Source organism: Bombyx mori, chromosome 1, assembly GCF_030269925.1.
Source record: "Bombyx mori chromosome 1, ASM3026992v2".
NCBI classification, from domain to species: Eukaryota; Metazoa; Arthropoda; class Insecta; order Lepidoptera; family Bombycidae; genus Bombyx; species Bombyx mori.
Genome location: NC_085107.1, coordinates 14,791,379 through 15,055,510, shown reverse-complemented (window position 1 = coordinate 15,055,510; position 264,132 = coordinate 14,791,379). Strand labels below are relative to the sequence as shown.

The following is a 264,132-nucleotide window of genomic DNA, read 5'->3' as shown; positions in this document are numbered from 1 at the left end:
TTACCAAAATAAATAAATAAATAAATACATCGATAAAGTTAAATAGAAGGCGTTCGTTCATATTTTATTAAAGTCATGATGGTTCTTAGAATTTTTTTTTTATCATTATCTTTTTCAATAGGATCTTGTTAGTCTTAAAATCTTGAAATGTAATAAATGGAACATATCGTTGTAAACGTTCAAAGCGTCAAGCGGTGTTCCGACCCGGCAGGCTGGTTCTGGTCCAGCGAGGTATCCCGGAACACCAGCGGCATCGCCCGGGCGGCCTGGTAGGGCCGCCGTACCGCGGAGACCGACGTCGTTGATCGTCGACTATCGCCTCGATGACCCGTCGGTCGGGTGTCCTCGGGGTGGCGCCGCGTGTCTGGTTGTAGTGTTGACCACGGGATCTCCCCTACTCTGATCGGGTTCTGACCCCGGACGGAGATCGGACGTCGGGTGTAAGAGTGTAGGGGAGTCGTTTAGTGGGTGGGCCCTAAAATTTCTTGGGCCCGCGGCTTGCTCTCAACACCTGATCGTTGAGTCCCACATACCCCGCGCGCCCCTAATAAAATAGGCGCGGGCACCCCTTAGGGGGTTCGGCCCCAGGACCGGAAAAAAAAGGACCTTTTGTTAGTCCGCACGGGTACGTACCATCACCCTGCCTATTTCAGCCGTGAAGCACTAATGCGTTTCAGTTTGAAGGGTGGGGCAGCCGTTGTAGCTATACTGAGATCATAGAACTCTTATCTCATGGTGGGTGGCAGCATTTACGTTGTAGATGTGTATGGGCTCCGATAGCCACTTAACACCAGGTGGGCCGTGAGACAGTCCACCCGTCTAAGCAATAAAAAACAAGTTTTCGATAGCCGCTTGACATCGAATTTTTGCGTTCGCCTACCGGTCTATACCGAAAAATGAGGTAAGTCATATCGTCTACGTTGAAAATCCATAATTACAAACTAAACAAAATTAGTTCTTATTAATTCATGGTTATTATCAGACAAACTCGACGCCCACGGCCAAGGGTGTCTAGGACGCTTGTATCAGGTGAAATCAACCGCTAAAATGCGTAGGTGATTTCGCCCTCTACGTTCCCCGAATTCTAATGGAATCTCGTCAACTTGAAAATTGTTTACTTCATATTAAATAACACGATTGATTGAACTAGACTAACAAGGCTTAATTCGTTATCGGAAAAATGGAACTGTAGTACAAAATACATTTTTTTTTTTGTTGTAAATTGAAGACCTTTGCTCTTGCCGTGTCAGATATGACAGGTCACCATTCTCACCATGCAACTTAATCCACAGACACAAACCCATTGAGTTTCTTGTCGGATCAGTGGTTACGATTCCTATAAAGTGGTAGATTCGGCGAAGCACTGCTTTTGATAGCTAGGGCAGCTGTTAGCAGTCTCTCAAGCTGCGCCCCGAGAGCTCGCCTGTGAGTTTGGTGATGCCGAAATATCTAAAAGCACCGAGAGTCGATCTGGAGTATCCAACATCATATTATGTTTAAGGCGACAGCGACTGTGCTTTACCCCGTCGTCTAGATCGAGTATTTAATTCGAGACGGTCTCGGTAAGAGGGTTAATGCGATTCAAAAGACGCCTTATCATCCAAGAATCGTATTGCTCTAGCCTTCTTATTCTTTTGTCAGAGTGCTATCGTACCAGATCGAAATACAAAATTAACACAGAAACTAAACAAATATCAAAGATTTTTTGTTGAGAAATGAATATGTGGAGTGATTAAGAGATAGATAGAGAAATAGAGTATTGATATCAAAATCTCGGAGGCGGATCTCGCCCAAGCCCTCTAAGAGTTTCGGGTCCCCCTCACATGTCGGTCTAGGGACCGGCAAAGGGGGCCTAGGAAGACGACGTTCAAGCTGCTCTGCACACGTTTTACACAAGAGCGTCCGGGTGATGGAAGGCCAGCTATTCTCGACCCAAGCTGGTTCTGACCCAGCAGAGTATTCCGTAGGATAACTCACTCTAACCAGCGCCATCTAAGCGGGCTCTGGATAGGTTGCCGACCAAGAAGGCTGGTGGTCGTAGCACCGACGACCGCCGGAATGCGTCCCGAGGGGGAGGGTCTCTCTCCCCCTTTGCCGTTTCATGAGATCTGTCTCATGCGAGGTTCGGACATGGGTTGAGCGACAAGAGGTTTTAGTCGGTTCGATTCCGACATACCCCGCCCGCCATCCCCAGTGGAGGGTTGGAGTCCGGCGATTTCCTCCTGACCAAAAAAAAGGTCTTCTAGCGCGCGATCGGAACTAAATCTTTTTGGGCCCAGCGGCTATCTGTCCTGAAAGCAATACGTTCTGTCCATATCGTATCGTATCTATAACAAGATATTGTATTATTTTGGAAAACATGTGTCCATTCGTATTTTCTAAATCAATACAATACGTGAAAATTCTTTTCTATGAGACACTACTTTTGTCCTCTATACGTTCAAAGAATTTCCGGAAGAATTTCCTTTACACGTCATTGAACACACGGGCATGATATTTTTGTTCGATCGTGGACATTCTTACAGCAATATTTTTACGTTTTCAGCAGAATCTCAAAATTTTCACTTGTTAAGTGGTATATTTGTAGGGCAGGATTAGTTTGTAAAGTTTGATTTATGTACTATTAGTTCACAAAAAACATTGAACCCAGTATCTACGATTATAAATTTACTATGATAAAACTTTATTGAGTGATACAAAACTGTCGCCTGTGCATCTTCATACCGATAATTAATCTCGTTCGTTGCTTGTCTGAGTTGAGTGAGTCGAGCAAAATTTAAATTTACTTAAAATCTCATCTCGTCTTAATGTTGTATCAATTTCTTACTGACGAGTAAAGATGGTTTCGAAGAAAGTTATCGTGAACAAAAACTTTGCTGCGTAAATTTTTTCAGGTCTGCAATGCCAGGGATCAATACTGAAGAAAATTATACGGTTTCCACGGTGATAATGCTTCACTGAATTGAACGCATATACCGTCGTCACTTGGAAATTCGATTTTTTTCTAAATCTTTTTAAGTGCAGTTGTTTTTGTACTAGGTATCTGTGAACTGAAAATGAAAAGAATTACTATCGATTATTGGTTTTATTTGAATATAAAAGCAATAAGCAGTTAGTGGGCATCATGAAATCTTTACCAAAAATAAGAATAAAATTTACGCGATATCGTCGATCAAGAAATATATAGTTAAATACATAGTATAAAGTTATCATGGTATTAACAACACATTAAATAGATAATGAAACTAAATTACTACCCTCAGAATGAAGACTTTAGATATCCCCTCGATGACGGTTACACAAAGTAATTACCAACCTTATAATTAAACATGAACGAAGCGACGTGATAAATTAACAGGAAAGAATAAATGCGTTTGTTTTAGCTCCTGTCGTTAGCTTTGAACGTGTTTATTTTATTATACATATTAATAAGATGTTTGAGGTAACAAACGTGATGTGCTAACGATATGTTGTAATATTAATAATAAATAACTAAAACCTATATTTAGGGAGAAGGTAGGAAAGTGGGAAAAAGTAGATCACGTTTGAGTAGCTTAAAAAATTTGTGACTATAAAACTCCCGAGATTTTTGTCGTACCTTCGTACCAACTTTTACTAGACCATACCAACCATACTCCATATGGCAGGTTCAAGATATAGGGCCTTATGAAACTACAAGTTTGCTTTGCTTGACAACTAGTTATTGTTTTATTGCCTATTTGACTTCAAAATTAGTTACATTAAGCTTTGTGCCTATGAGCTTATGTCATATGAGCTCTCAAAAACAATAAAACAAAACTACTCGATCGATAGATGAGCTTTTTATTTAAGACAAATATCGGCTTTCCTAGAAACTGATGATGTTATTAATGTATAGAAAAATATTGGCAGCTTTTAGTTATCAAACTTAAACAATAATTTTCTAACTTCAAATCATTGATAAATCTTTTAAAACACATTTGGTTGAGCTGCTAAAGGAATTAAGTACGTCGAAAACGAAAGGAATGAAGTATGTCGAGGTGAATTTTCTTTGATTACTTTTTATTATTGTTAAAGAATAAAACAGAAGCTATTTTACGAAGCCCCGAAGAGTGCCATGCGTAATTGACAAAGAAATTCGCTTTCCGACCTGAATATTGTATTACCTCGTTCGCCGTAATATTGTGTAATGGAACCAATACGACGCTAAAAAGAATTTAGAAACATCTATTACAAACGTGCATTTAAAATATTGGTGAGATAAAACGTGAATTCTGTTCAAAGCTTCCGTAATTATCATTTTAAGAGATCGAATGGGATCTGTTCGGTAATAATAAACGTTCAAATAAACAGTGGTTTTGTTAAACGCTACTGAACATAAACACTGAATGATTGTGATGACCTGCCTACCGGTATACCGTGCCGAGTTGGTACTACCGTGCAGCCTGTTTATGCCACAACCATAGATAGCACACGTTTTTTGAAGTGGAACTTCTTTAGAATCGTTGTGATTTCAAACTCGATGAAACGAAATGAAACGAAACGAAAAAATAAGTCCATAGAGACACAAACACATAAATGTATGGGAGTCAGCCGGCGAGAGAATGAGATAGAACAAATTATACGTCAAGTTAAAATATCAATTCACAGAGGGCGCTACCTCATACTATAAAAGATGATTTACAATTATTTCTATTTAGTTTGTTATCAAAAGATGGCGCTGCACGTAAATTCAACAATTCCGTATAACGAGATGTTACACAGTTGATAGAGGTTCTAGTATTTTTCTTGCTAAATCATACTTACCTGGCGTAGGGATACCGTGATCATGCAGGCGGTTCCCCCAGGGTGAGGCTGCTCCATTGTACTGCGGAGTAGTTGACTCTTGCGATTATTTTTATTTATAAGTTTCAATTCTACCGTGTGTGAATTGCACACACACACACACACACTTTTTTTCTCCTACCTATTCGCTGGTAGCCTAGGAGGCTATTCCAGCTAAGCTCAGACGAGTAGATGAGCTCACTAGCTATAACGCACAAGTGCTATTCCTTTTTTATTACCGTATAGGCAGACGAGCTTACGACCCACCTGATGGTGAGTGGTTACCGTCGCTCATGGACGTCAGCAACGCCAGGGGCACAGCCAAGCCGCTGCCTACCGGTTAATACTCTCTACAAGCCTCGTTGGAAGAAGGACTTGTTTTTTTATTTATTGCTTAGATGGGTGGACGAGCTCACAGCCCACCTGGTGTTAAATGATTACTGGAGCCCATAGACATCTACAACGTAAATGCGCCACCCACCTTGAGATATAAGTTCTAAGGTCTCAAGTATAATTGCAACGGCAGAAATAGGCAGGGTGATGTTACCTACCTGTACGGCCTCACCAGAGGTCCTACCACCAGTAAAAGCCATAGCGCTGGGGAAACACCGTGGAGTGGAGCTCATTGCAAAGCCGGATGATACGTGGCCAAAAGATCTCTGGAAATGCACTGTGAATGAACGCAGTGGCTCCAGGTAGTATGGATGAACTCTATCTACTCCGGTGGCGGGCGGTGCGATGGTAAAAACGAGACGATGGTATCATCTCGAACAATTCCTTAGAGCACTCCAGTTGAAACCTTCAGGTATTACCCTAAGATAGCTCGCCGAACTTGACTGGCACTTTTATTTCATAGTTTCGTAAGACACTATGTAGATGTAGATGTAGTAACTAGGATTTAATAATGAATTAGACATAACCATATACTGGGATTTTTTTCAATGAATGCATCGAAAACCTGTTCAAAATGACGTAGCAATTAACATTTTCAAGAGCGTTTTGATAACAACTTCTAATAAAAGTGTTAACGCGTGGTGGAAGCCTCTTGCCAGTAGTTTCGAAGAACTAACTATTCTGACTTTGCTAACATCAGGCCTTGCAAGAGCAGTGCTTCGCTGAATCTACCGGCCAGAAAGTCTGTTGGTTTATCCCTGTCTTGCTCTTATACTGTTTTGCGGAGATGACGTCATAATCGTGTATCTTTTTTTGTTATTAAACTAATACCCCCATGATTTCAAAGGCTATGAATTACAATTATATAAATAAATCATTATTACTACATAGATTAATTTACTCATTTTAATTTCCATTCTGGCATATCTGCCGCCGGCAGCAGAAATAATACAGTATGTACATGTTTGTTTTGGAGAAAAGTAATTAATTGAATAAACAACGCTTTGAAGATGTTAATATACATACATTGCTGCATTAAATAAGAAATTCTACTCATAGCTAACACACTTTTTGTCACTCATATTTATACACAAGTGACCTAATTCCGAGCTTGTCGAGGGAGGGACGTACATTGGCGCGTTACGAAGCGATCCCTCTGTGCTATCGGTATTATAATACGCTAAAACTGATGCAGAAATAATAGAGGTGTATACACACGTGCTAGTTTAAAATTACACGCATTGCAAGTAAAAGGAAGTGCAAGAAGAAAATTAGTCAAGATCAAGTAAAAAAAGTCGACAGAAAAAAAATTGTAATCAGTCTTCCCATAGCTTCAATAGTTTTCACTTCATGATGAACACAAGTCTGCGGTAATCTCAACAGAAAAGTACTTCATTTTTGTTTCCTATTTACCGTTAAAGTGTAAGCCACCGTGATACTTCTTTGTCCGATCATGCATTTTCATATTAACGAATTCATTCATTTCTTTAAATAAAGTTAGTAAACACTAGTGAGCCATTCGGGACGCTCATAATGATATTATACCTGTGTGCTTATCTTTCTGTCTGTCTGTCTGTATATTTTCTGTCAAATGAATTATGTCTGTCTGTATGTACGTCCTAGACATTTTACTTATATGAATAATAGATTTATGACGTCAGATAAATGAAATCCGAATAGAATATCTTCAGTATGATCTCTATATGAGTTATATTGAGTATATATATATATATGAAATGATGAAAAAACTTTTACCACTGCACATGGCCAGTTTTTATAAATACATAATAAACATCGAATAAATAAACGGAAAGCAGTATTCCTAAGCCATCCTAAGCTTTGTTTTCAGTTACGTAAAGCATAGTTTAGCGAGACCACGAGTTAACGTGACAGCAATCTTATCACTGGCGGGCGCCTGTCTTCATTTCTGGAAATATTACGCCCCTTAGAGCAGCTCCGTACATTTTTCATTTATATGTGGAGTTGAACACAACGGAATTATCACGAAAGTAGGTCGAGCAGAGAAATTGTAGGTATACACATGCAAAATGAAACGGCACGACCTCGGTCTGCGGGAGGGCGGCGAAAAACGAATCAATACGAATTCGGAGGCCAAATTTCACAGAAAATGAAGTAAACGCTTCAAGTTGTATTAGTAAGTAAATAGTTGATGTTCTGAAATACTTATTTTAACAGATCAGAAGCTCTTTTCATCTTATTCTGATCGTCAAAGAATATTTGATCACTGCAGTGATTATCACTTCATCAGCTTGTACTTTTTTAATGATACGTGATAAAATGATTCCATAAAGCTGGTTTTTTTTCTAAATGAAAAGTAAAAGCATCTAATAGTATGTCATTCTGGAAATCTAACCGAAAACCTTTTGAAGTCGTCGTAGCCTAAAGGATATGACGTCCGGTGCATTCGTATCTAGCATTCCAATCCCGCCGGCGGGTACCAATTTTTCGACTGAAATACGTACTTATAGTCGGATTTTTAATTAGACGAAGCCAGCTGACAGTAGCTAATGTCACTTTGTGAAATAATGTTGCTATATTTAAAGTAATAGTGATGTGTTCAGTTCTCGTTCAATCACATGAATGAACAAAGAGTGTGAAGAGTTAATCATTAATTTCAAACTATAAAAGAATATTATTTATATTTTACAATAAAATTGTATTAAAGTGCTCCAATATATGTTACTAGTAGTATGTAACTACAATCAGTTTTTTTTTATTTTCATTACCTACCTATAATTGTTATATTTTATACATCTATAATTTCAACTATATGATGTATTGGAAATAGGACAATCAAACAAGTTTCCTCGCAATATTTTTCTTAATGTTTAAAACACTCGGTATTCAGTGCAGGTAGATACTTTAGGAACATAATATTTCGTCGAAAACTCGTTGGTATGTACAAAGCACGCCTAAAATTCGAACCCCGTACCCGATATCGGCAATTCGGCACACCAACTATTCACTAGACAATCGAGGCAATTTCATTAATTCAGGAGTTTTTTCAATCGTTCACTTTGTCACAACACTATCTTTATTTCATCAAAAACTGACAACACAGTAAACGTCATTTGACTTCGTCTAATAAAAAATCCGACTATAACAATTGTTCTCGATTGACTTCCACGGTGAAGGAATAACATCGTGTAATAAAAATCGAACCCGCAAAATTATAATTTGTGTAATTACTGGTGGTAGGACCTCTTGTGAGTTCGCACGGGTAGGTACCACCACCCTGCCTATTTGTGCCGTGAAGCAGCAATGTGTTTCGGTTTGAAGGTTGGGGTAGCCGTTGTAACTATACTGAGACCTTAGAACTTATATCTCAAGGTGGGTGGCGCATTTACGTTGTAGATGTCTATGGGCTCCAGTGAGCACTTAACACCAGGTGGGCTGTGAGCACGTCCACCCATCTAAGCAATAAAAATAAAATAAAATATAAACTACTGCTGCTTAATTGCTAGTTTATGAGTACCAGCAGACTAACGTAATTAGTAAATTTCATATTCACAAGACTTTAAAAACGTAATTTCCCGTTTCATTTAATAACGGTTCCGGTAAACATACACTAAACTGAACCGTCGTAGCGTACTCGGTATGCTCGTGAGTGTTTATTTAATGGTACGAATAATAGATATACAGTCGTAAATATGGAATCATGTTAAGCTGCCTTTTATGTTGCATTCGAGTATTCCTATTTATGAAGAAAAATAACTACAAAGCAATCGATTTATGCTCCAAAAACTCTAAGATTTTCTCATAATCTCTATATCTAATTAAAATAACGTGACATAACCTTTAAAAGAAAATCATCGCTAAATAAAATAATAATCCGAAAAACTAGGTTTGTTAATGTATGTCAGTGTGTCAAATACATGGTAGTGTGTGTAATGTTTTTTTATTGATTTAATGTATTATTAACGTAAAATTAAAAAAAATTATTAACATTCTGCACTCCTCTATATTCTCTGTAAGTGTGGAAAATTTCATTTTCCCCCGTCCGCGCAATTTTCGTAAAAAGGGGTATAAAGTTTTTGCTTCACGTACCTATTAATATAGAGATTTAAGCCGATTAACGTATGAATTTATCGTGTTAACTCGGCTTAATCTAACGAGTAATTTTTTTCGATTCCCCATTATAAATTTCAACCCTTTTTCGTTTACAGTTGGCTGAGCAGTACCGCGGGAGAATAGCCTACTTACTTTCCGTAATTAAACGAGCGTTCTGCTGCCCTATTTTAGATATAAATTTCCCTATCTCACAAAAACGTTTCCTTATTTAATATAATAATGACGTCGCTTATGCGGTGTCTTTGGATATTTAATGACAATGTAGCAATGGGGAAACTGATCATATTATATTCTAACAGCTATCTAATTTATTTTTAAATATTAATTTTTAATATCACCCTTATCGTACCATTTAATTGGAAATTCAATTTTTTAGTTCATTCTTAAATGTCATTTATTTCTCTATAATGATTCTTTACAAACAAGTCATACGAGATTGTATTTGTTAATAAAACTATCGAATAGAATTGTTAATTAATAAAAATTTACAGATGAGCACATTATTTATTTGGGACAATAAAAACTTTTACTGATTCAGTAGCGCAAATCTTTCTCTTATTTTATCCTGGTAACCTATTTTCGAGGATCATTGTGTTTGTGTGATAAATAGTGCATTTGTATGCGGGCCTCAGAGTAATTACACTGCAGGGGCTGAATTCGGAACGAGAAGGTCGTTGTGTAACTACAGCTGTTATGAACAAGCCCCTCTTAAATGGATTGGGTCGGGTGTTCTCGACGATGACCCAGTTACTTTGAGTGACTGCTTCACTGTACTTCCTCAGTTACTTTTGCAAAATTCAACATATAATGCTGGCTCTTTTGTTTTGTTTCAATTTATTGATCACTTTGCAGTGGATTTACTTACTCTATTGGTAATGCATTCAAAAAAATTTAATTGAATGATGTCAAACCAATAAGTCTCAAAATCAATCACTATAAAATCACTAGATAGAAAAGAGGATTTTGCGAAACAAATTGGCGATGTCAGTTTAAAGAATTCTTAGTTTAAATAAAGGTAAAAGGCGTTCTCCACGTTGTTAGTTTTGAAGAAACATTTCTACATGACATCACACCTATACGAGGAGACCTAACTTCTTAGGAGGCTACATCTAAGATACTACAGGGAAACACTGGGTTAGCTGCACCTTGGCTCGGTAACGGAACAAGCCTCTATACCAGATTCCACCCATATGCCCACAAGAAAAGTAGACATTGTGATTTACACTACTTTGGTAGGTGTCGTGAAAAATATCAACAATAAATGTTTCAACGTTGTCTTATATCCTATATAGACCAGCTGAATTATGCAAAGTACAACAGTTTCAATTAGTACATATCAAATTTAAGGCATTGATCCTAATGTACAAGGCTCTTAATTCACGAAGTCACGAATGCCTTCTGCGGGCACAACGGGGTGTGACTCTAGGGGGTGTAGCGATCCGTTTCCACTGCCTTAGGGTTGTCGAGAGTAATATTTCATTGTCGGTTTTTAGCATATAAGATCTAGTTCCTCCTACGTAAAAGAGCGATATATGATTATACGAAAATAATTCAAAGATAGCTGTGAACTAGGGGATTTTGAGAATGACTGAAGTAGGTACTTTAGCAAGTTTTATTTTTGCTCATTAATTTTTTGGTCTTACACCCCTACACAGTCTGACCCAATTGGATAGACTCGTATGCTTCGAATTACTGACCCGAAAACGACCAAATGCTCTGAGCTCCTTTTCGGTGGCGTCAGAAAATATTAGGAAATATTCATTGATACGTTATAACTAAATATTTTCTGAAAAGAACCATAATATTATCTTAAATTTTTTTATTCATTTTAATATAAATAATGTACGGAGTTTCGTCCTATGCCACACAAAAGAAATAATTTAGTTTTGAGAGAAGGTCCTCCGCGTTTATTCCTTGTAATTGGTAATTTTTTCATGTTTGGAATATAGCTTTTATCTTAATCTCGCGTTGGTAGTTTTACAAACTTAAAAACGTATGCAGGAAAATTACATTATATTTTGAAATCTGATGATTATTGTTCAGATTAGATCAGCCTTAACTACGACTTGGCACAGCAAGCTGGTTTTTATAACACAAACAGAGGAAGGAAGAAACAGAGGAACAGAGAAAAACAATATAACAAAGTTACATAAATGATATAGGTAAATATCATTTCAAGCTTTCGATGTAGGATTCAACAAGCGTACGTTTCTCAGATAGATTGTAGATAAGCGGCCTAATGGATGACGCCCGGTGTATTTGTATCGATCGATTCAACTACGCCGCACAGTGGGTCGATACTATGATTTTAGTGACTTAGGCACCAACTTTGTTTTTTTACGTTCACGTTCACCTGATTCTTCAGACTGTTGCATCTGGAGAGCGCGTGGACCTTTCCAATTTTTCCGAATTTTGTAGATATACTGCAAAATTGTATGTTAATTTATATCCCTGGTATTATATGCCTTCCAGTATCCATAAATTGTTGGCTCATGGCGGTGATATACAATAATGAAGAACGTTGGTGCCATTCGAATAGGTAAGCTCTCGGAAGAGGCAGCGGAAGCTCTCAATAAAAATTTTCGGAAATATACAGAGAGTTGTTATTTTAGAAAAATAAGTAGAACATCGACTAATGAGGATATTTTACACAATCTTCTTTTGTCTTCTGGCCCAAAGATCGAATGGTGAAACAAAATATATAAAACTTAAAGAGATTGCTTAATTAGAGACCTACTAAATGTATTGTTGTTAGGTATTATGTAATTCTGGGTATCATTACGTGCTTTTACTTACTAATCCATATCAAATTTAACTTAAAAGCACTCACGAAAAAAAATATAAAGGTTTTTATTCTATGTATTTATTAATTTTTTTCAATCCATTTATTTGGCAGAGTTGCAACTTTATGCACATGTTCATAGCATCAAATGATAGTAGACTAGACAAGGTGTAAGGAAAATAAAGTTTCAAAGCGGGACCTCGCGGTACTTAGCAGGAATTTAATTTAATGTGACCCGCTCCATACAAAAAAATCACAAAACATATTTTTCTGACCAAACTATAAAGTTTTTGTAATTTTTGCCTAAAACAATTATTATTTAGATTAACGAGCTCTATCTATGTACATAAAGAAAAATGTAAAAAAACAAAGTTGGTGCCTAAGTCTACTACTAAAATCATAGTATCGACCCACTGTGCGCCGGGTCGAAATTTCCCGTGCAGATACCATTTTTTCTAAAAAAATTCATAGAACCTAACATCTTGAAAAGATTTACGATGAAGAAATAGATTTGTGTAGTAAAAGCCATAAGATTCTATTACTATTAATGTTAGGATGTATTTTGAGCTATGTATGTACCATTATTCTGCCTACTTACATATGTGGCGGCTGGTGTGGTAACTGTTGTATGATTGTTTAATAAAGATCTCGATAACATTCCTCAACGTGAATGGTGTAGGTGGCCCTAAGCTGGTCTGCTCAAATACATCGATAATATCTATGTCTCATATCAATATGAATAAGGTCTTTGTTTTCCAGGAAATTATTATACGCTTGAATTAAATTTATTTCCTTCTTCAAAGCGTCGTGACTTATTTGAAGCGACAGCCAGGCGCCGTGCCGCATAAATCAAAGGGAGGAGGGATATGGAAGGGAATTAGTTGACTATGAAAGGAATTTTCAGAAATCTAGATGAATAATTGGATAGACTTTAAATTAACTGTTTTACTGTTAAAGTCGTTTTCCTTAATCTAGTTGTTCATCCTCTTCACAAGGTGTGGATTATTGGAGAGTTTATAGTGTAATATTGAAATTAAATTCGGATGATTTATTTGAGTACTCCACGTATTGAAACGACTAAGCTGGATAGCAGTTTGGCAAACATTTCAACTTATAATCGAATATTTGACAACTTCCAAACTAACTCCTGCGTTTCATTGCTACTGAAATTCCTTTAAAAATCAAATTTCCATCAAAATTATCATTGTAACTTCTTCAACAATTTTTCGCTATCAGCATTCCTAAAACCAAACCTGACCTAAATTAAAATAAAACGCACAATAATACACACAACACACACGAAAGGTCTACTTTATTTCACGTTTACAAAGCACTAGTACGGCCGAAGCCTTAACAATATCTCCGCAGGCTTTTAGCAGCTCCGTGCTACATTCCTCCAGGGAAACAGCCTCGCCGACAGATATCTTGACGCGCATCACTTTGATGGCTTGGTGAACGTTCCAATCACTCAGCTCTAAAGCGGCTAAGCATTCTTCAGGTGTCACCTATTAGAAACGGGGTTATGGCATTAGACTGACCGACGATAGAGTCAAGTTTAGGGGGCCACATCGCGATAAGCATTCACAAGAGTCCAATTTGTAAACATCGAAATCCATCTTAAGAGAAATGCTCTGGTTCGTTGACAGTTTTTTATTGCAATGTGGACTTACCATATAATTGAGGCCGTCAGCGCAAAAGTGGCCTAACCCACAATTTTTCATAATCAAGCAAAATCGACCTATCTATAGTTTCACCCATAGATAGAGATCACCCAGAGATAGACAGATGGCTTTGTAAACATAATTTTTGCGCGTATTATTTTTTTGCCTACTCAAATTCAAAATCATGAAAACTTAAACCTTATTGCTCCATAATAACTATGGTAAGCTTAGGCCAGTTTTGCGCTGACCGCCTCAATTGTAATGTTAATTGTTTTAAGTGAGACTTCATTTTGGGAAACATTCGAAACTATAATACCATTGACCATACACATTTTTACAGTATCTGCAATATATTTGGGAGATGTCATCTAATTTATTTATTTATTTATTTATTAGGCACACAATCACATTACAAGCTAGAAATATACATAATAAATAACAACAAGTAAGAACTTGAAGGCTTATAACATAATGTATATGGCCTTAGAATTAGACCGCTTTGGTTGTGAATATAATTACGACGCGCATTGTACGACATAGCTGCTATTAGTTCGTAATTAATGCACTTTATGTAATCATATAAAGTATCCAATTACAACAAACTTAATAATCAACATCGTGACATTGGTAGCTCACTTTTGATATGTGATAACTGAGAGGTTTATTTCAAATCATCAAATTTTAATAAAAAGCCGCTTAAATTATACTAATTATACTAGTCTTTAATATAATTTCAGAATGGGCTAAGCTAACGGAATATTACAATTTCAATACAGGATAATACAATTCGATCAATAGTGGTGGAAACAAAAAATATTGAAGTTGAAGATCTAGTTGATAATTCATCATTAAAAAAAACCAACCGTTATAATATGCTTCAAATTTAATATCAATAAATGAGATATTATTGTTGTGATATTATTTTAATGGGCTTTAAGAGTTTCGCTCATACTTTTTCCACTGGTGGTAGGACCACTCGCGAGTTCGCGCGGGTAGGCACCACCACCCTGCCTATTTCTGCCGTGAAGCAGTAATGCGTTTCGGTTTGAAGGGTGGGGTAGCCGTTGTAACTATATTTGAGACCTTAGTACTTATATCTCAAGGTGGGTGGCGCATTTACGTTGTAGATGTCTATGGGCTCCAGTAACCCAGTAACACCAGGTCGGCTGGGAGCTCGTCCACCCATCTAATAAAAAAAAAGTCTTCTTACTTTCTGATTAAGTACTTTTCTCATGATCCTGACTTCATCGGATTCGACGCCACGTTGTCTGCCGCAGGGCTTCTGGTCGGCGAACTCGAGCAGATCCTCGACCGACACGTGGTCAGAACATTCTGGAAACACTACACTATGTTTTAAATTTGATTGCGAATCTTTATGCACGATGTATCAGATCGAGGAGATGTATGAAAATGGTAGTGCAAGGTAGAGGGGGAAGAGGTCGACCGAAGAAGACATGGATGAAGTGTGTAAATGACGATATGAGAGAGAGAGAGGAGTGAATGTTGAGATGACGGCTGATAGAAGAGAATGGAAGAGAAAAATTAGCTGCGCCGACCCCACCTAGTGGGATAAGGTGGAGAAAAAGAAGAGTATCATATGGGCCAATAATAGACCAGCTTGATTTTTAATTACCTTAGAGGTAAGCCGCGGAGTTCCGTAGGCATCAAGTTAACCGCAACTAGTCCCGAGACACGAGATCAAAGTCCCTGATCCCAAATTATATTTCGTGCTTTTCTCTTCATTACACTGTATTATTATTATTTTTCTCGATTGTAGTCGTTCGTGAACGTACACTAGGATTTTAGCCCCAAAATATTTAAACTACTCGATTGAACTACTTTGAAAATATTGTGTAATCTATATATCAATACGTGAAGCAAAAACTTTGTACTCCTTTTAACACAAATTCCGCGGAGGAGTATCAAATTTACCACAATTATAGAGAATATAGAGGAGTGCAGAATGTTTATATTTCTTTTTTAAAATTATGGATAAAAAATACAATAAATCAATAAAAGAAACATTACACACACTACCATATATTTGACACAACTCAAATATATACGAGTATACTATTTGTTTATTGTCAAAATACTCTTATTGCTTATAATCTGTGGTCAAATTGAGATTAGATTAATATTGTTTGTCTTTAATATTATTTCTCTATGGTGTAGTTTTGGCGAAATCGGTGATTCTAGAAGTATAATAATGTTCAAACTTATAATTTCAATTAATTATAGTTGAATTTTGGCTACTGGGGGACTACTAGTTTTCATAAATCCATCAGAGCTGGATGTAACGTAAGCATTTTTACCACAATTCCGCCTATTCAAGACGCGAATCACTCATACTTTCTCAAGAGACGATAACTATTCTGTTAATAAATCTACACAATAGAAGTCAGATAATATCCATGATTCGATATACTTCTGGTGTTAATATCTATAATCTACTGATACCATACATTGCTAGCACTGCATTGCGTGGTCGTGTGGACTAGACTTAGAACAACACTGACCCATCTCTTCTCGAGAGTGTCATATAAAATAAACAAAGGATTCCTTAGAGAATCATTAACAGCGTTGTCGGAGTATTATATGAACGCACTATGATCACTACTATTCATTTAACGGTAATACGATCTATTGAATATACCGCACGGCCAAGTACCACTGACCCACCCATTTATGCCGCAAACGAGTCAAGCTCTGAACAGAGCACGTTCAACAATCAGAGCCATTAAAAAAACATTCGCACACACAAACAACAAACAAACAAAAAACACTCGTGAATGCAAAGAACCATTTAAGAATTTCAAATACATTTTTTATTGCTTGTATGGATAGAAGTGCTTACCCGGTGTTAAGTGGTTACCGGAGCCCACGGACATCTACAACGTATATGCCGTCACCCACCTTGAGATATGAGTTCTAACGTCTCAACGGCTTCCCCACCCTTCAAACCTAAGCTGCTTCACAGCAGAAATAGGCAGGTTGGTGATACCTACCCGTGCGGACTCACAAGACGTTCTACCACAAGTAAAAACTTCATACATCAATGATCTTAGTGCGTATTTTTTAACTTGTCGATCGCGCAAAAGTTAACTACATGTCTATAGCCGATACTGGACCAAGCTTGACTATTGTTACCTTTAACAAGAGCTCCTTCGGCGATGTCATGTTCGTCGTCTTCGTCTTCACTAACGTCGTACCGGACAACGTCGAGATGCAGATCGATGCCGTCGTCGTTCGTTTCGATACAATTATCGAAGGGATTAACCGAACTAGGTCCGGAACGAGAGAACGGATTCGTTCCTTTAGCTGGACCGTCAATTACGTCGACGCCGTTACTCTTGCGATCGTTGTCGTGTTGCAAGCGACAGTTAACCGGAGTGAAAGCGTTTTGGTATATTATCTGCTTGCTTGGACCGGGCTCGGGGAGAACCATGTCCGATGGCAGCTTGAGGGGATACTTTCGGATGTGACGTCGTTTGTCGACCAGTTTTGGTTTGGTAGCTCTCGGTGGTAGCGGTAATGGATTTGTGATCTGAAAGTTAAGATTTCGTATAACGTACAAACTCAATTAGCCTTAGCTCGCTGGAAAGACGATTATTTTGATATTTTTTTTTTTATAAAAACATTGCTAACGTTAATTTGAATTTACTATTTAAAAAAAAACTAATAATTATACAGAATTTACTAAAATCGCATTCAATCTTAAATACATAATTGAAATTATTACTACTTACTTCTTTTTCAATTGTTTCGACTTCAGGACACGGCCTGCAAATAGAATTTATTAAGAAACAACAATATAAATATATTTGCATTTACTATTATAAATTTACATAAAGTAATACGCCAAAGAATTTATAAAAAACAAACACCCTATAATTAAAAAAAAAAAAAAAAAGAGTCTGTCATGCACACTAGCGCCATCTACACTAGATAAGTCTAGTAATTTTGTAAATGTAATTTAATCATAAAATTAATAAATTGAATTAAAAACCCAATACATTTTTTTTAATTTGATATAGTTTTAAAAGAAAAACAAGTATATTCTCTATTTTGAAAAGTATGTTATGGGTTGTATGTAATCAAAATAAGATATTCGTTGTTTGTATTTATTACCTAGGTTTGCATGGTGGTGCGATCTGCAGTGAATGGAATCTAGGACGCGGTTCGCTTCTCGGTGCTGGTTTGGGCATTGTTGCCGGCTGGTGATGACCCTTCGCTTTCGTTTCTTTGGCGATTTGAGTCAACAATGATCCAGAGGGCGTCGGCTCCTCGATTAAATGGGTGTATGCAGCTTTGCTCTCTTTCGTTATTGTCGACTGAAAACATAGCTAATTATTATAAGATATTATTGCATATTTATACATACAATAACAACAGAAATCGTTGTATCTTCTATTAAATCTCCTAGTCATAGTAAATCCAGATCTTCGTTAACTTTATATTTATCAAAGGTTCCCATGAAATAATTCACAGCAGTTCTCAAAGCTAATATACTATTAAACGGAAAGTATTGTTTAAGTTATCGATATACACAATGAAATGCGGTAACAAAACTAATAATCCAAAGCCTACCTACCTGTATGTCGGGTACGCTTTTAGCTTCCTCGCTGAAGTTGCGACGTTCTTGTTTAGCTGCAATATATCGAAGACAAATTATTTAAATGTAAACATATTATCCAATAAAATTTACAAGAGACCAAATCGGATGAAAAAATAAAAATAAAAGCCTAATCAAAATTATACTGTTTGAGTGTACCTTTAAAAAATAATACTTTAAAAATAAACAATACAAGAAAAAAAAATCGAATTTCAAATAGTACGGGATAGAACCCTATAAACAGTAGTTGTAACCGAACAATAAAACACTAACGATCGATCAATCTCTCATATCGAAGTTTCCTGTAAAACGTAAACTTCCTGAAGACCGAACCACACAGCTTATTCAAAAACTTATGCATTCTGTTCGAGTTGTTGACTTGAACGCGTCTTCGAAACGAATGATTCTCTTCGACTGGTAATCAGTTTTCGATACCAGTCTAAGTAGATGGAAAACATGTGCTGGGCAAACAAAAATGTAGTACAAAGTTGGAATTTTTTAACATAAAAACTAGAGTGGAAACCGAACAGTTTTCCTTTCTTTTCTAATGAATTTTATTCAATATAAGTAGAAATAATTGAAAATATTTTTTTTAAATACTTATCGAATCATTTTTCATCAATCTAAATATTTTTAGAAACAATTTTTTTTTTTTCATTACGCGTCTGAAATTTAGTCTTGTTGTATCCATGGTTATATTTATCAGTAATCCCAGTTATAACTCAGAAAGTATATGGGGCTGTTGAGACCCGCGTATTTTTATTTATTTTCTTAATACGAATTAGCCTTTAAAACAACTTATCGCTCGAATCACGAATTCACAAAGGTCCACCATCACAAACACTGAAAGTAGTGAGGTAGGCATGTGACTTGTATACAAACTATGACGTTTCATAGAGAGGCACATTACTAGAGACAGGAGCAAACCGAATTATTATCTTTAACAATGAAAGTCGTGCAGTTGATAATGCGGCAATCATATAGTAACAACTTTTAAGTTCAGAATTATAAATGAAAATTTTAATAGACAAAAACATTTTTTTTCCTTGTATATCCACATACATACCCAAAGCATCTTTGTCAATCACTTCATTAGGTTTCTCGTGATGTATAGACAGCTGCGGGAATTTGAAGTGAAACTTGGATTTATCGTTTGGCGATGTTGGCAACTTGTTGTCACCGCCCAGATCGGTCATTGACCTGTTAACGTAAAACATGATATTATTTCAGTTCAGCAGTGTTGAAGTTTTAACTGATATTTTATTATTAACGTCGCTTATTTCATAAGTCAGATTTTATTTCATTATATTTAGTCCTACAGAAGTATTTTAACGATTTCACTGCCAAAAAGATTCGCATTGGATACAGTAACACAGAGTTGAGTTAATAAATCGTGTTTATTCTAAACTTTTAGTCCTGAATGGTCATCCCTAGTTTCCTTGGCTTATTTAAATCGGACTTTGTATGAAATTACGGATGCTCCTTGAGACATCATGTACCTACGTGTATAAATCTATCTAGGTCTGAAAGTTCCAACTTACAAATTTTACAGGAGAGTGTTTTAAAGGTTTAACATGTAATATTTTTGAAATTAATTATCTTTGCCACATTTATTTTTTATTTTTTACCAGTTACATTATCTGTCTTTTAAAGTATGATAAAGTTATGTATTAATTTTGTTAATAGTCAAAACATAAGTAAACTAAAAAATAAACTAAAACTAAACTACGCTCTTTTGACAGTATTTATAAGAAAAATACTGGTGATACCAAATGATTCCGCATATTAACTCAATTACGAATATTTTTGGAAGTTCTACACTTTTAATGCGAAAAGACGATACGTATTAGTAATTCTCAAGATTAGATATTGTATGTCTTTTAGTTGAACTATATCAATTTGTACTTGATTCTGTAGCATGTGACCAATTTATGTGAAATTTCCGTAAATATTATTGCACGGCCTATATACCTAGTCAGGTCATAAATTCTGTCACATGTTTAATGTAAAATAATTGAAACAAGTTTATTCATTATGTAACCATTCATATACCAAAATGAACTTAACAAAACATAGATTCTTATGACACTAAAGTTTATTCAAAATGACCTCCGTGATTTTGAATACAGGCCTTCAATCTGCGCGGCCAGTCGTCTATCGCAGCACGAACGAGGTCCATGTCAATATCGGCGGCTGCCTTAATCAAGGATGTCTTGAGTGACTCCAAATTGGGATGAGGCTTTGAGCACGCCTTTTCCTCCAAGTGTTGCCATATCTCGTAATCTAACGGATTCAAATCTGGACTGGAGGAGGGCCAGTCTTCGTGCCGGATGAAGTCGATTTCACGCGCCGCCAGCCAGTCTTGTGTGCTCTTCGCTCTATGAGCTGGCGCCGAATCTTGTTGGAATACCCAGTGCCTGTTATTGAACATGGTATGAGAAACAGGTTCCACAAGGTTCGTCAGGACTGTATTTTGATACACAACTGCATTTGTTTTTACACCTTTCTCACAAAAATGTACCTCTGTTAAGCCCAAATAAGAAACTTCCAACCATACCATGAGCGAGGATGGAAAATGACCTCGTTGGACACGCGGAATACGGTTGCTCGCTTCTTCACTACTGTGTGCGTACACCTTATCATTTTGTTTGTTGTAGCTCTCTTCTACGGTAAAAATTTTTTCATCCGAAAAAAGAATTTCCCGATATTTTTTTCCCGCGTGCCACTTCAACAAAGCGCGGCATCTCTTCAGTCTCAGGTCCATTAGACGAGCATTCAAACGATGTCCTGTTTTTCTTCGATATGCCCGAAGCCCTAAGTCTTCATTTAACACCCTTTTCACCGTGGTTCTGCTTAACCCCATCTGAAGGGCCAACAGTTTCTGCTTACGTTTGGGATTTCTTTGAATTCGCGCCTTCACAGCTTTTATCACTGCTGGAGTCCTAACAGACCGAGGGCGACCACTTCTTGACCTGTCATCTACATTAGAGTCTTCATTGTATCGTTTGATAGTACGATAAACGAATCTTTTGGTTATATTCAAATTTTTCAGTATGTTAAAAATTTGAATTGGCGCGTAACCGCAACGATGCAACGCAATAACTGCAACACGGTCTTCTTTAAGCGTCCACTCCATATTTAAAAATGAGTAAAATTCTAAAAGTATACATTTTTATTTTCATGAACAATTCGAAATTCGAATTCAATAAACTTTTTTGTGGCCAGCATTCTAAAAGAAAAGTTTTTACTGTGTGACAATACTTATGACCTGACTAGTTATACAGGGTGGCCCATAAGTCCTTTGATATGAAAAAAAATTTATTAAAATAAAACTAATTACATTATGAATTAAATTTTTATTTACATAAAAAGCTTAAAAAACGGGAATTATTTTTTGAAAATAACATCTCCTAAATGTAATCCGTTGCGATCACGGCACTCTTGCAAACGACGTCTAAAATTGTCGATGACTGCGCGGCACGTCACTGCTGAAATGCTTGTCATTTCTCTGCGGATGTTTTCTTTTAGGGCCTCAATTGACCGCGGGTTTGTGTCGTATACTTTAGCCTTAAGGTAGCCCCACAAAAAAAAATCCATCGGGGTCAGATCTGGACTACGTGGAGGCCAGGAAATGTCTCCTCTCTTAGAGATAACTTTGCCAGGAAAAAGTTGACGGATAACGGGCATAGCAGTGTTAGAGGTGTGAGAAGTGGCCCCATCCTGTTGAAACCACGTCCTGGCATTAAAGCCTGAAAAGTTTTGCAATTCTGGTATGAAAAACTCTTCGATCATAGCCACATATCGCTCCGACGTAACAGTAACTGCGCGCCCTCTGCCATCCTCAAAGAAGTAAGGCCCTAGGATACCATGGGCTGACATAGCGGCCCAAACAGTCACTTTCGGACTATGTAAGGGCTTCTGATGCTTAAGTTTTGGATTGATGGGGCTCCAATAGCGGCAATTTTGTTTACTAACATGCCCGTTAAGATGGAAATGAGCCTCGTCAGAGAACATTATGTTATTGAAGGAAGTAAACCGATTCAACATTTCATTCGCATAATTTTGTCTTTGAATACCGTCAGTTTCCTTTAATTCTTGAACCAACTGAATTTTGTAAGGGTGCATATGTAAATCTTTCTTCAAAATCCGTTGTAACGATGTCCTGGATACGTTTAATGCTCTGGCGCGCTTACGAGTTGACTGTGTCGGATTTTCGCGAATAGACTGTGTCACTGTGTCTATGTTTTGTTCCGTACATGACGTCCTTGGGCGACCCAACCGCGGTTTATCTAACGTCGAACCGGTCTCCTCGAACTTAGCAACCCAGTTCTTAATCGTTTGAAGAGTTGGAGTGTCGTCAAAGTTGTGTAAACCTTTGTGTTCTCGAAATTTACGCCGCGCAACGGTTGCCGAATTGTCGTTTTTATAAAACTCGCGCACACAAAACGCACGGTCCGCTCCGGTAAAACGCTCCATCGCGACTAAATTCCCAGAAACCGAAGTTACTCCCCCCGCTTCCCCTGCACCGCTCACGCGCGCCCTGTTCGTTTTATTCAAATTTTACTTTTCAAAGGACTTATGGGCCACCCTGTATATAGTCCTACATATAGGCCTATATAGTCTAGACGACGAGACAGATAAATACAATAAATTACAGAGGTATTTTAAAAAGTATAGCTAACCTTAATTCGGAGTCCACCGCCATTCTAGAATACGCTTTTCATGTGACATACGAATTTATAAATACTAGTGGTCCCCTAGTAGTCGAAATTCGACTATAAGTATTTGAAATTACTAGAGGTCCCGCAGTAGTCGAAATTCGACTATAATTAATTGGAATTGTAAGTTTGTACACTATTATGATTGTATTTTATACTTCTATAATCACAAATTTCGCCAAGACTACACTATAAAAAATATGAACAAAGACAAACAATATTTAATCTATTCTTAATTTGACAACAGACGTCAAGAACAAAAGTTTGACAATAAATAGTATGCATGCGTGTGTGCGTCAAATACATGGTATGTAGTGTGTGTAATGTTTTCTTTATTGATTTAATGTATCTTTTATGCATTATTTTAAAAAAATATTAGCATTGTGCACTTCTTCTCTATATTTTCTATAAGTGTGCAAAATTTCATACTCCTCCGACAGCGCAATTTTCGCAAAAAGGGATACAAAGTTTTTGCTTCACGTATGAATATATAGATAAGTTTGAACATTATTATTTGTTCTATCGTCAAAGACTATTATTATAATTTTATTCTTTAATCACATATTTCGCCAAGGCTACACTATAGACAAATAATATTAAAGACAAACAATATTAATCTATTCTTAATTTGACAACAGACTTTAACGATAAACAAAAGAGTATAATACCTAGTCAGGTCATAAGTATTGTCACACAGTAAAAACTTTTCTTTTAGAATGCTGGCCACAAAAAAGTTTATTGAATTCGAATTTCGAATTGTTCATGAAAATAAAAATGTATACTTTTAGAATTTTACTCATTTTTAAATATGGAGTGGACGCTTAAAGAAGACCGTGTTGCAGTTCTTGCGTTGCATCGTTGCGGTTACGTGCCAATTCAAATTTTTAACATACTGAAAAATTTGAATATAACCAAAAGATTCGTTTATCGTACCATCAAACGATACAATGAAGACTCTAGTGTAGATGACAGGTCAAGAAGTGGTCGCCCTCGGTCTGTTAGGACTCCAGCAGTGATAAAAGCTGTGAAGGCGCGAATTCAAAGAAATCGCAAACGTAAGCAGAAACTGTTGGCCCTTCAGATGGGGTTAAGCAGAACCACGGTGAAAAGGGTGTTAAATGAAGACTTAGGGCTTCAGGCATATCGAAGAAAAACAGGACATCGTTTGAATGCTCGTCTAATGGACCTGAGACTGAAGAGATGCCGCGCTTTGTTGAAGCGGTACGCGGGAAAAAAATATCGGGAAATTCTTTTTTCGGATGAAAAATTTTTTACCGTAGAAGAGAGCTACAACAAACAAAATGATAAGGTGTACGCACACAGTAGTGAAGAAGCGAGCAACCGTATTCCGCGTGTCCAACGAGGTCATTTTCCATCCTCGCTCATGGTATGGTTGGGAGTTTCTTATTGGGGCTTAACAGAGGTACATTTTTGTGAGAAAGGTGTAAAAACAAATGCAGTTGTGTATCAAAATACAGTCCTGACGAACCTTGTGGAACCTGTTTCTCATACCATGTTCAATAACAGGCACTGGGTATTCCAACAAGATTCGGCGCCAGCTCATAGAGCGAAGAGCACACAAGACTGGCTGGCGGCGCGTGAAATCGACTTCATCCGGCACGAAGACTGGCCCTCCTCCAGTCCAGATTTGAATCCGTTAGATTACGAGATATGGCAACACTTGGAGGAAAAGGCGTGCTCAAAGCCTCATCCCAATTTGGAGTCACTCAAGACATCCTTGATTAAGGCAGCCGCCGATATTGACATGGACCTCGTTCGTGCTGCGATAGACGACTGGCCGCGCAGATTGAAGGCCTGCATTCAAAATCACGGAGGTCATTTTGAATAAACTTTAGTGTCATAAGAATCTATGTTTTGTTAAGTTCATTTTGGTATATGAATGGTTACATAATGAATAAACTTGTTTCAATTATTTTACATTAAACATGTGACAGAATTTATGACCTGACTAGGTATATACGTGTGTGTGTCAAATACATGGTAATGTGTGTAATGTTTTTTTTAGTGATTAATGAATTTTAAATGGATAATTAAAAAAAAAATTCGTATTCTGCACTCCTTTTCTATACTCTGTATAAATGTGGCAAATTTAATTTTTTTATTTTTTATTTCTTAGATGGGTGGACGAGCTCACAGCCCACTTGGTGCTAAGTGGTTACTGGAGCCCATATACCTCTACCACGTAAATGCGCCACCCACCTTGAGATATAAGTTCTAAAGTTAGATAGTTACAACGGCTGCCCCACCCTTCAAACCGAAACGCATTACTGCTTCACGATAGAAATAGGCAGGGTGGTGGTACCTACCCGTGCGGACTGACAAGAGGTCCTACCACCAGTTCATGATTTTAAAACCACATATGTTAGTAATTCCTGTACAGCTTGCATATTGAATTATTAAAATAAAATTTACTCAGCAAAATCGATTCGATGACGCGAGGTCATTAAACGCCTCTGCCGAATACGCATTCTTTATGCATACACATTTACGAGGGGAAACGTTTCAAAATATGAAAAATATTGTTTTTGTCAAACGTATGCATTTATAACACGGCAGTTCGAGCGAAATAAGGTATCATAAAATTGTACCTACATAGCAATATCACAATTTAATATAATATGCTATCTAACTTTCCAAGAGATCTGAATAAAAGGCTATATTATTATTATTATCTAACTTTCCGTATTCAAGCCATTATATAAAAAATTATAAACAATATAATTATACATATAGGGTGGGTTATTGTTGGTGATGAACATTTTATAACTATCTACATTTCACAACTTTCATCTGAAATTAACGAAATACACGCATTTTTTGAAACAACTTCCGGCTTTATCGCTCGACAATTCAATCCTTTGGTTTTTTTTTTTTGTTAAAACAAAGTTGATCGTCAATAGTATTATGCTACATATAATAAAAACAGCAGCTTTCCATCAACTACCAACAAGAAAAACAAAATGATAAAATACTGACGACCGCGTCAACATTACAATTTCATTTATTCCAAATCTCTATACAGTCACAGAAGACTCAGTGCTAAAACTTCAACAATAACGGAGATTGAAAAATGAAATAAAATAATCACAAACACTTGATGGATGCTGTTCGTATAATGGAAATTCAAATGTAACCTAGGTTCAAGGAATGCATTAACATTTAAAGGTGAAACGGGAATCGTTCTTATTGTGTGCTTAAATGCGACATATTATGCGTCACGCACACGGTGAGAATAAATTGAAATCGCGTATACTACGGTAGTTTTCCAATTACAGCACAAGAGCGCATTATGCGGCATAATGCTCAACGTTGAATGTTTCAACTACAGCAACGCTTCGCACAATCGAGCACTCTCAAAAGTACTGCTCTCGCGTGATACTCGCAATCGATACCGACTCAGTGACAGAAAATTGACAAGTGTTTTTTCTTTAAGTTGGCATTGATCGAAATTTTGTTTACATTATCGTTAGTGATATTATTTAATGTTGAAAAAAATTGTAAGGGTTTCGTTTCGTCGTAGTTTCTTAGAAATAATCAATGTTAATTAAAACTGTGCTAACTTAGCGCACTCTGCTGATGCATTTGAAAACTAATTCACGTTCCAATTAAGCTTCAGCATAATTCGACATTGTGCGTCACTGAGTCGCATTATGCTCTGTAATGCTCTGTAATTGGAAAACTACCGTAGTTACGAAGTTCGGATCGGATAATCCGTGTGTTTTAGACATGAAAAACCAAACGGACGCGTTGATTTACACGCAAAGTCAAATCGATAACACTATCTAAATAACGTAGTGCATTCTCTTACAAATCGATTTTATAGCTAACGTCTGACGTTAACATAAAATGTCAGAGAGAACGTCAATCGTTTTTGTTACTATAAGACAGAGACATTTAAAATACTAGGTGATCTCGAGTTACTCACATAAACCATGATAAGGTACTACTAAAAATACTAGATAACATAGATAACTAGAATATTCTTAAGACGCCTTTACAATAAACAGGTCACGTGTTAGCAACAGTCTAGATCGTGTTTATCTAAAATGAACTTACACATAGCGTATTGGACAAATGATATTAATCAATTATTTTAAAAATGTCGTGGCGTGCAACTTCTTTTACAGGACCTACGACTTACAATACTAGACAGACTATTACAGAGACCTGACAGGTATGATTTAGAAAGACTTGAAACAACAGTGGAAGGAAGACGACCATTCACTGGCAGGGGTTATTTTTCAATGCCCTTCTTAAAACACCTGTAACTGTACTGAGACCTTAGAACTTACATATCAAGGTGGGTGGCGCTTTTACGTTGTAAATGTCTATGGGGTCCAGTGACCACTTAACACCAAGTGGGCTGTGAGCTCGTCAATCTATCTAAGTAATAGAATATAGACAACAAAGAAAGAACAGACTGTTCAAAAAAAAAATCGTCTCGTATGTCATCTTCATTGATCTATGAGAAATGCTAACCTGTGCGACGGCTACAAAAACTAATATAAGGCTTTATGCATTCGATATCATGTCTCAGGATGGGATTGATGCTGGAGTTTCTGTGGGCTTCTCTGGATAAACAAAACAAGTACAATAAAAAAGAATTCACACTGGCAAACTAGTTTTATTTTAAAAGAAGAAAATATAAATGACAAATATAAAATTGACTTAACGATGTTACGAACAGTATTTTTTTGAAAAAATAAAAGTTTTATTGTTAAACTACATATCCACTAGATTTCGCCATACCATCCATATATCTATATATTAATACGTGAAGCAAAAACTTTGTATCCCTTTTTACGAAAATTGCGCGGACGGAGGAGTATGAAATTTTCCACACTTATAGAGAATATATAGAAGAAGTGCACAATGCTAATATTTTTTTAAAATAATGCATAAAAGATACATTAAATCAATAAAGAAAACATTACACACACTACCATGTATTTGACACAACACATATATATATAAATATACCATTTGTTTATTGTCAATTGTCAAACTTTAAAGTCTGTGGTCAAATTGAGAATAGATGAATATTGTTTGTCTTTATTATTATTTATTTATAGTGTAGTTTTGGCGAAATTTGTGATTATATTATATAAGTATAATAGTATTTGACAATAGAACCATAATAATGCTTAAACATAAAATTTCAATTGATTAAAGTCGAATTTCGACTACTGCGGGACCACTAGTATACATATATTAATCACGGGTCGGTACGGAACTCTTTATTGCCTTTGTAGGCAGACGAGCATATGGCCCACCTGATGGTGAGTGGTTACCATCGCCCATGGACTTCAGCAATGCCAGAGGCAGAGCCAAACCGCTGCCTACCGCTTAAAACTCTTTCGTCAAACTCAAGAACAACAAGCAAACACTCACTTTGTGGTCAGTTCATTGGCCATGGACATCGCCGTTTCCAGTGTCTTCTCATCGTGGGCCGACATTGGTTTCATTGTGCCGGTGTTGAAGTTCTTCTTCTTATCAAACTTCGACAATGTATGAGATCTGTAAACGAAAATATTTATTCACGTTCCATTTTCATACCGAAACCATCGAACGTCTGATAATCTTGACGTTATTTTTAGCATGAATAACAAATTGTTATACTGTGTTTATCTTAAAAAAATATTGAATACATGCATTATTGTTATTTGGATATATAAAATATACACTTTAGGTATAATGTTTGAGTATTATTACATACATGCATTATAATGTTTTTAGCAAAATTCAATCACCTCAATGCATCGATGTCGAAATGCTTACTCGATGTGCCCTGGAAATCAAATAAATCGTTTACGTACGTATTATTTTTTAAACATTTTTTCCGTGTTACATCATCATCGTCACCTTTTACTATGAATTATATCATTATACAGAGATATATGAGAACATTAAGCTTTCTTAATTAAACTTATAACAATATTTTTCATAACTGAGCTACGTTATGGGCTTACTTTATAATATGTTATATGCAACTATATACTTTAGTGATTATATGAATTCATTTAACGAAATGAGAACACTATATTATTATGTATACTACACTACACTAATCCGATTGTCTGAAAAAACTTATTTTAAATGTTTACTTCTTTTAAATACTGACTTTAGATGTATGGAAATGTTTTCGAAATCGAAGGCAACTCGTACAAAAACGCTGACATCACAAGAATCGATTTCGAATTGTTTATTTTATCGGCATACAAGCGGCGCTGGCGGCTTCGACCGCAAAAAAAAGCAATTTTATATTAAACATAAAAATCATCAGACGATAAACAAAGCTAACAAAGTAAAATAAATTTAGATGAATATAGATACACACATGGATTCACTTTTATATATAGGTATATAGAAAGATATGTTTAATTTAATAAATAATGTAATATTTTCGGTGTGTTAGACTTACATTTCGACACAGGTATTTTAAATATACGAATTGTAATTTTGTATAACGTATTAAATATATATTTTTTTATAATTTATTTTATATTTTTAATTTAATTTTTTTATTGATTTTGTTTATATTACTTTATAACGGGTTCGTCAATCCCCCAATGCCGGGGTTCGTGATTCATATGATGTTGAAAAACACTAAACAATCTACAAACGAAATCGTATCTGTACAAAAAATGAAACCAGTTTTATATATTTATATATTCTGATATTGACTTAAATTACAGCTGCCATTACAGTTCCGAGAACGAACCCATTACACCTTGTTCGAAGTATTATAAGTTGGAAGTACTTACATGTGCATTAAGTCAATGAATGACATGTTATTGCGAAATTGTAACTTAAACTACTACTACAGATTGTGATCGGACTGACAATTGAACTTTGAAGTTAAATTTACGATTAAAAAGATTTTTTTTTATGTCCTAGTAATGAAAAATTGTCATAAAAACTAATTCATTGCAAACATTCAATGCTAAATATATAGGTATATTTTTTTAAATCGCTATTTCAACGTTATATCGACTGTTTATTGATTCAGTGATGTGTCGAAATAGCCGACAATTATTATATTGTTTATACTATAAAACTTATCAGACTAGTTAAAGATAAGAAGCGGACAAAAGTGCATTATGAGATAGATTAATTAATTCCGTATAATTGGCGGTATAATGCGATTGAGTGAACCTAGGGCCACACGGTCAGCCACTATAGATATTCCCAATCAATGAAACCATTTATAGCACTTGTTATTAATAATCATCAATGACTGAGCATTTCGATCGTTTGCGGGCGATTCATAGTTTCTGCTACTCTGTTTTAAAATTCGCATCGTTATTGTGTATTATTTTGAAGTGATAACTTCTTATGGGAGAGTAAACCGCTTCGTTACGTAACACGTTACGGCGCTAGTCTGTCTGTCTGTCTTCCCTTTCTCTCTCACGCATACGGCAGCGGTACTGAGAAAGTATGTAACTCCTAACTATTTATATATATTTTTCAAAGTATGTTCGAATTGAAGACATGAGTAGATGAAGGGATTAAGTAGCAATTTTAATATTTTTGGGTTTTTAAAATGAATGAAGATGTTATGTGCCTATAAACCATATTAGACCTTAAAACTCCGTGTTTAAAGGCTATTTTTACAAATTGCACGTGATGAACGAGTTAAGTACGAAGAAAAAGTACAAACAAAAGTTTGTTGCCCGTTTTATCAAGATTAAAAAATTGTATCATATGCCCTTCATCCACTCATGTCTTCAATTATCCTTACATTATCATACATAAAATTTTAGTAATAACCTAAGCTTTTCTCAAGTTGAACAATTTCTTAGATTAGTTTAAGTTATCGCTTCTGTCAAGCGTCCCGAGACGGATTTGTTTTTCTTTAGACATAAAATTTTGCGAAATAAAATTACCTTACGTAACATTGTAACAACGTCAGGTTGAAATTATTATGAACGAAAATCGTTTTAATTCGGTACACACACGTAAGACTTTATTTATTTTTCAAAGTTATAAGCGTAATTTTAATGGTTTTCAATATGATATTTCAAGAAAAACTTTTGAAATTCATTCCCTTCCCTTACTGCAATTAGGGTTTTCTATTGTTATTAGTCGTCTTAGTCGTCCGGTCGTCTTATGTACACTATGTTTCTATATTATGAAATGCAAGTTTCCAAAAAATTACTGCGACACAAAAAATTTAACATTCTAAGGTCAAAGCGGCGTTTAATCATGAGACTATATAATATGACTTCTACAATGGACACGAGCGATAATGAACATGTCTTATTGTTAAATGATCATTCGGATGCTTCTCTAGATATGATATTTCGAATGTACAAGTCTATCTACTGTATATACCCTTACCGAGACATCCGCGGTATGTATTCAACCTGAATAAATTAAAAAATATATATTTAAAAATTTGCTATCGCAATTAAATAATTCGATATTCGCTTTGAATTGTTTCGTAAAACTACACACAAACACATACAAACCCACACACACGCAAACACACGGACACACACACGCACACGCACGCAATCACGCAAACACACACAATAGAATCACGAGTGTGCACACGCATTAATTCACACAAATTTTTAACTACAACAAAGAGCGATATGATGCGATATGCTTTTAATATCAGAAGCCATTTTGATGAATGAATATACCCTGCGTGTAGTTATAGAATTTGTTTAAATACCACAAACAAACGAACTGTATATAAATATATTTAAATAGTATATTACAAAAACTACATTTAAGGTCTAATCTCGCGTTTACTACATTGTCCTTACAGTAAAACTGACGCTTCGACGTGGTGTCATCACGGAAACTATAACCTATTCAAAACTTCGGAAATGATATAATAAAAAAAAACGAAAAATCGAAAAAAACACGAAACTAAACTGTAAAAGTAGTTAGGACGACTCCACGACTCTTGAAACCCGAAAAAAGAACAACAACACAAAATCAACATATAAAAAAGTTAATTAAACCTCATTATAACCAAATGTTAACTTACAGTTAATTGAATCAAAAATTTTCATTTTTTATAATTCAACTTGTCAACTTGTTTTTCGTAAAAAGTGGTTTCAATCGATTTAAAAAAAATCAAACGAGGACCGCGCAATAAAACTAAGTATTATATTTTATCATTTCTCATCATACGTATAACAAAAAAATAAAGGTGTAAAAGTCAAGAAGGAACAAGCAATTCTAACACCAGTTGACCTCTGACGAACTCCGGATCCTTTAAGAAATAGGAGTTAATGGCACTAAAAGTGGCGATTATCGTCTAGCAAATTTTGTAAGATTGTTTTTTATAGATGATTTTTATACTACGAAATTTTAACAAAAACGAAAATCGATTTCGATAAAATAAAATCAGAATATCAACAATGACTCGAAGTCAATTAAATATGAACTATGAAGAAAAAATTAAGCCACTGGTCAGATATTGACTAAATTGAAATGAACGAAACTTACACAAATTCCCCGACTTTCAAAAAAAAAACCCTTCAAAAACAGATCAACTAGAAGCAAGTTTTGAAGTAACATACAATAAAAAAAATATAGTCGAATTGACAACCTACTCCTTTTTGTGATCGGCTAAAATGTACTTAAACTATAACAATGAAATCTTCGAGATTGGGTTGATAGGATATTATTTAAGGGATCTTAAAGTAAATATTATCTCGTAATACTGACCGGCTCGTCACGTCTCTTAGCGTCCAGATTTCGGAACATAGTTTCCATCTCATCGATGAGGCTCTGACTGAAGTCTGTATAGCCTTTCTGTAATAAAAACGTGATTATGTTAATTAATTATTTGTTTCTTTTTTTTATTGACCATCGTAAGCACCCCGTCGCTTATGACATTGATGATGCCATGGTCAGAAGTCAGAACCAAACCGCTAACTACGATGCTCAATACAAAGATTTTACAAATTTAATTAGATAATAACGAAAAAAGTTCTTACATAGATACTTAAAAATAAGAAAGAAAAAACAAAACAATTAGGCATAATACTAAAAAAAAACTTAATTAAATCAAACTTACAATAATCCCTGGACTTTCGGGTGATCCAAGATGTTCATTCCTCGCACTCGCAGGATGTGGACATTCCTTATTTTATCAAACATATTAAAAACAAATTGAATAACGAAATAATTTATTTCAAAAATAAAAAATAAAATAAAAAGTTAGAGCAGCTACTCGATACAAATGAAGAACGTTTTGTTCAGGCAACAAACAGTGTGCTTAGTGCGAGTTTTTTAACGTTCTCGATAGCGTAAAAGTTAACTCATATTTCTATGTAGTTGGAACAGCACCTCTAGTGGCAAACGTGTAGGCAAGCGATCCCATTCCAGGGCAGGACACAGAAGTATTGTGCTATTAATATATTATTATACAAATTCGGAGGCCTATTGTTAATATTACTAAGGAAGATTACGTAATTTAGATAATGAAAAAGGAAAATGTATTCTATTATATTTTGTTCTCTAAATTCTCATTAAATTCTTGATTATTATTTTAGTCACTACACATTCTTTTTTTCTACCTAATCGTTGGTAGCTCAATGGGTTACTCTAGCTACCCGAGGTTCGGTAGGTGATCTTACCTTAACCTGTGAGGATTGGCTAACACTACACTAACATTAGCTCTGGCAAGAGTAGTTTTTGGCAGGAACGCGAGAAGTGAATTTATGTGATTTGTTTTATTTTGTCTATTTAGTGTTTCTTCAGGTTTAAATGTGTAATAATGGTGGTTTATTAACTGTTTAATATCTGTGACAGTACACAAATGTGGGAAAATGATAGAAAGCCGCTGGATATAACTTCTCGGGATCCTCCAAAAACTCCACTGAAAAAATCTCAGTAAATTACCACCATTTTACTAAGATTATATTTCATCCCATATCATCTCATCTCATTTCATTTAATTTCATTCCAGTTGATTAATGTCTCAAATTAATTATCTTCATTTCATTTCATTTCATTTCACTCCATATTATCATTTTTCATAAAAATAAGAATATAAATTAAAATAAGACATGACCTAAAGGTCTAAGTTACCAGGTCATAAAACCCCTTAAAAAAAGTAGTGCTTCGCTGAATCAGCACATTCATCTCCGTAAAATGATTGATGTAAAACGGATTTAACGAGAATTTCAAGAATGCTTGGAATGTTCATTTCATAATCATTTGACAACGGAAATATTGGTAGAATGTATCCGTTATTTATAAAATTGATTCCAATTGATTTATTCATAATCGAAGTGCAGAGCGTATTGCGAGCACAGTTATGTACCATTATCCGGCCTGTTTATGCCGCGAAGCCATTATACGGTTGAGATTTCGACCTCATGTCTCAAAATGGATAGCACCATTCACGTTGGGATGTTCTCGGACCCAATAACTTAGCTGTTAGGGGTCGTAACCCAGTTCACAGATGAAAACCCCACCTGTCCTAGTGAAACTGGCCTCCGGGCTACCAGTAATCTTTAAATCTAAAAAAATATGAAAACAAAATCCTTACCATATCAGTGTCGGATATTTCATGGTATTCGTGAACCTCGTCCGTTTTATTGTTTGCGTCCACTGTTTTATTTGAACGACGAATAGTCGCGCTTTTCACCTGTAATTTAATAAAACAATTTATTATAGTTATCATGAATATCAGCAATATCATAGACACAACTATATACAACTATTAACATATATAATATTATTATTATAGGAGTTTTCTCTCGAGTTCTTGACTCGGTTTAGTTCCTAGCTCCCGCCCTGAGACCTTCAGGGAAGAGGAGGTTCGGACTCCCTTGAATTTATGAAAACTGTATTACCCAAAACTTTACTTATTATTGTGCATGTGTGTATGGCTGCTTGTTTTTGTATTATGTGTATGTTTATATTTGCTTCCAGTTTGTTTATGTATCTATGTATACTTTTTGCCACTACGCCTGTTGCGCCTATTACTATGGGGATGGTTTCTGTGTGTGTATTCCAGAGTCGTGTTAGTTCTACTTTTAAGGGGTGATATTTACTAAGTTTTTCCAGTTCTTTTGGTCCTATATTGTAGTCAGATGGTATAGTTACATCTATTAAGTAGGTTTTATTTTCTGTCTTGTCTATGTATATTATGTCTGGTCTATTGTGCTTTATTGTAACGTCCGTCTGCACTGGTATCTCCCACATTAGCTTCGCGGAGCTGTTTTCTTTTATCTGAGGTTGAGTCAAATTCACCTTCCACCATAGCGAGTCTAATTCAAAATTGTGTTTTCTTCCTATTGCCCACCAAATATACTTTACTATGTTGTTATGTCTGTTCACATAGTAAGTGCCGGCCAGTTTTTCACATCCCGAGATTATATGCTCTATGGACTCGTCTTTTGCTAGGCATAGGCGACACTTACCATCGACAGATTTCTTTAGAATATCTCTTTCTATTTGTCTCGTAATTACTGCCTGATCTTGTATAGCGAATACCAAAGATTCTAACGTGGGGGACACGATTTGTTTCTTAAGCCAGCGGAACGAATACTCTCGATCTATATTACCCTTCTCTATAACGGACCTACGGAATTGTCCATGTAGCGGTTTCTCTCTCCATTTACTAATGCCAGTCTTTATTACTGCTTTCTTAATTTCAGTATCGGTGTAGTTTCTGTTTTCTGTTAATTCTATTCTTACTGCATTATTTTTACCATCTTTGTGTATTGAATGTTTATCTCTATGTTTATCGTGTTTAACTATTGCTTTTATGATTTGGTCCTGTTCATTGTTTAAATATTGCCTAAATTTAATAATCTGAGTTTTGTGTAACATTTCTATATTTATAAGTCCTCTGCCTCCTTCTTCTATGGGTAAATAGAGTCTTTCGATATCCGCTTTTTGTTGTTGGGCTTTATTCAAAGCGAGTATCTTCCTTGTCTTTATATCTATTTTGTTTAAGTCACTATTTTTGTAGTTTATTATTCCAAACGTGTATAAAAGAACTGGTGTGGCATAAGTGTTGATGGCCGTTATGAGGTTTCTCGCGCTAAGTTGTGTGTTAGTGATGCATTTTACTCTTTTGAAGTACTCTCTTTTCACCTGATCCTGAATTCTTTTATGATCTATTTTGCCTGCTTCATCTATACCTAAGTATTTATAATTTTCGTCTTCCTTCAAATGTTCGAAGTTTAAGCCACTCAACAGTATGTGACCTTCGCTCTGGTGCTCAGCTCTCTTTCCAGATGTTAAATGAAGCACATTGCATTTATTTAAGCCAAATTCCATTCCTATGTCTCTAGTAAAAATCTCTGTGCTATCAAGTAAAACTTTGAGGCTGTTCTTATTGTTGGCATATAACTTTAAATCATCCATGTATAATAAATGGTTAATAGCTGTATTGTTTTTAAGTTTGTACTCTTTTTGTATGTATTTATTCAGAAGGAATGATAAGGGATTTATACCTAAGCAAAACAGTAGTGGTGACAGCGAATCGCCTTGGAAGATACCACGGCGGACAGCTATTAGGTCTGTTGTCACAGAGGCATTCACGCCACGGGCCGCCATGATCACCTTCCATGAGGGCATAACCTTTTTTAGAAAGTCAATGATAGTAGGTGAGCATTTATACAATTCAAGAACTTTAAGTAGCCAGTCATGGGAAATACTATCAAAGGCCTTTCGATAATCAACCCAGCCCATACTAAGATTTTTCTGACACTGATGGGCGTCTTCCAGGATTGCTTTATTAATCATGAGATGATCCTTACAGCCCCGAGCGCGACGCCTACATCCTCTTTGTTCTGGAGCTAATATATCATTAGTTTCGCAGTGTTCGTATAGTTCGTTTGCAATTATAGAGGTGAGGAGTTTATACATGGTTGGCAGGCAGGCTATTGGTCTCCAGTTCTGTGGATTTTGTGTGTTATCATTCTTTGGAATTAAAATAACTTGTCCAGTGGTGAACCATTCTTCCAGTGTCTCTCTTCCATCTAATAGTTTGTTGTATAAGTGAGTAACGTGTGGGTGTATGTTAGTGAGGTATTTTAAGTAATAGTTCTGTATTTTATCGAGTCCAGGCGATTTCCAATTATGTGTTTTTCTTATTGCGGTTTTTTCTCTTTCTACAGTTATCTCTTGAAAGTTATGCTTATATATATCATCTGTTTCATTCTGTATGTCTGCTATCCATTCTGCCTGTTTATTGTATGGTATAGGTTGTGACAAGATGGAACTCCAAAATTCTTGTATGTTTTCTTTTGTTGGAATTTCTGTCGGACTTTTTTTATTTGCACTAAGTGATCTGTAAAATGCATGTTGGTTTTCGCGAAATTGTTTGTTTTGTTCCTTTCTCTTATTAATATCTTCATACCTCTTTATCCTACCTGCCAACGCTTTGACTCTCTGGCTTAAAACTTCAACTGTCTTGTCATGGTCCATATCACTGAATATCTTGTGCTTTTCATAAAGTTTATCTTTAATTTTTATCAGTCTTCTGCTCTTGACTCCCTTCTTAATTTCCACCAATCTACCTAGTTCCTTTCTAATGTCCTCAAGTTTATTCTTTATTCTTCTTTTCCAAGGGGGATCACTTCTGGGTTTTATTGTAGTGCGAGGTGTGAATGGCTTTTGCCCATTGGCAATAATGAGTGTCTTTGCCGTTGCATAAATTATGTTATTTAGTTCTCGTAAGGTGTTATGTGTATCTAATAAATTAGGAATGTATGTGTTAATTTTACCTAAATTGGCGATGAAAGTTTTATTAAATTATGGTTTTGGTAGACAAGGTCGGTCTGTTATACATGTCTCCTTTGTTTCTGATAGTACTTGTAAAAACTGTAAAATAATTGCCTCGGGCTCATCTAAGCTTTGTGTTTGCTGTGTATGCATATCTATATTAAAAGTCCCTATTTTATCTAAAGTGTACTGATCTGTACGTAGATCTGTAATCTCATCGTCTAGTAGTTGGTTAGCCTGTGTGTAAGGTGAAACATTGACGTTGTCTGTGGGTGTATGTTCCAGTACAGTCGTCAGTGTAGGTTGTGTATTGTTATATAATATATTGTTGTATAATAATAATATTATATAATAATAATATTATATAATATTATTATTATATAATATTAACATATATTAATATAATATAGTAGGTATATATGTTATAGAATAAAGATAGGGGTTATATAAATTCACTTAAATACCTTATTCAATATATTTTTACAGGCGGTGGTTTCCGAATTCTTGTGATTGTTTTTCTTCTGAGCTTTACTTCGACTTTCGCCATCTGTCAGCGTAAAATAATATGTTATTTTAATATCGTTTACGGAAAATAATACGTTCTGATAACAAAGAAAAAATGCGTGTTTCGAAAAGAAATTCTAAGCAGTGCAGTTCAAAGCCAAGAGATGGCGCTAAAATATTGAAATATGTCTATCCAAATCCATTTATTTTTTAACTTTTACCTGTTAAAGACACTAAAAAACTGTTAACTTATAGTTTTTTTTCTTTATTTATTAACATTAGATGCTGTGAGGACAACGGAAACGCTGCGACGCTCGACACAATTTCAATTAATACAACGTGTATCGTAAACGTCTATGTTGCCCATAAGAAACCCTTAGGTAGTTATTGGAGTCCGAATTATGATATTAACTATTAATACCATTTTTTTTATTGCCCTTGTAGGCAGACGAGCACACGGCCCACCTGACGGTGAGTGGTTACTGTCGCCCATGGACTTCAGCAATGCCAGGGGCAGAACCAAGGCCGCTGCCTGCCTACTGATGCCTATCAAATTTATACTCTTTGTTTATTGTCAAACTTTTGTTATTGCTTGAAGTCTGTGGTCTAATTGAGGATATGTTAATATTATCTTTAATATTATTTGTCTATCTATAGCGTAGCCTTGGCGAAGTCTGTGGTTATAGAAGTAAGAATAGTCTTTGACAATAGAACTGTAGGGACCGCAAAGATCCCCATAGCAACTAATAATTATAAGTATGTGTTAGTGGTAATTATAATGCAATGATGCTAGGTCAGTCTCGGGATTGTCGATAGCACGTTAGTTTGTAATCCCAATATACGTTAGTCACTTAACTGAACACGTGCCTTATTAATCCTTGCCAGATATAGAGACTCAACAGAACCATAATTATGTTTAAACTTATAATTTCAATTGAATATGAAATTTCGAAAAGGGCACATCTCTGAAAATGTAAAATGTTCAGGAAATGAAAAAAAATGATAATTTTCTAAAGCAGTGTTTAAATTTAAAATATTAACTTTTGAAATATATTTTCGTGTTAATTAGCAATTGAAAATTACTGGTATTATTATAAAATGGGTATAGGTAAGCCTCAAAACTACATGTATATGAAAAAACGTATTTGACAAAATATGCGACATGTGCCTTTTTCGTAATTGCATATTCAATTAATTATAGTCGAATTTCGACTACTGCGTGACAACTAGTAAACATAAATCGTCAATGTGATCTATATATTAATACGTGAAGCAAAAACTTTGTATCCTTTTTTACGAAAAGTGCGCGGACGGAGGAGTATGAAATTTTCCATACCTATAAAGAATATAGAGAAGAAGTGCACAATGCTAATATTTTTTTAAAATAATCCATAAAAGATATATTAAATCAATAAAGAAAATATTACACACACTACATACCATGTATTTGACGCACACACGCATGCATACTATTTATTGTCAAACTTTTGTTCTTGACATCTGTGGTCAAATTGAGAATAGAATAAATATAGATTGTCTGTATTAATATTTTTTTATAGTGTAGCCTTGGCGAAATTTGTGATTATAGAAGTATAAAATACAATCATAATAGTGTAAAAACTTACAATTCCAATTAATTATAGTCGAATTTCGACTACTGCGGGACCTCTAGTTTAAATTTGATTGACAGAAAATGGTTTGTAATTTTTGTTCTTTACTTACAAGCCAGGTCGACTTCATCGCAATCGTTCCTGTGATCCGGACGTGACGACAGCAACGGATACGGAGGCGCACTCGAGGCTCCCCCGGTCAGGTGTGAAGGGGAGTTCGGGTTGATCAGGGGAACCTGCTCCAAGTCCTCCGAGGGCTTGTACGGAGTCACCACTTGTCTGGGCGGCTGCAAGCATACGTTCCTATTTATTCAAACAGCAAACAACGAAATGCATTTTTTTCTGTCGCGCAGTATACATTGTAATTTTGCACAAATAATTTGCATAACTAGTATTCTCTGGACGTTTTTGCTGGCACTGTTGACAGTTTTAGACGAGAAATCTACAACCTTGCTCAATGAGTTTTTTTCAATTAAGTAATAGCGTATTTGGTAGTAAATGTGTAATAATGTAAGTCTTCATGTAATGTTATATATAGTTTTTTTTTTATATAATGAACCGCTTTTTTTTCAATGCATGCAGTCGGTACCTGTAATTGTGTTAGCATTTAGTGTGAAATCAATGTATATGATACCTGTAATGTTCTGTGCTGATGTATAACATGTTGGTACTCAATAAATAAAATACAATAAATAAAATAAAGTATCTTTCATCAAATCTTTATGTGAACTAGTTGAAGTTGAATATTGCATTTTAATAGCTATTTTTGAAATATTTCGAATTTTTTTACATAATTTACATACATACTGTTTTACATAATTTTGCCGAGAAGAGATCTCTTTTAGGTATGTATGCCATACGATATTAATCGAAGTTAGTTTTTTTTTTTTTTTTAACGCCATATTGTAATACTCAACAAGGCTTACTTCCACTCTGTGACAAATTTACACTTTGCCTATTCTTGAGATGGGGGTCAGCATCCTCCTCATTGCTATTACAGAACATTAATTCTGATATAATAAGTTAATTAATTATTCATTGTAGTAATGCCGATAAAAGCTTAATCTCTAGTCTCCATGGCTGCGATATGAATATCGTGCTGTTCCGGTAACAGATTAAAGAGCCAACGTATATTTCAAAATAATTCTAAACAAATTTCTTGGTAATAAAATTTTATTTAGCTAGACATCTATACTAATATTATAAAGAGGAAAGATTTGTTTGTTTGTTTGTTTCGAATAGGCTCCGAAACTACTGGACCGATTTGAAAAATTATTTTTCCATTAGAAGCCGACATTGTCCCTGATGAACATAGGCTACTTTTTTTAATTTTTTTTTAATTATTTTTTTTTGTTTCATATGTGTTTTAATGTTTCCGAAGCGAAGCGAGGGCGGGTCGCTAGTAAACTATATTTAGACAATATTTACTAATATTGAAGATTGTAGACCTGCCAGGCACGTTTAGAATGATTACGAATTGAAAATTGATCGAAAACAATGTTAGTAACCCTCCACCCATCAACAAAGGCGATTAATTGTAATGGAATATCGAATGATGATAAGCTGCATTTTTGAACTCGGATTCATATATGTAGTTATTATTTTTTATTTTAATATGTTTTAGTATGTTATAAGGCGTAAAATTTAAGTAAGCCCGTACAAAATCTAACAATATACAATTATAAACCGTAGACATGAAATGTAAAGTAACTAAATATTATTGCGAAGGACGTTGGGCTGTAAAAACGCTTAAGCAATATTATAAAAAAAAAAAATCTTTAAACAACGCCATCTGTCGGCTATCACTTTAAATGAAATATATATACTGTAAATTGTAAGTAGTTAAAATAAAAATTGTATCGTAATTGTGTATTCATATATTTAAATCAAAAATACATTTTGTGGTTGTAGATAGGCAGAACATAGGCAGGACGCAATTACCTAAATACAATATCACTATATAGGGTCGAGCAAATCATATCAGATGTAAAAACAGTTTTAAGCCTGGTTATAACATAATCAACGTTTACTAAGCAACATATTTTATAATCGTTTCACAACCAATACCTCCAAAGTAAGATTACTCCTGTTTTGTGGTACACACACACATTTACAAGACAATTATACCAAAAAATCAAATATGTGCTAATCAAATATGTTTAATTAACAAAGTTACTGGTTCAGAGCGAGAATCGAACGCGTAACTATTACTTTTTTTTATTGCTTAGTTAGGTGGACGAGCTCACAGCCCACCTGGTATTAAGTGGTTACTGGAGCCCATATACATCTACAACGTAAATGCGCCATCCACCTTGAGATATAAGTTCTAAGGTCTCAGTATAGTTACAACGGCTGCCCGCTTCAAACCGAAACGCATTACTGCTTCACGGCAGAAATAGGCAGGGTGGTGGTACCTACCCGCGCGGACTCACAAGAGACCTACCACCAGTAAATGTTTTGTACCGAACAAGAGTCAGGGTCACCGGTTCTATAACGACATGAATGATTCTATTTAGTGACTTCATGATATGTAATGGGTAATGTAACGCAAAGGCGGCTAGTATCTCTTCCCCAGATCCCATAAATCAGATGTTTTCTATTTTTCCCGTGTAGTGCATAAATGGCTATCGTAATAAAACAACTATTTGATCAGCGATTTCATAAAAAAAAAGGGTTTAGTGTTTCGAATTATCACGATCTGCTTTAATTTTCGAAAAGAATTCCAACACACCCTTTATTATCGATTTTGTAGTATTCATTGATGCTTTCACGTAATTTAGGTCGTTTTAATTAAAATTACAATTTACGTGACCGTTTTTAAGGTCGATATTATCGATATTAGTGTTGCTTGTGGTATGGCTGTATTTATTGGTTTAGATATCTTTATTAGTCCTTAAGTGACAAACTACAGATATATAAATATACATATGATATATCGATGTGTCGCCCTTGGCGGCTGGAATTGAAAAGAGAAAATTGTCATAGCGAACGTCGCTCGTTGCCGCTTTTGACGTTCCGAATTCAAACAATTAGTGTATGAAATTTTAAAGGTTATCGATGTTTTCGATCGTTTCGTATACAAATCCAAGTTATCGATTTATACTCACGCAACCGGCCGGGTCCAAGAACGATATGTCTCCGAAATATGCGCCGTCGAGTCCTACGTGTCCCGTGTGTTTGACGTCGCCTTGCGGACTAGATATCATGTTGCGTTGTATCGTCCGTTTCCCGGTGTACGTGTGTCGCTTCGCGTCCGAGCGCAGTAGGGAGGGACGTAACGAACGTGACGAATGACGATTCGGATTCGGCGATAGCGAGCCCAGCGATAATGGCTTCTATGAAAAACGTGACGATGGGTGGCGGTAGCTTCATGTTGCTTTTTTTTTCTCGAATGTTCTATTTAATATTTCAAATGCTTTGTTGAATTTATATTCGAAGCATTGTCTTCGTTTTTAAGTTTCGAAATTTGTAGAAAGAGTTTGAACTAATATAAATAGATTTAAACTACGTAATCTGATTTTGCCGTAAAATACAAAATCAAAATATTACGAGAATTAAATTTTTTTCAGTGTTAACTTTGTAGACGGTTTTTGGTATTGAATTATAAAAAAAAGCAACATTCCACTATCAGCAATGACAGCATCCAATATGAATGAACAACATAGAAATGAACACCTTCGCCTGTGAAACACACAAAAGCAGTTTGAGACTCATTCGTATGCGATGAGACAAGAGCGAAACGAAACGCCAGAACACAAAGCATGACATGAACTGATGACTTTTGTTTTCATTGAAATTACTGCGTATTGATGTCGATTCAATAAGAAACCTAGTCCCTATGAGAACTGAACGATTTTAAAGTATCTCATTGGAATCAAAAGCAAAAGTATATTGTAGTATAAAACAAATACTGTATAAGAGCCTCTAAATAAAAAATTAATAATTTTCACACTTTCCACGTTAAATATTATCGAATCTATTATTGAAGACCAGATTTCTGATGTGTATATGACTCGTGAAATTTTGAACTGAATGAACATACATTTAACTATGCAAAACAATTCCATTGAGAAACTTCATTTTTCTGATCCAATGCTTAAAGGATATCGTTCACATTCTTATATGTATCTAAAAACGAATATTATGATTTGTTTCGTTACCGTTACGTGTGTTTTAAGTGCTATATAAACTGATATAAATCAACATTATAATATAAAAAGAAGAAGAAATTTTTATAACGCAATTAGCACAGCACAAGCCACACAGTCATAAGATAAGTCATCAATGTAACCCCTACCTCTGGTTTCGAATATGGTTTGGTCTGGTTAGGATCGAACACACCGCAGGCACCGCCGGGGAGAACTCCGTACCACAAGGAGCTCTTAGTCATGCCTCTGAAAAACAAAACGATTTATAAAAATTTTCAATTTTCAATTTCTCCATATTGGCACAAGAGCAATCAATGTTCCTTCTTTTTTTTTAGTTTGACGGTACTTTAGAAAAAGCGAAGTTTTATGAAAACCGCCTCATCGTGGCTATTGCTGATCAGTCACTCACTGTCGACGCTCTAGGCACGTCCTAACATATCCGGAACCAAACTATTAAACGCCTACAGTTTTAGCATTAGAATCGGGCTTAAGACCCGGACCCTTCCTCCTCCTTGCGTCGATAATCCTCAATCTTGAGGGTCGTGGCCTCATGAGGCTTTCTTGGGAAAATACACATGGTGGGTTCCCGCGTAAGGACGCGTGTAGAACGGAATTAGAAAGTAGGCGTGGAAGGCCACGCCAGTGCTTTTGGAAGAGATTTAGTTCTTCGAGGCCGCTGAAGCCTTATTTGGGTCCGGCTAATTAACCGCCGCCTGATATTCGGCGTTGACTATTTTACGATGGAAAGGTCGAACTCCAACTCAACCCTCTTCTTTTCTCATCCGGGCTTGGGACCGGCATTGGCAGAGTTAACGAACCTATTTAATAGGTCGCGATTCCGACTGATACTTTCGCGAAGCAGCTGTCCTTGAGTTAGGTCTCCTTTGGAGGCGCTCGGGCAGCTGTTAGCAAACCCCACCTCTCCTGTCTGACCCTATGCTTGCCTATCTGACTTGGCGAAGCTGGAAAGCCCTTCAGACTACCAGTAATAGTTCACGCATTAAAAAAAAAAACGATTTTTCGAAACTCGAATTTATAACAATCTTCGATAATTATATAAATACATACTCTATACGAATAATTGAGACTTCTATCACATGTTGTCTCAAGACAAATGGCGGCACGTTGAGTTCAACTCGAATACTATCAAGACATACGGAATTTGATATTCCGTATCTAATTGCTACACCATTGAGACCCGTCCCGAGTCGACTCATGCCATTTATAGCGATTTCCGATTGCAGTCGCTCTCGATTCCAACGATTTCCTGTGACAATTATAATAACATTGGCTTCGTTCAAGCTTATATCTACACGCTTCGGTTTATTTCCGTGTATTTTAAATTTGCGATTAATTGATTTTCATTTTGTAATCATAATGCTTCAATAGGTATAATAAATTTCATTATTACTGTTTCTTTTTATTTATCGTAATTGGGCGAGCTATTTGTTTATAAAGTGGCGACCATCGAATTTTTATTTACATACTAACATTACTTTGTAACATAAGGTATGGTATAATTTTTAGTAACTTTTTTTTTCTCAAAAAATCGCTATTGCGAATGCTTTTGTAATTTGTCTTTCTAAATCATGATTGATCTATTAAAACACATCTTTGAATACACGACGATCTTTGGATAGATCAATTATATGTATTTATAAAGAATCTTTACCTAAAAATATTCACTTAGTTATCTATACACTAAAATAAGTTACGAAATCAAATATTCAATGGGAAGAGTTGAATATTTGACCCCTCTTCCATTGAAGTCAAGGATCTTCCTACAATAACATAGTGTTCAAAGATAAACAACACTGATAAGTAGACACAGGAATTTAAATAAACACATAAAGCTGATGATAGAGTTTATGGAGAGCTCTCATGGGCTTGAGAGCTATGAGAGCTTAAACACTCATAGCTCTCATAGCTCATTGAGTGTTTAAGGATTACACGACTAAAGTTTGCACTAGTCGCATAACACTCTGCCGTAAATGTCGTCCGAAGCCCACAATGGTGTCTTGTGCAAAAAAACCGCCAAGGGGCAGCAACACCAAAATGGTTCCATTAAAGTAGGGGAACAGGGTTGTAAACATAAAAGAACTAACTACTCGTATGAGATTAGTAAAACTTAACAATTTATAATTTTTGGATAATGTCAAAAACGACCGGTGACAAGCCAAGTAATCCGATTTTTTTTTAATTGCTTATTTAGGTGGATGAGCTCACGGCCCACCTATTGTAAAGTGATTACCGTAGCCCATAGATATCCACAATGTAAATGCCGCCACCCACCTTGACACATGAGTTCCAAGGTCTCAATATAGTTACAACGGCTGCCCCACCCTTCAAACCAAAACGCATTCCTACTTCACGGCAGAAATAGGCAGGGTAGTGGTTCCTACCCGTGCAAACTCACAAGACGTTCTACCACTGGTAAAATTGGCACTGTTCACGCCAAGCGAATTTTTTTTTACGAGAGGTGCGAATGGCAAACTTTTAAAATCAGACGACTTGTGAGCTCATTTAACATTATATGCAGTAAAAAACTCAAGCTACACAAACAAATTAAAACGAAAACACTCACTCTTTTCCTAAAACGGTAATGATCTGTCCAACTTTATAATCTAAATAATTAGTGCGTCTTCCGTCGTCTGTTCTCACGAAGTTCGATGTTGCTTGAACCTAAAAAAATTGTTAAAAAATCCCTCAAACAGAGTAGTAACAATTGTATTTGATTTTTTTTTTATTGCCGTATAGGCAGACGAGCATACGGCCCACCTGATGGTGAGTGGTTACCGTCGCTCATGGACGTCAGCAATGCCAGGGGCACAGCTAAGCCGCTGCCTATCGCTTAATATTTTTTTTTTTTAGCCTTTGTAGGCAGACGAGCATACGGCCCACCTGATGGTAAGTGGTCACCGTCGCTCATGGACGTCAGCAATGCCAGGGGCAGAGCCAAGCCGCTGCCTACCATAAAGAACTCTCCGCAAGCCTCGTTTGAAGAAGGACATGTCATAGCGCTCGGAAAACACCGTGGAGGGGAGTTCATTCCAAAGCCGGATGGTACGTGGCAAAAAAGATCTCTGGAAACGCACTGTGGATGAACGTAGTGGCTCCAGGTAGTATGGATGAAATTGATTTACATAGGCGGCACTGAAAATTTCGGGAATTAACGAAGTGACACAACATTACTATTTAAAAATGTATTTATTGCTTTTCGAAGTATTCTCCGCGAAATTTGACACATTTTTCCATACGATGGAACCAATCATTGAAGCAAACATTCCATTCGGAAGTTGGGGTCTCCAAAATGGCCGTTTTGTAGGCGTCCACAGCTTCTTCAGGTGATGAAAATCTCTGTCCGCGCAATTTATTCTTTATTTTAGGGAAAGTATAGAAATCATTAGGGCTTAGGTCGGGGCTGTACGGCGGATGGTCTAATAATTCTATGTTTTCTTGCTCTAAAAACTTTTGTTCTGTGCGCGGTGTGAGAACTCGTATTGTCGTGATGGAGGATGATGCGGCGGTTGCAGTTCTCTTTAAGGAGTTCAGAAACGACCTGTGGCAAACAAATGCTAGCATACCATTCTGCATTAACCGTTCTTCGTCCCTCAAGAGGAATAGTCGTAACATGTCCGGTTTTGGAGACAAACGTGGCCACCATTTTTTTTGCAACACTCCGTGAACGAACAATTTTTGTTGGCTTTAACTCATTTTCGAACACCCAAACTCGTGACTGGTTTTTCGTTTCGGGTTAGTACGCGTATATCCAGGATTCGTCACCTGATACAATGTTGTATACAGCATTTGAGGATCCTGCGTGGAATCTTTCGAGAGTTCTGACGCACCAAGTAACGCGAGCCGCTTTTTGCTCTTCACAGAGCGAATGCGGTATCCATCGGGAAAAACAACTTTTTTACACCTAATTGTTCATGCAAGATTATTTGTATTTGACTCATGCCAATGTCTAAAGTTGCCTGAATTTCGCGGTATATCACATGTCGATCTTCCTCAATCAGCTTACGCACAGCATCATCGTTTTCTTGGGTGACTGCAGTTTTTGGACGACCTTGACGGGGATCATCACTGAGCTTGACACGTCCACGTTGAAACTCAGCAAACCAGCGATAAATTGTGGTTTTGGATGGGGCTTCATCACCAAATGCAGAAATCATCCGGTCAACACACTGTTTTTGTGTTAAACCACTTCGAAAGTCATAATAAATCATCGCTCTTGAATTTTCTCGAGTCAATTCCATTTTCTCAACGACTAAACAAGTTTGACAAAACCTCGTGACAAGACCGAGAATCTTTTTTTGAATAAATAAATGGTATTCGATTTTGCAAACCAAGGAGTTTTCATTTAAAAAGATTTTAATATGACAGGAACAGTGGAAATATTCCATTCCCGATACTTTTAGTGCAGCCCTCGTATCAATGATCTATCTATTTATCGATTGATCTATCTATCTAGAATTAATCTATCACCGACACATTGCCAGAAAAGACGTAGATGATTTTGAAAAAGTGATGGTTACTGGCAAAGCATATGGAAAGGATCATGGGGACGCGGCCGATGCGTTGCTCCGACCTGATCCACGCCACTCTTGATTCCATCCTTTACTACGTTCTGAATAGCTAAATACAATATCAGATGGCACAACATCGTAAAAGCATCTCGAGACAAGTAGTCACACTTTGTTTTTAAGTTTTTAATTTGTAGGTGTATGGCTCTAATAAAGAAAAAAAAAAATCTTAAGCCTTTGGATGCTCACAATATTTTTATTTATTGCTTCGTTGGGCGGATGTGCTCACAGACCACCCGGTGTTAAGTAGTTACCGGAGCCCATAGACATCTACAACGTAAATGCCACCACCTACCTTGAGATATGAGTTCTAAGGTCTCAGTTTTTCTGAATTGGTGATCACTTTGTTGGTATAGCTAATTAAATAAATAAATAAATGATATGATGTTTTTGATTAAATTGTATTCTATGCATGCTGTGTTCGTAAAAAGTAAGATGCACAGAAATGTCTTTTAATTTATTTTTATGTTTACAGTATATTTACTGGTGATAGGACCTCTTGTGAGTCCGCACGGGTAGGTGCCACCGCGCTGCCTATTTCTGCCGTGAAGCAGTAATTAGTTTCAGTTTGAAGGGTGGGGCAGTCGTTGTAACTATCTGTACTTGAGACCTTAGAACTCATATCTCAAGGTGGGTGGCGCATTTACGTTGTAGATGTCTATGGGCTCCAGTAACCACTTAACACTGGGTAGGCTGTGAGCTCATCCACCAATCTAATCAATAAAAAATAAATAAATAAAGGTTTATATCACTGACCCCAAATAATGAAATATCGTTTTCATCGGATAACTTACCATTTCAGGTCGTATACCGAGTAACTTTGGTCCCAGGTCCTTGAATTTCGGCCGATCGTTTGGCTCGTGCGACCAGCACTCCAGCATCGTCGAATAATACGCTTCGGGACAGCACTCCGGTCTTTCCAATCTCTATAAAAGCATCGGATTATCTATATATTTAATACGTGAAGGAAAAACTTTGTATCCCTTTTTACGAAAATTGCGCGGACGGAGCTGGAGCATGAAATTTCCCACACTTATAGAGAATATAGAGAAGGAGTGCAGAATGCTAATATTTTGTTAAATTATGCCTCAAAAATACATTAAATCAATAAAATAAACATTACACACACTACCATGTATTTGACGCAATACGCATGCATACTATTTATTTATTGTCAAACTTTTGTTCTTGATGTCTGTGGTCAAATTGAGAATAGATTAAATATTGTTTGTCTTTATTAATATGTTTCTGTAGTGTAGTCTTGGCGAAATTTGTGATTATAGAAGTATAATAGTCTTTGAAAATAGAATCATAATAGTGTACGAACTTATAAATTCAATTAATTATAGTCGAATTTCGACTACCGAACGACCACTAGCACAATATAAAATCTGTACATTTATTCACGTTTAACTATTATGATTGTTAATACTCAATTTATATATCAACATTAACTTGAGCTAGCGATAAGATCGCAGGCATGGAATTGTTAAATCGCTTTTATTAACTTGGTATGCATGTATGTTTGTTTGTATACAACAGAATCATTGAAAGTCATTTTAGAGATACCGATTAATTTGAAAATTGTCACACGCATCAAAGACCGATGACAATACACTAATTTTATAACTTCGCTTTAATAATTTGACAAGGATATCAATAGGCTAAAAAAACTGAAATTAATTGATAGTTTGGTTTGCTATTTATTTAAAATGATTAAAAAATATGATGAATTTCATTATAAAAATGAAAATATGTTAATAATTATCGGTTTGAAACATTTCTCGAACAGTCTAGAAAATTCTATACAGAGAAGCTCGCATTAGAATGAGAAAAATACCTTTTTTTCATTTTATTTCATTTCAAGTCAATATCGTAAACATTATCTTTTTACTTTTTTCTTTTACTGGCTTTTAGTCTCATATGAAACGTTTTGGCAAAACACGGGACTTTGTAGGAACGTATCTATCATGTTATAGGAGGGTTAGGTACCCATACTTATAACAACTCTTTACAATACGTTTCAATTTTCGAAATAACGGCTCAGATCAATATAAATATTAATGCGTTAGAGATGTCGCTCCTTTCCCGATATCGATACTAATCATAAACATTCATACCTGAAAATTAGGCGTATCAATAGCTTCTAATATCTGCTGTCCGGAGAAAGCCGCCCACGGTTGGAAGCCATATGTGAACATCTCCCAAAGACAAACACCGAACGCCCAGACGTCGCTCGATGACGTAAAACGTAAGTACAATATACATTCTGGCGCGCACCTTTAAAAATTATCAACGATTCAAATATTAAAACAAAAAAAAGACAACTTTTTTATTTATTAATTAGATGGATGAACGAGCTCACAGCCCAACTGGTGTTAAGTGGTTACTGGAGCCCATAGACATCTTGAGATATAAGTTCTAAGGTCTCAAGTGTAGTTACAACGGCTGCCCCACCCTTCAAACCGAAACGCATTACTGCTTCATGACAGAAATAGGCAGGGTGGTGGTACCTACCCGTGCGGACTCACACGAGATCCTACCCTTTGATTATATACAGTCCTACCACCAGTAATTACGCAAATTATAATTTTGCAGGTTTCATTTTATTACACAATGTTATTCCTTCACCGTGGAGTTGAGTACGCATTTCATTAGAAAAATTGGCACCCACCCGAGATTCGAACACCGGTGCATCGCTCAACACGTATACACTGGACGTCTTATCTATTAGGCCACGACGACTCCAAAATTCGTAACAATTTCAATTTGTTTCCCCCTACCTATGCTGATAGCCTTGACAGGCTATTTCAGCTTCTCCTTGACGTGTAGGTGAGCTCGCGGGGCTCAAACCGGGAGTGTTGCTAACTAGTGTTAGCAGTGCTAGTGCCCTAGCAAGAGCAGTGCTTCGTAAAATCTACCACCGGATCGGAAACGCGACACACTGAGAAGATCCCACGAGAAACTCAGTGGGCTAATTTCTAGAATTTCCAGCGTTTAAATTGATTTGAGGTCAAAATGTTTAGTTTTATTAAGAAGCTACTTCAATTTAAATCAAATCATTCGTCAAAAAACTTATGTCTACCTGCTATAAATGGTAACAGGAAACATGACCTCACAGTAATATCGGTATGAAATAGATACATAAATATTCCGTTCTCCAACAATAGACGTCATTAAGGTATTCATGAGAAAAACTAAGAAACTATTCTGTAACAGGAATAAAAAATATTCTAATACATATTTCATATTCTAATACATATTTCATTATTAGAAATTTTTAAAGAACTTATATTACGAGTATATAGTTCTTCATATACTTTCCTCAGTTAAAAATGAAAACAATAAGGCAGTGCAAATGTGTGCAACAGTGCAAGTGCCAATACATAATTACGAACATACATAATGAAACGACAATTTTAAAGCTTCAAATTCGCATATATTCTTTATTATTATTATTATTTGTTTATAATAATTTCGATTTCGTGGTCAGTATAATTAGCCATCAACGCCAAAGAAACATCAACCGTATTGTATAAAAATCAGGAAAAACTTCACCAAACATTAGTGCGCTTTGTTCCGTTAATATTTATTTTTTGAACAGTGTTGCATAAGGAGGCCCCTAAAAGGAGATGCGGACAGACGCTGGCCGAACATAGTGGGCCCGCTGAGATTTCATTTATCACGTTAGGTTAACATTAACGAACAACAATTGATTCCCCGCAAACATTAAAAAACGCTGCGATATGTCATCGCTAAAGATCAATCGATTTGTTTTCATAAACAATCCAACACGCCTACACATACTTCAACTGGTCGTCCTTTACACGTTGACAACAACAAACAAGACAAGGCGAGATTGATTTGAACGATACGTTTATCGCAAACGTGTTTTATGGGTCAATCTAAACGTGCTTACTTGAAGAAATAATGATCACACGTTCGCTTGTTGTCTGACACTGAGCTTATATCTTTGCTAACACGACTCTTTAATCTCTAGCACAATTCACAATCGCACAGTTGTAGTCCGCATTGAGTTCATGTATTTCTTATTTAACACTAATAATACCAACACTTACTGGTACATATTTCTACCATAGCGGGTAGACAACGGTATACGACAAGTATGACTCAAAGTAAACAAAACAAAACAAAAAAATAATAGTATAATAACTGTACATTATTTGGTAAGAAAGTCATGAAGTCAAATGTGCTAAAGCAACAAGATGGTACGTGAATTTTTAATGCAAAAGTTCTAATTGGATCATTTGACCCGTTAAGGTATGTTTAGTGTTAAATACAATTCATTACTATTATTTTAGTCAGATCGGTAATGTACAGATGGTATAGGGAATTTCCCGGAACCGAATCGGCATTAAACTAGATTTAACGTAAACAGAAAACTATATAAATCTACTACAATAATCATTGATTATTGTCGTTATGTCATGTCAATATTTCGTGAACCGGCAATGTAATACGCAAGTCAGCTGCAACCCTTGAAGCTTTAAAACCACGGTTAATGCGAGAAACGTCTTACATTGCGCGCCATTTAAAAAAAACTGAATTCAATGTTAGGAATCACCTACACTTGCTTTCGTGTTTGAGAACTATTCGAATAGAGGGTCTATCTATAGAACACACGGTGTATTGATATTGTATGATCATTCACTTTACTGACTTCCTTATGGACTTCCAATAAATTATTTGTCGTTGCATCCAAAAAATCGTTGCGAATTACTGTTAATATATACATGCGTCGGAGCTGGTGGTAGGACATCTTGTGAGTCCGCATGGGTAGTTACCACCACCCTGTCTATTTCTGCCGTGAAACAGTAAAGCGTTCCGGTTTGAAGGGCGGGGCAGCTGTTGTAACTATACTGAGACCTTAGAACTTATATCTCAAAGTTGGTGGCGCATTTACGTCGTAGATGTCTATGAGCTCCAGTAACCACTTAACACCAGGTGGGCTGTGAGTTGGTCCACCCATCTAAGCAATAAAAGTTAAAAAAAGCTCCGCTGAAATTACCTATAATCTATTATAAATTCCAATGGAGGTATAATTTTTAAAATAATTACGTAACCAAATATAGCTTAGGTGTATGTTGTATGGAGTACAAGTGATGTTGATAAATAAGTAGTATAGGTAAAAAAATGTCTGTACTCACCAAGCCACCGGCAATTTAAGATTGACATTATAATTCGTCTGATAGTAATCCTTGCCGACACCAAGTGCGCGCGACAGACCAAAGTCTGAAATCTTTACTCTATCTTTGTTGAATACTAAAATATTTCTTGCTGCTAAATCCCTGAAAACATTTCATTTCACAATAATTTATTTTCAAATCATTGAAAAGGATATATGTGTGTATTAACAAGTGTAAAACCAAGCACCAAAATAATTAAAATCTTAAGGACATCGTTAAATATTGACAATTTCAAGCGTCCCTCGCCAAATAGTTTAGACGTCCTGTGTACAGTATACTACTCTGTATACGATTACACACTGAATATAATTCAAACTTCAACGTCCAGGTGTTATGTTGTGAAATTCACATTGTGATATTTGAGTTCTGGAGTAACCACTTAAAACTAGGTGGAGCCATAAGATCGTCAAAACATCTACAGTAAAAAAAGAGCTTCTGATTGAAAAAAAAGTACAACTACAATATTCAATTTCCGTCTTCCGCAAGGATACCCCGTTATAACTGTATTTCTAAACTAGTTTACTAATAACGGAAATTAAATAATCATTTCTCGTGAGAGATTCTCGATCTCATTCGTTTAGGTGCTAATTCGACTTGAATATAAATGATTCACCTCACCCACGTAAAAAAACCAAGTTATTTACATATGTTAAAGCAATGAATGATAAGTATGATAACCGGTTGACCAAATGATGTCACCGCGACGGAGACCCCATAGACGACACATTGTATTCACATCGTAAGCATGCAATAAAGATTTTAATTAATTTGTTTTCGGATAAAGAAACGTTGTTATCTCGTAAACGAATGAATGTTATGATGAGGACGTTAACAATGTTTCTTTTTTGTTACCTATGAATCAGTCTTTTGTTTTCTAAATAAGTCATGCCATCACAGATCTGTTCGGCGAACTCGCAGAGAGTAGGAACGGGGAAATTGGGCCGGAGTGACACTTCACGGAGGCACTCCAGCAGTGAACGGAGAGGAGCCAGCTCTGTTACCTATTTCAAATATAAAAATATAGTTTTGTTCAAAAAAACAATAGTTCAATTTACCTCAAAACATAAAACGGTGGAGAATTGACTTTTAGGTTGTGGATAAAATCCGTCGTTCACCCAATTTATTTTAATTTTGACGTTATACTTACTACAGTTAAAATATCATAATTACTACATAGCATAAATACAAAAGTGTGTTTGTCGATTTGTTTTCCTTTCGCATATATATAAAGCGATCGATGAGGTTTTTTGCAAAATAATATCGTCACTGTCAAACCAAAATCTGCTATGTGCACTTTTTGTGATTTTTACTAATTGACCTTTTCGTATAGTTCAGTCCTATCTACTAAAAAAAACTGTTATGTGTCTATTATAGCTTTAATATTTATGAATAGCTTTCATTTGGAATAGTTCTTAAAAATTCACCTTCATATAAAATTTTATACGAAAATGTTTTTACTCGTTAATTCAAAATAGAATTTTTGCACATAGCAGATTTTGATTTGACAGCGACGATAGGTAGTTTATTTTTATGAGAGTAACATACATTTTCAGAAGAAAATGCCCTTTCATTATTTTAGAATTACAAGATGAATAAAAAATTTTTTCCCTATTTTCGAAATATAAAATATATCTATGATCGAAACGTGCTAAGCCCGGTGAATAAGGTACTCTATAGGCAAATTTAATGTTTCATACACCATTAGCGCGCAGGCGAGAGAATACTGAAATACTCCCGTTTAACACACGCGCATCTTTAACTTATTTGTCCATAACAACCACTTAATTTTAACTAATATCGATACTGTTTTCCCAAAAAAAAGGTTGACAATTAAACTTAACACAAAACAATTCGTTAAAAGTCATGTGTATTACCAAATTTCTTTTATTTAAAAGGACCAGTACTTATTGATTCATTAACCTTAACTATATTTTTGGGCGTTATAAAAAAACAAAAATTTAACAGGAATTGCATAGAGATCAATTTTTCAAAGTTTTTTGCATCGGAAATCCATCCTGCACCCGCGACCAAAGACTACTGATTGGCTGCTTATCAAAATTATAATTAAATTATGGAAGCGTTATTTTTATTTGCAGTTATCACATGGACATGACCAACTGTGTCTTTGTATTGCACCACTGGATCCGACACGGAATCAATGCGGACGTTTATTTAATACGGTCAACGGTAATAGCTCAAAAATTCTAATGCATTATTAAACATATTTCTCATTCATGAAGATGGCCGCATTCATGAAGTTTTATTAATTGGCTCCGATGTCTATTTAATATCAGATGAGCCTTGAGTTCCTTTACGCTTATAAGCGTACGAATAAATAATAAGTCAAGAAGTCTAACTCGGAACAAATTTCACAAAAAAAGCGGCACCACTTGAAACCGAAACGACGTATGAATAAAAAACCAATCACAAACGAGGTTAGAAATAGACATTATTTGTGATTGGTTTGAATTCAAAACGAAAGCAGGGATTGGTTCATGCGCTTGCTGAAATGTCTGCTATGGCAGCAGTCATAGCAGCGTAGACGATGTTATGTAATAAGTGGCCGAAAAACGTTAATATTAAAACAATATAATTGTATAATTATTATATATTTGTTTTTTTTGTAATAAACTCTACGCCCCTCGAAATATAATTAATTTATTAAGTTTTTGCCTAGAAGACATTAAAAAAGAATCTTTTTTCGCAATGTAGGGAAGACGGATTCTGCGAAATTCAACCATTACACATTTTATAAAAAAAAGGTCATTATTTGTCTGGTGGCTGTTTTTTTAGTAAGCGCAGAATATCTTCATTGTCAATTATTTTAGAAAAACACTGTGTATATATTACCGACAGATTTTCCGTTATCATGTATTTTTATTATACGTCTTATTAGTGTTTCTGTGCGTGTGCATATTTTATACAACAGCACAGATGGGTACGAGAATCCACCGAAATCTTTCAAATTAATCAGATTGTGAAAATACAAATTTTCATTAGCAGGTCGCAATGATAAGCATTCTGGACAGTTGATTTTTGCTTGCAGTTTTCGGCTTACAACGCCGGCTATATAGCCTACAATTTGCTCCACTGTTTCTGGCAATTGAAGGTTAGCAGCATCCAGCAAGTTTCATAGCATGAATAGAGCATACTCTGCTGGTTTTCACAGGCATCCAATCATATTCTTGTCTTTCCAACTTAACTGCAGCTATCCTTTTTGCCAAATTGCATCGGCAGGAAAACTAAAAGAAAACAAATTATGCAAAATCCATTATCGTTATAAAATTATCAATATAAATATACCTATTTTATAATAAAAAATGTTTTATCGATGTACTTTTCAATATTTCACCAAGAAGAAAAAAATACAATCAAAAATTTACTGACTTCATGTTGCATAGTGTTAACCATCTCGGTTTGATAACATATTTGCAATTCATTAACTATAATTATAATTTTGTTACTACTTACTAGTGAAAAGTGACCCCTGGAATTTTAGCCTTGTATGGCTCCTGCACCTCTTCACAACACACGCTGGCATGATTATTGACAACACAATAATAAATCGAAATAAGAAGTGTGCTCGCTTGCAAGAACAATATCCGACTAATGTCACGGTGGACACGACTTTTGTTGGGTCATTTTTAGAGCGCAGTTACATTTCCTGACTTATTATTTATTCGTAGGCATAAGCAATAAAAAAAACTAAAAATCATCATTCTATTGTCAAAACAACTCATACCCTCATTAATCGAAATGGAACAAAAAAAATCAGACTTTATTATAATGAAGAGAGGGGGACAAACATTGACTAGGCATATAGAACTTGGTAAATTGAAAGGACATTCCCAAAATACGTTTTAATTCCACATGGATAATGAAAATTACATATTTATAAATTGACAGTAATGACATATAAGGTAAAAGCTACAATTAGAATATGTGTGAGTGAGAACTGTATCATATCACAAATCGTTATCAAAGCGGATTCCCGTTTATTATTTGTAAAGCATAATACACATTATCATGTTTTTTTTTTATTGCTTAGAAGTTCTAAGGTCTCAATATAGTTACAAGGGCTGCCCACTCTTCAAACCTAAACACATTATTGCTTCACCGTGTTTGATTTTTATTACACGATATTATTCCTTCACCGTGGAAGTCAATCGTGAACATTTGTCAAGTACGTATTTCATTAGAAAAATTGGTAACCGCCTATAGGATTCGAACACCGTTGCATCGCTCAACACGTATGCACTGGACGTCTTATCTTTTAGGGCACGACGGCTACAAGCTGTACGTACGTAAAAAACTTAGTACATAACGTACGTATAATCTATATATTAATACGTGAAGCAAAAACTTTGTATCCCTTTTTACGAAAATTGCGCGGACGAAGGAGTATGAAATTTTGCACACTTATAGAGAATATAGAGAAGAAGTGCATGACGCAAATATTTTTTTAAAATAATGCATAAAAAATACATTAAATCAATAAAGAAAACATTACGCACACTACATACCATGAATTTGACGCACACACGCATGCATATGCTATTTATTGATTATGATTGTATTATAGAAACGAAATCGATGTTTTTCTTGTTACAATATTTATGCAAAGAATAAGTTAAAGTTATTTTTATTATATTTTATAAATCATGGTCAATCCGACGTTAGCGATCAACAGAGTCTAGAATGAGGCACAACATTGAAGTGTATTGCATAGCCTTTCCTTTAAAGGTAAAAAATAATTTTTCTAGTGTCCCTTGCTATTTAAGCCGTTTTAAAAATTTAAATAGTTGCAGTTCTACTGTATTGAATAGTTAAACTTGTGGTACAGTTTGTAGCCGTCGTGGCCTAAAGATTTTTTTTTAAATGCGCATAATAAAATAGAAAACGCAAATAGGAGTTCTTCGGAATCTCTGCTTCACTATAGTGATAGCCTTTTGAATATGATTACGATAAAATATTTTTCTGTATCACACAGGCGACTGATCGTATCTAACAACAGTTAGATAGGTTGATACAGAAAATATTCAACTATTATGAATTAGTTAAGCGGAGCAAATGATTCAAGAAATGCATTTTATTACATAGGTAAAACTATTTACTTTATGTAACTATAATATATAATATGTATGTATGTATGTACTACGTTTTAATTTCACGAGATTTTTTAACAAACATTGACGTGTAAATGAGAAAATGCAATGAATTTTAACATTGGTATATCGGTTCCTCATTCACACGTAATATTACTGTTTTTTTTTTTGTTATTATAACAGTATTTATAATAGGGGAGTCCACGATGCTAAATGGGGATTTACTCGAGCGTCATAGAGACCTATTAGGCTGCAAAGCTTAGATGATAATAAGAAAGAAATATCATATAATGTATACGTTTTCATCGGTGGGGGAAGCGGCTATAATTTTTTCAGATTTGTAAAGTAAAACTGTTGCAAGGACATACTCGAGCGCGTCAGATATTAATTGATACCATAAATGTCCTACGTTTTTTTAATAATGTATGTATGTTAATCTGATCGTTTGCATGATGGGGGTGGTCGTAGGTAAGGATTGAAAATAAGAAAAAATTTAATCGATCGCGTCAGATTTTCTTAGGAGGTCTTAGTGAACCTTAAATAAAGCTCTCATGCAATAATATTATATTTTTTTCTCTTATCTATGCTGATAGCCTTGAGAGGCTTATTCAGCTTCACCCTAACGTGTGTAGGTGAGCTCACGGGGCTCAAACCGAAGTGTTGCTAACGCTGACCCTAGCAAGAACAGTGCTTCGCAGAATCTACCACCGGATCGGAAACGCGACCGACTGAGAAGATCCGGCGAGAAACTCAGTGGGCTGTGTCTATGGGCTAACTCGCTCGTCGAGCCCTTCATCGCAAGCGACGGGTTCGACGAGGACTGTGCAATAATCTGACGATTTCGATGTTACGCAAACTCGCGGCCATTATTATAATATGAAGAAAAAAAAATCGCCATTTTAAAATACTCCAGCGCGTCAAATTAAGATATATATGATTCATCTTTACGTCCTAGACGTGCTGTGTCATAATCTGACGATTATATAGGGGGATTCGCCTGACAAAAAAAAATCATTGAACTTTAATTGAAAAGCTCAGGAAATAGCATGCAAATATAAAAGTCTATGTTTTTTAAGTAAAATCTTTGTATTTGCAAGAATGTAAATTTAAAAAAACATGCTCAAAAAAACGCGGCGAGGGGAATATAGGCATTACGCAGCTGCACGCATTCAACTTTATCGACGAATTTTTGTTATTTCGGCGACATTGTGGAAATCGTCAGATTACATATTTTTCGTTAACCTGGAATTATTTCCTTCAAAACAAAAAAAAATTGAGCCACGCTTGAGAATGTCCAGATAACATTTTTTTACAACTTTGTAGCCCTCCCCTTTCTCTACGTCACTCTCAAATTGTCAGATTAGTGGAATATTCATGTCTACACTTTTTCGCATTTAATTAACTCACCCTACCTTAATCTGACGCGTTCGAGAATTTCTGACAATCAATTTTGTACATTACTAATCTGATCCTTTATCCTGGACGCAAGTCCTTATTTATGAGGTTCATATTTGGTACTTAGCCAGGTACAAGGTGTCCCCCTGTATATTAATCTGCCGCGCTTTAGTAAATTCCGAAATCCCCGCTTGGGCTCCCCTACTATTGACCGTACTGTATTTTTTATTCTCGCTTTTAAATATTTTGAATCCAAATAAGCCGTAACTTAATTATTTTTATAAATGTAGATATAAAGTTTTATATTGCCTTTGTAGGCAGACGAACATACGGCCCACCTGATGGTAAGTGGTTGCCTTCGCCCATGGACTTCAGCAATGCCAGAGGCAGAGTCAAGCCGCTGCCTACTGTAACTACCGTAGTATTGATAGTATAATGTAAGCATGAAGCAGGTGTATTCAGTGTTTACTTTTTCAAGGTTTCAGATAAGTTATGTCCCGATTTGAAATTCAGAAATGACATTCGTGTGCGGAACGAGTTAAAAGCGTTCAATACGTTAGGAAAATTCACAAAGACCCTGATTAGGATTTAAAAATAAATATGACGACAAGAAACAGCCGTAATTTCAATTTTAAATATTGATCGTGCCGTTTCACAACTTATTGTGGATTATTAAAACTCTCAAAATAGTTTTTTTTTTGTTTCTTCGTATTAAATTTTTAACGATATCTCTTTCAAATCTTTAAAAATCAACGACCGTCGGCTAATTGATTTGTTTATATAGGGTGTTCGTTTTTATTATAAAAGATAGTAATATCACAAAACTTGTTTTGAACCTATTAGAACAAAATTGAATAAATGTACTTATCATACCTTTTCGTTTTTTTTAAATTGTAAATTTGATGTTTTTATAGAAGTTCAGGATAAAAATAAATTAAGATTGACGGTAGATCTGATTTTAAATCAGTATATCGTGATAAGATGATCCAAACAGTTTATGCATGGACAGTGTACGGCTTCGTGCATACACGTAGACAAATGCTGAATGATGCCTTGAAGGTACAGAGGGTAGAGGTAAAGGTCACAGGGTGGCGCCTAGCAAGATATGTAATTTCATAGATAGCAGCAAAAATTATAAAATTAAAATTTTCAACCTAGCACATTTCAGTTCGTTTATAGCTGCTGCATTCATATCAAACCATAACTACGCTAGCGCTATTTCGAATCATAATTTGTAGCTGGTCAATTTTCCAACTTATGCCTTAATAAACACAGTTGTATTTATCTCTACTCTCCATACTTGAAAGGTTGATTTGAAACAAAAACAAATTTCGAGAATTTCTTTAAGAGCAAAGCTTCTAATTTCGAACTAGCCACATTAAATGACAATCGATGCACATACAATTATAAATGTTAAGGTTAGAATGTAAGTATAAAAACAGCATACTCACCAACATCAAGGAATCTAAATGCAGAACGACGCCAAACAATCGCACTATATTTGGATGCTCTATGCTGTGCATCACGGCTGCCTCCTTTAGGAACTCAGTTGAATTTGATGTCATACGTTCGTTTCCCAAACATTTTATTGCAACTTGCAGCTGAAATACATAGCTTTTGTAAAAAAATTGTTTTCAACATTTATATTTAATGAATAAAAAAAACTATTACTATACTCTCACTACTATCACACAAATTATATACAATCACTATACCTAACTGTTAAATCATTAAAAGTTTTTTACTAAACATAGTTATATCTTTCTTAAAATAAATAAACGGCGATTAATGTTGTTTGGAAACAGTAGACTGAAGATTGATATATGATATAGAAATTATCACGAAGGTAAAGATAGAAAACAAGTTAAGGGGTCTACTAGTAGGGAAAGATGATGAAGTAGCAGTTATCTGGGTTCAGATAAAATACAGAAAAAAAAAATTCAAAGGAAACCAAATCTATGCACAACAATGACATGAAATATTTCAAAACGAAAAATAATTGTATATTGTAATTAACGAACTGTTTTCAAAAAATCATTATACAATTCCAAAAGATGAGTTACGAGTGGTATGGGCATGTGATGTGTAGAGAGAGGCATGTGACTAGGAGATGTAGCTAAATGGTAGTGCAAGGTAGAGGGGGAAGAGATAGACCGAAGAAGACATGGATGAGTGTGTGAATGATGATATGAGAGAGAGAGAGAGGAGTGAGTGTTGAGATGACGGCTGATAGAAGAGAATGGAAGAGAAAAAATATTTGGGCCAACCCCACCTAGTGGGATAAGGGGGAGCCAACGAAGAAGATTACACAATTCCAAAAGAAATCTAATTTTCGGCAATAATACTAACTCTTTGATTCCCTGTAGTCCATGTGCCTTGTTGCACAACACCAAACTGGCCCATGCCAAGCTCTTTATTAATAGTTATATCTTCTATTGATATTATATGTTTTGTGGGAATTTTAACGGTGCTGTCTGAAAACGGTTGCAAATCGACAGGTATCGTCGATTGTCCATGTGAAAACTGCAAAGAAAAATCGTGCATTCATAAATATATATAACCATTGATTTTAAATTCATTTGTATTTGAATGCAGAGATACAAACTCAAATATGGTCTTAAAACTGATGTCAATAATGTTTCAGTTCGTACAGGATTGAGACTTTAATTAATAAGATGATATGTTAAATGCACACTTTTGTGCAAGAATATTCTATTTTATAAACAACCAGGATTATTTGGGCTCTATATTTGCAGTGTAAAATCAGTGCAGTAATCATGTGATTGGTATAAATTTTCAAATCATTATTTGAAAAGATCCGCCCTATAAATGATGAATTCAATACAATTAGACAAACTTATTAGTACTGAAACACAAACAAACACAATAGCTTTACAATATATTTATAAAACCTATCACTAACCGGATCATTCTTTTTACTAGAGCTAAGCAGTCTCTTTATTTTGGTGATGTATGGATTTGGAAAATATTTGGAATATATTTTTTTATATCGTCTTTGTTCTGGTTTCGAGAAGCCAATTTGTACCAAGTCCTCTGTCACGACGAATTTTAATTGCGATAGTTTTGTCACTTTCAAGACATCTCTGAAAAGGAATAGTAATTAAGAATGCACAACATAACAGAAATTTTCACAAACATGCATTGTTTGCTATACTAGGTTACTGTGGAAAATGCCCCGTAGAAGCCATTATTAAGTTCAATCATCCTCCTTCTTAAGTTATATTGTAAACAGCCTTAAAGTATACCTAGATAGAGTGATTAACTGATTTTACCGCAGAAAAAAATACTTTTCAAACTATTTTGGATGATGGAAAAAGACATGCATTGGGGTTTGAAAACTAAAATATCAGTCCCTAATCTCAAGGTTTTTATATTCACTTTATCATATTTAATATAGTATATTACAATAACATTATTTATTATTTAAAATTACATATATTGTAGAAGTAAGTTTCAGTAACAAAACTGCTCATATTGAATTTAATAAACAATTCAACAAAACATTGTTTTTTACCTAGTGTCATTCAAAGTGTTTTAAGCTATTGAGCTATGACTGTATTAGTTTTAAACAGAGAAATTGGTAAAGTATAATGTTTAAAGTATAATTTAAATAATTGATAGCACTAATCTAAATAAATCATACGCATTAAATAACGAAAGGAAGCCAATGCAAAACAAAACAAAAATTTCGCTTCAGCTAAAAAATGACACAAATTAACGAACGCAACATCTAAAAGCTCCAAGTTTCTAATTTGTACATGGACGCCAAAGCACAGCAGGACGAGTTTAAAACAGCATAAAATAACTAATCTATGATTTAATTTTACCTAAAGAGCTCATGGTATTGTTGAAGTTCAGCTTCTTCAAGAAAATCCTTTAAGTTCTCTCGATCGTCGCTTATACTTTCTGGAAAAAACAAATAATTTAAAAATACTCTCCTAAGTTTAATCAAACTTAATGTAGATGGACAACGCAAAGAGAATTGAATAAGATAACAATTTAAACTTACCCATCGTATTCGCGAGGTCACTTACACATCCAGAAATAATAATTATTTTATTTAATTTTTTTGATAAAAATCTATGCACCGCGGGAGATAAGTTTTGTTTTCGTATACCGTACGAGCATTGGGCACGAAAATAGTTTGTGTTGTTCTTGTATCGTTTCGTTTGTGAATGTGAATGTATAGGTATTAGAATCGAATGAATTCATTTCTTCGCAGCTGTCACGTTCTTAGGCGATTTAGTCAGCTTAAATGATAGTCCTCTATTCGACTAACTGAAATCCTATTACTGAAGAGAAAGTTACTGTGGGAGTTTGTACATTGTTTTAAAGTTCTACAGAAAATCTAAAACTCAGTCATGATTTGTCACAACAATCCAATCCAGTTACAAAAATCTAGTTTAAAATATGGGCACTACCTTAAAGTTACAAGGTGGTACGGAATTGGGACGAAGCCTTAGTTTTTTCTCTTCAAAAGAGAATATGACTGTTTCCTCTATTCTATCCTCTATCCTCTCTAACGCTGCTTTCACATTTTTTTTTTATTTAACAGCTATTACAATGTTTCTGTCTGTAGGATCGAAAAGCAGGAAAGTCCCCCTTTTAAAGTGAAACTTTTATTACCTCGTCTCAAGCTTTTTCGTCTGTGTGTTGCATGTCGCGTGACGGTCGGCCACGGAGTAGGGATAAAGTGAAAGACGCTCATCAGAGCAGCCAAGGCCAATATGGCGGCGCCTATAGTTCACGTAGACCGTGTAGTGTATAGACTATTACTCATTTGTGCCAGTGCTCCACGCTATTTTGTTTGTATTTGTTAGTGCTTAATGTAAATGTTGTTTGTCAGAGTTAAATGTCTTTAAGTGAAAAAAAGTTTCATTTTATCGTGGTTTCATAAAACCACACAATCCTTTTTTTTCAATGCAGTGTTGCTGGGTAATATTTACAGCAAAGTTATCGGATGTGATTGTTTGATGTTATCCCAGATAAACTCAACATAGGTTCCTCGTTGCCAAATGGGAACATCAGCCAGAGTGACCGAGACAAAAGCTGAAGGTCAAATGCCCGCCTGAAATATAAAACTTGTGCATTTGGCATCACTTTATTTTTATACAGTTTTTTCCCTACCCTGAGAGCCTTGAGAGGCTATTTCAGCGTAATCTTAACTAGTAGGTGAGCTCACGGGGCTCAAACCTGATGACGTTGCTAACACGAACCCTAGCAAAAGAGCAACTCAGTGGGCTGTGTCTGAGGGTTAATTTACTCGTCGAACGATGACCAGTGCTTGAGGTACCTAAAAGCACTGTCAATGGATCGGGAGGATCCAAAATGATGTGTTTTGGGCGACGTCGATTGCTTTCCATTCTGTCCGCAGGATCAGGAATGTTTATACAGTGTTAAAGCGTCGTTGTTTACCATATTGTCTTTCTCCACTTATTTTGTGATGTTAGAGGGTTGGGTACCTTACAGCGATATCAGTGAATCACTTTAACCTATTTTAACAAATCAAAATTTTATCAGAAGAACTTTAGGATTCCGAGGTGCACTCAGAAAAGTTTGCCTACTTTAAACAATGTGTACAGCTATGATTCACATTTATAAAGAATATTAAGCAATGCAAAAAGCAACCTGCAATAAATACGACAAACAGTGAACAGCATAATTAGCGCGTAGCAGCTACTAGTAAAATTTTGAGTATGAAAACTCTTAATATAAGTCTTTTTTTTTTAAAACTTAAAAAAATTAAATACTTGATTTATAAAACCCTAGATCAAAATTACACTATTGGATTATAGTTTCCATTGAATTAACTTTTCTTGTTAGTCGATTTTGTTTGCCCTAGTTACTTTACTCAACTCTCATTCTTTGAAGAACCAATGCATTGTCGGCAAATTTCCCAATTATTGAGAAGTAAGTTTTAATCGGGGTATGTTTTTGGAGGCGACAAATATATTTTTACTATTAATGTTTTCATTTCTGAAGGTCTTTTACTTAAATGTATGTATTTGTGTAAATAATACTGTTTTTTTCGGTGAAGTGTTTTTATTACAAAAAAAAAATCATATAGCTGCGAGGAAAATTAAAATAGCTTTGGCAATACCGAAACCTACTTCGCAAACATGGCGTAAGCCAGACCAGAATGCAGTGGGAGCTAAATTGTTATACCTGTCAATTCACGATTTGATAAAAGACATGCTCGTAGACTAAGATTTTTTGAATCCAATATAGTGTGATAGAAGATTATTAGAAGTGAAATGTGAATTTTTCGCAATGTATGTTAACACAAATAAAATATTTTTAAATTTGAAAATAAGTTAAAGATATCACGTCTTATCGCTTAGCAATTTATTCGTTTGTTTTAGTAAAACGATCTTTTGTTTACGTATTGGCGTTCACCTTTTGTTTTGTAATAGGTAGGTGGTTGTTTCACGAATTCCTATATAGTTTTGTCAAGAATGATATTTATTATTAGACCTGCAACTATTTTTATAGGTGAAATATTTCTTTAAAAGTTGTTAGCGCTATGTTATAATTTTCATAAATATATTTAGTATCTGGATTTATATTATTGGCGAGAACGTTGTTATAAAAAGTAGGAAAAATAAAATATTATTAAATTTTATCGTTTTAAGTTTTATTGGACTTTAAGTTATGACAAAGTTTTCATGAAGATTCAAGAACTAAATGCCGTTTCTTCGAAATTCATCGAGATGGTGAGTAATCTTAAAAACTTCCTAAAAAAAAACTTTTATTATTTTTATAATTTCCCCAAAATAAGTCTAGGTCCTAATTAGTTTATTTGCTATATGAGTTTTCTTTTTTTCCACTACCACTATAGACCAAAGTTGTACTTTTTGGTTTCACATAGGTGTATATCAATTTTCTGATATTATTTGTTTAGACATTAATATGCTCTGATCAAAATAGAAAATTAAATATTAGAGCTAAGGTTAACTATGCCAAAAATTTAATACTATGTTCAATATGACAGTAAAATGCACCGATATAAATAATATTGTGACCGTACCAACTACTCTGATGATTAACTATATATGTGTGTATAATTTATTAAAAATAATAATCAGCAATGCTAGTAAAAATCATTAATTTGTTTTTCTTATTTTTATTATCATATACAAAACCACTTAGCGACACTATATTTTCTACTTCACTATATTTTCAAAAAATATCCTATTTTGTGGTATTATGCCAATGAATTCATCATAAGTTTAATACAAATTTAAGAATAAAGAGAAATGTCTAAATGTTTTTTAAGTCATAGTTTTATAGTTTCTTAGGTAAAATCTAGTAATTACAATACATTACCAACAGGCAGCTAGTCTGGATAAAGTCTTGTAAAAATCAATTGTACAAATATCACTATAATTCATATATTTTCTTAAATAAAATTTTTTATAATAAAAATAATAATAACCACTACAAACATGAACTCCTAATTTAAAAAGTTCCTAAAAAAAAGTGCTTGTAGAATGTGCGTGCATAACATCATGTTTTCTGTGTGTAGATAATATGAAGTCGTGTTTCTACGTGTCCATTGTTGAATGCGACGAAGAGTTCGAGGTGCAACCTAGCCCTTAGATTGAATTTCTCGCTCGATTTTTTCAAAGGGTCGCGTTTTCGATCCGCTGGTAGATTCATCGAAGCGCTGCTCTTGCTAGGGCTAGAGTTATTAAATCCTCCCAAGCTAAGCCCCGTGAGTTCACCTACCAATCCGCGCGTAGTTGGAATAGCCCTTTAGGCTATCGACGATTATGGGGGGGAGGAAAGTCAAAAGCGTTCTAGCGTCTAAAGCGTGCCTCCCTCCGATAGATTAAAAAAAAAACATCTCAAACAAAAATTAATAAGTTACATATTGATATTAAACGGTAATCTAAAGAACTGAACGGGTAGACGTCGTTTCATTTCCGCCAGAAGCCGTCGAGTAACTTAACTCCAAGTTGTAAACACAAATATTTGCTTCAAATTGAATACAAGCGTGTGAGCAATGGGCCTAACTTACTAGCTTTACTCGAAGTGCATTGAGATACAATTAACTTGTGAAGCCTAAGTATCTTCGAGCCACCATTACCGAGGTCCTTGCTTATGAGCCGTACGCCTAGGCGTATATAATTTATTATTTGTTACTACCAAATGAATAAATCCTTCATTATGGCCATGTGATTTTCATTAATTTTTTTCTGTTACTTGAGAAGTTGCTTGACGCTAGCGCATTAGCTGAAAATAAAAAAAAAATCGTAAATTTCATTATTTAGCTAGGTAAAAATAGATAAAAACAATACAACAACAGCTTAATATCAAATACGGCTTTCCAATACGCGGTTTCGTCTTAGATTCATTTATATATTTTTTTTCATTTATTCATATTTTTTTTCATTATTATTAATAGTATTGTTAAATCTCTATTGATATATTAATGTATTGCATGCTGTGATTGCCTCTAATTAGAGTTGCAGTTATCAATTGCTCTATACATGTCAATGTTATTTTATGTCTTACTGTAAACCCTGTCGGTAATTCTTAAATAAATAAATAAATAAATAAATAAAATGACTTAATTGACATATGTACATACCGTTTCGTTGTGAAGCGAATTAAATATATAAATTTTAAGAAAATGTAATTTATACTTCGAGACGGTGAATAAAGCCATTAAGTTTCAAATGTATTTTACGAATCATTCGTGCCATTTAAATGCAAACATTTGCTTTCCGTTAGTCGTCTACTTAGTTGAGCAAACAGCTCACCGTACTACACGCCGCATCGAGAACCGCACTCGAAACCAAAGCTTCCCTATATTGGCAAGCGAGTAAAACCCGATAGAAATCTCAACGAGCGTTTCAGTCTAGCTACACAATGTCCGAGGAAACGGGCTCAAAAATATACATACCTACATAGTATATGTTTTAAATATTTTAAGCTCCATTTATCTGTTTATTGATTTCAATTGACATGACAATACTGCTATATACAACACATGACAATACTGACAATAGTAAATTCAACGTATAGGCCAATCATGATGGGCCATGAATGACTAGTTCTATTAAAAATCTAAAAGTACTCAACTAGGAACACAGCTTCGTTTACTGATGGTAAGACCTTTTGTGAGTCCGCGTGGGTAGGTACCACCACCCTGCCTATTTCTGCCGTGAAGCAGTAGTGCGTGTCGGTTTGAAGGGTGAGATAGCCGCTGTAACTATATTCGAGACCTCAGAACTTATATCTTAAGGTGGGTGGCGCATTTACGTCGTAGATGTCTATGGGCTCCAGTGACGACTTAACACTAGGTGGGATGTGAGCTCGTCCACCCATATATGCAATAAAATAATAATAATAGGATGTCTTTGGTAATAATTGCATACGTTTAGTTCGTCTTCGTCCGTTAACAAACAAAAGCCTTAATTACGAGTCATCTTGCTGACTTACCGTATATTCTCAGTTTAGCGTAACAGATATTATGCTAATTTTCGCCGGTTAACTAAGTACAATATTAATAGTTAATAGTACACACATAACATATATACAGTCGTGGTCAACTAATTAGGGACATTCAAGATAGTGAAGGGCTATAACCGGTTATGTACATTTAAATATAAAACCCTATTGATTTCTCAGCACCTATCATTTGCATAATGTGGTCCGATTATTATGCTATAAATCGCTGTAAATAAAAGAATTAATAAATAGAAAAAGTATTTAATATCAAAGATTAAACATGTATTAAATATTAAGGTACAATTTTGTAGTGGACATTTAATTAAGGACAGTAAAGTATAATGAAAAATACACTTACACAAAATTTATAATCTTCAGTGTTATAATGTCTTCAACAGCTCCATTTTATTACGTGTAAAATCAGTACCCAGTAGCAAAACCTTAGTTAGTAATTACCGCTTGACACCGATGTGGCATAGACATTATCAGTTTCTGACATGTTTCGACAGGAATGTTTGCCCATGCCTCACAAAAAGCTTCATGAAGTTCATCCAAATTTGTATTACGATAAGTGGCAACTTTTTTCTTGATTTCGTGCCAAAGGTGCTCAATTGGGTTGAGGTCCGGGCTATTTGCTGGCCAATCTACCACCGATACAAACTGACTGGTAAGAAACGACTTGACTGAATGGGCGGTATGTTTCGGGTCGTTATCCTGCTGAAACATCCATATAATAGGGAGATGCTCCTCAGCATAGGGAAGCATAGTTTCTTCCTTGCCTTGTATTGATGTTGGTCTAAGTTACCCTGAACTTTCCTCACAGGTCCCACTCCACGTCCAGAAAATGAACCCCATATTTTAATGTTTCCACCGCCATGTTTCACCTGTTTTTTTGTGAATCTTGGATTCATTTCCGCTTTTACAGGACGCCGTACATATTGCCTTCCATCTGAAGAAATCAAATTAACCTTGGTCTCGTCAGAGAAAAGTACATGTTGCCATTGGGCGTAGGTCCAATGTCCATATTTACGTGCAAATGCCAATCGAGCATTTCTACGTTCTTTCTTCAACAACGGTACTTTGCGAGCCACTCTTCCGAACAACCCTGCTTCTACCAAACGTCGACGAACGGTCCTCGCAGATACACCGGCTCTTTCGTTTGCCCCAAACACTTCGTGTTTAATTAAAATAGAGCCTAGAAACGGATCTTTCTTAGCTAACCTGGTTATCATTCTATCTTCTTACGGAGTCGTTTTTCTCGATCTTTTTGTTCTGACACATTTAAAGCTGTGTTATAGCGCTTGAAATGTTGCACTGCATTGCATACCATAGTTTTTGAACAATTTAAATGTTGTGCTATCCTTCGGTATGACCAACCACGCTCGACAAACTTCATGATAATTTTTCGTAGTGTTGGATCGCAACTTTTATTTTTGCCCATTTTTCTTCAAAATAATTCTCAAAACTTAAAATAAAAAATCTGGATTGCCGCCAAAACAACCACTAAACAATAAGAAAAGAAACAAAAAAGTATTAAAATTCCAATTTTGGAATTAGAACGCAATACCTCAGTGTCCCTAATTAAATGGCCAGCCAGCATTCTTTGAACCAATAGCACTATGATATTGTATCAGCTATACTGTAAAGGGGTTTAATGTTTAAGAAGTTGTTATTGTTTGTATAATCGCGCACATAAATGACTAATTACACTTACATGTAAAAGATAGGGAATATTGCTAAGACTCGTTGGAAAATAAAAAAAATATTCACAATTGGGCTTAACTAGAGATTGTCCCTAATTAGTTGACCACGACTGTATATATATATATATATATATATATATATATATATATATATATATATATATATATATATATATATATATATATATATATATATATATACTCGTATAGTTTCAGACAATCACTGTACTATGAACTAATTTGATGAACGTGTATTGCTTATCGTAAAAGTTTAAATAGAATTTACGTCATTAAATAAACTAGTCAGCAAAGATAAAATATAGTTCAATGATTATTAGCGGCTTAGCAATATCAATCAGCAGGTGAGCGATGGCACTTACGCCCTGGTCACTTTGTTAGTCATTTTTTCTTGTAGTAACTACTAAAAATGGAAGCCACTAAAAATCGCTCATAGTATTCCACGTTAAAAGTCTGTAACAATGCTCAAAACGAACAATTCGAATAGTTGAGAGAATCCATAGTCATTGTTACGAGCCGTCCTTTTGTATTTGACCAGCTGAGTAACGGTTATTGCTATGATTGATCGAGTGGCACTCAACGGTTGGCTCTAAGTCACGTGACAATAATTTTATCTTCATTGAGATCAATTAAAATGCATCTTAATTGGAACTTAAATGCGTCAAGCTATAGTCTGAGTAATGGCCCCGCTGTTGACTTAAAGATGGCACTTACCTGCTTTTATCTGCTATCGACAACACAAATTCATGTGCAATATCATAGTGACCATACTGAGATTCTTCATGTCTCGAAGTATTTAGTAAAGTTCACTTTATGACTACTATGGGTCTTGATAACCAGTTCAAATTAACTGTATTAATATTTATTCATGAAAAGAAAAAGCCATACGACTTTGCTTAAAAATGATAATGCCACTCTTACATAAAATGTTCTGGTTAAAATTAAAAATAAGCGCCTTTTATGTAAGCTTGTAAAGATCATTGGGCGTTTTTTACCCGCTTTTTTTAAAGTCGCGAACATAAACCAAAACACTTTTAAATCATAGTGCTTCCAATCATATTTAATATTATGTGGTTATTTTAATTCATAACAATGGGAAAATGGAAATAAAAGTAAAATGAAATTCATATTTTAAGTTGATAATATTATTATTTTAAGTTTTAATACGAGGCAGAATACAGTCTCGTCACATAAGAGCAAAACGCTATTATACATATATACTAATAAATCCGGCATTGCAAGGAAGACAAAGCCTCGAAGGGTATTACTGTTCCTGTATACACGGCCGCCGCACTGTAGGGAGTTGCGCGCACATCGCCAGTGTGGTATACTTTTTATCTTGGGCTATATATCAAGAGGAATTTCACGCACCTGCGGCGTTTTTAGACGAAACTCTTGTAGATTTGGATGCGGCAGAATAAAAGTAAAGAGAAAAACATGTTTTTTTTATTCCTTTTTTCCTCTTGAATTATTGCACAAAAAAGTAAAAAAAAATATATTTTTTTAATGTCCAGTTTCTCCTTATTCCCACGGCTCACAGATATGGGACCTATACCATTGTAAACTAGATTCAATTGCCTATCCACCAGACCTAATTTCATTTTTGTTCGCTGTAGGTAAGTGTCCCATACAAAGGTGTCCGATGTCTTTTATCAAAATCAGACGTTTAAAACCCGTCCGACAATAATATTCCGCACGTGTATTATTCGTAACAAAACTGAAATTGGTTAGCAATGAAACAATAATCCGAGAGATAGGTATTTGTTCGTAGAAACCAGAACTAGCGAATAACAAACGTTTACGAAGGATCCTTGCAATACTGCGTTCACTCATTTGTGAATTTTCATTATTCTGTGTAACCGCTACGTAGAGAACATTCGTTGCTCTTGCGGCAATAATACTGCAATTTGACTGCAACAGCGACTTAGTTGTCGTTCTAATACTAGTGCTATGAATGAGATAGGATTACTAGTTCACCACTTATTAAGTGGAAGTTTGAATTGTTGTAATGTTTTTTATAAATTATATATTTACAAAAAACATTACAACAATTCAAACTACTGCTAACCCAACAAAAACTGATACAATATCAATCGATTTTTAATGACCAACAGAAAATAACAGGAACAGAGAAATAGTGTGTTATTAGGTAGAATTCAAAATGAATAATTCAGGAACATTTAGTTTGAATTTCAGTGAAAAGTGTTCATTTAGTCATGATTTCCCTATACCCTGTCGAATAGGAGAGCATCAAAGTAAACTATTACCACATTGTACATGCAATCGATGTTCGCCGTGTTAATTTGTACGTCGATCGTTCGGGTCGCTAACAGCGCGCCGAACTGTTAACTTAATTTGTTGAGTACAGATTTGCTCTGGTTACGACATCACGTTAAACTTAATTCTGAAAAGTGCTAATTGTATACTAGTCAAAACAAAATAAGGGCCACTAGTTTATCTTGACGTCGGTGGTGATAATTGATTTTTTTATGCATTCTCAAGTAGCTGATGGTTTATTGTGGTATTACCTAAAGTGTTTACAAACTCTTTTTGAGTATTCCATCGGCAAATATTTTTTTGATTTGATTTTCATAAAAACAAATCAATTTATTTTCCCCGGTAAGCAACAAATTAAGGAGCGGACGGTTAGCTTGGTATGGACATGTGATGCGTAGAGAGAAGATGCATGTGACTAGGAGATGTATGGAAATGGTAGTGCAAGGTAGACGGGGAAGAGGTCGACCGAAGAAGACATGGATGGAGTGTATGAATGACGATATGAGAGAGAGAGAGGAGTGAGTGTTGAGATGACGGCTGATAGAAGAGAATGGAAGAGAAAAATTAGCTGTGCCGACCCCACCTAGTGGGATAAGGTGGAGAAAAAGAAGAAGATAGATTTTCATAATTGATTGTAACCACTTGTTAAGACCGATTTTAAACTCATTCAAAGTGAAGATTCTGTCAAGCACCGTTGTTTTAAACTAGTGGATGAATTAATATTTTGAGAACGTTATTCCAAGAATTCGACGACATTTGGACTTACCAACCATAACCAGGGCCGTAATATTACTTCAAGAAAGCCATTCGCAACGTTCTGTGGCGTTGTAGTTGGATTTTCCCGGCGAGCGATTCGAAATCCTTAAAATCGATTTCGAGAGACTTAGAGCCTAAACAGAAGGTGGCGATCTAGCAGAGTTTGAACAACCATCGCACAGAAGGACCGCTACGTGCGCTTAACTGCCCTTTGAGAACGCTCCATCGCAGCCCACTCCTTACAAAACCGTTTGCAGCAGGCGTGGGGTACACGTATTAGTGATCAAACCATTAGGAATCGGTTACATGAGGACCAGCAGTTCTCCAAAAGACGCTTAGTAGGGATTCCATAGACAAGTACTCATCGTGCAAACCGATTGTTGTTCACAAGGCAGAATCTGGCTTGGGATATTAATGATCAGAGCACAGTATTGTTCACAGATGAGTGCAAAGTCAAATTTTTTGCTTTGCTGGTTGGCGATTTTCAGATGCATGCATCTATGAAAGTGACAGATTTAGGGGCCTTAATGTTGTGGTGTGGAGAGGAATTTTTATGTCAGGTAGAACCGAACTGGTAATTCTCAATGAAGGTACAATTATAGCTCAATGTTACATCGAGGAGTTCATATGACCTCATGCGGTTCCGTATGCACCGAGAATCGGTGCAAGATTCTTATGCTCGATTATGCTCGCGCTCATACAGCTAAGACAACCAGAGAAGCCTTAGAGGGGGCTGATATAAAGTTGTTGCTCTGGTCTGCAAACAGTCCGAATCTAATCCCATCGAACACATGTGGGATTTACTGACACGCAGTATTCAACGCAGTAATCAACGTGCTGTAATCAAGCTGGGAACAAAATCCTCAAAAAACAGTGGTACGCCTGTGGAGAATGTACCTTCTGGGCTTCCACAGTGCATTAAAAAACGAGGAGGGCACACCAGATATTGAAGACAGTGTAAAATCAAGCAACATCTTTTGTTTTTTTTTAAAATGCGTTAGTAGTAGCGTAAATAGTGTTAATTTTTAAGAAAAACTGTGTAATAAGAATTTTGCTGTTTTTATTAATTATTATATGCTGTTTTAATTTAAAATTAATAAATTTATCTAAACGTAATCATTAGTCAACCCTTCAATTGCACAAATTCATGAGGACACTGAAAAAACACGTTAGCCCTTTTTTGTTTTGACTAGTAAATTTTATTATTTACGTAAATATACAATATCTACAAAATATTGTATTAAAATCCAATCCATAAGTACCTATGTACATTATTTACCACGAGTATGTTAATGCGCCTGTAATTACTTTTTAAATAATTCGAACTGATACGAACTTCATTCCAAATTTTCAAGGAATATTCAGTTACGTAATAATAGTTATACCTAAACGAACAAGCTGTACTTGTAGTGTACGTAACATGAGGTACTTGGAACAAAGGATAATTATTGATTTCATTACGCTGTTAATCTGAGAATGGTAATTAATAATATCAAGGATAAGTTTCCACCTTGTATCATGAACTCCGAAGGCTACAAATTAATTAAATAGTAATGAAGTAACAGCATGTAATACTTAACTTAAATACGAATAGCTAATATGCTGGTTAGGTTTAAAATGGTCGATTCATGTACAGAATATTGTATGTATTTTTGTTTACAAAACATTTAAACATTAATATTTACTCTAAAGTATATCTTCGTTGGTAATCGTTCAGACTTTGTTATAGCTTTCTGATCTCGACAAAAATTTTTAAATAAAGAATTTAAACAAATCTTATAAAATTATCCACAATTCACTAGAATTACAGAATTTATTCTAACATTTTAATGTTCAATCGAAAAAGTTGAAATAAAGGGATATCCGACTTCACGACGTGCCCCTAATATCGAAAATGTAACATTGAAAGATGAAAATTATTGTTTCTTTCTACAACTTGCGTGCTCTGTGAGTTTGATTTTTTAAGGAGGGAGAGAGAAAAAACTCGAAGTATTTTTTATATGAAGCATTTTTGACTAAGTACTCTGTTATTTTAAGTATAAAACAGTTAGTTTTAATAACAGGGATTTTTTTAACATTTTGTTTTTATAAAATATGTACCAATAATTTTCTGAATCCATTAAATTACTAAATTTAGAAGGCTTTTGAATCTGTTGTTGGGGTGGATTCACAGATAACAAAAAAGCATGCGCATAGCGGTTCTTGCCGTCACTGTCCTTCAGAGACAACGGGGTGTCCCTATTACACACCCCCTTTTACCCCAGAATGTTTAATACTCTTATTGCTACGTCAATTTATCGTTCATTACAATGCTATTTATAAAATAACTACTGGCAGTATCGTTTAAAATAATATAGATACAATTATTTAAAAGCCGTATGACGTATTTAGTACCATCATAAACAAAACTTCTGTTTTTAAATGTTTGTGCATATGCCATAAATGTGAAATTAATATGTTCATCATGCCATGCGTGTGTCGTTTGCGGCCAGCAATGTGTTAGTAAATGTGTAGGTACACCGTGATATGTCAAAATCAAGCGACGATGCAGAAACGGCGGCGCGGTTTCGGCCAATTTACACAATTACACGGTGCGGCGGTGACGCGGTCTACACAAGCACAGTGACGAAGGACCCGTACAATTTTCCAGTGCGCTCTAGATAATCGAAAATGACGCAACTCAGTCCCGGGAGATTCTGTTTTGTAAATAAATAAAACAAAGACGCGCGGATGGCCAGTGTTGTTGGTCCATAATATTTATTGTTTAGTCACTCATTCATTTATTCGTCAACCTAATGCTGAATGATGAAGCTCATGATTTATTTCTAATTGTTTCGGTTCGTTTTTTTTTATTGTTCTTTTGATCCACGATGGTAAACAAAATTAATTATTTATTACCGTAGATTGGCCAATAATTCGTTATTTAGCCACTTTGAGACATGAGGTCCAAATCTCAATTGTATAAATGTCCTACTCTAACCCGGAGCGCACGGAACCTACCTACGAAGTCGATCGCTCGTATTACAAAAAATAGCAGTTGCTACAGAACTTGAACACTAAAATTATCATCATCATTATTAACCAGCCCATAATCGTCCACTGCTAGACATATCGTCTTCTTGCATTAAAACTGTATAATATCAAAACTAACTAATTTTACAGGAGATTGTTTTAAAGGTTTAAAATGTGATATTTTTAATATTAATCATTTTTGCAACATTTTTTTTTACCAGTTACATTATCTGTCTTTTAAAGTAAAATAAAATGATTTATTAATTTTGTTAATAGTAGTAAAAAATAGGTAAACTAAAAAAAAAACTAAACTACGCTCTTTTGACAGTATTTATGAGAAAAATACTGGTGAAACCAAGTGATTCCGCATATTAACTCAATTTTGAATATTTTTGGAAATTGTACACTTTTAATGCGAAAAGACGATTTATAGTTTTCTTCCAACTAACACCGGTCTTCGAATCACCCTTTGGAAGTCATCGGACTACCTAATCGGAGGTGTTCCACTTTAATTTTGCCGGTTCGCGGTCTCCACACATGAACCCGTCTGCTCTAACAATCGTTAGTTCTACGGCATATACATATGTCCAGCCCAATGAAGTTCAGCTGAAATGAGCCTGCCGACTCTCAGAGTTATGTCGAATACCTTAGTTCCCTGTCAAATAACCACCATACCATAAATGGTAGGACGTACTTGTTGAAAACTTTGGTTTTTTTATGGTTCACGCAATCTGAGTACACTTAATAATAATAGATATCTTCTTCATTCCTACAAATGACCTTTCCAGAATCCCAGTATGACTAGATTTAAGTCTTTTGTTTCATATATTGTCTTCTCCGTTGTTCAACGTATTTAGCTCACCCCATCTTTTACAATTAACTTGTCCTGGCGATAAACGTAAATTGATTTAGAATCCGATGATTCAATTTTAACTTTGTTTTAGTATTTTTGACTAAAAAACCATATAGGTATCCACTTATCTTAATTGTCTTTATAAACATTTTTTAAATAACAAGAATGATGTCGCACAGATTATTCTTCTAGTTCGTTCATTACACATAAAAGTAAAGTCATACTTTAAAAATTAAGTAATTCCTAAATCGATCATGCGGCAAGTATTATGACATCAAGTATTTAGAACGTATTGATTTCCGGTACAATATTATTTCTCTCTTTTTCGAGATTGAACGAACAAAATTCTAGATTTTTTCCCTCGATAAAATATAATATAAAACTTTTAGATACGGCTTTTTATTGCACACATCAAAGGGAATTGTTGACAAAAAATTGCGCACCGGAACGTTGAAAAATAGTAATGCTCTTTCAAAATCTATTTAATGACTTTGTATTTCGTGCAGAGTGCACACGGCGTCCAGTATCTTGAGTGGCTTGATCACTAATAATATTTTTTTACATTGAATTTTAAAACCCAACTCTTATTAACTACGGGAGCAGTTAGGTTAGCAGTAAACAAAGTGACCTTTCTCTTTTATTGTATTTAAAATTTCGAAGGAATTACGCGGTATATTGCAATATGTACGCCACCCTGCCTAAAACAGCAACCAAAAAGCGCTCTGTGAATCAGGGATTGTTATAGTTCAAGTATTTAATAAGCAAGTATTCGTTACGATATACTTAGTAGCAAAAATTTTTATAATAACTAGTGTGTAGATATTTTCAAATTGGTGTAGAACTATTAAATTTCACAATTTCGTTATCAGATAACACGTAAACTCATTGTGAACCGTTCCGCGGCGATGTTCTCTTCTTATAACTTTACCAAGACCTTTTTATCTAACTTCAGGCTATGTAGGTTCATTATATTCTACGCCAACGTTTATAACTACTCATTTTCTGTACGAAAAACCTTTTTCCTTTACAAAAAGATTTCGCTAGATAAAAAGTCTTTGAAGTTTTCTTGATTCTCAAATAAAAAACCTTAATAAGGGCCCTATTCTTAATTTTTAATACAAACATTTTAAATTAATCCCTTTGGCTTATTTTTAAGGTATAATTAATACAAAGTAAAGATGGAAAGCAAAACTTTGAAAAAAAATGTAACAGAACATTGGAATAATAGTGTATTATATATATATATATATATATATATATATATCTAATAGTAATACTAAGAAATGGGTATACGCATACAATACAGTGTCGTGTAGAAATTTAGATATAATGCAAAAATTAATTAATTTCCAAAATGTTCTATATATAATTAAATTGCGTTCTTACCACAAATATGAATATGTAAATAACAATAATTTCATTTGATTTTATTTCGAACTTTATTCAACATTTCTTTCAATGATCAATAGCTTCTACATGGGACTAGAAGGATCATGAATCCCGAGTTAATTTTGCTCGAAATCACGAAAATTTGTATAACGAAGCTCAAGTTACATTCACAGATGAGTCTAGATTTTACCCGAAGCAAGATGATAGAAGGTCTAAAGTTTGGAGACGCCCGGAAAGCGATGCGCTCAGTGAAAAATTATTGGACAAAAAAGTAAATCGTCTACACGCAGTTATGGTATGAACGCAGATATTTGCGCTCTGTGGCATTTATGTCAAAAAATAATAAAGTGCTAAGGACAAAACATTTCTTTTTTCTTTCTTTCTTTTTTATTTGGGCAATATTGTAATTCAAACTTAGTTTTTTTAATGTTATCAAATGCAAAGTTAACGAATAATATGCAAACTTTTAACACTAACAATAAACTTAATTGATGCAAATATCCAAAATATTTTGTTTTGTACACACATTCCTCGCATTCCTGTCCTTGAGTTTATTTTGACTATGTTTGAGACTTTGTTTTTGTCTTTTTCAAACATCATGTGAGATGATATTGATGTTGTAATCAATGAGAGACACTTTTAACTCAATAGGATATATTTCCAATAACTGATTACTACAATTAGGTTTCTTAGATGTTACTATTTATTGAAAATAGATAAATATAAATCTTTGCGAGTGTTGAATGCAAAGCTTGTTACCTCTTTCCCTTCGCTCTATGTACATGTGTGTATAGAACGCAGTTAGTAAATGTTTCTGGTTAGGCGGGATATAACATACCACTATCTATAGTCGTAATACCCCGATAAGCTTACTCGTAGTGGTCAAACTGGATTGTCTGTGGCTTCACACATCTCTGTGTGCGAATTTCTGACCTACACTAGTTATAGATAGATGACTATTTGTATGAGGATAATGGGTACCAGCACGAAGTCAATATTACAGTATATTCAGTGGACGTAAGTTTGTATACATTCTTGGGAACAAGAAATGTAAATGTTCATACAAACTAATTTCACGTAGTATAAGCCTGGCGCAGTGTTTTAGTCCTCCGGGACTCGCAGTCATGCTAAGAGTGAATGCTGAGAGTTCTATATAAAGTTTGCAGTCCTATGAATAATTTGCCTTGTTACATACTTTGTAATTAAATTTGTTCGAGTTTTATTTATCTGTTCGTTTGTTGTTGGTGTTTTTACATTCCTCCGTCAGCGGTTACACATGTGCACGCGGTTTCGTTTAGAAAATGTGAAATCTAATTCCATCGTTTGTCACTGATCGTGTTTGCGTCCCAATTTACACATTCGGCACATAGTAAATGTGGTGTAATTTAAGAATTTAACGCGTTTTTTTTTTGTAATATCTCTGTGAATGTACTATATGTAAGTACGTACATTCTGTATGTGCTTTGGGAAGTTTGTAAATATTGTGTTTGAACGTCAATTTAATCGCACATGTGCAGAGTCGTTCTAATTGGCCATATGTTGCACTAATGTCCTGTGCTCTTCGCAAATAACGTTGACTCTACATCGCTACACAAAATACAAAAAAAGCAAAATAGCAACTTATTGTCAGTTAGGGCATACAGTTTTTATGTTTATTAAATTTGGTCAAGAAAACGTAACTGAACTTTTAACCTTTGATATTTGCTGAATTACACTCAGTTGTCTATGTAAATATTTTGACCTTTATCATACATTACTGATTCAACAAAATTACTTGGTAGACATTTAGAAAGTAAACTGACTTGCTCCACAAACTAAAACACATGGAAGGAATGAAATTAATAGTTTTTAATTCAAAAGAAGCGTTAAACTGCCTAGAAGGCAGGCTAAATTATTCCTTCACAATGTATACCTAACGTCACTACAATATTTGAAATGAAATAAGCGACACCTTTGTAACGTAATAACGAATATTAGAGAGATCTGTCAATCCGAATTGTTTGGAAAGGTACGATTTCGAATTGATTTCCGCCGCTATATTCCGTGAGTGTAAATAGCTAGCCGGTACACGCAAATTCGACATCAATTTTTGTCTACGCATTTTATAAGTGTATATATTATACAGTACATACAGTATACATTATAGCGCCCACAGGAGCTTTTACAGTAATATTTTTACTTGTTTTCATCTTATATCCTTTGTGCCCACATTATAGGTGTTTATTTTTGACATTAAAGTCAATATTGATATTCAAATCCAGAAGAAAATTTTACTAATTAAAACGTACCTACTTTATACGTACACGACATATGTTTTAATTAAAGGAATAACATCGGATAATAAAAATAGAGCCTGCTAAATTACAATTTGCATAATTATTGATGGATTGAGCCTGCGCGGGTAGGCCTAATTCTGACTAATTTTGTGTACTAATGTGCCTCACGGGTCGACATTAGCCTTCCTAGTGATAAAGCCGTTATATAAAATTGAGACGTAAACCTCATGTCTCAAAGTGGCAGGCAGCACTAACGTTGTGATATCTATGGATTTTAGTAGCACTTAACATCACGATGGTTACGAGCTCGTTGACACATCTTGAAATTTAAAAAATAAATCCAATCTCGAACCGGTAATCTCGCACAATAGACAAGTGAGGCCACTATGTATGAACGCATTATTAGACCTAAATCATTCGTTGCGGGACCTTTGAAAATAATAGATTTGCTCTGTAATGCTTTCGAAAAGAGGCGTCCGTGTGACCTAGTGGAAATGTTGTTACCATAATGTCCATGGACAACCGCAATGCTGGTGGCATTGGCAGTGGCAATTGGCAATTGTGAAGTGCTATCTTTGAGGGACATGACATGGCCTCTAGGGAACGTCACGGGATGAGTTTATTTCAGGGTTTGATAGCTCGGGGATGAAATCATCCTAGCAAACTACACTGCTCGTTTCAATTATTGTGTCTTATAAGTAACTGAAACCAGCTACTTATTTATAGTATGGATTCTTACTATAAAGGAAATTAACGTCTTAGTTAATGGTTTTCCGAAAATGTACAATATATTATTGTTATCATTATCTAACGCATTTGCGCATAACGCGCTTATATTACAAAATACGTCATAATCTCTGTATTAGCAACACGTTCCAGTTTATCAGTTTGAGCTCCGTAACAAAGGGCAACGTATATACATGCAGTAGGTATCTGTAGGTACAAGTCACAAGTGAAACTTTCTGAAAATACCGAACAAGGATTACTCCGCTAAACAACATGTCTTAGCATCGATATTACTAATACGTTCATCCCATTCAATGAATATCGAATGAACAAAAATATGTGATTGTAAATGAAAGCTTGTAGCTCTTATTTAAACTAAGGGGAAGTACATTTTCAAGTTTGCATGTAAGCAGATGTATGAATTCGCTCCTCACTTGCGTCGGTCAAAGCGGGTGGAGATAACCCACTTGTACTGTAGGCAGTGCTTAATGGCCACAGAGATGACGTCGATATCGTTTGGAAAATAAACGTTAAATAAATACTGCTTCTATTCATCTTTCATTAATAAATGGACACAATCCTGATTGCAAATTGAATGTTTTATTTTAATTTTAATTGATGAACCAAAAGTCTGATTATAAATTTCAGACGGATTGTTGTTAATTTGATTTCTGAATTTGTATTAAGTAATCTATTTGGGCCGGAGAAGTCTATATGGGCTCACTGTAAATTCAAGTTATGCTTCTAATTATAGGACCTCTGTAATTCTAGGATCTCTTCTAATTCTAATTCTTCAGAAACAATCTAATAACTAACATTATTGCTCATGGTTATGCATTATGCATTATGTTCCATACTTTTCATTGTTTCAAAATTAAATTCATATGGCTATGCGGGTTAGTTGAAACGATACATACACGACTCTCACAAATTACGTAAATATCGTTTCAGACAATTACAATTATATTGGTTTCCACTAGTTTTATCACCAAATTTTACATCTATTTAATGAGAGAATAATAATGAATTCACAGCGCGCGTGCATCGTTATGCGGCACCTTCTATTTTTATTGCCGTCCTCGCGGATGCGGTATTTATTGTATGCATACGAGCAAGGGAATAAAATGACGTACCTACTCGTACAATTCGTTTCGTTGGTTTAGTGCTCAGTAAAACTGTTGACATACATACATAAGGAATTGGTGGATGTATCCGAAAATAAGGACGTTCACCCAAACTGCGGTAACTCGGCGCGATTTGGTCGACTCTACGTATACAAAATGTATCTGCTACACGAACAGCAAGTAACCGCAGTTATGTTTACCACTTGGAGTCGTTTAAAAACTGGCAAACATATATTTTGCTTAGTCTAAATTTTCATGAAATATCTAAAGACAGTACTTAACTTTATCTATACTAATATATAAATCTACAGTGGTTTTAACGGATGTTCCGTTATAACTACTGAACCATGCATCCGATTGACTTTAAACTTTGTATCCGTGTAGAAAATACATGTACTTAATGGATAGGCTAATATTTATATGAGTGTTGGACTCCCTACACCAGTTGCGGGGGCGTTAATGATGAGAATGTTTGTGGGGGTGAGAAATAATAATGTTAATTTTAAATGCCCAGCGAAACGGACGGGTACAGCTAGTAAATAATAAAACTGTTTGTTACTTAGAAACTGCGATTTATGAATTCTTTCGCATTGAACTTGAAAATCGAATTATTTGTAACTGAACAAAAACATCGACTGGTAACAACTATGCGAGCTTTTTCAATAAACTAGTGTTCTCCCAGTAGTCATTGTAGGTTTCTTTCTGCCCATAACCACTAACACCCCGAGATTTAGGTTCATTTATGATATTTTTTTAGTGTTGGGAAAGACTTGTGTTGATAACACTGAAATTCATTAATTGGTAGCTACAAAATAAAAAATGAAAATTGTGTGTTATTAATTTTAATAGATGAAAACAAACAAAAAAACATTATAGAAAAACGATTATTAACCTTTGCCAAAATGAAGCGTGCCGATCATGATGATCAGTGCCGAATGATCAGTGGCGAGCCGTATTGCGAAATTAGATATTTGATTGCATAGGTTTCGCAATTTGTTTTCTGTTATTGTTTTATTCATTTCAAAGTTTTGTAGGCTAGTAAAAATGAACTATTTTTAGTTCATTTCACACACATTCACCAAAAAAGTTCTCGATTCATGTGTTTTCCATTATGCGTAATGAACGATATAACCTTACAAACTATTTCACTTTTGTCTCGGGAAGTATTAATGTGTTGTATTGATTTCCTTCAGCTTTGATACGTGACCTTACAAGTTAAACTTCGTTTTGAAGTTACAACGATTAAAGTTCAATGGCGTAGGTGTCGGCGCCCTGCTCATACTATTTCTGTAGCGGCAGGTGCTAGCGCCGCGAAAAGTTCAGAAAATATTTTCCAAGTTTATTCATTGCTACAGTGAGAGTAATTGGTCGTGTAAAACAATATGTAAATCGATCAATAATTGCAAGAGACATATTATACAAAGTAGGGGGTAAACGTAAATGTATTGATATACTTAGTCTGGCCATAAATACTGTTACAAAGGAAAACAAAAAAAATTCTATGGCAAATAACATTTATTACTTTTACAGTGTGTTAGTTTAATACATAAATATAAAGCAATTTAAAGTATAAAAAGCTTATTCGAAGTGGTCTCCATTGGCTGTAATACAGTCCTTTAAACGCTGAGGCCAGTTATCAATAGAAGCACGCACTCTTTCCATGGGAAAAATTTTCACTGCCAATCGTACGGATTGTTTTAGGGACCCCAAATTATCATGGCGTTTAGGGCAAGCCGTACTCTCTAAAACTGACCATAAATCATAATCCAGCGGATTAAGATCTGGACTAGACGACGGCCAGTCTTCAGCTCTGATGAAGTCCGAAACGTTCGTTTCCAACCAAAACTGCGTAGACTGAGCTTTACGACCTGGCGCTGAGTCTTGCTGGAAGGACCATTCTTGATTATTGAACATGGTGTTGTTAAGGGGCTTCACTACCTTCTCAAGAATGGTATCTTGATACACTTATGCCGATGTTTTGATACCTTTTTCACAAAAGTATGGCTCAGTCACTCCTTTATAGCTAATACCCCACCAAATCATCACTGAAGTTGGATAGTGCCCACGTTGCACTTTGTCGACTAATTGGGAAGCTTCCTTAGAGCTTTGAGCATAAATACGGTCATTTTGTTTGTTAAAAAGTTGTTCAATTGTAAAAATTTTCTCATCCGTAAACAAATTTTTGTATGACTCCCTTTGCGTACTGCTTCAGTAGTTGTTTCGATTTTACCACCCTATTCTCTTTTAAATTATCAGTTAAGAAATGACCAGTACGTCTCTTACAGGTTGTAAGTCCTAAGTCATCTTTTCAAATACGCGACATGCTTCTAGGTGCTATCTTCATCTCCCGAGGTAAAATCTTTTGCTTCCGGACAGGATTTCTTCGAATACTTTCCCTTACTGCTTTGACCACCTTTTTCGTACGAACACTACGTGGACGGCCAGATCTTTTTCTGTCACAAACAGAGGAGGTCTCATTGCACCTATTAATAGCCCGGTACACACACATTTTACTAATACCAAGCGTATGGAGAGTTTTAAAAATTGCATTTGGCTCCATACCTACTTTGTGCAATGCAATCACAGCGATTCGGTTCTCTTTATCACCCCGCTCCATTTTAATATCGCAAAATATTGTACAATGTATTGGCGCCAAAATGAGAAAACTCAATAAGTAATCATATAAAAATGACAGATTCCACATTCAAATGTAATATTTTGTTTATTTTTAATTGTAACAGTATTTATGGCCAGACTAAGTATAGTGATATAAGTAAATTTACACTAATTACTTTTTAAACAAATACTGCCATAAAAATAACTGTGACCTAGGTAGTATATGTTTTTCAGATGTTATAATGACGAAGATGAAACAAAAAAATACTTTGTTTACATAACTGTAACGAAAATATAATATGAACTACATTTAAAAAGCTCGGCATAAATTAATTCAAGCGAGCAATTTAATAGATATCAGACGATCCAAATTACAGGTGGTTTAACTCAATCTGACTAAGCCTAGATAGTCATCGATCGACAACGTCCGGAGACTGATTTCGCGTGTTCGATAGCACGGAAATGCGGAAGGTAGAATAACGCAAACGCCCATAGCTATTAGTAATTCCATTCAGCTTAGCACTATTCGGGTATATTTAGTAATTAAACGTTGGAAATCCGTTTCTAATCTCGTATTCCGTGATAGTTTTGCAACGTAGCGTTAATGACCATCGCCTTTGAACTATAATTTAAGAAATTGCGGATAAAAAATGTAAAATAAATAAAATTTTAAGAGGCAATATATTGACAGAATAAAAAAATCGAAATTAGTTGATGTACATAATTTTCGAGCTATAATTTTGGGAGAGCCGGTGTCCTACCCTCGGGTCTGTTTCTCTTCATCCTGCTAATGTTATGAAAGTTAATGAGAATGGATCGATGTTTGCAAATCTTTCACGCAAAAAATACTGGACGTATTTTGACAGAAAGTTCGCAATGTAATGACTTATACATCAGAATAACACATACATAATATACTCGTAGTACGATCAAGGTTTGACAGGTTTCTTGATATTTTTGTCAAATGAGAACTTATAAGAAACACGGACAGTTGATATCTAATGTGAAATACCGGCAATGCCAAATAAATATATCGAAATGGGCAAGACATGACTTTATTGCCTGTTTTCCTTAATGGTGGAACTGGATTCCGAATCAATGGTAAAGCAATGAATGACTATTTGAAGATTAGAACTGGAATAAGCAATGTGAAAAGCACTTGACTACACGGGAATAGCAGGAGAGTTCTTAAATAAATTACATTTTTTTTCCGATGACAAATTATTTTTCTTTGAAGCCGTGGGCTCATACTCCTACGGGATGCCGCCGAAGAGGCGAGCAGGATATGTGAAACTGTCGAAACTACTCACTAAACAAATTATTTGCGCTCTTGCTCGAATGTCTGAGCGCTGTTTAGGAGTGGGACTAGGGGCGATCGCGATCACCGCTGCAATTAGATATGCGGTCTCTCAATGGACACCGGAAAGGGAGGTGGTGTTCCGGGATACCCTGCCGGACCAGAGTCAGCCTGATTGGTAGAAACGCAATGACGCCACCTCTTACAGGATCTAGAACTGGGCGCCAGTTCGATGGATGCGGAGATAAAACCTTTCTCTCACGCTCCGCGCCTATACTAGGTGTTGGGGTATTGACAGAAATCGACCATCGCCTTCCAGAGGTCGTAGCGATAGGCCCAGTCTTATTTAGGCGACAAGAACACGTCGCTGCTCCCAAGCGAAGCAGACAGCGAGTGTGTGCTGTATCCTCATTGCAGCCACAATAGTGGCACCTCATTGTTGGTTCCCATTCTTGACGCGGTGCGGCTGACAGCTGACGCACTCGTGACTTGTCGACATCCGCATCATTAAGTTGAGACGTCCTAATGTATCGATGGGTAGCTACCTTATCGAAAGCTTAAAATCGAATATGATATTTGATAGCGCCCCTGATGCGATCTGGATTTTAAGCGATTTTATTGAATTAAAGTAATTTAGTCATGTAGATTTCAGCAATCAAAATGCTACGTTTCGTTAATTTTGTGATTAGCACAGCTTCTGAACAAAGTATGATTCGTTTTTCTACTGTTCGTCGTCTTATTTTTTACCTCGGTGCCAACTTCTCAATGTTTTGCTGAGATCGAATAACTAAGTAAATTAGATTTCACGGCGGCACGGTGCAAAAATACTCGTAAAGTGAGTCAGGAGGCGACAAGGAACCGATTCAATTTGTTTAAATAAATGATGTTTTGAAAGGTCTATTTATTTCTGTACTCGGGAACAGAAGCTTCTTTTTGGTAAATTATATATGAGGCTTGGTATATTCAAATTCTCTAATAAAATGTTATTTTCTATATATTACAAATGTTCCTAACCCGTCTATTTTATTATTTTTGATTTGATAATACATAGACATCCCAATGTCATTTTAGATGTTTGAGGTCTATCTCTTTTTTTATCATACGATGTTATTCCTTCAACGTGGATGTTGTGACATGATCACTTATTCTTGTATGTATAAGGTATCAATACATGATTCATAATGTTTTTTTTGTATCAAGTTTAACTAAATGCTTTAAATTTTTCGTATTGTGAAAATTATTGAATCAAATTGTTAACATGTGTCATGTAGTCCAAGTTTACATTTGCTGCTGCTTATAATCTTACATTTATTTTATTGGGGACACGACTACGCGGTTTCAGCGAAATAAAAAAAAATCGGCTGTACGCCCACTACTTCATCCGTGGTTCAAACAACTGACCGATCAGTCAGTCTGCGGACCGTCAAGGAGATTCGTTTGGTCCTTGCAGAATTGTGTGAATGGTGAATCTTAACGTTTACGTTAACGCTGGTACTTGCTGAACGAACGGTTGTTGGATCTGCTGTGCTCGTTTCGGGAAGTTTGAGCCTGGCTCATGGCGACGGTGCTCTCCTTAAGGCTGCCATTCTATTGTCGATGTGCCGAACAAGGTGGCGTGATTCATGGCACTACAAAAAATTAGAAGCTGGCCGGGTACGAATTACTCAGTAAATATGTACGTGTAACGTGACTTGTGTGACGATGTGTCATGACTGTGGCTGCAACGTGGATAAGGCAGTGAAAACTTGTTCTTTGCTCGGTATGGATGAGATATAGTGCCCTGATCTCATCACAAGCTTAATCCGTCTTATCGCTGTCCACCGTTTTTCTAGAACTCTTAATAGAGCGGATCGTTAGTGATAATCTGTGGTCAATTTCTGATAGTTCTTTTCTTTTGAAATGAGTCGGATGAGGGATTTCGCTAGCCTACTGATTCGACAATATAATTTCCAGGCCTCGGTACGAACAAACCAGTAAAACATTTTGAGACAGACCATATAGAACTCGATCTGGGAATAAGATCGTGCAATCTAATCATTACAAAAATATATTGTTATTATGATTCGGGTAGACTTTTGTCTACTTTAATTTTAATAGCAATTACTTAAAGAAAAATATTGTAATACTACTCGAATATTTATCATACTACTTAACATATTTTATATTAGAATGTTCAAATATTAAACAAGAGGGCGTGCGAATTTGATTGGCCTGTACTGTCGCAACTGGTGGTTTTACGAGTTTTATTAATTATGGAGTTCACTGAGGAGCTTTATCGTTAAGGCACTGTATCTTTTAATTGAATGAATACATATCATTTGATAATACATTGCTTTTTTGTTTGTTTTTCTTTGGTTATAAAAATTAGGAAATCTCCCTATTTAAAACCTAGCTCCTTCTCAAAATTGTTCAAAACTAATCGAATGACAATTAGCGTTTACTGCGATTCTTACTTTACTTATTCTGTGCCAATAAGTTTCACATAAACTGACCACGGACTGTGGTGATTATCCATGGCGCGAAATCCGTGTTTTGACTCTTAAAAACGCCTTTTGGCAATCCCGGAAAGACTTATTAGTTAAGTTTCTGTTCAGGCTTTTATGATATATGAACAAACACAACATATTGTAACAACGAAGAAAAACCTGTACTATGATTGATAGAATACAATGCATAGTGACTTAGGGATCCTACTTATTTCGAAACTTTCTGGTAGATTTTTTCAAATAAACATTACCCTACTACCAGTAAATTCCAGTTGGCGATCGTAGTACGTTGGTATGACACTTAGAGAAAGTTGCTACTCATTCTCCGGTGAATCCATTAGTCGCCTTTTACGACACCCACGGGAAGAGATGCGGTGATGCTATTCTAGGGCAACATCACACAACCCTTTAGTATAAAGAAATCGTGTCATTTAAAGTAAAAGTGTATTTGTTGGGACGACTTTATATTTTATTTATTATATTTACGAATAATATGATTATGTCAAAGTTATCCGCAAAAAGTGTGTTCATTGATATTGAACAATAATACGAAGGATATTTTTTTTCCATAAAGAATGCCAATAGCTTAATACTTGTCAACCCACTTCCCAGATACTTGTTTGTTGAGCTTCTCACAAACTTGGACAGTAATGATTTACAAAATAAAATTATAAAACGGAATCATTTGGTAACTACAAAAAAATTGGGCATTGTGAACGTAGGGTTCGCAGAAATCGAAAATGCAAAACATCCAGAAATCAACCTGATCAACCATTTTCTTTCATAACAAATAAAGCATGATATTCTAAGAAAGCCAGGTGTTAAATAAGAACCATCTTCGTATCGATCGTTATTTCGTGAAAAATAGTAGTTCGTAATAGAGGTATTTCTTTCATTTTTAATGGGACTAGGTGTTTTATAGTACCTCGATGGTTTTTAAATAACACGTTCCCTCAAACACGACATAGTTGTAGGTGTAGGAACTATGTAATTATGTTGATAATGACCTATGGACACTGACGTACATATTACGATAACTTGCGATGTTTACACACTGTTTGTATGATGTGTCCTCGGATATTTGTCGTATAAAAGAAGATTGATTGATATTAAATTTATGGATTTGGAAAAAGAGTTATATGCCGTTAATAACAAACAAAATAAATGCTTCATTTATATTAATTGATATTAAGAAGTACTAGGCAATGATAAGTGACCGTGTGGTGACGGAGTAAGAATACAATGTGTCACCACCCCTATACAATCCCAGGGAGTCGTAAGAACCGACTAAGGGAATATGCACAAGACATCAGTGTAAGAGAAGGAAAACTCGAAATTAAACCCTGTACCAACCCGTTTAGCCAGCGTGGTACAGTAGGCTAAATACCTCCATGGAAAGTAACAGAGAGACCAGGCCCCTAGTCCCCGGCGGCCCCGCTATTCCTGGCTACGGTAGCGGTCACGGTAACGGTGGGGCAGGGGGTGCTGAGAATGATAAATAATAATTTTATTTCATTGTGGAAATTTCATGAATTCAATCCCATACACTTGTGGATTTAGATTAATTCATGAATTCGATTGCAGCAGACGCAACAGACGCGTGTTGTATGCGATTAAGAAAACGTTAATATTTACGTGACGTTTGGTCCGTCTGGACTTTTATAAATTTTTTTCTTCGTAGTTTCATACATCGACAGACATTGCTGTTATAACAAAAATTGAGGACTGGGCTGTCCTTGATAAGTACTGAAGGGAGGACACATCGCAAAAGAGTACTGAGTAATTTAATTTAAAAAAAAATATGTTTTTTGGTTTTATTATCAACGTAATTGACAGCACAGTATGTAATTGTGAGATTTTGTTCTTCATAATCGTGTACCTGCGAAATATTTGAAAAATATAAATTAATTAATATAACATAAGATAATAATGGAATAATAGCTTTTATTTGTTTAGTATTTACTAAATACAATTCATAAATATTAACATACCTTATCCGGATTGAATCATCCGAAAAATTGCTTTGATTAAAAAAGCTTTTTGTTCGCTTTGAAGAAGTAACGAAACTGATTGAAGCACTTCATCCCAAAAAAAATATTTACTGTGTTTACAATTCTGAGAATGGAAAACGAGTAAGGACGCAACGATTAACACTAGAAATGGTTGGACGAAAAATGTGACCTATAGTTTTTACTTCTGGAATGACTCGGTCAGAAATCGATGTTTTGTTTGTGAAGAAAATCCTTGAAATGTATATACCCCGTATATATATACTGTTTTCAACTAAAATTGACCTTTAACTTTTCAAATCAGTTTTCCGCTCACTGACGGGGAGACACGCTTAAGTTATGTTTAGCCAGGACAGAGCAGTGACCACGGCAAAGGCAAAGTTATCTTCAATCTGCAAACTTTGATATTCGCTTCGAATTAGATTCGAACTAAACCTCTGTTTAGTATGAGGTTTGCGTAGCTTTAATTTCGATACCTTTAGCATTGATCCGAAGGTCAGACGTAATCACAAAGAATCATTGCAAGAATATTTTTATAGTGGAACTCGATACTTTTTTAGTATTAATTATTTTCTCGGGCAGGTGGCGGTTGCGTGTCTGTAGCGCATTTAACCTTCGGTGTAATTTCCGCGATAAACGTCTAACCCCATTCGGATTGTAAGGAATGGGCTTGTGCATTTATAACTAAGTTTCGTTATGTAATAGGGGATCTGTTTCGCGGTGATATCGAAGGCAGATATGTAAATATTAGCTACAGTAGCGAATTGCATACTTTTAAAAATAGAATGCAATCGAAAACAACAGTGTGTGATGAGTGACACCAAAAAATAAATAAAGAGTGTTAACGTGTGCAATAGGGTGAACAGCGTTCCGAGATGTGACGACTCAGTATAATTATTTTAAGGCTCAAGCAACTAAAAATATCGGCAGTGTGATGTCATGAAGTAGAGTGTTACGTACAGAATTGACACGCATCCGAGTATGACATCAGTTTAGTTCGCCACGATCATCTGTTCAGCCGTTGAATTATTATCCGTTCTGTTCCCACGACGCTGATTCACCGGATAAATAATTCTATTAGATTTAAAAACAATGTCCTCAACAGATAGTTAAAATTATTTTAATGGTCGGTAGTATTACTATTTTTTTATCGATTGTTAACTTTGATGTTTATCATAGTGGTGTTTAACCTCAAATTTATTACGTCTAACTTTGTCAAGTTTAATTGTAAATACAATCACCCAAGTTCGGTTCATTAACAATGCAACGATTTTAATTTTAATGGTTTCGTTAGGTTCTTCGTGTACGCACGTGTAAACCTTCATACGCTTGAAACGGCTGCTTTATGTTCCGACTTAAAATAGGTCTCGGTTATTGTATTTTTAATTCGTCTATTTTTGTACAAGGTTTGTTATAGAAATGCAATCTATTAAACAGCTGTTGCAAGCACGCGGCACAGCCATAACACTGGCGGCATATTATTTATTATGGCTTTGTTTTCGTTCGATCAGAGTTACGTAGTTATTACGTCACTGGCGGACCTCCGTACTCGTTTGTTATTGTGCAACTAATTTAACAACGACAGATTATGCCCCGCTCTCTAATAATTATACCGATAATATTCAACGTGTAACGTTCAATGGTTCGTAAATTGTAGTCGGTCCATTAAACTATGAAGCATGTAGGGTTGTATCAAAGAGGACAACCATGTTCAGAGGACGATAATGGTGTGTATCGAGGCTGGAGCCGAGCCAGCCCGGTCAGACGCCGCGAACCACTGTGACTCGCTCATGACGCCGCATATTTTTAACGTAACAGCGCAGACACAATCTTTAGTGCCAAATGTAAAGTTCACTAACATAGATTTGGCAAGAGCACCTATTTACGCGTTGTGTATGCTCCGAACGAATAATCAAGGAACACATATTTATTTTGAAGCATGTAAATGCGTGGGTCGTGTGATCGAATCAAAAATTTAACAAATGCTACTCTAATACTACTCTTACTCAAATAGTTTGTGATTATTACAACAATAGCCGCATAGTTCAAGCATGCAGTATTTAGCTTCCGACTAGGTAATAACTGCGTGATTATGGCCTCTCTAGTCAAGCACTTGAACTTTTCTATTTTTAAATACATTCCGTTGTTATTTCGAATAAGTACGATTTTACAACACGATGCGTCCAGTGACCCAGGTTGAATCGTCTAATGTAATCGTTTTAAATACTCGGTTTCTATAATTGTGTTGCGGTTGTATTGTATATTCCATGTATTTTTGCTCTTTAACTAATTAATAAACTACGATACTATAGAATAACTAGTAGTAATACGGGCGCGTGGTCCTCGTTTCTATCATCCCGTATTTTGTAATGCATACTAATGAAGTTTTTATTTTATTTTGTGCCTGAGCGAGTTTTTCTATTGGTAATTTCGTAGTGTTTGGATATTTTTTTGTTTTAAAAGATTACCATATTCACTCTTAAATATAAATGTAAGAGTAAATTATATATATAATCATACATTTTTATATTTTGTTTTAACAATTTTTAAAAAGAAACATCGTTTTTAGCGAAAAAAAATATTCGCTAGACCCCTAATCATTGTATTTTGTCCTTGAATGAATAAATCATAATTACAGAATATTTTATGAAAGATAAAGAAAATGACATTAATGAAATGGATTTTATTCAAATACATAATTTTTTCAGAAATATCTTTCGCTGAATCGTTAACGTAATGCTATGATCTAATTCATTTGAATAACTAAATTCCAATTGTGAGAGCACATTTAGTATTCGCTTCACAAATCTACTTTATAAACATGATACGATATAAATATTATACTTTATTATACGAGACCTTCATAGAAACAAAAAAAAGTCCAATCTAACTAAAACCCTTGTTTTTAACCGTGCATTTCAACCCGCTTAAATGCACGCGCCTTAATTACAAAGGAGTTTTAATTTTTTGTGTACACAAGACCGACATGTTATAAAAAGTTAATTACTTTCCCACAAAGAGGATTTATCAGGAAATAAAGAATTTAAAGGGAAACAAAAATTACGTCATATTATAATCTATATATTAATACGCGAAGGAAAAACTTTGTATCCCTTTTTACGAAAATTGCGCGGACGGAGGAGTATGAAATTTCCCACACTTATAGAGAATATAGAGGAGTGCAGAATGCATTTTTTTTTTAAATTATGCCTAAAAGTACATTAAATCAATAAAAAAAACATTACACACACTATAATGTATTTGACGCACACACGCATGCATACTATTTATTTATTGTCAAACTTTTGTTATTGACGTCTGTTGTCAAATTGAGAATAGATTAAATATTGTTTGTTTTTTTTTATATTTTTCTATAGTGTGGTCTTGGCGAAATTTGCGATTATAGAAGTATAATATTCTTTGAAAATAGAATCTCAATAGTGTAAAAACTTATAATTTCAATTAATTACAGTCGAATTTCGACTACTGCGGGGTCACTAGTAATTATAATAAGGCCGTCATCATCGAGAATCTTTCAGAGATTTATCCGTCCTTATAGAGAATATAAATTCTCTAAGTAAGCGACCGCGCTCACAGCCTATCTGTTCAACTGATACACGTGAATACGTCCACGCAGCTTGAGACATGAGATTAAATTCTCAATTGCCTTGTTTATACAAGACAATCCGGTCATTCAAAATTGACTTATTTGTGTCAGGGTGCAGGAAGTGTGCGAACTGACTATATGGCTTAACTCTTTATTTGTGTAAATCTTAATGTGAATAAATACCAATATTTTGGAGCGGATAAAACCGTAACAATATCTATTACTATAATATTAATTATTGACAAGATTTATCTTCTCTCTCCTTCAGCCCATGTCCACTCAATGCTGAGTGTAGGTTTCTTCATATGCACTCCATTCTTTTTGGTTTCTTGCCTGTCGCATCCAAGATATTGACAAGATTTATAAGTATATAACTCAGCTTCGGTATTTGCAAATTATCTAATTCCAACTGGTCACTCTGGAAATCCAAAGGGAAATTATGTCCAGCAGCATACCCCTCGATCGATTGAATGATATGACGAGACTTAAATATTTCTCTAACGATTCGCTCTTAATTTTACTTTTCAACTAATATTTTTGTATTTGAGCATAGTATGCATTATCAAATTCAGGAGGAATATATTCTTTCGAGCCTAAAATGTAACCACGGACAATCGTTTTATTCCACACTTTCACACAATTGATCATTACGTTGGTTTGTAATGGTATTTTTGTGCCCTTCTAAAACCTAACTAATTTATGTGTATTATTTATGCTAAAATCTTCCGTAATTTAAGTGATTATAGTACCATATTGTTAAGTGATAATTACTTACACTTACTACGTAGCTACGTAAATATTATTAACATTAGAAATTAAGATTGAAAAAAAACTTAACATTAAACTTTCAACGCTCAGAATTGGTCTGAACAAGTAACGTGTAATTTTTGTTGACCATTGACTAATGACTACCGTTATTAAAATATATTAAAAATAAATTTGTAAAATATTACTAAATCAATTTAAGTAAATTATGTACGGGTTTTATATTGTGGTTTGTTTTTAGAAATATGCTTTACCACATAATACCTTATTAACTTCACATCTCACCACTTACGATCGTACTGTTCATTCTTAATTATAAAATAAGCGTTGATATAAATAATCGTATTAGCGTAATTATGATTTTACGTGGATGTTGTGATTAATCCGTTCTCTCAAATGACGTAGATTACAACAACGGATAGGTCGTGGAAATTAAATGTGCAAGCTATACAGAAACGAAACATCTTAAAATTACTTATACTAAAACTCAACAATGCTGAGTTCATTTAAATATACACAATATTCCTTTATTTACATAATGGTATCGTAGTATTATGTTACATCGGATACATGCGGATTATCAATCCGTGCGTGGTACAACACGGACTAAAGGGTTCCCTGCAATGCAAGTAAATGCAAAACAATTAACTTTGGGGGATTATTAAAGTATTTTAAAATTATATCTTTAGTTTTTACTATTTTTAAACTTAACTGTAAACTGACTCTACAGTATGCAAAACGAATCTATAATCTTCTGCAAAGTTTCCACTTCAATTTCATCCTGAAACTAATAATATAGTTTCAAATTAATTTGAATTATAGAAATATTAACATAAATCCTATCAATTTCCATCAATCAGATTTCTAAATGTTTATTTCGGAAGACTATTTTACACTAACGTTTTAAATGTGTCATCTAACGGTTTTCCAAAAATAAACCTACTTTATTATTATTCAATATTCTATAATAGAAAGCATCCAATCGCCGAAATTCCTTATTCATCAATACAATATGTCCATATATATATATATCATCCCGCCTAGAAATGGGCAAATCGGAATATCTATCTACCCTATTCGAATATATATCATAGATGGATTTAGGTCTGTTTTTATTACCACTGCGCGCTATTTGTGTACATCCTTTGTTCTGTTATTATCGTTTTAAAATGCTCGTCTTCGTTTGCTGTTGTGAATACCCTGATTTTTAACGCCATCTGCTACTTAAATGTAGGACAAATAGCTTCTGACAAATTTTAAAAATAGACTACTTACACTAAGCGGCACGTCATCATAATCACCAAAAATTATTGTCAATTGTAAACGCATAACCGCTGCTTACAAATTAAGTGAGCCCGGACATTGCGATAATCGAAATATATTTCTTTTCTTTCAATAACGTGGAAGATATTCAATTTATCACGAAATGCCCAAGATAATTTATTGTGTCAAACAACTGTCAAAATTGTTAAAGAATTATTTTGTGAAAACATAAATATAATTGTAGCTTTGTCGATAATTTTTTTTTATTGTGACAATGAATACTTATTATTGATATTGTGATCGAATCGAAGTTGGTCTTTTTTAAGATCTAGCCTTACTTTCCTGAAAGGAATATATGTACTAATCATTTTTTCACACATTTCAACTACAAAACCAATGTACGTATGCAGTCAATTATAATTTTCCCTAAGACATTTTATTCCTAATTTAAACGACTAGTAAGTACACTTTAATCTCACTTTTATGAGTCCTTATTTGTGGTATTCTCCATGGTTATCGTCATTATCACGAATGAGTAAAGCGTTATTCGTCGACATTTACAAGGTTTCTTTACAAACGGAAAGAACTATCAGTTCCTTGAGGTCTGGCAGTTTGTTTGACTTATGTTTTCACTATAAGATGATACTGTAAGAGTACTTATAATTACATACACGATTTGCGATAACCATAGAAAATATTATATTTATTTATGTTAAAACGTATGTTGCGACAGTTTCGGTATTTTTGTTGTTGGTGACCATAAATACTAAAACCACAGGATCCCCAGTCCCGATTCCCAGTCGGAGATTGATATTTGTTATTTATTACGTATTCGCAGTATTTTTTTAATGAAATTATCGTTGAATTATGGTTATTGTACAGTTTTCACAAATTACTAATCGAATTCGTATCGAATCGGTTGAATCTAATTACCCGTTTTCCTTATATTAGAAAATGATACAATAACAATCTGTGAATGTATCAATCATAGCACATATATTTAGTTGACTGAGATTGAAATATGCACTTACGCTGCATACTGTAAAGGAATCCAACAGTGTGGCCAATTTGGCATAGCCAAATAAATTCTAAAGAAAACATCGCACAAAAACACAAATCCAACTATTCTGATGCTCTCGGCCTTTGGCAGGAAGCTCCTTCCAATTGTAGCGCCACGATAAATGGATTTCCTCAGGCGAAGAGCGCGCAAATTAGTGTCTTTCCGAGGTTTAAGTCGATCAAAGTTTAATCGATGACTCACGCCGGATATATTCTGGCAGCGATATTCTCAGGGATATACTTTTTTTATGATTGCGAAAATTTACCTGTGTTTGGAAAGAGCGATGTCATATATCGGTACTTAATTATTATTAATGTATCGATCAATATGATGTTACTTCGCGTATCATACCGTAAATTTTTAATATAAAACAATGAGTTGCAACACGATGGTGTAATTTGGCTCGGAATAAAACAATACATATTAATTACATCTTTTTCTACAGTTATTAGGAAAATGTAGAGATGTAGAGAATGTTATCTACATTTTCCTAATAACTGGAAAATGTAGAGATGTAGAGAATGTTATCTACATTTTCCTAATAACTACTTTATCCACTTTCCTTTAAAATTTGTATGTATAAATAACTATAGAACTATTGCCTTATATAAATTTTTCTTAATATAATCAATGCTGAAAAAATACACAATTCATTGTTTCACGTAGAATTCTGCGATACCAAATTATTTTCTCTGAAAACGGTTTCGGTGAAATCGAGATCCAAATTCATCAGATTGTTCAGTTCTCTATAGCTGGAATTTTAAAAGTAATGAGTATCCATCGAATCTTTGAATTTTGTCATCGAAATTTTGACAGCTATCGGGAAACAGCTATTCGTTGCACATCAAAGAATTACAAGCTGACAGGTGTTCTCTGTTTCACGTTTATTCACCTGAGCCGGTACAATAACAGATACTTGTTTACAGAATACATTAAAGTAAAATGTAAACATTGTCCCTCTATCTTTCGCATTGATGTTTCGGATCAAAAGAATTCCTTTTCCTATTAAATACAAGAGAAACCAACAAATCGTATGGAAGTCGCAAGCTCGATACAGTATTTGAAATATGCGAACGCAACCACCTTGCTAGGGAATTTACTTTATTTTATAATATACCAACGTCGATGAACGTAAATATTTCTATCGAAATATGAGTTTTTCGCGACGTAGTGTAGAGTAAGAAAATAATTTTAATGTTAGGATGTCGGAAACGTTAGTAAGTTAAACTGTCCGAGTGTGTGCTCGTTGTACACATGAACGTTTAAATGTACTTTCGATAATTAAATATCACTTATTTATTTCCTTGTGTGTTCGTTTTAACAGAAACTAAGTCACCTCAACGAGATTGGTGAAAAATACTTCAATTTTGGTCATGACTACAGTAATAGCGCTGACGACTTCTTTCAAGTTTCGATTTGTCCTTGAAAACCTCACTTACTGTCCCATCAATTTATTGTATAGCACCAATATTATTAAAGCCATTTCATAAAGGCCCACAGTATATTTCACGAAACGAAACACGTGGCAAACACAATTTATTCATTTAATATTCTAGACATAAATATCATAACTAAAGAACACAGAATATATGTGTAAAATGATAAGCAATTTATAAAATCTCTTTTATCTTTTCCCTGCCGTCGTGAGTGAAGGTAACATCTGTGAAATTCCAAGACATTATGGTTTTCAATGAAAAAGCTTAGTTACATAGAAAAATAACCTCTTTAGACGTTAATAATTTACTAGCTTTTCGGAACAAAAGAGGACTTACACGTCGGAGAAGAATGAAGGTTTCCTTTCAACTCGGCCGCTTTTGTTGGACTTTTTTTATTTTAAGTACTCTCACTAGTACACTTCTTTTTAATTAAAATTTACCTATTAACCTAACTGTAACAAGAGGGGAAATATTAAGTACTTATCGAAAACATATTATGTATGTTTGTATGTACGGACAAAAGCTTACATAGCATTTATAATTTCAGAAGAATAATTTACCTGATATTTAATAGCTAGTAAATAATAGTGATAGCATTTAGCTATCACGCAACACACTTTGTATGGATACTGGATCGTTAGGTTGAAGGAGTTCGAATCGTGTGTCACACATACATTATAATATGATCTTGTGAACTTTAATAAACTTGTTTCGATTATGACTTTTGTCACCATTTTTAAACTAAGTTGATAATAATTACAACACAACTGTCTTCTCAAATTCACCTATTAATAAACCTATATACATATTATGTTTCAAACATACTAACATAAATATCTCATAAGTTTTCTTTTAAAATATTATTGTCATAAATATTGTTCCTAGGAAAACTATAAAATATATTTTTTCTACAATGTACATATTATAACATTTAATATCGTAGTGTGCGTTAGTTTATACCTTCTATTTATCGATTGAAACTCCCACTTTCGTTCATATGACAATTCGCCGTTGCATACGTGTTGGACTGTTTTGAGGACTTCAAATTGGCATGACATAATGCTAACATCCAAAAGATACCTACCCTAATTCGTAATCAAGCGGATTAAGATCGGATCGGATTGTCTTCAGTTGTGATTAAATCAGAAAAGTTAATTTCTTGTCCCGCTAGTGTGGATCGAGCTTTCTCATTCGGTATTGACTTTTTCTGAACCATTCTTGATATATAGAAAACATGGTTTTGTTAACCGCATTCTTAAATATCGTATCTGAATACTTTTTGGTTTGTGTATTGATTTTCACTAAAATATATCTCAAGAACTACTTATAAAGCTAATCATCAATCCACAAAACCATCACTGAAGCCGAATAATGTCCACGTTGTACCCTACTGATTGAGAAGCTTGTGTACAGCTCTGAGCAGAAACTCCTTGATTCTGTGGACTGTTCTCCGTGACTCCGTGATTCTGCTTATGGAACTGTTGCTCAATAGTAAACTATTTCTGTCTTCAAATGTAAAATTCTGTGACGTGTCTCTGTGTAACGATATTTACTTCAGCTAATGCTATCACAGCAATTCCGTTCTCTTTATCACCCCACTACATTTTAACACCACAAGAACGTTTAATAAAAAATTACGCGAAAATGAGAAACCACTGAATTTTCATATACTTATAAGAGTCACATAATTGAAATTGGAAATTGGAAAGAGGACAGTTAGCGTGGTGTGGACATGTGATGCGTACAGAGAAGATGCATGTGACTAGGAGATGTATGGAAATGGTAGTAGTGCCAGGTAGAGGAGGAAGAGGTCGACCGAAGAAGACATGGATAGAATGTGTGAATGAAGATATGAGAGAGACAGAGAGGAGTGAGCGTTGAAATGACGGCGGATAGAAGAGAATGGAAGAGAAAAAATTAGCTGTGCCGACCCCACCTAGTGGGATAAAGTGGCAGAAAAAGAAGAAGAATTGAAATTGGATTCAAATTATTATTTTTATTGTTACTTTATTTTGTAATGTGCAACTTTAGAAGCAATCGTATTCAAATATAAAGTAATATGTACATATGAAAAATAATAAACGTATAACTAAAGTGGTGGTGTGTTACTCACTCATGCGAGCTTACCATATGCTAGTTAATGAATATTATATATCTTTAAGGCTACAAGAGCTTTAACAGTGTTTATTTGCCCTTTTATAAGCCATACTGTTCTTATTATTGACGAGTTCTTATTTTACGAAAAAAAGACATGAAAATAACTGCAACGTGAATGCTATATTCCACCTTGAGATATGAGGTTGACCTCTGAGTTGTAATAGAGTATCGCACATAATCAAAATCGTAGCGCACGACTGCTTCGGACAGTAAGTAATAAGCGGAACGGCTATACTCAACTAAGCTAAGCTCAGCTAAGCGGTAAAACTCATTAAGTTCGTTTCTGAATAGTTGCTCAAAAGTAATTCTTTTACGAGGAATGTAAAACCGACCGCGCCAGATATTTATTCTTAATTAGTTCTTTATGACATTATAGGGCGGTTCATTTTGTACAAACGAATGAAATATTTCTTATTTATTTATTTATTTACTGAAAATGACGCGTCTTTTTTTTACCGTTACTGAATATTAAGTCTGTGGTTTTTCCTATTCACAATGCTACAGTCCAAGTAAAGTGTTTCTTGCTGCGACTGTTCTACTGCAATCCATAGTAAAAACAGAGATATAATATTATATACTTAGTCTGGCCATAAATACTGTTACAATTAAAAATAAACGAAATATTACATTTGAATTTGGAATCTGTCATTTTATATGATTGCTCATTGCGGTTTCCCATTTTGGCGCCAATACATTGTACAATATTTTGCGATATTAAAATGGAGTGGGGTGATAAAGAGAACCGAATCGCTGTGATTGCATTAGACAAAGTAGGTATGGAGCCAAATGCAATTTTTAAAACTCTCCATACGCTTGGTATTAGTAAAATGTTTGTGTACCGGGTTACTAATAGGTGCAATGAGACCTCCTCTGTTTGTGACAGAAAAAGATCTGGCCGTCCACGTAGTGTTCGTACGAAAAAGGTGGTCAAAGCAGTAAGGGAAAGAATTCGAAGAAATCCTGTCCGAAAGCAAAAGATTTTATCTCGGGAGATGAAGATAGCACCTAGAACCATGTCGCGTATTTTAAAAGATGACTTAGGACTTGTAGCCTATAAGAGACGTACTGGTCATTTCTTAACTGATAATTTAGAAGAGAATAGGGTGGTAAAATCGAAACAACTACTGAAGCGGTACGCAAAGGGAGGTCATAGAAAAACTTTGTTTACGGATGAGAATTTTTTTACAATTGAGCAACATTTTAACAAACAAAATGACCGTATTTATGCTCAAAGCTCAGTGATGGTTTGGTGGTGTATTAGCTATGAAGGAGTGACTGAGCCATACTTTTGTGAAAAATGTATCAAAACATCGGCACAAGTGTATCAAGATACCATTCTTGAGAAGGTAGTGAAGCCCCTTAACAACACCATGTTCAATAATCAAGAATGGTCCTTACAGCAAGACTCGGCGGCAGGTCATAATGCTCGGTCTACGCAGTCTTGGGTGGAAACGAACGTTTCGGACTTCATCAAAGCTGAATACTGGCCGTCGTCTAGTCCCGATCTTAATCAGCTGGATTATGATTTATGGTCAGTTTTAGAGAGTACGGCTTGCTCTAAACGCCATGATAATTTGGAGTCCCTAAAACAATCAGTACGACTGGCAGTGAAAAATTTTCCCATGGAAAGAGTGCGTGCTTCTATTGATAACTGGCCTCAGCGTTTAAAGGACTGTATTGCAGCCAATGGAGAATACTTCGAATAAGCTTCGAATTTTAAAGTAACACTCGAGAGCACTTCGAATATTAAACTAGCAAGCACACTGTAAAAGTAATAAATGTTATTTGCAATAGTTTTTTTTTTTCCTTCGTCTTAGTATTTATGGCAAGACTATGTAGTTATCATAAATCGATAGCCTATAACACATAATGGACAAATTAAGAACTAAAAAAAAACATCAATCGGAAATATGAATATTCGTGACAATTAAGTTTATTTATTTAGTAGATTTCGCTTATGATTATACCTAGGGTTGTCCATCTAGCTATACAAACTGCAAGTTATTTCCTTTTTATAGTTTCCTTGGCATATCCATAATCAAGTTATGAATAATATATTGAGGGATTGTATTCTATTCTTCTATAGTATTGTGTTTTAAGATATATCAAATTAGCGAGGGCTGCATTTCTATTCTGTGAAACTTTCTATTACATTTTTTGGGAGTTTTACTAATAATTGTGACAACTCCCCAGGGTAGTTACAACAGGATAGATTAAACATTAAATTTATCCATGTTTACAGCAACAGCGCTACTTTTATGTTTAATAATATCATCTAAATATTAAAGAAGTTCTTTTTCTGCCGGTTGCTGTAGAAAACGCACGCGGGGTTCACTTTAAAGTCTACTCAACGGAATACTATGTTCGTCTATTAAACAAGCCTAGAGTAAGCTATTAGTATTGTTATAATATTCCTACCCATCAACCGTTCAAACTAGCGAAAACTATTTATTATCTTTTCCTAGGTACCTACATTATGTTATTACTGTGCTGCGCTTGAATTAAAATATCGACCTTAATGGCTCAAGGCTTGCGGTGACGTTGACGTTTGATGGTCAGTGTATAGTCTCCAGTAATTGCTTGATACCAGACGGTGAGTTCGACAGTCCCATATGGAGTGGAAAATAAAAATGCGTATGTAAAATGCTCGGTTTTGAAATCGTCAACTAACAAAAATGTTTCGATAATGAAATTACCATTTATTTGTACTGGTGTTTTTATTTATTTATTGCGTAGGTGGGCGGACGAGCTCACGGCCCACCTTATGTTTAGTGATTACCGGAGCCCATAGACATCGACAACGTAAATGTCGTCACCTACGTTGAGATATGAGTTCAAGGGTCTCAGTTTGTACAGTACAACGGCTACCCCACCCTTCAAACCGAAACGCATTACAGCATCACGGCAGAAAAAGGCGGGGTGGTGTAATAATCGCTGTCTATCAAAATAAAGAATTTGTATTGCAAAACTATTTTTATGCTCCTACTATATGGGATTTTCTTCGAATTGTCGATCCAAATTCGAATCGTAATGGTCAAGTAACTAAGATAAGATTAAACAAAAGGAAAGAACCCCGCCCTGTCCAAGAGAGCTTCAAAGCAAGTTATTACTTTTAGTTTTAAATGTTAGAAGGTTGTTAGTCTACCTCAATTATGATCTCATGTGTCAAATTGGACGGTATCAGTCATATCGTGATGTTTAAGGCTATTAGATAACTACGAGATTAACTAATTAGACTTTAAAACATTACTCGAATCGTGTTTTCATATTTTTACTGGTGCCAGAGAAAAGTCTTAAAATATATTTAGCATTAATACTATGTAATATGATTCGATAAACGTAAAACCTGCAATTTAAACTTGAAATATTAACAAGTATTTATAAAAATATTCCCATTACATTCCGTCTTTTGTTTAAAGAAACACACATCACTTTTTTATGGCACATCTAAACAGCGACAGGTGGCAGTGATAATACATTTTAATATTTCTTTGGCAGCTGACTTTGAATTTGATTCCCTTTCATTATGTCTCATGATAATGTTGAATAAGTACACATTTTGAATTGGATGCTTTTTTATGTTTGTACACTGAAAAAAGAAAAATGGCGACTCTGTATCCTATCAACATCTTCAGCCAATTTCGAAATGTGCAACATGATCTCCGTGGAATCTTATTGACTAAAATACCCGCGATGTCCTTTCATCGTGACATTCCAGAACAGCAAGGATCACGAGAACCGCTCTCACATTGTCTGCGATACCCCAAACACTGGTCACCGAAGCAGTCTTCCTTAATTGCTAGCCTTCACGAATGTATTGAATATAGAAATCTTACTCCCATGAGATATGCCTATATACCTCGTAGGATGCTAAAGCCAACGAAGCCACGGCCGTCTTGACCCGACAGCCGTAACAGCAAAAGCGGAGCTTGCATCTTATACAACGATGGACTTTAACTACGTTATGTCTTCTTTTAACGTCAGCCCTCCATTGTTTCCGCTATGGAGCCATTACTTTGTTTCGTAACACCTTAGGCTGCGTTGCGGAGTCAAATGTTCTTAGCATGATTACCTACGCTTAAAATTTTACGGAATCATCAGCGTTGGCATTGTTATCTGTAGGTGAGTGAGTCATGTGAGTCCGCACGGGTAGGTACCACTACCCCGCCTATTTCCGCCGTGAAGCAGTAATGCGTTTCGGCTTGAAGGATGAGGTAGCCGTTGTAACTATACTTGAGACTTTAGAACTTATATCTCAAGGTGGGTGGCGTTGTAAATGTCTATGGGCTCCAGTAACCACTTAACACCAGGTGGGCTGTGAGCTCGTCCAACCATCTACGCAATAAAAAAAAAGACAGACACTGTGACGTAAACACTTTGAGACGTGAAGTCAATCCCAAATCTGCTCTTTTGGTAGCTCGTGACAATTCCCGGTGCAATACAAAGTAAAGCTCGGAAAAATGAATTTAGTGTCACTAGTACGTACACAAAAAATAATATTATTGACATGAGAACTAACAAGCAGCTATTTAAATTTAGATCCTTATTGATCCTTTGCACAAACAACTAAATAGCACGAATTAATTGGATCAAAAGTAAACACAAGTAAAACATACCGAAAATTAGGTTAATGATATTCAAACGTTTGATCTTAAAATCAAACCTTTCAAAATGTAAACTGGGATAGGGTGTGCGTTATATTCGCACCGATTAACACCGCAGCGCGGCGACACGGTCTCGTTCTGACTCTTGTACCAATTGAGATGTCGCCAATCTCTCTCGCGACAGCTAGGGGGCACTCCGATGCAGAAAATGTAATCAGAAGTTTAATAATTTAGGCTACAATAAAAAATAAAGTTTTAGTTTGTATATAGCTTTCAATTTCGTAACTTAAATAAGATGGACGTGAATTAAATTATAATAATGAAACAAAAATGAGGAATCATTTAAACGTGAATATAATACGTAAATCTTTTATGAAAGTAACCTTGTAAAAGTGAAGACGTGCAACTGAAAGTCGCACAAGATTATAGTGTTTGTAAATAATGTACTAGGATTGTAATATTCTCTAATTAACTTTTAATTTTCCAATGGATAACACAAAAGGAGCTTAAACTCAGACTGAAATTAAGAAAGAAGGATTAAGAATGAGAAAACTTTAACACAAGAATTTAACAGGGTGTATTAAATTAAGATAAAATTACAGAGTCTATTTGTTTGTATTAAAGTACTAGCTGTACCCGTCCGCTTCGCTGGGCATTTAAAATTAACATTGTTATTTCTCACCCCCACAAAGATTCTCATTATTAACGCCCCCGCAACTGGTGTAGGGAGTCTAACACTCATATAAATATTAGCCTATTCATTAAGTACATGTATTTTCTACATGGATGCCAAGTTTCAAGTCAATCGGATGCATGGTTCAGTAGTTATAACGGAACATTCGTAAAACCACTGTAGATTTATATATTAGTATAGATAAAATTCAAAGTCAGTTACAAAGTACACACGAGTGCCGTTGCGTTAGTGTCAACTAGATTTAAATTCAAAATTGTTAGACATTCATGACACGGTAAAGATTAGCGTGCTAATAATTACTTTGTACTAGTGAAACAGTATATAAAGAGCCCGTGACAATCTAAATCTTACATACCGTTTGTCGTTATTATTAGAATTGAAAATCTGTCAATCTTGTGCATCAGTTTAATAATAATAATATTATTGTAGTGCAAAATACACTTAAGAATTACTTGATGGTATTAAAATGAGTTTGTGATTGTAAGCGTTGTATTTGTAATCGGGGAAGGGTTCTATCTAACTTAAAGCTTCAATTTAGTTAATTTGAAGAAGAAACTGACAGTGTTTTCGTAAAATTAAATGCTCCACGCAAACAAAGATAATTTTGTAATTAGTCCCAATGAATTTCTATTAAAGACTAGCTGACCCGGCAGACTTTGTAGTGCCTAAATTGATAAATAAAAGACCTAAACTTTTGTATAAAATAAATTTAAAACAAACAAAAGGAATCCGTGCGACGAGGGAAAGACACATCAAAGGAAAAACTAAATTGTTATTTTAATTTATTTCCGACCCTTTTCATATGTATCTACCTTTTAAACCTTCTCTGGACTTCTACAAATAATTCAAAACCAAAATTATTCAAATCGATCCAGCCGTTCTCGAGTTTTAGCGAGACTAACGAACAGCAATTAATTTTTATATATATAGATTTACTTCGTTCTTGGAATTAAAACGATCAACTTAAACCTACGCACCTACCTATATTATGTTTCGATAAAATCTAAATAGGTATCTGTAAAGTTCTTTGTTTGAAAAAAGAAAACATTATTTATTATACCAACACTATTTAAGTATTTTAGTGTAAACAAAATATTGAATGAACGTGGTAAACAAAACGCAAAAAACAAAAGTTGACAAATGATGCTGACAATTATAACAGGTTTCTAACGAGGCACGTATATCGACCGTCCAATACGTAACGACCAACATTTTGGCACGTTGGCAAGCCAAGACTACTAAATTTCCGCATTAAAGATTCTATGCATTGTTTGATTATTTTTTTTCTTAACTAGTCTAGTTTGTACTGTATTTAACCTGGTTTCGGAGGTTTTTTACATACATTTTCGAATGGATTTGATTGCATATAGCTCACGTTTTCACTAAATTTAGAACTGAAATATAAAATGCGCAACACGTCACGTCTTGCGGTGCACCGAGAAATGTGTGAAAGGACCGAACTTGTCAAAGGCACGTTGGAATGAAAAGTGGAATTCGTTTCCGTACCGTGTAGACGTTCGTATATTCAATGTAATGAAACTCGCGTAGCATGTTCGTTTGATAGCGGTGGCTCGATGTAGCTGATGAAAAATTTTAGCGTAATATGACAGGGGTTTAGAATATTCTTTTTATTATCCAGCTGATAAATCCAAACCAGTTCACAGTGAAAGATATGAGAAAATAGAAGAAGCTTTTCTTTATATTTTATAATAAATCTGTATAAAACAAATTCACTCCTTACTAAGAAATTTCTTCTTTTAATTTCAGCTACTAGAAATACGTATTTACCAAAAAAATATAACGGTGATTAGGAATTTACACCTTCGAATATAATACGAATATATACGATCCGAATTTTTTAATTTTGTCTCTCTTATTGAATGAGTTATGAGTCTGAGAATAACAAAATACTCATTTTACTAATATTTTGACTACAAACTGGTGGAAATAAAAACAGGAACGGATATTCGGCAGCTATTCGCTATCCTGGCTATCTGGGTTACATTTTCCGCCTACCAGGTCGGATAGCGAATGATTAATAAATTTTCCTTAAATTCGCAAAATGCTATGCTAAATTAGAAACAAAAATAAAAATATTAACATAACTTTTAACCAAAATCAGCGCTTCTTCTTTTTTACAGCAAAAAAAACTATTGCGAAGTAGGCTTTCTTATTTCAAACCGATTCAACGAATATCATTCATACTTCTTGCATTGACAACACAAAGACTCAACGCCCGGTGGCTCACTTACTGTCATCTGATTCGCTCGCACGCAAGGTAACATGTCATAGTGGCCTCTCACTTTCGCGTCCAACTGAGCGGCTGAGCGGAGAAAACGGTTCTGGAGGTAGGCGATCGGCGGTGTCGCCTGTACGTGTAACATCGCGCCCGGCGAGAACCGAGGTGAGTCAGCCTAGCAGCAACTCATATGCTGAGGCGGCTGCGCGCGTGCCTCGGGCTTCGGAGGTAGCGGGTTCGAGTACTAGTGCGAGTAATGGGAAAATTTGCAAAAATGATGACTGGGTCCTGGTGCAACGAAGGCGTAATAAGAACAGATTCACTGCAATGACGGGAAAAGCGGATAGTCATTACAATACATTTAAAGCGGCAAATACGAGAATACCGTTTTATATATATAATGTTGATATTAATTGCATGACGGAAGATATTTCTAATTATATTATGAGCAAGACCGGTGTTGACGTGCAATTAGAGAAAGTAAATATGAAATTTAAAAAAGATTACGGAGGGTACAAGTTTATGATACCTAAGGATAAATTATCGATATTTATGGATGAGAATTTATGGCCTTGTGGGGTATCTTACCGCAGGTTTGTACAGTATAATAAATATGGGAAAACAAGTGATGAACAAAAATTAATTACTTAAAATGGATAAAGATAACCACAAGACATATAAAATTATGAGCTTCAACTGTATGAGCCTAAAGAGGTCTATGGATTGCATACGGCTACTGAGTAAGAAGGTGGATGTAATGGCACTCCAAGAAACATGGTTATTACCAACCGAAGTACCTGATCTGGGGTTGTTAAACAAAGACTTTTCTTATTTTGGTAAATCAGCGATGGACAATAGCAGTGGGTTATTGCGCGGCCGTCCTTACGGTGGCGTAGGCCTATTATGGAGAAATGATTCATTTCAATCGGTGTCTGTGATCCCCTGTGCGAGTGAGCGTATTGTCGCGATCAAAGTGTGTGTCGCGGATCGGTCTATGTTATTTTTTAGTGTATATATGCCTACTAACGAACTTGATCATTTATGTGAATTTGTTGAATGCCTCAGTGAAATATCTGCTATAGTTGAGAATGAACATGTTGAATCTATATATGTGTTAGGAGATTTTAATGCCCATCCTGGCAAATTATTTGGAAATGAAATGTTAAGTTTTTGTGCGGAGCAGAATTGGCTATGTGCGGACATTGAGAGACTAGGTATTGACTCTCAATCATATACTTACACTAGCGATGCGCATGGTACCTGTTCGTGGCTCGACCATTGTTTAACTAGTGTGGCCGCGTGGCGGACAGTAGTAAACGTAAAAATACATTATGATGTTTTCTGGTCAGATCATTTTCCATTGGAGGTCGAATGTAATCTTGAAAGAGTTAGATCCATGACTATTCCGCCTAATATTAGTAATGTAAATAAAATTATATGGGGTGAACGCACAGGAGATCAAATTGATATGTATTTTAAATATTGTAATGATAAATTGAAATTAATAGATTTTCCTCTAGAATTGAACAAATGTTGTGATAAAATGTGTACTAATGTGAATCATCAATCTGTTATAAATAATTTTTATATGTGTATTATTAATGTTTTAACTGAAGCCTCTATTAACTGTTATGATAATTTTAGTAATAAGTGTGAAATAACCCATAGGGGTATTCGACCATTGATTGGGTGGAACAAGCACGTCCGCAGTGCTCACCGGGTGGCTAGACAAACTTTTCTTTGCTGGGTGTGGAACGGGAAACCTCGGAAAGGAACTGTGTATAGGGATATGGTGGAATCGAGAAAAATATTCAAAAAACAGCTTAAATTTTGTCAAAACCATCAGGAACAAATAAAAATGAATATTCTTGCCACAAAACACGAACAAAAAGACTTCCGAGGTTTCTGGAAACAAACAAGGAGATTGAGTCCAAAAGCTGGTATCCCGGTGAGCATTGATGGCGAGTGTGAGCCTGTGAGGATTGCTAATCTGTTTAGAAACCATTTCAGGGTACAATCACCCGGTCAGTTAAGTAGAGGTGCTGATGCTGGGGTGGTGGACCCGAGTCGACCCTCGCATGTACCACCTCGGATAACAACGAAGGAAATAACTAAAATTATAATGAATATGACTAAGGGTAAGTCTCCCGGTCATGACCACCTCAGCATTGAGCACTTTCAACACGCCGGTCCGCATTTACCTAGATTGCTAGCGCTCTTATATACCTTCTGTATCAGACATTCGTATCTGCCCGGGGCGTTAATGAGAACGGTCGTTGTCCCGATTTTAAAAAATAAAACAGGCGACGTATCGGATCGTAACAACTATCGGCCGATCTCCCTGGCAACCATAACTGCTAAGGTACTCGATGCAGTGCTCGAGCGGCAGGTGAGTGATCATCTTACATTAAGTGATGCTCAGTTCGGTTTTAGACCGATGTTATCTACCGAGTGTGCAATCCTGTCGCTAAAGCATGTGGTGGGATACTACACGGAGAGGAATACGCCTGTTTATGCAGTGTTTCTCGATCTTTCGAAGGCTTTCGACCTAGTCAGGTACGACTTGTTGTGGGGTAAGTTGAGGCAGACGGGCGTACCGGGACCTTACGTGGACTTGTTCTCCCATTGGTACGAGTATCAGACCAATCAGGTAAGATGGTCAAACACACTTTCGGAGGAGTACAGGTTGGAATGCGGGGTGAGGCAGGGGGGCTTAACCTCACCGGCGCTTTTCAACCTGTATATTAATGAGTTGATCGAGGCACTCGGTGAGGCACGTGTCGGCTGCTCGATTGATGGTCACTGTGTGAACAGCATCAGTTACGCTGACGACATGGTGCTGTTGAGCCCATCGATCGGTGCTCTCCGGCGGTTGTTGTCCATCTGTGAGAGGTACGCGGAATCTCACGGGCTCCACTATAATGTTAAAAAAAGTGAACTGCTCGTCTTTAAGGCAGCAAAGACAAAACCGAGTTATGTGCCACCAGTGACGCTCGGAGGTACTCCACTGAAGAGGGTTACTGAGTTCAAATACCTTGGCCATATTGTAACTGAGCACCTTAAAGATGATGCAGATATTGAAAGGGAACGGAGAGCGTTGGCTGTCCGCTGCAGTATGCTGGCCCGCAGGTTCTACCGTTGTACCGCACAGGTTAAGGTAACCTTGTTCAAGGCGTTTTGCCAGTCCTTATATACCTGTACCCTGTGGGTTCGATATGCGCGGCGGACATACAATGCTCTCCGAGTGCAATATAATAATGCTTTCAGGATGTTGTTGGGGCTCCCGCGGTACTGTAGCGCATCAGGTATGTTTGCGGATGCTCACGTGGATGACTTTTCATCAATCATCCGCAAACGAACGGCCTCACTGATGCGTGGGGTTCGTGCGAGTACTAATAATATCCTGATGGTTATAGGTAATAAACCCGAATGTGCTGTTTTGAGACACTGGGTTCATATACATACCCATATACCAGGTGCCTCAAAGCAGCGCAGATTTATGAATTAAATGTATAAATGTTTTAATTGCTAATTTTAATTTTAATTTTAATTTTACTAACCATAGTTCTAAGTATTATTCAACTTACAACATATGGACTTGAGAGGGTCTGAATTAAATGAATTTTATTTATTTATTTATTTATTTTCCCTGATGGCACGTTCTTAAACTCAAATTACATCAGCACGGATAAATAACACAATTCGTAATAAGTCAAATAGTCAAGTCCCAATATTATGTACCTTGATCAGGTGCGTCAATCTAAATTATAAGAGTTTACGGAGGTATTGCTCAAAAGGTACAGAATATGCGACTCCGTCTGATTTTTCATCCGTCGTAATAATATGTAGTAGCATCCTCCTCACACGTTTACTGGTGCGTATGCTGCAAGAGGGGTAGCATCATCCTGTCTCTTTCTAACGAGACGCATTGACGTTGCTGTGTCAATCGGCCCCGCTAATCATTTAATACCCGTTTCAAATCTACAACAATAATAAAATATGTTTTTATGTCTCATGTGAATCTCAATAACTACCAGTTTAATTTGAATAGCCACATTTGTTTTAAGCACGGTTGATTGAGAAAGGTTTTAGACTGTTTATTTACGAGTATATTTTACTGCTTGAATTCCATATTACCATTTGACACTTATAGTCTTGTATTACACTTAATTTAAAAAAGAAACATAATAATATCTTCAGTTTTACAAGATTTCTTAGAAGTAAAAAATAAACGTTGATTCCATAAAAGCTGTTTTTGATGAACATATTATAATAATATCACTTATAGTAGAACTTTTCAGATCGTTACTCGAAAATATCTGTACCAACAATCTTTTATTGCACAGATGGGTGGACGAGCTCACATCCCACCTGGTGTTAAGTGGTTACCGGAGCCCATAGATCTACAACGTAAATGACGCCACCTAACTCGAGATATGAGTGCTAAGGTCTCAGTATAATTATAACGGCTGCCCCACCCTTCAAACCGAAACGCTATTGCTTCACGACAGAAATAGGCAGGGTGGTGATGCCTACCCGTGCGGAATCACAAGAGGTCCTACCACCAGTAAAAAAAAACCTTCTCAAAGGATTTCTTTAACAGACGGTTTTAGGTTCAGGTTTAGGTGAAACAGAGGACTTGGTATTAATTATACAAATTCATCGCGTATTTCTTTAGAGCGGAAAAAAAGCTAAAGCTAAATAATACAACTAAATTAACTGTATGTTGTGTCATTTTTAAATCAGCCTTAATTTATTTAGAACATTTTGAACGAGAAATGAATTGCGTTGTATTTAATAAGGATTTGATGTTATCAGACAGTTGAAAATAAACCAAAGGGGTTCAAACATCATTGGAACTATTGTTTTCGTAATAACACGGTACCAGCATTAAAATGTCTGGATTGAATGAATAAACCCCAGACCCATTATGTTGTGAATGGTACTTACAATGCCCGCTGCACGACGTTGAGTGAACTCAACGCGGAAGCTTTAATTAAACGGCGAAATTTGTTGCATGATAAGTTGGAAAGTATTCTTTTATTAGACAGGTTGTAGTTCATGAACAATATGAAGGTTCCACTCGTAGTTTTCACTGTAATTAGTGTCAGCAGTTTTTCTTGGTGACTTGATAAAATGTTCAATTCAAACAATGTCTTCAAATTTAATTAAATCAAACTTAACGGCCGTCTGGTGTAGTGGTAAGTGACATGGTCACTACACAAGGAGGTCGCGGGTTCGAATCCCGCCAAGGGACGATATTTGTATGATAAATATAAATGTATTTTCCAGGGTTATGGATGTATTAAATAGATGTACGTGTATAATAAAATATCTTACATTTATTTTCGTTATCTAGTACCTGTAACACAAGTTCTTTACGAACTTAGCACGGGACCAGTTAAGGTGGCGTGATTGTTTAAAAAAATAAAAAATAATAATAATGTAATAGCAGATTATTTTATGCTTTGTGTTGGCTAATGAGTTGACTTTGTAAGGAACATACTTTAAGGCCTGGACAGTAAAATTGTGTAAAAGTCGCTTTGTAAAATTACGCATTACAGTTAAGCTGTTATTACTATGTAACACATTGTAGATTAATGTTCTATTATATGCAGGTTTAAAAACAACTAATAATGGTTTTTCGTTTTCGCATATAGTATCATTGTATCAGATCATTTACCTTTGTGGTATTATGTAAGATCATGTCTCGTTTAAGCAATGAACGGCTATGAGTTAGAGCCTATCACACCACGTACTTGTTTCTTTTTAACTCGAATTATCATACATATTATATAGTTTCGATTTAAGTTCAATATCAGTATTATTGTGGTGCACTCGGTAATTTAGTAATTTATACTGGTGGTAGGACCTCTTGGGAGTCCGCACGGGTAGGTACCACCGCCCCGCCTATTTCTGCCGTGAAGCAGTAACGCGTTTCGGCTTGAAGGGTGGGGGCAGCCGCTGTGCCTATACTGAGATCTTAGAACTATATCTCAAGGTGTGTGGCGCGCTGAGTCTGCCCGTCTTGCTACCGCTGGGGTGGCGCATGTCGTCGGCAAAATCAGGAGATTGGGCCTCGACGTGGCGCTCAGTAAATCCGAGGCCATGTGGTTCCACAGGCCCCGGAGAGTGCCACCTGTCGATGCCCATATCGTGGTTGGAGGCATCCGGATTGGGGTCGGGGTGCAGTTGAAGTACCTCGGCCTCATTCTGGACAGTCGTTGGACCTTCCGTGCTCACTTTCAGCACCTGGTCCCTCGTTTGTTGGGGGTGGCCGGTGCATTAAGCCGGCTTCTGCCCAACATCGGGGGGCCTGACCAGGTGACGCGCCGTCTCTATACGGGGGTGGTGCGATCAATGGCCCTATACGGGGCGCCTGTGTGGGGCAGTCCCTGGTCGCGGGGGTGGCGAAGCTGCTGCAACGGCCGCAACGCACCATCGCGGTCAGGGTCATCCGTGGTTATCGCACCATCTCCTTTGAGGCGGCGTGTGTACTGGCTGGGACGCCGCCTTGGGTTCTGGAAGCGGAGGCGCTCGCCGCTGACTATCAGTGGCGGGCTGACCTTCGCGCCCGGGGCGTGGCGCGTCCCAGCCACAGTGTGGTCAGAGCGCGGAGGGCCCAATCTCGGCGGTCCGTGCTGGAGTCATGGTCCAGACGGCTGGCTGATCCTTCGGCTGGTCGTAGGACCGTCGAGGCGATTCGCCCGGTCCTTGTGGATTGGGTGAATCGTGACAGAGGACGCCTCACTTTCCGGCTCACGCAGGTGCTCACTGGGCATGGTTGCTTCGGTGAGTTCCTGCACCGGATCAGAGCCGAGCCGACGGCAGAGTGCCACCATTGTGATTGCGACTTGGACGCGGCAGAGCATACGCTCGTCGCCTGCCCCGCATGGGAGGGGTGGCGCCGTGTCCTCGTCGCAAAAGTAGGAAACGACTTGTCGTTGCCGAGTGTTGTGGCATCGATGCTCGGCGACGACGAGTCGTGGAAGGCGATGCTCGACTTCTGCGAGTGCACCATCTCGTAGAAGGAGGCGGCGGGGCGCGTGAGAGACGCACAATCCCGCCGCCATCGAGCGGGGGCCAGGGAGGCGGATCTCGCCCAAGCCCTGGCCCTCTAAGTGTTTCGGGTCATCCTCACATGTCGGTCTGGGGACCGGCGAGGGGGGCCTAAGAAGACGACGTGCAAGCTGCTCTGCACGCGTTTTACGCAAGAGCATCCGGGTGATGGAAGGCCGGCTATCCTCGACCCACGCTGGTTCTGGTCCAGCGGGGTATTCCGTAGGATAGCTCACTCTAACCGGCGGCATCTAGGCGGGCTTCGGATAGCCTGCCGACCGAGAGGGCTGGTGGTCGTGGCGCCGACGACCGCCGGTCCGGCGTCCCGAGGGGGAGGGTGATGGGAGAGATGTGCTCCGCCTCTTGTACTGGTGGTAGGACCTCTTGTGAATCCGCGCGCATAGGTACCACCGCCCTGCTTATTTCTGCCGTGAAGCAGTAATACGTCTCGGTTTGAAGGGTGGGGCAGCCGTTGTAACTATACTGAGACCTTAGAACTTATATCTCAAGGTGGGTGGCGCATTTACGTTGTAGAAGTCTATGGGTTCCAGTAACCACTTAACACCAGGTGGGCTGTGAAGTCGTCCACCCATCTAAGTAATAAATAAATAAAAAATGTATGATGGGAGAGTATTTTGTTGACCAGAACGTTCTTCATTATCGTTGTATATGTTGTATACTGTCTTTCAGCAACAACAACAAAAAAAAATCATCTATGAGTGCATTATCTAATGTTTATGCTTAAGACAATGTATTCGGGGAAGTAATGAATATTTTAATAGTTTCCGACTTTGATACAAGCTTGCGAAAAGTTGGTTGACCCAGTTAAGTAAGCACTCGTGCCGTAAAATTATTTCAAAGAGGTCATTCCAGACAGTGGACAGCATGAAGCTTTGTTTACTAATTAGTAATACTCGTAGTAGTAACAAAGTATAATTGTTGGTATTGTAATGGTGGATTTATTTAGAAAAAATGCTATTTAATATCCAAGAAGTATTGCAAAAAAATTCAGAGCATTTGCATTCAGTGTTAGTTTTTTGAGTGGCTTCCAGCTTTGGAGTTATTAGGTATACTTGAAACCGCTGCCGTCATTTACATTCGTCATCTTTGTCATGTGCGTTCCGGCTCTGCTCAACTACTCCGGTGATTCCCGAGCGTTATAATAATAAGTTTCTAGGAGGGTTTCAATAATAATTTAATAATAGTCTTCGTGATTGTTTTTTTCGATTCTAGTTAGTTGGGAGCTGACTAATATTTTTCTCTAAATTATATGAGCTATTTACGTGCCAAATCAATCTCAATAACTATTTATTATTATATTGGTGCATATTCGTCGACTTCATGCTTATTGAAAAAATAGTCAATATTTTTGCTCTTTTTTTTATGGCTGACTTTTATACCATACGTTGAGAAGTTATAGATGCTCATGGACATCAGCAATCTTAAATATAAAGCTAAGCAGCCGTGTCTATCGCTTAGGATTTTTATGTAACCCAAAGAGGGAAAGTCGTAGTGCTCGGAATCACCTGGGAGAGGTGAGTTCATTCGAAACTTACATTAAATTTTTCTACACAAATCGCACATTCTCAAACGCTAAACATAAAATACTATACATACATAATATATCTAACAGTGGACGTCTGTGGGCTAATAGAATAGAATATAATCCATATACATGCACGTAACCCGTGAGTCTCAAATGATAGTATGGTTAGTTATACGATCACAAAATAACACGAAACTCAAGCTGCGGGCCTGTTAAATTCGTGAATCAATTGTTTGAACAAAACAATAGCCTCATATGCGTAACGCATCTACGATTGCGCGTTAATAGACCACGCGATTGACGTACGAGTGACACAGAAATGCCATTCACAAATGTCAAAATAAGCTTCCGGCCCGTTTGGAGCATGAGAATACACTTAACATCTACGTGTAGTTGGACGAATCGGGATGAAAGAACTCAAACTATTTGACTTCTTAACTATGTGACTTGGAGCAATAGTATTTACCATAAATACTAGATTATTATTTTCACAATTGTAGTTAGCGACTACTAACGGACATTTAATGTTCGAATCGACCCGTACCTATTATGTATTTGTTTTCATACTATTCGAGCACGACATAGCCAGATACGGGTTAATAATGTATGAACGTTATTGATCTATTCCTGCATCGCTTGCTTATCGCGAAAAAATCGCGAGCTATTAACACCTCGCGTTGTAGAGGACATTCAAACGCCGGTAAATATCCCGTTCAGTAATATTACCTTTTTATACCTTTTTTTTTTTAATGCTGGGGAATCCATTTACGGAATACCCGGTCGAGGGGGGTAAGAGACCGGGTTATGTCGGACTCCGGCGCTTCCAGAGAAGAACAGGGAGAAGAAGAAGACAGGGGTCCTCCTCTTCTTCCAATTACTGCCGGGAGACTACGCCTTGAGAAAGGCGCGCGAGGCACTGCACGGCGCACACTGTATTATTATCGAGATCTAGCAGAACTTAATTCAATCTTGCGTGAATTTATCTTTTTTTAATTTTACGTGTCATAAAATGTTAATATTAGATGTTATTTCGTATTTCTAAATAAATAAATAACATTAATTATTAATAAAAATCATTTATTTTTTTATTTTCTTTAAAAATATTATTTTTAATACTGCAACTTTGTTCTAAATACACAAGAAATGTATTTTACACCCCTAAATATATTCTAAAGACTAAAAAAAATTCGCATAACCTTCTACCCATCTTCCTCCGTCGAGTAAGTTTCTTCTCCTATGTTCTATTTTGCACTGTTGATTTGGAAGATAGAAGTGGATCTGAACCTATCAGAAATCGGTTAAGTACGTCTCGATTGGTGTTAATTCTGCTTGTTTTCCTGCTGAAATACTCGCGATTCCTCCTATATTCCTTATTGTTCGCTTCTTGAGCTTCTTCTGCTAATTGGTCCAAAGGTAAAACGCATGTTTCAATTACTTCTTTTGAGTGTGAGAGGTTTTTGTGTATACTAGAAGGCATGTAGTACCAGGAACAATGTACTAAATAAAGTTTTCTTGTCTCTTCGGCATATGTCTTGTGCATCCAAGATAACAGAAATGTTTGATTAAATCCAAATTGATCCCTGTTATTTTCGCTTACATTTCTCCCATTTAGATTGTATTTTTGCTGTGAGACTACTTATTAACATTTGAAGTGATCTTGGAGGGTTTCTACAGTTCTCTATGTCATAATATTGTAGTATTTTTTCAATTATAAGGTTATTTTGACCTTTTTTTTATTACTTGGAAACCATATATTAAAAATATCTCGCCTTTTCATTGCGCTGAAAACAAAAAAAATGTATGAGCGGGGCAAATAGGAGCAAGGGATTCCAACTAAATTTCAAAGAACATTGACCGTGGAATGCTATAACAGTGATTTCACGGTGTATACACTTGCATACATTTTTAAAAGACAACACTAATAAAAAAAAAAATTTTTTTCAAGGGCTACAGCAAAAACGTTATTAATTAATAACATTTCAATATTATAAGGTTCAAACTTACCTTAACGTATCCTCGATGATATAACAAACGATAAAAATGACCAATTATAGCACTTTAAACGACAAGAACAGACCTGTTCGCATTCTGCAATAAAGCAAAACTAAACAATACACTCGTGCTAGTACGCATAAGCTATGTTTCGAGACTTTCCCTGTGTTGTATGGTATTACACACTTATTAATTTTATTTAATATCGGTTATTTAGTTATACACCTGTGTAATAAAGGGAGTTTTAGGAATATTTAGAAGAGTATTATTTTTTAATTAAGTTCTGCTAGATCTCGATAATAACACAGTGTGCGGCGTCTGCCACGCAAGAGCTACCCCGCAAAACCGACTACCGATACCTTTTTATACCTAGCCCAGCCATAAATTCTGTTACAAATAAAAATGCATTTTTTTTAAATGAATTATGTAATGTAATATTATTACAATTTATACCTACCTATTTATTAGTGTCAGCAAAAAATTCTACTCGAAATGTCCACGTTTGGCCACGAATCTACGGAATTACGCACTATTTCCAAGGGAAATTTTGCCACTGCTTGCTTCAAAGATTTTTTAAGAGACTCAATATCGCCGAGTCATTCAAAGCAGGCCATGTCCTCTAAAATTGACCATAATTTGAAGTCTAAAGGGCTGAGGTCTGGGTTAGATGAGGGCTAGTCTTCAGCTCTTACAAAGTCCGGAACATTGGTTTCAAGCCAGGCCTACATAATTCGTGCTTCGTGACTAGGTCCAGAATCCTGCTGGAAAGTCCATCATATATTTTTATAAAAGTGTATTGCTGAGAGGTTTCGCAACATGAACCAAGACTGTATCTTGATACACTTTGGCTAAAGTTTTCACTGCTTTTTCACAAAAATGTAGTTTTGTGACTCCTTGATAAGACACGTCCCACGAAAGCATCACTGACGAAGGATGATGACCACGTTGTACCTTTCTGATCACTTGAGTAGCTTCTTTAGAACTGTAAGCGTACACTTTATCATTTTGCTTATTGTAGTGTTCTTCAATCGTGAAAATTTTTCATCGGCAAAGAGTATGTTTCTGTGCCTTTCACCTGCATATCGTGACAGAAAGCGTATTGATCAATCCACTCTCTTTAATTGTAAAGATTAATTCACGGCATGTCCTCTATATTAACGGTAAGCATCTTATTTCATAATACGCGACAGAGTCCTAGTGGGAATCTTCATTTCTCGCGATAAGATTTTTTGCTTCATAATGGGGTTTCGACGAATTCTGGCTTTTACAGCATTAACAGCCTTTGTAGTTCTAACAGCACCCGGCCGCCCTAATCTTTTCTGGTCTTCGACAGACTCAGTTATAGTATATGTTGATAGTATATACGAATATAATATAATATAATATATACGAAAATACGGTTGATACCAAGCTTTTGAAGTGTTTGGAATATGACCGACGGCTCCATATCCACTTTGGGCAAGGCGATCACTGCAATCCTATTTTCTTTAACACCTCATTCCATATTGTAATTTGAAAATGAACACTAAAAAATTTGTTAAATGGCGAAAAATCGAAAGAACTTTTTAAAATAATATACGTGTTCCAAATTCTAAATAATTAAAAAGTTGAAAAAAAGAAAAGTTTTTATGTGACAGTATTTATGGTCAATAGTTATTTATTATGCATCGGTCATGAGTGTTGTATTTTGGTACGAAATCTTAAGTAATAGCTATACATAATATATACATATACTTAGAGGAATAGGTCATGGATGTATTTAGGATGTCGTGCTCATCTTTCAATTGCAATAAGGTGTTTGACAATCTGAGGCAACTGTCTTAATACCTTTCATCTTAGTAAATGACCATATTATTTCAGAATTGAACAGATTGAGACTTTCTCTACCCTTAAGAATATATTATGAATTCTATATCATTCAATGTTGCATAAATTTATGTCACTAACATGAACCAAACCAATATTTGCATATTTTCTTCAATGATAAACAATAACCGATAAATTCCAGATTGATATTAATGCAGGGATAGTTCTCTAGTGTTTGCCGCAAATTCTCTGGAAATTCCAAGCATACATTGTCCTGATATTCCCTAGCATTCTCGAGATGGCACAATAGCAATAGAATGTTCTACGATGTCATCACATTTTCAACTAAACTTTGTACATAAATGATTTTCTGTTCTTTTTGCCGCCTATATATCGCAATAGTCAAGTTAATTCACCCAGGCAATACGATGAATGCCACTGTCTTAAAATATTATACTAAGGATAGCTCAGCAATACCGGTATGGCCGAATGTATACTTGTAATTAATAATTTTAATTTAATTACTTGAATTCACCACAATTCCTGAATGAAGCCCTCCGGGCTAGCTATAAAATATTTCAGTTTTAAATTGTCCATTTTACAATGTCCGTAACGTTGAGGGTCGTGTTAAGACCGTATGGCATATCAACAAAATACATTGCACATGAAGTTTTTATTGCCCTGCAATATCTCTACACACACAACAGTTTTATGGATTCGTGTTATTGCGCACCAACCTCGAGTTACATCCAGTGTTTTGCATTAACTTAATGCAGAGACATTTGAGCCTCAAAGGGATATCGTTGGTGATGTGGATTCACATAATTTATCCATAAGTCGTCGTTGCTTAAAGGATAAGACGTCCGGTGCATTCGTATCTAGCGATGCACAGGTGTTCGAATCCCGCAGGCGGGTTCCAATTTTTCTAATGAAATACGTCTTAACAAATGTTCACGATTAACCTCCACGGTGAAGGAATAACATCGTGTAATAAAAATCAAACCCGCAAATTTATGATTTGCGTAATTACTAGTGTACTCTTGTGAGTCCGCGCGGGTTGGTAACACCACCCTGCCTATTTCTGCCGTGAAGCAGTAATGCGTTTCGGATTGAACGGCGAGGTAGCCGTTGTAACTATACTGAGACCTTAGAACTGATATCTCAAGGGGCGGCGCATTTAAGCTGTAGATGTCTATGGGCTCCATTAACCACTTAACATCGGGAGGGCTGTGAGCTCGTCCACCCATCTAAGCAATAAAAAAAACAATACCGTGTGACTATTCTAACAGCAAATCAAGTTTCAATGTATGTGATTGCAGTAAATTGCTCTAATTAAATTAAAAAGGCAGTAACTACGACTTGACTCTAGTAGTAGGACGATTAATCCCGAGCGAACTCCGACTGTTGCCTCCTTTTTTGAAAACAATTTCAGTTTTAATTTTACAAACAACAAAGTTTATCGGATTTCTTTCTCGGGTGTAATTCTGTCTCGCGAGATGGATGGCATGCCTGAATCTGTGTGTTAGAGAAGATAATTATTTCAATTTATAATAGATGTTTCATATTTAATACAATTTTATAAATCATTTGGCTTTAGTTTGTAACTGAACACTGGTGCTGGTAGTAAATTGAATAGTTGATGAACAGAAATAAGATAATAATTTTTAGACCCTAAATTATTTTCTTAGTTATGTTCATTAAGTACTGTTGATGCTGCTTTCCTATATGCTGTCCACGCTAAAATATAAAGTTAATAACTGCTTAAGAAAACCTTTGCAGTTATCATATCGCATATTCAGGTGGCAATGTACATTTTCTAATAAAAAATACAGAGCACGAACAAGACACGGAATATTATTTATTTACCCACGGGGTTCTTTACGAAGTCGGACAAACTTTTCTAGAAGCTAGAACGAGTGAGCGTCCACGTTCTGAGCATGTAATATAACTAGATTGCAAAGTTCAAACAGTTATGAATGCGCTGAATTCATAACAGCTTTCAAATGGAAAATCAAAGAAAACTGCAATAATAAATTTATAAGCGTTCTGTACTAGATATGCGATTTAAGTTCAGAACGAATTGTGTTATACTGAACATTCTATTGTGAGATTCACCCCTTATATACTCGTAATGCTTGAATGTAACGGAATCTTCTAATTATTATTGTGATATCATGAAACTTGGCAATTGTACCATATCAACAATACAAGAATAGTGATGAGATAAGAGTAACGATATACTTATACCATTGCGTTTGATAATAAAATTCGAACGTGGGTAATGCAGGGATGCTTATCAGCCCATCGTGTTTTGCTCATTACGTTACTGTTACTGAAATCACACAATATATTTTCAATTGTATGTTTTTTTATTTCCCTAGTATGATCATACGGCCTACCTGATGGTGAGTGGTTACCGTCACCAACAGACTTCAGCAATGCCAGTGGCGGAGCTAGGCTGCTTACCGTCCCTACCGCATTATATATAACGCCTGCCTAATGTATTGTGGTATATATAGAGAGGACGGTCGATGGGGCAGAAAGATCCTGGAGTGGCGACCACGTACTGGCAAGCGCAGTGTGGGACGGCCACCTACTAGATGGACCGACGACCTAGTAAAAAGCGCTGGGTCTCGTTGGATGCAGGTGGCAATAGACCGGTCGCACTGGAAATCTATTGGAGAGGCCTATGTCCAGCAGTGGACGGCGATAGGCTGAAATGATGATGATGATGATGATGAATGTATTGTAAAATATCACTTAATAAGTTACATCACTTTGTATTTAAATTTAACGTGTTTATTATTACTTTCACAACTGTGCCGATTATCCAGAAGGAAAACAAAAAGAAAACGCGCTAAATACTTTGTTGTTTCAGTCACATACATAAAATTACAAGTTTGATTACGTTCCGAATGTAGAATAACGATAAAAATGCTCAATCCAATTTTTTCTCATACTGCTAATGTTATAAGCGAAAACATTGTAAAGGATTCTAATACATATAGGTGACGGTGTCAAACTTTATTAGATGGGTGTTAAGGAATTTGTTGCTAGTACTTTAAAGAAAAGTTCAAGGCATTATAAATAAGTAGTGAAGCGTCCGTGCCCCCTAATGGTTAAGACGCCCGGTGTATTCATATCAACTGAAGTGACTGTCATAGGTGAGTTCATACTATGGGTTCAAATCATAGGTGAATTTACAAAGTTTTATAAGTGAATACATTGTATCTATCTAAAACTGTTCACAAAAGATTTCCATGAGTTTTTTAATCTTGGGTAGTTGATCTAGTTACCAATCTAGTTCAAATAAAGCATATTATATTAAGTAAAAATCACACAACACGCAAATTCATTAATTTGCGCCATTAATGGTTGTAGGTCATATCGTGAGTGTTGCGAAGAAACCATGCGTTCTCGTTTGTATAGGACAGCTTTAAACACTTTATGCCTTGGGCTTTGAGATATGTGGCTCGTCCACGGCAAAATACTAGTTAAACGTATCTGATATGTAAACATTCGAAGGCCACTAATTATTTCGCATATATGGTAATTTTTGGCATATATTTATTGAATATTGCACGGGCGTAATTACGTTTGAAGCCATGTAATTGAGCTTGAAAGTTAAAGGATACTGTTTCTGGGTAAATGTTTATGCTAACACGTATGAAGATGTGTGGTTTCATTTAGTTGTTTGACGGATTTATGCTCGATTTTTTGCGCTGTAGGAAACTTATATAAATCATTAACAGGACTTCAATTCAAATTGAAGTTCTATTTAAAAAAATGCTTAGACGTTGAATGAGTTCACGGTACCACCACCCTGCCTATTTCTGCCGTGAAGCAGTAATCCGTTTCGGTTTGAAGGGTGGGGCAGCCGTTGTAACTATAATTGAGACCTTAGAACTTATATCTGAAGGTGGGTGGCGCATTTACATTGTAGATGTCTATAATATAATACAATAAATAAAAATAGCAATAAATAAAATAATAATAGCAATAAATAAAAAATATAAATCATTAACAGGACTTGAATTCAAATTGAAGTTCTATTAAAAAAAATGCTCAGACGTTGAATGAGTTCACGGTCCGTCCGGTGTTAAGTGTCTTTCTTCTTTTCAATCGTGTCTTTCTTGACAGAGTGCTCGTGATCGTCATATTGTAGTGTTGGAGGGGGAAAACTTGATGCGTCTCACGATGTCCCGCCATCCCTTCCTACTCTAGGCTATTCTACTGCACTCATTTAGGGAACCTCCCACTGTAGTTTTAATTTGGTCGGTCCACCGCAATAGTGAAGTGTCTATCGTAGTCCATAGACATCGTAGCGTGAATTTCGCCACTCGCCTTGAGACATGACTTAATTTCATAGTATAACGGCTGTGCCATGCTTTCAAACCGGGAACGCATTAAGTACTGCTTCACCGCAGAAATAGGCAAGGTGGTGGTGGTGGTGGTGGTGGTGGTGCGAGCTCACAAGACGTTCTACAAACGGTAGTAGGTACGCTTAATTAGAATTTTTGCGTGTTTCATTTTCATGTTGCCTTCAGTATTTGAATAACGGGATAGTCACACAATAATGTAATGCAGTAATGCGTTTCGGTTTGAAGGGTGGGACAGCCGTTGTAACTATACTGAGACCTTAGAACTTATATCTCAAGGTGGCTGGCGTATTTACGTTGTAGATGTCTATGGGCTCCAGTAACCACTTAACACCAGGTGGGCTGTGAGCTCGTCCGCCCATCTAAGCAATAAAAAAAATTTACGCCAAATAGTACTGTTATGCAATTCTTAGTAGCTAACCTCAGGTTAGGGCTCCGTGCGCTTACCCACTCACTCGGTAAATCTAGCATGACCTCTCGAGGTCACTAAAATAGGTAGGAAAAAAGAATATTAAGCATAGCATATTTTTTATACTTTGTTATGTTAACCTGTATATATTATGTACTATACAACTTCACTGTGAGGATAAGTGGATGATTGGAAGATATTATCTTCTCATCATTTCGGAACAATCTGTAACTTTGCGACACAAATAACTAATCATTTCGAGTTACGATATAATAAACCTGAAGAGGGTTTTTTCTTCATCCCGAGTCCAACTCAAGTCACACAAGTTACTTTGACATGATAACCGGACTCTTTGCATTTGCAATTGAAAGAAATACCTTGATTGCTATTCGGGGGTTAGTGTTAGCAAATTTGCCAGGTTTGAGCCCTGTGAGCCTGCGTATACTTAGTCTGGCCATAAATACTGTTACAATAAAAAATAAAAATAAAACTATTGCAAATAACATTCATTACTTTTACAGTGTGTTAGTTTAATACATAAATATAAAACAATTTAAAGTATAAAAAGATTATTCGAAGTGGTCTCCATTGGCTGCAATACAGTCCTTTAAACGTTGAGGCCAGTTATCAATAGAAGCACGCACTCTTTCCATGGGAAAATTTTTCTCTACCAATCGTACGGATTGTTTTAGGGACTCCAAATTATCATGGCGCTTAGAGCAAGCTGTACTCTCTAAAACTGACCATAAATCATAATCGAGCGGATTAAGATCGGGACTAGATGACAGCCAGTCATCAGCTCTGATGAAGTCCGAAACGTTCGTTTCCAACCAAGACTGCGTAGACCGAATTTTATGACCTGGCGCCGAGTCTTATTGGAAGGACCATTCTTGATTATTGAACATGGTGTTGTTAAATGGCTTCACTACCTTCTCAAGAATGGTATATTGATACACTTGTGCCGATGTTTTGATACCTTTTTCACAAAAGTATGGCTCAGTCACTCCTTCATAGCTAATAAATACCCCACCAAACCATCACTGAAGTCGGATAGTGAATTATCAGTCGAATTATCAGTTAAGAAATTACCAGTATGTCTCTTATAGGCTGCAAGTAGTCCTAAGTCATCTTTTAAAATAAGCGACATGGTTCTAGGTGCTATCTTCATCTCCTGAGATAAAATCTTTTGCTTTCGGACAGGATTTCTTCGAATTCTTTCCCTTACTGCTTTGACCACCTTTTTCGTACGAACACTACGTGGACGGCCTGATCTTTTTCTGTCACAAACAGAGGAGGTCTCATTGCACCTATTAATAGCCCGGTACACAAACATTTTACTAATACCAAGTGTATGGAGAGTTTTAAAAATTGCATTTGGCTCCATACCTACTTTGTGTAATGCAATCACAGCGATTCGGTTCTCTTTATCACCCCACTCCATTTTAATATCGCAAAATATTGTACAATGTATTTGCGCCAAAATGAGAAAACTCAATGAGCAATCATATAAAAATGACAGATTCCAGATTCAAATGTAATATTTTATTTATTTTTAATTGTAACAGTATTTATGGCCAGACTAAGTATAAGTGTGTGTATAACTCTAGAGGTTCATAGCATAGGTAGGGAAAAACGAAAAAAAAATGGTATTCGGTTTTGATATTTCGATGAAGCAGTTGAAGATAAGGTTTAAGTAAAATTTTTAATATTTTTTGTGAGTACTAGTTTAAAATCTAAATATTTCAGAGTTTTAATTTAGTTATCTGTAATTTTTAGGCGGACATTTAAGTTATTCGATTGGGTACCAATATCGATTTCTAAATAATTGAAACGTCAGTTATTATTCTTTATGAGTAATAGAGACGACTATAATGGACAAGAGGAAAATAGCAGTATAATCAATTTGAAAGAGAAATCGAAGAATTATGGAGGGAATTACCTTCTATATACAATCGATAATGCTAATAAACTTGCTTTACTGCCAATTATTGTGTGTTTTACATTTTTATTTGTTTGCGAGCGAATAAAATTGTGACTTTATTTCATACATACGTTTCAAAACAATGCGTCCCTTAAATAATTTGAATTCTTGTTAAAAATTATCCATTCGTGATTTTTTGCGTTCAATTGATAAGGCAAAATTATTTTAGCAACGATATCTTATGTATGGTAGGTATGTTTGTGTATGTTTAACGAACAAAAATGTTGCTGTAAGAGAGTGTTGGCTTAATGAATTTGTACTTAAGTGAAAATGACGGCGACCACGACCAAGTTAATCGATAGCTACATTTTTGTTGGAAATTCAAGGTCATTATGGAAATTAGGTCTGGACTGAAAAGCCAATCACTGTAGTGTAACAGCAATATAAGCATAGTATGAATTTGGAAGAGTTAAAGAATAGTTTAGTTTCGTTTCGTTTATAATTAAGTAGATATTATGTTGAAATGAAGGCTTTGTTTTATAACTTAATTTATTGTAGTTAATAAAAGTTGCTTTTGGATAAGGACGTCAAATTTATAGCAAATTCGGAATTGGCGTTTACGCAATACATCTTAAATATTTTTATTTGAAATTTTATTAACTTCAAAGTATATCAATCATATTATATGTAATAAGATACATGTTGTTTGCTCTTTAAAACGAAGCACGTGCTGTTTGCTGTTGCGCCACTTATAGTTAGCGTAGAAATAGGTTATGCGAAAAAAAAACAGCATGCTACATTTTTGTTTTCGGAAAACTAAAAAGTAGTTTGCCTCCAACTGAGGCACGAGCGCACTCCATGTATGTAAACAAAGTTAGAACCGAGAACGGCACTGCGACAGATGTTACTTAGTGCTAACGCCATCTAGCGAACGTTGTGAAACATTAAACTTTTCACACAAGACCGTTTCATGTTTTAGCGCCATCTGTTATCGAGCTTTATTTAAAGTTGAGAATGAGAAAAGGTTTCAGAATGGAACCATTCCTAAATCAGATTACTACCATATTGTCTGTTTCCTACAGGGAAAGATAGATGGCGCGATAGATTATCACAGTAGACTTATTGAAAAACCTCTGAACACATATAAAGTAGGTTTGAAGTTTTGTTTTAATTTTAACAGATGCGTTGCATATCTTATCTAAACGTGCTAAAAATGGTGCGTTAATCTATTAATATATATGCACATAATATGTGTACGTTCACGTAAAACTCGAGAATTGTTAGCCCAATTGATTGGAACACACAAATAAAGGGCAACATGCCACTCCGTCAAACACTCTCACGTTAGCGCCTGATAGGTGGCGCTAGTAGCAATGATTTGTAAATTTGCAAATTTTTGCTTTTCACCTGGTCAGTAGTACTATGTTGAGTTCCCGCATTGGTAAACCGACAATTTTATTAGTCTATTGTTCAAGTTGGCAAAACCAAAAATATTGTATACCCTTGCTTTAGAATAACATAAACCATAAACAAAAAAAAATGATTTTGTTTGCCTATTAAAAATGGTAGATTTTTTAGGCGATGCGGAGCACACTGGGCACCAGCTAGTATTTTGATATTTTACGCACAATACTATTTTTTTTCGTTCGGTTTCCAAAATGTTACCTTGTAAAAGATAAGATATGATAACAACTTCGGTCTAACAACAACACGAAGTTTTTTTTAAATTTTTTTTTATTGCCCTTGTATGCAGACGAGCATACGGCCCACCTGATGGTGAGTGGCTACCGTCGCCCACGGACTTCAGCAATGCCAGGGGCAGAGCCAAGCCGCTGCCTACCGTAGTCTCTACATCTTTTTATTTATTTTTTCCTACCTAAACTGACCTTGAGAGGCCATTTCAGCGTAACCCTAACAAGTAGGTGAGCTCACGGGGCTCAAATCTGACGATGTTGCTAACACTAGCCCTAGCAAGAGCAGTGCTTCGCAGAATACGATCGGAAACGTGACCCATTGAGAAGATTTGGCGAGAAACTCAGTGGGCTGTATTTGTGGCGAGCGACGGGTTCGACGAGAACGATGACCGGGTCTTTACCACTACTTCATTTCTCTAAACGAAATGTACCAGAAATACGAAAATTAGGTACAGTCTTCTTTTGTTGTTAGTGAGTAAAAGAATAAAGTCGAAACAGTTAAAATCTTCAGTTTAGAGCTTTGAGACCGTTGCCTAGCAACGGTTACAGGAGATTTAAATATTATTGCATCAGAACCAAAAAAAACTCCGTACCGTTTCAAAAGTTGAAATAACGGATATATGATACGACTAATCCAGAAAAGCTTTTTTTTTGTCCTGTTAACGATACTAGCACAGTTTTCAGGTGTCCCATTAGCACACAGTGTTTCGTAGATTTTTTTGTCTAGCGGAAGTTATTTTTTCCAGCAAGCGTGTACTTTGACTTGTGGTGAAAGTTGTCGTCAGACCAATTTGCTGACAGCGATGATTCGCATAGACAAACACCGTTGGAAAATACATTTCCCTTGGGTTTATTCTAACGTATCGACTAGTTTATAAATTTGCATGCTACACACGCGCGTTCAACGACAGTTTAATGCTAGTGCAAATTGTAATGTATCTTTGTAGAGATTTGTTATATGAAGCCGTAGTCTGGCTCGAACGAGGTCTGAGCAGTGTTTTATGGTAGGCTAATGGTTCTACTCTCAGTATTATCATGAGAAATGGTGATGTATGTATGTTCGGAGGAAAAATCCTTCGTTTTTTTATGAGTTTACTAACGTATTGAGATCTTTTACTCAGGCTATTAGATCAAACTTATCGCTGATTACCCTCAGCGGTTTTATTTATTTATTGCATAGGTCGGATAACGAGCTCACGGCCACCTGGTGTTAAGTGGTTATCGGAACTCATAGACACTATAACCTGAATGCTGTCATTCCCATCTGGAGACAAGACTTAAGGCTCTTCGAACCGAAATGCATTCGACAGCAATAGGCAAGGTTGTGGCACTTATGCGTGCGAGCTCACAGGAGGCCCTACTTACTACCGATAATTGCTTAAAATGTAGTTGTGCCAGTTTTATTTTTATTCATTTACGAAATGTAACAGAGCCTGATAAATAGCATAGCATTCAGCTGTAAAGATACTGCAGTTATTGTTTATCTTAAACATTTAGTTAATTTTGAAGTCGTCGTGGCTTAAAGGATAAGACGTCCGGTGCATTCGTATCTAGCGATGCACCGGTGTTCGAATCCCGCAGGCGGGTACCAATTTTTCTAATGAAATACGTACTTAACAAATGTTCACGATTGACTTCCACGGTGAAGGAATAACATCGTGTAATAAAAATCAAACCCGCAAAATTATAATTTGCGTAATTACTGGTGGTAGGACCTCTTGTGAGTCCGCACGGGTAGGTACCACCGCCCCGCCTATTTCTGCCGTGAAGCAGTAATACGTTTCGGTTTGAAGGGTGGGGCAGCCGTTGTAACTATACTGAGACCTTAGAACTTATATCTCAAGGTGTGTGGCGCATTTACGCTGTAGATGTCTATGGGCTCCAGTAACCACTTAAAACCAGGTGGGCTGTGAGCTCGTCCACACATCTAAGCAATAAAAATGTTATTTCATCGTAGAAATCATTCGTGAACTAATTGCGTTAGGTACCTAAGTATTTCATTAGAAAAATTCTTATCTGCCTGTGGGATTTGAACACCGATGTATCGATACAAGTACATAGGACGTCATAGAACACGACGACTTCGAAATGTAAGTAGGCAGGACTTCAAAGGTATTGTGAAATTACTTTAATATTCCGTTCTTACAATCCAATGGAGCTCTCAACGATGTCTAGAAGCTGCGGAAACCATTAAACACTCTGAGGATCGTGCGTTTATAGGCTTATCGTGCGTTTATAGGCTTTATGCAATATCTATGGCTTTATGAAAAAGGCACATCATGAGTCCGAATGAATAGACAATATCACCTCCTATCTACTTCTGTCACGAATCAGTCAGTCAGTATGTTTTGTGTTTTATGGTTGTCTTTTGACATTACAACGTGAATGCCATCACCCTTCAAACTGGTATTCTAGGTGATGATGGTATAATAATCCGAAAACACTGTTCCCCTTTCTACGGTAAATCCTTGGTCTGCTTTTACGACATCAACCGGAAGAGACAGGGTCAGGCTATTCCAGTTATGTGATTCGACATTGTATTTCAAGGTATGTGATGTTATTCAAGCGATGTCTATGGGCTCCGGTATAAACTTAGTGCCAGATGGGCCGTAAGATAATTCGACCATCAAAAAAAAAAAATGCCATAATTTCAGCGTCGTCAGCGCTGGGGTCTATGATCTCCATGCAACGAAAATGTCTACCTGGAGCTTTTTCGCAGAACTTTCTTTTTTTTTTATTGCCCTTGTAGACAGACGAGCATACGGCCCACCTAATGGTGAGTGGTTACCGTCGCCCATGGACTTCATACTTTATGTAGTTTAAGAATGTCGTTGGTTCTACTGTGAGTTACAAAAAAAAAGTTGTGTGCATAATTTCGTAATCTAAAGTAAAATTTGGTGATGTGGATCCTAGCTGAGCATAATTTAATTTTTTCTAAGTTCCTCATTGACATAGTTAACACAGAATTCATACATTCGGTATAGAGCAAGTACCTGTAGTATAGTCTAGAGTCTAGAGCCTCTAGTCGAGGTTTACGCACAGCATTAATTAACCGTGCATTTTCATTCCTGTTTAGAAGCCTGCATCTCGACACTAATGACCGGTATGAGTCCGCTCTTTATACCTTGATACACATCGTTATTTCTATTATATTTTTAATATCATTTTCGTATACATTTTGAGACTGTTTAAACAAAATTACTTTATTGTTATGATCGGGTAACTTCATAATGAACAGGTTTAATTATATTTCCTTCAAAATTTGTTGATTGCTGTTAGAAAGTTAAAATGATAGCAAACGAATGCTAGTGGCCATTATTATTGACGACGAACTATTTATTCCCTTGCATAAACAATTCACTTTGCATTTATTATCTTACTAGCGACCCGCCCTCGCTTCGCTTCGGAAACTGTAATTTATTATTGATTTTGCTACTATTTGGTGGATGTTATTATACATATAAACCTTCCTCTTCAATCACTCTATATATTAATATAATATAATATAATATAGTTTTAAAGATACAAGTATACATAGGAATGTATGCTAAATCATATCATATCAATATGTAGTGATAAAAAATACATCGACTAAAGTAATTCATGCCGAGCTTCAAATACATGTTTTATCTGAATTTAATTTCGTATTGGACTTATTTTACCCCTCTTAATTCCCAAATAGAGTATTAAGTTCGTACCGCAGTCGCGTTTCGATTTGAAGGGTGCAATAGATTATGTTTTTTCCTACCTATTTGCTGGTAGCCTAAAAGGCTATTCCAGCCCCACCCTGACCAGTAGGTGAGCTCACGGGTTCAACCCGAGAGAATTTGCTAACACTAGCACTAGCAAGAGCAGTGCTTCGCAGAATTTACCACCGGATCGGAATCGCGATCCACTAAGAAGATCCGGTGAGAAACTCAGTGGGCTGTGTCTATGGGTTAGTTCGCTAGGACGGCGACCGGTGCTTGAGGGGCCCAAATGCAATAAGATAAGAGATAATAATAGATAATAACAATACATAAGAGCAATATATATTTTTCAAACGAGACTATCATCTTAGCTCACGAATACCCTATAGCTTCGCTCTAAAAGAAAAAGAACTTGATACGTAAAACTCCAGATGGTTCTAAAGGAAGCCCAGTTCGCAGAGTAAATATAAAGTACTTTCAAAAATCAAACTAAATTTTGATTCGGCGTGATGTTACCGTTTTTTTTACAATAAAGTTCCTGTTCGTTTGCTCTGCCAAACTGTATACGTCTTTTGACAGTTTCAGAACGACAATTTTTTTTTTTATAAAACCACTGTCTTACTTTTTTATTCGGTATGATATTCTGAGAAAACTTATGTCAGTCACGTGAGTATCTTATCATAATGAAGTTATTTTGTAGCAATTCGAGGCGCGTGTGTATTCTTTGTTACTACCGAGGTCCATGACCTCTTTATCAGGTGATGTACTCAGTTAAATAAAAAATATGTTCTATATCCGAGAACACTCAACAAAAAGTAATCGTTCACTCATATAACAAGTAATAATTTCATGGATACTAACTATTTTATAATTAAGAAAATAGTTAACAAGTCATAAGCCTCCGTATACATACATATATATTTAAAGCTAATTGTGCGATGTCACGTTCCTACCTTTTGTTTATTCACGAGATACTGTATAGCTAAATCTATCCATTCGGAAGCTCAATTGTAGCTCTCTGGCTTTAGAGTGAATACATAATAGTGCATCGTATTTGTAATGAAAGAGACAGAGCGTTTGATGTTTGTTCAAGGAATCATGTCTATTTCCTTTGTGCGGCTTTATAGTAATAATGGGTGACGTTATCTAGAACCTTCGTTCATTGTGTTGCCATTAGCAAGTCTACGTCGGCAGGCGAGAGAACAGTCTTAAAGCATCCCCTCGCATTGCTCTTAATAGATGTGATGTTAAGAAGCTTCCAACCGAGAACATACGTGATTGAATTCAAAACAATTGAATTGAAAACATCAAAACGGTGCCAGTCTCCAAACAAGTTCGTGAATGATATTATTTTTAAATACATGCATGAATAATCTCAAACCAGAGCAGGCACAAAATAATTTAATTTGTTCACCGGAATATTATGCTCGTTTTTAAGAATATATTACAACTAAAAATTAAAATTTGAAAAGTTGTAATCGTGAAGATCTGACCTAGTGCTTCAAATGTTGAGTAATAAAAACTTGAAAATAAAAATGGTTTACGAGTGCTCAAGATTGGCGGCTTGCTGGTAGTAGTATATCGACGTTTTTTTTTTATTTTATTCCAAAGTTTATGCCCAATCTGTACACACCACTGCCAGCGTGCACAAAAAAAAAACATAAAGTTTAACGCGAAATATTATGTGAAATAAACGTAAAACTTGAAGCGGACTGCTACGTAAAATAAACTTTAGCTTAGCTAGCTAGTGTTTGTTTACTTTACTGTTAATTTCCTGTCTTCAGTTTTAATATCGTAGAATGAGCTACGAGCTACGTCAAGAAATATTTGCGATGTCTAATAACCAACCGCTCTTTCGTAATTTTCTTTGAAGAATAGATACCGCTAAAATTGCTCATTGATTACCTAATTGAACAACACAGCTTATATGAAATTAAATTAATTCATTTAAATTGTGATAATAATATTGTTTTTTTTTTTTTTTTAACAACGAGAGGCAAACGAACAAGACAGGTCACCTGATGGTAAGTGATTCACCGTCGCCCACGGTCACCAGCGTTTACGCCAGTGCGTTGCCTACCCTTCAGGAAAGAATATGCTCTTTTCTTGAATAACCCAATGTCGCAGTTGTTGGGGAAGACCGCTGATGGCAACGAATTCCAGAGATTTACTGTGCGTGGCAGAAAACTGTTTTTAAAACGCATTGTAGTGGAACGCCAACCATCCAGATGGTGCGGATGATAGTTCCGGCGATGTTTTAATAGTAATCTTTGTTTAATATACGTGCGTGTGCGTACACGCATCAGTCATTTGATATTATAGGTAATTAGCGACCCGCCCTCGCTTCGCTTCGGAAACTGTAATTTATTATTGATTTTTCCACTATTTAATGGATGTTACTATACATATAAACCTTCCTCTTCAATCACTCTTTCTATTAAAAATAACCGAATCAAAATCCGTTGCGTAGTTTTAAAGATTTAAGCATACATAGGGACTGACTGATATAGAGACAGAGAAAGCGACTTTGTTTTATACTATGTAGTGATATTGTACAGTTGTTGACACTTGTTTCAAAATTATTGTTATAGTACGATTAAGAAATAAAGAACAAGTTATTGGTTTAAATAAGAGCGTATTATATTCAGTTTAGCGTTAGATATAATTTTGTGTCATTAAATAGATCCACCAGCTAACTGATGGAGAATGTCGGATCCCATAACATGGCACTAATGCCGCTTCTACCCTTTTTAAAATACGAGAACAAGGTGGTTGAATTCAGTTAAAAATCAAAAATTTTCTTTCATAAATTTGAACTCTTGACACATTTGACATGACTGACACATATACAAAATTTAAACTAGTCAAGAATTATTTCCCCACTTTATTTAATACTGATAACATTTCAGACACTATAATGGAATATATAACACACATAAGTACTACTTGTATAGCATGTAAGGTGAAAAAGGAAAGAAAATGAATAAATAATTAAATGTTTGAGTTACGCTGATATGAGAGTTTCGACATAGTTATCCAATTAAAACTTATCCTACACAAAATCAACAAGGGGAATGATAACGTGAAAAATGTGAGTTTATTAAAGTTTCTTGATAGTTTTTTTTATGTGCTTACATAGGTGGACGAGCTCACAGCCCACCTGGTGTTAAGTGGTTACCGGAGCCCATGGGCATCTACAAAGTAAATGCCACCACCCACCTTGATATGTGAATTCAAAGGTCTCAGTATAGTTATAGTTGTATGTAATATAGAGCGAAAACTTGCTACAATTAAATATAAAATCCTCTAAGGATAATGTATTAGTGCACTATTTGAGACCAAATCTAGCAAACGCAGGTGAGATAAAGTTTATTTATTTATTTCTGAAGATCGAACCAAGACGTGGAAGATTACTTTTTGTACTACATTTTTTTACCTATAACATTAAACGTGTAGGTATTGTCACTGTATATACTCGTACATATAAGTAGTGTGAAAAAAAATTGGTACGCCTTAAAATCAACTTGCTGTGTGTTTCTATATGTGTGTGGGCGGTAGGTACCATCATATTTTACATTTTCATTTTTATTTTCAAAGCCGTTGAACGGCTGCATTGGAATAATAGATGACGTTCCCCATACGTTTCTTTGATAAGCGTAAAATAAATGAAAATAAGGAACCCGTGTCGCTTCCCATCTCTTCTGCAGTTCGCTTTGTTGTCGGCTCGCAAAATCGAATTTCGTACGTTGGCGCGGACTATGTTGACGCATATATGTCCCTAATAGAAAACGGCAGCGTCGGAGCCCGTTCGGGACGTTGTGAGTCTCCCGTGTTTTACTATTTTTCAGTTTTATTTTTGAACTAGTCTTTGCCCGCGACTTCATCCGCGTGGAATAGTTACTTTCTTGTATATCTACATATAGCGTAAGCTCTCAAAAGGGAAAAAAACCGCGATTTTGAAACATTATTTATTGGTGCTCCGCCTGCATTGATCTTAGCGTGATGTTATATAGCCTATAGCCTTCCTCGATAAATGGGCTACCTAACACTGAAAGAGTTTTTCAAATCGGACCACTAGTTCCGGAGATTAGCGCGTTCAAAAAACGAAACTTCAGCTTTATAATGTTAGTATAGATTACCGAATAGAAATCAAATATCGAAGATCTAGTATCAGCGTAGACTTCAATAAAAATACTATTTTTAATCGATATATCTACTAGATATGTCCGAAGATTGTGTTCATTTATATCAATAATACTTTTATACTTGACTGATTGACCTATTGGCGCAGTGATTAAATGTTTCGTTGCTCTTTTTTCTGAGCGTTTAATATCTATTTATGTAGATATCTAAATATTAAACACGTATATTTTACGTAAATGTACTTATACACATATCACTCTGTGATTCTCATAGCGGAAGAAATCCTAATTTGCGGTTAGGTGATATTTTGTGATTCCTCTCGAATAATTTATTTATACAAAATTAAAAACTATACCTATGATATTGATTTTTTTTTACTGTATTGTGAATATAAATAATCGGTGTTATCGTCAATAACAGAACTTCTAAGCAACCGTAACTTGAATTTAAGAATCCTATGCGTAGATGATAAAATCTACGAAACAATCGTGGTAACTTAAGCGTGTACCATCTCCACCATTGTGTAGAATTAATCTTTCACTTTTTATTAAGTTAAATGGAATCCAAAATCAATGTATTGAAATACTCCATCTATAAGTCTGTCTTTTATTGCTTTTATAGATCTGAATAATAGTGGGACCTTTTTAATATCGAGTAGATAATGTCTCGCCGTGGTATGCAATAAAATACTTTGTTTCCTCCGTGAGTCTTATTGAAAAAGGGATGTCGTATTAACTTAGCTATTTTTATTGCCTCTGTAAACGAGTATACGATCCACCTGATGGTGAGTGCTTACTATCGCTAATGGATGTCAGTCATCGATGCAAGGGGCACAGCTAAACAAAGTAATTCGTACATACTTAGTCTGGCCATAAATACTGTTACAGTAAAAAAAATAAAAAATAAAAAAAAATCTATTGCAAATAACATTTATTACTTTTACAGTGTGTTTCTTTAATACATAAATATAAAACAATTTAAAGTATAAAAAGCTTATTCGAAGTGGTCTCCATTGGCTGCAATACAGTCCTTTAAACGTTGAGGCCAGTTATCAATAGAAGCCCGCACTCTTTCCATGGGAAAAATTTTCACTGCCAATCGTACGGATTGTTTTAGGGACTCCAAATTATCATGGCGTTTAGAGCAAGCCGTACTCTCTAAAACTGACCATAAATCATAATCGAGCGGATTAAGATCGGGACTAGACGACGGCCAGTCATCAGCTCTGATGAAGTCCGAAACGTTCGTTTCCAACCAAGTTTTATGACCTGGCGCCGAGTCTTATTGGAAGGACCATTCTTGATTATTCAACATGGTGTTGTTAAGGGGCTTCACACTACCTTCTCAAGAATGGTATCTTGATACACTTGTGCCGATGTTTTGATACTTTTTTCACAAAAGTATGGCTCAGTCACTCCTTTATAGCTAAATACCCCACCAAACCATCACTGAAGTCGGATAGTGCCCACGTTGCACTCTGTCGACTAATTGGGAAGCTTCCAAAAGCTTTGAGCATAAATACGGTCATTTTGTTTGTTAAAATGTTGCTCAATTGTAAAAATATTGTCATCCGTAAAAAAATTTTTTTCTATGACCTCCCTTTACGTACCGCTTCAGTAGTTGTTTCGATTTTACCACCCTATTCTCTTTTAAATTATTAGTTAAGAAATGACCAGTACGTCTCTTATAGGCTGCAAGTCCTGAGTCATCTTTTAAAATACGCGACATGGTTCTAGGTGCTATCTTCATCTCCCGACATAAAACCTTTTGCTTTCGTACAGGATTTCTTCGAATTCTTTTCCTTACTGCTTTGACCACCTTTTTCGTACGAACACTACGTGGACCGCCAGATCTTTTTCTGTCACAAGCAGAGGAGGTCTCATTGTACCTATTAAACTTGGTACACAAACATTTTACTAATAACAAGCGTATGGAAAGTTTTAAAAATTGCATTTGGCTCTATACCTACTTTGTGTAATGCAATCACAGCGATTCGATTCTCTTTATCACCGCACTCCATTTTAATATCGCAAAATATTGTACAATGTATTGGCGCCAAAATGAGAAAACTCAATGAGCAATCATATAAAAATGACAGATTCCAAATTCAAATGTAATATTTTGTTTATTTTTAATTGTAACAGTATTTATGGTCAGACTAAGTATAGTATAGAAAATCTTAATTACAATATAATTAAACAATATGCCACATTTATCCAGTGTCTGTCACAGGATTCGATCCTTAAAAGCGACAACTTCTAGGCAAACTCAAAAGATAAAATACAAGCACCGACATACATGTTACGTTTTCTTGAGTTCCGGTAACCTCAGCATCAGGCAGGTCGTGAACAAGTTATTTTCGCTATTAAAAAATGTCACCAAGACAATAATAATACATTGTAAATAAACGTGTTAACGTTATTTGTAGATCCAACTGCATAATACCGGCTTACTAATAAAAATCGAACACATGTGTAGTACACATAATATGTAGCTATCGAAGTCAAGAAATACCCGAGAACTGTTACAAATAACTCAACAGTTGTCATTCTACGTTTGTAAACAACTACTCGACTCACCTCGAAATTAAGCACCTTTCGTTGCGCCCATCATTATAAAGACACCGTCGCATTTAGCGGTCACTTAGAGATAATTTAAACTAGAATCAAACCGATTTAAAACTAGACTGAAAACTGCTAGTTTTATTTACGAGCCGCGCGTGGTGCCCGATAGCCAGCGCCACCCTTACTCCCGCAGGCATTGCCCTCCGCCGGCGTCTAACCCGCCTAGAAATTTACGGAACTTAGCTTCAGGCCAGCCATTAGCAGGAGCAGTGTGGATCGTCACCAGCTCATAACATGCTGATGCTCTACTCGAAGGAATGCATCATAATTATAATTTATTTTGCATTTGCATTGCAGTAATAAAACATAGCACTAATATAGATTTGTGAAATGAGTCCAAATTCAGAACTGTTATTGTGTTAAGTCAATTTATAATTACAGACGATGTGTGAATAATGTACAACACCTTGCATAGTTAAATGCAAACTAAGAAAAAGTCCTGAACAAAATTAATTATAAAATTTTCAAAAAATAATACTTTATCAATCAAATGTTTTCAAGTTTATACGACTTTCAATGAATCGAAGGTATTTCGAATTAAAGAAGGCAAATAGTTACATAAGGTTGAAATAACTAATTGTAAAGTAAACTATAAAATATTTTAAATAAAGTTAGCTCTGTACTATTCTGATAATTGAAAAAAACCTTGATGTCACCATGGCCTAAAGGATATTCAGTAGTCTGTACTCGGGTCAATCGGTGTGATTATGCCATGCCGGCGTTGAAATGGCCCAGGATCGTTTCACCTTTTCTAAGGAAATATATACTTAAGACGTGTTTATGAACAACTGCGTGTTATTATACAAAATCAAAACCGAAAATTTATAAATTTGCCGCAATTACTGGTGTTAGGGCATATTGTAAGCCCACACGAAAAGCTGCCATCGGTTCCAGTTTGAAAGATTTGGACATACATTTTAGAATTCAATTGAGAGTTTGAACTCATATCTAAAGAGCTGGCCTCGGTACAATTTTACAACAAAAGGGGGGGGAGGGAGCTCGGTCAGCCAACTCGAAAAATAATGGGTTGTGGTATCATATTTTTTGGAACCGAATAAGATCAAAAGATTCTTGAGAGTTTCAAATACGCTAAAATGTACTTTTCATAAAAGGATAAAGATGAACAGGATTCATTCATTCGAAAATCCGCTTTAAAATAAATACATTTATTTATCTTTCATTTCAGAAAAGAAAAAGAAAGAAAAACACAGAATAACCGATATTTCTTCCGAAGTCTTATTTTGTTTAGGTACAAGGTAACTTTTTTAAATTTCTTTTCCTTTTGAATTACATAAATTAAACCATCTGTAAAGTGGTTGAATTTTCTGTTACTGTCTTTGTTTTATCTCAAACGTTTTTGTCGCGTTTCAAAAACAAAATCATTATTACACATACCTACTACAGTAATAGTAACAGTGAGTGACGACTAGATGATAAAAAAATATACTTTATCATTTTTAGCTGCGACCATCGCAAGTTATCTGAAATAAGCTTGTTTGTGGAAAATCGTAACGACCCGCCTGTTACGTTAACTAGGAAAAAACTTTAGTTAATAACTAGTAAATTTTAATTCAATTGAACCTACGGTGACAGAGGCTATCAATCGCAGACCGACGGGGACGCCGAAGGTACAGCCATATTTTATATAGGTAGAAGCATACATTTTGAAATTTTATTCATTAATCCAGATGAGTAGACGGTCTGGTGTTAAGCGCATACTGGTCAGATAATGTGAGTACCATCAGTCATTTTGTGACGTAAGATCCACGTTTCGAATTGTATTCACCATTTAAATTGATTAAAGAAGAATCTAAAGCACGTATTACAAAGCACATGCTAACATAAATACAGTTATGGGTAGATAGAAACGAAAAAATATTGTAATAAATACATTGCGGACTATCGTCATTCAGTCTGTCAAATTTTCAAAAAATGATTGAATATAAAGGATCAATTGAACTGGTACGAGGGTTCAACGAGCGACTGAAGCCAGTTTGACATATAAAATCGAATCACTACACACGATCATGCATATGTAATTGAATCCCTTCATGGCGTCGGGTTGCCTTCGACACTCGACCTTCAGGCTGCATTGCCCATGTACAGAAAGTACCAATCTGATCTGGAAAAAATAATCTGGCCGCAAATGCAACGCTTAAGAAGTTTGATTTGATTTACCTTTGTGTTTCGTTTGGTTAAAATCTAATCTTTTTTTTTTTATTGCCCTCGTATGGAGACGAGCATACGGCCCACCTGATGGTGAGTGTTTACCGTCGCCCATGGACTTTAGCAATACCAGGGGACAGAATCAAGCCGCTGCCTACCGTTAATCTGACATATTTTTACACTAGTAACGCGTCAGTATTATTTAATATAATAATGTAGTAGTACAATTTAAGACTAAGCTCTTTTCTTCTTGGTTGTGTTCTTCATTTCTAAAGGTCGTATCCAACATGTATTATTATTTTATTTTGAATGAATTTTATGTAGTTCCCGGCACCTATTATTATAATTATTCTTAGCTTGAGCTCGTTTCATATGAAACATGTAAATCTATCGATGATTTACTATATTTAACATTACGAATTACAATATTATTTTAAATTCCAACTTATTTTAAAATCTCATTTTAACTCACCGTGGAAGGCGCACCGTCAAGTGTGCAATTCAAATCTACGAATAAATAATAAGGTTCAAATGGAAATTAAGTTCGTAACCATTTGAATTTCTTTCCAGGACACGACTTTACTTTTGATCGTGAAGCACTATCTTTTAAAACGCCAAATCCTTTTACTGAAACGCCGTTTATATATTAAGAAGAATAAAAGTCTTCACTTCCCAATTAATCTATAAGCTTAGATTCTCAGAACATATATGTATATGATACCGAGGAATAAAACATAAAAAATATTATTACGATGTCTGAGGATGTTAGAACGCTTCGTATGCTCCGTTAATGGATTATTTGTTTTATTAACTCATAATTCCATTACGGAGAACTTTCGTTGGTCGTTTCAATTCGTATTTTTAAACCATGTGTCATTCGTTAATTTTAGGGGTCATTGTCACTGTGCAAATTGTAATTAAACGGCTAAATAGGGTAGGATAACTTTTTATCCGTCCCAGAATTTAGTATTGAATTCCTTTAAATAAACAGCTTTTATCTGAGCAGAGGCCTAGGCGGGATTGTGTTAAACTATTTTGCCTGAGCCCATAAACACCAATGCAGCAAATTACTCATTAGTTTGAAATGTCAGTGGCAATAATGAATGAACGTGACTGTCTCTGCCCGCATTTGTTCTTAGACAGAAGATGAAAGACTCAATTACATTGGCTCGTCCTACAGTTCAGCTTGAATACATGATTGCTTCGCGGTAGAAATTGATAGGATCACGTGACCCATACTACTGAATAGTTATTTAAAGTTAAGTTTAAGTTTATTTAAAACTTGTTTTGTTTAATCTATACTAATATTATAAAACTGAAGAGTTTGTTTCTTTGAATGCACTAATCTCAGGAAATACTGGTCTGATTTGAAAAATTCTTTCAGTGTTAGATAGCCCATTTATCGAGGAAGGCTATTATAGGCTATATAACATCACGCTAAGGCCAATGCAAGCGGAGCACCAATAAAGAATGTTTCAAAATCGGGGTTTTAATCCCTTTTGAGAGCTTCCACTGCGTGCGCTGCGGAAACGATTAAAGTTTCGCTAAAGTAATGTATGAGAGAATTGTTCCTCTTCAAAAGATCTAAAAAAAAGTCCGCGACAGCCTATGTCTATATATTAAGGCTGGCTCACTATAACGTTTTTTATGTTAAACAAATTTGTTCTAAAATAAAGCATTATTTGTGAACTATTCCACGCGGAATTACTAGTTAATATAATAATAATAAACATTAGTTCGTATAAAATTAAAGCAACAAAAAAGAAAAGAAAAATATCGGTGCCTGGAAAAGTTTACCGGCTCAGCAATGCCTAACAGTAGCGACATGATCGGGGTACTGCGGCGCTGATCTTCCCATGTTTCGGCACGTTGTTTTAAATTAATCGAAACAAACAAACTAAAACATAATAGAATCGTTATTCATATTATCATCTCGTCGCTGAAATTCAAACGATAATGGAAAATCAATTTGTACTTATCACCAATTTAATTATAAGCCTGCCCACCGCCGGCGGGTTAAGGATATGTTTAAATCACAATTATCTACCGCTCACAAAAACCTATAATGTACTAATACGTACCCTTTTAAAACAAAGCGCTTGATACGAAACCGAAGCTTATTTTATTCGCAGATTTAATTTTACTCGAAAGGGTTTTACCTAAAATACTAGAGATAAGTGTAAATTGAATTTCCTTCCGATTCGACGTCGCCAAGTGAAACGTGAAAAGAGCAATACGAATCAAAAATAAAGTTAGTTATATACGAAAAGGAACATATATAATTAATTACATGTAATATTAGCTGGTGGGAATTCGAACACTTACGTTATTTTTCCTGAAGTGTCACCAACATTGGTATCTCATAGTCCGGTAGAAGGCAAAACTCAAACACCTCTGCTTTATATATGTATATTTTATTATACAAATAAAACGACAACTGAACGCGAAAGTTTGTCATAACACATTGAATTCTCGCGCACAACTGAGCAGTATCTTCAAACGTTAGGAAAGTTGCTTCCCAAGGTGCCTTAAAAGCACACTTTTGATGAGAAAATAAATGTTTTCAAGAGAACGTGTCGAAAAATAACATCATTTTATTTGTTACAACAAGTTAAGCTCCGTTTTCATTGTTTCGCGTATGTATACATCATTACAACATTAGGATCCACGTAAATTAATTGCTGCCTGTATTTTGAATATTTTATTTTACTGGTGGTAGGACCTCTTGTGAGTCCGCACGGGTAGGTACCACCGCCCCGCCTATTTCTGCCGTGAAGCAGTAATGCGTTTCGGTTTGAAGGGTGGGGCAGCCGTTGTGACTATACTGAGACCTTAGAACTATAACTCAAGGTGTGTGGCGCATTTACGTTGTAGATGTCTGTGGGCTCCAGTAACCACTTAACACCAGGTGGGCTGTGAGCTCGTCCACACACCTAAGCAATAAAAAAAATAATAATAATTATTATTCCCACATTTTCTGATTCTGATTGGTCTTAGAGGTTATCTACGCTCCGTTCATATACTCGTTTTTTTGTCTTGCCTCAGGACACTATCGATTTTTCCCAAGATAAATAGCTACTGTGTTGATAAATAACAACGATGCGAAATAGGGGACCTCAATATTAATTAGAGTCGTGTGTAATTATGTTTAGAAATCAAGAGTAAATAATATTTGTTGTACATACATATCGTGTATATGTATGTACGATTCTCAAGACCGGAACCCAACGTCAGTTTTACTGTTCTGCACGAATATGTTACACTAAAATCAGAATTTAAATTTGGAAAATACAAAATAGGTCCTCAATATTTGATCTTCACATATTCTCCTCATTATATTACCTCATATTACTTCACAAAACCTACGAGATATTTTTAAAATTAATAGAAAACATTTGGATTAAATTAAAATAATTATATATTGTTTTGGTACGTCGGTTACAAGTTTCAAGAACATATTTGTTAAGCCGGTTAAAATATAATCGTGGTCTTTTCAATTCATTGATATTAACTCAATGAAGTCTGAATGTTTACCATTTCGGTGTATTATTTGAATAATCCGATAGTCCATATTTTGTAAAAAGAACCCAACTAAAATGTGTAAAACTATTTACCTACTTGTGATGAACAAACGTCATTTTCGCCGAAAGCGTCTTTCTTTCATTCAATAATTACAAATAAGACAAAAATATGTATTGATTCAAATATTACGAAAATATGCTTTTAGACGCAAAAGTACGGGCGTACAAGATTATATTTTGTAATTTACACGAAATATCTGTTTAACGTAAACACAAGCGTTTTTATCGTCATCGGCGAATCAATATTAGCATTCATCTAAATTGACAATATGCATGCAGTATGTGTCTAACAAAGACCCAGACCTAGCCATTTAGCCCTAAATCACCCCGGATATTGTAAATTGTGCTCTCCGGGATTTCGGCATCGGAAAATATGCTTTCACCTGTTTCAATTAAAACGAGTGTTCTATTCTAATTCTGCGGTAAACACAATATTGATAAATCATATGCGATTACTAAAAGTGGTATGGTGAACATGTTAATGTTCACGCGGTAAGTAATGTGGCATGTGCCGATAGCTCAGTTAATTGACTGCTTAAATGAAATCCGTAAATGATCATGAGTTCGTCGTATCCTTTTCACAAGATTTTAATGTTTTTAATTGTACTCGTCGAACTCAGCAAAGAGTTCGACATGCAACCTAACCCATGCATCAGCCCGCCGAGTTTCTCGCCGGGTCTTCTCAGCGGGTCGCTATTTCGATCCGGTAGTACATTCATTCGCTAAGCAGCTGCTCTTGAGTTGTTAGGTCTCCTTGGAGGCGTTCGGCCAGCTGTTAGCAAATCTCGCCTCTCCTGGCTGAGGCTTTGCTAGCCCACCTGTATTTATGAAACTGGAAAGGTCTCCAGTAATTCCTCAATCCTAAAAAATTAAAAATTAAAATTATGTGGTATAAAGCAGCATTTAAACTTCAGTGGTTTAGAACCTAGAAAAATTTTAGACAAACATGGACTGAAACGGAAACGTATGCAAATCAAAACACTACGTTTTCAATCGTCGGTAACCCAGAAAACTAATATAATTATTCGAAATTGTATGTATTATCAGCCGGCATGGGTATTTACCACCATCCTACAGAAGCAGTCTGGCCATACATTTCGCTTTTATGAGTGGAACAGCCAATATAAGTTATGTGCTGTCCTACAATGTTTAAATGAAAGGCAATTGAGGGACTTATCGCAAAATGGGCAGCAGAGTTATCAATAAACGGCAAATGACGATGACTGGTGTTAGGGCTTGTTGCAAGCCGACTTGAGTAGGCATGAAGATTGACATAGCTATTACAATATACAATTCAGACTTTGACCTCGTATCACCTGGGTAGTGGCACTTACGTGATGATGTCTATCTATGATGATCGCTTAACATGACGTGGGCCGTCACTCACCTGTTTGCCTAATAAAAAAAAGCTTAAAACTTCTAGAGAACTTTAGAATATCTCAATCAAATCATTTTCAAATAAATAACACATACATAATCCTGTCACTAGAAATATAGGGTTTCGTTTTTTAGTTTTTATATGCGGACTTCTGCTGAACATGGAAAATACGATGAACTTCCATTGAAACATTCTATTGAAAGGCTAACTTCACTAACGAGTTCCGACGAATAACCGTTCGAAACAGATGTATGTCTCTCCACTGATTCTAACCCTATTTAATACTACTAACAGAAACTGTTGATACTGAAATTCAATTAAAATCAAAACTACTTAAGATTAAAATCTTGCATTTATTATTTACACTATACCAATTGCAATGATTCGAATTTTTAATAGTTTTCATACTTTACGATTGTAATAGTAATTACATCTGATGTCTTAAGGTGACCGGGGACATTCATTATGGTAGTTAGGTAGTGATAACAAACAAATGTCCATTTAAAGAAATTTCATTTTACCACTTGATCTCCCAAACCAAATGTCCGATGTGCTTTACATATTGCATATAGCTAAAAATCCATAAATAAAGCCTACATACACAACATGCATATTTAGGATGACGCGATAGTAAAAAAACGTAATACTGAACCCATGATCTTAATTTCTAAAAGCTAGTAACATACACACTAAAACGTTTGTGTTGTGATTATTTATAAGGCTCGTGACGTAACGTCAACTATGTTCGCGAGTGCTCCCTTTTGGCCACCAATAACCATAATGCGTTTAGATAATAGCTAAGACAACGATTGCGCTGAAACTATTTTCTTCGGCCGCGTGCGATACACAACCAAAACTTATAACGATTCCTTATTCATTGATGTTGATACACAGTTAACTTATATATTAGTGACGACGTAATCCTCAATGGATGTATAAATAATTCTTCTATTCAATCGGCTAATTTTGGCTGAGGTATTATCGAGTGCTCCGCGTGTTGACGCCGCTGCCCTCGTTCTTTTCTTTCATTCGCCTATTTTAAGTTTTTCGCAAACACCTTTTAGATTAAGCTCTTAGATTAAGATTTTTAGATAGAAAATTATATATATACATAAAATTATTTTTTATATAGTCTCATAAGATAATGGAGATTGTATACCTCTATGGTCGCGATATTTAAATTATAATTCGTATATTAAAACATTGGATATTCGCCCCGTGTGTAGCGTTAATGAATACGGCCACCCACCCACTGACACAGTATAATTGGAGTGTCAACTGCAATGTTATAACTTCACTAACAGAACAACAGAGGAACGCTCTCAATGCAGGTCCAGCTCGAGTAAATCAATAGACAGAGAGAGTCAGCGTTCTATTTTTAATTTTTATTGCGTAGATGGGTTAATAAAAGCTCAGGGCACACCTAGTGTAAAGTTTCTTTCTACGTGAAATGTAAAACGTGGTATACGCGTAGAATTTTAAATGGTAGCAGGACGTCTTGCGAGTCCGCACGGGTAGGTACCACCGCCATGCCTATTTCTGCCGTGAAGTAGTAATGTCTACCCGTCCGGGCGTAGCGGGTATAGCGCCTTAGGCTACCAGCGAATAGGTCAGAAAAAAATATGTGTAAAACCCTTGATTTTAATCTCCATTCTAGTTTGTTCGTAAAGAAGATAAAACATGATAAAATCGTTCAAAAGACGTCGCCCGTTTAAGCTTTCCTCGAATATTAGTTACCTGAAGTCCCTGCATGAGCTGTAAGGTTCTTTAACGCAAATATTACGGGAGCACACGGTAGCGTTTATGAATTGAATTTAAACTATATTTTCGCCTCGATTTATACAACCTCGAGTGAGTTCACTTAAATGCAGTCGTGGAGTACTAAATTAGAAATACGGTAAGAACGTGTTGTTCCATATTTCTGTATCCATACATTACAGTGATTACAAGTCTCGCTAATCTATCTATATATTATATTATACATAAAGTCATATGTGTGCATGCTCCCTATAGACCGGATTCTATAAGGAACATACAGATCGGACGGTCTAGACTGATTTTTATGAAACATTCAGGAAATTTTGAGATTGGCCTAGCGGGTGATCCCGTGAAAGACCGGATCAAAGTGAATACAAAGATAAGCCGGCAAAGCGGGTCGGGTTTGACTAGCTGGAAACAAAAATACATATCGCTTGTAACCAATAATATCCCGCACAGTTTTCATTGAAAGCCACGATTTTATGTTTTTTATTTATTTCATAGTCGTCTATGGCCGGATGAACGTGCTCATGGTCCAAGTTAAGTAGTCAATGGAACACACAAAAATCACATCATGAAGTCGCCACATATCTTGAGATAATAGGTTTTGTACAGTATAACAGCGTTCACGGCCGAAATAATACTAACTTTCAAGTTTTTTTCCAAATATGAACAATTAGCTACTTTTTATTTACTCTTACTACCACTTACTTCTTTACTTTGCTTTTAATATTATCAGTATCGAGAAATCTAAATTTTTTAACAAATAAATCATGGCAATTATTAATTCATATAATTTCAAATAACTATGTAAGAATATCACACACTTTGACTCCTTTGATCGACCTGTAACCGACCTTTGATGTACTCCACTTTAACGAAACTTACATTTATGTAGGCGATAATTTTATAGGAGATATCTCTGTTTAACAATCCTTCTATGTAATTTTTGTAGTGTTGAAATTAAGAGACGACATATAGATAAGACTTGGGACAAGAGAACTAGCTGTCGAATTCGGGAACACGAAGTAGATATGACGATATACGGATAAGATATAAAGAAGATACGAAGTTGGCCGATATGGGTTCTTGAAAATAGCCAGCCTTCAGTCATCGTTAGCGTACTTTAAGCCTTATACTTTTACTGGAAACTCTGTTGTAACATCTAATATAGCTTATCCGTGTTGGAGCAGCGCTCGGTAGTGTGGTGATTATTGAGTTAGCTCAACACGCGGCTTCGGCTAAACTAATGAAACCGTGATCGTTCGAACTTAGTTAGGTGTTTCGTGTTAACGGCCATCGTTTCTCAAAGTTTGGTTAAAGATTGAAATTTTTTTGGGTACTGGAATTTATCCCGTTAAGTTATAACTGCTTACGGTTCGAGCTCACATCCCACTTGATGTTAAAGGGTAACTAAGGCCCATAGACATGACATTACTACACACAGAACACTCTTACCAAAATATAAGAAAATGCATGACTACTTTACACCCTTTTTTATTGCTTAGGTGGGTGGACGAGCTCACAGCCCACCTGGTGTTAAGTGGTTACCGGGGTCTAGAGACATCCACAACGTAAATGCGCCGTAAGGACCTTTTTATTTCTGCCATGAAGCAGTAATGCGTTTCGGTCTGAAGGATCGGGCAGCCGTTGTAACTAGGAGGCATTTACGTTGCGGATGTCTCTAGGTCTTTTACCTACAGTGTGCGGGCACCAAAACTTTTCAAATGTACTATGCGCGAACGCATAATTTACGAACAAAGAAAGGTACGACTAAGATGTGGAAAAAAAAGTAAGAAAAACTTAATAACATATATCTCATGTCCTAACAGAAACTTCACTTACATTTTGATAATAGTATTAGTAGAAAAACTTAAACTCTAAATAGTTTTAGTAGAATGCATAACTACATTAAAGCACTAAACAGAGCTGAAACACAAAAGCTCTTAAACTGGATGTTTCAACTTTAATGTGGAGCGACAACTTTTTGGAACTAATATGGGTTGAGAAACATGTCTTCGGTGCTAAAATTAATGCTAATGTTGTTTGAGATTGAATTGATTTCATTTAATTCCCTTTAAGCAGTGGTGGATTTACACTAGGGGCAGTCGGGGCAAGTGCCCAGGGCGGAAAATTTTTGAAAGATATTTTTTTTTTAATCGTGTCAAGATTATATTACAAAATAAATAATTAATAATTTCTTTTTAATTAATAATTCAAGAAATTCATCCATTATTTGTGAATTATAATTTCAGCACTTTTGGTAAAAATTAATAATCAAAATGATTTAATCAATTTATTTCCATATATTTTTTTTATGTAATTTAATTATGAGTCACCCTTACTGCAAAATTTATAATTGTTAGAAAAAAAAAACAAATATTTAAATATGTTTTTTTTAGAATATATGACATATGATAGTTTCCGCAATAAATTAGTTATTTTAATTTTGAAAAATAAAATATATAAACTATAAGTTAAGCTAAAATTCCAGTATTGGGGCGGATTTTTTCCGGTGCCCAGAAGCGGCATTAAGTTTAAATCCGGCCCTGCCTTTAAGTCACGGCGGTTGCAATGAGCAAACGAGAATCGAGAATAAAATGAAAACGTGACTCAACATTCGTGGAAATTTCTATACGTACAGTAATAACTCGTTTAATACTTCGCAACGCAACCATCTCGGCAACCAAGCGACCGCAACTCAATGCAATCGGCAAACACTTTTATGGCTGCAGGTGAACTCCCGCCATTATGTTTCTTAGTCAAATGTGAGAAAAGTTTCCCGATTCTGGAATCTCTCGATGCACAATTACTTGATGGTTACTTAGTTATTTCTAAAACACGATAGGATTCACTGCATTAAAGATATCTATGCCAAAGACAGGTATTTTGATAGTTTTGGTTCTAAATCAAAAAGTTGCGATACAGCCTTCACGATAAGAGATACCTGTATATGAATAAGGTTGCAATACAAAAATATATCACTATTACTAAGTTCGTAATATCGATATTAACCACCGGAATGCTGTTCGAATCGCGTCGAGGGTTTCCAATTTGAGTCTTAATATCTTATTTTAATTATTTACAACAACTTTGTTCAATTATACGATTATTAAATCTTTGGTAAATAATAAGTTTCATGAAAGTTACTTGAATTTTTTGTTTGAATGCTATGATGCATTGCTTAATGCGCATCGAAGAGGATGCATATGTTTAGAATTTTTTCGATTATAATATAGAAAATATCTTGTTCATACGGTTCAAAATATGTGAAAATATGTTTCTTCCATCGACATGTTCTGTAGCAAATATGGAAGCTACCGGTGTCTACTTTGTCAAGAGATTCACGACGATCTATATACTCACTGTATAACAACACTCGGTACTCATTTGTTAAACGTAATGCGGTGGGTTCTAATGAAGATGACTTTTTAAACGGATTAGTTGATAGCCTACAGCAAAAAACACCAGTCATTCGGTGTTGTGTTCATTTATAATATTTTAATAAAAATAAAAATTTAATTTAAAATATCTTCTATCTATACATACTTTTCAACGTAATATAAATAATTCAAAGTTGAACCTAGGTAATTCAGTTTGTCCGTGGACTGTTCAGAAACGTGTGACGACTGCATAAACAATATTCTTGGTTCGTTGTGTACGAACTGTGCCTGACGAATAATTACTATTGATCGAACTTTGAGCCGAGATCGCCTCACGTGCCCCCGGAGCTCGAATTCATGCCCGAAACACAATCAAAGGGGTCGCAGTTCGCAGTAATTGCACGGGAAATTCGCTCACCTCGTTTCGTTGTTGCATATAAATAGTCAACTGTATTTCACTGGCAAAATATTTATTTGTCATGGAATACTGGTGGTAGTACTGGTACTGGTGGTATTTTACTGGTGATAGGACCTCTTGTGAGTCCGCGCGGGTAGGTACCACCACCCTGCCTATTTCTGCCGTGAAGCAGTGATGCGTTTCGGTTTGAAGGGTAGGGCGGCCGTTGTAACTATACTTGAGTTCTTAGAACTTATATCTCAAGGTGGGTGGCGCATTTGCGTTGTAGATGTCTATGGGCTCCAGTAACCACTTAACACCAGGTGGGCTGTGAGCTCGTCCACCAATCTAAGCAATAAAAAAAAAGTGATTGTAATTGTTATTTTATGAATTCACATTGAAGTCACTTACAATTTTACATCCATCTCTAGCGTCCGCGGCGTAATGCGTAGACACCTGGTGTCCTAGGTACTAGTAATAAATGACGAGATTGTACCGGGGCTAAAATCTTTTCGTAATGCGTAGACACCTGGTGTAATAGGTACTAGTAATAAATGACGAGATTGTACCGGGGCTAAAATCTTTTCGTAAGCCCCAATTACGTATCCAACACGAGTTCAAGAACTATTTCTACGAAGTACCTAACTACCTAACAAAGTTAGGTGTTTACATAATAACGAAGTAACTAACAAAATTAGATATTTACATAATAGATGGTTATTGTGGAGCCTATTGTGAGCCCTCTTGGGGGTGGGTTCAACGACATTCATTCTGTCGCAAATTAATTGCTTAAAGGTACACCCATTTTACAATAGAATCAATACCCCGATTTTTATCTTAATGTTACTGGCGATATTTAATGACGACAGAAATTTCTGTTAAATTTTATTATACGTACTATTTCGTAACCCTCCCTACCTCGACGTTAAAGGTGCCAAATAATCCTAGAGAGTTGAATACGAAGCCTAAAAAATGTTTGATTATGATACAAATTCTAAACCATTGTGTGGCCGCTACAAAAGATTTGTTTTACATTGAGCAGTTTTAAAGGCATTTATTTCGACGTAACCCGGTACAAGTTTTCTTAACGAAAATCGTGAAAATGTAAATTTTCCCTGCACTTTTGGAGCTTCAAGTCAGCAGTACTAAGATGTTCTTACCGGCCGTCAGATAAACTTTCCTTGGAAGCTGAGTCCGAGGAAGAAAACTTAATCCGCCTAGGTGCTCTGTTTCTGCGTAATTCATGAACCGTCTGTGAATCGAATACGAAAGTGAAGTGTTGTTATTCTGTTCATCATTAGTGGGCTATATGTATATGATATAATGTAAATCGATTCATTCTAAAATTTTTGGCGTGAACATAACTTTTTATTTTATTTTACTTTTTATTGCTTAGGTGGGTGGAAGAGCTCACAGCCCACCTGGTGTTAAGTGGTTACTGGAGCCCATAGACATCTACAACGTAAATGCGCCACCCACCTTGAGATATAAGTTCTAAGGTCTCAGTATAGTTACAATTGCTGTCCCACCCTTCGAACCGAAACGCATTACTGCTTCACAGCAGAAATAGGCTGGATGGTGGTACCTACCCGTGCGGACTCACAAGAGGTCCTACCACCAGTAGCACAATCCTACCACCAATTGAAAGCATTTTAGCGCGCTACAAAGCCAAGATCGCGCTAGGATTTCGAATCGTCCTACCACCAGTAAAAAGTAACTTAGCCAGATCTAGATCTTAGATAGAATCTACTATTAGACAGCACGAATAAGTATACATATCGACGCTTGAAAGGCAAACGTGACTAAGCGACAATGCGTGAACTTTACAGTAGACTAATCTAAAGTTGAAATACCTGAAAACAAAATTTATTTTAACGAACCTAGCTATAATAGAATCTAGCTAGTAGCTGTAGGATTGAAATTATTTTAATAGACCTAGAAATATACATTTTTTGCGCATCGAATATGGTTATTGCCTATCATTTATGTACAAAGCAGTTATTGTCGCTTAGTCAGGTTTGCCTTTCAAGCGTCGATATGTACTTTGTTTTCGAATCAGATATTTCGTATTAGTTTAATTAAAGTGGGAGCCCAAAATCAGTTTACTATTAGTTGTATTTGGTTGTAAATGTTTTTTTTAAATATAATAGTTAGATCTCCGGCTTCCCGAAAAGTTAACAAAAATAATAAAAGGCATAAAATATTAGGATCATGCAAATATAAAGTTCACATACAGAACACACATACATACAAATAGAACACACATACATACATACATATAAATTTCGTGGGAAAGTTTCTTCACACGAAATGCATTAATTAACTTAGTTCGCTAGTTCATGTTTGACCTGTTTGTTCAGCAACAAACCAACTAAACAATGTTGGTCGTTGACGATATTAAATTGGTTAGGTGAAAAAAGAAATTAATCAAGTACTTGAGTTTGTGTACAAGGTACGAGATTTTATATAGGAACGTGTTTTGTAGATGCAATAGCTTCTGGTATCGAATTGGTTCGAGGGACTGGACGCGGCACGCCTGCACGAACCCGTGTTTACTTTCGACAATTCAATCTGTCGATCTTTCAACGTACGTTTTCGCTTTGACACGGCCGGCTTCGTGTTTTCGATTTTTGTTTCTCTATTTACTGAATCAAACGGATATGCACAAAAAAAACGAGGGTACGGAAAATTCTCGATCAAATTCGACCGGTGCATCGCTCTTTATATCCGGCGTGCGTTCAGCAAAATGTATAAAAAAATCTTTGAAATCATCTCTGAATTCATCCATGTGGTGCTGTCATTCATCATTTTGTCAAGCTTATAGAAACAAAAAAAAAGACTCACCAGAATAATATTTACTAACATTTAGTCTAAATAAAAAGCGTGAAAATAATTTCAGAGATAGACAGGAGGAAAGGTTTGATAAAATTTATCGGATGTTGATACTTTTAAAATGTTGACACAGCAATTCATATTTTAAGTGGCACACGCATTTAATTTTCGTCCCGATTAATAAAACATAAAAGGAAAATTGTATTGTCTATAACTTTTTTTTTTATACGTTATTTATTCATTGCCTAAATTTATTAAATAAAAGAGACGTTCTATTGAGTGAGTAAATTCGCTGATTTGTAAAGTGTATTTTTATTGACATTAAAATACGATTAACTTAGACTAAATAACGTAATAAACATAGTAATTAACTTATAAGTAACTTAACAAAATGAAATCAAAATGTTGACCGAGCCAAAAACAACTTACAAGACTTCATTCAGATTGCGAACTGCGAGGTCGTCCAATCTGACATATATCTTGGAGTGTTGATATTGAACAATGGCGGTTGCGTAGATGAAGTAAAGCGAATGGCGATCACGAAAATTCCAGTGGACGGGCTAAAGAAAATATGGAGGAACAGAAGCATCATAGGCCCCAAAGATCCGGCGCGTATGAACTTTTGTTATTTCCCATATTTTTATACGCTGTTTGACGTGGGCTTTGTGGCATGTCGAGAAAATTTTATGCTCTGGAGATGTGGTGCTGGAGACGATGCTTGGTATTTCATGGACCAAACTTTCGCATCAATATCTCCATTCTTCAAGAGCTGGGCATAAAGCAGCGTCTTTCAGTGCTCTTACTCTGCTTTCAGTGCTCTTGTACTGGTGGTAGGACCTCTTGTGAGTCCGCGCGGGTAGGTACCACCACCCTGTCTATTTCTGCTGTGAAGCAGTAATGCCTTTCGGTTTGAAGGGTGGGGCAGCCGTTATAACTATACTTGAGACCTTACAACTTATATCTCAAGGTGGGTGGCGCATTTACGCTGTAGATGTCTATGGGCTCCAGTAACCATTTAACACCATGTGGGCTGTGATGTCGTCCACCTAACTAAGCAATAAAATAAAAAAAACTCAGCAAATGGCCGCCATTTCACTAAGATTATATTTCATCCCATATCATCTCATTTCATTTCATTTCATGCCATGTTTCATATTAATCAACATCATTTCATTTCATGTTATCATTTTTTATATAAATATAGACGAGTATATTCAAAAGACTAAGCAATAACAAAAAATCTTAGGCGCATGCTATCAATTACATGTCTCCCGGTGAAGAAAGGACCGCATATAGAGAGTCCTGTTGTTCAGGGCAAAGTAGAAGGCACCAGACCACGTGGAATGCTGCCGATGCCGATAGACCAACCAAGTCAAGTCGGCAGTTGGCGGTTATTTACACGAGTGTCCCAAGCTCACCACAAACTGAAGTGGCGATTGCTCGTGAGACGCATAACATCTGTCCACAGCAATGATACTGATTGAGGACCACGACCGCTCTGACAAGAGTGATACGACATACGAGCACTTATTTGAATAATATTATTCGAGGCCACGATAGAAATAAGTAGGGCAGCTTACCTCCTTCAGCGGGGCCTTGACTTATCGACTTCGTAGTTAACCTTCAGATTTAATTATAAATTCTGCGTTGGTTTAGTAAGCACAAATACACATATTATGTGTATAACGTAATATATGTACGTACATACGGAAGATAAATAGAGATAAGCGATAGTTCAACGGAATATACTCAATAGACTGGCTAAAGGATTTTTTATACAATTCGTCATATTATCGAAACAAAATAAGTGTAATCGTTTATTTTGACGTCGGAGGCGGTAATTTAGTCTTTCTGCATTCTCAAGTAGCTAATGGTTTATTGTGGTGTTACTTTAAGTGTTTCAAACTCTTTTAGAGTGTTCCATCTGCAATTTTGTAGTCCCCACTACAAAATTGTTTCTACCTGATTTTTAAGACCGATTTTAAATTAAGTCAACGTGAAAAGCAGTTCAAGTTTTGTTTAGCCAGTGGCTGAATTAACATATTGAGGATTTTTAGGCGAGATTTCGACGACATATGGACTTACTAACAGTCACCAGGGCCCGTATCATTACTTCAAGGAGGCCATTCGCAACATTGCAGTTGGGTTTTTCCAGGCGAGGGTTTCAAAATGCTTGGAATCAATTTAAAAAAACTGGGCGACTACTCAGAAAACGGGGATTCAGAAGAGCTCGAACAAATATCGCACAGGGGAACCGCTACGAGCGCTTGACTAACGCTCATCACAACCCGCTCCTTACAAAATCGTTTACGGCAGGCGACGGGTACACATGTGTAGTGTACGTAGTGATTAAACCATTACATGGTTACATGTGGAACAGTTCTCCAAGAGACGCTTAGTACGGATTCCATTGACAAGTACTCATCGCGCAAATCGATTATTGTTTGCAAGGCAGCATCTGACCTGGGATATTAGGGATTGGAGCACAGTATTGTTCACATATGAGTGCAAAGTTAATTTTTTTAGTGATGATCGTCGCATTAGTCTCTGAAGGAGCGAAGGTGAGCGATTTTCAGTTGTATGCATCCATGAAAGTGATAGATTTGGGGGCCTTAATAATACGTTGTGAGGAGGAATCTCTATGTCAGGCAGAACTGAGCTGGTAATTCTCAATGAAGGCACAACTGCAGTTCAACATTACGTCGAGGTGGTCATATGACCCCTTGTGGTCCCGCATGCACAGAAAATCGGTGCAAGATTCTATTTGATGCACGATAATGCTCGCGCTCATTCAGCTAGGACCACCAGAGAAGCCTTACAGGAGACTGGTATAAAGGTGTTGCCCTGGCCTGCAAACAGTACGAATCGAATCCCATCGAACACGTCATGTGGGATTTACTGAAACGCAGTGTTCGAAGCACAAATCAAGCTGGGAACAAATGCCTCAAGAAACAGTAGTATACCTTGTAGACAGTGTACCTCCCAGGCTTAAGAATGCATTAGAAAAAGAGGAAGCAAGTGTAAAATCAACCAACACTTTTTTTTTCTTTTTTTAAATCGATTTTTTTTCTGTGTTTTTTTACAATAACGTTCCTTTTGAGGAAAAGTTGTGTCAAAAGAAATTTTTGATGTTTCTGTTCTTATTGTATGGTGCTTAAATTAAAAATTAATTAATTAATCTAATCTAAATTCATGAGAACACTGAAAAAACATGTTGGACCATATTTTGTTTTGACTAGTATATTTAAAAACCAATTAAGGTGCGAATCTCTTAGTTGATCAGATTTGTGTTAGTTATGCAAAATATTTTACTAATTGTCAAATTGTACGCAATCAGCTTACGTTTTTATCGAGCATGATGTGACGTGACTCAACATTTGCATGAAAACACAGGAATTACTATAAGTACCACTCAAACATACTGTAATGGTATGAATTAGCGAACAGAATAGAAATGCGTCGTGTTAACAATGATTTCAAGAAAACGTGCATTAATATCCCAACTTTTGTACGACATATGAATTGCAGTTGCGTCCTTTTAGATGAGAAAAAAAACCGCGCAAGTGAAATAGCTCCTCTTTGAAATCGTTTTCTATACTTACAACGACTTCAATTACAACTATTAATACAATTACTTATATTACAGTGATCTTCATTATTTAAACGGCGAATAAAATGAAAAAGAAAAAAAAGTCTTTATATTCAAAACATAAGTAGTATGTTTTTTTTTGTTATGCAACGCTAACACTTTTTTACGACATGCAAGGACACGTGAATTAAGCGAGACGAGGCAACGTGAGACTCCTTTATAAAGCACTCCCTTCTACTTGGCCTTAACTCCGCTCAGTGTGCTTAGTGCGAGCTCTTTAACGTTCTCGATAGCGTAATAGTAAACTCAAAATTGTATGGAGCTGGAACGTTTGCCTGCGTTTTCCCCTAGGTCTGCTTTTTTTTTTTTTTCCTACCTAAGCTGAGAGCCTTGAGAGGCTATTCAGCGTAACCCTAACTTTTGCAGGTGAGTTCACGGGGCTCAAACCTGATGACGTTGCTAACACGAACCCTAGCAAGAGCCGTGCTTCGCAGAATCTACTACCGGATCGGAAACGCGACCCACTGAGAAGATCCGGCGAGAAACTCAGTGGGCTGTGTCTGAGAGTTAATTTACTCGTCGAGCCCTTCGTCGCAAGCGACGGGTTCGACGAGAACGGTGACCGGACGGTCTGCCGTTCCAACTGCACTTACACATTTGAGTTAACTTTTACGCTATCGAGAACGTTAAAATACTCGCACTAAGCACACTGGAGTCGTGTGCGTCTAGTGCAGTCTAATTATACACCACAACGTGGTTAATTTCTAGCAATTATAAACGAGTGAAGCTGTAGACTGAAAACCGCCTCTGCTATGAAAGGCAAACGGGAAACGTGTACCTGTACTTTGTTATTTTAATTTGCAGTAACGCCGCTAGACAGGAAAAAATGCCTCGGTACACTTCGTTTTGCTTCAAAGCGGTATGAAAATTTATAAGATGAGCTTCGTTTTGGTGCTGTAAAATGAAGATAGAAGATTAGGTTTCTTCCTGCGTTCCTAGCAGTAAATTTATGAAAATTCTACAGTTAAACACTATGAAATTTTTCTGTAAGATTGTAAATATATTTTTTTGGGAATTTCGCTGTGTATCTAAATAGAAACATATTCAATATCATGTACTTCCGTTTGTGGATAATCAAAATTAATATTTTTGCGTCTATTGGATTTTCTAGATCAATTCATTGGTGCTTGTGATTGGGACAACTTTAACATGTGTTAAGATAGAGGTATGAATAGGAATGTCCGGAATAAAACGGATGAGCTCCAGCGGAACGTTGACCTTAAATTAACCGACCACGTCTTTATACCGCCATAAAGTATAACAGCAAACACAGGGCAGTTTCAGTGTCACTTCGGCCATAATATGATGTCTATGTTCAATGAGATCGCAAACAAACATTAGCCTAGACGAAAGTGCTATTTTTAGTAATATGTACAAATGTAGAGCAAGTTTTTTTATTGCCTTTTTAGGCAAACGAGCATACGGCCCTCCTGATGGTAAGTGGTCACCGTCGCTCATGGACGTCAGCAATGCCAGGGGCAGAGCCAAGCCGCTGCCTACCAACTCCGCAAGCCTCGTTTGAAGAAGGACATGTCATAGCGTTCGAAAAACACCGTGCAGGGGAGTTCATTCCAAAGCCGGATAGTACGTGGCAAAAAAGATATTTGGAAACGCACTGTCGATGAATGCAGCGGTTCCAGATAATATGGATGAACTCTGCTCCGGCGGGAGGGGCTCCGGCGGGCGGGAGGTGCGATGATAAAAAGGAGATGAGGGGATCATCTCGAATAATTCCTCGGAGCATTCTCCATGGGCCATACGGTATAAAACACAGAGAGAACCGAAGTCCCTCCGTAGACCCAGAGGTACCAAGCGATCCGCGAGAGCGGGATTATCGACCATCCGAACAGCCCGTTTCTGTATGGAGTCAAATGGAAGTAGCTGGTATTTGGGAACCGGCCCAGAGGTGAGAACAGTACTCCACGCGAGGCGGGCCTGCGCTTTATAAAGCGCAAGTCTCTGCCCAGGCGTGAAATACCGCTTCGCTCTGTCGAGGACTTCTAACATGTTAGAGGCCAATCTGGCTATACCTTCCAAATAAAAGTAATAAAAGTTTAAAAGTAACCATAAAAAATGGCTCTTTTACTTATGCAAGATTTTTCTCCAATTAAAACTATGCGGTCGGTGTTATAAATAAAAACATTTGAATAAAAAGTCACCCTCCGTGGGCGTTTTAATAGCCTTCCATTCAGACAGCTTAGTCTGACTGATGGTTCGTCTCGCGTGGACTCTATATCATTGTAAGCTTGTTCTTTAAATTATCAAGTGGCGTCTGGTAATAGGTATGGATAAGATAACGCAAACAATCTATCAGCATTTGCGAACCTGGGCCGGGAGTACCAACGTAAAATCAATATCTCGACAAAGTTACTACGGTGCGCTATTGAAACCTTCTCGCCAACTTTACGGCTGTGATAATGCCTTTCTCTAACATCTCTTTGTCTTAAGCTCAGCCCTTACACTCGTGCAAATAATAAAATTATGTCGTATTGTACTTATAGCAAGAGAAATATGTGTAATCGGTATTATGGCGCAAAGCAACGGATAAAAAATTAGACTCGATTTCATGATATACAAGTTAAAATTTCAAAAGAGTTTAAAGGTGACACGTATCGACTCAAAACATACTGCTTTGTTACAATTTAAGTGAAATACCGCGGGGATTTTCTTGATCCCTGATTTTATTGCTACGACGAGCGTCAAATTGACCAGACCACGCCGTAAAGGCGTTACTTAATGGGAACTGCAAAGTAAAACGGCAAATTTAATGGCGCTACTGCATTTTACGGTGCTTGATTAGAGTTTTATTCTATTTAGTTAAAGGTGCAGTGTGAGACTACCGAGTCATTAAAGCACAGAAACCCGCAAAGTCTGTTAATTTTATATGGCCTTTGACTCGGTTATTTAGTATCTAGGCAACTAAGAAAGTATGTGGATCACTTGGTGCTCAGTGGCCACTGCATGGTCCATGGACCTAGCAACCATTATACTGTCATTAACTCTGAGAAATCGGACGAAGTAATGGAATGTCATTGCTATATATATATATATATATATATATATATATATATATATATATATATATATATATATATATATAGAATATTTTGTCAGTATGTCTTTTTTTCATTAAATAACTGTTACATTGTAGAAATAAATGAAGTAACAATATATTAAAAAGTCATTCCAGCTCTGTTTGTTTAATCGGTACTTGTTAGGAGTGTGGCTTTTCTTAGAATCCGTGGTAGAGTTTATTTTTGATAATAACGTTCAATTACCTTAGAATTGAGATATATATACATATGTATATTTTTCAATTTGAGTACACAGTGAAATCGTAAAGTCGTTGGCCCGTTTAGCGTCAATTATTCTTTCAAAAATTTTCTGACACGGGACGAATTACTTTAAAAATTCAGAGCGCCTGTGCCACATGCGCTAGCAATACGCTTTAAATCATGTTAAACGACAATCCAACTAAATTAGTCAGTGTTATAAAGTTATCACTTAGTAATAATCTGGGTAAGTTGTCTTCTTTTAGTTGGAGGTTTTAGCACCTGGTGTATCGTTTTAATATCATTACATTTTTTTATAGTAAAAAAGATTTTATATCAGGAAGAAAAAAAAATCGACAAAAGTGGTAAATGTTTCTTTAATTCAGAAGACAATTCCGGCTAAGCCTTGACACGAAATTTTTAGGAAATACTTCTGGTGCTTATCACACGTTCTTATGACGTCAAGCATGACCAGGTAAAACAGAATTTCGTAATTACGGGTTTTATTATCCTATTAGCGGAACTGGCATACTTTGTCATGCCTGTAAATTAAAAAATTGCAGATTGCAGCTCCACCGGGGCCAACTGTAAACCTAAGTCATAAACACATCAAAATCCTTCTAGCGGTTTATGAGCTCAGTAACAAACAGAATTGCTTTAACAAGAAACAATAAGGAATATTTACTATTACCTAATCTATGAAAGAGAGCATTTGAAATATCTTCACTGTTTTATTATAACTAGAGGTCCCGCAGTAGTCGAAATTCGACTATAATTAATTGGAATTGTAAGTATGTACACTATTATGATTGTATTTTATACTTCTATAATCACAAATTTCGCCAAGACTACACTATAAAAAATATGAATAAAGACAAACAATATTTAATCTATTCTCAATTTGACAACAGACGTCAAGAACAATAGTTTGACAATAAATAGTATGCATGCGTGTGTGCGTCAAATACATGGTATGTAGTGTGTGTAATGTTTTCTTTATTGATTTAATCTATCTTTTATGCATTATTTTAAAAAAATATGAGTATTGTGCACTTCTTCTCTATATTCTCTATAAGTATGGAAAATTTCATACTCCTCCGTCCGCGTAATTTTCGTAAAAAGGGATACAAAGTTTTTGCTTCACGTATTAATATAAAGATAAAGCTGTATGCGTAGAAGCTGTTTGATCGTATATAACAGGTATTTATTTTACCATCAATGGGTTGATTTTTGAGCACTAATTTAATATTAATTCCTCCTAACGTATTTCGTGTTCACACAAAGCGATAATTCCAAGTGAAATGAATTATTCGATTTTGCTGCTTCGGTTTCTAATTTCCGGTTAAAAGAGTTGAGCTGTCGATGCTTCAAGCACAGGTTTGTCTCAAAGAGTTCTTTGTTCTCTGGCTATTTTAGGATTAAATGGAAGCTGTTTTAATGGAGTTGACTGGGTACGTATTTCTTTCACGATACTATCGAAATTGTAAGATTGTATTATATGTTCAATAATTCTTTACCTTCGTTTGTGTATGTGATGGTGTAATCTGATTATTCTTGTCCGATTTGACAGGCTTTGTAAAGTTCATTCAAACTGAAACACATTAAAAAAATATGAAAGACAACACATCCCTCTTTATCCAATATCAATCGTTAACCAATACGTTTTCTGTTTATATGTATTTATTTTGTTTGAGCGCAATAAGATACAGCCAATAAATTTTTGGCAATGTAAATAACAATACCAGGCTTTCGGTGTAAACAAAGCAGGCGCCCTTTGTGAAGTTCATAAGTATTGAGCATTATTGAAGCTTATGTCCAGTACATACACGAATACTAGTCCTAGTGAGCCCAAATCAGGATGTAGACAGGCTATCAGCTATGGGTGGCTAAATGTCTATAGTTGTACTAACGTGGTCATTATTACTGAGAACAGTATCATTAGTCTGAGCTCATTTCATCTAAGAAGTTATTATTTTGTGATAACTCGTTCTCTCTATTCTTCAGTTTTCTTGCTTCGATTTTTTCTACCCTTTTAGCACAAAAAGTATTGTCTATTCTAACGCTATACAGGATACTGTGTGATGAATAATAGACAAAATAATAGACTAATCACTTAATGACCGTTTTCGAATAATATTAACTTTCTACATTGAACGGCTCCAAGCAAGAATTGTCTCCTGTGTTATGGAGGCAAGAAACAACAATGATAAGAACGTGACCATCCAGACCTCTAAAATTACAAAAAAATGCAAATTGACCGATTGTCACCGGGGATCGGACCCTTGGTACGGTAATCATGGTTATGAAGGATATTGGTTAAGTGTTCTGAAGCTTTTAAAACAGGAACGCCGAGACGACCTATACACATATCTCAGGAATATATCTAATAGGGTTCCTCGCTAAAAACAAAACGATTTTTTTTGCTTTTGATTTTTGATTTTTTTTGCTCAATGTATAAACAGAGTATTAGATGAAAATAATAGATATTTCATCCATCCTATAAGCTAAATAAACAACACCATTATTCTAGTGAAAAGAACTTGCATATTGTCTCTTCTTTTACGTCATTTGCACACCGTCACAGAAATCTTGTTACGGACAGTCTCTGTTCCGTTGAAATGTAAAATGCAGCTGATAAATTGAATACAAAATAAATTTGTTGCATTCGTATTTGGAATGAAACGAATGGAACAGAATACGAAAATAGTGCGAGTGTGAAAATAGTTTTATCTGGAATCGATCGGAATGGCCGCTTTAATCTTACTTGTCATTTGACAAACGCGAACGAGTGCAATTTTAATAACACTAGAGGTCCCGCAGTATATTACGATTGTATTTTATACTTCTATAATCACAAATTTCGCCAAGACTACACTATAAAAAATATCAACAAAGACAAACAATATTTAATCTATTCTCAATTTGACAACAGGCGTCAAGAACAAAAGTTTGACAATAAATAGTATGCATGCGTGTGTGCGTCAAATACATGGTATGTAGTGTGTGTAATGTTTTCTTTATTGATTTAATGTATCTTTTATGCATTATTTGAAAAAAAAAATAGCATTGTGCACTTCTTCTCTATATTCTCTATAAGTGTGGAAAATGTCATACTCCTCCGTCCGCGCAATTTTCGTAAAAAGGGATACAAAGTTTTTGCTTCACGTATTAATATATAGATACTCATGAATTGAGAAAGCGATTCGACCTTTTTGAAATGTACTCATTTGTCAAAGATGAGAATGTCAGTGGTCGCTATATATTGCAACTCGCTCTATGATAAATAACAAAATATTTTTTAACACGTTTGTTTAAATAAAGACACCTAAGTTAATTTAAATATAGGCAATTGTTTTCGGCAATCCTTGGCTCACGCTACGGCTGGATAGACTGATAATCATCAGATTTACTTCCCAACGACTTAAGGTCGCACGTGTTTCGACTATGATTGATGGGTCAAAGACACGCCAATATCGTAAACAGTGAAAGTAATAAAAAATTATAAGGCTATTATTAACTCGTTTTTACTAGCTTTGTATGTATTTTTTTCTATGTGACGGAATTTTTGAACGTCATTATCGCCGACTTTATGACGTCCGATTATTTGAAAGTATACGACATGAAAATTTTCAAACGCATCACAGATCAATAACAATACAATAATTTTATAATATCCCTGTCAAAAAAAAAGATTAAATGAATTGTTAGTTCGGTCCGCTATTTAAGAGTATTATTTAAATTTAAACTACGTATATTATTATTGAGTAATTGTGGGTGAAAATAAAAATATTTCAGATGTGTTTATTTTAATTTACTGCTCATATATTGGTAATTATAATCTCTTAAATTTGACATTACGGAGAGGATCTAATTTTCTATTGTTTTATGGTGTGCAGCGGGGTTATTATAAATATAATAACATAATGGTACCACTACTTCTAAGGTATTAACAATATTAAAAAAAGTAAGTAAGGATTTTAGGAAAACTGAAATTATATATCGCAGATTGAGACCTGAGTACTTAGGTCAGTTTAGGAGTCCTTTATCACAAAAACGTTATTCGATAGCTCTGAAAGAATTAAAATAAGAGAGAGAAAACGATAATAAACACATTTAAATTCGTTTAAGTAATATCCACGCTGAATATTTCCCGCCGCTTCCGCTAGTTTATTACGTTTTAAAATCAGTTTTTATAAGAAGCGGTGTGGAACTACGAACTTTTATAATAGTTACTCTAATTGCTGCTGCATATTTAACCGTCGCTCGCCGCTAATTCTTCTTGGAGTTTAATCAAGTTGCAATTTCTTCTTCGTTCGTTTAAATTAGCTTCTTCGTTACTTAACCGCTAAAAGTAATGTAATCAATCATCAAGTTGCAGAAAATAGTTTTCCTTTTTGAAGAAAGAATGCAGGAAAGTGTACCTTTCCGCCAGCGTTAAGTGTTTAGTTTATATATTCGTTTTTCAATTTATTCTCCGTATATCCGTCACAATTGAATATCGCCATATGAAGTTACAATTTCCTCGTTTTTATATATTGTATTTCAAAAACAGAAGCATATGGTCGGGTTTTTTTTTTGCATAAAACACTTTCATTGCCGAGTCAAAATTTTTAGATAACACATATCATGCTATACTAAGAAAAGTCGCTTCAGATGTGTATGTATTAATATAATAAATAATCAAAGCGATTATATGTTAACAATTAACAAAAAATATATATATTTGTTTGTACCGACTAATTTCCGAAAGGGTTTTTTCGACAAGACTTTCACTGGCAAGTAGATGTGGTGTGTTACTTCAAATATTTTCATTTTATATAATGAACAGTGTTTCGCGCAAATAGAAAATTAATTCGTGAAATTGTAGTTAAGATCAGAAAAAGCTACAGTATAGCGGTTCACTTAGTTGTTAATAAATGCAATAGAACAAATTATAAATTCAAATGACATCTGGTCTTATTAATCGAAAGTGGAGATATTTCCGTGAAAGTACACGTAGCCAATGTAGACGGTAGTTTTTTTTTTATGAGCCTAGACGGACTTGAAACCTTTCAGTAGCGTAGTCTTGAGTACAAAAACACTTATCCACTGCTCTTTGAAATATTACCCGAACGTTATCAGAGTGAGTGGAATTTAAGAAAGTGTCTAGCCGGTGGACTTAAAAAGTATAAGACTCACTCTAACCTCTAATATTTTAAAAGTCTCTTTCTAGTTGTAAGTCTTATTTTGAGTGACTGGTAAATAAAATTACTTTTTGTAAGCCATCTCTTAGAACGTTGAGGGATTGGCGTGGATTCTGTAAACGTTTTTAGTTTTACAGTTAATTAGTTAATTTCCATCACCCTTTTCTAGAATAATAGCTGAATGTTAAATTGAAACATTAAATAAAATATACCTATTTAGAATCAACTCACGTAACACCATCACATGTTAATAGTTTTTCTTGGAAACCTTATATAAATTTGCAATTACAACTGTTTAAGGTTTTTCCAACTCAATCGGATAAATAACAGAAATGCACAGAAAATGCAAAATATATTCATTTTACATTTCCTCAATAATCTTGAGCCGGAAATCGGAGTGCAGGTTCGAGAGACTCTCGGTTTGAAAAATCCAATACTAACTGAATAAAGGTTTATTTCAGTTTCTCTAAAGATATTTTTTTTAAATTATGTCAAATTGTTATGTAGTAAATATTATGCATTATATAATTTAACTAGTGTTTCTCTTTCTAACGTGTGAAATGAGTTAATTAAGAGCAAACGTATGTATGTAAATACATAAATATTTACAAATTTCAAACATATGTATGTACGAATATTTACAAATTTTTAAAGCTGAATAAAGTTTTGAAACGTTAAATACGTCAAATTAATCAACTTTTGTGATATGTACGTACATTGTATGGATGTAAATACGCAATGCGTAATATTTATATTCCATTAACAGAGATTTTTCACTTTCCTTCTTTACATTCAGTTATTTTTAATTTCGAATTATCAGTATAAAATCGAAGTTTTGGAAGCTCCAAATGAATGAATAGCTTTTAGTCATCTCGTAACTTCAAAACTTAATTTTGTAGTTTGTAATTGTGGAGGGTAAACGAAGTGGTAGTAGTTAGTAGTAAAAGGCAGTTGTCGGTTTTTTATATTGTATTATTTTGTTAAGAAATAATAGTCTGGTTTTATCTTTAAACTTAGTGATCAATGATGTATTACGTATAATAAAAATACAGATATTTAAATATCAGGTAAACGACTGATGATAAGTGTAAAGAAAAGTGAAGTTTCATAAAAAAAAACTTTTTGCAAGCTTTATTTGAATAAACGTAGGTAGATCTGAAACACCGTAGCTCCATACGAGATCCTCCACTTTCTCTCATCTGTTAATTAGATATGGCTTTTTGTATTTAATCATAATATAATTTATTCTTCCTAATTTTATAATGTTGAGTAACATAACAAAAGCATACGTTTTTGCGTACCATTCCTTTGAATTAAGTGTTGACGATTTCGATTTGCCTCACAATCTTAAAGTACGTGTCTTAAGTTTCACGATGTTGTAAACTGCTGTGTTGAATCAATCCGGAACGTCATCACGGACTTACGTTATCGTCGACTATATACGTATTTTTTATTTTGTATAATAAATAAAAACTAGAGGTCCCGCAGTAGTCGAAATTCGACTATAATAATTAATTGGAATTGTAAGATTGTACACTGTTATGATTGTATTTTATACTTCTATAATCACAAATTTCGGCAAGGCTACACTATAAAATAATATTAATAAAGACAAACAATATTTAATCTATTCTCAATTACACTACTATATTCCACAGACGTCAAGAACAAAAGTTTGACAATAAATAGTATGCCTGCGTGTGTGCGTCAAATACATGGTATGTAGTGTGTGTACATGTTTTCTTTATTGATTTAATGTATCTTTTATGCATTATTTAAAAAAAATATTAGCATTGTGAACTTCTCTATATTCTGTATAAATGTGGAAAATGTCATACTCTTCCGTCCACGCAATTTTCGTAAAAAGGGATACAAAGTTTTTGCTTCACGTATTAATATATAGATATTTGAAATTCGTATCCAAACGAGAAATACAGAATGAAGCGATTAATAAGACTGGCCTATTGACGTTTCAAGAGTAAACAATCCAGCCTAAAACCAATAAAAACCTGTTTACTTATCAATCGCAGTATAAACGATTCAGCATTGAATATTCGGATATTTTGTCAAAAGCAGGTGTCCATGCTGTTGGACGATATTGAGAAGAAACTCGGCCTAATTAGATATAATGTTTCGCTACAATGTTCATTTAGTTTATTGTTATATAGTTTGTAGTAACTTTCAATGTTTTTATGATGTTCCCCTTTGTTCCGAAAGTAAATTCATTGTTCTAACTTCTTATTTTGTGACATCAGAGTTTTAGTGAATAGGGAAAATTTAAGCTTAATTTAATTTCTCAGTGAAAATGATTTACGTATGGGCGTAACTTATATTTAATTAGGAAAAAAATTATTTAATAACTTATCGGTTAACGCGAAAACTTTCTTATAATATGTAGAGCAAATAGAGTTTCTGGGATCGATATGTAAAGTAGGTGGGCAGGTAGTTGAATTGTTGGTGGTGTGGTAGAGGTCGACGTTGTGCGTGCATGATCGATGGTGTTGCGTGCCGGGCACGCGTCCGGGGCCCTGCACGACGTCGAGCAGCTCCTTGACGACCCTCATCCAGCACCGGTGGGGCGGCATGACGTGGCTTCTCTTTGTTTCACTCGGCCCGTCGACGCCACCGCTCTGGCTTGCGCCGCCGCGCCTACCCCACATCGCGCATGCTCGCCACGACTCTCATGCTTCCCCACTACGTCATATTTAAAATGATTCGCGGGCCAAAGTAGCTCATATCTCCTGCTACGGCGTGACCGAGTAGACATTCGGCGAAACTACAGTCCGAGTAGCTAGCGCTGCGCCACTGCAGCAATTGAGGGTTTAGTCAATTTGTCTGGTGGCAGTCAGTTGGGCACCGGGAAGGGAGCGCGCGGTGGCGCTTATATCGATCTGAAATTTTCGTGTACCCGTCCGCGTACGGTCTCTGTATATTCGCCCAGTGGTCGCCGTCGGCGCCGGCCTTGTTGCACGGTTCACGCGCCGCTTACATTTGTTTCCCTCGCGCGATCATGCCCGCCGAGTCTAATTGATAACACGACACACGCACCCGTGAGCGCACCTGAGGGCCGTACGAGCCTCATCTAACGTATTCATTTGATCGATCTCGAGCAGCGAAACTTAGGTATGTAATCATTTACTTTATACAAATTATCTAAACTTTATTATAATATTACTTTTTGTTTGTTTAGTATTTGATTAGCATTATTTTCTTCTTTTTTTTTATAACTCTTTTAATTTATTTCTTCGTAATTCTAAAATTTTTCATACGTGTTTGTGTATAAAATGTGTTCTTCTATATTTCTTTAAAGTGTTGTAGCGGGCCATCTGGTTTATATTCTAAAGTTAGACTGTAAAATCGTAAACTACAAGGAATCATTGGCGTATAGGTATTTGTAGCTCGTTTGGTTCGAGGCAATTATAGTGATCGGAACTTGATAAAAACAAATTAGTCCTAAAGCATTTTTGTTATTTCATTTATTACGCAGGTAAATATTACCAATAATAATTTAAAAAAGTAGATATCATTAAAATATTTGGATATCCGCGGTCTGAGTGAAGATTACTTGCCAAAGAAAGAGTAAAGGCAAAATAAAACAATATTAAATAAACGAATACTCATAGCTTTATTAATTTTTTGTCATTAAAATGTTGAAACAGTGACAAGAAACAAATTAAAAAAACATGGATAGTGAAGTGTAGACTAATGTGCATCGTTAATAAATATAAAGGGTCTAAGATATTATTTTATCAATTTCAGCAACTACTATTTTAATAGAGTAACGAAATATTGTTTTTACATAAGAAAAGCTAAATCGAAATATTTCCGAATAATTCGTGAAATACACTGCACAACATTTAAAAAAAGAAATAGCAATAAATTCATAAAAATACAAGGTTTTATTTTAATCATCCTTTGGGTGTAATTTTTTGAAAACGATACAATTTAATAAAATTATTGTAATACGTACAAAGGCCGTGTTTCTGACGTGACATAGCAATTCCGTTTATCTCCTTCGATATTTACACGAAAAACGTAAATATTTATCCTGCAAATTAAATAAACCTAATGAGAACGCGCGTTGAGCGCATTGCGTAATCTTATACTTAAAGATACGTGTATAAATAATATCGTTATAAACAAATATAATTGTAAAATAGTAGACGACGAAAACCAGGAGACGGAAAATTTTGAAATAATATCGATTTAACGCAATAAAAGCAAAAAGAATGTAATATAATAAAAATTAAAAAAAATAAAATAAACAGCGCTTTATTAGCTTATAAAAAACGTTTTTCTCGACAAGTCCAAGTTCAACGGGTAATTGAAATAAATAAAAAAATCCTGCATTGTATTCAAATACTTGAAAAGAATGATAATGAAAAATGCATTCATAAAACGATTTGCATACAATGCCAAGAAATAGCTCGTTTAGATATTTATTTCGCTTACAACACGCAATCTTCGATGAACCATCGCACCTAAATGCAGAACAGAATTATTCCATTCAATCGTATACAAATCGTAAACACGGGCAAGAAATTTCGAAAGTAAATTCTCTACCTGTTTCTGCTCATTTCTCATGTTTTTTTTTTTTTTCCTACCTAAGCTGAGAGCCTTGAGAGGCTATTTCAGCGTAACCCTAACGTTTGTAGGTGAGCTCACGGGGCTCAAACCTGATGACGTTGCTAACACGAACCCTAGCAAGAGTCGTGCTTCGCAGAATCTACCACCGGATCGGAAACGCGACCCACTGAGAAGATCCGGCGAGAAACTCAGTGGGCTGTGTCTGAGAGTTAATTTACTCGTCGAGCCCTTCGTCGCAAGCGACGGGTTCGACGAGAACGGTGACCGGTGCTTGAAGTACCTAAAAGCACCGTTAGTGGATCGGGAGGATCCGAGATGACGTGTAATTTCTCGGTGTGGCCTTCGTTGTATGGTGTCTGCATTCTGGTTACCGATTAACATTCGGCGGCCATGCTCATTTACAGCAATGGATACTAAATAATTCTTTCAACCAACAAGACGGTGATGTGATTTGATTATAATATGATGGTTGTTTTTGCGGCGGCGGAGATGTATAGAAATGGTAGTGCAAGGTAGAGGGGGAAGAGGTCGACCAAAGAAGACATGGATGGAGTGTGTGAATAACGATATGAGAGAGAGAGGAGTGAGTATTGAGATAACGGCTGGTAGAAGAGATTGGAAGAGAAAAATTCGCTGTGCCGACCCCACCTAGTGGGATAAGGTGGAGAAAAAGAAGAGGTTGTGTTTGCGACATTGATACATCGGCTATCCAGGTGTTCTAGATGATCAAATACATATTTATTATAAGTTGTTTAAAGTATGTATTCATACAGTATTTTTTAAAGCGACTATTACACATGACGTCCATCAGTTATTAATGTTTATCGTCCATTGGGAATTATCTAATTAGATATTGTAAGTTGCTTTGAATTTGATTCAAGAATAATAATTAGTGGAAGAAGTTCTTTTTGAGATAAGTTCTTGTTCACGGAACATCTTGTCTACCCACGCTTATTTGAAACTAGCTTAATTAATATTCGTAAAGTAACAGATTTATAACAACAAATCCCTTCCAGTGATAGTGAAAAAACAAGACCCTCTTCATTGTTCAAAGGTGCTCGTTTAAATTCTTCTTCAATTATTTCAGTTTTCAGTGAAATTTCTAAAAGATTCAGCCGTCAACGGTTTAAGTGTGTCTCAATAAATCTCGTTATTAACGTTGACCTATATTTTTTAGCTTATAAAAAAGAGAGGTATCTCAATCTGGATGTATGTTTTAAAAAAACATGATTATAGTGAAATTATTATTACAGTTGAAAGAAAAGTAATCATAGATACGATTAGGATTAGTAAATTATTGTATATTGAACAAAATTAATGCACGCCTTATCGAAACCGAGTATAATTATTTAGTAGAATTAGAGTAATAGTAGAGAAAAAGTAGAGAGTAGAAAGAGTAGAAAGAGTAGAGGTTGAATTGTACAAAGTTAGAATTCTAAAATTAATTTTTTGAAATGTTTTAAATGGTACCGCTTAGTATGACTTGACTATACGCTGATTTTTGCCTTATCGATGAAATTATATAATATTTTAGTATAACTATATTGCTACTAAAATTATAAATGTGAAAGTTAGTATGTTTGCTAGTGAATCACGAAAAAATAGCTGAATGGACTTGGATGAAATTTCGCAGAAAGATAGTCACTAGCTTGGATTAACACATAAGATACTTTTATCGTGGTAAATAATATGACCCGGACAACCCCGGGTTTATATGCTATAAACTTATCGATCGTTTGTTTTAATGGTTGGAGACTTGACAACTGTAGCCCGGAGCCCAAGTTGCTTAACAGAATCAGAGTCTTTGTTAAATTTGTTTGTTTTGTATTGTATATATGTATATTTTCACTAGTTATAACACAAGAACTTCGTCAGGGTCGTTGAATGTCGAGCGTTATAACAAATTTTTATGCAGAACTTTTCTTGTTCTTACGAATTTTATTAAATTGTACTAAATGCTATGTCACTTATACTGGATTAAATATTCTGTTGGTTTGAAAATCAGTCAAATAAGGTCAATACCCTTATACTAGATTGTTTTAAAAGCCACAGTGTGAGTAGTTCTTCTCTAAATACAAATACATTGTTTTGACTAAATCCGTCATTAAAAAAACCAGCCCGCTGAGTTTCTCGCCGGATCTTCTCAGTGGGTCGCGTTTCCGATCCGGTGGTAGATTCTGCAAAGCGCTGCTCTTGCTAGGGCCAGTGTTAGCAACACTCCGGTTTGAGCCCCGTGAGCTCACTTACATGTTAGGGCGAAGCTGAAATAGCCTCTCAAGGCTATCAGCACAGGTAGAAAAAAAAGATGTGAGATGTCGTGGGACACCGGATAGAAACGAAGTTCTTTATTATAAAAATATTAATGACAAGTTCAATTTGAGGTATAAATAGTATAATTATTCGATTATAGATTTTTATTATGATTTTTTATTGATAAAAAAAATACTACTTTACAATATTATCAACTTTATTTTATTCACAATGATTTATAAAAAATAATAATATACAAAGAAACAGCTATTTATATGAATAATAATAATAACCGTCATCGCGTAGACTATACATTAGACACTGTATAGCCATCATACTAAGACTATACATAAATAATAAAAATCTTACGTTACGGACGTTTTTTTCCGGTTAAGGTACCCCTCCGCATCGTCCCATACGGAACTTCGTTCCAAAAAAATAACAAATGTTATACAAACTTAATAAAACAAATTTTTTGGATCATTAAGTTGACAGCGAGCGGCAGTATAATGTCGGTGCGCTCTCTATGTAAAACGACTGAAAAATATTAAATTTTCTCCCCTTGTTAGCTTTGTCGCCTCCCATTAAAACGTAACCTTCGTCGCTGTGTTATTTATACTTAGGCACTTCGATACGAACTTTCTAATAGTATTACGACGAATTAGAAAAAACAAAGCCACTTACTGTAATTAGTGGTAAGCTACTATAATTACTGTAAGAACTATTTAAAAGAAAACTTTTGAAGTAGATTTATTGTAGTACTGAAATGTACGATTATTTCAAAAAAAAAGTGTGTGTGTCCGCTCCGACGCACGACTGGAGTTTACTGGATATAAAAAATTAAACGAAACAATACGAGAAATAGTTCTATATTACGACAACACGATACACTACAGATTATTAACAAATTAACGAGACACAAAACAAACGACTAACAAATATATGAAAATACAATAATGAGAGAAACGCGCGATCAGTACGAGGCTTTGTGGCGGACTGCCGGCGCATGTACTAGCATGTCACACGAAATGCGCATAACGCATTTCGTGTGACATGCTAGTACGATTTTGGTCCCCATAATTTTCATACCCCGGGCCTATATATGTAAATCGATTCTAAAGGAGTAAACTCCAAAAATAATTTTTGTTTTATATTTTTATACGTAATTCAAACATAATTAAATATTATATCGTTTTATCTAAAATGTGGGATCATCTTATCAGGAAGATGAAACTCCAAATCAAACAACTGCCAGACTTGGTATTATACTCCTTTTCTTTCGGCTAAAGAGGAAAATGGCAATTGATAATTTTCGATAAATTATTAGAATGGTGCAAATAATTTCAAATTAAAACGAAGGTAAAAGTTTGTAAAATTATTTTTTTTATTGCCCTTGTAGGCTGACGAGCATACGGCCCGGCCCACCTGATGGTGAGAGGGTACCGTCGCCCGTGAACTTCACCAATGCCATGGGCAGTGCCAAGCCGCTGCCTACGCTCAATATAAAAACAAGATATTGAAACGTTACTATTACGTAATGTAAAGCAAAACGATCGACAATAAGACAATGGGTTGTCGCTCAATTGTTTTTAAATAAAGAGCCAGGCGTCGATGTTACATGAAGACGTAAAATTACATTTCGATTCGCAAACCGGGCTCCCGGCTGACACTCAGTATGTCTGCCGCTTGTACGATTCGGAAAAACTTATTGGAACGTAAACCTCATAAATATATTTATTTTAACATTTTAAACTGCAAACAGAGGGAAGATTTATACGTACCGCGTGTTATAGTTCAACGCTGTTGTTATATCATTTTTTTGTGTATGTTTTAAAAAACATACGGTTTTCGTTTAAACATTTCAATCTTTTTATGTAGCGTAGTAGTTACCCTACATTGTATAATATATTTTTGTTTCTCTGAATGATTTATCTTCTGTATCGGTTAAGGTCGGCAGTTGGGAAAACTAATTTCATTTACTGTTAAATTCTAGTAAGAAGAATCATAAATGCCTAATTTTATTAGTTTACTTATAATTCATTAGTTCCTAATAATTATAAAAAAGTAATTGATCACCGAGAGCTACTTTAAACTATCGCCCAGTAATAGCTTTTGATGAAAATGAAATGAAACCGCTGCTCTTGCATTTATTCAAAGTATATCTAGAAAGCTGTGATGATTTGAAAAATGTTAGATAACACTTTTTATTTGATGTGAGAATTTTTGTTTGAACACTTCAGTTTCGCTATGACAGAGGGGCGTATTCGATTACTCAACTATCACCATGCGTACATATTATGCTCACTCTCGCGGCCCCCATGCTTATAAACTCTCTTCAGGTCATCCAATCCTGTTACTGCATAACGTCGGAGTACCGTGGTACATGAGGAATGTCGATCTTTGCGACGATTTAAATTTAGAATTGATACGTATCTTAAGGCAGCGTCAGAACGCTAGTTCGACAAAGTGGTGCGACATGATAACCCTCTTATCGTGACCGCCGCTAATTACATATCCAACTCAGGCGACAGGGCAACGCAAAGCCGCGGTCGTTCGAAACATGTCTTGTCGGATCTCTCTTGATACTTTTAGGCCCCACAAGTACCAGTCACCGCCCTCGTAAAATTCGTTGATTACTACGAAGAGTTCGACCCTTAGCCCCTTAGGCTACCAGCGAATAGGTAGGAAAAAACCGTACATTTAGAAATGAAAAAAAATAATCCTTGAATCTAGGAATTACTAAATAAACCTACAACATGTCGAATTATCATTCACCGGCTGATCAATAGTTAATCTTAAAAAAAAGTCTAAAACAATACGTAAAAACGAAAACATGTTTAACAATTGTGCTACTATTGTGCATACAAGTGTCAAAACGGAGAAGGGTGTATAGTCTGTCTTGTAACCGCACAATGGAAGCAGTGTGACAGTTTGTTCAAGCCGCTTTTAAATATTAGTTTTGATAGCTAACTAAAATGATATGGCACAAAGGTTGTAAGCTTACAAATGTGGAAGCGGCCCTTCTCTTACGTCTAAGTCATTGTCGCAATAGAAATGAAATCAAGCTCCTTACTGTATAGTTCAACGCTTTAGTTCAGTAATTCAGAGGGTTATGCACTTTATATATACATATATTTTAAAATTAGATAATGTATTAATATAATATAATACAAAAACGCTTTCATCAAGTAAAGAATTAGACGATACAAATAAATTAATTTCGAATACCTACGTTCCTAATGAAACATGTTTATCAAAAAAACTTATCTAAAAGCAGACAAATAACATTTATGTTTGACTATATACTGTAAAACCAGCTAATTTGCCACAGTTGATTACACAAACAAACAATGTATGTATATGTATACATAATATATTACTTAGGTACATGCGCTAAATATTTCTTCTGTGTCAAACAAACATCATTAATTGCATTTATACAAAAAGGTGTTTGCTCCGTTCATTATATGTACGTATGTGTGTATTTGAATCGATATTTTGATTCGTTGCACAGAATACGAAGCCTTGACTATAAATCACAAGTTAACATTACCCTTTTACTCTTTCCAAGAGTGCTCTCGATATACTCACGTAAACGCATTGTGTCTCACACGTGATTTTTCTGAAAGTTAATTTCATTTACATTGCCTGCTCCCGACGTCTTTGTATAGTATCCGCATAAAAGAAAACCGTATTAAACCGCTCGGTTCCTCCGTATACAGACAGGTACATTAAAGTAGAATGAAAAATGAACTTAACGCGAGACGCCTTTATGGGAGTTGCTTCCAGACACTCATGGTAGTACCTACTAAAATGTATTGTCTTTTTATTTCAGTTTATCCTCGGTTTTCGGTTTAGTGAGAGAAAAATGTTATAATTTTCGTAAATTCTGACTCACAGAACAAAGACTCTTTGTCTCGCTGCTCGTGTTATTATTTTACTTTTTTTTTTTGAAGAATACGCCCTCATCTTTTCCAAGTCTGACAAATAGTAACGTCTTTAGGAGGGGTTTAATAGGCTTCATATTTTAGCAGGAAGCTCTTCGTTCGTTGTAGTTTTCAAACTCGGCTTTCAACTTTTATGGATAGAGAATCTCAAATAGGAAACGCTGATACCATATTTAAGCATTTTACTTGTATTAAATAAAGCTAATAAAGAAATCTAGTTTTTGGAGATAAAATAAAAACATATTGTCCATATTCTCGGTTTAAATGCAATAAGATATAAGGTATTTATAGCTTGCATCTTTAGCTATAGCATTAACGTAAACATCTGATCGATATTTGCATTTTATAATCCGTTTTATTATAATCTGTTTTAAAATTAAATTTAAACTTTAAAAAAACTGTTTTGTTCTTTAAAATTCAGTCGCGTTTAGCTTTATTTCCCTTGAGAAAACACGAAACGGTAAGTCCAACACGCCCTTTGTATTTATGTGCGCTTATATTGGAGCGAACTGACATAAAAAAAGAATTCAATTTTCTAATACTTTTTCTTTGCACATACATTTTTTCTTTCATATATCGCTCTGTAATTGGATGAAAACAAAACTTTTCTACTATAACGTAACAAAACATCGTGACCCGATTCGATTCCATAAAAATCTTGAACAACCGATCATTTCACCAATTCTCTGGCTACTTTAGCTGCAATTCCTTGATTACAAAAGTTTTCCTCTTAACGGACTGGTTTCTGATCAGTCGACACATTAATTACTTTTACAAGATAAAGCGGAAACTTTTACACAAATTGGTCAATCGTTGAGAAGGAGATGCCTAACTAGGTATTTCGGTACGCTCATTTACGATACTCGTTTAAATCTATGTTACAAACTAAAGAGTTTAATTATTGATACAGCTATTTCGCGGACTAAACAAGCTTGAAGATAACTTACAATATTTAAAAACTTTACGAATTTTGTTAATAAAGAAATATGGAAGTTTAATTTAAATTGTAAATATGTACCTGCAATTGTTATTATATGAACGTCATAATTAAAGTACTACGAAGAAAGCAATATTTATGTAGTATTTATAATCTAAACTGGAACTCTATATTGCGTCTTATCTACTTATCGTCTCCATCTTATAAGACTTTCAAGATGGTGGGTTTTTTAATTTACTCAATAATTTGATAGATTTTATAAAGTACCCAATTAGCACCGTTTCTGTGAGCACTTCAGTAAGCGTCAGTAATTACGGGAGAGTCCGTTCTCGCCCATCGTACGCCGCGAACAACACTGTAAAAAGATTCAAAGTTGTGTTTTCATAAGTTCTTGAAATCAAATTATCTAGCAGCTATAATGATTGTAGAATCTTTGTATGTTGTCAATAACTTTAATGTATAAAATCCAAGCAATATATATTTGCTTGTGACAAATCGCTGCGTTAAGTCAAACTCGTATCTTATTTATACAATTTTAATAACTTTGCTGTAATAACATCTCAACAGCTTGCGTTACCACCTCCCCCCAACGTAATAGTTAACGTTATGACTGGTGACGGTCGTTCCGATCACCAGTGGGTACCAAGGCCTTGTTCATTATAGCAGTAATCCGTAGAACAGCCGCAATTCTGCTGCTATTGAAACTTCGAACTCATATGTTAATAAAGCACCTTTGGCAACACGAATTTCAAACAGACAAATTACGGTCGAAGGAGTTATAATCTAAATTTAAAATGAAGGTACAGCGAAAACAATAATCCCTTCTAAAGCATGCATGTTTATCGTGCCCTTGGCCTAGTACCTACCCGCATTAAGCGTGTCTGTCATGTGACAGATCGCAATTTCGTGACTGACCACTGTCTTCTTCACATCGTTTCCACGTTGGCATCACGGTCTGAATAAAAAATAACAAACACGTTATTTTTAATACAATAACCAATATAATTTTATTCAAATTATTAAGTCTGTGACGAGTCAGTTTGTAAACGAATGATACTTTCATTCTATCATACAATCTATCTATCTTTCATTCTACCACGAGTACAATCATACTTTTGTACTGGTGGTAGGACCTTTTTTGAGTCCGCGCGGGTGGGTACCACCACCCTGCCTATTTCTGCCGTGAATCAGTAATGCGTTTCGGTTTGAAGGGTGGGGCAGCCGTTGTAACTATACTGAGATCTTAGAACTTATATCTCAAGGTGGGTGGCGCATTTACGTTGTAGATGTCCATGGGCTCCAGTAACCACTTTACACCAGGTGGGATGTGAGCTCGTCCACCCATCTAAGCAATAAAAAAAAAAAATTAGATGAATGTAGTAAGATAATGAAATGGCCGTACACCGAAGAAAATTTCATCATCCTTCGTAACAAATCCTTTTCAACCTTACTGGGAATTCTCAATTAAGTTCAACGTGACTTATCTTCCACATCACCTCAGTTTAACTTCGCGCTTTATTCATTCAATTTCGTTTTGATGGTGTCTTTCAATTTCATGAATGACATGAAACATGAATCTCACCTAGAACTGAAAATTAGACAAAAATGCAAAAAAAAATTGAAACCAGTTTTATATTTTCCGACCTCACTTTTCCTTTCGTTGGAGCGCAAACGAAGCGCCCTTGGCATTGATTTTCGCCGAGTGGACTTTCTCCAGACGCTTCCATCTTGTAAACTACGTGAATACATTTTTCTACAGCTTTGAATACCCTGTTTTGTATTTTCAAACCGTATTAACCTTGTTTCCTACATTTTCGTTCGCTTTAAATGGATATATAAATTATTCACAAAACTGTTCTGCATACCTATTGAATAATTTCGGGTACTTTTAAATAAGGTTTAAAATTGAGGGTTCGATGACGGTCGACGTTTTTCTTAAAGGAAATGGGGTCGGAGCGTTTATAGCCTTTTTTCACTGGTAAATTAATAAAATTACGCCGCCTTGGAGCCTCGGAAAACTTTCTTGGCTTAAATGCAAATATACGTTTAATTGATGTTTCGCAACTTAACTTTTTTTTTTTTTTTTTTTTCTTTCAAATAAAACTTATATTTTAGCCAAACGTAATTTCCGTGTTTGTTAAACGTTCGCTTTTGATATAAAGAACAACGTATTTCTGTTATCCGATAGACGGATTTGTGGTTTGACATCATGGCATATTGATTTTTATAATCGCTGAATCGCTTATGAGTAGCACCGAAAACGGTACGGCAAAAGATATTCAATTCGGATTTTAATGTCGCTGTAGTGTCAGATCTTGAGTGACCCGTTACTCCAAGTTCTATATCAGATTATAAAACGGATATGGGTCGGCTCCGACGTCTCTTTGTTTCGAATAAACGGACCTTCTATTTTATTCATCAAAAGCGGTATGTGGCATCAACGAGATCTCATTAAATAATGCTAAACTACGCGAAAGTTCACCGCGAACTTCTATTACAGTTTTTGTGCCCAACCGTAAACAAATTACCCTTTTGTATTAAAACTTTAGTTTACTTTCCCTACGTTTGACCTTTTGAATTATAATAACGTTTTTTGATGTTAAATTATTTATAGCTTGAGGAGTGAAAATTACCGATAAACAAATGGATTTAAGCTTGATATTAAAAAGAGTAAACATTAGCAATGCAACATGGAACAAATTTTTATTATAAATATTAGTTAAACAATCGCATTAAAGACAAATTAAGTTCACTAAAAATTATCTCCGTTAGCCTTAATTCTTTTTATCGTTATGGTCAGCTATCGATTAAAACACGCATTTTCTCCAAAGACAAATTTACCACAACCTATCTTATCGAAACTTTCAAGGGCTCCAACATATCACGGCGCCTTAGTACCTGCTAGTTTAATATTACAAGAATATTCCGTAAAGATCAAAGTTAAAAAATACTATGAATATTCATACGAGAAGTACGTCCAATGAATGTTCCAAATTTAAGTATAAAATTGTTTGTTCTTTAAACTATAATAGTATATATAAGCTGTGTATTATACTTATAGTAAAAACTATAATTTTAAAATCCTCTAAAAAATCAAAAGAACAAAATATGCTCCATTGGATTGTTTAAAAAAAATAAGCTCTTCATCGTAGAAAGCTCTTCATCGCTAGTAAAAGCTTTCAGTGCGCACAGTAATATTCACTAATGAAAGGATTGAGAAAACACATTCTGAGAGTAAACGAAATCTTGTTTTATGAGTCCTTCAAGGATATGAGGGTTACATCTTGAGGTGGATACGAAAAATGAAACGCTCAGTAAAAGTGCCTCGCAATTTCACCTATAATGTAGCTAGTGTCTACAGATTTATCGCGTTATTCTAAAAGATGGCTTCAGGTACTGAATATAAGCGGCATTTTTCATTACCTTGTCAGCCGCTCAACCTTGACACGAAACTGCGTGAAATCACCAAATACTCGCTCCAAAGACTTCGCGACCCCTTTGGCCGTGGACTGCTAGACGAACTATGTTCACAGAGATAAATTTTTAACCTTTACCTGGTTCGGAATTCATTTTTAGCCACCACCACCGATAAGGACTATTTTTAATTTGACATGGATGTCTAGTAGAAAATGTCGATAGATTATTTTTATGAAGTATTTATAATGAAAGGTATTTTCAGAGAAACATTTAGACTAATCGTTAAAATAAAAAGTGTAACAAATTCTCGTATACAAAACAACGTTATAAAATAAGATGTGAACATAAATTTAACGTTTTATTTTTATACGTAAATAAGAAATTACCGGATGGTCATGATCCATGTGAAATAACATGTTCGACGTACCTTTAATATGTTAATATGCTATCTAATAATATCTCGACGTTTTAAAATGACGAACCCAGCTGGTTCAAACGCTCTGTAGAGTGTTCCAAAATATTATAATATTATATATTATGAGGGTTCTCTCGACGTATTCCAGACATTAATGGCGCACGTGACGTAGTTGAGATACTAGAGATCCCAGTAATGTCACCCAAAAGCCTTTACATAAGAACTTTAACCTATTTATCACAACTAAATTCTAAATAGCTCATGAATTTGATACAAAGGAAATATCTGCTTCGTAAATGAATAAAGCGAATAAACGGCCGTCTGGTGTAGTGGTAAGTGACATGGTCACTACACAAGGGGGTCGCGGGTTAGAATCCCGCCAAGGGAAGATATTCGTATGATAAATATAAATGTCTTTCCAGGGTTATGGGTGTATATTAAATATATGTATGTGTATAATAAAAATATTATATTTATTTCCGTTATCTGGTACTTGTAACACAAGTTCTTTACGAACTTAGCACGGGACTAGTTAACGTGGCGTGATTGTTAGTAAATATATTTAAATATTTATTTAAACCATGTGGATACCAGTTTTGAGACATTAAGTATTATTTGTTCCGCGATTGAAATTATTTGAAAAAAGTTTTGTTGATCTGAAGATTTATATGTTGAAATTCGAATTCCGCTCGGTTGCTTCATTGGGTTATTAAGAGGACGTTCTACTTTGACACGAATTTTCAAAAAGATACATGATTTTTTTATTGAGCTGCAGCCGTGGTTCATTAAAGTTTAAAGCAAATTTATCTTTACACTGAATACGGAAGTTTTATCAGATCTACGATACGTCTAACCTGAGAGTAGGTTGATCTGTATCTTATTTTAAGTAAAAATCATACATGTGACGAGAAACGACGAAAATCATTACAAATTTCTTTACAATTTGTGATAGGCACATGTCTGTGATGTCATGTGAGTTTCATTATGTCGTAGTGAAATGTTACAAAGTACAATACTATAAAGGCAAGAATGTCAATGAAATTAGTCCCGAATCTTGGAGATGGCCTGGGATCTTTCCGTGGAATTGAAAGTGACGACGCTATCTTCTTATGGCACTTATGCACGATCTTAAAGCGGAGAGAGACCCTCGGAAATTTGTGACATCCGTAAAATTTCATTAAGTCGCATAACGGGCTTATTATTTCAAAATCAAGAATCTTAATGAGTAAAACATCGAACACAACTGATGCAATATATTATATTTTAACATGCATAACGTTAAAAAATATATATTCCATTTTACGCTATATACGAGTAGAATTAAAATGTTAGTGCGTAACATTTCGGCTTTGTGTTTGTAAGCGGATTTGTCGTTTACAAATGAATGTCGGGTCTAGATCTTTCATTTATATGTACATAATACATTTTTTATTTCTATATGTATGTTTTCCGTGAACGATAAGTATTCATTCTAGATGTCAGGTCTCACACATAAAATGTGGTATTTTTTCATCGTACATTACTAAGGTATTCCTTAGGCTTAGGTTTTTATCAGGAACATAACTTTCCCGTAAATGTTGCACGCAAATATGTAGATGTTTCAATTGCTTATGATAAATTAAAAAAATATTCCAATTCGAACAAGCCATTTGTAAAATACTTAATTTATACAACCTACTGTTTTTAGGCTTGCTTTTTGGGTCTCTGACTATTAAATTAGTGAATGATAAGTGATCGAAATATTTTCATAGACAAACTTACAAACGAGTGGATTTATTTTTTTATTCTAAAATCAATATCTTTTAATTTTATGTCCTAGCATGTTTTAATTAAAACCTTCATGCTAATGATTAATACGAATGACTAACACGGTAACTAATGATTAATCAAAACTGTTTTCAAGATTAAAATAAAATGTAGTTTCTCACTACCTTAAAACTATTTAGAAGCAACGGTTCTATATTTCTCTGTATTCATAACTTATTTTATAGTTTCAAGGATAGAAAAATATGTTTTTTGATGGCAAAGGAGCACACGATAAATTCCAATACGAGCAATCACTATCACTGAGGTCAGTAATGCTAGTAGCGCTAGTACAGCCTTAGTTTTAGTGGATGAATGCTTTGGATTCAGACAGTTTTGTAATGAAATACGTACTCAACAAATGTTCACGATTGACTTCCACCGTGAAGGAATAGCATCGTGTAATAAAAATGAAACCAGCAAAATTATAATTTGCGTAATTACTGGTGGTAGGACCTCTTGTGAGTCCGCGCGGGTGGGTACCACCACCCTGCCTATTTCTGCCGTGAAGCAGTAATGCGTTTCGGTTTGAAGGGTGGGGCAGCCGTTGTAACTATACTTGAGACCTTAGAACTTATATCTCAAGCTGGGTGGCGCATTTACATTATGGATGTCTATGGGCTCCAGTAATAACTTAACACCAGGTGGGCTGTGAGCTCCTCTACCCATCCAAGCAATAAAAAAATAATTAAGGATGCGCTTGTGATGAGCGGTGCTGTTGTATTTATACAATCATCTTTTCTAGACGATCAGACCATCTTAAATAATTATTTAGAGCTGTGCCATGGAATCTACGGCACTAAACACATAGGGAACCGAATTCCCTCCCGAAACTCTGAGATCAGGGTTATCGAAAACCTAAACGATCCCGTTCTGTATGGATTCAAATGAAGCAAACTGGTACTGATATTTAAAACTTGCTTGTTAGCTTATTCTCAGCAATTTTCTTAGTGATGCTTTTGTGTATTTTCCTTTTTTTCCCGGGGGCTGAACCTCATACGAGGTAGCTTCTTTTTCCAGTCAACTTTATTTCTTTTCTCTTCAGACCAGACGAACTTAATTCTGACATTTAGATATAAAAATTCATTGTTTCATCTTCATAAAAAAATGACATTTTGTCTCCGTCATTCGTTTAGGTAAAAATACCGATGAACGTTGATAACATTTTCATGGAACGCACGATTCTTAATCTGGTATCGATCGCGCCCCTGAAGAGGAACCACTGCCGCTACAGTGCGTGAAGAGGCAAAAACCTCTTTAATCTATACATATAAATAAAATTGGAGTGTCTATTTGTAATATTAAAATAACCGCTTTTTACTACATGCATGTGAATAATGAATACGGTGCATACATCAAAATAACATTTTTTACAATTTTTGTCTATCTGTCTTTCTGTCTGTTTGTTCCGGCTAATCTCTGGAACAGCAGGACCGATCTTGACGGGACTTTCACTGATAGGTAGCTGATGATATAAGGAGTAACTTAGGCTACTTTTTTTAGACTAGCTTCGCCACTCGACTCCACCCGCCGTACGACAATAACCGCGGGTAACATCGCGGGACTCAGCTATCAATAATAAAACTTAATGTTTCCGAAGCGAAGCGAGGGCGGGTCGCCAGTCATTTATAAATCTTAAAAGGAAACCTAAACAAACATGTTCGACGACAATATTTGTGTTATTTTCTTTTTGTTATATATAATGTTAATATTTACCGACCGAATACTACCTTATAAACCGAAAACTTTATGAATTCGATATCAGTCCGTTTTGATAGCGATACCGATGGAACAAACATAGATTTACATTGTAAATTTCCTTTTTGAATAATACGTTTCTCCGATTGAATACAATCCGGTATTTATGTCGTTGAATAAATGAAATTGTTTGATTCTTGATAATGCGTTTCACTGTGATAAGTATGTACTCTCTGCGCTATTAAATATTACGCGATGAAAGTTTACAAAGATTTAAAATCTTCATTAAATAATCTATTTATATGTATGATTCACAATATGAACAATGTTCTTGATTATAACACACAGTCAAACTTGAAACGTGTTGCTTAATGTGTATTTTCGTATGTGATATTGTACATTAAGGTAAAACTAGAGGTCCCGCAGTAGTCGAAATTCGACTATAATTAATTGGAATTTGAAGTTTGTACACTATTATGATTGTCTATACTATCTATATCTATACTAATATTATAAAGAGGAAATATTTGTTTGTTTGTTTCGAATAGGCTCCGAAACTACTGGACCGATTTGAAAAATTCTTTTTCCATTAGAAGCCGACATTGTCCCTGATGAACATAGGCTACTTTTTTTTATTTTTTTTTATTTATTTTTTTTGGTTTCCTGTGTGTTTTAATGTTTCCGAAGCGAAGCGAGGGCGGGTCGCTAGTATTTTATACTTCTATAATCACAAATTTCGCCATGACTACATTATAAAAAATATTAACAAAGACAAACAATATTCAATCTATTCTCAATTTGACCACAGACGTCAAGAACAAAAGTTTGACAATAAATAGTAGTCATGCGTGTGTGCGTCAAATACATGGTATGTAGTGTGTGTAATGTTTTCTTTATTGATTTAATGTATCTTTTACGCACTATTTAAAAAAAAAATTAGCATTGTGCACTTCTTCTCTATATTCTCTATCAGTCTGGAAAATTTCATACTCCTCCGTCCTCGCAATTTTCGTAAAAAGGGATACAAAGTTTTTGCTTCACGTATTAATATATAGATTAAGAAAGTTCTGTCTACACGGTTAATAGAAATACGATCATGATCAATTGACGTTTCGGCGAATTCCCAAAATTCATATTATTCTTGGAGTTAACTATTGGAGTATCGCGCCCGTTCTCACAAGAATATTGACTTATTTTTGACGTAGCTATGGAAACTAAGATTAAGACTAGATAGCATATTTGAAGCCGATAACTACAGCTACATCATTCTTTTGAGGCAACTTCGAGTGTTATTACGGGTGTTGTTTACATGTAACATTGTCACCGGACGAGTTGATCTTGTTCATTTCAATAATGTACCACAGAATTACAGTTTATTGAAACACCAGAAATTAAAGAAAAAAGGATGAATACCTAAAAACAATATAATTACGTAATTAAAACTGGCTTTGCGGTATAATCTCACGGTGTTTCCTGAGCGCTATGACATGTCCTTCTTTAAAAGAGGCTTATGGAGAGTATTAAGCAGTAGGCAGCGGCTTGGCTCTGCCCCTGGCATTGCTGAAGTCCATGGGCGACGGTAACCACTCATCATCAGGTGGTCCGGTCCGTATGCTCGTCTGCCTGCCAGGGCAATAAAAATAAAAATTTTTTTTTCGAATATCATGTATTTTTACTAGGGTCTACCGTAGCAAAATATTCATATTACAAATAACACGATAAACATTCGTGACCACGAAAACTGCAAAGTATTGGAAACGTTAGAATTAGTAACACAAAAACAATGAATTATTCCAAGTTAAACCGTAAAAGTAAATTTAATATTTCGACGACTGGCCAAAGCTAATGTACTGAAAGGAGTAATTCGGATATTGAAGACGTAAGACGAATATAACGTAACAACAATATATTTTTATACGAATTTAGTAAAAAATCACTAATAATACATACACTACACACAATTTATTAATATACGCATAAATATAACCAGCATAATAATTCTCGCACACACATCCGCATTTAAAGTACGCACTGGGCCACGCATTTAATGTCCGTCTCGATGTCAAACCTTACGAGTAGTTCTTGAAATTTTTATATTCACAATGCGCTTACGGCGGATGTATGCGCCAGTTGTGAAAGAGGTTTCCAGACAAAGCATCGAAGTGCTAGCTGGAGCGCATTGAATGCAGTTCTTTTGTTTGCCTTCAACTATCTCCCAGCTCCGATTCCACAGTTATTTATCCTGCAGTTGCTAAATAAATCCGACCGAACGTATTCGATATATCCCTTCTTACACTTTGCTTTCAATGTGACTTATCACTACATAGTATAAAACAAAGTCGTTTTCTCTGTCCCTATATATTTTTTATTTATTGCTTAGATGGATGGACGAGCTCACAGCCCACCTGGTGTTAAGTGGTTACTAGAGCCCATAGACATCTACAACGTAAATGCGCCACCCACTCGAGATATAAGTTCTAAGGTCTCAGTATAGTTAAAACGGCTACCCCACCCTTCGAACCGAAACGCATTACTGCTTCACGGCGGAAATAGGCTGGGTGGTGGTACCTACCCGTGCGGAGGTCCTACCACCAGTGAATATCCTTATGTGTGCTTAAATCTTTAAAACTACGCAACGGATTTTGATGCGGTTTTTTTTAATAGATAGAGTGATTGAAGAGGAAGGTTTATATGTATAATAACATCCATTAAATAGTGGAGATATCAATAATAAATTACAGTTTCCGGAGCGAAGCGAGGGCGGGTCGCTAGTTGACTATAAAGAAGAGATGCTATTAGAGTGAAAGACGGGGTAGTTAAGTTTATAGAGTTTGGTCACTTTTTTTAGCTGGACGGAATGCCCACTAAAAAGAGAAATGTTTCAACTTTTACGTTGCTTTCAATCAAAGTGAGTTTTCCAATCAACAGTCTTTTCTGTAATGTACTTTGTGCCGTGGTTAGATGGATATTTAAATTCACTTTATGGTCAGGTCTAAAAAAACCATTTAATACGTATTATTTAATTATTATTTAAGCGAATCAAATGTAAAGCAACTTAAGTGCGCGTTAACAGTGTATATCTAATAATAATTAGCTTTGTTTTAAGCATTATTCGAAATGTAAAAAACAAACCCGAAGCGAAGTGCTTCACTTCAACATGTATAAATGTTCAAGGGGAGTTTAATGAACCATCACTTAGGTACATGTATGCAGAGCCTCACAAACTTCCAGTTCACAAATTGCTTCGTGGAACTGACATGAAATTTCGCTGCTTGCCTCCTGTAATTTCAATAACGAGTTTGGGCGTATGTTGGCGCTGCATGTACACTGCACTAAACTAGTGACGCTTACCCGACCTCAGGCCGAGGGACTGATTAGTTTTGTTTATGACGTTACATCGAGAACTTTCCGGGCTTGCATGAACTACGACTGAATCTAATTTAAGATAGTTTGAAACATTTTGAACCGTCATATAGTTTGTATCTATTTCGTGTTAGTATTATTAATACAATCATCGATCATGTGCATGTTGTTTTTGTATGTTGAATTGATTGTTTTTGTGATTTTAATTCATGATTTTTTATACCTATAAATTAGCTTTTATAGCTAGATATTAGAATATATATTATATTAGAGAATTTGGAGATTTAATGCTTTCTCAATTTAATTGTCCGGGCGTGGGTCTAATCCCCTAAGGTTGTGTGTTGCGGTCCACGTGTGAGCCCGAATACGAAGCACCAATACGCGGCTAGGAAACCTGTGCTCCCATATATCGAGTCATGCATTATGCATGGTATCTCACCGTGAGAGCTACGTTTGTGATTCAAATCAACATTCCCACAAATTAGATTTTATATTTCCCCGAGAAACACACGGCGTATTAAATTAAATGAATATTCGCTATTAAAAAAAGAAAACAGTCCTCAATTCAATAGTTAGAAAAAGTATTTTATTTTTCAGTGGCTTTGTAAAAGTTTTTCACAAAAGTCGACTAATGCTCTCACACACGCTTTGAAAGGTCGTTTCGTCGCGGCCATTGACTTATTTATCTTCGTCGTCGAAAGCTCTGACTGTTACATTGCTAGCGTGCTTCTAAGCTCAATTAGGCGGCTTTGGCGTTCGTATAGTTCCGGAACATTTCCTATTCTATACGCTTATATTGGTTTTCACATGAGCCTTCGCTATTATAAGGCTGCGTAAAAGCCTCCACATTTCCGAGCTGCCACTATGTTTGACAGCCATTGTATGATCTCAAGTTCAAGTCTATTATAGCACTGTTCACAGGGGGACATTCGTTGTCTTTTTGTTGTGCTAATGATCGAGTATGCTGACCGATATATCCATTACTAAATCCATTTATTTGTAAAAACGTTTCTACTAACTAAGGCGCTAGCTTAATACGTAAATAGTTGACCTAGAAAACGCGTTCCGTGTATATGAAACACAATTTCTTTTTGTATAAAAATGTACCTATACAAGATTTTAAAACAGGTGAAGGTTACGCGGAGAAAGTGCTTCAAGATTACACGGCGGAATAAAAATGAGAGCACAAATAGGGTGATTCTGTAAAAAATTCAAGGTTAACAATAACAACGGCTGGTCTGAGACGATTAATTTCGCGAGTACAATACTTGGTATTCTGCGATGCCGTGGGTATTTGGTTAATTGGAGTGGAATAGAAGGTCGTCTTGGAATTGGAGAACTAAAGTGATCGTTAATCGCCTCTATATCTGAAATCTATGGATTTGTTTGCAAAGATTGTTATAACTACGAAACAAAATTGTTGTATCTTTATATATATTTCTTCTGTGCGTGTGTTTGTCACTGAACTCTAACTACTAGATGGCTGGACCGATTTTAATGAAATTTTCTATGTACCTTCAGATGGATTCGAGAATTGTTTAGATTTACAAATCAGCCCGGCAGATGGCGCTGCAGTCGGTGTCTAGGCTATTTATCTTTCCTAGAAATAATTTATATGGCAAAACAACGACTGCCGGCCCAGCTAGTTAGTATCTCAAAATAAATTCAAATTATGTTCACAAGGTCTCGTGCAAAATTTCCTTAATCTGAAGGTTTATTTTGTTTTTCCAAGGTAATTAATAATACGATAAGGCGTAATTTCTGTAAAACTGCTAAAGCTTGTAAAACTCTCAAAGTTATACATTACTAACAATAATAATTTAGTTCACAAAATAGTGCACTGCACAGCAACTGTATACAGAAGACATGTGCATTTTTTTAAAATATTGTAATGTCTCACTAGATTTGGTTAAAAAGTTATTTCCGTGTGAATACATCTCGAGGCTCAAGGTTTTCTTGAATGAGTAGGTACTTACAGCCCCGGGTTTTTTTGTTGTCCACAATGGATACGTATTTTCTTACGTTTAAATAAATATAACGGTAGGATTTACATAAGATTGACTAGCAAAAAATATGATATATAAGAAAGAAGAAACTTATATATTTTTAAAATGATCAGTTTGTACAGTTGAAATCATGAATATACACCGGCCACGTTCCCCTAATGTCGAAATGTTCTTGTTTAAAATATAAACATTTATCGGACGCATTGAAAAGGTTTAAAAAAAAGAAGTATGTGCAATTTAATATTTTATAAAAAATATCAAAATTTGAATTATTTATATTATAGATATTGCACAACGAACTGTTCAATAGGCATTTTTTCAAATTAAGTATCATCAAAACCGCTTTCAAATTACGTTTAAGATAAAATGATGATATTATTTAAAGAAGTTCTCGAATCAACATTTGCGTCAAACTCTGTCACGTTACCGAAGTCATTACCTACCTACAAATAAAAAAGCTCTTGGGTACATAAAACATTTATGTGAACTGATTTTTGTCCGACAACGTCTTTGTTTCGCGCTTATATTTTTTGTTTAGTTCTTACTAGCGACCCGCCCTCGGTTCGCTTCGGAAACTGTAATTTATTATTTATTTCTTCACTATTTAATGGATGCTATTATACATATAAACCTTCCTCTTCAATCACTCTGTCTATTAAAAATAACCGCATCAAAATCCGTTGCGTAGTTTTAAAGATTTAAACATACATAGGGACAGAGAAAGCGACTTTGTTTTATACTATGCAGTGATTACTGCGGATTTTTTATTTATTATTAACTTAGATAATATAACGAACTGCTGCCGCGTCTTAGCGTAAAGTAGTTACCGAACCCTTTCAATAATAAAACGCGATCGCAGCTGCCCATATTCAAAGGCAAGATTGAAATCTCAATTGCATTAGTACGACACCTGTTTGGTACTACTTGATATAGTTGATTGAATTATCAACTATATACGAACTAATTGGATGGTAGAAGTTGTTCGTGAATATATACAAGTCACGAGGAACAGACTCTTCTACACTGAGGACAACTTTAGTCGACCACAGACGTTTTGTATAAAATTTGAAATAAATCAAGTATTTTTGTATTTTGGAGCTGAGCAGTGATCGAAAAGGTAATAAGAATTATTATTATTCGTTTATATACTAACTGCGGATGTTATTATAACGACATTTTGTCAATGCAACAAAGGTTGTAATTAATTTTTCTCTACTTTTACGCCGTTTTATTGGAAATTCGTGTCGACCAAAAAATTACAAATTATCATTCTCGTCATTAGTATTTTTCGTTTCCCATCACGGCTCTGTTCAATTGGAACCCGAAACGAATTGCTTCTGGTACTGCTCAATTAGACACAATTACTTGGTTTTTCCGGTCGTTTCCGACGGACCTCGTTTTGTTCTATTTAAAGATAAACATTATAGGGAAATGTATTAGCCGTAAACCAGGATTCTGGGTATTTAGGCGATATTTTATGTGTGTGTGTTTTTTTTTGTAAATGACAAACATTAGATATAAACTGATCATAAGTTTAGGGTGTTTTATGGTATTTATCCTGTAAATACCATTTTTATGGTATGGTATTTACAGGATTTTGAATTCCTATGATCATAAACGTCTATAAAAATATCTGAGTAAAGAGCTACAAAAAATAGTATGTGGAATATTGATCTGCACGTTAAGAACCGATACATAAGTATCTGAAGACAGCGTCAGAACGTTCTTCGAAAAAGCGGCGCGTCACGGTCCTTAACTCGTCGAACACGACGAAGAGTTCGACGTGCAACCTAGCCTATCGATACAACCAACTGAGTTTCTTGACGGATCTTCTCAATGGATCGCGATTCGATAAGGTGGTAGATTCAGCGATGTACTGCTCTTACTAGGGCCAGTGTTAGCAAATTTTGGAATAGTCCCTTAGGCTACCAGCGGTTAGGTAGGGGGAAAAATGTGCCTACCACAATTAATAAAATATGTGAAAACGAGCAGAACATTAAGAAACATATTTACTCTCTGAACTCAACTTCAAAGTTAAAGGTTTTATCTTGAAATCGCTACAGACAGTAAAGTTTTGTGTATGTAAAATGAGTTTGTATTTTCTGAAACCTATTTTGCTAGTAGTCATTTTGTTGAGAGTTTTAGTTAACCAATTCAACCAAATCAGGCCGTATCGGACAGACCTCCAAACTATGACGGCCAACGGTTTCGCCCTGTCTGTCGGGTGGAAGGTAGGTCACCAGTCGTTAAATAACTTCATCGCGACCATTTCACCGGCAAACTTCTAATGGGAAATTCTGTTTATATCTTTGACACACGTACTTGAATCCCTCGTTATTTTATATAGCTCAATTTTATTCGTACACCGTAAACGTGGCTAACGTGAATTTTGTAATAAGAGCTTGCGTCGGCTTAAATGAGCAGTTTCAGTGACGTTCATTTCAGGATTACCTACTGCTAAGTTGAACCGTCTTAAATTGTCGTTTAATTGCATTGTTAATGTCATTCGGAGTCCAGACACTCGTGAAATTATGAAAGGACGGCTCAGTCAGCAACGTGACCGCCATTCTTATGCCGCCGTGCCCTCCAAACGTAGACGTTTTGGCAACCTTACATCGGACGACGCGTGGACTGCAAATCAGTATAATTAACATTAATGTATCTTACGTTCTTGATAATAATAACGTTCTCTGGAAATCCAATCCAGGTACAAAATACAAGAGATTCTTTTACTCGATTTAACACTGATTTATAAATGTAGACCGGACCGACATGAATTCAGATTGCGTATGTTAGTTTAATATTAATGAGTTTTATTGTTAAGAAAAATCGCGTATCGAATAAGCAGACTAATTTACGTGGTATTAAGAGCTACTTATTAGCGCAACGTGATTTTGTAACTAAATGAGCGTTGAGTTGACATTTTTTTCTTTGAGTACCTACACGGTTATTTCTTTACTTTGGCTTGTCGACTAAGGAAGGCGTCTTGTAAACCCACGCGGGTAGAGACCACCACTCCACATATTTCTGCCGTGAAGCAGTAATATGTTCTGGTTTGAAGGGTAGGGCAATCCCTACACTAAACTATTGCTATATTTAGACCTTATTTCAAACTGGCTGCGAACATTAATGCTGTCTCTCAGGTGACTTAAAACCAAGCGAGTGGCGAGCTGCTCCCTGACCCGTTTAGACAATCAATAAATAAAATCTTCAGGACGAAGAATATACTATGAATAATTTGGGAGTAGTGGCAAAGTTCCATCCAGAAAAAAGTACAATTCCCAAGATTTTTTATATAGGTATTTACTTACGCCGTTATATATATTTTTACTTTTTATTTTTTTATTGCTTAGATGGGTGGACGAGCTCACAGCCCACCTGGTGTTAAGTGGTTACTGGAGCCCATAGACATCTACGAGGTAAATGCGCCACCCACCTTGATATATAAGTTCTAAGGTCTCAAGTATAGCTACAACGGCTGCCCCCACCCTTCAAACCGAAACGCATTACTGTTTCACGGCAGAAATAGGCAGGGTGGTAGTACCTACCCGCGCTAACTCACAAGAGGTCCTACCACCAGTAAAAACCAGTAAATTTTATAAGTTTACATATTTATTTGTCATGTCCTTCTTCAAACGAGGCTTGTAAAGAGTATTAAGCGGTAGGCAGCGGCTTGGCTCTGCACCTGGCATTGCTGAAGTCCATAGGCGACGGTAACCACTCACCATCAGGTGGGCCGTATGCCCGTCTGCCAACAAAAAAAATAAAAAAAAATTGTTTTAATGCTACGGTGACCCCAAAAGTTTCGGACTCCAGAGAAAATATATACTCTTAAATCAGAATAACACCGCACTCACCAATAATACTGTTGATACAAACTTAATACTTAAGAAACTAAGTACAGTTGGAAAAGCCTTTTCAACTTATATGTTTTTTATAAAACAGAAACTAGAACAACGCCGATTCAATCCCGTGATATCGTTTGATATCTGTCCTTCTCGCTCCACTTAGCGTGTTCATTTTATTCCATAAAGTTTTCTTGTCTTGTTATCGTTGACTTCACCTGCTGGCCGTCTCTTGCACTTAGTTATTTTTTATTATTTCAACTAGAAACACTCATCGCCACTATTGAATCACTAATCAGCTCTATTATAATAAATATCGTCAGTACCTTATTTTCCAGTTCATTAAAATCAAATATATTAAAATATTAAATATAATAAGAATTATAATTTAAAAAAAAAACATGTGCAATTCGAATTGGATTGGAACTAAAGATTTAAATTGGTCTTAACTTTTTTATTCACTTAAGATGTTTTCGATCTTTTAGTTAATTGATATAACATACGTATCTTGCTCATCCGTGAGAAATGTACTATGCGCATAAAGGACGTAATATATTCACGAGTGTCCACGGTTAGAACGATACCCCACTGGGAGTGTAATTGTTAATGCTTAACATCGCCATACCCTGAAGACTTTGCTTAAGACGTTGTCTGATCACGCAATGGACAAAACGTAGTATTTTAGACCCTGTATCTTCGTTACGAAAATTCATTACTAAATGTATTTTTTGCATTTAGTTTGTAAATAAAAATAAGATCAATGAAATAGAATTTTGGATATTACTCTGCTGTGATTTTTTTATTGATATAATGTATTTTTTATGCATAATTAAAAAAAAAAATTAGCATTCTGCTATAAGTGTGGGAAATTTCATACTCCTCCGTCTGCGCAATTGTCTTAAAAAAGGGTACAAAGTTTTTGCTTCCCGTATTAATATATATATTATCTATGAGGTAACTCAGAGGTATCATTGTCGCGTGCCAAATGTGATATTCAAATCCCGAAATTTTAATCACAAGACCACGTTCCGCGTTCTCCAGCAAGTCAACATTCCCAAAGAAACAAAATGATCTTACCTTCAGATTTATCGTAAAACTATTTTAGAATATCAGCCGTTGAAAGCGCGTAAATCACTTAAGCTATTTTTCCATCGCGTTTGGAAACATCTCAAAATATCCATTCACGTATCGGTTTTGTGACGTATAACGCCTCGATACACGCTAGAAGTGCTATCATAACCAATTCAAACGTGTGTGTGTGAGGCCATTATGTTTGAAAAAGTATTTTATTCCAAGATACTATCACCGTGACGCCGGTCTGGTTTTCGTTTTGTTTTAACACTCACACCTCGCCTAGATTACGAAACGGATGAGACTTGTGACGGTATTTACGACTTTTCAGCCAAAATATAAATAAAACTCGGTTACGTTTGCAAAATTTACTAATATCGCAACATCTTTGTCATAAATATATTTTTGATTGCGGCACATGAAATTTTAATAGTCAATTTTATAGACCAATTCGTCAATTCGTGTCACAGCAAAGTAAATGTCAGAGTTGTATTTTTTTCGTGCGAATTAAGAACATCTGTAGGCTTATATTGGAGTTCAAATCGAGCATAGCGTATCTGTCGGTGCGAGGGTTGATTTGATCGCGGCCATGACTCGCGCCTACCCACGATGTCTAAATGGGGCGGGCATGTGATAGATTTGGTGGGTGACGTTGCATTTTTATTGAACGGCCCGGTTTTATTTATCAAATTTCCCTACGACGCGAGGCTGAAAGCCGACTTCATTAAATTAAAGTTCGTCCATTCATCTTGAACGAAGATCTGGCATTGTACTAAATTTTTTTTATGCCCTTGTAATCGAGCATACGGCCCACCTGATGGTGAATGGTTACCGTCATGGACTTCAGCAATGCCAGGGGCAGAGCCAAGCCGCTGCCTACCGATTCTCCTATAATTGTTCTCAACCGCAATGCTGTATCGCCACGTTTTAAGTAAATCAATTTTGTTTTTCCGAAACTTAACAAGGTTATTTAATTTTGACAGCACCCCGGGGCGGAAAATGCTGTTCCCGGTGTGCATGTGAAACAAACTAATTTAGTTCAGCTTTCGCTATTTTCTGCTAACGAAATTGTGGTTAAAGTTTATAGTTGACGTTACTGAAATTCAATGGACTTTTGTTTCCCGTTAAATCTAACTTAGTGCTTGTTGCTCATATATAATAACATAACCAAATTCGAAAATTTCAATGGAAACCAAAATTTGTTGTTTATAAACTATCTCGGATCAACTCGTAAATTATAAAAAGCGTAACGAGCTTTGATCCATAAACGAAATGTGGATATAGTTTGGCACACACAAAAACTCGCTTTTGCCGTTCTCTCGATTTCATAAAAATCATTTTACTGAATTTCCCATGAACAAAGCTATACAAATAGGCAGACCTACACAATTCCCTGTAAAAATTGTACGTTGAATGTAGTATTTACTTTAGTCTGTCCTTGACAATCATTTGATTGGATTCACGTAATCTATGTATATAGGCACTACCTACATACCATACATACATTTATACTTAACTAGTTGTCGGGGAGTAGTCGAAGTTTGACTATAATTAATTGAAATTATAAGTTTGAACATTATTATGGTTCTAGTTACAGATTTCGTCAAAACCATACCATAGACAAATATTATTAAAGATAAACAATATTAACCTATTCTCAATTGAACCACAGACTTCAAGCAACAACAAAAGTTTGACAATAAACGAAGAGTATATAATTATATGCGTGTGTGTCAAATACATGGCAGTGTATGTAATGTTTTTTTTGTTGATTTAATGTTTTATTAATGCATAATTTATAAAAATATTAGGATTCTGCACTCCTTCTCTATATTCTCTATAAGTGTGGGAAATTTCATACTTCTCCGTCCGCGCAATTTTCGTTAAAAGGGATACAAAGTTTTTGCTTCACGTATTAATATATAGATAGCTAAGATAAAAGTATGACAAACGTAATAAGAGCGAACGTGAATGTCACAAGTTTATATTGAATTACACGTTTTCCTAGTTTTAATTTGTTCGGAACATGCGAGTGGACAAATCACAGAGCAAAACGGGTCGTGGTCTCGCTCCAATTAACCGTCTAGATAGTGGTCACTTGAAACCTTTTAATACTAAACTCCAGCCATATAACGTGATTGCATTCGCGTGGAGCGGGTGTTTGAACTGTCCGCATTAACACATTTTGTACTTGCAAATGCTACCGCTTATAGAAATCTAATATCAGCTTGAAACTCATTTACATGTTACAAATGGCGAAAATTAAAATTTCAAAATAGTGCCGGAATAAGATCGACGCTTTTGCTTTTTTTTTTTAAATCCGTCACATTATTTTGTGAAACAGTTCCTTTTTCGTATTCTAAGCGTCACGTTTCTCGGCATACATTATTCAACCACAATAATTCGTAAGTTCGTATTAAAAAAGAAATGTACATACCTATTCATATTTATTATTATTACGTTTTATAACCCCGGAAACGGTTCAACTGAGTGCATTATAAAATTTGTACTCCCTCAATACTCGACATGTAAGTCAAGTGTACTATATATAGATCGTAGGTATATTATTTCTAGTTGCGAATACTTTGCTCGAGCCTGCGGTCGACATTTCTCTAAACTCGCGCTGCCTTTTGACGCTGTCACTTTAGATTTTTTCCCCGATACCCTTGTGCAGAGAAAGGGGGGTCCCTATTGATTTTTTACGTTAATGAATCGGCTTTGCTTACCGATTTTCTTGAATCATAGGCTCTTTGTACAAGGTTTCGTATTTTTATTTATTTTAGTTTGTTACAATAAAATGAAGTTAAAGATTAAGTTGAAGTAAAGTTAAAGATAATATTTTTAAATTATGTCAATAAGTTTGTCTGTTGATTGACGATTTTTTTTCTTATTTTTAGCACCAATTAACATTCTCGAGTTTGATGATAATTTGGTCTTGACATTATTATTTAGAATCTAAAATTTGAGGTGAGAACTAACAAGTAATTACGTAAAGGATATTAAGAATAGACCGACCTTTCCAAGAGTTATTAACTGTAAGCAACAAAGAGTTGTCGGCGAAGTTGATTTATGAAAGCACACATAAATTTGTTTTAATGAAAAAATTACAGCGCTTGTTCCTACCTACCACACATTTCATTTTGTATGATAATCTCGCTGCCGTGCCTTTTCCGTTCTAATAACGGGTTCTTTATGAACATTTTTAATTGAACCGAACTAAACGAACCCTACATTTCTAATGTTAATGTTGTTATTTCAATATTACATATATAGTTAGTTCATTGTGTGTATAGTGACAATAACTTGAATACTCACAAAAGATTTACTTTGCGCTCACATATAAAGATTTGAATTGCTCACACGTGTTCAAACATAAAGCCTGTGATACAAAACCGATGTTTCTTAGGCACGATCCATGTGTTTCTCTTTTAAAATGCTAACGGATCGGAGATTTTAGTGGCGGCGACGAGGGGACCACGTCGAAAGAGACGGAGCGCTGTTATCGGAAAGGGTCTCTGTGTCCGTGACTTTTCCCCACTCCGAGCACCCCGAGGGCTTCGGATCAAACGCTGATATTATTATTATATTTGCCATCAACACTGGATTCACGATAGTTATTCAATTACGAGTTTTGGCTTTCAGTTTAATAAAAGCAAATAAATACGTTTTACAAAACGATTGCATTTGTTTTTGTGGCAATGCTACTTCATAAATTGTGGCCATAGTCGATTTCATTTTTAAATACCCGTGTATTGACGTAACGTGGGACGCCCCCTGGCTAGGTGATGCGATGACCTCCACACGGTGGCCGGCAAGAAGTGGATGAGGAGAGCCGCAGACCGGGATCAGTGGTGTGGATTGGGAGAGACCTATGTCCAGCAGTGGACGACTGTGGGCTGTTGATGATGATGATGATGTATTGTGCGGCAAATGAATAGGAAAACTGATTTGAAACGTTGTGATTATATTGTGTTAAGTAGGTATACCTGGTTATTAGAAAAGTTGTTACTCGCCTGCGATATTTGAAAATCGGCATAGTCATATCGCTGGCTACGGGTACAACGTGCGTCTTAGGCTACCACGACTTCTACTGATACAGCATATCTCTGAACGTTTAGACCCGACGAAATACTTTGCTTTCAATTAAAATGAAAAGCCTTTCGTCCTTTGAAATAGAATGCTTCTCGTCTTTGGTCAGTACCAAACGACATTTGAACAACATTATTAAAAACATATCTAAGTATACTAAAGTAGGTATATAAACTAATTATGTTTAACTATGGTGCTGGATATTAAGAAGATGTTTAAAATTACTTTTTTAGCTCATCTGTATAGATCCGGAATACATACATATAAAACACATCTTCAATTCTGGACGTTTGATTTCAAAGTCAAATGGAATCAACATATGGCAGATACAGTGCGATAATGTCACTCATGCAAATTATGTAATTTTTCAGGAGAAACGTTGGAAAATTCAACATCTTATTATATAAGTCTTATATAGTTCTGTTAGGCTATAGAATTAAAATAAACTTATCAGTAAAAGCAAACATTTCTCTCGTCTCACTAATAACTATTAAAAAATGTATTTTCTCATACTCAGTTCAGTGTTAACAAAAATTGCATAAGTGACTTTATAGCACCGCATGTGCGATTATGTGAATTATTTCCGTGTAGAATTAATTGTTCAGATAACGACATACGTTTAAAACTATCTAAATATATGGAAGTCTCTTCGTTGACTATGAAATCTATCAAGACGTACGTCTGTATTAGTATTCACACAGTATTTCATAGTGATCTTTGAAGTGCGAATTGCAATGAGGCTTAATTAAAGTGAGAACGCATCATTGACAGGACACGAAAAAGGATGCTCAGCGTTCATGTTTCGCTAATTCACATTAACGAAGTGATATACCGTTTCACGTTCAATTACGACTCGTTTGCCACTCGATTTACAACCTTTAACCAACAGCGTATCATTATACGATGCCACTTCTTTCATTAGAGCTAATTCCAGCGGCAACCCTCCTCACCTAACACTGCGTGTGAACGGACCGCGTGCTGAACACAAACTACTAATTACCTATCACTTAGTTTGTACGAACCAGGCTAGACGTCACCGCGGGCTTGAATATTTAACATTCCGTTAATGTCATTTGTCGATAATTGTCAATTTTACAAGCTTAAGACATCGCTCGCGACTCTATATAAACGTTTTGCGGTTAAACGTTCGATCATGTTGATCCTTGGTCAAAGATTACGCTTTCCTTTTTTAAAATAACTTCCGTGCCGCGTTTCTAATTTGTTGGTGCCCTATTAAGTTCTTCAGGGACATTGGTACATAATGTTATGTGTAAGTTTTTTTTCTATTATTATTAACATACGTGGAAATATTAAAAAAACAAAATTAACAGTCATTATATTTTTTAATTTTTTCATATCATATTCATTATTTTCAATACGAAAAAAACAAATCGCAAAAAAAATATTGAATTATTGTTTTTTGCATTTCAAAAAAAGTTAAAATGAAAGTCGCTTGAATGCACAGAATATACACATAAATTTTATGTAAAATCTTTATTATTTACATGTGTTCATGTGAGTTATACGTAAATGTGAATTAATTAATCAAACAATACGACGTTTCACTGCGTACCTACATGAATTTTTATATGAAAGTTTCTTCATCATTAATTATTCTTCGCGTCGGAACGAACAAAGGTTTCGCTCAGTTTCAGTGACCTGCGACGGTTTATAATATCCATGCATATTATAGTTTTATATTTAAAACGAGTGAATACACAATCGAACCGGATTACATACGAATCTGACGTTCTGGCAAACAGATTCCAGCGCCGAGGCGATTTCAAGCATGAGTTTACATTTTCATCGCAATGCGACTCATTATGGAGTTCTGAGTATAGCGGTATTCTCATTTTACATGGAAATTATTTAATGATTCGCTTTGCTTAAATTTAACGTTCCTGTCTTTTATGTGACGCTCATGAACTTTACATATATTAAAGAGACTAGTCACGGCTGTTGTTCAGAATCAAAATCGTGATTTCTTTGCTATTGTTAAATCGAAGAAATAATATCGAATTGAGGCTTTTGCCTGGGCGCATAGCGATTCCGAAATATCCACCGCACTGGAATCTCTTAAGAAGAATAAGGCTCCTGGAAGCGATCGGATTACAGCGGAGGTGCTTTATTCTATGGGTGACTTGGGTGTTATGACTCTATATAAGATCTGCTCACATATATGGCAACACAGTGATTGGCCGCGGGATTGGTTGGAATCCATTATTCTTCCGCTACACAAGAAAGGATCAACCAAGAATTGCGACAATTATCGAACCTTGTCTCTCATCTCACATGCAAGCAAAATCTTGCTTCACATCCTCAACAACCGCATCCGTTACTACCTTGATTGGCAAATTCCGCAAGAGCAAGCGGGTTTCGTGAAGGGCAAGCGTACTCGTGCACAGATTCTCAACATCAGGCAGATTGTTGAGAAAGCATATGAGTTTGATACGCCAGTGATAATGTGTTTCGTCGACTATAGCAAGGCGTTCGACTGTGTCAGCTGGAGTTGTTTATGGAAGGTTCTACAAGAACTTGGGGTACAAAATCATCTCATCGCCTTACTTCGCAACTTGTATGGCTCAAGTCAGGCAGTCGTAAGAGTCGATAGAACAACCTCGAAACCTTTTCAATTTCACAAAGGAGTACGCCAAGGTTGTATTTTATCGCCCATTCTTTTCAACGCCTATGGGGAGCACATAATGAGACGGACCTGCGAGAATTGGGATGGTGGCATTACAGTTGGTGGCGTGAAAATCACCAATCTCCGATACGCCGATGATACCACTCTTCTTGCAGCGAATGAGTCGGAAATGGTTGCGCTTCTGGACCGAATGGAGCGGATAAGCAAGGAGATGGTACTTTCCATAAACAGGTTCAAAACCAAAGTCATGGTGGTGGATAGGTCTGGAAAATTGGAACTCACTGGCGCATTAGACCTAGAAATAGTGGACAATTTTAACTACCTGGGTTCCAACATTAGTAACAATGGCTCGTGCGAGAAGGAAGTGCGCCGGAGAATTGGAATGGCTAAGAGTGCCATGACTCAGCTCGGAAAAATCTGGAGAGATCGCAACATATCCGTAAAGACCAAAACCAAACTGGTACGGACTCTAGTTTTCTCGATTTTTTCGTATGGCGCTGAGACCTGGTCACTGAAATCTGCAGACCGCAGACGCATTGACGCCTTTGAGATGTGGTGCTGGAAAAAGATGCTGCGTATTCCGTGGACAGCATTTCGGACCAACGTATCAATCTTGCAAGAACTCAAAATCTCCTCGCGGCTGTCATCCGAGTGTCTTCGCAGAGTCCTTGAATACTTTGGTCACATCGCACGGAAGGATGGTAGCAACCTCGAGAGGCTCATCGTGACTGGTAAGGTAGATGGGAAAAGACCTCGGGGGCGCAGCCCAATACGTTGGTCCGACCAGATCCGCACCGCTCTTGATGCCACGTTTCACAACGCCCTCCACACCGCCAGAGACAAGAATGGATGGAGAAAAATCGTGCGTGCGAAGGTGATACAAAAGGGTGGTCACGACCCTCAGCAATGAGGAATACGACGCAAGGAGGAGCATAGCGAGGTTGAAAAAGAGGTAGCATTAGGCAGCAGATTTATTGAGCTCATGGAATTATTTTACCACGCCCATCAGTTGAAACAGCAAGCGATCATATAGAGCGTAGGGTTTTCTTTACAAACTAAATAACGTATTAATCATTTAGCGCACAAAAAAAACAAAGTTTCAAGTAGAATACCGAACAGTACTTCACTGTTCACTTAAGTATTTTCCAACAAACGGGCGCTAAGTTGAAAGTAAGAACACAGTTCGATCCACGTTGGCTTCACTGTCTCAGTTGCTTTAAAGTTTGTATACTATTACATAAGTAGGTTAAACTTTTACAGTCTTTGTCGTGGACAATTTTCTTGCACCCGAAGTGAGCTTGAGAGTTTTACATATCGATGTTTTCCCATCCGATCACAGTTCTGATCTTTTCAGTATAAAAACGTATATCTAAATTAAATTAGGTTTTTACCTATGTATTTGCCGTTTAGTATATAAAGAGTATGGTAAGCTGAAGTGGAAATGGGCTGGCCATATTAGCTGGAGAACTGATAACCGTTGGAGTAAAGGTGTTCTTGGGTTAAGACCGCGGATTGGCAAACGTAGTACAGGGTGCCCTCAGGCTTGGTGGAGTGACGATCTATGCAGGGTAGCTGGAAAAAAGCTGTATGAGAGAAGCCGAGGATCGTGCTCAGTGGCGTGGAATTGGAAAGGTCTATGGCCAGCAGTGGACTTCTATAGGCTGATGATGATGTAGATGATGATATTATTATATAAAAAGTAGAAATCATATTTTTTATGCTTTATTTCTCTTTATGAAAATAATTAAAAATATTTGATTTATATCGATGCATCTATCTGCCAGAACAGGAATAATTTTTAAATACCCTCTTGAAGAAGTCAGGTATGCGGGGGCCAAATTATATAGATTTTTTTGTGCCAAAAATTGTCCAAACTCGGGCAAAGGGGAAGTCTGTTGGTGCAAGGTCTGGTGTGTACGATGTATGGATGACACAAAACTTGCAGTCCTAGCTCTTGTGGCTTAGAGATCGTCAGCTGTGCCGTATGAGATCGAGCATTGTCGTGTAAGAGTAGCGGGGACTAGCGTTTAACTAATGCTGGAGATTCGCGAGCTTCTCCAGCATTGTGTCCAGTAGACCACCAAAGAGTAACCAATAATTTATAGGGTTTTTTTTCGTTTTAGTTATTGCCTAGGTGCTGAATCATGGCCTCACCAACACAATGACCGCTCACGATTATCAAAAATAAACCATTTTTCATCGCAAGTGATAATGCGGTTCAATGCTTCCTTTCTGTTACGCAACGCACGGCATGCCTTAATGCGTTTGTCGCGCTAGCGATCGTTCAGTTCGTGCGGAACCCACCCACTTATAAAGATTTTTACCTTGCCAATTTGACCCTAACGGACAAATATTAATTTGATTTAAGCTTTGAGAGCTGCTGATAACTCAGCAGTAGATTGAGTATCGCCAGCTTCAACTATCGCCTTTGATTCGACGTTGTTAACTTTATTTTTTGCGCGAATTCTTACGTCAAAATTGCCATGTCGGAAGCGTTCAAAGCAATAACGAATCGTGCGTTCCTTTGTAATGTTCACTTCGTACATATCATTGACGTGTGAGCCTTTTGTGCGGTGATGATACCGCGACGGAGTTAGTATTCCAGATTACTCGTATTTTTATCGTGTCCAAATTGGTGAATAATATAGAAATGAAGTGAAAACAAAATAATAAATTAATAAACAAACTATTGAATAGAATTCCATGTTTTTGAAATAAAAGTCATTTAAACTTAGAATTTACTGCCAGCAATGTATAAATTACGTTTCAAATGGCCAGTATTGTAAAACGGCTATTATTATATATTATTAATACCATCCATGTCGTTTCGCTAATAAAATTATGTGAATGTTACCGCTTGTAGCAATTAATGAAACGCGAATAAACGTTTTATTTACCTACGATAAATGCTCGATATAACGTAAATTTTTGAAATATTCACTCAATCATCAAGTTCTATTAAACACGTTCACAATAAACAGGTCTGCGGCATTAGTGAGCGATTCATAGTCATCATAAGTCATCTACACAACAACCAATTTAACGTAGACTCGATATGTCAATCACTAAACGTATTATCGGTGAAGTTGGTATATTTTCAAGCGGTCTCCGGTCAGCACATGCATATATAGGTTTTGGCACACCAAACCACAGACGTGTTCGTTTGATGAACGCGTTGCAACAGACCGCAGACGCCACGCCTCTTAGCCCCTTTCGTGTCGAATTATACAAGATGCACGCATTATTTACATAAAGGCCGTTTATACTCATTATCTGCACGATAACATTATCTAAATACGACAAATAGTCACTCGAAAAAAATATTTTTCGATGTTTATACGCAGATTTGTGTAGCGTTGAAATGCTCGAACGGTTCATTGTCTTGCTTAAAAACCAAAAAAATTGGGTTATTTTAATTAAATACGGAACGTAATTGCAGATTTTATTAATTCAATAAACTGAAATTAACTACCATAGAAAATACCGTATAGTATAATATAAATTTGAATTTTCTTTTATGGTAATAATAAGCTATTTATTTTTGAAACAGCAAGATTTAGTTCTAAATTGTACAGTGTTTTCCTTTTCTATTGTTTCAGATTTCAAAATGGGTTGCTTCGTTAGTAAAGACAAACTTACCAAAGAAGACATGGACTTCCTTAAGACTCACACTTCCTATGATGAGACCACCATCAAGGAGTGGTACAAGGGCTTTAAAGTAAGAATCATTGTAATAATCATAATTTAGCACATTAAATAACATACTCAATTTAAAGATAACTAAACTAATATAAATACTATAAACAATAAAAACTCTCATGTCCTACGTTATATAAAGTCGTTAAACTTTTATAGGTGATCCTATATTTATGTATGTGATTTACAATCATGATCATGATATTAGTATGAATTTATCAATATGTGAGAGAAAATCATATCAAGATAAAAAACTTTGATTCCCGATTACTTAAATTCTCTTGTACCATATCAATATCAATAAAATTATTCTATTGTCAGCCTTTTGATAGAGCCATTAAGAGTAATTTTAGCTTATCCCGAAATATTAGTGTTCACGCAAGAAAATCCTAATCTTTTTTTGTGAAGGTCGCTGGCATTGATAGTAATCGTGTACATTTTCAAGTGGATCTCCGAGTGGCATTATCCATGACATGTTTGACGTTAGTAGCTTAGGACGATTACCCATAAACGGATATCAAAGAAAATTACAGTATTACTTCTAATTATTGATGTACTCTCATTAAATATCCCGCAGAATTCCCCGTTAATGATATACCAATTTCTCTGTTTCATTAAGTTATCGATCTATTAAAATTAGATAATTCTGCCGCCTTTTCTTGTCCTTTAAATCGCGGGGTAAGAAATATAACTTAGATCGAACACATCCAAGTTTCCTACAAGCTACGTTGTTTTTGAGTTTGTAACAATAAACTTGGAAGTGCTGTGCTAGAAATATATTGCATGGATGCTCGGGCGGTTTTCATTCAGCAGATTATTAACTTGGCTCCTTTAACTTCTAGAAGATTGCACAAAGTGGGAATGAGTTGCTCGCTCCGGGCATTTCAATATTGTAATAATTGTTATGTTATTATACTCATGTAAAAATGAATATTTAAAAAAAACGTAATATTAAAAAATAATCTAATATATAAAAATAAAAAAATAATGTCCGCTGAGTTTCTTGCCAATTCTTCTCAGGACGGAGGCTAGTTTTTGTGAATTAGCGGTTCTTTTGACGTTCAACAAGTATGTACTTTCATTTATGTTGAATAAATTTTTTTTTATTTGATTTCTTATTTATACAATTTCAAACTTAACGAAACATATCGAAGGACTGAAATAATAGTTTTATATCTACTTTCCGATATCGTTACTGTTGCCAACATGGTGTCCGGATCAGTCCCTTCGTCCGCTTTGAGCGCCCTTTGACAGGAGTTGATCGACATTCGTGCAGGATCCCAATTTGCTAATACGTTCCATTTGTACGTCTGACAATTTCATTGAACGTCTGCCTGTACAGTTTAATGAAGCGATCCTTGCTCGAGCCCAGAACTTTGTTTTTGACGTAAAAAAAAAAGGAATAGCCGCTTTGTGTTTCTGAAATTAATAGGCAAATAAAAAAGAAAATAAAGTAATAAATTGGTATATCATTAATTTTATACATTAAAATATTAAATTAACGACAAAATAAAATTGTTTGATAAACTTTTTTTTTATAGCTTAAGTGGGTGGATGAGCTCACATCCCACCTGGTGTTAAGTGATTACTGGAGCCCATAGACATCTACAACGTAAATGCGCCACCCACCTTGAGATATAAGTTCTAAGGTCTCAAGTATAGTTACAACGGCTACCCCACCCTTCAAATCGAAACGCATTACTGCTTCACTGCAGAAATAGGCAGGGTGGTGGTACCTATCCGCGTGGACTCTCAAAAGGTCCTACCACCAGTAAAACTAATTTTCATTTTCTATAAAAACAGCAAGACTGCCCGAACGGCAGGCTGACACCGGCTAAGTTCGTCGACATGTACAAGATGTTCTTCCCATCTGGGAACGCTGTGGAGTTCTGTGACCACGTATTCCGCACATTCGACATGGACAAGAATGGTTACATTGATTTCAAGGTAACGAATTTAAGGTAACATTCTGGTTCTAGACTTAGAATTAATTGTTTTTCCACTGCGCGAATTTAGCTGGACAACAATTTTCTTCTGAATCCCGGCGTGCAACAACTGTAAGTTCTATGATTGCTCACTCACGGATGCTCTCTTACTTAAATTGTGCTAAAAACATGATGTGTTCACGTCATTTATGCTTATGATTTTGTGTAAAATCAGAGTTTCCAAATAATGAGTAATTAACGTAATACGCTCGAAAATATATATATAAAAAAAAACGCTAGCTCTGCATTACCTGTTTCATTTCTGTTCTATTCTTTTTAGTTTTATTCGAATCCTTTAAGAAAATAACCGGAACACACTTTTGAATAATAATCATATAATATAACAAGAAACTCCAGGAATTGAATCCCAATTCTTTTTACAAATGAATTGTAAGTGAAACTTAGTAAGAACTTTATCAATAAGCTGAGTTTCTGTTCGATATAAATTTAAAATGAGATTCAAGATTAATTTCTTTTTCATTGTTTTCCTCATTCATTCGATTGACAGTTCTTTTTTTAATTTCATAAATTCACGGATGTACACATTTTTGCTCATGCCGTAAAAGAAGAACTTTGAATTTGTATCAACTTAAAGAAGGTTATAAGTGACACGAACACATTATTTTGAATCTTATTACATATACTTTTGAGTTTAAGAAGAGAGCGTGCACAATCATAGGACAGGGCTGTGTTTTCGCTAGCGAATTGTTCGAACGTATGTTCTCGATGCGAAAGCGAACGATTTCAGAATGCAGCGGCGATTGTTCATCACAATGATTAAGTTCCTTGTACTGCAAGGGGTTTCCGCAATACGTTTAATGTTTATTATAGGAGTTCCTCCAAGCCATACACGTTACGTCGAGCGGAACACCAGAGGAGAAACTGAAGTGGGCCTTCCGAATGTACGACGTTGACGGGAACGGGGTCATCGACATCCAGGAGATGACCAAAATCGTCCAGGTTAGTAGTAGATACTGTTCTTTTCTTTTTAAACATTTCCTCAACACATCCTTTTTAATTACTTTTATTAGCTTCAGACGTATGTATGTAACGGAATCTTTGAACATGATTTTGACCTTCAAAACGTCGGATTAACTCGAAATTTGGCATACTTATCAAGGACCGATGACAATTCAAGATTGAAAAACAAAAAAAATAATCGAAATTCAACTAAAAACGCTTTTTTTACAATAAAATTTTACAAAAAACTTTTTCTTACACTAATTTTAATTCAAATTTATTAAAATTAATTTTCTATTTTTTAGTTGAATTTTCTATAAAAGCGTATTTTTTTAGTTTTTTTAGTATCCATATTCCATTTATACATAATATCTTAAGGTGGAGTGATTTAATTAAAGTCAAGGCCTTTAGACAGACACCTACGGCGCGCCTACACCGTGAATGTAATTAAAAAACTGCATCCATTTTATAGTTTTAAAACCATAACAGAAGGCGTCTTGATTATCTAACCTCATATAAGATAAATCGGGTTTGCTCATGAACATCAGCTAGATAGGTGGTTAGTGTCGGCAGATGGTTCTCTCGTTAAGATGACGGGAGCCAGAAATGAATAATGATTATGTATTCCTAACCGTGTTCAGCAAGTATAAAGTGAAATATCTTCCAAGAAGAAGTTACATTTCTGCGGCGTTATTGAATTATTTACTAACTCATCATTTATTCATTATCTGAAATATAGTTTCACGCATAAATACATAATACTTACAGAAAATTATAGCTACAAATTTTGAATTAAACTTTGTGCCACATTGACCCTCGTAACTTCGGCACACAAATACCCTCTGAGCTATTTTCCTAAAGGCGTCGAAATAAGTATAATTTCAATAAATAAGGAAAGAAAATGTTTAATTTCAAACGTCCCCAAGCTAGGATTTTCTTCTGTGCTATTTTAGGTACTGGAGACAATGACAAGTATAATCTGACCCCGAATGCCAGCTAAATAAATATCTTATTATTATACTGTTTTAATTGATTTATCTTCACATATAAATACCAAAACAATCAGTCCGTCAAGGTCGAGCCGGCAGTGCTCAATGAAAATTCACTCTTAAAATAAAATCAAAGTTGAATTGAACTTTTAAAACAGTCCTATTCGTCAAATTTACATAAACCGCAAATACAAAAAAAAAACACAATCGGCTTTACTCGAACAAACTATTTCGTTTCGAATGGTATATATTTTTGTGTCGGATTGAAGCGGATTGCAGACGAAATAAGACTACAGGAAGTATATCGGTGTCCGGGTGGACTTAATCCGGACACGGCTTTACAGAGCGTCGGACGGTATTAGGTTGTGTTGCGGGAATCCGATTGAACACTGATGCATGGCGCAACGAGTTAAATAACGTCAATGGCTATAATCGATCACTTAGTGTTATTGGTTTTCGTTGATTGCGATGAACAGCTCGTTTAGAATCAAATGGAATTTTAGTACGCAAAATTTATTATTAGTGATGAGGTCGAAAAATGAAATTAACAGCTTTGTCTGTTCGTCGGTCGCTGGAAGGAATGTGATAATTTAGAACTGCAAAGAGACTTTGACTTGATACCGATCATTCTAGTATATCATTTTTCATTGAAGTGGAGTTCGTTTCTTCCATCTGGAAACTAACTTCCCTTTCCAGGGGTGTATTCTATCTCTTCCTACTAAACTTCTGAGTCAACTACATACATTTCTTAGTATTCTCTCAGCCCTATTGCGGGGTTTTATATAAACTTTATTGTAAGTACTGCGTAGCTGTGTTTTTACTATCGATGACTTACCATTACTTGGACCGTTGATACAGCGTTTCATTAGTCTTTCACAAAAAGAGGGAATTTTTTTAGATTTCCTATTATTTATGCTCCCGTTTATAAATATATTTATATAGGTATAGATTTAAATAACTAAAGCTTATAAATGTATCTCGTACAAAATAAAATTGATGTATAGCGAAATCAATTATCAATTCAACACGTACGTACAGCAGTAACCAAAGCGAGCGGTTACTGCGGTTCGGTGTGGAACGCGTAACGAACGCTTCACGTCAGCGTGAATTGTACGTCGGTATATTGCCGGTGGCACAGAATAACCTGTGGTTAGCTTTTAAACAGCTGTCACGGAGTTTCCTTCCAGCAAACCGAAATGCGGTCATTCCTGTGCTTGTTGCACTGCTTGTCAAATTTTGCAGATTCAAACATATCCGATATTAGAACGCTTAGTTTCAATTGCGACCGGTTTTATTTCGAGAGCGGTCTATGGTACAGAAATAAATGGTTCCGATGAAGCCAGTTTAGCTAAATTCGCAAATCGTTCCTTAGAATACCACTGAATGGGCACGGTGAACGGTTTCTCAGAAAACAATTGTTTTTGAATCAACAAACGATAAATCCCTTTACTTATTAATAATTGTGGAAATTATAATGACTTTTTGTCAGTGAATTTGTTTGACGTCCATTTGATGTTTCAATTTGGGTTGGAATCTTCTCGATGTTATGCTTTAAAGCATGGATTTAAAAATCAATTAGTGTCGGGATTATCCTGGGAAACAGAAATATACTTTCTTCAAATTACGAATGACATTAACCGCGTCACAAGGAAGTTGTTAGAAGAAAATCTGATTATTAATTAGGAGTTTTATTTATTGTTTAAATGAAAATATTGTTATAAAAGAGAATAAAATATAATTCGTTAATTTATTTTAGAAAAAAAAAGTTATTTAAGTGTCTTGGTTTATTTTACTGCTATGGTTGGTGGTTTATAAAGCAAATTTTCACGCATAGCATTGTGAACCCGTACGGATAGGCATAATAATAATGCCTACATATTTCGGACACGAAGTTGTCATAAGTTCTGGTCTGAGCTGTCGGACGGCCATTAGCACAACTTAAACTGAAACTTCTAACTCATGTTCAAGGTTGGTGCCGCTATTCATGTCTATGGGCATTTAAAACCAGGCCATCCCTTGTTCATCTCTTGTTTTCCTTATCTCACATTAGTTAGAGTGGCGTCGGCGTAACATGTTCTCATATCATGCTGAATGGAGATTTGGTATAAGTTTTACGATCGGCCGCCAGCCTGACGTCAAACCTCCTTCGGTTACATCTCCAGTACGGAAAAATAAAAAGCCTGACGTCAAACCTCCTTGGGTTACATCTCCAGTACGGAAAAATAAAAATATCACATTTATGTGGGCAAGATAAAAATAGTCTGGAAATCTAAATTTCCGACAAGAACGCACTGTTTGATATCTAATGTAATCTTTGTTGCTGCATAACCTAGTTTGTATAGTATAATTGATTTAAGCAAGCACGGATGTACGTTAACTGGCCGGAAGCAACGGTGATTTCCGGAAAGTTAGGAGCACTCACCATGCACTTGTAGTTCCGATGGTTGGTCAATTAAGACGAAAAGTACTTTATTAGGGGGGTTGCGGTCAGCGTTACTTTTTTTTTTTTCCTACCTATGTCTAGAGAGACCATATTAGCGTAAGCGTTAGTGATGTACAGTAGTTCCAATTCAAAAAATATGAGCTATCTAATAATGTTGAGTATGATAAAAAAATCTATAACATTCTTTATGGTTCTGCATTAATTATCAATGTATAAAAGTCGGTTTGTGGATTAAAACAAAAGTAAATCAATACGAATATTAAAATCTCACCACCGCTAAAGAACAAACAACGTAATTGAAAAGTTTTTTCTTGTTCAACTTGACACGAAGGAAAATCGCTGTGGCGTTTGAATAGTTAATCTAAAAAGCCAATACTCTGCGGGCAAACAACTTTATTAAACTAAGGAAAAGCGGAACGATTTCGAGTGTTGTTTGCGATTTGTAAATGCACATAGATTTTCGTTTCTTTTAATTAAGAATTCAAATCGCGCAAATAAAATAGATAAAGGATTTAAAAAAGTTAGCTTTTCATTTTTCCATTGCCTTTTATATCAATAACCGAGACCATTGCAATTGTGCCCCAGCCGATTGAACCAGTCGGCGAACAATGGGTCATTGTTGCAGGCTTTATGTGAGATACCACAGAGTTCAGCACGTCAGGGGATCTGCTGTACGTTGCCTTTAACCTTTATGTTAGTTCGGATTACATTCATCCGTTATAATTCTATACAAATCCTTTTTACATGATTCATATGTACGTTTATCGATTGCGTTGCATTCTTGATATTTGGACTCCATTGTTAATGTTTTATTAAGTTTGTAGAACTTACCCGCTTTACACAAAGTAGGGAATGTTACGAACGAAAAAAGAGGTAGGCGTCAGGAAAGAATTTGCGAAGGAAACGATGAATAAGCCAGTGATAATCGACATAAGATTCTGTGTTCATTCATTTATTTTGAATTCATTAAATTACAAATACATTGTAATGTATTTGTCTTGTATCGCAATACAGAGTATCTCACGCGACCTAATTTCAGTTATTTAATGTGTAGTATATACTTGTTAGGTTGTACATATTATACAAATTTAATAATGTGTAGAAGTTTGTTTTCTGGAGAGCGTGACCACAAATTAGTGTTTATTTTTCTAATTTCTTTAAAAATCAATTTATTTCAAAAATAAAATAAATATTTGTAATTTTTTTTATTTTTGCACTGAAGTACGGATTGTTGTTTTTGGACATAAATGTTTCTATGTTTATCATTTATGCTTGTTAAGTGATGTTTTTCTAATATCTATCTTCCTTACAGTACGGAGAAGCTATCTTTACTATGAATACAAGAGGAGGAAGGGAATATAATAGTACGAGTCGACTATTATCAAAGCCGGCAATGTGACTTTTTGACAATTATTGGTAAATCAGAAAAACGAATTATTGACTTTGTATTCCATTGGCAGTCACAAAACTCTTCTGAACGACATCTTAGATAAATAACAGGTTAAGTATTAACCTTTATTAATACCATATAAATAAATAACAGGTTAAGTATTAACCTTTATTTAATGCAGGTTTTGAACCGTATTCTTTGAAGGAGACGATTATATTCAAATCAATCTGTATTGACATATCAATAACATTTTTTTGTCCAAATGCACAGATTGCCACCTTTGATAATAGACGACTCATATGTGGTATTAATTAGTATATATGGCCTGGGTCTCGTATTTGTAATCTTCAGTAAATATTCAGTCATACTAAAATCAGTGTAACGCTCTCCGATTAGGATGCGAACTAATTAGAAATTCAGCATAATAATTGCGTTACTTTAAAAAAAAGTGAATGAAACAAATAATGATGATTAAAGTGGAGAAATCGCTGCGTAATCACACTGGGCATATTGCCCTTTGCTATTGTGATTCTGTTTTCGAGAAAGGGTTCACAATCAAGCTTTTGATAAGGGTAGAGTTGAACGTACCGGATGGTGGAGGAAAAAAAAAGCACACCTTCCCAATTTAAGACAACTGTTTCGAAAATCGACTATTGGCCAAAGTAAAACGACGAAGCTTTCTTCCGTACTCTTTGTTAATTTCTGTTCGTATATTTAAGTCCGGGGTTTCTCGTAGATTCTCCTAACTTTAATGAAAACTGTCGTAAATTTGGTTACGGGTTTTCACCGATGGCTTTGTTACGATCGTGGTGACACACGATTCTTTGACGACACCACGGACTAAATAGTCGAAACGTCTGCCCACAAATAATGTATTAATAGATAGAATTATCTAATCTCTGATCTCGTTAGAGCATCGCGATCGGTGAATCACACGTGAATGCGTTTGTTTTGCACCGCTAATGTATTTTTAATACTACTCGGTCTTTGTTTAGAATAGTCGAACACTTTTTATACAGATCGGTAACCACCTGGAGTTGTTCGACTAATTATGTAACATAAACGCTTTGTTACCCGAATATATGTTGTATAGCTCTTTAATTGTTATATTTAAAAAAAAAACATTCATACGAAAGTGCATTTTTTAACGTGGAAACCCATTTAAATGATCAAAATAATGCAATGGGTGCGCAGTGGTCGAAAATATAATTGCTTAGCTTGCGACTTTCTCTAAGTCACTTTCTATGGGAAATTTAGTATTTTATAAATTATAGTATTCATTTTTTGCTTAAGAGTAAAAGGGCTGGCTTTTTTTACTACGGTTAGGTAATAGTAAAGGTTAGAAATTTACTTACCAAAAATATTGTACTTGAAATGTTGACAAAAAAAATTATATTGCTCATGATGCTGTTTTCGTAAATAACTAAAAAATTCTCATAATTCTTACTTGCTAATTTTTATAAAATGTGATACTTTTGTAATAGATATTAATGGCTCGTTGATATTAATTACTCAAGAATTCTCTCGACATCTGGTATTTTCTTTTGAAGTGAGCTCTTTGAGCTTTGAGCTTTGTCGTAGAGCATCACAGAGCTCTAACACAAAATAACGCCCTTATTAAGTTCGCATAATTCAAATATTATCAATATTAATTATCTATATATTAATACGCGAAGCAAAAACTTTGTATCCCTTTTTACGAAAATTGCGCGGACGGAGGAGTATGAAATTTTCCACACTTATAGAGAATATAGAGAAGAAGTACACAATGCTAATATTTTTTTAAAATAATGCATAAAAGATACATTAAATCAATAAAGAAAACATTACACACACTACATACCATGTATTTGACGCACACACGCATGCATACTATTTATTGTCAAACTTTTGCTCTTGACGTCTGTTGTCAAATTGAGATTAAATATTGTTTGTCTTTGTTAATATTTTTTATAGTGTAGTCTTGGCGAAATTTTGTGATAATAGAAGTATAAAATGCAATCATAATAGTGTACAAACTTACAATTCCAATTAATTATAGTCGAATTTCGACTACTGCGGGACCTCTAGTCATTATTAATTGCCAAACTATTTACGTAATTTTAAAACGGGGACGCGTCTATTAAAGTTTGAATTTTTAACAGTACGTTTATTTTGAAACAGATTTTTTTTAATTAGATTATTTTCATCGTAGACTCAATTTTATACTGTAATTATATAATACTTTATAAGATTAAATGTAGGTCTGTAACGATAAGGGCAAACCTAACTTGAGGAACCAAACATCTCATGTAGCTTATAGATGACCTTACAATATTGTAAAAGTGCAGCGTAAAATATCTTACCGCTACTGAAAGTTAAAACGATTCTGACTCGCCTATGTTTTACTTTGTACAATAGGTATATTAGATTTAGATAGCATACGCTGCATTAAACATGCCGATATAATATATATGAATGAATATATACGATTAATATACTAATAATATAAATGAATTGCTCATGTCAATGCGGTCACCGTTGTCAATCCGATTCAATATTAAATATTTGTATGTTTGTTGTTAGTGTGAGGTTTATAGGGAGATGACAGAGGAGGAGGCGTGTGCGTTGGTTGTTTATTGCGTGTTGTCCTCCATAAACCTCATCGGAGTGGTCAGTAAAACACTACGTATAATTACATGTTTATTCGTGTCAGCGACCGCGGTGGATCGCTGCACTTTAATCACTGACTGACTCGTATGCTGCTCATTACTATATGCACAATAATTGCATAGTAAGCTAAGCGGGGCGGGGTATCGTTCCTCTACACTACACCCCTCTATATTTGAAAATAATAATAATAAATCTTAAAGTTAACACATATTTTGACCTCTTATTCAGGCAAGATATTGTCATAGTCCCATCAAAACATGATAGATCGTTTCAGAGTCGTTACGATATATGAGTGCATTTCATACATCCGATTGTGACAGAGAAACGTGACTAGAAATCACTAATAGGCTTACGTAAACGTACAATACCCATACAGTTCGGGTGTGCATCGACTCTCAATACGCTTTAACTTAGGGAGCGTTCACAATGCGGGCCTAACGCGGTGCAATAACGAACGTGAAATATCAGGCATATGAATGGAAATGCCTTTTGCGTTCACAAGACGTTTACCGCGACTGTCTCCCGGTGATCGTCTTCCTCGAACCCGTCGATTGCGACGAAGGGCTCGACGCGTGAATTAACCCATAGACACAGCCCACTGAGTTTCTCGCCGGATCTTTTCAGTGGGTCGCGTTTCAGATCTGGCGGTAGATTCTGCGAAGCACTGCTCTTGCTAGGTCCAGTGTTAGCAACACACCCGTCTTCAGCCCCGTGCGCTCACCTACTCGTCAAGGAGAAGCTAAAATAGTCTCTCAAAGCTATCAACATAGGTGGGAAAAAAAGCGGCGGTCTTGTGCTGGTTTGCGCGCGTGATTTTCAAGTGCTCATAATAGCGTTTTGTGACCACGCTACAGTCATAAGTAGCTGGGGTCGACGGAGAGACGTAGTTTTGCCCAAAGAGCTAAGTAAGGGCAAATGTGAAACAGTGACTAATGATAATTAATTGGCCCCGAAATAATTTCATATACAGGGTGTCCTAGATGGTTACCTGGCCTAAAAGTCTTTTACGCGATGCCAGATTGTGGTTGCCTTTTGATGTAACCTATATAGGTATAGGTGTAAAAAATGTAGAATTAGTGAACTGAAGTGGCAATGGGCCGGCCACATAGCACGAAGAGAGGACGGTCGATGGGGCAGAAAGATCCTGGAGTGGCGACCACGTACTGGCAAGCGCAGTGTGGGACGGCCACCTACTAGATGGACCGACGACCTAGTAAAAAGCGCTGGTCTCGTTGGATGCAGGTGGCAATGGACCGGTCGCACTGGAAATCTATTGGAGAGGCCTATGTTCAGCAGTGGACGGTGATAGGCTGAAATGATGATGATGATAATGTTTTGAATTTATTGGGTCGCACAAACATAATACTTAAAACTGCTATATTGCACAGTAAAAACGAAAGGTCAAAGCGACCGGTATAAAAATTAAAGGGAATACAGTAAACACAAAATACCTTTAATAAAAATCGTAATTTCAAATTAATAGCTGATGCTTATTATTACTCGACAACATCCGCATATGAGATTGAAACTGGAGCTATTGTCTCATGTAGAGCTTTCATATTGAATAACGTGCCTTTCACACGTCCACTATCGAAATTCTGATGTAATTCCGTCATTGTTAGCGACGATCGAACCTATTTCGATTAAATTTAATCCTTTATGTATCGAGCTGATGGATTTTAGCAATATTGGAATATGCAATAAAGTTCAGTGACTTGGGACTTAGAACACATCTGATATCGAAGTCGATATCAGAAGTCGTCGTGGCCTAACGGATAAGACGTCCGGTGCATTCGTGTTGAGCGATGCACCGGTGTTCGAATCCCGCAGGCGGGTACCAATTTTTCTAATGAAATACGTACTCAACAAATGTTCACGATTGATTTCCACGGTGAAGGAATAACATCGTGTAATAAAAATGAAACCCGCAAAATTATAATTTGCGTAATTACTGGTGGTAGGACCTCTTGTGAGTCCGCACGGGTAGGTACCACCACCCTGCCTATTTCTGCCGTGAAGCAGTAATGCGTTTCGGTTTGAAGGGTGGGGCAGCCGTTGTAACTATAATTGAGACCTTAGAACTTATATCTCAAGGTGGGTGGCGCATTTACGTTGTGATGTCTATGGGCTCCAGTAACCACTTAACACCAGGTGGGCTGTGAGCTCGTCCACTCATCTAAGCAATAAAAAAAAAAAAAAAAAAACATTGTTATAATAATACAGATATACATATGTAATGGAAGAAATTATCTAACAATTCTTTTTTAAAGCAATTTTTATTAATTGCATAGATGAATAAACGAGCCTCAGACTCAACCAGTCTTAAATGGTTATTGAAACCCATAAATGTCGCAACGTGGATGCAGCCGTCCAGCTTGAGACATGAGGTGTAAGTCTCAATTGTTTTGCTTAACTGAGGCTGCCTCACTAATAAAATCGGAAACCATGACTGTTTCGCGTCAGAAATAGGCAGTTTCTTTTTTTTTTACAAATTTATAACATTAAATTTCACGCGCAATAAAATACTATTGAAACTCTTGGGATTAAAGTTATAAGCAACTTAAAAAAATGTTATCATATCTCGCAACGGTGACGAGAATTTTCTAAAAGTCTACATAGACAAACAATCAAGGACAATGTTATTAAATATTGAAAATTAAACTCAGATAAAATCGTAGGATACATCTGTCTAGTCGAATATATAACCAACTATGACTTTTCCGAAACGCTAATGTATTTATTTTCGTATCTCTGAACTGTTAAATGTTTACAAATCAAATACAAAGCAATTGAATGCACTCGGGAAGTGAGTCAAGATTCATTTTACTTTGTCAGATTATATCTTAATAAGATTGTATTTGATGTATCTCAGAACTAAACGTTTTCTCGATAGATATGCATTAAACTTTTGTGTAATAATAAATATATTGCGTATTTCAGTAGTTTGACAGTGAATATATATGTATAGATAATATGAATACACTTCAGTTGACATTTTTGATCGGCACAAGATTATCGTTTTCACAATACGCCATATTTCATTTATGCATGATGTAATCTGACATAACATCGGACATTATCCATGTTTCAATGAAACAAACGGGCACTAGACTTACAAGAAAGATCAGTAACAAAGTGTTAGACGAAAATAGAAACGTTCGTTTGAAATCGTTTCGTATTTATCTGTTCGTATTTTATGTGAACTACATGAATACAAATAAAGACTATCCACGTAATATTTTGTAACCTCAACGTTTATCGGAGAGACCAAACGAAAACATACATATTTTTTGACGTGACAACGTCTTATAATTCGATGGAGCCCGCTGCACGCACGAAAAAAAATTGCTCATTGAGGCGTTCCATTTAAGGTTTGAAGTGCAAGCGAGAGCGCGCAACGAGCGACAAAGAGGCACAATCGGCCTCCGCGTTCGGCAGCGTTCGACATCTGTCTCTCTCCTACTTGAGTGAGCGACGCATCCGCGTGGACAGCTGCTATACAATAGTACATTTACATGTTTTCGTCAAGTATGAAGTTCAGTGAAAAGTAAATGTGGTGTCAATTGTTTATAGCAACGATAATTGCGATAATTGAAAAATGAAACAATTCCATCAGTATTTTCTTATGACGTTGTCACGTTCAACTATTGTCAGTAAACCGACTTTACAGACAACCGATTTTTTTTCTAATTTAATTTTTTTATAATGACTAAAAATTTTTCGATTCGAATACGCATTCTTTTTGATTACTGGTGTTATACTTAAAATCTTTAATAAAGTTTGGTAAGAGCTGTGTTAGGTACGAGATAAATATATAGCTCTTGAATTTTACATTCTCTGTCTTATAACATTTTTATTTTTAACCAGATTTTTATTTTGCTCTCGGCTGTATTTATAGTTACTATTTTGGAGAAATCAGATGTTTGTTCGCTATTAATTCCGGTTAGTCTTGCTCCCAAAGTAGAGAGAATGCACTGCGGCGACAAAACGAAAAATTCAATTGATGCCGTACTGGGTACCCGTAGGAAAGCTAATTTCTCCTGGAACCTGTAACAAACTTAATTAGAAGACAATAAGGGATGAAGATAACATAATAATAATTATATAGGAGTTTTTTGTGACAGTAAAATAAATAATAGTCAGCAAACAAACACTGAAAATTTTAAAGTTTTTTTTGTACATCTAAAATAAATAAAGATATACTAGTTTTGCGTTGAAATAAGTTTTACATGCTTGAGGAGTAAACGACCGGCGCGCCCCATTATAAAGGTGGCCTCTTGGAGCACGGAGAGCGCAATCGAGTGCACTTCAAGTGCTTGTATCCACAACGTTCCTTGCCGTCGTTTCAACAAAATATTAAATTTTCACCGACGTACAGAAGTCGCCGTGTTGCACGTCCGAAAATCATTTTTACGAGTCTATTGCCTTAAAAAGAATTTCAATCTTTCGTTTTATTTTTATTATTCCTTGTCTACTTTTTACTATAATAGTATATTAGTAAAAAAAGTATGAAAAATCAAACATCGTTTTTCAACTTTTATTTTTATTGCTTAGATGGGTGGACGAGCTCACAGCCCACCTGATGTTAAGCGGTTACTGGAGCCTATAGACATCTACAACGTAAATACGCCACCCACCTTGCGATATAAGTTCTAAGGTATAGTACCTACCCGCGCGGATTCACAAGAGGTCCTGCCACCAGTAAATAGATGAAATAACTGAATAATCCTAATTCTATTATAGCACAGTTTACTAAATATTAAATGTTATACTACAGTTACAGACCTATTTATTATACATTGAAGACAATATTTTTCTTCATCGGTTTTCGTTCGTGCAGTTTTGACCAAATCCGTGATTTAGGTTGTCCATTTACACTCGTAAAATAAGATAACTATTTAAAATAAACATGGCTTGCTTCAATTCCCATTCCAAATTCTAGTCATTTGACATTTCATTAACATTTATAACGAATACATAATTTCACAAAAGATGTTATAGCCTGTTCACCATTGTCTCACCTATTAACGTTTTTTGAACTCTGAACAGTGATTTATAGCTTTTGCGTGAAAAACATTCATATCTCCGCCCATAATGGCTTGCGATGACATTTCGAGGCGAAGCAATATTTTAAGAGAATTCGGCAAGATATCGGTTCATAAACTAAAATACCTATTATATATTTTACGATTACTATTTTAGATTTCAAGCCGCTCTACCGACTAATCTCCTCTTTTAGTAAACGGTTTCAGTCAAATAACTTTTCACTTTTAAATTATTCACCTCGGTGAATTTTCTCAGAAATCACACGTTCCGTTGTATATAATTTGATTGCAAAATTCTATACGTTCACCCTCACATCTACGAACCGAAAGGCAGGAAGAAGTGGGCATCGAGAGACGCTTATTCCTTCCTTTGCAGAAAACTCACGTTTCCCCGATATACTGGAGGACGGAATTTCTTTTTAAAAATGTCTCCGACATTCCCATTAGTATCAGATATGCGACGCTGGATCTTGTGCCCGGGGATTATTTTCAGATACATATCTTGCATTTGACTGTAACTTCGAATAGATATCGTCTTTCAATGCATATTATTATGAGTTCTCATACGCTCGTCGTTATCGAGTAATAGGCTGCTTTTCTTCAACTTGAATGCATTTTCGAATAATGCTAGATGTTTTATTTCCATCACGGCATTTCGGTTCTGATAATATTATGCTAACTTTTGTTTAATTAAACTTCAACTCTTCCGTCTAGTAATAATAAGTAAAGATTTCTCCAACAGTAATGGATGGCATTATAAAAAAAATGCATTGTTTTGGAATGGAATAGGGGGAATTGCATATTTGCAAATTCAAGAGGGTGAGATTGTATCGTGTTTAGTTGAATGCATATGAAGCGTTTCTATGTATTTGTAACTAATCTTGTGATCGTGTCTTATGTTAAATTAAACACTTGATAGGTAATTTCTGTACTGTTCTGTCAAACGTATTAAGCTGTACCTTATTCAATAGGGAAATTAAACATAATTACGAGGCGTTGAATTTTTTTTATTCTATAATGCCCTTTCATTAGTCTTTAAATTAAAAGAAATCACAAAAATCTAAATAAATCTAAAAAGAAAACTTTGGCAAATGTTGTCTTCGATTTACTAGTAGATTTTAAGTCATCATTTAAACAGTTTAATTTGTCTGCAAAGATAAAAAGTCAGCCGAATTTTTGCGTACATTACCAAAATTAATCATTCAACACTTTTAATTCGTTAAAAAATCCTATTTATCGTTTCCAGCAACAATTATTATTGTCGTAAACGTGAAAGCTACACTGAATGCGTAGCTGTTTGGAATGTGGTGAGCGGTAACACTCTCGTCAGCGGCTAACGTTGTTATAACGTTTGACATACCTAACTAATCCGAGCCGAGACGCGCTCCGGTAGTGCGGTGTCGCGCCGTGAACGCGATCTAAAAGGATTCATTAGCCTCGAATATTCAACGCCTCTGTATCTGCCCTTGTTAATGCCGTTCGTACATTATCGGAAACAGATTTCCATTTCAATTATCAACTAGGGACGCGGATGAATCGCACTTTGATTGGAATTTCTGTAATACCATTTGCTAATGAAATGCGATACAGCGATATTGTAATGTGAATTAAGTATTTGTATCGCATTGCAGTTTCAAATGGAATTTGCGGACAAAGGCTTAGTTTTGATGATGAATATCATAACAACTACTCATTGTCATATATCGCACATAGAAAATAATCTTTTCATTCTTAGACCCTGAAAATGTTACTATTATAAGTATTTTGATATGTATGAGTATAAGTATTTTGTATGTGTATCCTAATTGTTTAGGTGGCTACAGCGTATTGGTAAAATGTTCCAGGCCATCTACGATATGCTGGGCGCTTGTTCAAGTAACCGGCCAGCCGATTCGGCCGAGGAACGCGCCAAGAACATCTTCGCGAAGATGGACGAGAACAACGATGGGCAGCTCACGCAGGATGAGTTCCTCAAGGGATGCTTGCAGGATGAGGAGCTCTCAAAGATGCTCGCACCTTAAATTGGCCATCAGGAGTGTCAGTCCTCGGTCCTGGCCACCCACCCTGTGTACCCTGCGATAACCCGGCGGCGAACCTTGTGTTGACACGACAGCCATAAATAAAATACACGCACATATCGAGTAGTAATTTTTAAACAGATGCTCCGCAAAACAGATACGAAATTGTTTATTAAATTCAGTAAGCCACATACATGCAAAACACACATTTAGATAAATTTGTTTAGTTTTAGCTCCGCTGTCGTGTAATCACGGCGATTGAACGTAAGTAAGCCGCGATAAGCACGCGTCGGCCGCGATTTTCGGGATCCGCGCGAACCGACTGCAGCCCTGTATTTGTTCAACATCCGATCTAATTATGAAACGCACCGAAATGTTTCGTTCGCGCGAATAAACACGGAACGATTCGATTGATTGTGCTCGCGTGTTTGTTCGATCTGTACTCTTCAAACAGAACTAGAATTGCAGAACCTAAATTGGATTTGCCCAACCGCTATTGGAACGGCGGCTCTTGACTGGCCGACGCGTGTTTTCAGACGCTTCTTCTCGTGTTTTTTGATCTAAATGTTTAAAAACGTAAACGTATTTAATTAATATTGATGTAACGAATTTGATGTCAATGAATTTTTAAATATCCTGTTCTCCTTCTTAGTCTGCGTAAATAAATGTATTTTTACGTATTTCGCTGTCGGATTGTCCACTCCGTTAAATATAAGTATTGTGTCCGTACCACTCACCTTTTAGACGACCTTATTATCATCTAAGAAGCTCGATATATATCGAAATATATTTCCTTCTAACCTAATTACGGATTTCTTTCTGCACGGTATAATGTCAATCTTTAAATTTTACTATTAAGATAAAAATTAGTGTAGCGGACGTACAGAATAGATCAGATTGTTTAAACGAAGCGCTCCTGTGCTCGCAGTTACCGAAGCCCGCACGCCGACAATCTGTGTGCTTGGTGCGAGTATTTTAACGTTCTCGTAGGCGTAAAAGTTAACTCATATTTGTATGTATCTAAAACAGCGCCCCTAGCGGCAAACGTAAACAAACGTTCCAACTCCATACAAATATGAGTTAACGTTTACGCTATCGAGAACGTTAAAATACTCGCACTAAGCACACTGTACAGCTCTGTAAGGCTAGTTTACGTAATATAATTAACCTCAGTCTTTAAAATGCAAATTATCTTTTCAGTCGTATCGGTGTTAGATCATTATTCGCGAGGGATCTTCACTTTAGATGTCAGGTGTAATCTTTAATGAGCCTTTTGTTGTTTCAGCGCTTTTCACATTACAACGGTCGTTTCGTGATCCGTTTGTTTTGTTTCACTGAACATACTGATTATTTTCTTAACTTCATAGATGTCTCACGCTACCCCTATTACTGTGCCTTCTAGTTCTTTGTAAATATAGTTTTCGGAACCTGTTTTTTTTTTAATATATATACTCAATAGCTCCTTATTAATCAACCATCATCATTCATTAACGCATTGTGGCCAAATGAATACTGAATCGAGGTTTTGAATACGCCCCCTATTAGCTTATTATAATTTATTATGTGTCTTTTTCTTGGAGCGTCACTGTTGTATTTCAATGTGACCGTTATTTACGATCGTGTAATAAGTCGTAGGGGTCGCGAAATTCATTAATTTAAGGCTTATTTTAAGTTTTTTAATGTGTTTCGGTGCATTTTATTATGGAATAAAACGCGACAAGCGCAAATTATATTTGCACAAATCGACCTATATAATAATAAATAGCGCAGGCGTGCACTGGAAACTTATAGAACCCTGTTGTTGTAAAGAACATTCCACGTAATCGCGCGTTTATTTAGTTGATAAGTTCGTACGTTTTATTTTTGGCTTTATGTTTACCGTATATTATTATTATTAACGTTACGTTTTTATTTATCTATAATAATAATTATTTTGGATTTCTTTTAAAGAACAGTAATTGTTTAAAAAAAACGACCAAAGAAATCGATGTAACTGTTAGTCACGCAAATTTAAATAAACAAGACGACTGATTCACGTAACGTTAGGGAAAAGGGATCAAGAATACTCGTTCGGACCTGAAGGTAGCTTGCGAACAGGGTGACGGATAACATATCACAAATAAAGCAATTTTCCATTGACCATTTATAGTTTGACAACATCGACAAAGTCTAGAGAATGCCACGGGCGTAATCACTCATAATTTGGAAAGAGCATAAAAGTTTTGTTTTTTTACTAATTAATTGACTACATATTTCTTGTGTTTAAATGCCGTCTGACTTCTAACACATTACAAGCTTTATTAAAATGTAAATAAAACAAATCATCAGTACAGGGTTCGGATGATCATGTGAAAAAGAAAACGCAAAACTTCTTCTACGATATCTTCAAAAATCTTCGTAAGGAACATTACGATAGGCAGTGGTTTTGGCTTTGCCCCTGGCGTTGCTGAAGTCCATGGGCGTCGGCAACCACGCACCATCAAGTGGGCCGTATGCTCATTTGCCCACAAGGAAAATAAACAATTTAAAAAAAAACTGACTATTTATCAAAAACCAAGTACTAAAGCAATAGTATTGAAATAGTTCCGAAACAACTTAAATAAAAAAATCGGTAATGATAATAATCATTTTAATTGATTTAATGTGGTATGTTGACAATCTACGTTCTATGAAACAACTTGAAGTTTCACACACGCTGTTTGTCTGTAGGCAATACATCAGGGCGTGCATGTGTTAGAAGTCACACGAGGTAATATGACCCGCGATCAAGAAAAATCCGTAGAAGTGATGCAAATAAAATCATCTCCGACACGTGCATTTTTACAAGCAGGTTCACTTCGATATTTAAATACGCGATGACCTTTACAATATACTGAATCGATTATAATCAACTACAGGCATCGATTTTTAAATTTTGAAACAGTAAGTACTTCCGCGAACACAAGCGGCTTAAGAATTTATCTTTTTGACAAGCGTTGTGAAACCGCCCTCGGTAAGGTCTTCGACCGACCGGAGCATGTCTTTTGGCAATTTGAGGTTAGATTCGTTTGCGTCACTTCGATTAGTGCTTTTGGAGTTCCCTTCGAGACGTCTAATTAAGTTGTTTTTTTTTTTCTGACGCTACCGTAAGAACAACCAGTTTTACTTGTGTTATGTTCTAAATCTCAAATCTTAGCTTTACGTACTTTAATGTTAGTATAGTTTACGCTTGTAATATGTTTGACGATGTGCCATTTGTATTGACTTTGTTGTAACGCCGTGTCTACACTCGCAATGCGATTCTCAACGGCCATTAATATCCCGAAGAACTTATGTCGTAATTCAAAAGCTGTAGTGTAGAAATGGCTTTAAATGTATTTATTTATCTTAGATGTATTTGAAAACTTAATCATTTCTATTCGCGAAGGTACAACTCTGTCATCGTTTGTACGAAGCTTCGAAAACTGAACTTGACCCCAACTTGCATAAAAATAGATTGTTTCTGATTATCCACGCCGCCATCGGCAGCGGCGTTTTCAATAATTCCACAGTAACTGATCCTCGACCAGTACATCCGCTAAGAGTCGTGCGATCGGCACACGGTGAAAATTTCATTCTTAACTCGCACTGTCGGCTTCAATGTAAATCGTATTAATTTTCCGAGTATATCATGATGTGGCAGAGTCGTTTCCTCAACGTAAATTTTAATAAGCAAAGTATTTTAGCTATAATTAGTGTTTTTTGAAATTTAGGAAGCTTGAGCACATCTTAATTACGCTATTACTATAATCAATGTACTAGTATAGAATAAGTTTTAAGATATCAATGTAACTAGCAGCGTTTTAGGCGCACAATACGTTTTAGTGAACGAACCACTGATTTAAAAGTGAACAAAAATAATAATAATGATAATAGCAGATTTAACGACGCACTAATTAATATGTTTAATCTACATTTTAATATAACGTTTGTACGCTACATTTGTGGGTCTCTTTATTACATTCTTGACAAAACTATATAAAGTATATATTTTCTGTTTAGTTTGGCGTTTGGAAATATCGTTGACGCGGCACGTTTGATTCCCAATGGGAATATATTACGTGAAGTTTTTAACTTCTGCGGCGGCACGGATCGTAAACGCGATACAGCGCTTTGCATGTTCCATTCAAGAATCTCCAAGTTTTCATTTTAACTATATATTTTCTATGAGATACTCAGTAAAATTTTGCGGTGTTTTTTTTTTTTTTTCTAATGACTAACTCTTAGCCGCATTTCAGGCATTAAGTATTCCTTAGATAGATACCGTATAATAAATAGTTCGATACCATTACGAGTATGTCCCATTGTGTCTATGTTTTATTACTAAGAATACATATTTTTAACGATTCACATTTTGCCTATTCATGTATAATATACAAATTATAAAAATAACTCTATCATTATTTTATTCTCATATTATTTATTAATGAGCGCGCAAGGAGTTCTCTCTTGGTATACATACTATAGAATTGAAATTGTTTAGAATCGGTTCAAATCGGTTTTGTCAAAGTATTGTAATGTAATAATAGTCAAATATTAGTGTTTTAATGCGTACAATTTAGAACAACATTTTTCATTTAAAACCAGTTTCCATTGATTATTAAATAGATAAAATATGTCAGTGAGAACCCAGAAAATAATAGTCTTTTTTTTCTCATTTAAAAACGACTTAATGATAATAATATGTATTATAGTATAGTACTTATTACTTTTATAATAACATAATAATATAAACATAGTAATTTTATTCGTGTGGTAATAAAATATAACGAAAAATATAGGGATATCGATATACTATTTCACATGAAAATTTATATTTCAATATGTGACGCGTATGGAAGCAAAAATACTCTAATTATGATGAACAATTACGATGAACAATTTTAGAACGATCATATTAAAATTAATGCAAATCATTTATTACGAAACATAACTCCTTGTGCGCTAACCCCAACCGTAATTAATAATTTCTAATTAACTAGACAAACGAATAAAACGCTTCGTAATCACACACCAAGGATAAAGACAGGGTCCAAAAAATAAGGGTAAAGTATAATTTATTTAACTTTTATCATGTTATGAACTTCAAGAAGGTAAATATCGAGCATGCTCTGTGATTTTCCTTGTATGAATTCAATAGTAACACAAATTAAAATGTTAACAGTCGTAAGGCTTTTAAAGAAGCGCAAAACTATATCTATCTATCGCAAGACTAGTAACAAATTGAGTACAGGATCGTAATGAAGTACGCAGAAGCCTAGGAATCTCGACTTGATTTTGACCTGATACAAAGGATGTTGATAAAACCAATTAAATCCTATTGCAGCCTTACTAACACTGCCTTATGCCGGAATAATTACCTCATTGTTATTTTGAGAGTATTGTGTGTATATGTTATTAAAGAATGGTAAATCTTAAAGCGTAGCTAACTTTAAAATATATTATCAACAAATTATATTGCCGGAATTAAAACACGCAGTTCAATAGCCTATATGAGATTTAATATATTTTATTGTATTCAAGGCTTACAACAATTGATATTAATTTTTACATTTTCAAAAAAAAGAAAAAAATATTGCCAATTTTTTTTCCTGTTACTTTTGAATTCAGTGACTAAGCGACTGTGTTGTAATTAAAGCATTTGAAATAATAATAACATGATTTCAATAATGAACTGTTTCTGATTTTAGGGCAAAAAACTTGGTCAACTAATCGAGATTCGGTTGTGTTAGTTCTTATTGTAAATTCGTATCCAAAAACTACAAGTGCGAACAAAGCGGTAATAATCCAGAATAATGGGTAAACAAAATAGTAAACTCAAGCCTGAAGTATTGGAGGATCTGAAACAGAATACGGAGTTTTCAGGTAAAATTAAAAAAAAAAAAAATATGTCGAAATACAAATGTAGTGATGTACAGTCAAACCTGGATAAGCGAGAGTTCAAAGGAGCACAATCCCATTCTCGCTTAAAGAGGTTTCTCACTAACCCGAGTTTCTCGCTAATGCTCCCTCTGAATTTCATTTCGCGATTTTCCGGATTCAAACGCATTCACTATTTTAAGTTTATCACTTACTTCAATTTACTTTAGTACTTCAATTTTCCGTTTTGACATGATGCAGAACAGAACTTTCCTTCGCAATTGATTAACGATAAACTGAGCAAGTCCGGCAAACAGGACGGTACACAGGCGCACGTGTCCATTCGAAAAGAATGCGATTTCACGAAATAGAATAGGTTCAATATTGACGAGAAAACAATGGAAGGAAGTTCTACAAAAGTTAAGAATGAGTCATAAAATAGCAGATGTTAAATTTGTAATTAGTTTTTTCGCTTGTTCCTCCTAAATAATATAAATAAATAAAGCTCGACTGTCGCTTATAGAGGTATAGATAAGTAGCAGTCTCACTTACGGAGGTCCATGAGGAAAAAACGACTCTCTCTTACAGAGGTTTCTGTTTCTCGCTAATAGAGGTTTTGGGAGCTTAAAATGACGGTTCCTGGCTATCACTCTCACTTATAGAGTTTTCTCACTTATCCAGTTCTCACTTACCCAGGTTTGACTGTATTAAATTTCTGACTTCAATTTGTATAAATAATTAATATTTAATAATGTAAAGTTGAATCATACGCTTACAGACGCAGAAATACAAGAATGGTACAAAGGATTCCTGAAGGACTGTCCCAGTGGCCATCTTTCCGTCGAAGAGTTCAAAAAGATATACGGGAATTTTTTCCCTTACGGTGACGCTAGTAAGGTATATTTAACTATATATATTTTTCAATACAAGAATACAAACTATTAAACTAAATTTCATTTTTAGAAAATCACATCTTTTATATTATAGGTAAAAAGACGTGTCTAGCCCATGTAGCGCCCGTGCCGTCATTACCCCAGCGCTCTCTAGTAAGCGCGCTGTTAAAATGGAATAAGTATAAACGTAACAGGCTCATTGAAGATGCCGAGACCGGCGCAAACACCGATAGCTCCCTAAGAACGCTAGTCCGTGTGCAACGTAGACCCTGTACCATTATGTAAAGTCGCCTCTGTATAAGTACATGGGCGACTTAGTTTCGCGCGGCTCCATCGGTTCAAATAATTAAAAAAAAAAACAATGTCAAAATGTAATAGATCGACCCGGCAGGCTGGTTCTGGTCCAGCAGGGTATTCTGGGACACCAGCGGCACCGTCTGGGCGGCCTGACGAGCTGCCGTACCGAGACGGCCGACGTTTCAGAACCTTCGATTCGCATCGAAGGCTCCGTCGTCTGGGCGCCCTTGGGGTGAGCTGCGCCGTCTGGTTGTAGTGTTGACCGCGGTAGGCCCCTTACCTCATCCGGGTTCTGACCTCGGAGGGGTCGGACGCTTGGGCAAAGAGTGCGAGGGAGTCGCTTAGTGGGTAGGGTTCTAAAAACATCCTTGGGCCCGCGGTCTCGCAGTCGTGGACCAGTTCCACATACCACGTAGGAGGTTCGGCCCATGGCCCGAAAAAAAAAGTAATAATATAGATAGGTATCGTCGCTTGTAACGCCATCTCGTAAAGCCTTGTGGTACCTGTAACATCTAATATTGAAAACGCTAGTACCTCAGAGATTAACGAGATGGCGTTACAAAAATTTGCTTTAGAGAAAATACTTTTTTTCCCAAGAAATATAGCAAATGCAGATAAACTAAAAAAAAACCTTATCAAAATACGAAACTCGATCCAAATCGGTTATATATAAACACTTATAATGTAAACACAAGAGCTTAAGAGTTTTATTGTTAAGTTATTGTAAACGTGACATTTGATTAGGGTTGCCAGATTTTTTTTCAGCCTATAAGGGGCAAATGCTTAAATAGGCAAAGAAAATACGGGAATTTAGTTTTTTATCCGGGACAACTAAAAAACTAAATTATATAGTGACATTCTTTATTTTTTCTGATATTTCTCCGAGGAGCAAGTCAGTTTTAACATATTTTTATCGGTTTTAATATACAATACAATTATAATCGTACAAATATAATCAATTAGAGTCAGTCCCGTCGGGATATTTTAATCTAAGCCTAAAACACGGGACGTCTGGCAACCCTGGATTTGATACACATAATTTTAGGTGTGATTTATTTTACAGTTCGCAGAACACGTATTCCGCACATTCGATGCGAACGGCGACGGGACTATAGATTTCAGAGAATTCCTGTGTGCACTTAGTGTGACGTCGCGCGGCAAGCTGGAACAAAAGTTAAAGTGGGCATTCTCCATGTATGACTTAGATGGAAACGGATACATCTCAAGGCAGGAGATGCTGGAAATCGTCACTGTAAGTGTCAAATAAAACAACAACAATTATATTTTGGCACTTAGTATACATTAAACAAAAGCTTTCAATCATCATCATCATCATCATCAGCCCACAGTCGTCCACTGCTGGTCATAGGTCTCTCCCAATCCACACCACTGAGTCTGGTCTTCGGCTGTCCTCGTCCACCTCTTGCCTCCTAAACAGAAAAAAATATATTATGCTAAAAATAAAAAAAAAATTATTGAAATAATTTCAGGCCATTTACAAGATGGTGGGCTCCGTTATGAAGATGCCGGAAGATGAATCTACCCCAGAGAAACGCACCGACAAAATATTCCGTCAGATGGACAGGAACAAGGACGGAAAACTCTCCCTCGAGGAGTTCATAGAAGGAGCCAAGAGCGACCCTTCTATTGTACGGCTGCTCCAATGTGATCCCCAATCTCAGTGATATACGAAATATTAATATCACCTTCGAGCATTGAATCACTCGATCTATCCACACGTATGAACTTATTGTAATATAAAATCACCCTTGTTACTGTGCTTCTAAGAGCTAGTGCGCAATGTGAGAGTTTGTTGCACAACCGGTCCGAACGGACGGCTGTCCTGCTGCTTGGTTGCCCTCTCGTTTTGAATATATTAATATAAATCGATCGTCGCTATCGATACAAAAAGACAGAGACCATTAGATTAATAGTGTATCAAAAATATCGATAAGTGTAGTTCACTTAGTGTCTGTTTACTTGTTCGAACAACGATCGTGATAAAGGGCTGTGAATAAACAACGTTATACAAATTTCGTCGCTATATTACAAAAAAAAATATCCGTGTTCTCCTCACGACCCATTTCGCTTGTACTGAATAAGATCGTGTCGATCGACACGACCGGTGACAATAGTATGTCCCATCTATATCGAATGTATAGATCTGTTAAATAAATAAGGTGTTGATTCAAAATTTAATTAGAGTTTTTATATTGTTGCATATGATAATTTTTATGTGACCAAGCACCGGGACAACTGTGCAACTAACCAGTGTAAAATGTTTTATGATTTATATTTTCCAATGATATCTAGTTAGGTTAAACAACCTTTTCAACCCTTTATCGTTTCGACCTTGTTCAAGCGGGCTGCCGATCTAAATTGTAGTTTTATCAAAAACTCTTGTGAACGATTGTGCCGCTAATAAACTATTGGGATAATCAACACATTATCCCAATAGTAAATTATCAATAGATTAGAGAATAACGCAAACTAGTGTGAAACCTCAGCCCGCTTATAATGTAACATTTAAATCTGTTAAATATAATATATATTTATATATGTTTAATGTAAATGTTAGGAAAACGATGTGGATGTCATTTGGAATTCTGGTAATCTCGATTTCATTTTTAGATTCTGACTGTAAATCTCGTAATGCGACCATTGATCTATTGAAATTACTTTACTTATAATATGTTACACTTATAAATAAATTTAGCCTTATACAAACAACTCAGCAGTGCATTATAGTATAAGTATTCACGCATTTTTGCTGTACGAAAAATATTATATATTATTGTTAAGCAGTTTAAACTGCTAATGCCTCAGTGCCATACTGATGCTTATCATCCATCGAAACTAACGAATATTATATATTTTTCAATAACGTAATATTCGTGTCGATTCCGTCAAGTAAACAACATGCAGTATTATTGAGATTATAAATAAATAAATAAAACTTCCCTCTTACCTAAACGATACCCTGTCTAATACTGGGAAGTGAAATAGTACCAAGGTCTGAAACATAGATGTCGCATTCGCGGTTGTGTTTCTTCGTCAACAGATGTCGCCGTAACGTTGTTTTATTTGAACAACGAACATGCAGCATTAACGCGTGTGTAGCTGTATATGAGGTACTTTAGATGTACAACGCTGTCTTACCAGTGGTAGCTCCGGAATCTGTACTAGTCATAAGCACCTGTACACATTTATGTACAAAACTTCTTACATACCTTTTTATCATATAATTTTTATCCTTATATTTATTGTAATCGCATTGCAAAGACAGAATTAACTAGCACAATTAATATTATTAAAATGAAGACAATTTTACATTATTTTTACACAGAAACGACGCCAATAATTTTTTATGGTATACTATTTTATGAATTTAATAATAGACGCTTTTCAAGTATTTGATATTATTTAAATATAATTTTATTGACAATTGCTATGTAAAAATTGATGTGACGAATCATTTAAGTATTATTTGGTTATAGTTTTCGTTGCCTCACATTATGCCGGTCATAAAGAGTAATTCAAAAAATATTGCAGCATAAAGACTACGTGCAAAAGAATGAGTGAATATTGTAAAGTTAGTAATCATTTCAGTGCATGTCTTTTTTAAAATCTGAAGGTCTGTCTGTCAATTTCTAAGAAAAAGGCTCCGCTTACGAGGAAACGCGGGAGACGAGAAAATAGACGATAGTTGAAAAAAATATATTATGTCATGTGCAACCTTGAACCTTCCCGAATACTTAAAAATAAACCTCTGAGAAAAAAATCATAATTTTGTATTTCCCCTGTTTCCTTCTTCAAAACCGGACAGTATTGATAATTAAAAAAAAAAAAAATTAAGTGTCACGATTGCTTTGATTCTTCCTGAAATTTTCGTAATTTCTTAAGGATTATAGTTTTGTATTAATTTAATACGAGAATACAGCGACATGGCGGCGATAAATATATTTACTATATTGTCATTACGCAGCGATGAAACAGCTGACTAAGTTTTTAGACTAAACTCAACCCGCGTTTCCTTTTATTATCGGGGGAACCGTAAGCTTGCCTCTTAAAAATCTTCGGTACTAATGAGAAAAGAAAAGAAAAGAAAGACTGTAAAGTACAAAAGCGTTTTGATTTTCGATGCCTCCAATGAACACTAACTACTCTAACTCAAAATTTGGAAATTTTCGTTTTTCACGCAAATCGCTTCACTATTTTAAAAGTATTACAAATCATTATGAATGGGGTTCGAAGCAAGAGTAAATCAGCTAGTTACACAAGAAAAAACCATAAATATATCTGCAATAATAAAGATTTTATTAACTTTTTTCATTTAAACGCTCCTCCTGTAAACCTACGAATTAGCGTTAGCGTTAGGAGTTAGCGTAGTGTTCATTGGAGGCATCGTTTTGTTCTATTTGAAAGTTAAATAAAGGCCCATAAATATAACGAATCAAATTCGCTTAAAGAATTCTCATTCGTCTTAACAGATTTGTTAATGTGTGAATGGGCTTTACAAAACTTGTTTATCAAATAACGACATGTAATTAAATTTTAAATTATACGGATTTTTATTGGTAAGCTTTTTCATATTGTTAGTTTTGCTATTCAATAAATAACGAATTGAATTGAGCGCGACACGTAAACTCCGTTTTGCATAGTCATTTTTCATGATTGTATTTTATTATTATTTATTTTTATGTACTTGTCAGTATTTGAGATATGAATACGATTATCACAAAAGCTTATATTTGTTGAATTGTAACACGCTAGACGTGAAGCTTTATTTCAATACGCAATGCTATATTCTACGCTTGATAAGAAAATCTCGAATATTCAAAGACATTATACTGTCATAGTTTTATTTCTTTTACTAACGCAAATTGTGTTTTAGGTAAACTTAATGCTAGGCTTTATAATAATTATTATCATACTAATAATGTATTTTTAAGCACGCTTTTATTTCATTATTTTCCTTTTTAATTCATAATTATTTTAATCGCTTTATATCGATGTTTTATTGATGATTGCTCTTTTTATATTACATTGTGACATTTAATTTATTGTTATTTTATTTCACCTCACTATTTTACTTTAGTCACTGAATATCGAATCAAAAGCACATTTTAGTTGTTTTTTTTTTTGTTTTTTTATTTCGAATACAAATTTTCTTATTGAATATCGATCCTTGATTACCACGTGTTTTGAAAAATAAATTATTATAATAACGGTAAACTAATATGACAGTTTAGTGATAACGATACCTTTAATTGAACCAAAGGAACAAATTATTTTATAGTTGATAGTAAGAAATGACAGTATTTTGATAAATTGAGGTAGTCAAAAAGCAAATAGGCAATTGTAGTAAAAGAAAGATGAATAGTCCGATTGCAAGATATTGCCAAATCGAATAGTTTGTTCGGGAGCATATTGTACGTTCCAGTCGGCATGGCAAGCTTCTCTGTCTATCTCTGTCTAACGCTAGCGTCAGAAGAGGATAAACGAACCATCAAATAATAATGTGTACAATGTGTTGCAGGGCTACGGATGTGCGAGTAGAGATTAATCGAAAATATACTTATCTATGAGTTTACGGCAGATTTAAATTATAATAATATTGTTACTAATATCATATTGATTTTATTTCAATAGAATGTACTTTGAGAAAGCTATTATTTTTCAGCTTTTATACTCATTAATCATTGTGTAAAACTCACATTCACAGAACGGTGGTAGTAGATATTTGCTCGTAATATGTAAAGATTCATAATGCATTTTGAAAGTTAATTAAATCATAATACTATCATGAAACATATCGAAAGGTTAACGCTATCATTCTAAATTTGAATTAAACTGTAAGAAGAACATATAATATACTGTTATTTTGATTAATAAGTGTTATATTGTTCGTTCAGAATTTATCATGTTTATGTCTAAATTGTATTTGTGGTCTTTTTTACACATTATAATAAGCCAATCACACCCACGCCTGTTAGTTAAATTTAATAGTTTTTTTTTATGAGACAAGTACACACTTAAGAGTATTAAGTATGTAGGTTGACTACTTCAGTATTTTAGTTCGCTTATCTGGTACCTGTAGCTTCCATACTGAACTTTTTAAATATGGAAAATTCTAATGTTATCTAATGGGCACATACTAAAGGCAATAAATTTAATAAGTGTTTCATGTTTAAATTATATGTGTACTGATATATACAATGAATACTGTGTACCTGTTTTAATGTATATTAACATAAAGAAGATATAATAATAAAAAAAATACATTATCTTCTTTTGGAGTCAAGGCAGTAAACTTTTAAAGCAAACTTGTGATGTGTCTCAAGCAATAAAGCAAATATATATACAGATATAAATATAAAATATAAATCCATAAATAATTATAAAATTGTTAATTTGTATAATGTATGCACAATATTTAGATGTTTATTAGAAATGTGCATTTGATTCTATAAACAGTTTAATATAATAATTATAGTATACATAAATAAAAATTTAAGTGCTTTTATGTAAGAAGATTTTTTATGAAGACCAATAATAGTAGAAGACTATTCAAGCTTGAAAAAAATCTTTGTGTGAAATTTGAGCGTGCGGTCTGGCAACTTGTTTTAAATTGCGTGACCGCAGTGACGCGATGTTCACAGCGGCAACGTCGCGCAACCCCAAGCGTAAGACGTTTTGGTTATGCCAAAATGTCAAAAAAAAGAAACACATTTAGGACATTTATTGTAAGCTGTGTACTGTGTCTTACACAGTGTCTGTGTGCGTGTGTGTGTTTGGAATGTGATTTAAGATTATCCTGGTTAAAAGTTATCTAAAAATTCTAAAATTAGTGTCTACTTTATGTCACGTTAATGTTTTTGAAACTTAAATAAACTAAATAATAGATTCTCACTACAATCTTCAAGATGTGAATTTAAAAAGTATCGTTGATACATTTTTACATTACGTCTAATGTAGACAGATGATTATATAATATGCATTTTAGCTATTGTAATAAACGCTTGCTTGGGCACAAGTACCTATGTGCTTTAAAATCATAATATTACATAATTTATAGTAATTTAGTTCACTATTTACGCTCTCCTGCGCGCTTACATTCTTTAAACATAATAGATTAATTAGAATTTTTTACCGCAACTAAAGGAATAGAGTAAAGAGAACCGTCACGCTCAAAGTTCTTTTTGGAAGCAAGACGAAAACGTCGTACCCCGTTTTAGACATAATTTGTCGCCGATTTGAATTTCGTACAAACAAAAAGATTATTTTACTGTCTTCCAGTATGTTAAGCAGTAGACTACGAATTCGTAGTGACAACGTTCATAACATAAGGGGTTGAAAATCCATTTGGTTATCGACTTATCGATATATAAAAATGTTAGATGATTTAGTGGCACCGCACTAGTTTATTGCTAGCATTATTTGGTGCTAATTATCATATGTAATTACATAATTCGCTTTACATAGTAACAGTGTGAAGGCGGTACGTTACGAAATATGTATCAGAATTTCAATGTTAACAATACATTTTAACGAAAAAAAATAATTATGTAACTATGATCATTCTGTTGCAGTGTTGACTTGGTGCATAAAGTGTTCTATGAAATTAAAATATTCTCCTTTATTATCTTTGACGATAAACGTTGCCATAAACGAAAAAGTAAAATTTTGTTATATTATGTTAAACAATTTTATTTGATTTCTTTGATTCTACGTCTACTTGTAATATCAACAAATTCTTAATGAATAAATACTATTAGAGTGTATCTGTAAGCCAGGGTGCTATTGAAATTATCCGTAATGCACTGTAGACTCCTTACGATTTGAAGGTTTTTGTTTTTATTTTATTGCAACACTAGAGAAATGTCAAGAAATGTTATCATCCTAAAAAAAACTACCAAAATACATAAACATTACCAAATATTTTAAAGATATTATAACAATCGGGTATACGTTTTCTTCAGCAGCAATTTGAAAGTGAAAACCATACTTATCAATTGCATTATGTAAACTACATTTCGCATCATGTATCTAGCTCTAAGACTATCATTAAATTATTGTGTGTATTTAAAACTCGCGGCGCGTTTAGATTCGTCGGACAAATTCCTTGGACCAAGTTATACGCTGTGTAGTACTGAACTTAGTTTATAGTGAATTAGTAGGGCCCTAAAGTACAATAGCTACCAAGAACTTGGAACCATTTTGACTTCAAGGCGGAAAGGCCGGCACAAATTACATCATCAATGAACAAGTATACTTCAACCTTGCACCTCAACGAAGACGCGATTGCAGTTGAGTCCTCTATAACGTCCGATACAGCGAGTGTATTTTCTAATTGTCTTTTAACACATATCAGTATTTACGCTTAAGATATCGATTTTGTTTTCCGCTTATACGTCAGCTTTACCCACTGTCGGGAATGTGATTTTAAAAACGTTTCCCGAAACTAAATAGCACCCTGATATTTTAAGTCTTATGAACCTCTCTTTGAACTTCGCTTTAACGAAGAAATTTAAAAGCTATATTACTGTTCTCGATTACGAAAAAAAATATATAATTAATATTGTAAAACGGCAACTTGCGTAACACGTTTTTGTCATGAAAGAACATTTTTCCCGTTCTATTGTAGTCAATTTGGAAATCGTAATGATTTTTTCTTTAAAATTGACCTTCTAGTTCTAAAACTGTTTAAGATTAAATCATTATATCTATTTATTAAATATTTCTTCTCTCTGATGTCGTTTTACTGTGCTATGTTCCCTTCCTTTTCCTCCCTTTATCCTTTTTTTCAGCGGCGTAGACGTAAGAACGAACCCGCGACCCTCCGTGTTAAAGGTTTGCCGTTATTTTGATAAAACAACGTAACTTCAACACGAGACGAAATATGAAGTCGAAATTCTCAAATGCATTCTTAATGAAAGCTGTACATTTGATTCCTTGAAGTATTTTAAATCAATTCAAAATGATTGAACGCGAAGCACTCCTCTTGCTAGGGTCAGTGTTAGCAACACTCCGGTTTGAGCCCCGTGAGCTCACCTACACACGTTAGGGCGAAGCTGAAATAGCCTCTCAAGGCTATCAGCATAGGTAGGAAAAAAAATCTTTCAGAGGCTACGCAGAATCTACCACCGGATCGGAACCGCGACCCACTGAGAAGATCCGGCGAGAAACTCAGTGGGCTATGTTTATGGCTTAAGTTACTCATCGAGCCCTTCGTTGCAAGCGACGGGTTCGGCGAGGACGGTGACCGGGTGCTGATTGGTACACCATTGTACCCATTACTTCCGTGAAGTAGCTGTGTATTACGGTTTGAAGAGCGAGATAATCGTTATTTAATATAATTTAGACTTGGACCTCGTGTTACAATGTGGGTAGCGGGAGCCAGGCATAGAGTATTCAGGTTCTAATGATTAACATTGGATTCGGCAAAGCTATTATCCATCTATGCAATCAAAAAAACTGTTTTTGATAATTTCAATAACAGTGAAATAAATTTAAGCTATAGTTTAGTAATATTTCAGTACTATGAAGCAAATATTTTTGATCAATTTAAGTAATTACTTTAATTCATGTGCATTGATAGACGAGTTTGTTATGGGTAGTTAAGGCCATAGATGTTTTAACGTTAAGACCGTATTTGAATCGAAAACCTACCTATCATGAGATATGCCAGTCAAAACGACAAGCTATGAATGTTGTAATTGTTCTTCTTGCTCTAGTTATTTAATGGGGTCCATAGAAACCACAACATGGAAGCCGACACACGTCCTAAGACATGAACTCGAAACCTCAATCGCATTGTCTAACAGTTTTCTTGCTATTCAGACTAGAATTTACGACTGCATCGCGGCAGAAGTAGGATTGCGGTACCTTTTTTCCGCTCAGCTATTAGTAAAAACATTAATTTATTATTCAGATTTGATTTTTATTATTCTTTGACCGTGTACGCTAATGTTGATAATGCTTAATGCGTATTTCGACCCATAGACACAGCCCTCTGCGTTTCTTGTCGGATCTTCTCAGTGGGTTGTAATCCGGTGATAGACTCTGTGAGGCATTGCTCTTGATAGGGCTAGTGTTAGCAAATTCTCTCAGGTTGAGCCCATGACCTCACCTATCCGTCTGAGCGTAGCTGGAATGGCCCTTTCGATTACTAGCGAATAGGTATGAAAAACGGAAACAAAAAATGCGTATTTCGAGAACCCCGTCAAACTGACTTGCTTGCGGGATTTAAATCCCGACATAGCCGCCAGTAAGCCAGAATCGTAATTAATTGAGTAACGGCGACCTGAAAAATATTTTTAAGCACAACTATAAGTCAACGAAAATTTGTTATTAACACCTTGGGTGTTAATAACACCCAAGTAGTTTAAAAACAAATAGTTAAGCCGTAATAGGATCAGATGCATCTGCTGTAGTGCATAGGCGATCCGTTTTTTGAATATTAAGCACTTTAGTGTATCGCAAATCTATACAAAGTATCATGTTACGATCCAGGTGCGTGTAATTAATAGCATATGTTTATTCTAACTGTACCGAGAACCCGCTGAATAACTGTTGTTGTCAAAGATACTGCTAAGTCACCATCAACTGACTAAGGGACCCTCTCTATGGGACATAAGATGCTGAGCTGCTATTTGTCTTAAACATTCGTAACACAGTAATATACTTCATGGGCCCGAATATTTATCGTAGTTATTAACTCGATAAACGACATTTTTTGTGCCATTTTTTGGCCAGACAAAGGAGCATACGACCCACCTGATGGTGAATAATTGAACATCAGCAACGCCAGGGACACAGTTCAGTAGGTATCTATGGCTGAAGACTCCTCAAACTCATAATTGGAGATGACGGTTTTCATCATCGATAATATCCACAGAGTACCTTGGAATAACTCCTGAACATGACAGTTTTTGGTATTCGGTGGTCACATTGATACTTCGTAAGCGTATGCTGACCTAAGTACCTATGACGCATTAATGGTAAATTTGAAAACGTATGCATATTAAAGGAATCGTATACCTGAAATAGATAAAATATATCGATATTTCGATCGAGAATTCATTATCGCGTCAGTTTGTAGTACTACTCTAACTATGTTTTACATTTTTAATTTTACCGGGAACACTGAATTCTCAGTGACGAACAAACTGTACTGTTTACTATTTACTTTTGCTCACGAAAACCGGGAATTTCAGAGGCAGCCCATCGAAACCTCCTTCCATCACAGCCCTATATAATGTCGAAAGTACAATACTTGTATCGATCATTTAAATTGAAAACTTATATTTGTCGAAATAAAACATAGATTGTGCTACTCACAAATACAAGCATAGCTTTCTGCTATCGATTTTTGTAAGCGGCCCCCTATTTCTAGAAAATACCTAAAAAAACATAAACAAACAATGAAAAAGACTTTGACAGATTAGGTATCTACTATACAGAAAGTTAAGGTTTTTTTAAACTTTTTTTTTCCATCGAAATATTGCTTTTGTTTTTTTGTAATTTAAATTTCTAAATTTCTCTTCTCTGTTCACTTTCTAGTTATTATGTGATTTTGATTGTGGAAACATATTTGGTTATTGTTTTAGCTATATTTTTAAAATATTATAGGTTAGTATTGTACTGTTTGTTTCCCAAATAAATAAATAAATAAATCTCTGCCAGCGCAGTGGCTATTTTTCTATACCCTTTTTTTTTGCTTAAGTGGATGGACGAACTCAGCCCACCTGATGTTAAGTGGTTACTGGAGCCCATAGATATCTACAACGTAAATGCGCCACCCATCTCGAGATATAAGTTCTAAGGTATCAGTATAGTTACAACGGCTACCCCACCCTTCGAACCGAAACGCATTACTGCTTCACGGCGGAAATAGGCAGGGTGGTGGTACCTACTCGTGCGGACTCCCAAGAGGTCCTACCACCAGTGATTACGCAAATTATAATTTTGCTGGTTTGATTTTTATTACACGATGTTATTCCTTCACCGTGGAAGTCAATCGTGAACATTTGTTGAGTACGTATTTCATTAGAAAAATTGGTACCCGCCTGCGGGATTTGAACACCGGTGCATCGCTTCATACGAATGCACCGGACGTCTTATCCTTTAGGCCACGACGACTCCATAAAGAAGTTAGGTTTATGAGAGCCAACAAGTTCTTCACAGGCCTATTGAACTGCCTCTCGGATATTGAATATTTCCCTCCCAAGAAGTGGTCCAACCTTTGAAAAAAGTAGAAGTCTTTTAGGTCTGGTGAGTACGGTGGGTGATACAAAATATCTAACCCTAGCTCTTGTTAGTTAGATACCGTCTGTTGTATGCGTATGAGGTTGAGCGTTTGCGTGTAGGAGCAGCGGGGACTATCAATTAACCAAGGCTGACTGGAGATTCACGAGCTTCTCGATCATTGTGTCCAGTTCTTCACAGTACATATCTGCAGTAACTATTTATTATACTATTTGTTAAGAAACTGTGATGAATTATACGACACCAGGCCACCGAACAGTAACCACGAATTTTTAGGGGTAAGTTTTCGTTTGGGGCATTGTCTGAAACAGGGCTTAGCCAATATGATGACCGCTTACGATTATGAAAACTAATCTAGTTTTCATTGCAAGTGACAGCACGACAAAATCAATTCATATTAATCAAAATCCCTTCGTTTCTGTGTCTTTCAAGCAACGCAAGACATGGTTTAATCCGTTCGTCGCGCTGACAATCGTTACGTTCGTGCGGGACCCACTTATGAAGTTTTCTTTACCTTGCCAATTTGACGCAAATAAACCAATATTTAAAGTCGGCGTGGCCTAACGGATAAGACGTCCGGTGCATTCGTGTTGAGCGATGTATCGGTGTTCGAATCTCAGGCGGGTACCAATTTTTCTAATGAAATACGTACTCAACAAATGTTCACGATTGATTTCCACGGTGAAGGAATAACATCGTGTAATAAAAATGAAACCCGCAAAATTATAATTTGCATAATTACTGGTGGTAGGACCTCTTGTGAGTCCGAGCGGGTGGGTACCACCACCCTGCCTATTTCTGCCGTGAAGCAGTAATGCGTTTCGGTTTGAAGGGTGGGGCAGCCGTTGTAACTATACTTGAGACCTTAGAATTTATATCTCAAGGTGAGTGGCGCATTTACGTTGTGGATGTCCAGTAACCACTTAACACCAGGTGGGATGTGAGGTCGTCCACCAATCTAAGCAATGAAAAAAAAATGTTTTAATACTAACATTGAAAGCTGCTGCTAACTCAGCGGCAGATTGAGTATCGTCAGATTTCACTATCGCCTTTAATTCATCGTTATTCACTTTAGTTTTCGAAGGACGTCGAGGTTCATTTTCTCACGTTCATTTTCTTCAAAATTTCCACGTTGGAAGCGTTCAAACCTTTATCGAGTCGTCCGTTTGTTTGTAGTGTTCACTCCGTTTACGTCACTAATCTGGTGAGCCGTTCGTGTGGAATTGCTACCGCGACGGAATTAGCATTCCCTAATTACTCGTATTTATATAGTGTCCACATTGATGAAAAATATTTATTATAAGCTTAGTGAGAACAAAACATAATCAATATAAAAATGACTGAATTTGAAAATAGATTTCCATATTTTTAAAATACAATTTATTTGAATTTAGAATTTGCTACTAGCGATACGATAAATTACATTTCAAATGGCCAGTTTTATAAAATGGCAACTTCATACTAATTATTGTTTGTTTTATTTAAGTCGATACAAATAAATAAATGAAAAGCAACTTTAAGATAGCGTGGCTATTTTGTTCCGAGTTTTAAAAATAATCTTAAATGTTATGTTTACATAAAGATCATTGGGCATTAAAACTGGGTTTGCTTACTTCAAGTGAATTCATCAGTGAAAATACATTCAGAAATGAAACATCATCAGACTGTAGAAATCTAACTACCTACTGAACATAATTATGCCTCCCCCAAGGTTCGCACTATTATGACCAATCCTGCAATGCCTACCGCGTTGCCTGCATTGACTAGATTTCCGCGATCTTCGAGGGTAATTTTACTACTACCTTATTTAGAAATATGTTTCACGTTATTCTTTTTTTGTTTTTTTTTATTGCCCACCTGATGGTGAGTGGTTACCATCGCCCATGGACTTCAGCAATGCCAGGGGCAGAGCCAAGCCGCTGCCTACCAAATTCCTATTACCTACGAATACACGATTATGCTTTAAAAAAAATACGTTTTTGTGGAATCAATTTAAATGGGAACTCTTGTTATCTTCACCAATTACGATAAAAATTTCCAGTAACGGGTTTCAATAGTAGAATTCTTTTATAATTTTGGTAACGAATAAAAAAATATGAAATAAACTCGAAAATAAGACCGGTAAATTAAAAACTCCGACGCTAAATGTTTTTGGTTTCATCAAAGAGCTGGCTGATATTATTTTTTTTGTTATTGCTTAGGTGAATGGACAAGCTCACAGCCCACCTGGTGTTAAGTGGTTACTGGAACCGATAGACATCTACAGCGCAAATTCCACCACTTACCTTGAGAGATGAGTTCTAAGGTCTCAGTACAGTATACAACGGCCGCCCCACCCTTCAAACCGAAACGCATTACTGCTTCACGGTAGAAATAGGCAGGGTAGTGGTACGTACCCGTGCGGACTCGCAAGAGGTCCTACCGTCAGTAATTACGCAAATTATAATTTTTCAGGTTTGATTTTTATTACACGATGTTATTCCTTCACCGTGGAAGTCAATCGTGAACTTGATGTCCGTGACGTTTTATCCTTTAGGCCATAACGACTACGACTACTGTTATATTAATTTGTGCCATTTTGGATTAAAAATCGGTATATCTTCTTGGATTCGACTTTATGATTACTTTTAACGTTTTTGATAAAACATTATGAATAGGAAAGAAAGAAAGAAATCATTTATTCGCCAAGCATAGTAAAAATTAGTTATTACATAAGTTAAGAGCAGCGTGTATGCTTTGTCATTATTTGACATGCGAATTTTAGTGCAGTGCAAGATATTATAATATTATATAATTTACCATTCATTCATCCATAATTCAACCAATAATTAAAAAGTCCATTTATTTTCAATTTATTTTCAATGTCGTCCCTAAGAAAATCATTTATGATGATAAATGATGAAATGATAATAATTTCCACTAAAAAGATTATCTTTAATTTTTTCTTAAAATGAAAATCGTCGAAGTCTCTTAATTTCTTTGGTAGTTTATTAAATATCCTAACGCTCATACCTAGTATACTATTATTATTATTAGGTCTCTGATATTAACTAGAATTTTTAACAAACTGATTAATCGTTGTTGACTTATGTGCTTTTTTTGGTCTACCTATTCGCTGGTAGTCTAAGGGGTTATTCTAGCTACGCCCGGACAGGATTTGTGTACTATTTTTCAATACACGCTCGATTATGCATTAAATTGAAATATTTAGCAATAGAAATTTATTTTGTGTGAATTGTAATTCATTATTTTTAATGACCTCTTTGTTGAAACTGTACTGTGAATATAATCAACAAACAAGTGACTAAGGTAAGGTAAGGATATTTATTGACTGTCAATCGTGAACACAGAACATGGACCCACTGAGTTTCTTGCCGGATCTTTTCAGTGCGTTGTTGTCTGATGTTGTGGTCGATTCTACAAGCTTCTTAGTAGAGTTAGCAAACGCCTCTCAAAATTTGAGCCTGTGAGCTTACCTATTATTTTATTCCCCCTTATAATAGCCCCTTAGGCTAGTAGGTAGGGAATAAAAAAATATCAACGACCTTGTTTTACAGAATAGTCCAACATTAGTTACGAACCAGTAATTTTCTAATCTTTCAATAACAAGGACGCATGACACCGCTGGGTAATGGCTGAAATATTATTCAATTTAGTAGGTTAGGTACCTGTATAACTTCCGTTTTCCGTTTTATTTAGTTTAAATAGCAAAGATTAAAAAAAAACAGGATTTCTTTAAAATTTGTTAACTGTCATACTATTCACATATGAAAATTGCCTTTTAACGTAGTTGAGCTGGTTTATTCTGCAGATTTGTTACTGCGAAACGGGGCAAATGTTTTCACAAACAGTTTTATTTGGTAATAATCAACGCTATAATAATAATAATAATAATATGACCTACATAGCGAACAATGGGTAAGTTCATAACTGGCGTAAGTCCATTCAAATTAAAGTTTAATCCGTTTAAAACTACATACGAAATTGATTTAAGCTGAGCACGTCCATAACTATTACATAAACTAACGCGGGCTTCAAATTGCTTATTTAAATAAGTACGTATCTATAGAGAAACACGTATGAGCTTATAGAGGCAGCTGAGTTAGTTTCGTATGGTGTGCGTACTATGCGTGGTGGGTCCGAGGGGGCACGCGGGGAGGCAAGACCCCTGCGGGGGTGCTCAGGACGCGCCTGAGGGGCCTCGTCCAGAGAAAGTAAAATATCCTGCTGGGGGAGGCTAGTATTGTCAAACCGATGTATAAGTATAGATTTAAACTATGTATTGGGCCGCTATAGCACAGCCTGCGGAGTGCTTATTTACATACGTATATAAACTTATCTATTATGCAGACATAGGAAATGGAACAAGTCGAGAGAGGGACGCGCGGCTCACTCGCCTCTGTTGAACGTGGTCATAATACCAGTTGTATTATTGATTTAGAATTTGCGACAAATGTTATCGTTATTTATGGTAAGCGTTAATGAACTTGGCAAAACATAAAAGGCGTAAGTACCCCCGGAAAGTGAATAAAGAAAAATAAATCTTGGGACGAGAGCAAAGTATCTAACGAGATTTTATGAATTAAATGGCTGCCACGCCTGCTCCGTAGAAGTTTTATCCAGCTTAAAATCGTTCGTCATTCAGCGATGTAATTAAAAAAGAACAAGATATGAAACCATTATGGGTGTATGTGTTCTTAGTCAATTCGCGTTTATCAGAGCGATCGTGGTAGGCATAAAGTAGGCTGAGTAATCAACTACTAAACTTATGTCTCAAGGTAGGTAACGGCATTCACTTTGTAGATGTCTATGGTCTCCGGTGACCACTTAACATCATAACATCAAGTGGGCCGTGAGCTCGTCCACCCAACCAAGCAATAAAAAGTATCAATAAAAAAAGGTTGTTGTGAAAATTTTACTACAAACGTTCAAGAGACTGAAACTCGAGACTGGGCATGGAAAAATCAGAACGAGCAAGTTCCTTTTGTTTGTTTCCAGGATTTACTCTTGTTTGGAACCTCGAAAACTCGGTAGCGTTGTGCTACCCTATACTAAATTAACCTTCTCGGTCTATGTTTCGTTAAGCAATCATTTTGAAATGTGTCGTTGTGTGGTTTTGTGCAATCAGTGTGACAGAGAAGAATCTAAAATCAATCTATTATGTGCGTTAGATATGTTTTATGTGGTAGATATAATAGTGTAATTATTAGTCATTATTATCAATAGATGTTTATTAAATGAAGACCGAGCGAGAGGGTAGTTCGGTCTAGAGCGAGACAGCTGGTTTCGTGTGATGTCTGCTGCTTCACAGACCGCAGCGTAAAATGCTTCGGTTTTTTCCTCATTGTGAGCTGTAAGCTACAGATTGAACCAGAGCGGCATAACTGGATGCTTATAGTGATCTAAATAGCTAGTATAGGTGGAGAAATCTCTAACTGAAGCCCGAAGCCGCCAACAAGCGAACATGACCCTTTTTTTGAACAAAACAAAGCCGAAGTTACATTGTTGCGATCGGCGTTCTATTCTTCAAGTCGGACTGTTCACCAATGATAAGACAAATAAGTTGAGAAGTGTAAATTAGACCAAGAGAGTTCATGTTTATGCTGTTGCGGTTCTTGTCGCAACAAATCTTTATACATACGTAATTTTTTTAGGCGCGTGTTGGTTATTGAACGTCTTATAAAGGGCAGGACCAAATTTGAATCTTTGTGTATCTTTGATAGAGTGTCTAAATGGTTTAGATTTATGGATTTTAGATCTAACTGGATTATATTAGATAAATAAAGTTGCGAGGTGACGCTGCAATTGGGTTTTATGTATAATTTTATTTTTCAATTTTCCATAGCAGGGCAGGACAACGTCTGCCTAGATTTTCTAGTATAGGCCTCTAGTATATTTAAATCGAAATTAGAGTAAGATAAACGTAGTTAAATAATTTATTGTTATTATTCATTGCCTTCGAAGGATCAGTGTATGGCCCGGCGCCCGGCGCTGAATTGTCACCCTCGATCAGGGGCATCCGTGTGCTTAGTGCGAGTTTTTTAACGTTCTCGATAGCGTAAAAGTTTAATCCAATTTTGTATGCAGTTGGAACAGCGCCCCTGACGGCAAACGTAGGCAAACGATCCCATTCCATACAATTATGAGCTAACTTTTACGCTGTCGAGAACGTTAAAAAACTCGCACTAAGCATACAGTATCAGCTGGGACGCGCCCGATCCTATGTTAGTGCTAGTCTGTGAAGGACACACAGCGCTTAGGAAAACTGCTTTATAAATATAAAATGTCTATAACAACCAGGTTTCAATTATAGTGTTCGTTGACGCGCTGATTATCCACAGATTTCACGTAAAAATAGTAATTATTAACACGATTATGTATGTTGAAACTGCATAATAAACTGCGCAGGTATATTTCCAATAATTCTTAAAGATCGGCTCTTATGTACCGACGTAGGTAGGTTTAAATATAATAAACGCCAAATTAGTAGTTACGTAGTCAAATGTACAAAAAAAAATATCGTTTTTACCATCTTCAAAAGCTTATTGACTTCCGCTAGAACTTGAATGGATACCCAGAATCAACTTAAGTTCAAAATCTGGCATAACTATATAGGTAGCGAACGTTTATTAAAAAGTCATACACCCCTCATTTTATTCGAATGTGTTAAATTGTACATGTTTTCGATTCGTTTCAAGAGATGGCGCTGTTTCTGAAACGTTATGATAGATATTCTATATCACAGATATTCTCAATTATTTAATATCGGACTTTAGCTGCTCGGGCTGAAACAAAAATTTAAGATTAAAACTTTTTAAGTTATGGGACGTTTATTTCTTAACCCCTGGCAATGTGTGTACTAAAATTTAGCAGTTAAGTAAAACTCAACGAACACATAAAAGTAAAAATTAAAATTATTTTAAGAATTTCAGAACGTACAACGTATTTGATGAATATATTGAACAGTTATCCAATCCTCCTTTAAAATCATCGTCACTAATATAATATGCAGCTCATATGTATATACATATAAAAAGTTATAAAATTTGTTTCCCATACCGATTCGATGTAATAGCACCTTAGGCTATAGGTGCTATTACAGATTCACGTGGACGGGTAGGTGAGCTCACGGGCTTAACCTGAGAGAATTTGCTAACACTTACCCTATCAAGAGTAGTGCTTTGCAGAATCTACAACCGGGTCGGAATCGCGACCCACTGAGAAGACCCGGTAAGAAACTCAGCGGGCTAATGTATAGGCTAGGTTGCACAACTCAGCGGGCTGATGCATAGGTTAGGTTACGGTTACCGGGGTCCCTAAGCCAGTACCTAGTGGTAGAGCTGAAGGCGTGAATGCAAGAGTTATTGAATCTGATGGATCTGTAAAGACGTGTCTTAAGCAGTAAGGTAAAAAAACACACTGACACTTTAAACACTACTGCAGTTTCTATCAATTGACAGTTTTCTATACTTATTTATAAAGTAAATAAACTCTTTGAGGTATGTATATGAATTTCATATAAATTTTAATGGACTTGAAAATTAGTGGTAATTCCAAAACAAGGCGTCGTCGAAGTTTTGAAGTAGTCGTGGCTTAAAGGATAAGACATCCAGTACATTCGTATGTAGCAATGCCGTTGCGTTCGAGTCCCGCAGGCAAGTACCAATTTTTTATAATGAAATACGTATAATACTTAACAATTAATGTTCACGATTAACTTCCACGGTAAAGAAATAACATCGTGTAATAAAAATCAAGCCCGCCAAATTATAATTTGCGTAATTACTGGTGGTAGGATGTCTTGTGAGTCCGTACAGGTAGGTACCACCACCTTGCCTATTTCTGCCGTGAAGCAGTAATGCGTTTCGGTTTGAAGGATGGGACAGGCGTTGTACTGATACCTTAGAACTCATATCTCAAGGTGGGTGGTGAAATTTGCTTTGTAGATGTCTATGGGCTCCAGTAACCACTTAACACCACTCGAATAGAAGTTACTTAAGCGTTGAGGGACGACTTCTGGGTTAATGATTTTATTCATAAAATCTAAACGTGCATTTTTCATTTTATTGAAGTCGTTTGATTGACTAATGTCATTCTTTCTCATTTAACCTCGCAGGCCAAGAAATTTCCTATCACGACTACTTGAACGACTAACTCTTCAAAAAGTCCAAAGATACCGGAGAGACTATCTTTCGAAAACCTGTCTTTAATAATTCGTATATCTTGATATCATAATCAATTTGGCCATTTCAATTTTTCAATTTTAGTAGTGGAGACTATCACCATCATAAGATTTAAGAAAATCATAATACTCAATAAAGAATTGAAGTTAATTAATCGTATAGTACGCAAGGCCATTGAAATATATAATAATATAAAAATCCAAATTTCAGTAAATAAAGGTGTATCTTATTTATCACCTGGGACCCGCTTATTGTGAAGATGAAAAGTCAAGTCATAATGCCATACCTCAATTTACTATCAGTACTTTCGCTATGGAAAGAAACATCAATGTCAATAAACATTTTATGATATAAAATTTAACGGTAGCATCACACTATTCAAAGGTCGACGAAATAAGGCCTTCCTTAAATACAACCATAAACTATTACGAACATAACTTGTACGATGAATTACATTAACTAGACCCACGAAACATAGAGAAGTATTTATATTTCAATATTCATTCCGATACAAAAAGTTCTTAATGATAGATGGTGGATAGTTGGCATGTTCTTAGCATTGCGAATGCGATAGAGAACATTTTCCATGAGATGGAACGCAGATTTAACAGCCTTAAAAGTTAAAAAAACATCCACTAGACAGTTTAAACAGCTTCTTTAGTAACAAAAAATTAATGAAGAGACTTTTGTCATTTTGGCCCTTTCAATACATCTGCTAATAGTGATGTTACCTATCAGGAATTTTTAGAACTATGTAATAGTTGTCGAAAAGTTAGTAAATTTCCTCTGTTCTTCCAAATCTCATTAACTGATGCTAATTTCAATACTAGTGTTCGAACCAAAACTAACAAAAACTAGGGCTTTCAGTTTATCACTTATTTGTACTAAAAGCCACGCCCGATTTTCTTTGTCATTGTCCAAGCACGCTTAGAAATTAAGCCGACTGAGTTTCTCGCCGGAACTTCTTAGTGGGTTGCGATTCCGAACCGGTTCAGCGAAGCAATGTTGCTAGACCTAGTGTTAGCAATTCTCTCAGATTGAGCCCGTGAGCTCTCCTACCGGTCCGCGCGAAGTTAGCATAGCCCGTTAGGTTACAAACGATTAGGTAAGGAAAAAAAATAAAAATTACTCCACTCGGTAATCGTTTGAAATCGTACTTGGTCCCCCATCTCTAGACTTTCAAATCGTGCTTTTTTTCCCTGCCTATGCTGATAGGAGTGTTGCTAACACTGGCCCTAGCAAGAGCAGTGCTTCGCTGAACCGGATCGGAATCGCAACCCACTAAGAAGTTCCGGCGAATTCCGGGTTTTCGGAGAAGATCCGGCGAGAAACTCAGTGGGCTAAAAGTAATCGTGCAATATACTTTACAAGTTAGCCTTCCTTTTCCTAACTTTTCCTTCCTAACTTAGAGAAGTAGAGACCAGAAATTCGTTCTGTTCTCGACAAAGTTTGCAGAAATACTGCCTATCGTATTATCCCAAATAGCTTTGCTATTCCAAGGGATATCTAATCGTCGTAAGTAATTTCCATTCTTAAATTTTCCTACGTAGTCGTGTGGGGATCCTTTTTGAGTTGACCACACCCACCTAAGCATCTTTATATCCCCAACTCGAATATTATGCACGTTCTTATGAGTTACGAGTGAACGGGTTATTTCTCATTCGAACTGCAATCGCTTGGACCTGGGTCATGGAATAATTTTCATTTCAGAATGTACGTACTAGTTCCACAAAACTAGTGATTGTTGTCTCGGTTCTATCATTCACGTATCCAAATTTGTATTGTTGAGTTATGCGAGCTCGGAGACTGAATGACAGCACACACAAACACACAAGCAACACACGAAGATATTCAAGACTTATCCGTTCTGTGGAACTATATCTTTATAAACTTTTCTTGACAACTACGGTCCATACATGTTAATGAACATGAATCTTTTGATTTAATGACGATTTTTTTTTTCTCGTTAATTATTTATTCATTTGTTTTGTTTTGACAATAGTGTATACAAAGTGATATTATTCTTACGATAGTTTACCGCGTCTATTTATCGCGTTGTTAGGTGCCTGTTCTACTTTATCATAATAATATAATTGTTTTCGTATATATATACTGTAAAAATTAAGACTAGTTTCTATGTTGTTTATTTACTTATTTAGACTTATATTAAACATAGAATATATATAGAAAAAAAGAACAAAAACAACGAAGGTTTTTTTCTATGAATCGACGAATGACCAAAACTTGTGAGCAAATTGTTGTGGGGACATTTTGATTTTCCTGAAATGGCTGTTCAACATCTACAAAATCGAGCACTATTTCAAACTTCTATTAGCTATTAACACTTTGAAATTATTATAATACAGCCTATTAAAAAAAAGAAGAATGTAAAATTGTTTGAGCTTCAAAATCGACGAGTACCATGAATATTGGTAACTGATGAAATTAAAATTGATCATTAGTGTGAATATGATTAAGGCGACTGTAAAAAGTTATCGTTTTGATTGATCAAACAAAAAACATGAATATTTTTTGCAAACCTACGATTAGTAAATGAAAAATATTATGACGGAGTAAATAATTTCAAAGATATCGTATTAATAAAAGGGTTCGCGTTTTGTACGTGAAATGATGGGAAATTTAATTAAGTTTGATCGAGAGGCCAAGATAGGCGGAGGACGCGTGGCCAAGAGCGGTGCGTGCGGCTCGCAGATACAGGAGAGGGCGTCCGAGAGGCGCATGTAAATGCGACGCAACGACGCCGCGCCGTCCGCCGGAACCTACGGCCGCAGTCTACGTCGGGAGGAATGGAAATATATATCAAGCCGAGCGAAAAGTCCACTACACACCCCGAGGGTGGCGAGCCCGGGACGTGCTTCGATTCAAACGAGCCGCCCCTACCGCCGAGCTCGATTTTATCATGTGGACCGACGCACGTCGACCACAACTCTACTCGATGCATCCGCTCTCACCTTAGACTCACCATAAATAAAGACACGCTCACGTTTCCAGCGACGCTGTTCGCGCTCATTTCAAAGCCAGTATGTACCTACGGAGAGTTTTTTCAGATGTAATTTAAGATTCGCCCTTTGGCCCGAGAAACTCTCGACAAAAATAAATATGCTCAAGCCCAACCCTACGCCGGAAAACGAGGAAAAAATATTAAAAATTAAGAAAATATTTGTTTTACAGTCATGTAAACATCTCTAATTACGACCTGTTCAAATTATTATTTTTTCTTTGCAGCGTGCGGAGCGGCGTTCTAATTAACATCTATTACAGGTATTTCGGGAAGAGAGGAGTATCATTTGGCGAGGGCGCTGAGTACACTCAATTAAACGAGGCCGGCGCCCCCGCCTCCGTCAGTCGTCGCGGCGTCCTTACGTTCTAAGCGAACGAACTGAACACGAATAAACTAGATCACTTTGAGGATTTCTTACGACTAAAATCATGTTATAGCTTAGTAGTCAGTACAGCTATTGAGACGGACTTGTATGCTTTTAAATATCCGAGAGAATGTACGTAACACGAAAAGTCGGGTTCGTCGCCCTGTATGTTGTATGTGCGGCGTTGCACCTTGCGACTCAGAGACCTAGATAGCGGCACTAGGGCAGCCCCTGCATGGAAGGCACTAGGCTGCGCACGTAAGTCCGCGCGACCATCCGACACACTGGGCTGTCTCCCCGTGGTCACCCGTTCGGAACGGCTCGCCCGTCTCCCGCCACCCACCTCCTGCCACCCTCTTTAAAAGCCAGTGGCGAGCTTCAAGAGAAAGTGCCGCGTGTGTACACTCACATACGTAGAACCATCTTTGGCGAGAGCCAGCGGGCGCGAGGCCGAAGGGGCGAGCCTCGGATTATGTGGAGGCGACTCCCGCCCTCTCCGTATGCGTAAGTGCGTTCACACAAAGCCTTCCCGCATACATTTGCATAGTGACATTGTACCTACGGTAATAATGTATGTGACCAGTCGCTCAATGCCCCGCGGCTATATCTTTCAATAGAAGGCTCATCTGTTGTTCTCTGCTCGGAACTCGACGTATTATTGTACACTTCTTTCCCACTTACTTTCTCGTTTATTTTTAATATCGAAAAGTACATTTTTTCATTAATCTACATCTAACTATTACGTAACACAACAAGCTGTACATGATATTTAAAATTTTTAAAAATGAGTTCTATCTGTTGAAAAAATACGTTATGTTCAGAACGTCCACTAAGCATGTACCTAGACGATACCGAAACACTGCAGGAACACATGGCAACAGAATCATTTTGTGCGAAGAAATTGAAAATATAAATTAGATTTACATACGTAAGTAGGTAGACATGTGCGTATAACAGGATTTCTTGAAGTTTCGTCGATATAATAGAAGGGTGGGCTCGGGGAGGCTCGGACTCTCGGCTCGCACGGTGCGCGTGTGTGTGTACCGTCTCGGACATGCACGTTACGCAGATTTCTCTAACGATTTTCCCGGAGTGTGAAATGTAAAATAAGGGGTTAGACGAGGCCGAATTCACCCTTCGCCCCTCGCACCCCTCCGTCAAATTGATGACCAGCCACCCGCAGGGAGATCTGTTCAAATTTAACACATATCATATTTAAAAGTGAAACGCTTCGGAACCTTATCCGCTCTCATTAATATCCCCTTGCAAATTGTTAGAATTTTCGTGCGGACTTTATTTTTTTAATTTTATCCGAAGTTGTTACGCATAAAATGGTTACATACGTTCGGATTTTAACGATATTCAAATTATAATTCTTCTATTCAACATCAAAAAATGTTTCGCTGGGAGCATTCCAACCAAACGAATGTATATCAAGTAACTTTCCGACATTTCAAACTCAAAAATGTTCTGTGCATTACCTATTGTAGTTCTTGTAAATATTTTGTACTATATATTCGCGTACAGAGTAAAGGCAGAAGGATACGAATCCTAGTAATCACAGAAATACGAACTCAACAAATCAAGAACAAACAAAAATAGTCACTCATCAGAAGAGCAGTGTTTTATTTCTACCCATTGAAGTGTTGAAATCCCTAACAACTCGGGCAGATGAAGTCACGATCCGCCTGGTGTCAACCGATTTCCGAAACCCTTGGATATCACGATATGAATAACACCGATCGCATTAGGGCGCATTCACCATTACTAGCTTGTAGCAAAAATTAAGAAACCTTTCAATATAAAAACCAAATTTATTTCAATCAACGTATAATATACTAGCTTTTGCCCGCGGTTTCGTCCGCGTGGAGTAGTCACTTTGACATAACGCTAAATTTTACCCACTCTTCATTTACGTAGAAAGTGAAAATATATTTGAATAATAGAATGCTAGGAGCTATTTAAGGTACCAAAATCACGCTTTTTAACCGACTTCGAAAGAGGAAGCTATTAGTTCGACCATAATTATATATCTATGTATGTTCACCGATTTCTCGAGAATGCTTGAATCGATTCTGATAACTCTTTTTTCTTTTTTTTGTTCGAAAGTGTAGACTTCCGGAATGGTTCCTCCCTGGAATCCAGAAAAATCTATAATTGTCAAAGCCTATCTTGAAGTGATTTGGGTGTTTCAATGTTGTAATGAGTAACGTATTTATTTGGTTAAGAATTAATATCATCTTTATAGAAACACCTTCACAAATAATGCTCTATTTTAGAACAACTTTGGTTAGCATAAAAAACGTTATAGTGAGCCAACCTTAATATATAAAGATATGCTGTCGCGGACTTTTTTTTTAAACTTTTAAAAGGGAACCATTTTGTCATACATTATTTTAGCGAAACTTTAACCATTTCCGCAGTGCACGTAGCGGAAGCTCTCCAAAAGGGACAATACCCCGATTTTGAAACATTCTTTATTTGTGCTCCGCTTGTATTAGTCTTAGCATAATGTTATAAAACTTATAGCTTTACTCTATAAATGAGCTATCTGACACTAAAATAATTTTTCAAATCGAACCAGTATTTCCCGAGATTAGCGCGTTCAAACAAACAAAATCTTCAGCTTTTTAATTTTAGTAGATTTATGATGGCATCTTAAACTATTGACATAATAATATCTGGCTTTTTTTAAAAATTTTTATTGTCTTTGTAGGCAGACCATCATACGGTCCACCTGATGGTGAGTGGTTACCGTCGCCCATGGACTTCAGCAACGCCAGGGACAGAGCCAGGCCGCTGCCTAGCGCTTAATACTCTCCACAAGCCTCGTTTGAAGAAGGACATGTCATTGCTCTATAAATATATGGATATAAAAAATAATAAACAAATTGCTATTAATACAAAGTATTTGCTTTTGGTTTTAACAGAATTTATTTGCAGTTCTCGCTCAAGTTTAATAAAATATATTTTGGTATTTCTGGAACATTCAATGTTGCCATCCAGTTTTCGACAGAATGTCTATTGCAATATAATCTATTTTAGCTTATCTTCGTTCGTTTGGTTTTTTATAACCAATTTTAATTTATACTACATTTTTATCTGAACCTTACTTGTTCGTTATTTTCATGTATATTCGTATGTTTTTTAGTGTAATATTTTTATTTGCGGAAACTTTTATATCATATCGGAGTTTTGTTTGGATTAGGTAGTTGGAAAGTTTATTATTAAGTTCGTTATTATTGAGTATGTATGTTAAGTAATAAAAAGGAACTCAATTGGACATTGTATTTGATAGAGAATTAACAGTAAATTAATTCGAATAAAAGCAACAGTGATTTATTTTTTAAAATAATCGTGAGTCTTCGACATTTATATCATTCTCAAACTCACCAGAATTCTACAAAAAACGAGACATTTTCAAATTAGACTGAAACTACATAAACTAACGTATTATAATCAAATATGTGTTAAATAATAATTTTAATATAAATTAGAAGAAAAATCTTCGGAGCAAAGCTTTAGAGATTTACATCAAAAACGCTTTTATTTTTCGATGTGTACATTGACAATAATTTTGTTTAATTAATTAATTACTAAGTAACGAGTTGTCTTGTGATTCGAAATTAAGTTACGCACTTAATTTCGAATCACGACACGGCTCGTATAAGAACGTCAAGTAAATTGGATTAAGAATACAAAAAACAAAAAAAAAGTATTCCTGAGACTCGAAATACCAACATTATTTGAACTAAAAAAAAATAAGTTGGAAAGGAAATAACAGTGGAGTCGTGAACCGGTTCAGAGACAGCCACCCCACGGCTAACTGTAGTTATAGTTTTTTAGACGATCACTGCATTCCTACACACCCCATCCCTTAGCAGTCGAATTGAGAACGGCTAATGCGATAACATTTTATTATTTCTGATTCTAGTTCGCTTATTTGGTATATTGAAAAACGTTTTCATCATTATATAAAATAAAAAAAAACGATATATCGTCTTCTCGCATTAAAACTGGTATAATCTCAAAACTTACTTAATTTTATAGGAGAGTGTTTTAAAGGTTTAATTAACATATGATATTTTTAATATTAATCATCTTTGCAACATTTATTTTTTAGTTTTTACCAGTTACGTTATCTGTCTTTTAAATTTAAATAAAATTATGTATTCATTTTATTAATAGTAGTCAAAATATAGGCAAACTAAAACAAAAGAAAACTAAAACTAAACTACGTTCTTTTGACAGTATTTATGAGAAAAATCCCAAATGATTCCGCATATTAACTCAATTTCGAATATTTTTGGAAATTGTACACTTTTAATGCGAAAATACGGTATCTGACATAGTATAAAATGTATTTCCTTAGACCTTCAAAAGTGGTGGAACAGTTTTATTTATAAAATGTATACAATAGTCAGAGGGTTGAACTGTGAAACTGTTTTGATGACTATTTGAATAGCATTAAATAATAAAAAAATTATATTCATCAATAGAGCATGAAATTATTAAATCGCTCTTTTATAGAACTATCCGCAGTACTTTATTACTACTACAGTTTAGTCGTAAGTAGCTATTTGAGGATTGAATATGTTACCATTTCTAATGTAATATGATTTTTAATACTGTCCAATTATATATTATAATTATGGTTTTATTTAATTTATTGGATTGGTACGAGCCTGTGGGCTTTCGTTAAATGGCTCCCAAAGCACACAGAGTTCACTTATCATGTATGCCCCAAAAACACCTATGACCATGTAGTCGAATACTAAATTGTATTACTATATTAGAAATACTAATCATTAACATTTAGTTAGGTAATTCAAGACCAACTAGAAAGTGATTATCTTCTTTAAAAATCATTACCGGAAATAACATAAAGAAGATAACAACATTATGAAGAATACAAAGAGACAAATTTAGATAATGTATTTTATGGTGTCCGTAAATTTAACAAAATAAATATTTCTCTTCTTCTTCTATTCCATTAACGTTCATTTGTTTTATTAGTCGTAGACAAATAAATAAAAAACTATTATTTGAACTATACGTACAACAAAAAAGGTTTACTGGTGGTAGGACCTCCAGTAACCACTTAACACCAGGATGGCCGTGAGCTGCTCCACCCATATAAGCACAAAACATAAATAAATAAAAAGGAGTTAATGAATTATTTAGTTGAAAATAAATATACAATATTTATAAACAATTTCTATGCATTATTCCAAAATATGATGTATCGAGTGTTTAATTCCAAATCAAAACTTTTTAAATTCTCTTCGGTTACGTGCCAAGTTAGTTCATACACCTAATACTCATATGTAATGCAAAAAAAATTGTAAACAGATATATTTCGAGGTGATTTCCCTATGAATAATATTTAAGTATTATTCTAAAATATAGTTATTTCCGGTTTCCCAATTTAAAATTCCGATTGATATTACAGTTCAACTAATCAAACAGAGATGGCGTTGATATGTTATAATGTTTTAAAAATACAACTTAAATTCACAATGATATACATACACATAGTGAACTCACCCCGGTCGGTACTAGCTTCCTGACTTTTTTCCGTCAAGCTCTCGTGCATTCTGGTTCGAAGGATAAGATTTTATAATTTAGTGTAATATTAACGCATTCCAAGTCCTGAAAATATTTCGCACATAATCTTTAAACAGGAAAGAAGCAATGACATAAAAAATACTGACAATAACATAAACGGTGTTCAAAGTTTCGCATGAACACTTTGAGAACCAATAAGCTGAAAGTAATAAATGTTAATTTTCGCACTTCTCGTTTCAAACAAAGAGACTATGCCAAGCGTCGCTTATAAAAAAAAAAACCATTGTTTAAATTTTAAAAATCCGGAATAGGCCGTAGTCACATTGTGCGACGTTGTCAATTTTACGTGTCAAAAAAAAGCCATCTCTAGCAACATCGCATTCACCCCCACTAAAGAAAAATAAGCGCACACACCTACACCCCTAAACAGGTGTAGAATACAAGTGACACGCACACATGCACGAATCGAGCCATATTTTACAACGAAATTCTTAGAAATGCATTTCACGTGTAGACGAGGATTGTGGATGTGTGCAAGCTCACGGAAAAAAATACAAACTTGCATCCACACCGCGTCGTTTGAAAACAATGATGCGCCTGCGCAGTTTATGACTGTTCGAATTTTAAAAGCTGCCATGGACAAGGAAACTGCTTGTTCCTACGAATACACAAAAACATATTCTCTTCCAGTTGTTTTGATTTGTTGATCTTGCAATTATGTAGTTTATTTGGGAATGAATATAGTACATACGTATAGTTTTTTTCTTTGGAAGCAATGATTTTAACTACAACACTGAGAGACATTTGAAATTGGAACATCATAATCAAATGTATTTTTGTGCAATTTGACAACGTTTACGCTTGAAGAGATCGCTTACAGTAGCCGATGCCCATGATCTCTTTAACACTGCCATTATGATATTTCTAGCTTGTCAATTACTAATGACTCTTTATGTTGTTAAATAATGTTACATTTTTAGAAACTTTAAAAGGAATCATGCGTGGCCAGTGTTCCTTCCGTCTCTGGAATGAATACACAAACGTGCTCTATTCACATTATGGTATCTCAGTTCACGTGTTCGTTCTATAAGAAATAATTTCGACCTCACGACTCGTGTCGGGGACAACCAAGATAAGAGTTCTTTGCATATTCTTCTGTTGAAATCAAAGAAAGTTTTCTGTTACATTATTTGGTCGATGCAACAATGTGAGTGTCGCAGGTGATCTTGAAACATAAAGTTGTAATCTCTATACCTTCCCTACTTTCGAAATCGGAATGTGTTATTACTTCGCGAAGATATCGTCACGACGGTGATACCAGCTAGTGCAGGCTCGCAACAGGAGGGTGGGATTT

At 35.7% G+C, this 264,132-nt stretch overlaps 3 protein-coding genes and 4 long non-coding RNA genes across 18 annotated transcripts; 3 read left to right on the top strand and 4 right to left on the bottom strand.

Moving 5' to 3' along the window:
• Positions 1-7,121: 7,121 nt before the first annotated feature.
• LOC134199792 (uncharacterized) lies at positions 7,122-9,835 on the top strand. Its single transcript, XR_009974417.1, has 2 exons — positions 7,122-7,351; positions 9,384-9,835. It is a non-coding gene; the product is annotated as an uncharacterized LOC134199792 (long non-coding RNA).
• Positions 9,836-13,351: 3,516 nt separating this feature from the next.
• LOC101741270 (activated Cdc42 kinase-like) lies at positions 13,352-64,714 on the bottom strand. 4 transcript variants are annotated; one of them, XM_038012172.2, is made up of 26 exons: positions 64,380-64,714; positions 64,198-64,276; positions 63,273-63,453; positions 62,699-62,872; positions 61,801-61,950; positions 54,702-54,850; positions 53,811-53,951; positions 50,763-50,922; positions 49,437-49,568; positions 46,641-46,738; positions 44,206-44,302; positions 43,016-43,243; positions 40,021-40,195; positions 38,259-38,341; positions 34,604-34,702; positions 33,125-33,190; positions 32,773-32,859; positions 28,836-28,873; positions 28,477-28,602; positions 19,413-19,546; positions 18,326-18,381; positions 17,863-18,065; positions 17,481-17,514; positions 16,882-17,278; positions 14,942-15,072; positions 13,352-13,575 (listed from the first exon to the last, which is right to left on the bottom strand). In XM_038012172.2, exons 1-26 carry the CDS (start codon positions 64,381-64,383, stop codon positions 13,378-13,380), a joined length of 3,420 nt encoding a protein of 1,139 aa, XP_037868100.1. In that variant the 5' UTR covers positions 64,384-64,714; the 3' UTR covers positions 13,352-13,377. The 4 variants fall into 4 exon arrangements, with proteins under 4 accessions (XP_037868100.1, XP_037868105.1, XP_037868108.1 ...); XM_038012177.2 differs by having other exon boundaries at positions 14,942-15,063; XM_038012180.2 differs by lacking the exon at positions 43,016-43,243.
• A 1,786-nt stretch (positions 64,715-66,500) lies between these two features.
• Positions 66,501-238,430, top strand: LOC101744872 (neurocalcin homolog). 5 transcript variants are annotated; one of them, XM_004933086.5, is made up of 6 exons: positions 66,501-66,642; positions 231,305-231,367; positions 232,013-232,187; positions 232,960-233,078; positions 234,435-234,623; positions 234,862-238,430. In XM_004933086.5, exons 3-6 carry the CDS (start codon positions 232,118-232,120, stop codon positions 235,054-235,056), a joined length of 573 nt encoding a protein of 190 aa, XP_004933143.1. In that variant the 5' UTR covers positions 66,501-66,642; positions 231,305-231,367; positions 232,013-232,117; the 3' UTR covers positions 235,057-238,430. The 5 variants fall into 5 exon arrangements, with proteins under 5 accessions (XP_004933143.1, XP_012551775.1, XP_062526086.1 ...); XM_062670102.1 differs by having other exon boundaries at positions 66,515-66,642; positions 231,210-231,367; XM_062670108.1 differs by lacking the exon at positions 231,305-231,367 and adding an exon at positions 66,733-66,783 and having other exon boundaries at positions 66,568-66,642.
• Positions 66,778-230,714, top strand: LOC101744727 (neuronal calcium sensor 2). 4 transcript variants are annotated; one of them, XM_062670116.1, is made up of 6 exons: positions 66,942-67,083; positions 142,642-142,704; positions 208,726-208,844; positions 210,626-210,769; positions 211,639-211,767; positions 226,131-230,714. In XM_062670116.1, exons 3-6 carry the CDS (start codon positions 208,734-208,736, stop codon positions 226,305-226,307), a joined length of 561 nt encoding a protein of 186 aa, XP_062526100.1. In that variant the 5' UTR covers positions 66,942-67,083; positions 142,642-142,704; positions 208,726-208,733; the 3' UTR covers positions 226,308-230,714. The 4 variants fall into 4 exon arrangements, with proteins under 4 accessions (XP_021208204.1, XP_062526100.1, XP_037867739.1 ...); XM_021352529.2 differs by lacking the exon at positions 142,642-142,704 and having other exon boundaries at positions 66,778-67,083; XM_038011811.2 differs by lacking the exons at positions 66,942-67,083; positions 142,642-142,704 and adding an exon at positions 171,701-172,177.
• On the bottom strand, positions 66,988-146,090 carry LOC134199380 (uncharacterized). Its single transcript, XR_009973860.1, has 2 exons — positions 145,947-146,090; positions 66,988-68,605 (listed from the first exon to the last, which is right to left on the bottom strand). It is a non-coding gene; the product is annotated as an uncharacterized LOC134199380 (long non-coding RNA).
• LOC105842560 (uncharacterized) lies at positions 97,242-98,204 on the bottom strand. 2 transcript variants are annotated; one of them, XR_009974416.1, is made up of 3 exons: positions 98,016-98,204; positions 97,453-97,527; positions 97,242-97,358 (listed from the first exon to the last, which is right to left on the bottom strand). It is a non-coding gene; the product is annotated as an uncharacterized LOC105842560 (long non-coding RNA). The 2 variants fall into 2 exon arrangements; XR_002431618.3 differs by having other exon boundaries at positions 97,242-97,527.
• Positions 119,858-121,047, bottom strand: LOC134199791 (uncharacterized). Its single transcript, XR_009974415.1, has 2 exons — positions 120,803-121,047; positions 119,858-120,579 (listed from the first exon to the last, which is right to left on the bottom strand). It is a non-coding gene; the product is annotated as an uncharacterized LOC134199791 (long non-coding RNA).
• Positions 238,431-264,132: the final 25,702 nt, after the last annotated feature.

Coding starts and splice junctions, on each gene's coding strand:
- LOC101741270 (XM_038012172.2), bottom strand. Junction 62,873..63,272: donor CTAGTAAAAAGAATGATCCG/GTTAGTGATAGG, acceptor TTTTCTTTGCAG/TTTTCACATGGACAATCGAC. Junction 28,603..28,835: donor TTCGACATCGATGCATTGAG/GTGATTGAATTT, acceptor TTTCGTTTACAG/ATCTCATACATTGTCGAAGT.
- LOC101744727 (XM_021352529.2), top strand. CDS start 208,734: ATGGGTTGCTTCGTTAGTAAAGACAAACTTACCAAAGAAGACATGGAC. Junction 210,770..211,638: donor ATGGTTACATTGATTTCAAG/GTAACGAATTTA, acceptor TGTTTATTATAG/GAGTTCCTCCAAGCCATACA. Junction 211,768..226,130: donor AGATGACCAAAATCGTCCAG/GTTAGTAGTAGA, acceptor AAAATGTTCCAG/GCCATCTACGATATGCTGGG.
- LOC101744872 (XM_004933086.5), top strand. CDS start 232,118: ATGGGTAAACAAAATAGTAAACTCAAGCCTGAAGTATTGGAGGATCTG. Junction 232,188..232,959: donor ACAGAATACGGAGTTTTCAG/GTAAAATTAAAA, acceptor ATACGCTTACAG/ACGCAGAAATACAAGAATGG. Junction 234,624..234,861: donor AGATGCTGGAAATCGTCACT/GTAAGTGTCAAA, acceptor AAATAATTTCAG/GCCATTTACAAGATGGTGGG.